The following is a 204,057-nucleotide window of genomic DNA, read 5'->3' as shown; positions in this document are numbered from 1 at the left end:
CATTATTAATATCTGCAATAGATATACCATCAAATGCCGTGGAAGGTGACCAGTATCCCATTGGTAACCTGAGACTGGTGGTGCCAGGCTCAGGCTGGGAACTGGAGTTTCTCCTCAAGACGCCTTATGAGGACCCCATTATGTTTAGATCCTACCAGATGCCATTGCTACATATTGCAACAGACATAAAGTAGCCTGACCATCACCTGCTATCCACTGAGGGAAAGGTGAAAACCTCTCAGCCGAAGGCCAATTGTGGTTGTCTCTCTACTATTTAAATAAACGAGACTTTTAATTTTGGCTGGATTGAGACCACAGAGGAGCCCAGGGCCGGCTCTAGGTCCGCCCCCGGTGGCGCGGGGCGCCAGGGGCGCTGCTGCGCCTGTTGAGAGGCACGGCTGAGGCTGCCCCAGGTGCGCCTCCGCTGTTCAGCGGCTTCACGCCGCTCTCCGGAGGCGCGCGGGCCTGGGGCCGTCTCCACCGCTCGCAGGGGCGTCGCAACAGGGACGAGCAGCACCCCCTGGCCCAGGACCGGCCCTATGGCAGGCTGGGTGGCGCAGTGCAGCTGCGCCCACGGCAGTCGCGCGGCGCGCAGCGCCCACCTGCCCGCCGCGCTGGGAAACGGAGCGGGGGGCGCCGGAGGGATCCGTCACACCAGGGCGCCAGGGCGCCGGGCATGCTTAAGACGGCCCTGGAGGAGCTTGTAGAATGCTGGCCTGCAACTAAGGATACACAATCAGAATTCAAAGAAAGGCCACCCTTCTAACAGCAAAGACATACCAGCTTGGCCATTCTATAGGGCAGGGACTGTCTAATTGCTCTGATATGTATAGCAGCCGGTGCAAAAGGATGTGGGCCTTCAGAGCTAATGCAATAAAACGTATAATAGTAGTTAATAATAAGTTCCTCTGAGTCAAGCAAAGGGAAAGAAAGAGGCTGGTGTGACTGAAGCTTTCAACGCAGAGGTGCTGACATAGCCATGAGACTTTAAATGCCCAAAGCCTCGCCCAGCTGTCTCATGGATATCACAGCAAATAGGCTTGCACCATCAGTCTCCCAACACCTCCTTTCAACACCTCCTTTGGTGATGATGCTGATGACACTGGTGACCAAAATACAATACTGTATTGTGCTGTCAGTGACGTCTGCAACGTATTTAGTTCAATGGGTGGAATTAGAGTGTTTAAATTGGGGTATGTGCAAGCAGATGAGGTCTGTCTGCACCGCAGGACTTCTCCCACCTCTCCTGCCACTGCATCCCCTTTGTCCTGGGGGTTCCCCCAACCCCCCAGAGCCGATTTAGGGGCACACACATGTGGGGAGGAGAGAAGGGAACGTCCCCTTGCATGGGCGGACCTCGTTCCATTTGAACAACTTAGTTCAGTGTTTCCCAAACTTGGGTCCCCAGCTGTTTTTGGACCACAACTCCCATCATCCCTAGCTATCAGGACCAGTGGTCAGGGATGATGGGAACTGTACTCCAAAAACAGCTGGCGACCCAACACTGACTTAGTTGAATCCTGCCCAATAATCTTTTCAGCTTCCTGGTGTCATTCAAAACTCCCAAAGAGGAGAAAGATGATTGGAAATGTGTTATACTTTTTCTTCAAAGAGTTGGTGTGAAAGAAGGATGGCTTCTTGTAGTGTCCATGGTAAATATTATTTGTCTGCAGCCAATGTGGGTCTGAAGAGAGTTCACCAAAATGATTGACTAATGCCTTGTAAGGTGTGTGTGTGTGTGTGTGTGTGTGTGTGTGTGTGTCCGTCCGTACACACACACACACACACACACACACAGAGAGAGAGAGAAGTTAAATAGTATTTACTGTACCTGGGATGGGGAACCTTCAGTCTTCCACATGTTACAGAACTACATCTTCCATCAACCTCAGTCAGCATAGTCAATAGCCTTGGCTGATGGGAGTCGTAGTCCACCCAAATCTGGAGTGCCAAAGGTTCCCCAACCTTGATGTGTAGGCTGGGGTGGCCATGTGTTTTTCTCGATAGAGGAGAATCCTTTATTTAAAGGGCCTGTTAGAGGACAGAGACTGGGATAGTGCACTTGGTAGAGCATGAGACTCTTAGTCTCAGGGTCGTGGGTTCGAGCCCGACATTGGGCAAAAGATTCCTGCATTGCAGGGGGTTGGACTAGACAACCCTTATGTTCCCTTCCAACTCTAAAAATCTGTGATTCCATGGGAGCGATAGCAGACAGTGCTCTATTTAAAGAAGTCCTCTGTTTGAACGGTGGTCCGGTGCAAGTCCATTTTTGAAGGCAAAGAACCATAAGAAGGCAGAGCAGGGAACTTGTGTAAGGAGTTATTGCCTGAGTGTTATTAGGCCATAATTATAAAGCTTATGGGTTCTGTTAATTCTTAGCTTTATCAAATTGATTAGCCTGTTACCCATGAAATGTAGCATGCCACATATTTTGGGAACCAAAAATGCTATTGTTTTCTATTAAATTAATGGTGGGGTAAATAGTTGCACCTTTACTTCCCTAAAGGCTTATTAACCTTAAGACAGTGTGTGAATGTACTTGTCTGCTGCTAGAAGTATTTCACACAGTAATTTAGGCTGCGATTTATAGTTTTCTGTGCACGCCCAAATACTTTTCAAGCTGTCCCTTCTACTGCTGGACCTCAGGAAGTTTCTGATATTTGATGTTTTATTATGTTTTTATATGTGTTGGAAACCACCCAGGGCAGCCTGAGCAACCCAGAGAGATGGGTGGGGTATTTATTATTATTATTATTATTATTATTATTATTATTATTATTATTATTATTATTGACATTCGTGCCGGGACAGTAGGCAGGTGACCAGCTCACACAACTATGGCGAGCTTCATTGTATTTAAATTAGAGGAATTATTTCTAAGTTTGCCCATATATAAATAAATTAGCATGTGCAAATTGTGTGCAGTCCTGTGCTCTCCCTTGGTGATGCACTTCCTCTTTTGTGGCAGTGCGGAAGTGGACACCCAAATATCGGCCCCAACCCAAGCAATTGTGTGTGTATCAGGAACCACAAGACTATCTCCAATTAGCACATTGGCAAGGCAGAGCAATTAAACTCAGTATTCCTCTTCCTTAAGCTGTTTATTGGCAGAATTCCACCCTAATGGTCTCTTTTACCTCTTGCTTTTAGAAGGTCACGAGGAGAGGCATGATTTGGGAATATTTTGTGGGGAGGCTGGAGGCTTGTGGGTTTCACTAAGCCACCTCTGCCACACAATACAAACACGACTACTCACCCCTTCCCAAGCCGTTGTCTTGATCTAGGGCAGGCATCACCAAACTTTGACCCTCTAGATGTTTTGGACTACAATTCCCATCTTCCCCGACCACTGGTCCTGTTAGCTAGGGATCATGGGAGTTGTAGGCCAAAACATCTGGAGGGCCGCAGTTTGGGGATGCCTGATCTAGGGAATCGTATAAGTAGCACCCATTTACTCATGCAATTCCCATTTCAGCTACGGATTCATGAATGTTTAGCAGCCTCTAGCAGGATTTGGGCAAAGAAGCAATCCTAGTTTTTGCAAGGAGAAATAGGCACTTGGGTACAGATGAAGATAAAGTGACTCTCTGCTAACAAATGGGTTTGACTCTTGGAAACAATTTTTTCGCATGAGTAAAGAATATTCAGAAGATTTGGGTAGCATTTGGGCAGGAGGAGGTTTGCTTATTTTTTGGCCAGCTAATTTTGAAACTGCTGGCAATCTGATATCTTTGATTACTTAACTGCAGTTAACTTGTTGCGGTCTCTACATTTTTTGTTCTAGCCATGCCTTGTTTTTCTTAACTATATACCTATTTGTGTTTAATGCCTTTAGAATTCCTAGCATTGGGGTTTTTGAGGGTGAGGGAGCATCATTTCTTAATGATCATCATGATTTCTTTTTTAACAACTTGTTGCAATTTTTTCCACAAAGTGAATATAGCTTTTTAAAACAAAAAAACAAAAACATTTCCTTTTCAGGGTCACATTGGCCTAATTTCAATCAATCAAAATACTTTATTCGACCGATAGTCAGAAAGAAAAACATTTCTCAATACAAATATAAAAATGTAATTTACACATCACTTTAATAATATAATTTACACATCACTTTAAAGCACAAGTTAAACACAGTTTAAATGTGAACATGCAGAGTACTGGTGCATGACGACTGCTTTGCTCCTCCCCATATCCTCTCAGGAGCCAAACCATGGTTTGATCTAGTGTTACATTCAAAATTTTGTAGTTAGTCTCTCTGCAAAATAACTATGATCTATACCCAAGGTTTGTTCTTGGATTACTGACTATGGTTTGTTTGGAGGGGTGCAGAAACAAACCATGAGCCCAGTTTTGGACATAACCCCAAGCCAAGCCATAGTTTAGCTTGTGAAAGCAACACAACTGTAGGAAAGAAGTGAAACAGCCAGCGGCGGAGGAAGCCACTCGGGTGCCGGAGGGAGGGGTGAGGGCGGGGCCTCCAGAGTCTGCCTGTCTCCTCCCACTCAGCCACCCTACAGCTGGGGGGAGGCAGCGGGCGAACAGTTTGGGCAGCGCGGAGCCTGCGTGCGCCCAAGCCACCGCGTCTCTCCCAGGAGAGATGCGTGGCTCGGGTGCGCTGCAGAATGCTGCCCGGCATTTTTTCACCCCCCTCAGTGGTGACACCCGGGGCGTCCTGCGCCCTCTGCACCCCACTTTATCCACCCCTGGAAACAGCCACAATTTTAGCCTCATGCACCAGCATGCCACACACTCAATTTTAAATCATAGCTAACCTTAACTGTGGTTTAAAGCAATCTGCAAACCATTGTCTGCAAACCCCTAGGCCTGACAATATATATTTTTTTAAAAAAGTTTATAGGCCTCTGTCATGTTGCCTGTAAATATAAATTTTCTCCCTTCCTTTCCTTTCCTTTCTATGAAATTTATCCTTTGGTAAATTTTCCTAAAGTGACTTCATGACATACAATCAGCTTAATATAAACACAGTTTTTAACTTGGACACTAGAAAGGGGGAAGCTGAAATATATCCTAGTCTTCATTTCACAGAAATACAGTAGTAACAGTAAGATGCTTGCCTAGAGATAAAAGTTCAAAATGATTCTTCATTTGAGATGCCAACAAAATGTGTAAACACTTGGGTTTCCTGTTGCCTTCTCTTCGATTCCAACCAGAAGCCTTGGCTAGAAACAAATCTCTCCCTAGGCTCCATTTTTAAACCTACCAGTTTCAACACAGGTGGTTTTAAGGTCAGAGAAGGAGTGAGTCATGAACAGCGCGAATGCTTATTGCCACACTTTGATGGAGGATTCCACCTGCTATGTCCTAATTGTTGAGGAGGTGATACCAGTGTCTGTGATTGGCTGGCTTCCTTTCTCCGCCCTGCTTCTGATTGGTGTATCCACCCACCTCTGATAGGCTTTCCTTGCCATTCTTAGCTCAGCTCTTGCACTCCAGGGCTGTACACTTGCTGCACACTGACCACAGGGGTTGCTCACAGCTGATCTGCACTCCAGAAACAAGGTGTGTTGCTTGGAATTTGTGGGAAGGAGAAGGAGGAGAGGAGGAGAGGTTTCACCTGCTCCCTTTGTCACCGCAGTTTGCTTTAACGGGATATTCTAGAGTGATTTCATTCCTAAAGGGAAAGGTTGTGCTGTGCTAAGAAATACTGAAGCTGGGTGGAAATCTGGCTGAGAAATGTGCAATTGGGACAATGTCAAAAACAAAAAAAGCATGTGGCTTCTTTTGCTTCTTGAGTGTGCTCTTATTTAGGTTTTCTCCATAGGGATGAAATTTTCTAATGCCTGCAGTTGAGGCTCCCAACAATGTTGTATATGTAAGCATATATATTGCTATCAAGTAATGCTAAATTATAAGTGGCTGGATGCTTTGCATAGCTGCCAAGTTTTCCCTTTTCTCGCGAGGAAGCCTATTCAGCATAAGGGAATTTCCCTTTAAAAAAGGGATAACTTGGCAGCTATGATGCTTTGGGTAAATGATTTGACAGTGGTGTGGTTGAGGCCAATAAGACTCGGGATGCTTTCAATACAAGGACAAAATAGTACAGCATTTATTTCCCATTTGCACAGTTTGGACAAAATCAATGTCTGTATTCTTTCCTTCCCTGATACTTTTTTCTGAAATTCTGAAAACATTTCTTTTCATTTGGTAAACATTTATTTTCAGGCCTGAATCAAAAAGTAAAATAATAATAACAATTACCTGCAAACATCCTTTGTAATATTGTGCAAAAGATATACATGATAACTTTGTGCATAGGATATCCACTTTGTATCTTTGCACAAGATTCTTATTTTTTTATAATGGAAGAACACAACCATTTGTGGATTAGTTCCAGCTGTGTTAAGACCTCAGTCTGAGCAAACTGTGTGTCAGTGGTTCTCAAAGGGTTTGGCAAGCCAGACTGGTGTGGCAAGAGAAGATGGCAAGTGTGGCAGAAAGATTAAGGATTGTCAAAGGAACATTTAAATAGTTCAGTGTAATATAGTATCAAAATATTATTTTTTATATTCGCAGAATATGGATAGAGATCTTTTCAAAATGAGAGGAAGGACATCAAGTCAGACTGAGCGCAACCTTAGCTGTGTTTTCCATTGTCTTGCTTATCAATAATAATAAAAATCAGTGTGGGGCACAAGCAACTTTTTATTTTGAAGCGTGGCCCCGAGAAACGAGTTTGAAACTGGTGTAGGTGAAGTGGTAAAACTTCATAATGTGTGTGTTGTGAGGGGTGGGGTGGGGGAGTAATTGTATGGTTGAATGCCTTCCCATGGGTGGGTGGAAGGAAAATCACTGCGTGCAAAATTAAAATATCAGGGAAAATACAATTCTTTAGCCATTTCCCCCAACATCTACTTTTGTGTGTCTAAACCCAGCCAGATGGGTGGGGTATAAATAATAAATTAATAAATAATAATAATAATAATAATAATATTTGCTTTGCATATGGAGGGGCATTCAGCCCCTGGCTATGCAATTTGAAGTGGAACATAGACTGTAGATATAGAATATATTTACCACCTCACCTGTTAATTGTATGAGCCAGGGTTGGTAGACATGTGGAGCAAACAAATGAGAATCTGGGGTTCCAACTCTGGTGGCGATGTTCTGCCTCCACTGTCAGAGGCAATATCCTTCTGGATACGAGTTGCTGGAAGCTGCAGGTAGGGAGAATGCAAGTTGCACTCAAGTTGCTAGTGGATTTTGCATGGGCACCTGGTGGGCTACTGTGAGAACAAGATGTGTGACCAAACGGTCCTTTTGGCCTGATCCAGCAGGTCCTTCTTGTGTTCTTATGTCCCTCAGTGCAACTTTAATTTTGACCGTGTTGGCACTGCCCAGCATGGGCAGCAGCAATCTCTGTAATTGTGAGGGCAGAATATAGTAGAAGTCTGGAGAGAAGGTTTTGTTGTTGTTGTTGTTGTTTAGTCATTTAGTCATGTCCGACTCTTTGTGACCCCATGGACCATAGCACGCCAGGCACTCCTGTCTTCCACTGCCTCCCGCAGTTTGGTCAGACTCATGTTGGTAGCTTCAAGAACACTGTCCAACCATCTCGTCCTCTGTCGTCCCCTTCTCATTGTGCCTTCAATCTTTCCCAACATCAGGGTCTTTTCCAGGGAGTCTTCTCTTCTCATGACATGAGGTGGCCAAAGTATTGGAGTCTCAGCTTCAGGACCTGTCCTTCCAGTGAGCACTCAGGGCTGATTTCCTTAAGAATGGATAGGTTTGATCTTCTTGCAGTCCATGGGACTCTCAAGAGTCTCCTCCAGCACCATAATTCAAAAGCATCAATTCTTCGGCGATCAGCCTTCTTTATGGTCCAGCTCTCACTTCCATACATCACTATTGGGAAAACCATAGCTTTAACTATACGGACCTTTGTTGGCAAGGTGATGTCTCTGCTTTTTAAGATGCTGTCTAGGTTTACTCTGACTGGTTGCCCAAGTCAGGGATGTTTCGATGTGCAAAGGAGTTTTGGTTTTATATTTCCTTCCTGCCATGGTTGCAGCCCCTCCTCAAGCAGCATTACTGACAAAATAAAATTGACTGGGAAAGGCTGCTGTGTTGTTGTTGTTGTTGTTTGTTTGTTTGTTTGTTTGTTTGTTTGTTTGTTTGTTTGTATGTGAAAGCAGATGCTGAAAGGGAAAGAGAGAAGAGGGAAAGCTTTAATAAGGCTGAGTGGTGTGAAGGGCAGTTGATAGACCTGAGGTCATTGGTGCACAAAGTTGAGAAGATGAAGGACATGGCAGCCATGAAAACATCTACAGACATTTCCCTGAGGTGAAGTGGCTTGTGGCGCTGGTGCAAGAAAAAGCAGAGGGTGTGCAGGAGTTGTGGGGCGGGAACATTAAGCTGCTCCAGAGATAAGGTCAGGCTACAATACGACCCAAAACACACGTGTGGGTTAAAATAGGCCACAAGGTAATTGTGGGGTTGGCATGGCATGTTCTCTGCTGCGAACGTCTGATGTTCTTTTCACAGAAAACCCATCCCAGAATGCCAGCTGAGGAATGTCATGGGAGTTAACCAATGGGGAGGATCCAATATGGTGCAAGCCAGGCACGGGATCCCGCTGGCAAGCTGAGTTGAGTGACACCAGGATGAGCTCCACGGGAGCTATGATGGGTTGCTTGGTGCATCACCTCCAGACCCAACATGGGGATCCCCATCCCCGTGACTGAGATCGTGCCCAATGCTATGTCCTCCGCAAGAGCGAGCACATAGCAAACCACTTGCTGCCACCCTCACCTACCACAGCAACCAGCCTAGCAAAACTGAGCAAGGGACATCCTGCCTCTTCAAGAGTTCTGGAAAGAACAACAAAGAATTTTGAGGTTCTGGAATTGGCAGTGGTATAAAATAGGGGTGAGCTTGTTGTAGCAAATATAATCAAAAGGCCTGTGGCATCTTCGGACTCCTGTTTAATGAACACTCATCCTGATTTGCGGGCACAAAGCTTGCATGGAGATTATACAATGTCCACCTTTAACAGAGCGTTCAACCCTGATTTGCCTGCAGGGAAGTTGCATGTCTTCCCATCAACCAATCACTAAAAAGGGACCCCTGACCATTAGCTCCAGTCGTGACCGACTCTGGGGTTGCGCGCTCATCTCGCATTATTGGCCGAGATGTGGCCAGCATGACAAAGCCGCTTCTGGCAAACCAGAGCAGCACATGGAAACGCCGTTTACCTTCCCGCTGTAGCGGTTCCTATTTATCTACTTGCACTTTGACGTGCTTTCGAACTGCTAGGTTGGCAGGAGCTGGGACCAAGCAATGGGAGCTCACCCCGTCACAGGGATTCGAACCGCCAACCTTCTGATCAGCAAGCCCTAGGCTCAGTGGTTTAACCACAGCGCCACCTGGGTCCAACCAATCACTATCCTATCCTTTTTGGGGCACTTTGCTTTCCTAACTGCAAGAAGACCTTTTTTAAAAAAAGGGAGTGGAGATTTGTTGCACCAGAGCATTTTAATCCATTTTAATTGTGCAAGACTTAATTTCTGCCATGCAATCGAATCCCTACCACAAAAATACCGATCGTTTGGAGGTGAACTTAAGAGTCTATCACATTTATTGTGGCAAAAACATTTGAGATCTACAGAAAATTTCATCAAATTCATGAAGTGATCTCGAAAGTTGGTCAGGCATATGGATTTGCAGAGGGAAATAATTTCCCACGTCTTGATTTGGAATATAAGAGGGTGCTATATCCTGGTAAGGTAAAGGTAAAGGGACCCCTGACCATTAGGTCCAATTGTGACCGACTCTGGGGTTGCGGCGCTCATTTTTCGTTATTGGCCAAGGGAGCCGGCGTACAGCTTCCAAGTCATGTGGCCAGCATGACAAAGCCACTTCTGGCGAACCAGAGCAGCGCACGGAAATGCTGTTTACCTACCCCCTTGGAGCGGTACCTATTTATCTACTTGCACTTTGACGTGCTTTCGAACTGCTAGGTTGGCAGGAGCTGGGACCGAGCAACGGGAGCACACCTTGTCGCGGGGATTTGAACCGCCAACCTTCTGATCGGCAAACCCTAGGCTCTTTAGTTTAACCCACAGGGCCACCTGGTCCTTCTGTACAATTCTGTATGGCCAAACAGTTATGCGCTAATCAAGCTCTCTCAGTCATACTTGGGTCTCCTTTCCATTTTGGGTAGAGTGGGCAATTGCTTCTCCTCCAGCCCAGCCCATTGCTTAGAAAAAAACAAGGACACAGGGTCCCCTGCCCCACCCACATGTCCCTGCAGGACCAGAATGTGCAAATGCTAACTGCACATGTAAAATGCAACAAACGCCAGCTGAAATGATGTTGACGTTTGTCACATTTACGCTTGACATTTTTATGTGTACTCTTAAACCATCTTGGGTTATACTCACCTAAAAAGCACACACACCAACAACCGCAGTATATGAAGTGGTCGTTTCAGCTGATTATGGTCAGGGACGTTGTGTTTTGCTTTTTCACCTCCAGGTCAAGAAGAAAGAAAGATAGTACAAAGTTCAGGTTTAGAATTATTTCAAAGCTCCCATTTCCCCAAAACTGTCCAATTTAAATGCCACATTTCAGAACAGAGCAGAGCAGCTCATTACTTAGGAGTTATGAGTCAGAGGGAAAGATCTCAACAACACAGAGACTAGCTCATACGAAATCGCTGTTTATCACAGCACTTAAAAGAGCAGCACCCACATGCCATACTTAAGATTTAATTAGAGGTGGGTCAAGTGGATATACCCACAGGAAAGCCAGCAACCACACCTACCACACTGATACCTGAACATAAATCCACGCGGAACATCCCATGTGAATGAGTTCCCTTGGCATCCGAGAGCGAAACAGTCGCCATCCCTTTTGTATCATAGGGATGGTCATTGTTCCCCCAGGCGTCTGATTGCTCACTACCTTGCATCGATTGTGACAACGGCAAAACTTAAGCAGGTCCTCCTGGGCTGTTCCCCTGGCATGACTCAGTTCTTTCATCACAGCCTTTGCAACCTCCTCCTTTTTCTGCTGACACTGTGACTTGTTCCCATGGCTGCTTGGTTTCTGTTGTCACTTAAGCTTGTGAACCTAAAACACAGCAGTCCATGGATCTTGTTTGCTAGCTTTGGGATTTGAACTTGCCCAAGTGGTGTTAAGCAGAGGATGGGGAAGCACATCTCACCCATACTCCTTTGTAATATCCGAAATGGGGCTCAGAAGATGGGCTTGGTCCCACCTAGATCTTGTTGATGCCCCTCACTGATCCGATTCTGCTTTACTTCTGTTGATCGATTCATGTACGATGATTCTGTTTTTGTTATTCATGCCCTTTCCCATGATTTGGAACCTGAAAAGTTGCTGCTGCTCAGCTATATCATGGAAGCCATCTGCAGCCCACTGACATCCATAGCATTCATTGTCTTTATCGGTGGTTCTATGCAGAGCCGGCGCGTCCATTTAGGCGAACTAGGCAACCTAGGGTGCCAAACTAGAGGGGGCGCTGGCCAGCCTGCCCGCCACCACCCGCCGTCGCTGCCTGGGGCTCCCTCCACTGCACCTGTCACCTGTTGAGCGGCTTCGGGCTGCTATCCTGAGGCGCGCGCGTGCCTCCGGAGAGCAGCTTGAAGCCGCTCAACAGCTGACAGCCACAGTGGAGGCAGCCGCCCCAGGCTCGCACTGTCACTGTTGAGCGGCTTCAGGCCGCTATCCTGAGGTGCACGCGTGCCTCCAGAGAGCAGCCTGAAGCTGCTCAACAGCTGACAGCCACAGTGGAGGCAGCCGCCCCAGGCTCGCACGAGCCTGGGGCTGCCTCCGACATGCCTGTCACTGTTGAGCGGCTTCAGGCCGCTATCCTGAGGTGCGCGCGTGCCTCAGGAGAGCGGCCTGAAGCCGCTCAAAAGCTGACAGCCACAGTGGAGTGCGAGCCTGGGGCCACCTCGCCGCGCCTCTCAGCTGTTTCCCCCCCACACTTATTTTTTTCCTATTTTCTATTTCTATTTCTTCTATTTTCTATTTATATTTATTTTTTATTTTATTTTTTATTAAGAGGGGGGCAGAAGGAGATCTCGCCTAGGGCGCAAAAAACCCTAGCACCGGCCCTGGTTCTATGTCCACTCACCCTCTCTGATGGGCACCATTACAGGCTGCCATTCCCGTGCGCACTGGAATCCGACATGGGAAGTCCCAGGGACTGTTTCCTAGGCAGCAAAGGAAGCCTCTGGGATTAAGCTTGCTGCCTGCATAACTAGTCCCACCCGATCACCTAATCAGCGAATCACAAGTGGGCATGGGCCACTAGGGAGCAGGCTTAGCCCGCCCCTCCCGTATATAACATAGAGCCGTAGCTTGCTCTGCAGCCACTTTTCATTGGACCCATCACATCCCTTGCCTTTAACAGTGGTTCTATACTGCTGCTAAGTGCAAAAAAACCCCGAATTACATGCCGCTTTGTGATTTTCATAGGATCCAATGGCGCGTGAATTCCTTTCGCTTTGCTTCAGGAAACTTTTCTCCACCTTGAAAGCGTAGAACCTTGTGTGGACATTGCACAGGGACTTGGCAAGCAGTGTCTCCTATGCAGGTCCTGCTAAAAAAAACAAACACCCACCCCCCTTTTTTGCCATGTGGACAGTCAGGGGAATTGATGCAGGCTCCAGTTAGGGACCATGTGGCAGGCTTGTAGAGATGTAATGAATAAATACAACACCGAGTACATCCAGTATGCTATACATAGCTGCCAAGTTATCCCTTTTTTAAAGGGATTTTCCCTTATGCTGAATAGGCTTCCTCGCGAGAAAAGGGAAAACTTGGCAGCTATGATGCTATATAAGGGCTCATCCACACTTCTGCTTTCTAGGCATGGGTCCTAATGTTGTTCTTTTGTCCCACTGCTTTCCCCAGCAAAACTCACTGTTTACCCACTGAATGGGAATTAATGGGACAGGGCAAACAGAAGTGTGGATGAGCCCTACGTGTGGAAAATCCCCTTCCTCCATAAGCCTATGTGGATCTCTCCATCTGTCCACCTGAAAAATTGTACCTAAAAAGCAACAGAATGTTGAACATTGGGCTTCTCCACACTTCTGCTTCTCCTATGCCTAGAAAGCATGAGTCTGAATGGTTTTCCCCTTGCTCTGCTCCTTTCCCAGGGAAAACTCACTCTTTAGTGCTAACTCAGAGCAAACAACAATCCGGAGAAAACCCGAATTGCCATTTGCTCTGATTGAGTGGTTTCCCCCGGTGGAGGGAGGGAAGCAGCAGGACAAGAGGAAGTGTGGCTATGCTCATTGTCAGGCCCTGCAAATGTCCCCCTCTTCCATGTTCTGAAGAGTATTAAATGAAGGATGTAAGAGTAGCTTTCCAGTGGGTATGGGAAGGGTCAGGCTATGCTGAGTATGAATGGAATCCTTTAAAGGAAATTAATGTGCCCTGAGTTCTGAATCAAACGTGTCAGTACAGGTTCTCAGCTGCTGTGAGTCCTCATAAATAAGAATCAGGACAACAGAAAAGAGGATTGTTCACTTAAGGTGAAACATAAGGTTGGGTTGCTTTCTAAGGATCTATGTGTTAAAAGATTTCAGTAGATTTACTGCACATATGATGCAAAAGGTGAAAGCAGTCATAATTGTTAAGGCCATGTGATTCACAGCTTAGAGAAGGCTGTCATGAAACCACAGCATTCTTTAAAAGAATTCCTGTCCAGCCTCTCTTACAAAACCTTCTTGGGGTAAAAAGATGCACACAGTTGAATCCAAATCACTTCTCACAAATGGGCTTCGGTTGATCGGTAGTTGCTTTGAATTTGACATGTGTCAATCACCTGGTGGCATTATGATGGCTGGTGATTTCAGGTATAGAAGTATTATTATTATTAATAATAATAACTGGGGAGTCGTTCTGCTCAGCTGTCAAAGGTGATTCACTGGGGGTGCGGAAATTAGGGATTTGGCCCACTGAGCAGATCCCATTTCTATCTTCTAGTTAAACTGCTACTACATTTGCTGCTTTTCTTTCCCCTTAATATTGATTATTTAATTTAATAAAATTCACATATTTTTTATGTATTGCTCAATTTGCTGCTTGCAATATCTTTGGTGGCTGTTGGGATCAGTTGTTTCCCCTTTTTGGCTGAGATCCTTTCAAAATAGCTGAAAACTGATACATTTTTCATTGAGGCAGAAAATGCTCATTCATTTTCATTGTCTAGAATTATACACAATGAAGTTTTACAGTTGCTTAGCATTGGCTTAGATGATAAAAACCTAAAATGATACCAGCTTTTTGTGCATCATCATCATAACTGATTTTCATGCTTTTCTGTCCTTTATAACTTCTGAACCTTATTCTTAACTCCATTACAAAGAATAACGTAGCCGGCTATTCCTCATTTTGAATTTAATATACGGTAGTTTTGTGTCGATTAAGTCAATATGTCTTAAGACTGCACACAAGGAAATCAAATGTGCATTGAAGCCTTCGTGCACCATTTGTGCCATTGTTCAAAGGCAATAAGCTGAGAAGGAGAAATCGAATGCCTGTTCTGATCATTGCCAGTTTTGCATTCACATTAGGCATTGATTTCAGGGCAAGCCAATTTAAACTCAACGTATGAAAACACCCTCAGCCACCTTCTTAATCAGGACAGTCAGGCTTGATGGCTATGCAGAATAGATATTGCATACAGGTGAGCCATCTGAAAGATGATGCCTTTGCAGGGTGTTTTGTTATCATCATCTTGTAATGTGAGTGGCCAACATGCAATGCAAGGTACCACAACTGACATAGCACACTCCGTGTTTTCCTAGTGGTTCTAGGATACTAGAATCTGGACTAGTTCCAGATGAGATGTTATGTAGGATTCAAGCTTGCTCTGAACACAAGCTAGACCAGAAAGGTTCTGGTAGGACTCAGTCTGAGGTTGAAGCTGTTGTAATGAGATCATACTGTCTCTGCTTGGTAAACTTCTCTATGTTTCCTTGGGTCCCTCAATAAAATGACAGCTTCCACTCCAGCCCTTTACTTACTGCCAAAATTGCCTTGGCCCATGGTGGACTCCAGGTGTACTGTAGTGTATCAGAATGACATCACCTTGTGCTTTAACCCAAGAGGTTGGCTACTATGAGAGTCATGCCTGTGTTTGCTTACTGCTTTGGTCACTAGTCTTCTGCTCACCTATTTCTTGTTCTCTGTTCCTCCTCAAGATGGAGAGGTGCCACTTGGTTGTGTTTCTGCTCTGTGGCGTCTTCGTGTCAAGAGTCTTCAGCGTTACGTACAAGAATTTTTCAATAGATTGTGGAACTCTGTTGCCCGACGACCCAACTCAGCCTCAGGAATCTGAATTGCCCTATTCCATTTCTGTGCCATCGGAGGTGTACGACCCAGGAAGTGAAATGAAAGGTATGTTACATAAGTGTCCTCTCTTTCTCTGTGAATTTTGCTATAGTTCGCCATCCTTCTTATTCTGAACACTTTCTTGGAAAGAAGGTGACTGGAATAAGATGGATGGTGAGTTATGAAAAGGTAATGTGTCTTATGAGACCAACTTGTTGGTGTGTATGCCAAATTACTATAGCAAAATAGACTATAACTTTAATTCGCTGAAAGCGTCCATATTTTTCCTGCTTTTACAACCTGTGCATGCAAAATGGGTGTTATAGAGATGCTTCTGTAAAATGGCTGTTTTAAATTACTCATGATAGTGCTTCTGTAGTCTTCTGGTAAACGACTGATATGTAGTGGACACCTTGTAGAGCAGGGAATTTTCTCCATACCATCATCGGTCTTTTTGCCAGAATGGAATTTGGAAACCAGAAAATACCTTGCATAACTCCTATTTCTGCTTTTAATAGAAATATTATGGATTTAGCTACGGTAGCTAAAAATGTCCCATATTACTGAAATTAAGGCAATGTGGAGAGGCGTAAGTGAGGGTAACCCAACCATCCATATATGTATTATTGTCAGTGCTATTGAAACAGAATGCCAAATATGCTACACTTATGATTCTCGTGTTCTGTGTTTCTCCAGTCGACATACAAGGAGCATCAGGGTTTAAATGGTTTATGCTACAAGCCCGAGACGTTGATAAGAACATCCCCGTTGGTTCGTTTCAAGTCACAGATCCAAATACACAGACCCATGACTGTTACAATATGACGGTATGTGCTTACTCCTTCAGCTTGGCTATTTAACATGGTTGAATTTGTTGGTCCCATTTGGAGGAAATCTGCCTGGTACATTACACAATAAGTTACATGATAAAGGATTCTTAGTGGGTGGGATCCTTGTCTGAATTCTCCTAAGGTTAGAAATTATGATCCTGCTCAAACAGAGAAATGGATTAAAGCAAAGTTGTAATACACTACCCTTAGAAGAATTCAGACAGTACTGCTTTCCATGATAGATTTTGTGGTCGATTCATGGTAAAATCCTTGTTGAATGAAGTTCAGTGTAAGATGGGATGGGCCAACAGACATGTAGATGGCATGATCCACTCAACATCATATACTTGGATTACCAAGGATTCCCCACCCCGCTTTGTTTCAACATTTTCAGGAAGCCATGTTGTTATTGCCTGCATACAAAAAAAAAGCATGGGGACCATAGAGTCAGTCCAAACAAACAATCCCTTAGACAACCCAATGGAACCAAACTGCACACTGGACATCAGTCAGAGCTGGGAAGATAACCATTGATTTAACCCCAGGGCCCAGAATGGCAGTAATAAACGAATCACTTTCGCAATAGCTGGGAAATAAGCAGTGTATTTTCCCCAAGAATAAATTTCCACCTCCATCGTTCTGCCTGGACACTGAGGTCCAGTGCCGAGGGCTTTCTGGTGGTTCCCTCGTTGCGAGAAGCCAAGTTACAGGGAACCAGGCAGAGGGTCTTCTCGGCAGTGGCACCCGCCCTGTGGAACGCCCTCCCATCAGATGTCAAAGAGAAAAACAACTACCAGACTTTTAGAGGACATCTGAAGGCACCCCTGTTTAGGGAAGCTTTTAATGTTTAATAAATTATTGTATTTTAATATTTCTGTTGGAAGCCGCCCAGAATGGCTGGGGAGACCCAGCCAGATGGGCGGGGTATAAATAATAATAATAATAATAATTATAATTATAATAATAATATATTATTATTATTATTTGGACCGTTGCAATATATTTATGAATGAATGCAGCTGCTGTTATACTTGATGAGGATATAGAAGGGATGTGTTTATAATAGGGAATAACATTTCGACAACAAGCACCACTCTCTTACTATGTGAGCCTGCGTAGGTATGTATGGTGTCTGCACATGCACAGTTGTCCTCACTGGGCTGCCTTTGCAGGGCTCAGCCTCTTAAAATCAATTAGCAAATGGGGACATTTATTTTCACAGGAGCCTGATCTGTACATAGGAGTGCAAAGCTCTGGATCATGCAGTGGGTGGGAAAGTCACCTTGTTAACTGTTCACCTGAGGGGAAAGGGTAATTTTGTTTGCATCAAACTACTGGATTTCATTCATCGTTCCAACCTTGTAGCATTCTGTTCTGTGTGCTCTGTAATGACTCCGTGGCGATTCCCCAGGGCTGGGCCATTAGCACCACTTTAAAAGAAAGCAAAACGGCACCCTAGGGAGATGCAATTCAAACTGACAGAAACAGTGTTTTGCAGCATGGCCAGCTCCCCATGCGACCCATGGGGAATAGTCTCATTTTTCGTAAGGCGATCTCTACAAAGGACAGAAGAAACCTTACCTAGGGGGAAAAAACCTTATATGGTCCTGACACAAAGCGAAGCACAATAATGAGCTTCTGCAGAAAACACAATGGGAATATTTTGTTATACAACACTAGCAATGCAGAAAAGCACATTTGAGTTGCACATCAAGAGCATGTGAGAAGGCTTTACAATGCTGTTGAATGCCTTGTTTTGTCATTTTCTGGAGTGCGTACCTATTTTTATTTTGCCTACCTGTATTTATACACTACTCAGTAACAAAAGCTCTCTTGCGAAAAGTAAACTGGAGTTCTGTATCCAGTGCTGCTGTTAAGACATTTCCTTAAAAGAAGCAAGTTCAGTAAATGTCTAAAAATGAATGAATAATCTTAACGTTTGTCTTTAATTTTTCAGAATTCAGCATTAATTCACAAGGGCTCAGAAGAGAAGCACAACATATCATCTCTTTGGGTTTCACCTGATGCTAAAAAGGTTCAGTTTATGTAAGTGCATATTAGAAAGGATTAAGCTTCATTATGATTTTGATTCCTTGGGCTTTATTTTTTACTGCAAGCAAAAGTTGCATGTTTTCAATAGATATATAAATAGTGTGACATGCAAGCCACACCTGTTGAAACTCCCCCTTCTGCACAATTATTAAAGGCTCAGGAAGAGCTCTCTCCTTTTTGCTTCTTCCCTCATCTGGCTGCCCAACGTATGACATAGTGATCCATCTGGACACTTATTATTTGTACCCCGCCCATCTGGCTGAGTCCCCCAACCCACTCTGGGCGGCTCCCAATCGAGTATTAAAACAATACAGCATTAAATATTAAAAACCTCCCTAAACAGGGCTGCCTTCAGATGTCTTTTAAAAAAGGATAGCTGTTTATTTCCTTGACATCTGATGGAAGGGCGTTCCACAGGGCGGGTGCCACTACCGAGAAGGCCCTCTGCCTGTTCCCTGTAACTTGGCTTCTCGCAGCGAGAGAACTGCCAGAAGGCCCTCGGCGGAGGTGCTCCTTCAGGTATACTGGACCGATGCCGTTTAGGGCTTTAAAGGTCAACACCAACTCTTTGAATTGTGCTCGGAAACGTACTGGGAGCCAATGTAGATCCCTCAGGACCGGTGTTATGTGGTCCCACCCAGTATTAGAAAAGTGGAGAGATTAAAAAGGGAGGGAGGAGAGTTTTGATTCAACAGGTTATTTATATGTCAGAATGGTGTGACATATCATGTGATATAATAGTTTTGGTGAATAACAACAGTCCATTAAAATTATAAGAAATATGCATACATTTGGTTTTAATGGGAAAAACTGCAACCCGGAAGCCTACCTTAGAGCAATAAGGCAAAGCCTGTTACTGCCACTGCACAAAAAAACCATTCTGATCCAAACCATGACCTATTAACAACTGCATTTTCTTTCCAGAGCGACTGTTTTTCAAGATGCTGAAACGTACTGGCTGGTTCCTAGCATAGTCCTGTTTCCTAAGCTTTCCAATGAGACAAAAGTTGAAGATGAGACTAAAAAAGCCAATGTATCGCCAAAAAGTAGGAAGAAGGTATGCTGAAATAAAGACCAGATAAATATTTGATATTTACATGCACTTTCCCCTTACATTATTATGACTGGAATGTGGCCCAGATGGCAAAATTTTAAGTCCCACGGATTGCACAACCAGCAAGAAAAGTCTTAAGTGTGGGTTGTGTGGTTAGATAGGATGAACACTTTTGATTACGACATCTGTACTTGTAGAAGGGACAGCTGTTTCACCCCATGTTCCTCTGGTTCACACGCTATGTTGTCTCTGATCCTCATACAGTCATGTGACAGAACCTGTTCACATGATTTGTTTTTATTGTCAATGATACATCCAGCTTAAAAAAGCTGTAGCACAAGCCCTTTTCCTAAATCGTAATTATTTTGTTTCTTTACAGTCAGCTTCCGTTACCATAAAAATAGACTGTGGACCGGTAAGAATCCTTATTTCCCATGATATCCCTTATTGACACAACTGCTTTTTTAATGCATCGTGTCCATTACTGTGCATTTAAAAGCAGCAAATGGTTCTCAGCCGGCAGAATGACGGTGTTTTTCCTTCTCTGACACCTTTCCTTGTGCTGAAACCTTGGCCTACGTCTGCCCTAATGCAATGGAGGGGAAGGGAAGGAACAGGAAGTGTGGGTGGCTCCAACTTCCTGTCTCCATCTTCCTGCTTCTGTTTTTTTTTTAATGCCTGGGAAAGCGCTTTCTCCTCTCCCGCTTCACTAAACCTGAAACTGTACTACATTTGCAAAAGTCCTTAAAAAAATAAAATGCCTTTTATTGCTTACAGGGAGGAGCTCATGTAGGCAGCAGCAAGTGTGCCCAGGTAAGTGCTTGTTTTTTTTTCAAAATATACGGCACAAATGACAATGTTAGCCCTTTGATAGCCTTTCTGTTATTTGCTGAAAGCATTTTCCTTTATCTTTACACATACTCTCTGTCTCTGTCTCTCCCTATTGAACTTCCCCCAAGCCACCCCATATACATACTGGGACTACTGTACTGCTATAAATATTACCACTGCTATTTTCTGTTGTCAGTGTATGCAAACACTTATACCTGACAAAAATGCCACACAGAGGTACTGTGAACAGAGACTATGGTTGAGCAGACATGGCCTCTGTTCACAAGACTCAGACATGAATCTAGGGCAGGTGAGTCCAATATTTGAAACATGGGGCGTTGCCTTATACCAAGTCAAGCTGTTGGCCCATCAAGCTGACTGGCAGAGGGCCCTCTCGGGTTTCAGCTTTATTTGGAAATATTGGGAATCAGGACCTTCTGCACTCAGTGCAGGTGTTCTGCCACTGAGCAACACGCGGCCCTTCTCCATATTGCTCCTCCTTCCCTATCTTGAACTTTACACACATTTATCATGTGAGCAGCCCAAGTAAGTTATGCCTGCTTACATGAAAGCAAATGCCATTGAGTTCAACAGGGTTTACTCCTAAGGAGAGTGGGTGGAATTACTGCTCAAATGATGTAGAGCAGCAGAATGATGTGAAATAAAACACAGGATAAGCTGAATAACCCATTGCGTCTTGTTCATGCCATGAAGGAGAGTTATGGGAATTCTGTTACTTAACAGTTGTGCTTGAGGGACAGAGCATCACATTTTCATTCCTTTTTACTTTACAGGGTTCAACGTTTGGTAGCAATCAAGGCCAGGTAAACATTGCTTTCCCCAATATGTTACTAATTCCATAGGCTCACTTGCCTTTGCTGTAATCTTGGGTCTTGGGCAAACCACACCCAACTGCTCAGAGCAGAAATTTACACTTACACAGAGAAACAAGAGTACAACGATTCCTTCTGGTGACTCCTTGATTGCGTGAATTAGTGCAGTTCTGTGAAAATATGCACCTACATAGTCCGACGCGAATTGCATAGAAGGAATTCACTGCTGACACCCTTTGTTCTTCTCACAGTACCTTGTTTTCCATGTGTTTCATTACATGCCCTTATATTTCCCACATTTATGTACCAATCTTAACAGCACTCAAAGCTATTTGCGTGCCCAGGCAGACACACACACACACCCCCGGCCCCAAGAGACCACCAGAAGGAATAATGACTTGTGACAACGTGTTATGGAATTAAAAATGGGCCACAACTTTATTAAACCTTTCAGATGTAGGAAGACCTTGGCTTAGGCATTGGGCATGTATCCCTCCCAGCCCGCCAGCCGGGGGAACTGGGGCTCTTCAGGGTGAATGGGATATGCGAAGGTGCACAGCAAGACGCTTGTGTATGCTGGCAGCCCAGCCCATATCCTCGCAACGCAGGGGAGTTCACTGACAACCTTTCAGTGTATGGCCAGTGGCTCCCTTTTCACAAACCCCTTTAAGAGGGGACCTTGGAATTGCAACTGGCCCTTCCTCCCTGCAGTGCTGATTGGCTAACTGAGGTTTGGCGGGAACCTCCAATGACTAGCACAGGGAGGCAAGCCAGCTCAACCAGCTGGTGAGTCCCACGTGGGCCAAGGTGCTGTGCACGGTTCCGCAAAGGGCACCCACAAAGGAAGGTTTGAGTGCTCATTCTGTCTCAAAGGTATTTGCTTTATTAGATGCCACAGTTTGGGCTTTTAAAGGATAAATGTGAGGGAGCCAGCTTCTGGGCTGCTGCTGCACCTTTTCTCTTTCTCACCTGAACAACCCCTTCTGTGGCCAGTTAATAATATTTTAGCCTGGGGTCCCCAAGCTGGTACCCACCAAGGCATCAAAATGCCAACCCACACCCCAATTAAATCTAGATTCGCCCTTTCTGGAGAAAATCTGATACACTGAAAAATACCAACAATGTGTTTGCAAATTAAGTCCCCACCTGGAAGCATCCATTATCTCCAAGATATCATGTCACTTAGCCCCGGTTGTGAATTAGTCATTTAGAGCAAGAGGATGAAGGACTGAACCTGTGTCAGGAAGGCACTTGAAGCGTTCAGTGGGTTTCATTCTCCCTTTACACCAAGACAGTTTCCAGGGTCTTGTCTTTGCAGATTTCACGTGTTGCTCCCAAGGACAGCAGCCGTACTCTCAAGCAGGCTTCCCCATCCCCTCCAAGCTGGATGGATTGCGATGAAGACACTGCAGTTTTCTATGCCTGCATTGAATAAAGTGTTTGACAAAGAAATAACCTGTCCTTACTTCCTTTACAGGGAGTTATAGTGTACCAAGGAGGTGTCAAGAAAGGCGGTGGATGCCTTGCGGTAAGCAGGCATTTTTCTGTTCTCATTTAAAACCTTGTCCCTGTGCAATTATTGTAGCTGAAAATCTAGGCAACCTTTGTGGGAGTTCTGTATTCTGTATATATTCAACCTTCACCCTCCCCCTGCATCCACTTCAGCTGTCAGAACCCATATTACTGTATGCCATTAAATTCCATTTACCAGCAGCGCCAAAACAAAGAATCATATTAGTTCTCTGTTTTTTTTTCCGTACAGGGTGCCACTGCTAGTATCTACAACAAATTTGGCTGCTACGATGTAAGCATTCTCCTTCTTTTCCTCCTAGAAGTTTATTGTTATGGTTATATATGCGATGGGTGGTTTGTGTCGTAAGCAACAAGGGAATAGTCATCCAAGTGAAAACCTCCACATTGTGTCTTCAGCATTAGCTCATTTGGATGTCTAAAATCTGAATTAGATTCTCCCTGCCCCCAACAAGGATTTTCCCAAGATCTGCATATTTAAATTAAAGGTTAATTGGCACTAAAATGTCCCTTAATAAACACAGTTTTCCTGAATTCTTGCCATCTCTCTTTAAACTTACCATTGCAAACGGGTTTAATTTCATAACATAGCAATTTGTTGAAATGTGTGGCTTTTATAAAGAAGTAACTGAAGTTTCTTTTTTATGCAGCCTGGTGTAAGCTATGGTAGCGGCACTTCCTACGGACAGGTGAGGAACTAGCAATCAACTAGTCTTCTTCCTCTTCTTCTTCTTCTTCTTCTTCTTCTTCTTCTTCTTCTTCTTCTTCTTCTTCTTCTATCACTCATAGCAAGTAAGATTGTCTTCCATAAACAAGATTTTAACAGTGAGTCCGTAAGTGACTGTGGAGGCCAATTCTAGATCCACATGTCCTTCCACAGGGTGGGTTTCTGGGCAGGAGTTGATAATGGTGAGGGTTTTCCAAGCATGCCTTCCTCTTTGCACTTTTCTCCCTTTCATCCTGAGTTCAAATGTCTTCAAAGCCCATGACACCTTTGGTAAAGGCTGTTCTCCAGTTGGAGTGCTTGCAGGCCAGAGCAATCAACTAGTACTGCTGCATCAAAGGGGTCCAAAAATGTGGAACAGGCCTTCTAGAAAGGAAGTACTAGGGCAAGGATGAGGGACCTCAAAGCTGGGAACCAAATGTGGCCCCCAGGCACTGTCTCCATAGGCCACATCACTCCCCATCCCTACTTGACACCCTGCCTGAGTGTTTTTGCCTGCTTGGAATGTGTCCTTGAACTCCGATAATGCTTCTTGCTTGCTGGGATGGAGGATAGAGGGTGGGTGGGTGTGTAGAAACTAGCCTGCTATAGAAAGCTAAAATCCCCATTTACCTCTGGCTCTGCCCACCCCTAGCATGCGGCCCCTGAAATAATGCCCAGAAGGGGCTGTGGCCCTTCAGTGGAAAACTGTTCCCTATTCCTGCCCTAGGTGACATAGGGCAGCCCAGTCAGCTGAGCACAAGAGAACAAAAAGTATTCAGTGTTTGCTTTCTGTTTTCCTTACAGTCCGTTTCAACAGTTTCAAACCAAGGGAAGGTATGTATCTCTTTCTGAATTAATTTCCTACTGATTTAAGCAACAGCTGGGATGAAGATCGGTGCAGCCATTCTGTCCTCAGCAGGGGTGGCTCAAGATGTTTTGCCACCTGAGGCAGAACAGCAAATGTATTTTGAATTCAACCCAATTTAACTTGTCATTTAATGATTATTCCTTTTTGGCAGGTCATAGTGTATGCTCCGAGCCAGCCCTACCCACCCGAAGTAAGCTCTTTTAAAATATCATTTTGTGCTTTGAGGTTTTCATTAATGTGGGGAAAGTTATTTGGGAATGGCTAATTGTTTGTATTTCTGTTGTTTTCACAGCGCAACACTTACTCGTCGGTAAGAATTTTTCATTTTTCTTGCTCTTAAGCTAATTCAACGCAAGAATTCTTCCATTCCTAGAATTATTTCTGGAAGTGAAATTTAGGCATGGGTACCTGTGGAACTACAACATATGTTGTACTAGAGTTGCTTTTTCTTTTCTTTTTGCAAAATCTATTTTTTTAAAAGATGTTTTTGAGCAATTTATAAGAAAATTCGCCAAAACCTACACTTCCGACAAAATCTACGCTTCTTGCCATAGGTCCAGATTTTCCCAGACATTTCAGCAATTTCTACCCGGACACAGCTTCTGACAGCCAAATCCCAGCTGTGTCCAGGAAATTCGGGACATATGCCAACCCTATGTTGTACTCCCGCTTTGCTTTCTTACTAAATGCCCAAGCCAGTCAAAAATGTATGAAATTGTGCAAAAACATTCTCAGTCATTTGAAGAGAAATGGTTTTCATGAAATGCCCCCTGCAAAAAAAGAAACCTATTTTGTTAATTTGTTTAGCTGATTCTTCAGCAAGATTAAATTCAGTGGGGCTTACTTCTGATGAATCACGCATAAGATTGCACTGTTCATTCCTGAACAACTTTGGGGTCTGCTTTCAAATAAAGCATCATTTACTTTTTTTGCTGGACACTCTCATTTCATCATTCTGCCTAAAGGTCTTTATAAACAATTCATTTTTATTTCCGTGAAACGGCTTTGAGTTTATTCCCATTTCAAGGATGCCCTAATTATCAGCTGGTTTGTTTTGACAAAAGAAACATTCTTCCAACCTCTCTTCCTAATAATTATCGCAGCACAAAGTCATGGCTATGAGAATAATGATGTGATGTGTGCATACGCAGTACAAATAAAATGGTTTCTGATTCCCTTTTAGCAACTTGCCAACTCTAAATACAAACACATTCAGGTAAGCATTTCTACTCTGCTCGGGAACCCTCACTCGTAAGGGAATTGCCATTTGCTTGATTTAGCACTAACGAGTAGTTTTCCCCACAGGGATGGGGAGTTGTGGGGCAAGAGGAACTGTGATGCAAAAGCTTTTTGAATGAAGTGAGAGGAGAGGATTAGGTTTATTGTTTTGAACCGCTAGCTTGAGAGCTTGTGCTTAGAAGTAGGATAAAGGTAAAGGGATCCTTAACCATTAGGTCCAGTTGTGACTGACTCTGGGGTTGCAGTACTCATCTCGCTTTATTGGCCGAGGGAGCCGGGGTACAGCTTCTTGGTCATATGGCCAGCATGACTAAGCCACTTCTGGCAAACCAGAGCAGCACACGGAAATTCCGTTTACCTTCCTGCCGGAGCGGTACCTATATATCTACTTGCACTTTGACATGCTTTCAAACTGCTAGGTTGGCAGGAGCAGGGACCAAGCAACAGGAGCTCACCCCATCGCGGGGATTCGAACCGCCGACCTTCTGATCGGCAAGCCCTATGCTCTGTGGTTTAACCCACAGCGCCACCCGCGTCCCAGAAGTAGGATATTATGCAGCAAATATAACAATGCAGCAATTTCAACACCTTTATTGGCATATATATATAACATAAAAACAAAGACAAAACATACATCACATATAGGTCATTAGTATAAATAGTCACTCTACATCATACAGAAATAATGGAGAGCAGGAGGAGAGAAAGGCACACAAGGGATCCTCAGCTATCATTGTTGAAGGCTAGATGTATTGATTTTAATTACATAAATTCTGGACAAGTAGTGGGCCATAATTCTGGTAATTTCGGGGAAGTCATCCCTCAACAAGAGCTGGACCACTGTTTCCTTGTTGGGGAGGGTTCCAGGTCTTGTAAAAGATAGAGGGGGACCAAAGTCGAAAAAATTGGAAAGGGGACAGTCCAGAATCATGTGAGCCATAGAGTCTACCTCTTTCTGGCCACAAGGGCATAATCTATTCCAGTAAGGGATGCCTTTGAGTCTTCCGGCCAACACAGAGGATGGAAAAGCATTTTGGCAGGCCAACATAAATATTCTGCGATAAAAAGGAGATACCAGGTCATATAAATAACTAGGCATCAATCCTTGGTGCGGCGGCAGCCCCAGGAAGGCAGGCGAGCATACCAGAGGTTGGGCAGGATGAAGTTTCTGGAATTCGATATCAAGCAGTCTCTGCTTAATAAGAGTAAAGATGTATGAGTCCTCATATGTCAGGAGGGAGTCCACTGGAAGGCCTAGTTGCCTCAGTTTGTTGGAAATATTAGAAAACCATATAAAGCTGTGGCTGTCTTTCAGAAGATAGGATATCAGGCTATCTGGATCGGTATTAAAGTGAATTTTTAGCCAATATTTAAGAGTAATAATCCAACCTCTTGTCTCAACAATGCAGCATAAGGGATATCACTTTATGAATGGAGAACACACAAAGGTAGCAAGTATTTCTTTCAAGAAGGCAGGTACTCCTCTGTGTTGAACTAATTAGTTTCCGGTTCCTTTGCAGAGCACTATATATGGGGACAAAATCAAGGCCCAGGTACATTTTAATTTTTCTTTGCCATCTATAGGCTTCTCTGTAACAATTAACAGCTTGATTCTGGGTCCTTGTTTGCATTTGCAGATTACCTGCTTTCACAGAGTACTGTGGAAACATGTGCCAAACACCTGAGCTACAGTCTAAATTGCTAACAACTCAGGAGCCATGAAAGCAGCATGTGCCGTTGCGATGGCGGTGTAATCCCCCCCCCCCGATTGTGAAGAATTAGTAAATTCAGCATTGAAAGAATATGCAGTAAACTCCACACCTCATGGATGAGAGCTGTAAGCTTCCTCTCTTGACCGCTAAAGAAACAATACATAGCAAAATAAATAAATAAAAGTTGCAATCTGGTGGAGGAATGTGGTCAAATGAGAAATGAAGAAAGACCAAAATAGAGATATTTGCCCATCCAAAGTTAACAATCATCACTACTCAGCCGCACTTTCCCATCTGTAAAATCAAAATACAACAACATAGCCTAAAGCTTGTGAAGAGGACCCCAAAGAGCCAAGGAATGTCAGACTTTTATTTCTTAAATGACACCCACCTCCAGCAACACCATGGTTTAGTCATGCCAGTTGCCCTGAGCATGCTGGATTCTGACCTGTAAAAGTCAATTTATAAAGATATGGTGCAAACCACGTGTGGGAAAAAGAGCTGATCTCTCTCTCACACATCAGAATTTAGCTTCAGTGAAAGCAAGTGAGCTTTCAAGCACGCAAATTGCTATAGAATACTCCTGGTTTTAAGCAGAGTTCAGATGTGTTATATCCTCTTTCTAAGAAAATTAGTTGCAATTTTCTCTTTATATCTCTTTAGTTATATAATTGCACTTGCCCCGATGCTTTTATAACAGTGCAGATCTTTGTTGTGGTAACTTGCTTCTTGCTTTGGTTTATGAGAGGGAGATCACTGATAACATCTGTTCATGGAACAAATATTTATTTTTCCCATCCAGCTTGTCACCTGGGCAGGTACAACATGTGACTAGTTCACCAAGGTTATAGGCCCTCTGTTATTAAATTACATTTTAATAAAAATTGTCATCTAGGGAAATCTTTGTAGCTATAGGACATTCTGCTGCCTGCACTTTGATTGCAAAATTGTTGTTTTTATTTTTTTTATCATCTTCTCCCCATCAGGGCTCAAAACCCCAAGACGACATCCGAATAACCATCCAGGTAACTATAGTGTACCATGTTTCTCATATTTTAAGTCATCCCTACAAAATAAGCCATGGCAGGATTTTCCTGAGTTGAAGAAATATAAGACATACCCCAAAAATAAGCCGTAGTGGTGGGAGCAGGTCTGGATGGCGCCATGGAAGAGGAAGATGCCTGTCAGCACCCGGAACCGGCTGCTGCTGCCCCGCCAAAATGTCCAGCAGCATGCACCGCGCCAAGCGCTGACCCGGCGGCGGGACTGGCAAGAGCCGCAGTGCGTGCTGCTCCAAGCGCTGACCCGGCGGCGGGACGCACGCGCGCAGCAGCAGCCAGTTCCGGGCGCCGAGCCGCAACAGGAAGAGGAGGGACGCAGCGGGACGCAGCTACAACAACAAAAAACACCTAGCCAAGCCTTCATTGGCCGCCGCGGCTGCCACTCGCTGGTCCCTCCCGGAGCTCCTTTGCAAAGAGGCTGCCCCACTGGAGCTTTGAACTGCTGCACACGGAGGCAGCAGCGGCGGTGAGTCTTGCTGGGAGCTCGGCGCCAAGCAGGAGCGAGTGAAAAACGCCCCGAGCTTGAGCGTGCTGCGGCTCTTGCTGCGTCCCGCCGCCGCATCAGGGCTTGGAGCAGCGCGCGCTGCAGGTCCCGCCGGTCCCGCCGCTGGGTTGGCGCTTGGCGCTGGCGCTGCGGGACGCAGCAAGAGCCGCAGCGCGCGCTGCTCCGAGCCGGGATCCGGCAAGAGCCGCAGCGCACGCCGCGTGAAGCCCCGACCCGGCAGGACCCAGCAGCGTGCCCTGCTGAAGCGCCGACAACGCGCCCAGCAGCGCAGCAGCAGCCAGTTCCGGGCGCCGAGCCGCGACAGGGGAGGTACCATACTGTAATTTTTTAAAAAAATAATAAGACACCCCCCGAAAATAAGCCATAGGCTTATTTTCTTGAGTAAAAAAAATTATAAGACATGACTTATAATATGAGAAACACGGTAGCTGCACTAAACCCTCTAAGTGACAAAAATGATAACAGTTGTGTTTCTTGGTAATGTTCACATCACAAAACCAATTAGCGTTTATATTCAAGATCTGGAAATTTGCTTAATAAACAGTCTTGACTGTAATGCGTGCAGGATTTTATTCTAACATGGTGTTATATTGCATTTGAAAGATTTGTTTTACAATGGCTTCTATTTCCCCCCCTAATTAGAGTGGACGACCTGGGCACGTTTGTGATAAGGTAAGTGCTGTTTCACCTGTGAGTTGGATACCAACTAACCACGGACGTTGGCCTTTCGTCCAAGAAATAAATAAGTTTGGAAGGAAGACTATCTGAACGACCAATAATGCATCAAACTTCCAATAACTGCTTTAAGGACCAAGCAACAAAACAAGAAACACCAGTGTATATGTGTCTGCAGTTGTATATCACTACTGAGGAAATTCCACAAAAATGTAAATAATTACAGATAGTATATATCTGTACTAGGCATAAACTCCATGGCTCCTAACTATTTCACTATTTATTTTTTTCAAAGAAATGTTTTGTTTGGTCTTTAAGTAACCTTACGCTCATCAGATAACTTATTAACGGAAGCTGAAATTTTTATGCAAGTTAGCATATTAGTTGTGTTAATTCAGGAAGTAATTTCTTTCTTTTTCTACTTCACAGACCTCATCCTCCTACAACAGCCAAGCCTGCAAAACGGTAAACACATTCATATGGCTGCAGCTTGATTTCTGCTCCTTTGAGGGATGTGTCTCTTAAAACACACCGAGCTCTGTGAGCTTATCTTATGTTGGAATGTTCCTCTTGCCTACTTCGATATTTGATAAGATTTTTTGCAGCTCAGAATAATAATAACGTTACTTAAAAACCAATTCAAACCAGCTCTGTAACACACTAAAGGCAGCATTTAAAACCAGCAGCGTAAAAATATTCATAAAAATTTGTGCAGAGCCAGGATAAATAAGAATAAGAATAAGAATAAGAGTTTGGATTTGATATCCCGCTTTATCACTACCCGAAGGAGTCTCAAAGCGGCTAACAATCTCCTTTCCCCTCCTCCCCCACAACAGACACCCTGTGAGGTGGGTGGGGCTGAGAGACTTCAAAGAAGTGTGACTAGCCCAAGGTCACCCAGCAGCCGCATGTGGAGGAGCGGGGAAGCGAACCCGGTTCCCCAGATTAGGAGTCTACCGCTCTTGACCACTACACCACACTGGCTCTCACTGAAAGCTTTATATGGGTTTTATTGAATACAGAAAGGAGGGCCTGCCTGATTTCCTTTCGGAGACTGCTCCATAGGTGGGGTGTCACCACTGAAAATGGCCCATCTTCATGCTATTCCCTCCCCAAGATAACAGATTTCAGGTTGAAAAGTACAGTACAGGTGATGGCATTCTTTAATGTTGACCAGGTTCTTTGTGTGTATGTGCTTTAGCTGAGTGGATCCTCTACTTCAGTTGGTGGCAGTGGAGTCTCTGTGACATTTGGCGGCAGTGGATCTCCCGGCTCAGTTGGTGGCGGCAGATACCCTAACTCAGCTGGCGGCAGTGGATCCTCGACTTCAGTTGGCAACGGTGGGGTCTCTGTTACTTTTGGAGGCAGTGGATCTCCTGGTTCTGTTGCTGGCAGTGGATCCTCAAGTTCGGTTGTGGGCAGCGGATCCCCTTCTAAAGCTGGAGGTATCATCTGCGGCCAGGTAAGAATTGCCACAAATGCGTGACGGAGGAACTTGCCAAAACTGTGCCATATCTTTTAGTGTTAAAGAGTGGTTTGTTTCATTGTCCCTAGTGTAAGCAGATGAAGAAAATTGAATAATACGAGTACTGGTTTAATTTGACATTGTTTTTTCCTGACAAACAGCTTTTTGTATCCATTCTGATTTATTGCACTGTGGGTGATGTTTCAAAATTAAAAATTCAGATTTCTATAATAATTTTTGCACCATAGAGTTATCATCAGTTGCCAGCAGTTTAGCTTTCTGCTGGTTCCTTTTGTAAACCACTTTCAGTTACAAGCAACTCTAAACTTAGGCTGGGGTTACATTCTGGATATTGTGCCTAAAGCCGAAATCATGCTTAGTCAAAACACATTGGGTTCAGTGGTGGGTGCAATTGCCAAAGTCTTTTTTTCCTGGGCACCCACCCCATTTCCATCTCCTTGAAAAAAAAACATTTTATTCTTTTGGCAAGCACGTAAAGCGGAATGCGCACAAGTTAAATGTGCATAAGTTGCAAGGTATTTGTAAAAAACAAACAAAACAAAACAAAAAACCAATTGGAATATACCTTCTATTAAATAAGCCCACTCACCTTTTCCGGTGGGCGACGTTGCGGCCAGGGATCTGGGACACTGCATTGATCAGGTGTGGGGGTGGAGAGTTGACACCCCCCATGTCATCCCGGCCGTGTTGCCGGCATTGGGTGGGGCCACACCTAGTGTGAAAACTGGAGACCCTTTGGGGTGGCTCTATATGATGAAAGTCATAAGGCTCTCCCTATTGGTGGTTTACCCTTAGATGGACTCCCTGCAAATGGGCAGGAGTCAAGATATAGTCTGGCTTTACCCAATGCATAAGCCAAACCACTCACATCTGTAACCAATAAAGTTGTGGCCTATTTGAACCCATAAACCAAAACACTCGTGTCTGTGTGTTTATTTAGGGAACGGGTCCTTGACACGCTAATAAATACTGGTTGAAGAACCCATAGCAAATGTAATTTATCTGTGCAGACCGTATTTGTCTGTCTATTAAGTCTTTGTCAGCTTGACAATTAATGCCCAGTTAGTAGTTTAATTAATTGACACAATCTCTTCTCGACCAATGGAATCGAAGAGCGAAATAAATGTCCACCAGAAGTAAAAGTATGTTTTGTTTTTGAAGAGGGTGATTAATATTAATGTTCATAATTTTCTCTTAGGGCTATACAACTGATGGCAATCCTTGCAAACCGGTAAGATTCCTCTGCTCTGAATTCTTTGAAGGCTTGTGTCCAGCATGGATCTTAATTTCGGGAAATCTTTTGCCCTGACTCGGCAGCTATAATTTTGTATTGGGATTTCTTCCACATTAATGTACTTGGGACCCCCACAGTGGGGGAAGCCAGCACCCCATCCTACTGTACCGAAAGTAGTGTAGATGCAGGTCCACACTTACAAAATTAATGTTTTTATTAATTATTTCTCCCACAGGGTGGATCAACATCTCAGCAAAGTTCTGGAAGTATCCAGGTAAAGGATTCCTACTGAAAATATTCCTTCATGTGGCATTTTTAATGGTTCTAATTTATCGTAAATTTCTATATTATTCTTTGTTGTTTGCCTCCTCGTTGCAGTGATATAGCATAACGTGGCTATATACAGGATACAGCCCTCGTTTAACTCCCCTTAACAAATGTTTCATATTTTTGTTGGTGTTCAAGGTGCCAATCTTTTTTTAATATTCTGACAATATACAGTATTATTTGCTTTTCAGGGTGGATCATCATCCCAGCAAACTTATGGAAGTTCCCAGGTAAAGCGGCTCTTCATTTCCCTACGTTTTAACCCATTTTGCTAAAAAAATACCGCAACATTTGCCATTTCCCTGTTTCCAAGAAAACACTGGTTTTTGTATTGTTTCCATTGTAGGGTGGATCATCATCTCAACAATCTTATGGAAGTAGCCAGGTAGAACAGTTTTGAACCTTCCTATATTACTATGGACTAAGTATTATTATTAAAAACACTGCATCATTTGGAATCTGAAAAGGTCCCAGTTTGTGAGAGAATACCTCTTTTGTTCCTTCTTTCCCTTGTAGGGTGGATCATCAAACCAACAAACTTACGGGAGTAGCCAGGTAGAGCTTCTTTTAAAATAAATAATAATAATAATAATATTGCACCGTTTGAAAAGGTCCCCTTTCACAAATAAAGACTGCTTTTGCTCCTTCTTTCCCTTGTAGGGCGGCTCATCGTCCCAGCAAACTGGAAGCAAACAGGTAAATTGCATATTGTATATTCCCCATTAGCATGGTGGTCTAGCACACATTTGGGTCACCTGTGGGCCTTTAAGTTGGACTACAAGTCTAAATTGGACTACAATGCTGATTATAGGCTGTGCTGTTTGGGGCTGATGGGAGATGGAGCCCAATGGGCACAGGTTCCCCATCCCTAACATGAAGAGCATAGGACCCAATTCTACATAGCTGCTGCTCCCTGTACAAAAGCCCAAAACGATGCTTGAGTGCCCATTTGTATGGTTTATGCCTGACCAGACCATTATGGGTCCATGTAACAGTTTCCAACACTCCACCTCCTGCAAGGACTCTCACGGAGGTCACAGCTGATGGTTTCAATTAAGTGTGCAACTGTTGCCCATTTTGTATTTGGAGAGTACCCACTTATTTTCAACTGGAAAATCATTTCGCTTCTCTTTTAGCAGTACTGGGGAAAGAACCTTTGGACCGTGGGCTTTATTTGGCCCACCAGGTCTCTTCAAATGGCGCCTGAGGCCATTTTTAGCAAAATTCCTCCCCCTGCCAATCACGTGATGTCATTTCCTTCTCCCACCCTCATTTTCTTCCACTTTGGGCCCTTGGTCTAGAGGTTCCCCAGCCCTAATTATATTATTTCATAGACTGAATTTACCTTGATTTATGGAATATTGAAAGGAAGTAACTTGGTTTTTTTTCCTCCCTTCCAACTTTCCACAGGGTGGTTCATATTCTCAAGGAAGCAACAATAATCCTTGTGGACTGGTATGTCCCATTCTCCTTGTTTGTTAACTTAGTTTAAGATATTTGGCTATAAAGTGCCAACTTCCCTGCTGGCTTTTGAAGTTGGATCTTTAACTGATAGCATATTATGCATTACTTTAAGCAACAGTTTAAATAAACCAGAGTGCCTTAAAAATGTATTATTATTTTCCTTCCAGGATGGTTATACCGGTAAAATAACCAGCAGTAGCAACTGTCAACAGGTAAAAATTCTATGTTTTCTATGGTCTTACACTAACAGGTGAAAACGTGGAGCAAGGTGACTGTGGATGGGAGTGTGCTATAGCTACACCAAATGTCCACAGTTAAGCATTTCCGGTGTGAAAAGCAGGGAGTGTCTGCATTGCCCAAATGTTCACACCCACCTGTTCACTGCTCTCTAAAGCCCCATTTCCAGAGTTACTCAGTCCCTTTTTCCTTAATATGGGACCTCTTCCTAACTATGTGACCCTAGGCAATCCCTGGCAGCTTTTGAAGACTTTCCTTTTCTAAGCAAACAAAACATTTCTATACCACCATTCAACAAAGCAGAAAGACAGGTGAGGCTCTTCCTCTCTGTATATATATATATTGCTAATAGAATGCATAAATAGGCAAACACAATTGCCCTTGCTCCACATAATTCACTTCCACTGAAAGCTTATCCAGTACAGTCGTACCTTGGTTTTCGAACAGCTTAGTTCTCGAACGTTTTGGCTCCCAAACGCCGCAAACCCAGAAGTGACTGTTCCGGTTTGTGAACTATTTTTGGAAGCCGGACGTCCGATGGGGCTTCCACAGCTTCCGATGGGCTGCAGGAGCTTCCTGCAGCCAATCAGAAGCCGTGCTTTGGTTTCCTAATGTTTTGGAAGTCGAACGGACTTCCGGAATGGATTCCATTCGACTTCCAAGGTATGACTGTACTGCCACTTGCTGCCACCTGGCTCCATGCAGGAATTGTAGGAGTGTGCGCTTTCAGAAGCACCCATGTGTCACTTAGTGGGTCTAAGCAGGAATAGTTGCTAATGTAATATTTTGAATACTTCGAAGTAATGCGTGTTTTCTCCATAGCCCGGACAAAGTGGATCATTTGGTGGTGGCAGCGGCAGCAGCAGCGGCGGCAGCAGCAGCAGCCAATATGGACAGGTAAAAGCTTTTGATGTGTAATAAAACTGATGGATTTCCTAAAAAAAATCATTCCATTTCTGCTTCTACATATAGAAAATAACTTAGTGCAGAGATTTCAAAGTGGCAACCAAATCTGTTTTGCAATTATTATTATTATTATTATTATTATTTGTATAGGTTGGTTCATATGGCAGCAGCAACAGCCAATATGGACAGGTAAAAATAGCTTTTTTCATTTATAGCTTATATAATATGTGCAAGATCTGTTCTAGTCATAGTATACAAGCAAGACTTTTAAGCTCTCTGCCCAGCTTTCCAGGCTCTGGGATGCTCTCATGGGACTGTCCACGTTTCCCTGAGATCTCACGAGAGCATCCCAGAGCCTGATAAGTAAGGAAGAGAGATTAAAAGTTCTTTCTGCGCCAGGAAAGCGAAGTGCAAAAAGAGCTTTTAAGCTCCTCACCTTCCATGCATTTAATCTGTGTGGTTTCAGCCAGCTGGCCTTCAACCATGCAAGGTTGAAATCACACAAGTTAAATGCGTGCGAGACATGATTGTACTGTATGCCAGATGCGAGGAATCTTTTCCATCCTGAGGGCCGCAGTCACTTCTGGGCAGCCTACCGAGGGCCACATGCCAGCATGCAGAGATATAAAAAATAAAATAGAAAGCAGATACGGTATGTTAAAGTAATACTTTTGTAGTAATAAATGTTTTCTCTGCAGAGTGGATCATACGGTGGCGGCAGCAACCAATTTGGACAGGTAAAACCACTTTTAATATACAGTTTATAGTTTATATATGTGCTAGTAATAGTATACTCTAGGTGTAGGGGACGTTTTTCAGCCTGAGGGCCACATTCTCATCTGGCAGCATTCTGAGGGCCACATGCCAGCACATCAAGATATGGGAAGTAAAAGTAAAAATGAAATAGAAATAATAAATAAATAAATAAATAAATTAGTATTCATACCCAGCCCATCCTGTTGGGTTTTCCCAGCCACTCTGGGCAGCTTCCAGTACATATAAAAACATAATAAAACGTCAAACATTAAAACCTTCCTGATACAGGGCTGCCTTCAGATGTCTTTTAAAAATAGGATAGCTGCTTCTTTCCTTGACATCTGATGGGAGGGTGTTCCACAGGGCGGGCACCACTGCTGAAAAGGCCCTCTGCCTGGTTCCCTGTAACTTTGCTTCTCGCAGTGAGGGAACCGCCAGAAGGCCCTCAGAGCTGGACCTCAGTGTCCGGGCTGAACGATGGGGGTGGAGACGCTCCTTCAGGTATACTGGGCCGAGGCCGTTTAGGGCTTTAAAGGTCAGCACCAACACTTTGAATTGTGCTCGGAAACGTACTAGGAGCCAATGTAGGTCTTTCAGGACCGGTGTTATATGGTCTCAGCGGCCACTCCCAGTCACCAGTCTAGCTGCCACATTCTGGATTAGTTGTAGCCCCATGTAGAGCGCATTGCAGTAATCCAAGTGGGAGATAATTAGAGCATGCACCATGCATCTGCGAGGCAGTCTGTGGGCAAGTGGGGTCTCAGTCGACGTACCAGAAGGAGCTGGTAGACAGCTGCCCTGGACACAGACTTGACCTGCTCCTCCATGGACTTCTGTGTTCCCAATGTGCCTGCTCGCCCAGGGACCTGGTTCTTGCAGAACTTGCAGAACTCTCTTCTGTCCTCTTCCCGGGGGGGGGGGGGGGCTGGCAACCTCCCCCCCCTCCCGGCAGCAGTAGCAACAAGTCCTCAGAGCGGGGGAGACGGTAGTCCCCAAGGAGTTACTGCAGGGCTGCAGGTCCTGGTCCAGAAAGTAGCTTTGTGCAGATATATTACCGGTAAATTAATCCTTCTGTAACAAATGTTTTCTCTGCAGAGTGGATCGTACGGTGGTGGCAGCAACCAATTTGGACAGGTAAAAACACTTTTAATAGACAGTTTATATATAATATATATGCTAATAATAGACAGTATACTCTAGGTGTGGGGAAACTTTTTCAGCCCGGGGGCCACATTCTCATCTGGGAAGCCTTCTGAGGGCCACACGCCAGCCCACAGACATTTAGGAAATAAAATTAGAAATAATATAGAAAGTATCTTTGTGCAGATATCTTAAAGTAATCCTTCTGTAACAATTTTTTTCTGTGCAGAGTGGCTCATATGGCAGCGGCAACAAATTTGGACAGGTAAACAGACTTCTAATAGACAGCATACCCTAGTCGTGGGGGACCTTTTTCAGTCTTGAGGGCCACATTCCCTTCTGGGCAGCCTTCTGAGGGCCACATGCCAAATGTCATGGATTTGTTGAACACAGAGGAATAGTGGGAGGAAGTAGCTGGGGAACCCCCAAGGGAAGAAGACTAAGAGCCTGGGGATTGGTGGTGGGTTGACAAAGAGTGGTCAGAGGGAGAAGACTGGGAGGAGGAGGTGTCAGAAGATGAGGAGGCAACAGGATTTAGTGAGCAGGAAGAGGCTGTGGTAGAGGGAAGTTCAGAAGTAGGAGCGGAAGCAGGAGAGGAGGAAGACAAGAGGCAGAGATGAGTCTGGCTGGTGAAGAGGCATGGGTGTCTCCCTCTCCTGCTGCAACAAGCTCTCGTCCCCCAGTACCAGAAGAGGCATGAAAAGGGCAGAGGAGAGGTTGGCTTCATGTAGGCACAGTCTCAGATTGCTTGGGGAAAGCCTTGGAGGGGATGGGACTTAGGTGGCTATGGAGAGGCAGGGACCTTAAGTCTTGGCAGCTTATTATTCATGTAGTAAGACCACTGGGAATGAGCTGCTCTGCTCATTAGGCCTGACACTCAACCGAGTCTGTGTACGTTGTGTTTAGCTAATAAAGAGTTAACGCCATCTTTGAATTGTGTGATACTGACCAGCAGGCTCTTGTAAAGCCAGCAGACAGAGATATAGGAAATCAAATATGAAATAATATAGAAAATAGTTTGGTGTGGATATATTAAAGTAATCCTTCTTTAATAAATGTTTTCTCTACAGAGTGGATCATACGGTGGTGGCAGCAACCAATTTGGACAGGTAAAAACACTTTTAATAGACAGTTTATAAAGTGCAGTGGTACCTCGAGTCTAAGAACAGTCCTGTTAACGAACGATGTTCTGGCTAGTGAACTTTGCCCTGGAAGACAAATGGAAGCCGACCGGTGGAAGGGCACTGGCGGTGGGGGCCTCATCAGGGAAAGCATGCCTCTGTTTAAGAACGCTCTTCCAGAATGGATTAAGTTTGTAAACAGAGGTACCACCACTGTATACAATATATATGCTAGTAATAGACAGTATATTCTAGGTGTGGGGAAACTTTTTCACCTGGGGAGACTGAGGGCCACCCGCCAACACACATACACAGAGGAAATAAAATTAGAAATAATATAGAAAGTATCTTTGTGCACATATCTTAAAGTAATCCTTCTGTAACAATTTTTTTCTGTGCAGAGTGGCTCATACGGCAGCGGCAACAAATTTGGACAGGTAAAAAGACTTCTAATAGACAGCATACCCTAGTTGTGGGGAACCTTTTTCAATCTTGAGGGCCACATTCCCTTCTGGGCAGCCTTCCGAGGGCCATAAACCAAATGTCATGGACTTGTTGGACACAGATCAATGGTGGAAGGAACTAGCTGGGGAACCTCCAAGGGAAGACGACTCAGAGCCTTTAATATGCAGGTTAAAGAGTATATATGTGCTAGTAATGGACAGTATATGCCAGGTGTGGGGAATCTTTTTTATCCTGAGGGCGAAAAAGTGGATTATTTAAAATGTTCTGTCTATGCTAACATCCGTCTTCTCCACTTTCTGTTAAACAATATTTCTTTTAAGTCAAGGTGTCAGAATCATTCATTTCTTTTCCCCAGGAAGATGTCCAAGATTGTTATTATTGAATAAATGCCAACCATATTATTTCTTTTGACTTTACCTCCCTTGATTCCCACTACCATTACTCCATATCGAGTAAATTCTTCGTCCATGTCCAATTAAAAATCTCTCCACTGCGATCACATATTGGGCTAATATTCCATATTTTTCTCTTATTATATATCCTTTAGTTCATGCCCAGTTCCGTATGTTCAAATTCCACTCCCTGTTGTATTTCCATTTCCTGTTGTGTTTATTATGGTATCCTGATCTCCTCCTCTAGCTCCTTCTTTTTATTTTTCCAGCCTTAGAAACAACATATAGAAAGTAGGCTTGTGCATATATATTAAAGTAATCCTTCTATAATAAATGTTTTCTCTGCAGAGTGGCTCATATGGCAGCAGCAACCAATTTGGACAGGTAAGATCACTTCTAATATACCGTTTATAGAGTAAATAATATACATGCTAGTAATAAACAGTATACACTAGGTGGGGGGGGAGCTTTTTCAGCCTGAGGGCCGCATTTCCTTCTGAACAGTCTTCTGAGGGCCACATGCCAGCACACACAGACATAGAAAATAAAATAAGAGTAAGATAGGAAGTAACTGTGCAGATGTATTCAAGTAACCCTCTTGCAATAAATGTTTTCTGTACAGGGTGGGTCATACGGTGGTGGCAGCAGCCAATTTGGACAGGTAATTTAGAACTGCCTGTCTATCTATCATCTCTATCTATCTATCTATCTATCTATCTATCTCTATCTATCTCCATAAGATTTTTATTTTTTAAGCCTGCTTCTGAATATAGAAAGTAGGTTAGATTGTGGACACGGCATATATGTGGGGTGCTGTGTCACCCCATAGAAGACATCCATTCACTTTGAATGCTGGTTGGAGGACAGGACTCTGTGTCTGTCTGTGGTCTTTCATTGTATGTGACTGTGTTTTACATCTGTCTATACCAGGCACCCCCAAACTTCGGCCCTCCAGATGTTTTGGACTACAATTCCCATCTTCCCCGACCACTGGTCCTGTTAGCTTTGGATCATGGGAGTTGTAGGCCAAAACATCTGGAGGGCCGCAGTTTGGGGATGCCTGGTCTACACACACACACACACACACACACACACACACACACACACGGTTATAGTTCACATCAAACTCTACTTCTTAGGATGCGTACCCACCATACATGTAAAGCACCCCCCCGCCTCAACAATTCTGGGAGTTTCACAGACTTGCCATTCCCAGCTCCCTTAACAAACTACATTTCCAAGGATTGTGGTGATGAGGGTGAATGTGTGGTGTGTACAGACTCATAGGCTGTAGGTTTTAAAGGTGGGGTAGGCAGAGAAAACAAAGGTGGACCAACCAGCTCATCGGGTGCCCGGGCAGGTTGTGCAAAAGCTCAGAACTGTGCCCATGCCCTCCTCCTCTGCCCTATTCTCATCTGCTTGTTTTTATTTACTGATTCCCAGTTACAATTCAGCAGATTACATAGCTCTGCAAGGGCAGAAATACAGTGGTGGGCTGGCATAGTTTCTTCTCTGGTTTCCGGCCGGGGGGGGGGGGCATGTCAGGGAACAAGGAAAGGCTGAGGATTATATCGTGAAGCTGAGGCTCCAATACTTTGGCCACCTCATGAGAAGAGAAGAATCCTTGGAAAAGACCCTGATGTTGGGAAAGATGGAGGGCACTAGGAGAAGGGGACGACAGAGGACGAGGTGGCTGGACAGTGTTCTCGAAGCTACGAACATGAGTTTGACCAAACTGCGGGAGGCAGTGGAAGACAGGAGTGCCTGGCGTGCTATGGTCCATGGGGTCACGAAGAGTCGGACACGACTAAACGACTAAACAACAACAACAATAACCCACCTTAAGCATGAGAAAAGTCCACCTGAAATCTATGGGGTGTAGCCAACTAAAGTAGGCCCGGTGAAATCAATGGACCTAAATGAATCCTAATCCATTAATGCCAATGGTTCTAATCTGGGTGGTATCCAACCATGGTCATTCTCAATCTCTTCAGTTGCCTTGAGGCTCAATTCCTAGAACTCCTGAGCTTTTGTGTTCTGGACTGGAGCACATGAAACGCAGACTGAGTGCTTTCTCCTGATCTGTTCTTGGCATGCACCCTTTCTCCTCTGTCATTATGGCAGCTCTGACCTAACATCAGTGAGGTTAGGGCTATGATGAAGATAACCATGGTGCTAGGCAGGGGACCTGGGGTGAGATCTTCCTCTCCAAGGTCAGATCTCTCTTTCTCTCTGTCCTCAGAGAGGGAGATCCACTCTATCCTAGTGCCTCTTCCAGAGACCATATTTGCAGGGCTAGTGCACATGTATTAAATCAAGCTGGTATCTCAGCATAAAAATCTGGTTTTAAAAAATATATATAACAACAATAATAAACTGTATCCTCTGCAGGGTGGATCATACGGCAGTAGCAGCAGCAGCAGCAGTAGTACCCAATATGGAAAGGTAAAAACACTTTAAAAATACACATGATATAGGGCTTGGTCACTCAATCAATCTAATGTTTTGTCAACCATCCATTACAGAGAGACCAAAATATGAAGTCATAACAAAGTACAGCCTCTGTAGAACCAGTTAATAAATATTAAAACTGACAAGTTAGGAAATAACAAACATAGCAGGTCTAAGAGATATTACAACCATCAGATATATTTCCCCCTGGTCGGTAATAAATTTATTGAACACCTCAAGAAAGATACTCAAAAGGGTCTCTTAAAGATCAAATGATTTTTTTCTTTAACCCTTTGTATATATATTCCTTGACACTTGAGATGTCTATTTTCAGAGCCCACCTTATTTAAGTTGTTTTACACACTGTTTTTAATACAGTCATACAGTACCTCGGTTTACGTCCGCTGCGGTTTGAGCACTTTCAGTTTGAGTACTCTGCGGACGCGGAAGTGTTTACTTCTGGTTTCCGCGGCATGCGCAGAAGCGATCTGTGCGGTGCACGCATGCACAGAAGCGCTCTATCGGCACTTCGTGCACTATCGGCGCTCGATTTAATTACTTTTCAGGGAGCGAATGGCTCCCCAGAACCAATTGACTACTTAAACCGAGGTACCACCTTACTGTGTTTTCATATTGTTGTTTTTTTAATTGTTGTAAACATCCTTGGGGCCTTTAGGGTGAAGGGTGGATAATTAATAATACCAATAACACTTGATAATGCGCAGAGTATACACAGAGATCCAGAAAATAAAATGCAAATAAGTATCTCTGCTTATTTCTGCTCCCGAATAGAGGAAGTAGCTTTGTGCAGATATGTTAAGGTAATCCTTTTTTAATATAAGAATTTTTTTTATGTTCAGGGTGGATCATTTGGTGGTGGCAGCAGTCAGTATGGACAGGTAAAACATTGCTTTAATATTATAGTATATGTGCAGATTATTCCATGGTATCGTCCACAGAGAGATGGGCAGAGCAAGCCTATACTTAGGCTGGGTGCTGAAACTAGCGATGCACTTTTGCCATGCCAAGGAAACAGCCGCCATATTCAAAGTATGCTCAGCCTTTTTCCTGAAGGGCAGGAAAAATAAACACAAGCAGAAGATGCAAAGAAGTCATAAAAACCAACAGATGCCCACAGTCTTCCAGGAAATACAGCCAGTGCCCCATCAGTTCAGGAACTCGGCTGGTGATGACAATCTAAATGCACCCAAACATGGAGGGACACACATCAAACACACAACATGCAAGGCATGTGACAGTGCCCCCCATCCATCTCCCCCAGTGACAGAGCCGGCAACAAAACTCTGGTGTTCCTTGGTGTGCAGCCTTCAGTTCCAGGCTCCTTAACCCATGATATTTATGCAGTTTTTCTCATGGTAAATAATTGGGTTCCTTATTTTATTTTTTGGCAGGGACCGCAGACTGGTGGACGTTACAGCAATGTCATTTGCGATCAGGTAAGTGTAGCCTTTCTGTGTTGCACTTTGCACTTGGCATGTGAAGTGCCGATTATCCCCAGGTGATAACATTTCACTTGTTTCTGAAATGAAATCCTAAAGGGGTACTCTCGCAGTCCGTCCGTCCCCCCAAGTGTTTTTTTTTTTAAGCATAGTCATCTTGCTCAATTACCTTTTCTACTTTCCTGAACTCAACTCGTTAAAAAAAAATCATGAGCATGAATACGGATATTCTTTTGTCTGAAATCTTCTACTTCACATTCTTCAACAGTCTTTTTGATATTATAAGGTCATACAACTGAAACTAGAATTGATTACATTTGCACAAAATGATTATACAAGATGAAATTAGTGCTTTTTTCCTGATTGATTCATGGACTAAATGAAAGGCAGGAGAAAATAAGACATTTGACTGGGAAAGCCATTTTCACAACTCTTTGTGTTTCTAATATCTGTACTTCAACTTTTAAAGCCTACATGAAATCTGATATAAAAATGGCGGTCTTCTGCTTTCTCTCACATTTTAACGAACAGCATCCCCTAGTGGCACATTTTAGATTGACAAACATTGCTAGGTCTAAAGAAAATTTTAAAAATTCCTTCCAGTAGCACCTTAGAGACCAACTAAGTTTGTCATTGGTATGAGCTTTCGTGTGCATGCACACTTCTTCAGATACACTGAAACAGAAGTCAATTTACGACTATTGACTATCGGTCCCTCAGGAAAAGTAAGGGGTGAGATGGTTAAAGATTGCTTTATCATGTATAATGAGATAAGAATCCAATGTCTTTATTTAGACCAGGTTTCTCCATCGTTGTAAGTTTGGTGGTAAATTGCAGTTCAGCAACTTCTCTTTCCAGTCTGTTTCTGAAATTCTTTTGTAATAAGACAGCTACTTTGAGATCTTGTATAGAATGTCCTGGGAGATTGAAAGAGAAAGAGAAATGCTTTTCCTGTGGGACCAATCGTAAATAGTGGTAAATTCTTCCTGTAAGACCAAATGCAGCCATAAACAGTCCGGCCCCTCCCCACCCTCTCACTATATGTGGGGATCTGGTGACTTCTGTTTCAGTGTATCTGAAGAAGTGTGCATGCACACGAAAGCTCATACCAATGACAAACTTAGTTGGTCTCTAAGGTGCTACTGGAAGGATTTTTTAATTATTTTGTTTCGACTATACCAGACCAACACGGCTACCTACCTGTAACTATTGCTAGGTCTGTTGATGATACACACTTTTATACCTAGATTATATATATATATATATATATATATATATATATATATATATATATATATAATCTTGGTGGTTTCCACCACAGAATCCTGTGCTGACAATTATCCGCTAAAGCCCATTAAACCCTTAAAGAACTACAGTTCCTTGAAGTTCCCTGGAGGAGGGGATGCTAAACCATTTCAGTTAGTACTATTGATGCATTCCTAGTGTTTTTGCATTGCTTTGGGCGAGAGGGGACGGGGACCTTATATTTAGATATCACAAATTAGTCTCTTGGTTCTGTTTTTCAAAATATATAACAATTTACTATTTCCCCCTCTGCAGGGTGATGCCTCTACTTATGGAGGAAAAGCTGTGGTAAATACTTTTTATTTGTAATATTTTAAAATATCAGTTTAGGCCTTGCCTAAGTTGATAGGGGGCCACACATTATCCTTTGAATCGGAAGAATATGACTCTCAGATTTGAACCCTATAATCATCGCTCATGCTCAGGAACCTAAGACTTGACTAACAAATATTTTAACATAGGCAACTGTTACAGCCTGTTTCAAAATGCAGCCGGTGAAGAAATTGATAATTCAGATCTTGATATGGCTGCACTACTAAACGGAACCTAATACCTGAAATTTTCTATAGCCTTCCAGGTATAGTGCGCTGAGAGAAAGCTGGCTGGCTTTCCTTATTATATCACAAGGCTGCTGCACAATTGCTCACAATTACACAGTTGTGGTGCTAGCGATTTCCATTGATCTATTGCATTTGGACCATTGCACATTTAATAATGCCTCAGGGGGGGGCGGGGATTGTTAGGGACCTGGCTGGAGGGCTGAGTTCAGCTTGCACTTTCATGGGTCACAAATCGAGTGGGCATTGTTTCAATTTTTTTTATAAAAAGCTTCCTGTTTTGATTTCATTCCATGCTACTTATCTCGACAGAGCTCAGCAAACTGCAGAGGCAAAAGGGACATAGCAGCTCAAGTAAGTACTCTTTGTTTTTTCCCCCCACTTGTTGGATTTGCTCCAAATATGCTTCTAAATAGCATATTTGTGCAAACAAAGGCACAGAGGGATTCATTCGGCATCTGCTAACTTGGGTTTATTGTTTTCCCCTTACAGGATGCATTCAAAGCTTTCATCAGAAAGATTCAGGAAAAAAGAGTAAGCACCAGCCATTACCATAATCTCAGTGTTAACTCTTAAAAGAGTCAGCAGGGTTGGATTTTATTGGCAGCACTGGTTCATGTGCTCTTAAAATTGTACAGTATAAATATATGTAGCTGTATCAACAGGATGCAGGATTCTTTGCCAGCTTTGAGGTCAAGAGAATAAATGCTTTCAAAACCTGTTTCAGGAAGTAAATAACTGCACACGGGTTCGTGTACATTAGCAGAGAGTTTTAGTCATACATTCTTGACCCTTCATGTTGGGTCATGGTGTGATTGTGGTATTTGTAAACTCTGCCTGGTTCCAGCTACCCGTGGTATTATCTGTGGTGTTGTGTACCTAGGCACTTTTCCTAATGTGACATTATAATGATTTTTATTTGACTTGTATATTTGTCACCTCTGTATGGTCCAAGCCTTCATCCAAGAAGTTCATGTTTTCCTGCAAGAGATTTAGTAATGGCCTCAGACCAAGGCAGTTTTAACTGGTCCTTGCTAGTTTGACCAAATGATAATAAAGCAGAACTTTCAGCCAAATAGAAAAGAAAGAAAAAACAGTTATTCCATAATTTTATATTACATCTCTCTCTCTCTCTCTCTCTCTTCTCTCTCTCTCTCTCTCTCTCTCTCTCTCTCTCTCTCTCTCTCTCTCTCTAGTCTTGGATATTGTATGTTTCATTTTTTAATACGCAAATGTACACATTTGTACGAGATGCTCTTCCTGAGGACGTGTGCTCTGTAAGCAGAAAGACCTCACTAATAGATGGCGCCAACTTTATTATGGAGCCTGAACAGTCTTGGGTGAATTAGCCAGTTTGTGTGGCAAAATATATCAGTCTTTTGAGCTAGGTTAAGTTGAGAAAGAGAAATGCTATGAGCTTCTTAACTGCAGAGATTTGAACCCAGCTCTTTCACATCTAGTGGAGGGAAGTCAACCTTCCCACTGCTGTTGATCCTCCCTTATAATGCACTGCGGACAAGAGTGTCGAGTGTGTTTCAAGGTGTATGCTAGGTTTATAGAGAGTAATGCAGAGGCCCTGCAGGCCTACCTGAAACAATATTTTGTAAAATGCAGGTGTTCCTCAGTGGACAAGGCGGTGTGGAAAGGTTCCCTGAACATAGGAATGTTGAAGAGCACTGCTCTCAGCTATAAGCATCAATGTTACCTAAAACTAATATTTCCTTTCCTTCCTTCCCCAGGCCCTTCCTGTAATCAGAAAGGCACGGAGTGTGCAAAGTGCTCTCACCAGAAAGACTCGAAGTGAAAAAGTAAGCGCTACTTGCATATGTCATAGAATTGTAGAGTTGTAAGGGACCACAAGGGTCCTCTAGTCCAACCCCCTGCAATGCAGGAATCCTTTGCCCAACATGGGACTCGAACCCACGACCCTGAGAATGGAAGGGAAAGCTGTGGCATGTTTCCAACCAGGTGGTATGTGTTGGCTTTCCTTTGCACTGTCCTTCAAATCCTTTTTGTTTGTTGTTTTAACGTTCAGCTCAGGGAGATTGTAGTGGTTGCTCTAGAAAGTCACATCCCATTCAATCTTCTGTGCCAATCTAAATATATATATAAAAAATAGTTGGAAGATAGGCCCCAGTACCGATTTCTTTCTATACTCCTCCCACCCAGCCTGAATTACTGGAATAAAATGTTACGTTGAGAGCAGAACTCCTAATCGGCTTTGTCCTCCAACACTCATTCAGGGATGGGGAAGATCCAAGAAGAGATTACTCAAAAATTGATCCCTTGTTATACCTCTGCAGCTCTTCCTGAGCTTCAGGTGGCACACATCATATTTTGCAAAGTAGCTAACAAAACCCTTAGTATGGTACGCAGTAGTTTGCTTGATGTTTGTTCAAATAAAAGCAAGACATTAAAACTTTCCTTTTTGTCTCTCTGCAGGTTCGCGCTCTGATCAGAGCAGCTCGGAGTGAAAAAGTAAGGGCTGCCAGACCCCATTTTCTTCATTTTGACTCTTGAGCACCTGTTGTATTTTGCTAGTGCCAAAATTAACTGTTTGTACTATAGAGGTGTTAACATAAAGTGCAGGAAATAGCTTTAACTTAGAAGCTAACACAACGCTTGCGCCTAGCAAGAGGCAGGAAGAAGCAAGACTCTCGCCGCACACTGGTGGAGCGTTATTAACATTTACAAATCAAGAAGGAACGGGTTGACCTGTACCTGCGGTATTTTGGAACATGTGGCTGGTCTAACTAATGCTTATCTCTGAACTTACCTTTTTACATGATGTAACCTTTCTCTGATAACACTCAGATTTCTCTTGTGTTTTCATGCTGCCACCTGCAAAAGACATATATAGGTTTATGTTTCAATTTTTGTGTTATATGTGTGTTACTGTACTCAGTTGAATAATCTCAATAAACAAATTACAAATAAATTAAAAGAAGAAGTGTTGTTTGGGCTGCATGAAGAGAGCTAAATGCAGCCCTATGGTGTAGTTAATGGAAGAAAGGATTTGGGCCTTATTTCAGACAAACAAAGCCTTATTGACACAGCACTGCCTGCTTAAAACCTACATACATACTATTGTCCACTGAGCTGCTGTTTGCAGCAGAGTGGAGGGGAGCTTTCCCCCCAAACCAGACAACTCTTAATGGCAAAGAAAAAGCACATGTGTCTAAATAAGCACATCAAATAAACCAGAAGATGAACTTCTAGGATTATTTATACTTACTTTATACAATGTGTCTCTATGGTATATATCAGGATAGGGAACCCCTTTCCTTCAATGGTCCAGATTCAATTATTGCCAATCCTTCATGCTCCACCTTTCACAGGTGGGTGGAACCACCTGTCAATCACCCAGCATCATATGTCATCAGGTGCAAAGCAGCGCTGAATGCAAGCCATGTTTGCAAAGGAACAATCTGGAGCCTGCTCTTGCCAATGAACAATTTGGGCCCAAGACTCCTGATTGTTCCTTTGCAAACATGGCTTGTGTTCAGCGCCGTTGAAATTTGGCATCAGATGCAAGGTACATTGTCAATTCTCGAATGAATACAATGTCTACCGAAAGCAGCACAACTTGCTTTTTCATTTCTTTTGTAACTTTGGTGCTGCCTTTCCACTGATTGGGCTCTCAAACTTCTGTAGCTTTGAAAATCCAGTGAACAGGCAGATTTTCCTCTTTTGCATCGTTTCGTTTATTTAAGCTGTTGCTCAGGCAAGCAAATAACTCTGCTTTCTGAAATTTCTGGCTTTGTTACAGAATGAAACCTCTAATCCACCAAGTATCAATACCTATGGCCAGGTAAGGACACCCACTCCCATCAAGTCTTTATGGAAACATACTAGCTATGACTAGAAATTAGTCCATTGTACATCACTTTTGCCAGCTCAGTCTGTGTGGTGTGGCAGTACATGCTAAGAGCTCACTAAGAGACAAATGAAGATACAATTGGGCACATTTGTGTTGCAGCTAAGAAATCAGCCATGCACACTTCCTCCCCGGAGCAAATTTCTTCATCTCACCTTAAACACCATTGGCAAATAAGTTGGGAACTATACTAACTGCTGCTCAGGCAAACTGGAACCTGCTTCAGTGGAATTAATAACCAGGGTTTGGAGCCGAGTAAATCAGGCCTGCCTATTTGTTACCAAAATCAGCATCCTCTCAGACTGCAATATGAGGAGTTTTCAAGGACTTGCAAACACCTGGTGCATTTTTTAATGGCTGCTTTTTCAGTGGACAGCAGAAACCCCCACCCATCCACCATGTTGTATCCTGCCTTTGAAATTCCTCTTCATTTCAAAAGTGCAACAATGGTAGGCTCCTGTCCAAGAAACAGAACTCCCCTCGGAGAGTAAAAATGGTTTGCAGCTCTAGGGAATGAAAGGAAGAAGCACAAACTAGGCAGCTAAAGATCCAAATGGCAATGCTCAACAGTTCACCTGAGACAGACTTGCTCCTCTTTCTCATCCTTTGGACAGTGAATTCCTATGAAAACAGATATGTCGTACCCCTGAGCAATTTTGTGTCCCGGAGGAAGTAGAAGCAGCCCCAATGTCGTTGCATTGTAGTATTTTATGTAGGATGCTTTGAGGGTACTTCTCAACCAACAGGTGGGATAAAAATTAAATAAATAAATAATCTGGATGACCTCTTTAGTCTCTGGGTCCTGGCCACAGTGGTCCTTTCAATTATTTTCCCCAGGTATTACTAATTTGGCTTTCACTTTAGTAGATACCCTACACAATCCTGTCAGACTTTCTTGACATTTCTGTATTTCAGTCACATCAGACTGTTTGGTTATTATTGTATATCCTAGTGGCCATAGACTAATTCTCTGTAAAGTTTTAAAATCTTTTGATAATTACATTACAGAAATAGAGGGTGTTTATTTATTATTTTGCATCTTTCACAGGGCGAAAGCTTTTATAATAATGAAAACCATAATGTACAGGTAAGAATTTTCCCATTGTAGATCAGTTTGATCAGATAGTCCTTCAACCAACTCTGAGTAATTAACACTCACTTTCTATAGTTTTCTGGTGTTCATACAAAGACAGTGAGAGCAAGTAACTCTCCAGGGAGTATACACACTCCTATTTAAAGTGTGTGTGGGGGGAATCAAGGGTTCTTTATGCTCTTAATCAGGACGTGGCATAAATTTAGGAATTTTAATGAAATCGTTAATCTCATGCAAAAGAAAAGGAAAAGAAACTCAACAAAAAAAATGTAAAATGATCTTCCAAAACACAATTTGGGCTTAAAAATGAAATAAAATCTGAATCCATGGGAAAAGATTTATGTAAGAAATATGAAGCACCAGAGTTTATTTGGAAATTTCCTCAGTGCATGTAGTCCAAATGAATATATTCTTCTTCAGGATTCCGTTCTGGGAAAAAAAAATGCAAATCTGGCAAATAAGCTGAAAAATGCAACAGTCTTAGAACATTTTAAAAGTGGGTTGGCATAGTTTATTACTTAGAATAGATAATTTATTGATAATAATATATACTGTCTTCAGTTCATTGCATTGAATTTGAGTTGCAATTCTGGGCTCACCCTGTGGCTGCAGGATGAAATATGGGCTATCTCTCCCCCCCCCTTTCTGTCTTAACCCAATAACTTACATTGCCTCATATTGTTTATACAGGCACAATGCTAGAAAGTTTAAAATAGAAGTTTCTGGATTGTAACATGAGCTCTTAAGTCGTACAAAGATGCCTCCAGGTGCATTTTTGGGTGTATATTGTTGGTCATTGTAGGATAGCACTTACGACATAATGAAAATGAAAGAGGCATAATCTCTTTCAACAGCTCCTAGCAGGAAGAATGGTTGTGGCATAAGCTGCTTCCTGACATTCTAGCTTCCGGGGGGGGGGGGGGAACGGCACTTCCACTGGTCAGCAGCAAATCCTAGGGTCTGTCCCCTACATTGTACAGCAGCATGATGATCTTGTAAAGACAAATGCTGCTGCTGTTGCTCAGAACTATCTATAAAAAATAGTCACATACTGCTATTGACAAAAAAATATGAAAGCGGTTTACAGCAATTGTACATAAAACCATTCAATCGAAAACATATAGAATAAAAATAAAATCAGAATAAAAATAAAATCAGAAATCAGCTATACATTACGGAAAGATTTGTTTTTAATTATCTACATAAGCCTACAGCAGGCGTTAGAAAGTTGTAACTGAAGGCACCTGCTAAATCTCTGCTCGTATACTATTCCGTAATACCAGGCCGATGACAGTAAAGGCTCGGTTCTTTGTTTCTGTCGAATGAGCCTCGCCAACTCAGGCCACAACGGACAACGTTCCTGCGGTTGATCTCAGCGACTGTGCTAGGGTTGAGATGCTCCTAAATTGTTCAGGGCCTTGTGAAATAATACAAGGACCTTGAACCTGGCTCAGTAGTAGAAGAGCAGCCATTGCAGATGCATTAACAGTTGTGGCAAATGTTGTCGGCCAGATGTCAGTAATCTGGCCATTGCATTCTACACCAGCTGGAACATCTGAACCAGGCCCAAGGGCAGCCCCACACAGAGCGCATTGCAGTAATCCAGCCTTGAGGTTACTAAAACATGGACCACAGTGTGTGGTCCACGTCAACCTATAAACATCTGCCTTAAATACTTCAAAATTCAAATTATGTTTAATATAAATTAGCTGTGCGTGCTAGAGCTTGGCGCCATGATATAATTAAACACACGCAGCAAGCAACACGTTGAACAGTTAAGTGCAGATAGAAGCATGAGCTGTATATTGAGATGCTATTTGTTTTCAATTCACGTTGTCCTTTATAGGATGGATCATTTGCGGCTTATGGCAATAGGCAGGTAAGCAAATTTGATGGGACCTTGCTCAACTGTTTCTTGTATCCAAACATTAATGGGAGAGTGAGGAGACTTCAGTTTCTATTCCTTCTTTCAATTGCTCTCTCCCCTTACCCCGGTCAATTTCCGTCCTTACGACTTTCGGTTTCTCCAATCCCCCTCAATTGCCTTGACTCGTTGCCTTTTATTGACTTGCCAAAAGGCAACCAGACTCTTTCTGACACTTGGGCAACTGTAGTTCCTTTTCTTCTGCATTTCAAAGAAAATGGGAGCAGCAAGATTCTATGGATACTTCTGCCACATTTCAATTAACATGTGCAAAATTGAAAAGGATTTAATAAGTAAGGTATTCCTACATAGGATGGGGGTCAAGCCCCAAGGTTGCATCAGCATCTGGGGGGGAAACCCACCTACTGAATTTCTGAGGTTGATTTTGATTTCTGCTTTCTGATGGAACATCCAGCATGCTGTCTCTTGATGGCATCAGGCCCAATTGCTGTGCCACCTCTAGGCTAGTGCGGCAATTTGTCTGCTTGTTGCTCCAGCGGGCTCGAGCAATAGGGATGTGAATGTGGTGGCAATGGCCCCACAGCCTGCCGTGTTCCACCCCTGCCCAGCCAGGGCTTGGATTGTCCTGCTGGTTATTTAAAATTTTATTGTATGACTATGTCTATTGAGATGTAACTCGCCCTATAACCAATGAAACCGATGAAGGGCAGGATATGAATTGAGCAAAAGCCTGAAACAAACAAATGATACCTTGCTGATTCTCTGCATTGGGAATCAATCACCACTTTCTAGAAGGAAATAGGAATTAATTCACTTTCACAGCCAGCAGTGCAGGCAAGTCACTTGGTATAATCTTAAGATTTTATCAATATAAACTTTTACGGGAAAGCGTATTGCATTTCATCTGACTTCTTACAACAAAGATGGAACTAATTTTTGTATTTTCACAGGGAGAATGTTTTTGCCCTGGTGCACAGGTAACTATTTTTCTTTACTGTTACTGAACTGGTTGTCTCATGTGATTTCATTTACACTTGATAGTTAGCATTGTTGGAGGGAGCAGGGTGGCGCTGTGGTCTAAACCACTGAGCTTCTTGGGCTTGCTGATTGGAAGGTCGACTCCCGTTATTCTGCCCCAGCTCCTGCCAACCTAGCAGTTCAGAAGCACACCAGTGCAAGTAGATAAATAGGTATCACTGCAGCGGGAAGGTAAGCGGTGTTTCCATGCGCTCTGGTTTCCATCACGGTGTCCCGTTGCTCCAGAAGCAGTTTAGTCATGCTGGCCACATGACCCAGAAAGCTGTCTGCGGACAAACGCCGGCTCCCTTGGCCTGAAAGTGAGATGAGCGCCGCACCCCATAGTCACCTTTGACTGGACTTAAATGTCTGGGGGTCCTTTACTTTATCTTTTACCCTGTTGTAGGTAATAGGACACCTGGTTCACATAAGATCACTTTTCCTGGTCATGGGGTAGGGAATACAATGAAGAGGAAAACAGCTCTTTCTTCCTCCGTGGTGACACAGTTCTGGCAAGGCTATGGATATGGCAGTTTGTCTGACTTTGGTCTCCCCCCCCCCTTTGGGATTGCTCATCCCATGTACAGTAGATACTTTTACATTTATTAGTATTTCCGCAGTGCAGACCTATTAAAGTGATATAGCATCTTTAGCAATTGGGTTTTGTTGTTGTTGAAGTCATTGTTTTCTGCGCAGGGTGGTGGATCGTATGGCAGTAGTGGCAGTCAATATGGACAGGTAAAAACTGTTTTTTGATACTTAGCATATATGAAATGCATCGTGCAGTAATACTATACACTAAGATTTTAAAAACAAATAGAAAAATGGGTTTTATGGGTGATATCCAGCATTAGCCATACCCGTGGCAGACCCATTGAAGTCAGCAGACTTAAGCATCTTCAGTCAGTTGATATTAATGGGTCTACTTAGAGATTGACTTAGTAGGATATCCCTCTGCTTTTTATGCTGCTCCTGAACATTAAAAAAATAGTTTAGTGTGCATATATTAATTAGTGTAATACAACAGATTATCAAGAACCTTTTTGAAGTATGGATTGTTTGTTTTTCCCTACAGGGTGGATCATATGGTGGTGGCAGCCAGGTAAAAACTTTTGATAAAAGTAGCAAGAACTTTTAATATGCATTACAAGTAGCATACCCAGAGATATTAAAAGCACTTCTGATTACTGTATTCCTGCTTCTGAATTTAGAAAGCAATATGGTTTTTTTCCAGCAACATTTTTTTTACAATAACTATTTTCTGTACAGGGTGGACGTTTTGGATATGGCAGCAGCAGCCAATATGGACAGGTAAAAGCACTTTTAATTTATAGTATGTACAGAGTATATACTGCACCATGGCTTGCATCCAGCTAAGTCATATTCAGAGTAAGCCCATTGAAATTATTCGACATCAGTTAACTATGACTACCCTAACTTTATTTCAGTGGTTCTGCTCTGAGTATGATTTAGCCAGATAAAACCCCATGGTAAAATACAGTACATGCAGAGACATGAAAATAAAATCTGTTTAATGCTTATTTTGCTATTAAATATAGAGATTTGCTTAGGGCAGATACCATACATGAATGTATTAAATATATATATATATATATATGTAATGTCTCCTGCACAGGGAGGAACACATGGTAGCAGCAGCGGCCAATATGGGCAGGTAAAGACTCTTTTAACATACAGTGTATAAGTAATGGAGAGGGTGGCGCTGTGGTCTAAACCACTGAGCCTCTTGGGCTTGCCGATCAGAAGGTTGGTGGTTTGAATCCCCACAACGGGGTGAGCTCCTGTCAACCTAGCAGTTCGATAAACCTAGCAGTAGATAAATAGGTGCTGCAGTGGTGGCGAGAAGGTAAACGGCATTTCCATGTGCTCTGGTTTCCATCATGGTCACGGTGTCCCATTGTGCAAGAAGCAGTTTAGTCATTCTGGCCACATGACCTGGAAAGCTGTCTGTGGACAAACGTCGGCTCCCTTGGCCTGAAAATGAGAAGAGCGCCGCAACCCCATAGTCAGGCTTGACTGGACTTAACTGTCCAGGGGTCCTTTACCTTTTTACCTTCACTATATGTAATATATATATGGTATACATATTTTTTTTATTACTCTGACCCTCCACATAAAACTAGCTTAGAATTCAATTCTAAATTGAACTGGAATAGTGATGGAATAGCCACCACTTCCAAAACACTGCCAGCTTGTGCTGGCCAGAGTAGATGGTGTCGGCGTGTGATTTTCTTTTTTGCTAGGTGTTTTGTTTTGTTTTGTTTTTAATCCCCACTTCCCCAGTTTGCATGGGGAATGGGCAGGAGATAAGTAAGGCCAGCTCCATGCTAACAGAGGGTAAGAGCTCAATTCAGGAGCCCATTTGGCAAATGAGGAGGCCTTGGATCAAGGGGGCCCAAGGCCACCTTTGTCCTTTTTCCCTGCTCAACCTCTGTTTTGTGTCCTAACGTCAGCTACCGATTGCAAAATAAGGCAGAGCCGTTCCTGTATGCCCATGGAGGAACGTAACAGGGCATAACAGAAGCCCCCACGCCCCTTTGCTACCCAAGTTCATCTCTAGCAAAGGAGAGAAACCTGTACTCCTTCCTAACCCCCTTTAGCCAGTGGTAGGATTGCACTGCTCATGTGCTAAGGTAATATTATTAAGGTAATAATTGTTTTCTGTTCAGGGTGGACAGAGTGGGTCCTATGGCAGCAGCCAATATGGACAGGTAAAAAGTATTTTCTTATCTAGCATATGTGTTGTGTGTGTGTGTGTGTGTGTGTGTGTGTGTGTGTGTGTGTGTGTGTGTAGTAATGCACAGTGTGCTATTATATAGATAAAAGTTTAGTGGGTTTTTTCTGCCTTTGAATATAGGAAGTTAGTTGAGATATATTAAAGTAACCCCTTTTCAATTTATCATTGTTTTCTGTTCAGGGTGGATCATACGGCAGCAGCAACCAATATGGACAGGTAAATGTTTTTTTTTTTGTAATATAACGTATGGAGAGAGAGAGAGAGTGAAAAACAAAATAAAAATACATTTTATGCTTATTTCCTGTACTGGTTATAGAAATTAGCTGAGTTCAGATATATTTCGGCAATATATTATTTCAGCATCAGAGAATATTTCTTGAAATAGTTGTTTTCTGGACAGTGGGCAGGGAGATCATATGGGGACAACTGCCAATATGGTTGTTTCTCACATTCTCCCAGCTTTGAATATTTATCTGCAGTTTATTTATTATGCAGTTATATTGAGGTTGCCTATTTTTTTATAAAAAAATGTTTGTAATAAGTAGTAATAAGTAATAAGACTTTTTTTAAAATACAGGGTGGATCATATGGTTATGGTCATCCATATGGACAGAGTGGATCATACGGTAGTAGCAGTCAATATGGACAGGTAAAAGAATTATACATGCATATAATATACATTGCACATATCATTACTATAGCATTATCTATGCTCTAGTAAGAGCCAGGCTAGGCTAGCGGGTAGTTGTTATATTATTTGCCATCTGAAAGCTTTTTAGATTCAGAACATGGTATCAAGATTATTAATGCTGGTCTGAACATATTTTATCCATCTCTAGCTAACAGTTTGTTTGTTTCTGGGCACCACTAAATGTGTTGCTTTTACTCTAAAGAGACCTAAATAGCTTAAGACTACCGGTAGGCTATTGAAGGAGCATTTTTTTCCTCCTGTGTTCCTGCATAATCCTTAAGATCTGCCCTTTTTTATGAGGTGGGTGATAACTAGGGAGAAATCCATGAGGTGTTAACTTGTAGCAGGCGTTTGGACTAGGAGACCTTTGATGTCCATTCCATTAACCTGAAGGGCAGTAATGTTAAGCTGAATTCCCAGCGCTGGAATTCCTGCCTTTTCTCCAATATCGTTCACCAGCTAGGTCAACCAAGGGAGTTTCTTTGCAAATACCAGATAGAAATGGATCCCGATTAGTTGCACAATGTGTGTTAAGCATATGGCATCTCAAAAAAACAATCTTTTTTTTGAAGTAACATGCTTTTCTGTTCAGGGTGGACAAAGTGGATCATATGGGAGCAGCAGCCAATATGGACAGGTAAATATATACTTTATATCTATATAGTGGGTGGTGCTGTGGTGTAAACCACTGAGCCTTGGGATTACCGATCAGAAGGTTGGCAGTTCAAATCCCTGTGACGGAAAGCATGTCAAAGTGCAAGTAGATAAATAGGTACCGCTCCGGCGGGAATGTAAACGGTGTTTCCGTGCGCTGCTCTGGTTTCGCCAGAAGCCGCTTAATCATGCTGGCCACATGACCCGGAAAAACTGTCTGCGGACAAATGTCAGCTCCCTCGGCCAGTAAAGCGAGATGAGCGCTGTAACCCCAGAGTTGTTCGCAACTGGACTTAACTGTCAGGGGTCCTTTACTTTACTATATATTTACTATATATTTGATGGGCAACTGATGGGCAAATATGACCTCTCAGTGACCAAGCTCAAAGAACTTTCCCTACATTCTCAGAAAAATATTTTTAAGCAGACCATTAGAGGACCTTACGCATTATATCTTACGCTGCCCCTTATATAATGAAGCAAGAGAACACTTTTTGACACCTATAATGACAAGGTCCCCTGGCCAGAATCCTTCTGACATGATTCTTTATCTCCTCGCAGACATAGATAAGTATGTGACCTGGCGTGTAGCACTTTTTGCAACTGCCGCCAGGAAAATTAGAAAAAATTATATAGCTGAGATAGCTATCAGCTGTAAAGGAGATGAATTTATTTGACCCCATCTACACCAAGCTGTATCTTTCTCACTAAACTTTGTACATAATTGTCTATTTATTATTTAATATTACTTTTAATATATTAGTGGCCCCGCGGTGATTTTAGCTTATAAATTGTATTGTCTAATGTTTCAATTTGTATATTAAGGAGTTTCTATAGCTTTGTGCAGATTAGGTCATGTTTTGACAATGTAAATGTTTTAAGTTTTTGTACCAAACTAGTATATATTTTACTGAATGACTTACTGACTATATATATATTGTTAATGTAATCTCTGTGAATGTTCTTCAGCCTTGGGTCTTCAGACACTGGACTCCAGCTCCCACTATCTGCAGCAAGCATAACCAGTGGCCATGAATTATGGGAGTTATACTCCAGCAACATCTGGAGACATTGTCTGTACCAGTGTTTCCCAACCTTGAGTCTCCAGCTGCTTTTGGACTACAATTCCCATCATCCCTGACCACTGGTCTTGCTACCTAAGGATGATGGGAGTTGTAGTCCCAAAACAGCTGGAGACCCAAGGCAGTGTTTCCCAGCCTTGGGTCTCCAGCTGTTTTTGGACTACAACTCCCATCACCCCTAGCTAGCAAGACCAGTGGACAGGGATGATAGGAATTGTTGTCCAAAATCACTGGTCTGTACCATAGTGTTAGATAGTATGCACAAAGATGTCTTATCGTAAAAGTGTTATGCTTATTTCTGTTCCTGAATACAGAAAGTAGCTTAATGTCAGATACAATCACACCTCGGGTTACAGCCGCTTCAGGTTGCATCTTTTCGGGTTGCGCTCTGCTACGAACACGGAAGTACTGGAACGGGTTACTTCCAGCTTTCGGCGCATGCGCAGAAGCACTAAATCGTGCTTTGCGCATGTGCAGAAGCACCGAATCGCGACCCACGCATGTGCAGACATGCTGACGTGGGTTGCGAATGCTGCAGGTTGCGAACGTGCCTCCCGCACGGATCACGTTCGCAACCTGAGCGTCCACTGTATACTAATGTAATGTGGTATTGCACCAACAAATAAACCTTATCTGAAGTAGTAATTGTTATCTGTTCAGGGTGGATCATACGGCGGCGGCAGCAGCGGACAGGTAAGAACTATGTTAATAGATAAATGAAATACCTGCCATAGTAATATCACACACACACACACACACACACACACACACACTGCTTATTTTGCTCTTAAATCTTGAAAATATCTTAGGGAAGGTTTGCTATTATTTAATAATAATGATAATGTTAATAATAATAATAATAATAATAAAGAATTTTCTCCCCAGGGTGGATCATATGGCAGCAGCAGCAGCGGACAGGTAAGAACTATGTTAATAGATAAATGAAATACCTGCCATAGTAATATTATACACACACACATACACACATGCTATGCTTATTTTGCTCTTAAATCTTGAAAATATCTTAGGGAAGGTTTGCTATTCTTAAATGATGAGGAGGAGGAGGAGGAGGATAATAATAATAATAATAATAATAATAATAATAATAATAATAATAATATGCGTTTTCTCCCCAGGGTGGATCTTACGGTGGTGGCAGCAGTCAATATGGACAGGTAAAAACTCATTTAATGTATGCATATTAGGTAACATATGCCTTAGCAGAAACAGGTCTATAAAAATAAAATAAAACATTTATATGCTAATTTCTGCTCCTGATAATAGAAAGCAGCCATAAAGAAAGCAGCCAATATGGGCAGGTAAAAACAAATTCATAGAGTAGCATACATAGATGTGATTAATATGGCATAAGGCCATCTGGACTTTGCCTTCTTCTGCCCACAAAGTTGTTGTTGTGTTTTGGAAAACATTTTTATTTGAATTTACCAGTACAAAGTTATAAAAATCCAAATATATATCCATATACAGAGATTACTCTGAATCTCACAGCTTCCTCCCCCATGGGGTCCCATTTTGAACATTTACAACTGCATATTCTTCCGTACTCTTAACTTTTATATCAATCCATATTGTCCATGGTATTCGTTACACTACAAGTGGAATCAAAATTCTGCCAATGTTCTCATCTGCTTACAGTGGTCTCCTAAATAACTTACCATTTCCCCCATTCTTTTATAAAGTTTTTGTCCTCTTGGTTCCCGAGTTTTCCAGTCAGTTTTGCCATCTCGGCATAGTCCACCAGCTTGGTTTGCCATTCCTCTCTGGTAGGGACTTGGTCTTCTTTTCCATCTGCCCACAAAGCTTTCTGATCCATTGGATGTATCTGGTGGAAGGTGTGTGTGGGGGGGTGACTTTCTGCCACTTCCTCCCTCTCCCTGCTTCCCCCCACCCCCAACACCATCCTTCCATGCTGTCCTGGATGAAGCCACTGGCACCCTCCAGGACAGTGTGGCACTGAAGTGGGAGGTGCAAAATTAGCCTCCCCATCCATGATAGGAGCATAGCTGCCAAGTTCCGGCCTGAGAAATAAGGGACTGGACCGGAAGTAGCGCTGTCGCCATTTTGGAACTGGGCGGAGCATGCTCAGAAGCTACTTTTGATGCTGCTTTGCCCTGTTCCAAAATGGCCGCCACACCAGAAGTCGCGCTGCAGCCATTTTGGAACTGGGCAAAGCAGTATCAAAAGTCGCTTCTGAGCATGCTCCACCCAGTTCCAAAATGGCCGTTGCGCCAGAATAAACCGGGGGGTAAACAAAAAAAATCCGTTTTTTCGGCTGGGAACAGCTGGAAAAACAGGGGTTTCTCGGGAAATACAGGAGACTTGGCAGCTATGGATAGGAGTGAAGCCTAGATCCAATCCATACATAAGGAAACAAAAGTGTGGGTTGCCTTGAATGGTGCCATCTACTGGGAGATAACTTTGCCAGTTTCCTTTCCTCTATGCAGGTCCCCAGCAGCCCCTGGAGATCTTTTCCAGAGGCTCCTTGGACCTTCCAGAGGAGATTTTCAGGAGGTGCTGGAGACTGGAGGAGGTGGAAACCTGCAAAAATTGCCAGTAGTGGTTGGACGCTTTCCTTTGAATCAAAAGCACTAGCAGGGCCAAGAGGATTTTCTGCTTATTTCTGCTTAGAGAGTGGCTTGCTGTGGATCTTTTGATATGGTGCATCAGTCACAAACCATCTTATTTAAAAGTAATAATAATAATTGTTTTCTGGACAGGGTGGCTCATACGGTGGTAGCAGCAACCAGTATGGGCAGAGCGGACCATATGGCGGCGGCAGCGGCAGCCAGTATGGGCAGGGTGGATCGTACGGCAGTGGCAGCCAATATGGAAAGGTAAAAAATCCTTTCCCGTTTATAATTCTCTTACCATTGACAGTGAACACGCTTTTATAATTGGAACATTGGCTCCTCCCTAGTACAGGTTTGGTCCATGAACATTTGGAATTTGAATAGAAGGCTTTTTGTCTAGTCGCAGAAAGAATATTCCGATATAATCATGCTTTAAATATACTTCGAAGATGCGATCATCTTTTAATGCGTGGAGCTGAGACGTGCATTTGAGAAATCTTTGCAAGGGTCTTGAAAATTGGTGTTCTTCTGTTTATCAGAATGTGTTTGCAGCTCAGTCTAATAGCTGTTACGAACCATTATGATAACTGCGAAATAGTAACAAAATACTATGCTGCAGTTCTCCAAATCTGGTCAGCCGACTTTGCATATTAAGCAAATCTGCCGCCTATGCAAATCAAGAGAAAAAAATGCAGTAACATCAGACACAAGATAGAAAGAGAGAAAGAAATAAAGAAATGAGATCTCAAAATTATTCTCTCTGTGTGTGTGCGTGTGTGTGTGTAAAATGTCCAGTGCATTTTGGCAAAAGCTTTCTTCAAGGACACTGAAGGAACTATGAAAAAGAAAGAAAGAAAGAAAGAAAGAAAGAAAGAAAGAAAGAAAGAAAGAAAGAAAGAAAGAAAGAAAGAAAGAAAGAAAGAAGATATATACATAGTCACTCATTATAATTAAAGAATCCAATTTTTAAGAAAATGAATGGAGGAAAGTAGAATCTTGGGTTAGGGGAGCCAAAATGTAAAGCTGCATTAGAGTTCAGTGTCTGTGGGAGGGGAATCTTGATTTAGGACGAAGGGGAGAGAACGGGGCTGGTATCCACAGGGTTTCTTCAAGCATCAGAAATACAGGACCAGGCTTGGAAATCATAAGATTGTATGAGATACTTTGCCTTAAGTTAACTTATTTTTAGAAGCCTGTTAAAATCTAGGAAGCGGATAAGTTGGGCAGTTTTCCTTCAGCTAGATTATAAATAAAGAGCATTGACAAGGAGGGGATCGTAAATTACCCCTTGCATTGCTTTGTAGCCACCAGTTTATGAAAGATGGAAACAAAGGGGGTTATCGCTGCTTCTCTGTATGGCAATCATAGCTATGTCTTCCTTCCTAAGACAATGGGAGGCAGACACAGACTTAGCATCTCGCTAAACAATTGGCCAGAATCTTCCTGTGGTTTTGCCTCATATCTCTGGATCTACAACTTATTATTTTTTCAATGGAAGCTGGAAATGTGGCCCATACTGGATGGCATGCTCAGAATGTACCCAAAACTTGGACAAGCAGGCCATAGAGCAACCTTATTCATATCTTTAAAGATCCCCCGTCGCACACTAGATAGGTCTGCCCATGCGTACTGCTGTCAGAAAAATCAGCAAGTGGAGCAGTCAGCTGTTCAGTAGGACCGCAGGTGGCAGTAGATCTAGTCTCTTTCTCATGAGCCATAGGAAAGGAACTCTGGATGCAAAGAAAATTGGTGCTGCTCTCACCCAGCATTAGAGACGCATGCAGCTGGGTCAGAATATAGACATTTACCTGTTTCCAAAGAACTGTACTGCAAAGCATCAGGAGCAGAAACAATCCATTCCTAATTTTTTGCAGAACATCTCTTCCTCAGGAGGCAGTCAGTCTGGTGGGAAGGTAAGAATATGGCACCTAGCTGGATTGAGGTATAGACGTTCTATGATTTCCAAAAGAAGTCTAAACCACCCAAAGATTGCTTGGTTGTTGCTTTTTAAAAGGAATAGAAACAAACACGTCTTACTCTTTTACAGAACTCAACTTCTTCGGGAGGCAGCCAGTCTATTGGACAGGTAAGAAATTAACATACAGTAAGGGGGGCTGGGAGAAACCACACAAAGAGAAATAGTTATCTTGCCATATTAGCACGGAAATTGATTGCTTGTGTATTGCTTTTAGGGGTCCTCAGGAGGAAGCCAATCTGGACAGGTAATGTTCAAAATGTTAATATTTTATAAATTTGCTTTAATATTTTATAAATTTGCTTTAATATTTTATAAATTTGCTTAGATACTGTAGTTATAGATAGACAAGTTCAGAATATGAAAGCCTATTGGTTTCTTTTTGCAAATATAGGGCTCATCATACTCTGGAGGCAACCAGCCTGGTGCACAGGTAAGCATTCTCTCCTTACCATGCTTGGTAATTGCATACATTCAGCTACAAGCCAGCTGAACACGTACCTGAATCTGTAAGAAAATGGACCCCATGCAAACGGGGTGGCTGTCTAATTTAGTCAATGCTATCTAATGTAGTCAATGAAATACAAATAAGACTATCAAAACTGAAACCTTAGCAATGTTTGGGAAAAGGCATCTTGGAAGAACTAAGAGGTGAAGTTTTAGGGTCCAGAATAATAATAAATAATAATGGACAGGTAATGTTCAAAATGTTAATATTTTATAATTTTGCTTTAATATTTTATAAATTGCTTTAATATTTAATAAATTTGCTTTAATATTTTATAAATTTGCTTAGATATTTTATGAATTTGCTGCAATATTTTGAGCAGATGTGCAGTTTGTCATTTGCCTGCTCTGCGGGTAAACAGATGATCACATTGTGGCTCTTATCTGCATCTCCTTTAATTTATTTATTACATAAATATATTGACTTTTTCCCATGATGAAATTCAAGGCATCAGGCATATATAGGGCTCCCAGGTGGTCTATGGAGAGACTGACCAGGCTCAGATCAGCTTAACTTTAGCAAGGTTGCTGTATCATGTGTCTCCATCCCAAAGCCAGAAGAGGCAGCTAAGCTAGCCTTTCAATGGACGGTATTAAATCAAATTCATTTATTTTATTTACTATCATGGCTATACATTCTCTGACTCCCAGGGTATTTGGGGGGCAGAGGTGAGTGAGAGAAGTAGACAACTGGCAATCAAAACGATATGGCAATGGTGCTATGGCAGATACGTCAGCAGACTTTGCAAAACTAGTTGCATAGATTAATTTCTTGTCCCTTTTACATTGGCAGAGTCCACCAGTGGCACTAGCTATACTGTAATTAAATAACAGCAACAGTAGCACAGAAAGGTCATGTATAGATAGCCACATTTCAGAGATGTGACCTGCATACATTCACATGATAGTATTACTTCCAATAATTACTAACAAATTATGGGAATATAGGAAGTTGCTTTTTCCATGTGGCATGGACCTGCCTTCGCTGTCATGTCTATGGATCAAGGTGTCATTGTCGGATGAGGCCTACAACAATCAGGAGAAAGTTTATTCCTTTGGTCCAAAAACATAATTGCCTATACGCAGCTAAAGTGGCTCTCTCAAGGTTGGTGCAGATTTGATGGGGCCATTCTATTAAACACACTTAAAAGATTGGTAGTGAGCTGTGTGGGGTTGTGTGCTCCTTTGGTGGGATCCTTCCCCGCCTCTGGACAAATCCTGCTCTCCCTTGACCATGATTAAATTACATGTTGGCACTATCAACCACGGATGAGACCAATGAGCTTCCATTTAACTTCGTTTCTTAACCAGGATTTGAAGCCGATTAATAATGGGCTGCTGGACCACAGACCATCATCGTTCTCCCCTGATTCCTTTACCAAACCCTTTCCACATTTAAAGCCTTTAGAGTCAGTTCATAGCAATACTTTGGGGGTTCTGACCCTCCGCAATCTAAGCTGACTTTTTCCAGTCTGTGTTGACTGTATAATGGCCACTTCATTTTATCATAAAGCTTTATTATCATATTCTGCATACTGTATAAAGATCAGAAAGCCATTGCTATATATATATTACCTGTGTTTTCACTTTATAATTACAGGGTTCAGCATCCCCTTCAGGAAGCCAGCAGGGTCGTCCGGTAAGCATTTTAACACACACACAATTGATACTGTAATTACTGGCTGCAATTGGCAAACTCTTGTGTAGTTATAGATAGACAAGTTCAGAATATGAAAGCCTATTGGTTTGTTTTTGCAAATATAGGGCTCATCATACTCTGGAGGCAGCCAGCCTGGTGCACAGGTAAGCATTCTCTCCTTACCATGCTTGGTAATTGCATACATTCAGCTACAAGCCAGCTGAACACGTACCTGAATCTGTAAGAAAATGGACCCCGTGCAAACGGGGTGGCTGTCTAATTTAGTCAATGCTATCTAATGTAGTCAATAAAATACAAATAAGACTATCAAAACTGAAACCTTAGCAATGTTTGGAAAAAGGCATCTTAGAAGAACTAAGAGCTGAAGTTTTAGGGTCCAGAATAATAATAAATAATAATTTTATTATTTATACCCCCCCAATCTTGCTGGGTTTCCCCAGTCACTCTGGGTGGCTTACAACACATTAAAAACTGTAAAACATTAGACATTTAAAAATTCCCCGATACAGTGTTGCGTTTTGTGATTTTTAAAGTGTAAAAAATCATTGATCAATCTTAATTCACACAAAACTCCTCCATAAAAATGGCATTCTAGTAAGATCTCTAAAGAAATATAACAAGTGTTTTGTGTTTTCTTTTCAGCCTGGGTGTTATTGTCCAGGTGGAATGACTGTAAGTACCCATTGCCTGCTGTATTCATTTTTATGTTTTGGAAGCTATATGAGATGGATGCATTATCTGTGTTTGTTTGTGAATGAACTACTTTCCAAAACTTCTGTTGTTGTTTTTTTGCAGCATGGGTGCAGCTAATTCTTTTGTGTGTAGCATGTCAATTATTAAATGCTTGAGGCTAGTCTGTTGTGGCATATATTTTAAACATATCTATATTACCCATAAAATATATGAATACAGTAAATGGCATTATTTCTAAGTGTTTGTCCTTCCGACCCCACCCTTATGGTGGACAAGGAATAAACTTCAACCACATGAATTGCATTAAAAACCTGGCTTGTTGTTTTTTCTTTACGGGGTTCTCAGTCAGGAAGTGGTCAGTATGGCGGCAGCCAAGGCGGCCAATATGGCGGTTGGCAAGGAAACCAATATGGCGGCAAAAATCAATATGGTGGTGGACGATACGGACAAGTAAGGAACAATTTTCAACAGAATTTAGACTTAGGAGCTCTTGACATATTTTTGCTTTTCAAAAAGTAGCCTTGAAGCCCTTGATTTGGTTCAGGGCTATTTTGTGGGGTAACCAATTTCAGTGTGCCAATTTTGTGCGGCTAGGAGTCGTGGAGATTGGGAGGCACTCATATTGTGCCTGTATCCCTTTCAACTGGGGGAGAGGGGTTGCATTGAGAAACTTCTACAGAGGCAATGGATTATACCCTCTCCCCCAGTGCAAAAAGAGAAACCATCACAGGAGCTCCTGTCACAGTACTCCAACATCTTATTTAGTTTGGTCTATATATGGAGCCTTCTTTTTTTTTACATGAGTGGTGGGTAAAATCAGAGCTTTCCTTTCCAGGATTGTACCAAAATGGTGGAAACCAAGGTAGCCAGCGTGGTGGTGGACAAGACAGAAATTTTCTCTACAGCATTAACAAATAAAATATTGGTGTTTGCAATATATATATTCTCATTTCTGTTTTGATTCTAGGGTTACCCCTATGGAAGTAGCCAATATGGTGGCGGACGGCTAGGCAACCAATATGGTGGATATGTAAGGACTGTTTAACAATGTATTTCTTATTTAAAAGTACCAAGAACTAACTTCTCAGTAAATCAGCATGGAGCCATGCTAAATTGCTTTGTCCTCTCAATATAATATGGCAATGAGCTTTATGCTTTTCAGAGCTGGGTCAAAATTTCTCAGAAGACATTTTTTTTCTGAGGGAGTTTTGGAGATTTTTCTTTTTCTCACCTCAAAGGAAAATAAGGCAGCTTTCTCACAATACCCTTGCTATTTTTTGTCGCCACTGCCCTGTCCCCCTCACAGTGCCACAGAATTCTGCTAGGTCTTGCATGTTGATTGGAGGATTCAAAATGGCGGGCAGGATGTCAACACGATTGCTGCTCCTTCCAATGGCAGCAAAGAAAACAAAGCTGCCCGTCACTCCTAATCTTTCCCAGTTACAATGAAACTCAACAGGCCTAGCCAGTGGTTCATGAGAACCGAGTGTGAAACTGGGCAACACAAAAGGGTTTTATGCCAGATACATAGATATTCCTCAGCAGACAAAATAGGCATGGCAGTAGTTCTCTCAGGATAGAGAGTTTGAAAACCTGCTTAATTCATTTGTATTTCAAGCCTATGTCATCCTTATGAATTAGGCTTTCCCCCGCCCTTTCAAAATATGTGACTAAATACTTTTAAAACCAAAGAGTATTTACACACTGATGCTGAGAAGCGAGGGACAATCCTGTATCTGCTTATCTGGGAGTAAACTCCAGTGAACCCAATGGAGCTTTCTCCTGAGTACATTTCTAGGATGGTGCTGTAACCTCGGTTGGAATCAGTGGCCAATGTTCACAAGGAGGATCATAACTGAGTAGGTGATTTCTCCACCCCAGCCAGATAGTAGTGCATGTTTTCTAGAAATAATGGGTTTCTCATTTTTATAGGGTTCACCATACGGAAGTAGGCCATATGGTTCCAACAAGGTAAGCAACCTTTCTGCATTAGCTTTTAATCTTCTTCTTGGCTTGGGAAGCATTTCTAAAAGTATATATATATGACTTTGAAAGTATCAGCAAAGTTCCTAAATTGTCTGGGACTGTAATCAATTATGAAGCACTCGACCCAGTACTAAAACTGGTTTATTATCATGTGTTGGGATAGTTTCACAAGGTAACACAAATAGCCTAATATCTCTACACAAAAGTGTATATCTCTACACAAAAGTAAGCTTGACTGAATTCAGTGGGATTTACTTCCCACTGTAAGTGTGCTTAGAATTGCTGCCTAAAACACACTTTCATGGGAGTTGTTGGCCTTTAATTCAGCCAGACTTCTTCACAAATAAACAAGTATAGGAATGTGCCACAAGTCTGTGATCGTGTGTATTCTTAAAGAGTAAATTTTGTTAAACAATCCGCATGGTTGCAGTTTTCTATGTCCTTACAAAAGAAAGTGCCTTACTTCTGTGTAGGAATGATGCCAAACTCCTCCTTGGCAAAAATCTGTGCCACATCTTTGAAATCTGGAGGGAACTGTGTTTCAACAAGAAAGGGGCAATTCTGGGCTCCGGTAGGTCCCATCAGGAGCCAAAGGCTCCTAGGCTACACACAGGAAGACCTCTGCACCTTGAGGCCATATGAGGACTTACTATGAATGTGCCGAGGCCGAGTTGCTGAAATAATTTGCACCCATTTCCCCCCTACTGCAGGGTTTTCAGAGCCATCAGTCTCCTAACTCTGTAAGTACACTGTTTTCAGAACTTTCAACTCCCCCCCCACACTTCCTTATTTCTCTTAAATGACAATGGCCATGTTCACAAGTAATACTGTGAACAATATTGGAATATCCTATATGGTATTGAGTCAGTGGCATAGACTAGAATGTGCATTGATCTTTTCGTGCAACTTTTGGTTGACTGCCATATCTGGGCTTGGGCTGCTTCTTCTTCTTCTTCTTCTTCTTCCACTGCTTTGAAGTGATGCACTGGAGTCTAAGGGACCATATGCCCTTCTAGCGGAAGGGATTGAAAATAAAAAACGATGAGTGCCATAATGCCATTATAGAAGTCTCTTGTGTGTGTGCATTAGGAATATTGTGTGCTAGGATATTGCAGAGCTAGAAAAAGGTGCAGAAAACGACTACTGCCCAATGACCAAGCAGTTAAAGCACTTTCCTACGAGGAAAGGCTAAGGCTGCATTCTCAGACCTACAGACCTGAGAGTAAGCCTCACGGAACTTAATTGAGAGAAATCATGTATAGAACTGCTATAAAGCGTTGTGGGGCTTATTTGGATGGGATAAATATGACTGGGGTTGGACAGAGGGCTGAAAGGGGTTTCTACAACTGTGCAGAAAGGGATTTTTTTTCACCGCCTCACAATACTAGAAACCTATTCTAGAGTAATTATATATGTGTGTTCTTTTGCAGGGCCCTTCTGGGAAACAACCCATCTTCAGCCTGATACTTTTCAGTGTTCTGGCACCTCTGCTGTCTCTTATTCGGGGGTGATCTAAACTTCTGAAGCCATACCAATGAGGAAGACTGCCTTCTTCAACAGAATACTACTTTCTATGCGAAACGATTGAGTCGAATTTATGGACTGATAAAACATTTATTCCTCCCCATCCCTGGGTTAACAATGCAATAGGTCATGAGACTGACTTGTCTTATCTCTTTTATTTTCATAGCAGAGCTTCATATGCATCGTATGAAGCAGGGATATTAATTGCAAGAAATAAGATGTTTTATTTGCTTCTTGAGATGTAATGAATGCTTCCTCTGCATTTGCTCTAAACAGGATTCTATTCATTCTAAAGAATTTGGGAGTTATAGGTGACAATCCATTTAGTAATAATAGTAATAATAATAATTTTATTATTTATACCCCGCCCATCTGGCTGGGTTTCCCCAGCCACCCTGGGCAGCTTACAGCACATAAAAAAATTGTAAAACATTAGGGATTAAAAATTTCCCGATACAGAGTTGCCTACAATAGGCTAGACCAGGCATCCCCAAACTGCGGCCCTCCAGATGTTTTGGCCTACAACTCCCATGATCCCTAGCTAACTGGACCAGTGGTCGGGGAAGATGGGAATTGTAGTCCAAAACATCTGGAGGGCCGAAGTTTGGGGATGCCTGGGCTAGACCTATTGTTATCAAAATGATTAAACATATTTTAAAATGTTGGCTTGTGGTCCTAGAAGAGTGATAACTCCCACATGCCAAGACTCCTAAATGGATGTATAGAATGGTAATAATCCAAACCTTCAGCAATACACCTTAATTTTCAGAAAGTGCCCACAGTAAGATAGCAAGAGTAATTATCCTCATTGAATTTGTAGTAAACAGCCTAGAGATTACGAAAGAGAAACTATTCTTGCGTTGAATATCCCAACATTCCCTCTTCTTCATAAGCACAATTATGTTAGACCTTTATGATGCTTATAAGAGAATAAAGATCCAAGCTTTATTCAATTTCAAATAGATGCATGGATTTAAATAGCCAGGAACCACTCACAGGCTTGAGCATTCCTGTATTCATACAAATAGCTATGACATAAAGGCTTTTACTGATGGGGTGACCTTGTGTTGGATGCACAAATTAAAATTCCACAATATTTCTGTAAATCCCCTCTTGCCTAACTCGCCTTCCGAAGGCCAAGCAAAATGGCCACAATAAGATGCAGCAAAAGTTGATTGATTCTGTCCTGCTCAGAGCTAGCAATTGCATACTGTCCCAGCTTTTTGGTGGTGCCCTCTCTTCACTAGAGCTACAGTCCTTACTTGTGTGGCATCATCATCCTTACAAGAGGGTGGGAGACTGCTCAGGCTCCCATATCTCCAGCCAGCTCTGGTGGATCAACTCTAGCCCCTCCCTAAGTTACCAGTTGCCAGCGACCCTACAACTTAGTTAAAATCTCTGTGTTTTAAAAGCAGCCCCATCCAGTGTGTAACTCAAAAGACTTGCCTTTCAAACACCTCTCAAGCAGGGAAGAGGGCATACATGTTGAGAAAGGTTGTTCTAAAATTACAAATGTTTGGGTTATGTTTTTTTAAAAAAACAACAACACCCACCCTACTTGTGGATTCCCCCCCCCCAAATGAACAGACTCCCAGAGAGAAATGTGATAGCATCACATACAGTATGTACCAGGTACACTAGTGATGATCTAAATTAAAAATGTTTATCACATTGCCTCTGGCCCAGTAATACAATGGGGTGTGCTGTTTTTTTCTGCAACAGCATGCTTTGTGTTTGCATATAACTTTTTTAAAGGTTTCAGAAATTTAAGACCACTTAAATTCCTGTCATCTTTAATATAACATGTCCTTAAACTTAGAAACAGCATAGGCATTTTAAAATGGGCCTTTTGTTTGAATAGGATTAGGACGACACAACATTATCCATAATTCAGTTAAAACAGACTGTTTGCAATTAAATTAGTGTGTTTATTATGCACACCTGGAGTCAGAATTCAGCAGTGCTTGAAGTGGGATCAAACCCTAACTCTAATGGGTTTTTAAATCCCACTTCAAGTACCTCAGATTATAAAACTACAAAGAGTGTCTCAAAGTGTATGTTCGTAGGACCCCGCTTATTTTTATGGTTGTAAAGTTGTTTTAAATTGTTTTTCATATTGTGTTTTAATGCTGTAACCTGCCCTTGAGACCTTAGAGTGAAGGGCGGGAAATAATTTTAAAAATAAACAATAGTTTGGGCGTTGTTCAGGACATTCTAAGCAATACTACATGGCTATTGAAGTCCTTATTGTGATATCCCTAAAGCAGGAACCTCCATGACACTTTAGAAGCTAGAAAATACAAGCGAGAGGATTCAGATTGAGCCTAAACTCCATTAAAATTCTATGGACCTTTGCTAGTCAAATAATTAAGTGTCAGGAAAGGGTTTTTTCAGTATCACTCTTAAGCCAGACATACTCAAAGTGGACCCTTTGGAATTGATGGACTCAAGTCACTTAAGTCCATTGTGATTTCAATGGATCTACTCTAAGTAACCATGGCTGCCCCCCTTAGTGTTCACATGTGCCTAATCCTTTAAAGCTTGCATCATTGTTTACATAGTTTGTGGCGAAAACACATTTTTTCTCAAATAAGGCTTTTAGGATTCTGTTCAAAACCAATTGATAGATACAACTTTGAAAGGTCTTTAGGATGTAATATACTGTTCTTTGAATAGGTATTAAGTTGTTCTAATAAATTTATTATTGGTTTCATACGAACTGCCGTGCCTATGCAATTTGTTGTTCTATTTTCAGTAACTGTATTTGAGAGACTGAAAAAGCCAATTTATGTGGGTTTCATAAAGTTTATGCTTGGGAACATAAGCTAGATATCTTGGCTATATGTTGAAATGGGAATGTCTAAAGGTTTATTAAGGGAATGTAGTGTTTTAGGGAAACTAATGAAATCTGGTGCTTTCAGATAGTTGGAAGTAGACACCAAAGCAACATAGATGCAGCAAAGACTTCCCTCATGTTATATGCTTCTGAAATATAATTATTTATGTATTTCAGGACGTTGACATACATTATTCAACCTCCTCCACCCACCTCCTCTATTTTTTTTCTAATGTCAGTAGATATACCGTAATCAATTACACATCCCATATAATGAGCTAGTATATGTCTCTCTTGCAAGATGGGATAAGGGTAGGAAGGAATGATGAACATGTATCAAAGATATCCCTTTGCCAAAATGATCTATTATATGACAGACTGACCTTGTTTTGTATACACCACCAAATAAATAAATACTATAAATGTTTCAGTAGAATGGCTGAAATGCAGCTGGGGGAAAAGCTTTGAATAATTTCCTAAGACTAGAATACAATTTTAAGTCGTCATCAACAAATCCAATGTTTAAAATTCCATTAGGGAATTTTGTGGCCAGGCTAGTTCTATGCAAATGAACATTAAATTTAGGAATTTACAGGTGGTTGGCCGTAATATAGCTTCCATTGCTGAAAGCACTTATCAGCACCTTTCATCCGTGGGTCCAGAATTGGCCTCCACAGTCACTTACGGACTCACTGTTAAGACTGTGTTCATGGAAGACAATTTCACTCGGCTATGAGTGATAGCCAAAGAAGAACCTGCATTCATAGCATCTCAGGACAAAGCCAGCCACATAGACTGCTTCAAAGATAAACCGTTTTAAAGGGTGCATTGTGCATTTCTGGTGACATAGAAAGGGGACCACACTGCAGCAAATACTACACTAACAGTCTATTGTGAGAAGAGGACTGTAGTGCCATGTATAAATACATATTTATATCCAATACCAGAGACGTACTGGTACATAACATTCTGTAAAGTCACACAGAAAAGAGACATAATGGAACTGGCATGGATACACAATTCTCTGTGGCTGTGGCTCTATCATTGTCTTCACTTTTTACTTGCTACACCTGCCACTCCTAAATATTCTTCAGATACAGTGGTACCTCGGTTTATGTACACAATTGGTTCCGGAAGTTTGTAGTTAACCTGAAGCGTACTTAAGCTGAAGCAAACTTTCCCACTGAAAGTAATGGAAAGTGGATTAATCCGTTCCAGACGGTCTGTGGAGTACTTAGAAAGTACTCAAACCGAAGCGTACTTAAACCAAGGTATGACTGTAATATGTGTTAAGGAAGCTCTGGATTCTTGTTTCATGAAGAGAAACTTCATAGCATTCTAAGAGAGTACAATGCTTCCTTTAAAAGAAGAGAAACATACCCATAGGCCTTATAAATCTGGAATTGCAAGCAATGAACAGGAAAAGCCAGTTTGACACCATAATGCCCAGGCTAGACTGACCTGCTTACATACTTTGACTTGCTTTACCAGAAAGAACATAAATTGTGTTAGGAACTTGCACAACGGCTACTGAAAATGTCATTCGTAGTTACCAACCCGTGACACATGGTAGTTTCTAAAGACACAATGGAATCATAATGGGCACTCGCGGAGTTTTTATTAACATGCTTTCAGCTGTTTGCAGTTCAGCTTGACAGTTCGCCCTTTGCTTTTGAATTTTCAGGCAAGGTATCAAAAGCAAATGTATGAAGCACTTGGTGGGCTGCCATTCATGGTGGGTGGGGTGCATTTTGCTTGAATGGTCACAGATATGCAGGTCTATCTTAGGTGATGGGAGGGCAAATGTTATTTGGAAGGGGGCCAAGGAAGACCCTCGCTACCTGCCGTCTCACAAATATTGTGAGCACAAAATTTAAATAATGTCCTTTACTTCTTTGATATAAGAAAATACTGCTCCCTTTCCCTTATGGGGTATCTAAGAGCCCATATAGAGTCCTTAAGTAGGTTCTCTATTGGTAGGAGAAAAGAACAGAGGCCAACCAGAGAATATTGAGAAGCAAAGCAGCTAGTAACTGTAAGCATGATCTTTATTAAACTGTTGCAACAGGGTCCACTTCCTATAACACTGTTTTTGAAAGTTACCCATTCTCATGTACAGGTGAAACTCGGAAAATTAGAATATCGTCGAAAAGTGCATTTATTTCAGTAATGCAACTTATTATTTTTTATTTTTATTTTTATTTTTACAAATGCTTTCATTTGGAAATTCCACAGTAATAAAACAAATAGTTACCATTATACAAAAATAAACATCACTATTACATTTCATTAGTAACATTCCATTTCTAATTGACCCGCCTAACGACAAATAATTACAATTACAACAAATAAAGGCTTGACAGATCTTGCTTTGCATGTCATGCATCTATCTCATAAATTGGTTTCATCTTTTAAGTTGCGTTACTGAAATAAATGCACTTTTGGACGATATTCTAATTTTCCGAGTTTCACCTGTAGAAGAAAAAGAGAGAGAATGTTTAACATGAAGAAGAACATGGTTACATAACAACAACAACAACAACAACAGCAACAGCAACAGCAACAACAACAACAACACTAGTTACAGGTGGGTAGCCATGTTGGTCTGAGTCGAAGCAAAATAAAAGAATTCCTTCAGTAGCACCTTAAAGACCAACTAAGTTTTTATTTTGGTATGAGCTTTCGTGTGCATATCTGACGAAGTGTGCATGCACACGAAAGCTCATACCAAAATAAAAACTTAGTTGGTCTTTAAGGTGCTACTGAAGGAATTTGTTTAACAATAACACTGTGTGAGAGAAGATAGGCTTATGGCACCATAAATCTGCCCCAGGACTGCACTTGTAAAAAGAGGTTGAAGAGGTGGGGCAGGACGAGGGATGCCTGCTGCCCTCCGCTCGCTTCCTTCCAGCCCCTCAGCCTCCTTTCCCCGGCCCTGCGGAAAGCTTCTCCCGCCCGGACTCCGGGGGTTCCCCGGGGGAAGTTCGCCCTGGAGGAGCGCGGCGGGGCTTCGGCAAGACGCCTCGGAGAAAGGAAGGGCCGTCCGGGGCGCTGGGAACCGAGCGGGCGGAGCCGCGGCTGCAGCCGGAGCGTTGTCGGGGCGGGACCGGGAGTGGATGGCGGCGGCGGCGGCGGCGCGTGGGGGGGAGAAAGCAGCACCCGGAAGGGAAGAGCGCCAGGCTCCCCGCGCGGCAGGTGAGGATGGGAAGCGAAGGGGAGACCCGGGCGGGAAGGAAGGGCAGCTCCTCGCCGAGGGAGGCAGCGGGGGGAATAGGGGATGCGAACCTGTAGGAGGCGGGGCTCTTTGGGGTAGGGGGCGTATTGACTTTCAGCACCCCCACCCCACCCCGAGGGATTTGGGCTCTCCCCCACCTAACGCGGATGGTTCCTCCGAGCATGTGCAGAGTGCCGTGCCGCCCAACCGCAGCCAGAAGCAGCGAGCCTCTTCTCGGCCATGCCTGACGCTTTGTGTGGTCACGGCAAGGAAAGGAAAGTTTCGTGTTCTCTTCTTCGCCTTGCGCATTGCCCTCAGGAGTCCCTCGAGGAGCTTTGAATTTATTTATTTTTAGGATAAAAGATGGGCTTTAGCTGGGAGACAGCTCTCAGCCGGTGACGCATGAGGCCCTTGATCTCAAGGTGAAGGGTTCAAGGCAAAAGATTCCCGCGCCGCGAGGGGTCGGGCTAGGTGATCCCCGAGGTCCCTTCCAACTCTGCAGTTCTGTGATTGGTGCAGTGGGTCAGCGTGTCTGGCTGTTGGGAGTTTGAGGCCACCCAGGGATCGCTGTGGGCTGCATTCCTGGGTTGCAAGGGGTTGGACTCATAGCTGCCAAGTTATCCCTTTTTTTCAGGGATTTTCCATTATGCTGAATAGGCTTCCTCGCGAGAAAAGGGAAAACTTGGCAGCTATGGTTGGACTAGATGACACGCCGAGGTCCCCTCCAACTCTGCAGTTCTGTGATTCTTGTTTTAGAAATGTCTGGCGCCAAGGAAAGCGACTGCTGAGCTTAGAATTGGCTAGTTTAAGCTTGACGCTTAAAAAAAATTAAGGAGTCATTTGGATCAGGGATGCATGAAGTTAAGAGACACCCTGCCATTCCTTTGTGCCTTATGCCACTCCTGCCAAATACCGGTAGGTTGCAGCTTGTTGATGGGCTCAACTTGAAGGACTGTTGAGAAACAAATTTATTACTATTGTGCATCGAGTTCTTTGGACACTCAGATGGCCTGGATTCCAGTAACTTGTACAGGGAGATGGTACATGGCAGTTAATTAGAAACAACAGCAACTCCTCTGTGGTTTTATTTAACAAATTAATGCTAGTTTGTTGCAAGCCAGGAGCATGTAGCCCATGGTAAGGAACTGGGTTTTGAGGAAAAGTTTGAAAATTAACTCTGGGAAAGATGCAACGAAAAAGGACTGCCATTCCTTGCATATGAAAAAGACACAAACAGCAGAAACTCCCAGAATTACTACACTTGTATTAATTCAGTTCACACTGTACCTGAGGATTACCGGTAATGGTACATATGTCCAAATCTTAGGAGAATTGCAGTGTGTTCTCACTGAGCTTTACTCTCCAGAAAATATGTATAGGTGTATAGGATTGCAGCCTAAAGTTACTATGTGTACTTTACCAGCTGCCTATCACTATATTATACAGAGAAAACGCGGAGTGACATTTACACAATAAAAACATTTTATGTACTATTTATGGGAAATGATTCCATTTACTTTTGGCACAGCGAGTTGGACACAGGAACTCGTAAGTTCTTGCTTCTCTCTGTGTGCACAGTAACAGCTAATCTGTGAAGTAATGTAAAGCTATGAGGCCCAGAATTTCCTGCGTATCAGGATCCTGGTTTTGCTCTCTTCCTTATTTGAGATCTGAATAGCAGCCACCTAATCACACCTTTGTGTATTGTGTCAGGGAATTTCTATTTGGCAGGGAGGAATAGAGGAGACTGAAAATGTATCACATGTTTTATAGGTTACAGCCTGACTCTCTATATTGCCTCTTTGAAAGGTTTCCCCACACAATTATGTTGTACAATTTCCAGAAGTATTAAAAGGATGGTGAAACAGGTTTCTCACATCCTCCCTGGTAATTGAAATTGGGCAGCAGGGGGCGGGGCGGGGAGAGACGGTGATCTTGGAAAGTATCCTAAAATATATGTGTCTTTGTAGAATTACTATTGAAGGGGAACTGGAGGATTAATAAGTTGAATTTGGTTTTTTTATTGTTGAGCAAGAACTAGAAAAAATAACAGGAGGGCAAAAGAGGATGTCAACGGAGATAAGAAATGACTCGGTGGCTTACAAAAGGAAGGCAGTGGTACAGTTAAAGAAGGGGTGAGGCAGACAGAGGGCGTATTGGGATCTACTGGCAAATCTGTGTGAGTTCCAGTAGATCTGCAAGGGTTTCCAACGGATTGTTTAACAATAGCAACAGCAAAATGACTTTTCCAGCTCAATTAGACTGCTGAAATGAAGAAAAGTTGAAGTAACTAGGAGTGGACTCTGGTGCAAAATAAAGTCCACTCTTTTCTAGTAGTCGTATGCATGAAAACAACCGTTTTATGTCTCTTGCACCTGACTCTGGTTGTTAATTTGATTCTAGGAAGAGACAAAATAGATCCAGCAAGCCTGAACTCTGCCCACCCCTGAGTTGAAAGTCAAGCTAATAATTTCCTACAAATGTTAGTACTACTGCTGCTGTCATCAGTCTTTGAAAAACACATCTACCTTTGCCAAGTGCTTTGTTGAAATAGCTATGGATGAGGTTGCATCACAGCCTAAGCTGTGTGTGAGATTTGCGTCACACTGTGAAATGGGTGGGATACTCTTTTCTGTTTTGAGCAGTGAAAAAATCTTTATTTACATGGTTGGTGAGGTGCTTTTTAGATAGTCATTGTGAGTATTTCTACTGCTGGAATAATAATAATTATTATTATTTATTTATACCCCGCTCATCTGGCTGAGTTTCCTCAGCCACTCTGAGTGGCTCCCAATCGAGTGTTAAAACAATACAGCATTAAATATTAAAAACTTCCCTAAACAGGGCTGCCTTCAGATGTCCTCTAAAAGTCTGGTAGTTGTTTTTCTCTTTGACATCTGACGGGAGGGTGTTCCACAGGGCGGGTGCGGCTACCGAGAAGGCCCTCTGTCTGGTTCCCTGTAACCTCACTTCTCGCAATGAGGGAACCGCCAGAAGGCCCTTGGAGCTGGACCTCAGTGTCCGGGCTGAACGATGGGGGTGGAGATGCTCCTTCAGGTATACAGGACCGAGGCCATTTAGGGCTTTAAAGGTCAGCACCAATACTTTCAATTGTGCTCGGAAATGTACTGAGAGCCAATGCTCTCTCAGGACCTGTGTTATATGGTCCCTGCAGCCTCTCCCAGTCACCAGTCTAGCTGCAGCTTTCTGGATTAGTTGCAGATTCCGGGTCACCTTCAAAGGTAGCCCCACGTAGAGCGCATTGCAGTAGTCCAAGCGGGAGATAACTAGAGCATGCACCACTCTGGCAAGACAGTCCACGGGCAGGTAGGGTCTCAGCCTGCGTACCAGATGGAGCTGGTAGACAGCCACCCTTGACACAGAACTGACTTGCGCCTCCATGGACAGCTGTGAGTCCAAAATGACTCCCAGGCTGCACACCTGGTCCTTCAGGGGCACAGTTACCCCATTCAGGACTAGGGAATCCCCCACACCCGCTTGCCCCTGTCCCGCAAAAACAGTACTTCTGTCTTGTCAGGATTCAACCTCAAGGCTAGCCATCCATCCTCCAACCGCCTCCAGGCACTCACACAGGACCTTCACCACCTTCGCTGGTTCTGATTTAAAAGAGGTAGTGCTGGGTGTCATCTGGAAGTGTGCATTGGTGTGATGTTTTGGACCACAACTCTCATCCTCTTGCAATTTAATTTAGGTACCGTAGTATGGAACAAAGGTGGGTGAGGTTAGGCAACAGCAATTAGATCAGGAAAACTGAGGGTATTTAATCATTCACATATCCTGCTTTTCTGCTTGAAAAATTGCTCAAGGCAGTTAACATTTGTGTTTGCGTGTTTTAAAGTGATTATACAACTTTTTTAAATAAATAAATAAATACACAGTCGAAACAGACAGGCAGCAGGGCAGATAAACAAGCCAAACATGACAGAATAATAAACTTGACTAGATTTCTTCTACCTTCACACTATGAGACTGAAACATCAGTCTTATTTTTAAAAAAATGCTTTCTGGTTCAGGAGAATCTTTAAAAATAATTAAATAAGTGAAGGGTTCTGTTCACAAAGAAATGGATATAGATTTTCTTTTATTGCCTGCTGCAACAACTTTTGACAATGTTAAGGGGAAAGTTGTAATTCTCTGCAAAGTATTTGCAAGTGAGGTCTGACGTTGGAAGTACTGAACTAGAGAGAGCTTTGAACAAACAGAACTATGTTTACATTGATGGGTGTAGGCCATGGGTAAGCAAACTAAGGCCCGGGGCCTGGATCCGGCCCAATCGCCTTCTAAATCTGGCCCGCGGATGGTCCGGGAATCAGCCTGTTTTTATATGAGTAGAATATGCCCTTTTATTTAAAATGCATCTCTGGGTTATTTGTAGAACCTGCCTGGTGTTCTTACATGAGTAGAATGTGTCCTTTTATTTAAAATGCATCTCTGGGATATTTGTGGGGCATAGGAATTCATTCATTATTTTTTTCAAAATATAGTCCGCCCCCCCCCCCACAAGGTCTGAGGGACAGTGGACCGGCCCCCTGCTGAAAAAGTTTGCTGACCCCTGGTGTTGGCCAGTGTGGTCGGTGCATGTGCTGACTAGCCTTTATTCATGCACTGAAGCATTGTGAGGAATTTAAACGGTGGCTCCAAGCTGCCCCGAGGTTAGGGCAAAGTTTTTCAACCTTTTTGGGTCCACAGCTTCCTTGACCAACTACATTCCTTCTGAAGCACTCCTGTGGGGCTCAGGAGCTCAGTTATGTCACCCCTTGCCTGCAGAGCCACAGCCCCCTCACCTCTTTTCAAACACCCTCCCTTGTAGACTGTTCCCCCAGCCTCCTCTCTTCTCCCCTCTCATTGGGAGTCCACTAGGCAGCCACTGCTGCCGTCCCTAGTCTTTGAGCTGCCCTGCCACCCCAAAGAGAGGCACCTCATCGCACTGCCCCACAGGGGCCTGAAAAGCACCCCTTGGCCAGTCCCAGAGGCACCATTCACCTAGGGAGCTTGTAGCCGGGGCTGCTGTAACAAACAGCCACGCAAGCCTTTGGGAGGCAGAGACACGAGAGGGCATCAGAGGAGGGAGGGAAGGAAAGAGGGACAGAGGCCAGAGTTGCCCGCGGCACCCCTGACCATCATTCAGGGCACCCCAGGGTGCCACAGCACCTGGTTGAAAACCACTGGTTTAGGGGAACACTGATGATACAGCTCACCACTAGGTAACTCCATTGGAGGTGGGTGAGTGTTCAAATGATGTAGGAGGGCGCCAGGGGCTGAAACTATGCAAAAGCCCAGATTTAGCCTATTATTATAAGGTGGGCAAGCACACACGCCACACTCACAGTACCTTTATGTTCAAGGTTTTATCTTCTAATCTGAATAATCACAGTTCCGATTTTAATTCCTAACGCCTCTATTCCGTAAGACTTAAATGATTATAGCGCAATCCTATGCCTGCTCAGGAATAAGTTCTGTTGAGTTCAGTAGGACGAACCATAAGTGTGTTCAAGGTTGCAGGCTTTCAGCCTTAGTTTTCTAAAAGTCGCCACAACTCCCTTGGCTAATTTGTTCTGTTGCCCAGTAGTTTCTACAAATAGGAAGATTTCCAACGTAAAACCCCCGCGTTAAAACCCGAACCCATTGCTTTTTGCCACCCTATCCTCCCCACAAAAACCATTGGTAAAGTATTTCTTACCTTGTTTTTGACAAGGTTATAGATATATAATATTTACCCCCAAAATTATACTGCTGAATATAATAAGAATGCACCACATCCTCTGCTGCTAAGCAAAACTCCATTCATTTTGGTCTTTCATGTACCAAGCACTATTCTGAAGGAGCAAATAAGGTTATCAACCTGCGTCGTAGAAACATTTTATATTTGTCCATTTACATACACACATTGCAGCGTTAAACCGTATGTTGAAAGTTTCTGTGTTCGTAAATATTTAGTGTATATAAAGTGCTTTGTGGAATTCAATCTCTGCTTTGAAGATCTTTAGTCTGAGATTTCTTATCTAGAGGAAACACGGCATATAAATAAATATCTCTAAACAGGCTGCGCTTCACAGCGTGCTTAACAGTGAGTGGTTTATTGTTTCAGCGGAACACGTAGAATATTGGCAGTTACACAATTTCTGACACGTCACTTGTCTTATATGCAGTGTTAGGTACAGCATAGCATCAAAAGTGCTTTTCTGTGTGCAAGTTGCTTAAGTGTCCACATGAGGAATCGGTCTTTTGGAGTCACCTCTTGACTTAGAAAAACATCTTCCCTACAAGAAAATGAAATCATTTTGCATATGCTACAAAGGTTGGTGTTTGCTGAAGAAGAACGACAGCAAGAAAAATTGGCATATAGCAAGCTGATGCTACACAAAACTTGGAAATCTTCTACTTTCTTCTAAGACCGCTTGGGAAGAAAATGTGGCATGGAACTTATCAAACTGATACCTGATGGGTCGTTCTTTTCCAGCAAGATTGACTGAATAATTCTATGTGCCTAACATTTCAGTTTTTGAAATGGCAGCTAACGGAGAGAAGATTATACTTGAAGTTAGTATATCTCTATGGTTAATTATTTATTTAAACCATTTTCTACCGCATATGTTTTTTTTATTAAGAATGCTCTTAAGAAAATACATAACAGTGCTGAATAATGTATGTTGGGGTTTTTCTTTTTGGCTGAACTCTTAATGGGGGTTAGGATCCAAAGAGTGACTTCTGGTATGCCAAAGGAATTAGGTATGTCAAAGTAATTTTTGCCCCCCCCCCTTCAAATAATAGATTTGTATGCTGCTTTTTATGCTATATTGCAAACCACTTTTGAAAATCCCCTTAGTTTCAAAAGTGGTTTGTATGTGGCATAGTTGTTTTTCTCTTTGATTGCTGTAAGCCCAAAATCCACTTGAACATGCAGAATTAGACCTGAGCCATTTAATTAAGGCTTTATAGGTCAAAACCAGCACTTTGAATTGGGCCCGGAAACTAATTGGTAGCCAGTGCAGTCGAACCAGGATCAGTGTAATATGCTCAAACCGTTGCTGAAATCAGCACCAGCTGAAGTTCCCGAACAGTCTTCAGAGGCAGCCCTATGTATAACGCATTGCAGTAATTGAACCTTGAGGTTATCAGAGCATAGACAACAGTAGTTAGGCTATCCCAGTCCAGATAAGGGCGTAGCTGGGCCACCAACCGAAGCTGGTTTGACATAAAAGTTGAGAAACTTGTCGTTCAGGAGAAACAGCCATCTGTCTTCTGTTGGACAACTTGTTTATTAGGCCATAGTCAGCAGCTCGTATGTTAAGGTAGTTAATGAAAATTTAAATTTGTACCGGTTTCTTCCTGGCTTTTATTTTGTTTAGTTGTTCAGATGTTATACAAATATAAAATGTGTGCAGGAGAATTCTAAGAACAGTTAGACGTGTTCTTTTGACTTCCAAGACATTTGTGCAAAACTCAAAATGCTGGTCAGTGTGAAATATATCTGTCTTTGAACTGAAATGTTACAAATGTACAAATTCATTTATGCCTTGCCCCATCCCAGAGTGTCAGGATGCCTTAGGATATTGTAACTCCTCCTTCCTGTGGGCTTATTCCTATCTTATTCCCTTACAGCTATTTCTTCTCATCCTTGAACAGTTTTTTTTTAAAAAACAAACACAGATAATCGTTCTCATTCCCTTTTATCCTAGTCAGATTAGCATTTATTCACCTAAGTTTCCATAAGCAACTCATACAGTTTCATGAAATAATGTTTCCTGAGCTATTCTGCTTTCAGTTGACACTGAAATCAAGGCTGGGTTTGTTCCCAAATCATCCTCTTCTTGGGTACCAGGGATCCATTAGTTTGCTAAATGTGGCATCATCTACAATAGATGTAAACTAACTTCCTTCCTTCCTTCCTTCCTTCCTTCCTTCCTTCCTTCCTTCCTTCCTTCCTTCCTGTCTTACCGGTAGTGACAGCTACTACCACTTTGTGGTATAATCCTCTATCCCAAGCTTTGGTTTTCAGCTCTAAATCCACATTGCTCTGGAAAACTCAAGGCAAGAACCCATCAGATACTTTTCTCTGAAATGTCATTGGGAAATAAACATTGTGGGACAATAAGTTCACATTTGACTAAGACTGCAGTATTCAGTTGATCGATATATTAATCAGTTTTTAAAAAACCTTTTCGTCAAGCAAAAAGTTGCTGGTTATCTGGTCAGCAGATAAAAAACTTTATTATTTCAATATATGCTTAGAAAAAAGCACAAGTGTTGGGTGCCATCCTAAAATAACATTTTTTTGTCCTGAAGTGCCACAGTATTATTATAATGAGTTTCACATATATATCTCAAATCAGTTTACAAATCCTAGTAAAAACCATTAAGAACAGTATAAAAAAATAAGAAAAGGTGAATTTAAAAAAACAATACAAAACAGACACCCCTGGCAGAGATCTGTTCAGCCAACTTGGAAAGCTTGTTGGAGCAAAAAGGCATTTTAATTGCTTCCCGAAAGTACAAATGGTGGGAGGCATTTATCGCATCTGGGATTTCTTCTCTGGGTTCCAAAATAAAATGCTATTCAGCATCCTTGACTGGCTAGCTGGTAATAGGAGCTTGCTGTAGAAAGAGCTAGCACCTGACCTTTTCATGCCTTCATAATTTCCTGCCCTCCAAGCCAGTGTGGACAGGACAGATTGAGGGGTTGGGCGACCATCTATTATTATTATTATTATATTATTATTATTATTATTATTATTATTATTATTATTATTTAAAATTGTATACCACCCTTCAACCATAGATCACAGGGCAGTTTGCAACATAAAAATACAATTGGAAAACAAACAAAATGCATAATAAAAATAAGAGCAGAAACAAACCGGTAATCCCCTCTCCCACGACACATTTAAGGGTATCGTATGTTAACCAGCCAAAATCGTCTCAGGCCCTCTCCTAAGGCTGTCATAGCATCCCATACACACACACACACACCCCGCCCCACTGCTGATAAGAGGCCCTTGGAGAACGCCCAGAGGAACATTTTTTGCATGCCTCCCTCTGCCCCAGATCCTCCAAATGTCCTTATTTGCTAGGGACAGATCTGGATTTACAGAAGCCTTCCAGGTTTCTGATTTGATCCTGGAATGTCCCGCTTTTCCTTAGGACGTCTCTATTTCCATTGGAGAAATGTTGGAGGCTGTGGAGTTATGCGACCCCCATCCACCCACCCAAGCCAAATAGATATGTCACTTAGAAGACATTCGAAGGCAGCTCTGTAAAGAGAAGTTTTTTAATATATATAAAAAAATCTAGGTTTTTATATTTGTCGAAAGCCACCCACAGTAGCTAGGGCAACCCAGTCAAATAGGTGGGGTAAAATAATAATAATAATAATAATAATAATAATAATAATAATAATAATAATGTCCCTGTTTTCATCGGAGAAATGTTGGAGGCTGTGGAGTTATGCGACCCCACCCTCCCAAGCCAAAGAGATACGTCACTTAGAAGGCATCTAAAGGCAGCTCTGTAAAGGGAAGTTTTTAAATGTTTTTTCTAGGTTTTTTTTAATATTTGTTGGAAGCCACCCACACTGGCTGGGGCAGCCCAGTCAATTGGGTGGGGTATAAATATAATAATAATAATAATAATAATAATAATAATAATAATAATAATAATACAGCAATAATAATGTCCCTATTTTCATTGGGGAAATGTTGGAGGGAATGCTGCCCTCTTGAGAGCAGAGCAGCTACACAAGCCCAGTGAGCTCTACCCCTCACTGCTCTACCCCTTCCTGCCTTGGGGGCAGAGGAGGAGGAGGAGGCTGAGAAGGCTGGAGGTTGGCCTGGCTTCCCTGTCACTTCAGCCACTGCAAAATGGCACCCAGCAGCAACCAGACCCCTGGAGAGCATGGAAGGCTTTGCACCCAGAGAGGCACATGGCAGTTGTGTGTTGAGGTCCCCCCCAAGCCACTCCCTAATAAATCATACACCACACACAAATCTTGTTTAATGTTTTTTGGCATAATTTTGGCCACAACTTTTTTTTTATTAAAATACAAAAATGTGAGTGTTTGCTTAGGCATTGGTTGCAACTATCTGTTCCCACCCAGGGACAGAACTGACATCCACATTGCTTGCAAAAGTCAGTGAGGGAAAGCGTCTTGGGGAGAGAATGGAGCTGGGAGCCAGACCCTCGCCTCTCCCCTAATGCTTGCGCGGCCCTAGCCCCTTTCCGGGGGTACGGACAAAGCATGGTGGGCCCCTGGATCCCTTTAACGGAAAACCCTGCAGCAAGCAGCAACATTGGAGGGGCAGGCACAGCCAATCCATACCCCTCCACCAACCAATTTTTAACCAATGCCTAACCGCAACCTTACGAGTTGTGACGAATTGCTACGCAGTAGGCAAAAACCGAATGGCACCAGCCAATCAGCCAAATGGACAAAATTCCTACCAGGCCCCTGCCCCAAAAGCAGACGGCCCCATGACAGGCATAGCAAAAGCCCTAATTATAAGGAGGGTGGGCTGGTGATCCGATGCACGCAGCAGCAAAAAGAGGAGGCTCAACGCTGTGTGCAGAGAATGCATAGCCTCTGGGCTGTCCATCAAAAATGGCAACATTAAAATCTCCCCAACAACCCAGAAAAACCCAATCACAGCCGTGGCCATCTAAACGATCCCGCCCAGCAACAGAGGGGTGTCTTGTCAGACCCCACCGCAACACGTGCTCTCCGTGAAGGAGAAGCCGCTCTATCCCCTCTATAGAGGCAGAGCTCCTCTCTTCGCTGAGCATCTCTCACACACCTCTTACGAGAGGCAATGCTGGACTGTGGCAAGGCCGTGGCGCCTAGCCTGGGAGGGACCGATGCAATGGAGAAGGTTAGCAAGTCCCTATTTCCCACCTCTCCCAGGGGCAAGCAACTTCCCCTCTCTCTTTCCACGCTTTGAGTTTCTTTCCATGAAGGTTTTATCGGGGGTTAATAAGTAGAAGCCTCCCAAAAGGCTTGTCACCCACACAGACACCCACAATATCCTGAAAACTGGCCTTTCTCTTACTATAACAGGAGCCTAGAGAACTCCTGAACTTCTGATCAAGAAGAAATTATAGTATTATAGAGGTGGAAGGGCCCACAACATGGGGTTCAAACCCCAAACCCTGATGTTAAGAGACTTGTGCTCTTCCAACTGAGCTATCCCAGGAGCCCTGAAAAGCAGTGAGGGAAAACGTTTTGCCCTACTTCTTCTCAGACCTATGTAGACCACCCTCAAGCTCAGAATACTTTCCTGATGAGAAAAGTTTGATAAGATGTCGGAGTGGGGAATTGTAAGGGCCAAACAAAATTGTTATTTTAAATATAAAATTGAGGAACTGATTTGCTGAGTGATTGCCCCCGTGTTGGAGGCTAACTTCATGCGATGTTAATAATATAATTAGTTATATAATAACTTACTGTGGCTTTATGGTACCGTATGGCTTTATGTTTTTGTTGCTGTAAACTGCGGCGCTCCAGTCAGAAATGTCACTGCACATCAGCGCCGACGGCGAGACGCAAGGAGAAGTCCATCAGATGAAATATACATGCAACGCCCACGTTCCCACTTTGTGGCCCCTCCCCTCCCGTGCCTTGGCCCCGCCCCTTGCCTCCCCCCCCCCCAGTTTTGATCCTGGGTACGCCCCTGCACCCATCTGTTAGTTAATTTGTAAAATAAACATCCCCTATGCTCCCCTCCCTAGTAACATGGGGTGGTTTTTTAACTACCTGCTGATCTGTGGGTATTTATATAGTAAAAAAGAAGAAGACACATTTGTTTTTCTTAACTGTCTTAAAAATGCTTCCTGCTTTTGAGTAGCTTGAAGTCTGAATTGGGGAATTGACAGGCTGCTCAAAGAAAAACCAACTGAGCAATAGTCCTTAAAGCAAATGGCAACAGCCAAAGTAAGCAAAAACTAGGTATTGGTTCTGTTGCATTGGCTCATAGCTACCACTACAGACCATTTATTCTACCTGTAATGCAGTGGCTTCATTTAAAAAAAAAAAACTTGGTCCTTACTCCTTGACTTCAGAGACTTCTTTTTGTACTGAAAGCAATTCCTACACAGGCTTCAATATATTATTTTACTCAGTAATCCCTGTTTTACATTTGATATATATGTTTTCTTTTCTCCCCCCCCCCAGGAAGGTGATAGTCAAGCTATGTCTACCAACTTAAAATACCTTTCCTTGGGGATTTTGGTCTTCCAGACAACTAGCTTGGTTTTGACTATGCGGTATTCAAGGACACTGAAAGAAGAAGGACCTCGTTATCTGTCTTCAACTGCGGTGGTTATTGCTGAGCTTTTGAAGATCACAGCCTGTATTTTGTTGGTTTACAAAGACAGCAGTAGGTGTCTGCTGTTTGTTTGTTTATTTATTTATTTATTATGAGACGGTTAATATTTTTTTCAATAAAAGGTGGGATCTTTAGCAAAATACTGCATTGTATCCTCCCTCCTAAATGAAATGTTCCTGTTCAGTGTTGCAGGAACTCATCTTCCAAAAAAAGAAAATTCTACTCTTCTTCCCACACCTAGTTGTCTTTTGTTTCTCCCAACTGTGTTCCACAACTACTGAGCATGCTCAGACCTCATTGGGGGGGGGCAGTTTGGCCTCTTAATCTTTTTGTGTGTGTGTAAAAATAAAATAAAAAATCCACGTCTGTAAACCTCAGGTTTTCCCATCCACAATTATAATATTCTTCTTGTTTCTTGGTGGTCCCATTTTTGCTTCAATTCTGTTGCCACTCACCACCTGAATTAACTATTAGAAATGTACAGAATAGTATTTTGGACACAGCAACAACTTCTTCATTTTGCTGCCAGTGTTCCCAGTGCTGAAGAGACGAGTAAGATGTCTTCATCAGCAGGAACTATATCTTAATCGGGACAGTTATTCAGTGAAGACGCCGCAGAAAACCCATTGCTGTAAATGGACATTAACTACATAGCTATGCAAATTTTTGCATAGAAATGGCATGTTTAAAAGCAAAGCTCTAAAGGTTTTTAGCAAAAAAAAGCTAATTATAATTAATAGGCCACACTAATCTATTTTTAAACTTACAAATAATTTATTATCCTCTCTTTTTGCATAGAGTGCAATTTACGATCGCTGAACAGAGTGTTGCATGATGAAATCCTTAATAAGCCTATGGAGACACTTAAACTTGCTATTCCTTCTGGGATTTACACACTACAGAATAATCTCCTGTATGTTGCCTTGTCAAACCTAGATGCAGCCACTTACCAGGTATGGTATGCTTTTGAGGAGTTTGCTGCTGTTTGTTCGTTTTTTAAAATTGTGCACACAAATAATGAGTTTAATTAATGTGTCATTAATCAAGAGTCATCTCGATTTGGTTCTTTTCAGGTCACGTATCAGCTGAAAATTCTTACCACTGCGTTATTTTCTGTGTCCATGCTCAGTAAGAAATTAGGTGTGTATCAATGGCTTTCATTAGTGATTTTGATGGCTGGAGTTGCATTTGTACAGGTAAATATTACCGTAAACATACTCCTGAATATTAAAAGTGTAGATCTTATTTGCTTTGCTACTTAATACCTGGGGTAGTACCCAGTGCTTCCCCCCCCCCAAATAAATAATATTTAGGGGTACTCTCGTTATCCTACTCATATTAAAGTACCACCCCTCAGTGAGGCCAAACTTAGATTCACAAAATGTTTAGGGGTATGCGTAACCCTGGAGCCCCCACAGAAAAAAAGCACTGGTAGTATCCAACGAAGGACTTTTGGCTGCACAGTGGAACATCCCTTCCTTCTCTCCCTCTGTGCCCCCTAAATCTGTTCTGGGAGGATTGTTTTTATTTATTTATTGATATGTATAAATGAGAGAATGGGGGTGGAATCCTTATTAAATGTTGATTCCCAGATCAGTTTATCCATTGACTGCAGATGCTGTCAGCTGAGAAATGAGACAATACAGAGTACAAGATGTAAAATCATAGGCCCAGTAAAATATCAAAGAAGATCCAGGAGACTTTAAAACATTCAGATATTTTGGCACTTGCTTGGTAATAAATGTATTGGTACCTTCTAGGAACATATTCAGAAGGGTGTTTTAAGATTGGCCAAGAAAGAGTCTCCTAATAAGATATATCGTGTGCTCTCTATTCTGCTGATAAAAACTGTTGTAAAAGAACACAGGAAGGATAGCTTTGATATGTTGCCTACAGATTGCGCCCCACTACTAATGATGTTTCTTCCCGGGATCATGCACATTTGCACAGTCTTCCTGGGCGGCGTTTCGGGGTGCCCAAGCTTTTATGCTGGCCCCGGAGCAGAAGGGTGCCATTGCCGAATTGCTGTCAGGGGATTGTTGCGGCTACTCCCAAATAAACACGCCCAAGTCCGTTCGGTCTTTGACAGTTTTATTGTGCATAGTATTTACAGTGCAGAGATAGCAGAAAACATGGCCCCCTAGTCACTCGCAGAATCCGGAAATGGCGCCCTTCTGCTGCCGCTTTCGCTGGGCGAAGTGCTGGTCAGGATGATGGGGGGAGGCTCCCTGTAGGGAGGCCCCCTGACAGGAAAAAAGAAATAGAACACAATTGCAATCAGCTCTTTTGTCAATAAACGTCCCTCCCTGGATCTCTGCTTGTGATTCATTTGTCAGATACACCTTAAGGGTGCATTGAACTCCCGATTAGCAACGTGGGCCAAATGTTCACAACGCTTTTGGGCACTGTTTAATAATCTTGTCATTTTGGAAGGAAGTAGCGGAATAAATACTGTCCTAAACATGTTTCAACACGTTCAACTTATGCATGCTGTTCTGGGATATGATCCCTAGATATAGGCCATGTAACCAATAAATGTGCCTAGTATTTTAGGGTCACCACTTACAAAACATAGAATTCAGTGCTCCCAGTGTTGAACATCTGTTGAGGGACTTGCTGGATTAGTTGTTTATTTATTATTATTATTATTTTATTATAATACCCTGCACATCTGGCTGGAGTTCCCCAGCCACTCTGGGCAGCTTGCAGCATATATAAAACATAGTAAAACATCAAACATTAAAAACTTCCTGATACAGGGCTGCCTTCAGATGTCTTCTAAAAGTTGCGTAGATTTTTATCTCCTTGACATCTGAAGGGAGGGCGCCACTACCGAGAAGGCACTCTGTCTGGTTAGACAACAAACTGCATTTAATAAAATAGTTAACCTGAGAAATCCCAAAACGCTTCAGAAGACTGAGTTAAGAACTAGAGGTTTTTATTTGCATGCGTTACAGCACAATTCTGTTTGTGTTTGTTTGGAAACATGTCTCTCTGTATTCGGTGAGGCTTAGCCTCAGGTAAACGTGCTTAACCTTGCAAATACGCAGCCCAGTCCAATGCATGCTTACTCGGAAGTCACAATTAAGTGTCCACAGGGTTGCAACCTTGAACTACCAGCACATGCACACTTATATGAGAGTATGTCTCATTGAGATAAGTGGGACTGGCTTCTGCATAAACACCAGGGCAGCCTGAATATGTTTAGAGCCACAAACCAAAAAGTTATCAAAACAAAATGGTGGGCATTAATTTGGGTGAAAATATATTTTTAAATGTGAAGGATTATGCCTATGCATGCAACTTTTAAAGGGACTTATTAAAATGGTGGGCATTAATTTATTGTCAGTACAGTTTGATTCACTGCAAACTTGGATAGCCATCAATAGCTGCTCATGGGTATAAAGATGTGAATAAGGACTAAACAAGAGCTGGATGGGAAATGTTTCTGGTATTTCATTGCCTCTTTTCGCTTCCTGTCAGCAAGAACAAAGCACAAACTTCTGCGCTATGTTAAATTATATTTGGCAACCTGTTGTACGATTTTAATATGCATGTTTTATTTTGCTCGTTTCCTTTAGTGGCCGTCAGATTCACAAGAAGCAGCCACTAAAGAACTCTCAGCAGGATCACAGTTTGTGGGCTTGATGGCAGTACTTATAGCCTGCTTTTCAAGTGGATTTGCCGGAGTGTATTTTGAGAAAATCTTGAAAGAAACAAAACAGTCAGTATGGATCAGGAACATCCAGCTGGGTGAGTCTTGTTTAGAGAGAAACACAGAACGGAGATTCAGATTTCCAGCAGAATCTAATCAGAGTACCTCAACGTGCTTTTGCGCAATTAAATTGTTACAGAAGCATATGCCAGATTTGCCATTAACTTTGCTAACAGGAACTCTAAACGCTGCATCCTGTTCGGAATGCAATTGCTGTTCATTAAACGTCTGAGTCAGCTTGTTTTGTTTGATTTGATATCATCTAATGGGTGCTAAATACGGTGGCTGAGATCCAAACCACAGTGCAACTTAAATTCTCTTTTAGGGCATTTTTTAATGCTTTGTTGTTTTCCACGAGGGTCCTCTGTTTAAAGATTAAAAAGTCAAACCCTCTGTCTGAAGTGACGCAAGTTCATGGGTCAAACTGAGATAAGTCTTTGGATCCTGGCTCATGTATTGTACTAGAACTAGATTAAATTTGACTGCATGTTTCCAATTTAAAGCATAATCCTAATGTGCCTTTATTTTAAATAATAAACTGGAAATATCATGTATCCTGCAAACATTTTCTTGATGAATACTTAAATCCCTCCCCCCATGTCTCTAATAAAAATGTGTAATAAAAACACGCATGAGTGTTTAAAACAAAATGTATCATTTCTCAATTGCGTTTCTACATGCAGGTGAATTAAGAGTTTCTTCTTTTATTTTTGTCGTTTGTTTCACTGTGCTTTAAAAAAATCTGTCTCGTCTTTTTTAGGATTTTTTGGCAGCATATTTGGCTTGATGGGCGTGTATATTTATGATGGGGAACTTGTATCGAAGAATGGATTTTTTCAAGGTTATAACCAGCTCACCTGGATAGTTGTCATTCTGCAGGTAATGCACCCAAAGTTACATTTTTACATAAAAACCAGCAGAACTTATTCTCTCACAGGATAAACATGTCTGTTTTCTAGGATAAGTACCGCTGCTTCTTATTGAGGAGGATCAATTATCTTTATTATGTTCAATTCCTAGCTGCCAATCTCCCATATTCCTGGAAAAACCCCATTTTCCCAGCCGTTTCCCGCTGGCAGCCCGGATTTTTAAAAACCCCGTAAATCCCCCGGATTCTTACCGGCCCGGAGAGGCTCCTTCTGCACATGCCTGGAGTCTCTGGACATGTGCAGAAGCAATTTCTGGCGCTGCGGCCATTTTGGAAATGGGCAGAGCATGCGTAGAAGCAACTTCCGGTGCTGCTCTGCCCAGTTCCAAAATGGCCGCAGCGTGACTTCCGGTGCTGTGCTACTGCCGATCCCGGATTTTTCAATCTGGGAGTTGGCACCTATGGTTCAATTGCTAGTTTAAAATATTTTGACTTATTAAAAAGCCCCCTCCCCCAATAATCAGACGTTATTTTTCCTAAACTGAAATATACGTATGATGGCAAATTCCACCATCAAATCAAACTTCTAACTCAGAGCATAATGTCTCTTCTAAGACAGTTTCTTATAATAGTTTCATTTTTTACTTCAGATTATTCATATGCAGATTTAATCGACAAAACCCCAATTAATCAACTAAGTTTTCTTCAGTCAGTTGACAGCCCTATTATTAATGTGATATAATTTTGCACTTCCTCGCCCTACATGTTGGTGTTAACAAATACCTATTTAATGCAATACTTTGAAAAGACAGTCTCCCCTTTCTTGCATAGTAAGGAAGGCCTCTTCTTAGAAGTTTTCAAATATGATGACAACTTACTTTTCAATGTTTTGTCAGGCACTTGGAGGCCTTGTTATAGCTGCTGTTATAAAATATGCAGACAACATTTTAAAAGGATTTGCAACATCTTTGTCTATTATACTGTCAACATTAATCTCATACTTCTGGCTGCAAGATTTTGTCCCTACAAGGTAAGAGTACGTTATATAGATAACTTGAAATTTGTCTCTCAACTGATTTTAAGTAAATTTAACTGCTTAGGTTAGTAAGCACTCTAAATACTTTGCAATAGGATTCAGCCTTTATATTTATATTATAATGGAGAATGGTGGTTGTCATGCGGATTACAAAATATAGATTCTAGTCGGAGTCTATCAAAGGTTATAAAATGCACATTTATGGCCACTTGTGTCACTATTTCAATACCTTTTCACATGCTTCTTTCTGACTGACTCAATTTTTACGCCTGAATTGCACCGGTTCACCGCATTTTTCGCACCATAGGACGCACCTGACCATAGGACGCACCTAGTTTTTAGAGGAGCAAAACAAGAAAAAAAAAATTTGCTTTTTTGAATTGTCCTAGGCATAGCAGCCAACTCCTAGAGGCATAGGTGCCTTTGCCCCCTCCCCCAATTCAATATTTGAGGAAGCTTATTTTGCAAAGGGGAAAAGCTCCATTTATTAAAGAATCAGCTCAGAGTTGTGCAGCTTTTTTTGCAAAAAAAATATGGCTCCTCCAAAAAAAAAACACCTCTGTATCTGCTGATCCTGATTTTGTTTAGTGTTTAAATCTGAGGTGCTCTCTGCAAGTTCTACAATAACTAAAGTTACAGTTCAACCAGAAGCCCCTTATTAATAGCTCAAACATTAACTCAGACAAGGAAAATGATCAAATTCAGTATGCCAGAGTGCAAAACATCTAGCTGAGAATCGGCTTTGGTTTGCTACTAATTTTCACTGGTATAACATTCAAGTAATACAGTCATACCTTGGTTCTCGAACAGAATGCGTTCCGGAAGTCCGTTCGACTCCCAGAACTGTTCGAAAACCAAGATGCGGCTTCTGATTGGCTGCAGGAGCATCCTGCAGCCAATCGGAAGCCGTGGAAGCCACGCTGGACATTCGGCTTCCGGAAATCGTTCGAAAACCGGAACACTCACTTCCGGTTTTTGATTGTTCGGGAGCTGAAACGTACAAGTTCCAAGGCGTTCGGCAACCAAGGTACGACTCTATATATTTTTGAAACTAATATTCACCACCTGTTGTTGGACTGATGTTGGGCATCCTGAGTTCTAAATCAGTACATACTCAGGTATCAGTATTTGCCTGGCAATTGTAATCAAACCGTAAACGAACTAAACAACTAAACTAAACAGTGGGGATTACTGTATGTGTTTTTCAGAAAGTTTAATGGGGATTAGACACACAAATGGCATGCCCCTTTAAAGCCCTCCAAAACCTCACCCAGCAGGGTCAACATAGATTAGGCTTTTATTGATGGAGCTCATTGCCCATCTATCTGCTCCAAATTCCATGGTCCACCCACTTCTTGTGCAGATTCTTTTCCATTGCTGAGCTGTGGCAGTTCTGTTTATCAGATATGAAAAGCTCAATTTGATGTCATTCAGTGTAAGCAAGCCTGAGTCCTGTTTCTCCTGGTGGAAAAGCAGTTCCTTCAGCAAAACCTCTTTCCTTTGTGAAAACCTCTGAGGGTTGGGGATTTTTGCAAGCCCAGAATCAGTGACTTCGTTTGCTTGTATGACTATTACTGGCATGTCAGGATTTGTGTGTAGAGAACTGCTATGGCAACAAAACTGCTGTTCTACCCTTACAAGCATACAATAATGGCTCCCGTTTATGATAGAGGGAGGGAGGGAGATTTTTGGCCTAAAGTTTCTTGCTGCTCAGCTGCAATTTCATGTGCTCTAGCACAGCCTTCAGGTAAAAACAGGGGTGATCGACATGTTACACCATCTGGTAGAATGAATAAAAGTTCTATCGTCTTCTCCTTTAGAATAGGAGCCAGGGAACAAGGAGGGTGCTATTGATAGTACATCTGGCAGCTTTCCCCCTTGTCTGACACTCAAGATTGTAGCTCAGTAACAGAGTAGTACATGCTTTTGATGCAATGATCTCTATTACAGTCCTTGGCATTTTCAGGTAGGATTAGGAAAAAATCATTTATACCATTTAGAAAACCCTGCTACTGCCAGTCATTGATTGAGGCAAAACAATGGCTTTTTTGTCCAATTCCCTCTCAAACATCATGAGACTTTAACAATAACCATTTGCAAGCTGAGAAGTTCTGTTGTGTTGCCGTGCAAAAGTCTCATATTTGCTCGCTGCATCTATTTAATAAGGTGATATTTTATCACTCGTTTATTATTCCAGTTCCTTTGCAGATCTCTGTAGGTGTCCTGGTGTTTCATTATATGACCAGGTTAAGAGAAAAGCCAGAAATCTGCTTGTAAGAAGAACGGGGAAATGAGAAAAGCAAAACTAATGAACATTTTGGTCGTAAAATAAATACATTGAAGTAAATGATATCCAGTTTATGAATGTATATGGTCTGAAGTCTCTCCCCCCCCCCTTCTTTTTCACTTTCAGTGTTTTTTTTCTTGGAGCCGTTCTTGTAATAGCTGCTACATTCCTATATGGTTATGATCCAAAGCCTGCGGGGAATCCTACTAAAGCGTAGCAGAATCTTCAGTGCCAGCCCTTTTTTTTTTTTTTTTGCAAAAACTGTGCATTAAGGACCTCAAAATAATTATATGGAGGACCACCAAGCACTGGAATGGAAGAGTTTACATGGTATCTGAAGAATGACAACATATTAAAATAATGGTTTATGGGAGACAAAACTACAGAAAGACAGAAAACAGTATGTACCTCTGGAAACGAAGGAAGTCCTAGAACAAAACTTGAAGGGAACACGTTGCATCTAATACCTACAATTAGAAATGCTTCCTGCTTGAACTCTGAGGTTAAATCAGAATTATTTACTGTATTTGACAGCTGCAGAAATGCCCTATGCACTCTTCTTGCAAGAGCACATGACATTTGTTGAATTGTACCTTTTTTCTTCTCTTTTTTGCAAATTTATTTTCGTCTTAGTATGTTTTTTTTAAACTTGCTGTATATTTGTAATTATCAAATCAAAGTGAAATAAGATTTAGTGCAACCATGGTCTTTCTGATTTGCTATTCCGATTTAAACCCCTGCAAAGTAGGATTGAATCGTTCTCCTTTCAAACATTTTTAATATTTTATATAGAAAGCTGAACAAGTAAACAGAAATGGGTGTTGGGAAACATATCTATACACATTTCTTACGGCCACGAGAAACCTTTTTTTGATAAGATTCCCAGAGAGGAAGAATTTGAATCCACAAATAATAAAAAGGATTAATCAGAAGTGTTGTGTATACGTAGGGATCAGGTCACAATCTATGCTGCTGCTGCACTACCATTGAGTCTGACCAAAGGCTTCGTAAAAACAAATCAAAGAGGCATAGCTACTGTGCTTTCATTCAACAAAAGGCTAGGATAGAGTGCCAGAGTTAGCACCAGATATGGATGCGTGTGTTCAAAGAGCAAATACGAGAGAGAGAGAGAGAGATGCAAAAAAAAAAATGTATTTACCTTATTGTTCATTTCATTGCTTCAAAATTTAATTTGAAACTATTTTAAACTGTATTTTTAAAATTAGTCATGGAAATGTTTAAAGGTATTATCGTTCCTTTTGGAGCCATGGTGATATATCATGTGAATATACTGTATTATATTACAGAGCTTTTAAAACACACACACACACACACACACACACACACACACACACGTAAGAATTATGTAAATGAGAGTGGTTTTTGTCCAGTCTTGTGAAGAATACATGCTAACTGTATTAATATTGATAACATTATTGTGCAATGAGCATAGGGCATAATTTCTCCTGGTACGAGGGATTGCCAAAGAACTTTCTTTCCTTCATCCTGGAATGTTACGGCTTAATATTGTGGGCAAACCTGGTGTTAAACTGCTTACGGTAACATATCAAAAATAAGGAAATGTCTACAAAGCACCCCACTTACACATATGTGTAACAACCATGGTTCTTCTTGCCTTCTGCCCCAACATGTTTCCAATAATAATAATAATAAATTATACCCCGCCCATCTGTCTGGGCGGCGTCCACCGAAAGATTAAAAATACATTAAAACATCAGTCATTAAAAACTTCCCTAAACAGGGCTGCCTCCGGATGTCTTCTAAACGTCAGATAGTTGTTTATTTCTTTGACATCTGATGGGAGGGCGTTCCACAGATGTCAAATAAATAAATGTCAAATAAAGAAATAGCTGTTTCTGTGATGCTGCTAGGAGTCTCAGAGCACTCTTGTGATTCTCACAGCTACAATGCTATGGGTTCTTCCTGGGGAGCTGTGAGTTACATTAGTTTAATGTTACTTTGCTCCAGAATTAGTCTATTAAAATATTTCAGAGCATAATCCCATGCATGTCTGGGCATTACATTCCCATTACATTCAGTGGGACTTTCTCCCAGGTAAGTGTTATGGGATTGAAATCTCAATGACTATGTGAATCAAGCAGTCCGTTAAGACAAACCTAACAAAAGTGTCGGGTTAGTGCACAGCTTTCTTTCTTTTTTATGGTAAAGAATTAATTCACAAACGGTGCATTAATGATCGCTTTTCTGCAGCATTTCCGCTGGTAATGGTTCAGAGTGAAAGTAATTTATATTCCAAACATTGGCATTAGCAAAGAAATAAAGTGTTTATGAAAACAAAGGACATTTTATTTTTATTTTTTCAAAATTGTAATGGTGACTTGACAAAAGATATTTAACAAAAAGTGCTATATCGTTTTGACTATCAACTGATGTATCCACACACACACCCCACTTTGTTTACCAACTTTGAACCGCATGTATAAGTCATTGTTCTTTTAGTTTAGTGTGTCAAGGAGAAAATGGGAAAGTTTATCAGACTCTTGTGATACTGACTGAAACTTCTCTCGAGAGTGTGTTATGTTGTATTGTGATCATGATTTCAGGCAGTGGAACTATGCATGTTTTGAAGAAATTCTACCCATTTGTGCAAGAAATCCAATGTACATATTGTAGGATCTGTCACACAGAGGAGGTAGGTGTCATACTAGCAGATAAATCATGGGTAGGCAAACTTAAGGCCTGGGGGCCGGATCCGGCCCAATCGTCTTCTAAATCCGGCCCGTGGACGGTCCGGGAATCAGCATGTTTTTACATGAGTAATGTGTCCTTTTATTTAAAATGCATCTCTGGGTTATTTGTGGGGCATAGGAATTCGTTCATTTTTTTCCTTCAAAATATAGTCCGGCCCACCACAAGGTCTGAGGGACAGTGGACCGGCTCGCTGCTGAATAAGTTTGCTGATCCCTGAGATAAATGCTTTCTGAACATGTCTTCTTATAAGCACATATCTAGGGCAGAGGAGAATGCCAAACTCTTCCTACATCTTAACTCGCAATGCAAAAGTTGCTCTCTCCTGGTGTCATTTCCTTGCATCCTAACTTCTTCCAACATCATAACCTGACTGGGGTTGGGATGGGGAGAAAACAGCTTCAGACCTTAAAAAATTAGAAACAATTGAGAAGCCATTAAAGTCTTGCAGTGTTCCAATTTCCTGTACCATGAGCAATTTTCTAACAGTCCATATGTTATTCGGCCCTGCACCAAAGGCTTTTTTTTAATTAATTATAACCCTGCCCTTCACCAAATGCTCCAAAGGTGGGTGGATGTTGTCATCATCATCATTAATGTTTTAATTGCCTTCTACATCATCATCTCAAGGTGAAGTACAGTACAAACTGCCAAAAACCTTTGAACACCAAAAGTTTTGTTTTAAAACAAAACTAAAACAACACAAAATAGATGCACTTATCCAGCTGAGAGAAATGGCTGTTGGAACAAAAACGTCTTCTGCTGTTTCTGGAAAATGCAGAGAGTGGGTTTCTTGACAGAAATGCTGTTCCACAGAGCAGGGATATCCATACTGAAATCGTGCAGAATGCAATACTAAAACCAACAAATACAGAAAATAATCAGCGGAAAAGTCCCAAATACAAATCATTATCTCATAAAAATAAACAACCAACCATTGCATTCACACTGCAATTCCATACTGTACCTGCTTTCCTGGGAACAGGAAACTCCATAGAATGTACTTTGAGTAGACTCTATAGGATTGCACTGCAAGATTTTTAGAACTAGAAAGAACTATAAACACAACTGACATTTTTTTTTAAAAAAAACTGGCCATTGTGAAGAAAATGAATTATGAAAGTTTAGTCATGTTGGTGGAAAGGAGCTCAGGTTGGAAGCCGATGTTGGTTTTCCTTAAATTTGTTTTACTTTTTGCTTATTACAATGCTGCACCTAAAATTCATTCGTTTTTCCTCCCATGCTTGCTTGGATAAAACTACTAAGAAATTTGAGCTACCCCTAAATTCAGCATGGGCGTGGGGCAGAGTTACAGCAGGCATGAATTCCCCAGTATTATTAGGGTTCTCTTTAGTTCTTTGGGGGCTCTTGAATTGGACAAATTCAGGCATTGTCAGAGACATATTCATTCAGTTGAAATGATAGCTGGTTGTTAATTGGATAAGTTTATTTATCAAGGGGGTGGGTTCCTATTGCCCCCACCCCAAACACAATACGTATTTCTCAGGAGACATACTAGTCTTGATCATTTTGGCTATCTCATCTTGAAAATTCCTTTCTGTTGGGCGAACAGAGTGTTTGCTTATTTAGCAACTCTAATTCAGAGGATTAGCAAATCACTTTATATATAAAAAATCAATACAGCATATTTTAATCATTTTGGCAGTATCCGCCCCCCCCCCACCCACCCGAAGCCCTAGGGTGAAATTGGGCCTGTGATTAACTGAAATGAAGGACTCAACATAACAGTTTGAGATTAAGTCGTTATCATTTTTAATTACTTGAATGTGCTTCGCTTACCTGAGAGAAAGATCCATTGAACCCAATAGGATTAATTTCTGAGGAGACAAGGATTGCTCTGTGATAGGATATCTGAATCCTGTAATCTGAGGAAATAATTGGTATTGCGGTGTTGAACAATCTCTGTAAGTAAGAATAAAAGTTTGGAAATACTAAAATCGGCTGATGGAGGTAGGGAGAATGACTTTAAAGGGCAATGAAACAGTTCAGTGTCCACTGAATGCTGTTCCAATTTTCTTCACAGCAACCCTGCACCTTTTCTCACTATTAAATTCCATTTTACAGATGGGAAAAGTTTTCCTAAAGTCACACTGTGCCATCCTGACTGGCAAGTGAACTGAACCTAGATCCCAGAACCAAATAGAAAATAGCTATCCCACCCCCACCCACCCCAGAAAAAGCGCCAATTAAAACTAGTGCAATATCTGAAGCAGGTGCTCAGAGAACACGGCAGCGACGGCTTCAGATTTTTAAAATGGCACAATCGGATTCAATTTTAAATGGAACAATCAGATTCATTCCATACATTGCTACCCTGCTCTGTATCCCAAAGTTTCCAGAGTAGCTCACCAATCAATCAACCTAATTTTAATTAAAGTAATTAAAAACCAATACACTTTTATAATCACAGACGTAACGGCTGCCGTCTTCCATGATTCCACACTTTACAGATTAATTGAAACTCTTAGAAAAGTTATTGGAAAAGCTGATGTTCCTACTGAGGAGTCTTGCTTGCCCTTATTATTACTCTTGCGCAGACATTATTGGAGAAGCATGCAATGAAGGAGAGGGGAAATAGCAAACATATCACTGGTTGAGTAAGAATGCATCCTCAGACAGGGGACGCGGGTGGCGCTCTGGTCTAAACCACTGAGGCTCTTCGGCTTGCTGATTGGAAGGTCTGCAGTTCGAATCCCCGCAACGGGGTAAGCTCCAGCTGCTCTATCCCAGCTCCTGCCAACCTAGCAGTTCGAAAGCACACCAGTGCAAGTAGATAAATAGGTACTGCTGTGGCGGGAAAGTAAATGGTGTTTCTGTGCGCTTTGGCACTCATCACGGTCCTCCGTGCGCCAGTAGCGGTTTAGTCAAGCTGGCCACATGGCCCAGAAAACTGTCTGTGGACAAACACCGGCTCCCTCGGCCTGAAAGCGAGATGAGCACTGCAACCCCATAGTCATCTTTGACTGGACTTTACCGTCCAGGGATCCTTTACCCTTACCTATATGATACGTTACAATTAGGGGAGCTGATTTATGCTGTAACATTTAAAAGCTTGCCACCACATGGTGGGAGATAACTAAACCATAGCTGGGACAGCAGCAATAATAATGAGCTAAGGACCCTTTATAAAGGTCCCTCCCACATGCTGGCATGCCTTTAAATGCTACAGCAGCACCATCTATGGGATAAACCTGCAGAAGAACAGCTCTCACGCCACTTCTGAAAGACTACCCAAGATGCACTTGTTTGTAGTTTCTGCAGCCAAGAATTCACTAGTGTATTGGGAAGTAGTTTTGATATACTGTACTTAAATCAACCTTGCCAATGAATACCTCATTATGTAACACACACCTAATTTATAATGAGTGCAAATTTATTTTGAAAGCGTGCATGCACGCAGTAGGAATATTTCACTGTTGTATCTGATCATCTTAGGAATATGTGTTCCATAGATCTCAAACAAGTCAGAGCAATGGCTAGAGAAACAAAACAATAGCTACCTGCTGTTGATGTGAAGAAATACTGTAAGTTTAAACTTGGCATATGCAGCAATAGCAAAAACGGAAGACGGGCAGGTTTCTTGGCTCATCATTAAAGAGACCCACTAATGCAAAACTGAATTTGTTAAGCAGATTCATTGATTTCACTTATGAGTGCTACCAGTCATCATTCTCCCTTGTCACTTTTTTCTTTTGACATAATACCTGTTGTCAAAGTCCATTTTGGCATATTTAGCTCTGGCACAGGGTTAAAAGGATAGCGGATTTGGATGAACAATACATGAATTGTATGTACATATACACAAAACTGGATATAGAACTTCCTATGAAACAATAAAACTTAATTGAATTTGCTTGTAGGTTTTCTTGCATTCTAGACTTAGCCAAAGAATAATTGTTCCCCTGCCAGTCATTTGCACACAGAAAGATGAGCAATTTTTTTGTCCTTGCTTGTAAAAACTATATTTTTACTGTGACCTGCTGCTGTTGTTTTGTCTCCCTTTAGAAAGTGGATTGTATGTTTGGCCAGAATATTTGCTTTTTACATAATAGGATGTTTTATTATGATGCATATGTGTTGCTGGAGTTGTAGAATGTCATTTGATGGCTACCGTTTGGAAGAATTTAAAGACCTGATTTTGTTCAATTTTTAAAATAGATAAATCTTCCCTGATATTTATAATGCTGGACTGATTTCATGTTAGCAGCTGCTTCGATGCAAAAGAATGTTTGGATGAAAGATTTCATGCATGTGCTCTTGCATCAATCGATGATGTTGATGATCCTTTTACCCTGATGAAACCCAAAGCTCCATTCATACTGAAGGAATTTTTGTACCTGCCAAGTCAGAATCCACTTAGGAGAGTCCTAAGTTCACAAGCCCAGCCCCAGTATTGGTGATGATCTGCAGGGGGAAACCATGGAAGTGGTAAAGTTCCAGAGAACCAAATGGAGTTCCCTCTTCCCTAGTCACTTTTTAGCACTGTAGGCTTTCACTGACTCCAAAAAAGGTGGTAAGAACTCCCTCCCTCTGCCCCCATAGTTGCAGCTTGCTGATACATAAAGCCAACCTTGTTTCTGTCTTTAGAGAGCTTCCCTGCTCTAGGCAGAGATGTTATTTCTTTGGCACACAGTAAAAGGTAAAGGGACCCCTGACCATTAGGTCCAGTCGTGACCGACTCTGGGGTTGCAGCGCTCATCTCGCATTATTGGCCGAGGGAGCCGGCGTACAGCTTCCAGGTCATGTGGCCAGCATGACAAAGTCGCTTCTGGCGAACCAGAGCAGCACACGGAAATGCCGTTTACCTTCCCGCTGTAGCGGTACCTATTTATCTACTTGCACTTTGACGTGCTTTCAAACTGCTAGGTTGGCAGGAGCTGGGACCGAGCAACAGGAGCTCACCCCGTCGCGGGGATTTGAACCGCAACTTCTGATCAGCAAGCCCTAGGCTCTGTGGTTTAACCCACAGCGCCACCCGCGTCCTTACTACTGGCACACAGTAGTAAACTGCAATTGCATGACTGTTCAGCTCCACAGACTCATTTGCAAAACAGATAATTGGTTTCAGGTTTGGGGGGTTAGAAGCAAAACAGGCAGAAAAAAGGGGAAGGGTGGTCTAAACTTTTTTTAAAAAATTGAGAAATTATTACTATACTTGGGTGCTTGACCAATCTATGGCCCAAACTATGCTACAGCAGGAGACACCTTATTAGTCACCTCCTGAAGCATTTGTTTTATTCTCTTCACTTCCTCACCAGTAGGTAAGAGCGTGGGCTGAGGTTTAATCTTGTTCAGCTTCCCAAAGACAGAACATCAGTCCTGCTTCCCCTCAGGCCTTTCAATTTATAATATGCGTACACAGCCACCTTCTAGAAGCTGCAGACAGGTAAGCAGCCTCTTTGCTCTGTCAAAACCTGTTGCGGCAGGTGCCTGTTATGAACCTTTCCCCTTCCCAAGGTATAATATAATCTCAAAAATACAATCTCAGCTGCAGAGCTTTGTGAAAGTGTTGTAGGCAACTCACCAAGGATTTCAAGTTGGTAAGGTGAAAATGAGTTTTACATTTGGGTACCACTGTACAATGTTGTGTTGGTCTGTCTACAAGCACAACCTTCCAAACCCTATCATACCAGTTTTGCATAGCTGATTCTTACTCTTTACACTCACTAAAAGCACTTAAGACTGTAAGAATAAAGTGACCTTCCAATTTAAATTCGGGCCAGGGAGTGGGGAGAAGTCTGCCAAAGTTTGCAGAAGCTCTTTGGGCAACAGTGGCCTGCATGAAAGGTGGTGATGGATGAGCTCTACCTGGCTTGCTGCAAAATTCACTTAAAAAAGAAAAAAAGCTTTTCTAATATTCTAAAACATACAATCCATTCAAAGAAGGCAGGCTTACGGGGGGAGGGGCACACAGGCAGGGGAGAGTCAGGGCGGGAAAGCAAAATCAGGAACCAATTCTTCAAACTGGAACTCTAAATTATTTATTATTATTATTAATTGAATTTATATACCGCCCTATACCCGGAGGTCTCAGGGCGGTCCACAGAAAAAGATCACAGTATATAAAATAAAAACAAAAGCAATACCGGTAATAATGATAAAATTTCATCTAACGACCAGCAGGAAACCATGAGACCGTAGCCTCATTTTAACTTTGAAATCTTGGTACATTCACACCTACAGAGCTAGAAATAGGGAAGAGTGACGCGCCGCCCTCACGAGCCTCCTTCCTGCCACGCCCTGCTCCGCCAGTCACGTAGCCCCGCCCATCCCATCCCAGCGACGCTCGCGTCCCGTCGCGTGAACCTCTCGAAGGTTGGGCGGGGCTCGCGCGAAAATTAGCGTCGACGAAAGCGATTGGCTCCCTTCCGCCGCCTTGTGTTGGAGGGGGTGGTGTTAGGGACGAGGACCCCGGGGCTCACGTGCAGGGCACCCTGACCAATCGGGTGATCGCGTGATGTGAGTCTCTGTTGCCGGCGCCGCCGTTGTTGTTCCCCTTCCGCCCCGCCCTCCCCTCCTCCCCTCCCTCTCCCCCCGCGCCTCCTCCCCTCTCCAAGATGGCGGCGCCGGCGGGTGCCTGAGAGGGAGGCTGTCGCCGCGCGGAGGAAGTGAGGTCCCGGCCGCTGCCGGGAGAGGAAGACGAGACGCCTCCGCCCCGAGCCCCTCTCGCTGCCCAGCCCGCCCTTCCCTCGGCCCTCCAGGACGATGGTAAAATGACCCAGGCGGGGAAGAAGAAGAAAAGGGCCGCCAACCGCAGCATCCTGCTGGCCAAGAAGATCATCATTAAGGACGGCGGCACGGTGAGGGGTGGGCGGCTCTGACGGGAGCGGAGCCCTGAGGGGACCGGAGCTGGGGGTTGGGGCCCCGTTAGACCCCCGCGCTACCAGGCAGGCCCGCGTGCTTCAGGCCCAGGTGCCACCGTCTGCCCGTCCAACGAGTTTGGGTCGCCTTTAACCGAAGGCGGAATGGGTCAACTGCTTCGTTTGACCGGGGGTGGGGGGTGGGTTGGGTTCTGCGTGGGAAATTTTTAAGGGTGGCTTTTGAAAGGAACTTGGTTGACTACACTTTCCCTAGAGAGCGAGTTTGCCTTCCGCCGTCCTTTGGTCCCGAGTGGGTTTGGGGTTCCCGTTACACTAAATCAGCTTGTCACACAATAGGCTCCTTAAAAGCTGTGTCTTCAGGGACAAAATTTGTAATCAGGCCTTGTGAGGAAGGTGAATTTCAGGTGGGGAGAATGGGGGGAGGGGAGCACAGCTTCCTCTCTCTTTGCTCATTAGAGGGGCTTCTGATTCAGAAATCTTTATAGATACAGATATACAGTATACTATACAGTATACATGCTATATATATACTATACTGGAAAGAGTGGAAGGAAAAAGGCAGGTCCTCCTTTTGATTCACAAACATATGTTTTCTTGGAGATCTCCTGGCTGGTGCAGAAATCACTGGCTTTATTCTGGGCGGACCTGTTGTGCTTCCATAGTGATGGACACTTGAGCTGCTCGAATTCATAAGATTCACAAGATCCACCTGGAGATTGCAAATTCTATTTAGCATATCCAGGTGTTTTTGTTAAAGGAAACTGCTGTGGTTTCACCTGTGCATCACCTTCAGCCAGTGTAGGATGCCTGCTCTGTACAACGACGCTATATTAAATGTATGGCTGTTTCAGCAGTGTGTGCTGATCAGGAAGTAATCTTGATTTGAATGTTTCACGGTATACAGGCTTGTCTCAATTTTCACCCCTGAAACTTTTTTTGGGGGGGGAGGGGAGCACAAAATTAATGTCCATACAGCTTTCTCTGTCACAAGATGTAGAGCACTTTTCAAAGGCAGTTGTAATTTTGCAAGGATGGTGTAATAGATCGTTTTCTTGGCAACTAGTATTTCTACTTCAGTCTTGCCAGTCCCCCAGATGGTATGCTGGCGCATCCACTCTTATGCTTGGATTGGCAGTTTGAACAAGAGTTTTAGCCTAGGGGGCTTCAATTGCTGAACTTAGTTTTAATTTCTATGCTTTGCCATTTACAGCATGTCACACACCCACACCTTCACACACCCTGTTTATGAGCTAACTACATATGTGCATCTCTTGCCAATGGATAGCTTCATGCTTTAAGTGTATTTTCTGTGTGGAGATCATCTTGTCATAGACACATGAACACACACTAACTGTGTTTCCTTCTCTAGAGCCATGAAGTAACAGAGGCACAATTCCTTCCAGTAGCACCTTAGAGACCAACTAAGTTTGTCATTGGTATGAGCTTTCGTGTGCATGCACACTTCTTCAGATACTTCTTCAGGTATCTGAATAAGTGTGTATGCACACAAAAGCTCATACCAATGACAAACTTAGTTGGTCTCTAAGGTGCTACTGAAAGGATTTTTAAAATTTTGTTTCGACTACAGCAGACCAACACAGCTACCTTACCTGTAACTAGATGCACAATTATCTTCTTGTACTCTACTGGTCAGGCTTGTAATTTTTACATTTTTAACACTGTGGTTGGAATCCAGCTTTGCCTGTTTTTTGTTATGTATTTAAGTTAGGGGTGGCTAACCTGTGATCCCCTAAATGTTGTTAGGCTTTTAAAACTTAGCCTGCATGACAAGTAACTGTGGATGGGGGGAGTTGAAGTCCAGCAGCAACTGGCTGGAAAGATTAGCCACCTATAGTTTATGGGCTTGAGCAAAGAGAGGTTATGTCAGAGAACTGATAATAGCTTACTGAAGTTTGATTTGAGTTTGGCTTGACTTTCCTGCTTAGTCATGAATTCAGAGTTGTTTTACATTTAACACATTCTGTGGTTGTACCAGTGTTTCCCAAAATTCACGCATAAAATGTGAACAGTACACATCTCAAATTAAAACATGTAGAACCATGAATAGATATGCATCAAAGTATTGTGACCGATTAGGGACACACACATCAGGGAACCTGAGTCTTTGGGGACAGGCCTCCTGTTTACATTCTTCATGTCGCTGCTCTTGGTGTGAGCAGCTATTCTGGATTCTGCTGTTGGGTTTGTTTGTTTGTTTTGCAGGTGTGCTCTTCACACTTCAGCACATGAGAAAGTCATGCATGTTTCTTCATGTGCAGGAAAATGTTTTGTGCAAATTGGCAATGAAGAGCTTTGACTCAGAGTTCTGAATGCCATAATCCTGTTAGTCAAACTCATGTGTTATCAATTTACACATTTATTTCTTTTTTCTTTTTTTCTTGTTTACACAGTTATTTCTGATGGTTCAAATGAATGACAGTTTTCACTGAAGGAACAAAGCTTAGAAGATACATTTTCTGAAATGAATTCTGAGTTTCCCATTTTTAAAAGGGGAATAATATTGCAGAATTATTGAGGATAAAGCATTTCAATATTTTTAAAAATACCACATCGCATTCTTACTTGCAGTTAACTGTATTTTCAGCTTATCACCATTGCCATGTTCATTTTATTTATATCCTATATATTTTCAGAAGATTACTCTTACATTGATAATAGTGCTTAAAGTAAGTAGTGCACCTGTGGCAGCCTCACTTACTTGTAAAATTCACTGTCTTTTTTAAAAACTATGCTTAAAGGACCATATCTTCTCCCCCGCCCCACCTCCTTCATCCTGCTTACCCCAATATACTCTTCACATTGAAGAAATAATCTGGTTGCATTAGAAACAGGGATGTTCAGCTACTTACATCAGGTTGGATCATGTTATAATACTTGTAACCGTACTAGTACGGTAGTTAGAATCTTAAACAGAATGGTTGAAAATACATAGATTAACATTGCCATGTCTATTCCAGTGTGTTTGGAAGGCTTGCCTCAACTTTTAAACTATAGGCAGCCACTATTTTATGTGTGTCGGATTGACATGCAATCACGCACATGCTTGTCGCTGCTGACCCAGAAAGGGCCCGAAAATGGGGCGGACTTATGCATGCTCCACTGACGCACATGGGGGTCAGAAACGAAACCTCCTCGCAAAATGGTTGCCCCTTGTATTGATACTAATTTCAGGTGGATAATGTGTGTGGTTCAGAGATCACAGATTCTCAATGCTCTGTCCATTTCTCTACTTAGGAAGGCACACAGTCTATAGAGCTTGATTTTTCTTGTTCAGGTAACTTCTTCCAATGTTGTTTTGCTTTTTTTAATTGAGAGGGATCTGCTGTATCAACAGGAAAGGGACACAGGCGGGGACACTGTATTCATGTTACAGTAGAAGCTATTAAAGCACAAAGTTGCTCCCTTGAATGTTTAACACCACCTACATAATTGTTGTTAAAATTGCTAAGTAAGTGGTGTGTTGCCTTGTGCTGCACTGTATATAGCAGTTTTGAGAGAGTGGCCTTTGCCAACCTGGTCGTCTCCCGTCCCTCCCCAAGATGTTTTAGATTACACCTGGCCACAGGAGTTGTATGTCCCAAACCTGTGGAGGGCACCAGGTTAGTGAAGACTGTGAATGGAGTGTTGACTTATCAAACAGTTATTCACTTTCTGGGGGCTCCCTCTGTGGACTGCTTGTGCCTTCAAGGAGAGACTGCTTCATTTTTTGAGGTTGGTTATTGTCACAGTGGCCTGGGTGGGCTACTTCAGAGTAACGACTCCACATGGCTCTGCATTTTATCTTTTTATTGGTGCTGCGTATTTACAGTGCTAAAGGCAGTACTATTTACAGAGACACATCTTATCCGCTTGAGTCAGAACCTCTGAATGGCGTTTGGCGCGTTTTTCTCCAACATAACAACTTGGGGAGACCCAGCCTCTTCCCCCTACGTTTTCTGCTCAATTCCGGAGTTGGGGGAATGGGTCTGCCCCCCTTGCTTCCCTCTTCCTGTCCCACCTGGGACGATGGCTCCGCTACCCTGCCTGAGCCTCGGACACCACTTCCTGCTTCCCCACTTGAGTCGGAACTCTCCCTGCTTTCCCCTGCGCTCGGGGATGGGCTGGAACTCAGGAGGGGAGGGACTTCGCGATATCCCCTGTCCCTCACAGTTATGTTGAAACTAAGTTGAGAAAGGATGTATACTTATTAGTAGCCTTGAGTTCCAATTTAATAGGTGACGTCTCACTGACTTTGATTCAGTGGATGTCTTCTTACAACTTACAGTGAAACTTATCTCCCTCTCCCTCCGGCTCCTGCTCAATTCCTACCCTTTATGTCAAATTACTATTGCAAATGCCCACACTAGAAAACAAATATTTTAAGTTTCCTAGTTGTCACTTTCACACTCCAGGTCAGATTTCTAATTTCCAGTGCAACATAAACTTATGTGAAACTTCAAACATTGGGTGCCTAATAAATTACTCCAGAAATCTGGGTATTTAATGTACTTGGAATGCTTGTTGTCCTGGGGATTACTCCTCTTGATCCTTGAAAGTGCTTCAGTAATACGTCAGTACTTGTGTGGCCTTTTTATTGCTAAGAAAGGAGTTTGCAATTGTGACCTAATGCTCTTCTCCAGCAGGAGAGTAAGCACACTGTTGCAGAAAAGTCACCTCTTTCATCCTTAAAGGGATAACTGAGACACCTGCAGCACTGCCTATTACAAGAGATGAGGCAGGGTTGTCACAACTTCCCAAGGCAAATGCCCTAGCTTGGCGATCGAGTCAGACCTCTGAATCACTACTTAAAGAATCTTGGGTAGCAGAGGCAGGAAAATCCTCTGCCTTAGACTTTGGTAAACTACTGGTAGTGGTGGTTCACATGAATCACCAAATCATTTTTGATCATTAGGCGGAAGAGATTATCTGAACCTTCAGGCTCACATTCTGCTGCAAAGCCAGGCAGTCAGTAAATCACACAATTCAAAACTGGAGATAACTGTTTATAAGCAAAGCACTATTTTCACAGACTGAGGGGTTTCAGCACAGCATCTTACTTCATGAAATCAGTTGCTGAGACTAAAAGTTCCTTCCTCCCCACAGCCATCTATGTCTTCTCTCCAGCGCCTCTTGCAAGCAATTGGAGACTGCCCCTGTGTGCAGCTTGTATTTCCTCTTTCATGCCTCATCTGGTTCTGGAAGTCTGGGCGAAGAGGGGAGTTTGTTGCAGCAGGAGGGGGAGACACCCGTGACTCTTCACCTCATCTCTGCCTCCTGGCCACCCTTCTGCCTCTGATTCTGGACTTTTCTCTGCCACAGTCTCACCCTGCTCACTAAACCCCATTTCCAGTTCCTGACACCACCTCCCTCTGACCGCTCATGTCGTCCCACCACCACCATGCTTTGAGCCTTTTTCCCTTGGTAGTTCCCCAGCTGGTTCATCCTACCACTCCTTTGCATCCAACCAGTCCATGAGACATGGTCCCTTCCATCACGCACCACAATTTCCTACTTCTATTCTTGGATTAATCCAAGGAGAGAGGAAATGGCCACACAGGAGAGTAGGAAGAAGCGTACAAGACTGAGGCTTTAAGTTGTACCTTGGTTGTTGAACGCCTTGGTACTTGGACACTTTGGCTCCAGAACACTGCAAACCCAGAAGTGAGTGTTCCGGTTTGCAAACATTTTTTGGAAGCTGAACATCTGATGTGGGTTCCAATTGAGTGCAGGAAGCTCCTGCAGCCAATTGGAAGCCATGCCTTGGTTTTCCAACCATTCTGGGAATCAAACGGACTCCCGGAACGGATTAAGTTCAACAACCAACGTACCACTGTATAATCTAAAACATCTGGAGGACACCTGGTTGGAGAAAGCTGAACTAGACAGACTGACGTTTTGACTCATGGCTTAACATGCATAGGCTATACGCTCTCTACAAACCACAAATACTGGGTTAGAATTGCATCTGAACCAGGGATGGTGGTTTGTTTTGCTCCAAAAAACACGGCTGATAAGCGAAGAACAAACTTTGGCTTATCCCTGTGGTTTGGAGTAAATCCAAAACATGGTTCAGATGGAACATGAAGGCAGGGCTCATGGTTTGTTTCTCTCCAGTGCAAGTAGGGAGAGGAGCAAAGTGAGCATGATCAGTGCACACATGGCAAATCATGGTTTAAAACACATATCACTCTAAGGCAGTGTTTCTCAACCTTGGGTCCCCAGCTGTTGTTGGACTACAACTCCCATCATCCCTAGCTAGCAGGAGCAGAGGTTGGGGGTGGTGGGAGTTGTAGGCCAATAACATCTGGGGACCCAAGGTTGAGAAACACTGCTCTAAGGCAACTTCATGTACAGTATTCATATGCAGGAAAAACAATATTGCTTCCCTCACAGTGCATTTTCCCCTTGGATAAGGAGTGCTGTTGTGTTCCAGTCCAGAGTAAGATTGTTGTGGAGAATGAGGAGGTGCTGTTACTACTTTACACCCCCAAGGGAAGCATGTAATTGCCCTTCTGTGCTGATTGTACATAATGGTATAGTAGTTACCATGTGTTTGGTGCTCTGTGGTCTTCAGCTGCGTATTTAATACCCGGGTGCCTTCATGAAAAGTTGCAGAATTGCTTGTAAACATAGCTGACTTTTGTATCTACATATAAAAGCAGTGTGGTCAGTCAGATGCTCTTATAAATGAATGCTTCTGTGAGGATATATTCAAGCGTCGCTAAAAACTATAAAATATGTTTCTGGAGGAAAACGTACATAAGTGACAGAAAGTTCTGTCTAATTTTCCTGTTCTATAATGTGAGCTAACACTACTCAAGAAAATGTCAGTGCAGAAAAGTTTAAGTAAAGAAAGGAATACTGCCCCCGAAAAAAGGAAGTAACATTAATTCAGTGCCATTCATCTTTGTTGTACTTCCCCATTTGTAATATTCAGTCAATTCCGGCTCTGTTTGTTCATACCACCATTTTAAGGAAGCATGCTATACTGTACAGCTCTTGGGTGTGGCAGGATGTGGTTAAGAATTTGATTGTATTTGAAAGTGCTCTAGAATTTTAGAAATGTGAAGTTGTGTGGTGCTACTGCAGCTTGAGTACTGTTGTTTTTTAAAAGTTTTCTGCAATCCATGTTTTAATCCTTTGCAGGAGATTCTTAACTTTTTTCTAAGTCTGTTATGAGTAATTACTGGGAATTGAGGCACTGCTCCTGTTTATACCTTCCCTTTCCCCTCCATCTGCCACTGTTCCATCATGTCCTTTTGGGAAAAGGATGAAATCCTGAGGGGAGCTGCAGATGAAATCCTCCCCTCTGTTGGCTTGGTTGGGAAAGCGTATCAGCTTGAGTTGGCTGCTGCTGGTCTGAGTGCTATCGATGTGTCACTATGCCAGAAAAGATGCAGTGTACAGGTGCAGGAGCCATAACAATTTTATGTAAGGAAATGTCACACCACCCTGGGTGCTGCCACTTTCTGTGTGTGTGTGTGTGTGTGTCAATTTTTAGGTGTCAATTTTCTTGGGGTGGCTTTGGTGTCTGACCAAAAACATTTCCTCTAAACATGCCCCTATTTTGGGTGAGTGGGAGATAGCCAGTGTGAAGGAATGTAACTTGATCTATTCTATGGTTGATTTCTGGTATAATAATAATAATAATAATAATAATAATAATAATAATAATAATAATATTTTATTTATACCCCGCCCTCCCCAGTCAAAACCGGGCTCAGGGCGGCTAAGTGGTGGTTATGAACAAGGTGGTGCTTTGGGTTAAACCACAGAGTCTAGGTCTAGGGCTTGCTGATCAGAAGGTTGGCGGTTCGAATCCCTGCAACGGGGTGAGCTCCCGTTGCTCGGTCCCAGCTCCTGCCCACCTAACAGTTTGAAAGCACATCAAAGTGCAAGTAGATAAATAGGGACCGCTCCGGCGGGAAGGTAAATGGCGTTTCCGTGTGTTGCTCTGGTTCACCAGAAGCGGCTTTGTCATGCTGGCCACATGACCCGGAAGCTGTCTGCGGACAAACGCCGGCTCCCTCGGCCTATAGAGCGAGATGAGCGCCACAACCCCAGAGTCGGACACGACTGGACCTGATGGTCAGGGGCCCCTTTACCTTTACCTTTATGAACAAGATAAACTCAAGGTACCAAATGAAACCCAAAGTTAAAGAGAGGAGAGAGAAGAAAAGAAGAAAAATGGGGAATCAGAAACTGAAGCAACCAGCTACTCCCCTTCTAATTGGCTGAAAGATTGGGAGGGAAAGTGAATCTTTTTGCAAATAAGTAAAGCTGCTAAATAGGACGTTATTGTTTGTTTGTGTGTGTGTGTGTGTGTGTGTGTGAGAGAGAGAGAGAGAGAGAGAGAGAGAGAGAGAGAGAGAGAGATGAAACAATATGAAAGTTAGAGATCGTGTTTGGAGCTCAGTAAAAGATGGAGAAATGGTTAACTTTCCTCCATTCTCTCTCACATTGCAGCTGGCAAGTGGTGGCAGAGGCATGCAGACTTTTTCTGCCTCCCAGCCAGGTGATAATCTATCTTAGCTTGATGAACAAGACTGTCAAACTCTCCAGTTACATTTCTTCCGCCTCCCCCAGCTTTCTGTAGTCACAGAAAGAATGCAAGCGTAGGTGCATCAGTGCCAGGAGCTCCTCTGGAGAAATATTGAAGCATTCTGGCAGTTACAACTCTTGGCAGGGTACTGTTTTTCCATGCATGAGTTTTGATTCAAAATTCAACTCAGTTTGGGACCAAAACAAAAAAAAGCAGTGCCACACTAAAATATTCCTTTTTGGTTTTGTGTGTAGTACAAAGGTGTAAACTGTCCTGTGACATTTGTACTCATTCTTGGCTTAATTCTGTATGAGGAGTAATTGAATTCCTGTGGCAGTTAAGGTTTGTAGCATCAGCCTTTCCGTGCCCTCAAACATGTTTTGCACTTGTAATCCCAATTAAATGTGGTCTCATGCAGAGTTATTGGGAGAGATATAGTAAGCAAGAGAACCAAAATGAGGCCACTACATGATTGTCTCTGGGTGTAGTGCCCAACAATAAGCTGCTGGCATACCTGTAGTATATTCTATATTGAAGAGTTTTTGCTACAGTAAGGCATTTAACCTTAACATCCATTTTAGCAAAGGGCTATGGCAGTTTTCCAATACATTTATGCAATTAATGGTCACACTTGAAAACTTGGATACTCTCATTTTGATTTGTCCAAGCAATACTGTGGCTGCATGTTACTTTGTCATTGATACATTTTCATGGATAGTGGGTTTTGCGTGAAGGTATGCAAATTCTTTGCAAAAGAAAAAGTAGCACACTTTTAAGTTGAGAGGATTTATTGGGGAAACACCGATCTAGTAATGTAAGAATACAGTAGGTAACTGGAGCATGCACCATTGTAATGAATGTCACTTGACCTGAGAGAATAGAGGACCAGTATTCAAACCTATAGTGGAATCATAGAAGAGTCAAAATAGATTTTCATAATGGAAATGGAAATGCTTACTGAAAAATTGTATGAATAGTTTGATGCATTCAGACTATGGTTTTTCCATTACATGCACATGGAGACTTGAGTCTTGGGCTCATGCACTTTCTCCACTCACACACAGGGGTTTCCTAAAGTTGCTTCCTGTTAGCCAGCAAGCAATCGGTTTTCCATTTTGTCTGAATACCTGTCCTTAATTTGCCCTTAATCAAGGATCCTAACATACATTTTGTTCCTGCTTTAAGAACAAACTATAATTGGCCAAACCCAAATTTGTCATTGTGCATGAATGTGACAAACTTTTATCTTGTCAACAAGCAAGGTCACTTTATAAATCTCTCCTGGTCAGGTGGGTGGGTAGAATACCTGAGACATAAGTTCTATACATGCATACAACTGCAAACTGTAATTTGCCATTATGTCTGAATGCAGCTTGGGTGTCTTTCATTCCCTTGAGTTGTAACATTTGTTTTCATCCCCTGTTGCAGGAGTGCCTCTCTGTATGCTGTTGAACTGCAAGTCTTATCTTCCCTAACCATTGGTACTGCTGGCTGGGGCTGATGAGAGTTAAAGTTCAGCAGCATCTGAGGCCACAGTTAACCACCTCTTCCCTATTGTTTGCTAGTGAGGAAATTATATGTGACTGGTTGGGCTATATGTAGTAACAATTATATTTCTTTCTTTCAGCCTCAAGGAATAGGCTCACCTAGTGTCTATCATGCTGTGATAGTAATATTTTTGGAATTCTTTGCATGGGGGCTTCTGACAGCACCTACCTTAGTGGTAAGTGATTTTTTTTATTACAGTGTTACTCTTCCTTGGTGCTTAAAGCTGGTTAGTAAACTGACATTAAATCACAGTTCCCTGCTTTGGAATAGCTGAGATTTGATTGAATCAGCAAGCAAATATTTAGGAGGAGGAGTGAGATGGGTTACTCATTATTGCTGCTAAACTGCAGTTTAGGAAGTTAGGAATTGTGCATCTGTATCATGCATAAAACAGTGCATGATTATTTGGAAATACACAACAGAGTAAACAGTTATGCTTGCTATCAGATAAATGTGTTCAGTCTTGGCATGACTAGCCGGTTATGTGTATGGCTGTATGAGAGAGCCATTCCCCTTAAGCAGACATTAAGATGACTTAATGCATGCTAAAAGCAAATTCTGAATATATTCTTAAGTGTTCTGTTGTGGTTTATTGCTATTTCTGTATCTGGCAAAATGCTGTTATCGATGGTAATATGTAACTGAAATGGGGCGGTTTGTGTTCAAGGGACATAGTGTGACTGGGATATTTGTTCTCAAGTAAATGTTCTGTTCTCAGTTAAATATTCATGTAATCCAAGTAAACTGGCTTGTCTTGCGTTTGAAAGGTAAAAATAAACACTCTTTGAATATACTGTACAATTTTAGCTTTGTAATAAGAGGAGGAAGTAATTGCACTATTTCACTGCTAACTTTCTGAAGCATGGAAAGCCTAAAACAATCCAGCAGAGGCTGTGTTTCTGTAAATTCAATTCCAAAACACACACCCATTTAGAATTTCCTAGGGCAGCTCTGCTCCGATTTCTTTCACTTTCCCCTTTTTTGATGCAGTGTGAATCTGTCTTGGCCAGAAACATGCTAGCAACGTCTGGCTTGCATGTGGATAGGTGGCTTTTAATTTTGTAATATCTTCAGGCAAAGGTCTTCCTAAAGATTCCTTCGCCAGTTCTAACTCTGCAGCATGCACACTATCCATGCCTTCTCTCTCTTCAGACTTCTTTTCTCCAAGCTCACCCCTCAGTAAGAGTCAAACTTTCCTTCTCAGTGCCTCATGATATAAATGTGAGCAGAATTCCAAATTCTATATGCAGAAAAAGCAAACAACTGCAAACAGTGCAGTGTATGCAAATATGATAATGGAGGTAGTAAACAAATTGCTGCCCATCAATGTTCCTGTGTTTGCATGGTCATTGTAGCTTATTGTGTGCTGTTATGTAATGACGGAAAAAACTGCACTTGGCACTAGAATAATTTATACTAGCTGTCTAAAACCTTTGACTGGTTACTTGCACTTTTTTGAATTGTGTAAAAATGGAAATAGAAATTGGTGTTAAACATGATATATGAAATTATCAGATATAATATTTCAAATACTCCTAAACTGCTCTTCTATGTATACTAAACTCAGAAGTAGTACTTATAGAAGTGCAGTTAGCTTGCCAGTCTGTTAGCATCTGGCAAGTTTATGCATTGTCCAACCCTGGAAAGGAAAAATATTTCAATCTTTCAAAGAATGGACAAAATATATGGGAATTTTTCCAAATGACCAAATTAATTCCAAATGACCAAATTAAACAACCAGCAAACAGGCAGATTTAAAGAGAGATAAGCATTTTTAAAAAATAATATTTGGAATAACAAAATTAGTTACAATTTAATACCACATAATTCTTTTCCACCATATGATGCTATGGTTTCCTTTGATGTTCATGATGTTCATGTTTCTTCAGAGTAATCATATTTTTTTTCCTTTTGATACATTAGATATTTATTTTCCTTCATATAATTAGAGACTTAAGAAAGTCATAATCACATTTTATAGTAGTTTGATACACTACAGTAAAATATGAGTAAAAAAAGTAAAATATGAGTGTGTCTGCATTATCTGAATTCACATATGCAGAAATCTAGAAGCTGTCTCTTTAAAAAAAGAGGCATAGTATCTCAAGAGTCAGGGCAAAAGGAAGCTACTGGTGGTAGTATTGCTGCACTGCCAAGTAACACCATGCCACACTGGGATTTCTGATGAATGTGGGCATGGATACATCAGCAGTTGCAATGTTCTTTATGGTAGAAACAGTTCCCATGTTGAATGATACAGTTGTATCACATCATAACGCTGTAGGTATTGCAGGCCCTTAGTTGTAGAATGTCATTCTTCTTCTCCCTCTCCATTTTTTCTTAGAAAAATCCAATGTACGTAACAAATGTTGATAAGCTTTTTGCAGTATTGGCAGAATTGAGCATTTTCTGCTATGAAGGGAAGTGATTCTGTCTCAGTAAACTGTGGTGGTGGTAATGGAGGCTAAGGACTTTGAAACTTGTTTGTGCTTAGAGTATTCATACTCTTGGGTGCCCTTCATTAATATGTCACATGCATAATTGTTTCACAGGTTTTGCACGAAACCTTCCCCAAACATACATTTTTAATGAATGGCCTAATCCAAGGTGTAAAGGTAAGACCAGCCCAGTTTTTAAATGTTTTCTATTGAGGTGTATGATTCATTCATAAATCAAATGCCTTCAAATTAGATCTGAATGGTTCAGTTATTCCACCTTGTTCTATTCAAGTTCAGGATTATACCTGATGTTGTGAATTAAGGGTGAGATCAAACACGATAAGACAAAAGTTAGACTGCATTTACCGTAATTCTTTGTTCCCTCTACATATTTCATATCATTCCTCTAAGAATCCCCTCAAAACTCTAGGAAAATCATAGCCTTTGGTTCAAGATACGGTGCTACTAAATTCCTGTAGTGGCAGGCATTCCTAATGTTCTAGTTCAATCTTGAAGTGAAGACGTGTTATTAACCCAGGCCTTTTAAACAACTTGTGTGTGTTTAATATATGCTTCTCAGTTTTATGATTCCTGTTTTCTTTATCAAAAAGAACAAGTTTGTAATGCATTTTTAATCATTTTTGTGAGCCACTCAGATAACATAAATTTTTGAGCGAGTATTTATTTGGAACATGCTGAGGGCCAAACAGTTTTTTCCTGCCTGGTTATCTGCAGGTGATTTGTTCTCACCTAGTGTATGAGCCTGCTTTATATCACAGAAAAAGGCTTTTGCAATGCCGACCTCCAAAACTGGAAGGCGTACTGCAGGGCTACCTATGCTTTTGGTGGGCTAAGAGGCATCCATATGAGCCCTATCCTGCACTTTGTGTCATATGCATCCTATTAACTGAATCTGCTTGTTGTAGAGTAGCGAGTCGTTTCAAGGAAGGGGCAGATTATCTTTTTGTTTAAAAGTAGGCTTTAGATGAATGTATTTCTTTTAAAAAGGCTTTAGATCAGTGTTTCCTAAACGTGGGTTTTTTTCAGACTACAACTCCCATCATCCCTAGCTAGCAAGACCAGTGGTCAGGGGTGATGGGAATTGTAGTCGAAAAGCAGCTGGAGACCTAAGTTTGGGAAGCACTGCTTTAAATGAATGTATCAGGGTGTTAAACCTTTCACTTCTTCTTTTTGCCTTCAGTGTGTGCACTGTCCTTCACTTTAGCATTTATTTTTACTTCCTAGGGCTTACTGTCTTTCCTGAGCGCCCCTCTGATCGGGGCTCTGTCTGACGTTTGGGGCCGAAAATCCTTCCTGCTGCTAACAGTATTTTTTACCTGTGCACCAATTCCACTAATGAAGATCAGTCCATGGTTAGTGTCCCCTTTTAAAGTTTGCCTGTATACACCTGTCATGTTAGTCTTGTGTGCTTGGTTTTCATTATAAGGAAGGCACGCTTGGCAAATCCACATTGTGATTGACTCCCGCCCGGAACCCAATGTCCTCACTGTGGAAGGACGTGTGGATCCAGAATTGGCCTCCACAGTCACTTACGGACTCATTGTTAAAATGGTGTTTATGGAAGACAATCTTACTCAGCTACGAGCGATCACCAAAGAAGAAGACAAAATGTCAAAACTTGAACTGTGTTTTGTGCAAGGCTAGTTGGTGCTTGTTAGCAGAGTGCCAGCTCACTCACCAATGAACGCATTGTGAATGACATAGACAAGCAGTCCTTGGCTGCTCGACTTGTTTTGCTCTCAGGCAGTGCTGGAGATCAACATTGCCTCTTGGTATGCTTTAGGCTTTCCTGCAGTCCCTAGGCTTTATTGAAGCAGAGATTTGGTTCATGGGACTTCTTGTTCCTCAGGTTTTTAGACAAGAATGAGTCCTATACGGTTTTTGGCATAGAGCGTCTCTCTGGAATGGCCAGTTATATGTCATTTTTTGCTTCTCCTTTTCTGCTGAAATATTCACTTTTTATGGCTCAAGGACGTTCACTCTGACAAAGTATGCCAAATGCACCTATTCAATGTGCTTAACATAACCCATGTTTTTCTTTCTGTGTGCATTGTATGGGCTTAGCAACAGTTTATAAATACTTTGAATAAATAAAATAAATATGAAAGCTTTTAAAATTTAATATATTGTGGAAAGGTTGGCCGAAAAATGCTGCCTTTTACTCAGTGGTCCTCTATTTGAAAATTTATTTGAAAATTTGGCTGTATTTCTGCAGTCCGGGTTAGGATTTTTCTTGTCAATTGCAACTACCTTTAAGAAACTATCCCTTTTAGTTTTGCTCTTACTATGTGTGTTTTTGTTCCTAGGTGGTACTTTGCTGTTATATCTGTCTCTGGAGTCTTTGCAGTGACCTTTTCAGTGGTGTTTGCTTATGTAGCAGATATAACCCAAGAACATGAAAGGAGCATGGCGTATGGCTTGGTATGTGTGTAGTTTATCTGAATGTTTTAAACACAACAGTCACTAGTAATTAGAATTCTTTTAATGTGAGTTGTAACACGTTACAGGAAGTACAAGCACCTAATTGGGTTCTTCTTGGTTTAGCATCCTACAGTGCTGGCTTCCTTTCCTATTTATCAGAAGAATCTTTACTTCGTTTGTATTGCGAAAGAACTATCTATTGCTACTCTTACTAATAACCTGAAGTCATTCTTCGGTTACCTAACATTCAACAGTTGCTATAGGAAAATCATGATCATTAAGTCTATAAATTACCAAAACTTATGGTGATGTTATGTGTTAAATGCTTTCCATTTCTCTGTCAACTTTCTTGAATCCTCCTTGGCATTAGAAAGAGAGGAAGTGGTTACTCACCGAAAATATTATCCCTGTTATCATTCATAGGTTTCGGCAACTTTTGCTGCGAGTTTAGTTACCAGTCCTGCCATTGGTGCCTACCTTGGTCGTGTGTACGGAGACAGCCTGGTTGTGGTCCTAGCTACAGCTATTGCATTGTTGGATATTTGCTTTATCCTTGTTGCTGTACCTGAATCATTGCCAGAAAAGATGAGGCCTGCGTCGTGGGGAGCACCCATTTCTTGGGAACAAGCTGACCCATTTGCGGTAATAATGTATTTAAACGTTTGGTACAGAGGGTACTGTGGTATGCCTTGAAACTCTGGAGATTTTATTAATGTGTAACAGTAAATGTTTTGTTTAGCATGTCTGTACCGGAATTTCACCCCACTGCTTTTTGCGATTGGTTGCTTAGCTAATGTTTTAGAAGGCTCTGGGGTTGCACAATTTCAAAACATGTGAACACACTTGGTCTGTGGCTAGATGCCTGGCTGGTCTATATATCCATATAACTTTGCTTACTGAATCTCTCTATCCAGAGGTCTAGGCAGGATTCTTCTTTAGCCAGTTAGCTGTCCCCAACTGCCTTAAGAAACTACAGTCATACCTTGGAAGTCAAATGGAATCCGTTCCGGAAGTCCATTCGACTTCCAAAACATTCGGAAAGCAAAGCACAGCTTCTGATTGGTTTCAGGAAGCTCCTGCAGCCAATCGGAAGCTGTGGAAGCCCCACTGAATGCTCGGCTTCCAAAAATAGTTCACAAACCAGAACAGTCACTTCCTGGTTTGCGGCATTTGGGAGCCAAAACGTTCGACTTGCAAGGCATTCAGGATCCAAGGTTCAACTGTATATGGAAGTTCCCAGCCAAGTGTAACAGGCTCACTAACTACTGTTAAAATATTTGGGGCAGTGTCAGGACTCAAAAGAACTTGGGCCTCAACATGAGCATATCCTTGAACTCCAGGAGAGGAATGAACGGGTAAGGGATGGTTCTGTATGTCCCAGCTGAAATGGCTACACCAGGACTGAATTCTGTCCATTTATTAAATGGGCAGGGACAGAAATTCAGCTGCAGGAGAAAAGCTCAGTCCTAGCTGGCCTCCTTGCTTTTTATGAAGGTCCAGAATGGAGACATGAAAGTAACAAACCGATTTCTGAAAATCCCTTTCTTTGCTTCAGACTATATATGTCTGTGATTGGGGAGGATTTAGCTTTGATGGGTATATAGCCCTTCAAAACCTTACTGTGTCCTGGAGAATTCCTGAAGAGAGGGAAAATATAGCTGGGTTGGGGGATGCACACATTCCCTACCCTAATGGCCCACCCAGGATTTTATTGCACTTAAACCCCATCTTTTTCTCCCAAGGAGCTCAAAGTGGCATGCATACTTCTCCCCTCCCCCATTCTCCTTTAAACCCCGCAACAACCCTGTGAGATAGGTGAGGCTGAGAGGCAGTGACTGGCTCAAGGTCTCCCAGTGGCCTTCATGGCCAAGTGGGGATTTGAACCCTCCTTTCCCAGGTCCTAGTCCAACACTCTAACCACTATATCACATGGGTTCTATAAATGATACTTGACCATTTTCCTTTCCTCCCCTTGTTCTAGTCATTGAAGAAAGTTGGTCAGGATTCCATAGTGCTGCTAATCTGCATAACAGTCTTTCTCTCATACCTCCCTGAGGCAGGACAGTATTCCAGCTTTTTCTTGTACCTCAGACAAGTAAGCATTTGCCTAATTATTTTGATTGTGGAATATTAATTGACAGAAATGAGGGGTGATGAAGCCAGAACGATTTGTTAATACAGTGGTGCCTCGCTAGACGAATGCCCTGCTAGACGAAAATTCCGCTTAATGAAAGGATTTTCTGATCGGAGGTTGCCTCGCTATACGACGAGATTTTCTATGGCCACAGCTTTGTCTTGCGAAGCCTGGCCATAAAAACCTCCGATCAGAAAATCAGGGCATTCATCTAGCGAAAGGGGAACCAGCTGTAGCAAGGGAAGAAGGCAAAGGAAGCTCAGCTGAGAGGCGCTGACAGCTGTCACCGCCTCTCAGCTGATCTCCCTTTGCCTTCTTTCCCTGCTGCAGCTGGTTCCCCTTTGTGTTCCGCTGGTCTCTGCCCCGGCAGAGACCAGCGGAACACAAAGAGGAACTAGCGGGGGAGGAACTAGGTGTCCGCCCGCTTGTCTTCGCCGAGGTGGTGCTTTCTTAGCGAAGGCAAGGGGGCGGGCTAGGTAGGTGTCCCCCGCTTGCCTTCGCCGAAAAAGCCTCCCCTGCCACCGCGTCTTGCCGCGCACAGCCGGCATGGAGCGCGGTTTCGGAGGTGTCCGAAGCCGCGCTCCATGTCGGGGGAGGCAGGCAAGATGCAGCGGCGGGGGAACGTCTTCCCCCGCCGCCGCTTCTCGCCGGCATGGGGCTTGGCAGAGGTGGGGGAAAGGCGCAGAGTCGTTCCTTCGCCTTTCCCCCACCCCGCCCAACAGAGCCAGATCCAACGAAGCTTCTGAAGCTTGGTCCGATCCGGCTCTGTTGTTGGCAGCAGCGGCGCTTGCTCTCTTGGCTCGGGGAAGCGCCTGCCTGCCTTCCCCGAGCCAAGAGAACAAGTGTCGCCGCCGCCACCAGTTCCCCCTGAGCCCATAGGAACGCATTAATTGACTTTTAATGCATGCCTATGGGAAACGGTGCCTCGCTAGACGAAATTTTCGTAGGACGAATTGAGTCCTGGAACGAATTAATTTCGTCTAGCGAGGCACCACTGTAGATTCATTTGCTAGGACTTTGCAACTTTGCCTGAAAGGGGCAAGTCACTTTTTATTCTGTGCTGCGTGGAATCATTTGCATTGCTTAAAAGCACATTCACTTTCTGCCGAAGAACTGGCTGAAACTCAGGCCTCTGTACCATTGTAGGGACATTTTAAAAAATTGTCCTGCCTTGAAATTGAGTTGGCTAGCTATATTCAGTATTTTATTAAATAAAAGATTTTAGTTAGATAGGTAACGTTATGTGAACTGAGCACACTTTGACATGCTCATCTATGTTTAACGTAAAAATGATCCAATGATTTTTATTTATCCTTTAGATAATGAGATTTTCACCAGAAAGTGTTGCAGCATTTATAGCAGTCCTTGGGATTCTCTCCATTGTTGCCCAGGTAACTATAACTGACAATCATGGTTTGCTGTAGAGGTTCTCTTAGCAGAATATCTTCAAGAACAGAGGTGGTTGGGCTGTCACTGGTGAATTAGCTAAGTAAGACACTAAAATTTTCATGTTAGAACAATAGTTGTTACTTTGATTCTCTGCTTGCCGCCCCCTCCCCCAAAAATCATGTTCCCAGTCTCTAGCTTTGTACAAATCAGATGCATGGGTCACTGAGAACAAACCCAGGGTTTTCTGTAGCTAATGCTTTTTTAAATCTCTAAAGTGTCCTGGGTGTTTCCAATCACCATATACTGCATTAACTAAAATATTGGCATTTTTCTCCCCTCAGACAATAGTTTTGAGTTTACTTATGAGGTCAATTGGAAACAAAAACACCATCCTGTTGGGCCTGGGATTTCAAATACTGCAGCTTGCGTGGTATGGCTTTGGCTCAGAACCTTGGTAAGTAACTTTTTCAGTCTGTTGCCTTTTTGTTTATTTATTGGCAGAATCCTGTTCTTAATTTAGAAGACTCCTTAAATTATATGCCATGTGACTCATTCATTCTTTTTGCTTTCATTCATTGTATTGGAAAGTGTATGTACTAAAGATGCGCAATGATGGTTGTCATAACACTTCTGTTCCGAGCTACACATTTAGGGTGATATACAATGGTTAAATCTGAGTACACCCATCCAATTGCATGGGTTGCATCTGATTAAATCATATCGTAATGCTAGAACCCGTAGCCATGCACTAAAGCTGAAGGTTGGACAATTCAAGACAGAACAAAAGAAGGTATAGAACCATAGAATTGTAGAGTTGGAAGGGATTCCAAGGATCATCTAGTCCAGAGGTCGGCAACCTCCGGCCCATGGACTGGATCCGGCCTACGGAGGCCATTTAACCGGCCCACGAGCTGCCTGCTCACCGAGCTGCCTGCTTGGCAAGTCCACCAGGCGCTGAGCTAAACCGGCGCAGCACAGAGTGGGGACTCGCTGAGTGGTGCCAGAAATGGCATCTGCACATGCGCAGATACCAGAAACCGTGTCTGCGCATGCTCAGATGCCGAAAATCGCTTCTGCACAGGCACGATTTTCGGCTTCTGGGCATGCACAGACGCGATTTGCGGCGCCGCGGACATGCACAGACGCAATTTCCGGCATCGCGCTGCACATGTCCGTGCATGTCTGGCCCACGGACGATCGTCCATGGGAATGATCCGGCCCATGGCCAGAAAACCTTGCCGACCCCTGATCTAGTCCAACCACCTGCAATGCAGGAATCTAAACACGCAGTTGCCCGTCTAGTTTGAAACCATGCAGGACCCTTAGTTTGCAAATGTACTAGTAGTTTCACACCACAGTTAAACGGCCACAGTATTGAATTATACCTTGACAAATTTATCCATTCCAATTTCAACTTTTTTCCAGGATGATGTGGGCAGCAGGGGCTGTTGCTGCCATGTCTAGCATCACGTTTCCAGCCGTCAGTGCACTTGTTTCGCGAACTGCTGATGCTGATCAACAGGGTAGGTACTTCATAAGACAAGACATGTGAAGTGGAAAATTCTCGGAACCAATGAATGGCTTTGGTTTTTTAGAAGCACACTGAGTACTAGTAAAAAGTGATCAAAATGTTTTTAGCAATCTCGGGACTGTGGGGAGACAGTTCCCAGATAAGGCAGGCAAATATTTGTTGAGCACACAGTATCTTTTTTTTATAGTGGCCCTAGTATAGAAAACTGTTAGCCTGTAGCCTGATTCTTTTGTTGTTCTCTAGGTGTCGTACAAGGAATGATAACAGGAATAAGAGGCCTTTGCAATGGCTTGGGACCAGCACTTTATGGTTTTATATTCTACATTTTCCATGTAGAATTGAATGAAATTCCAGTGACTCAGAATGATCTGGGAGACAATGTAGCCACACAGCACCATTCACAGCAGGTATTGTCTTAAGCGTTTCTGTATATTTCAACAGAGAGGGGCAAACACTTCACTGCTTGCATACAAGTACCTCTTAGGTGTATATGTGGTGGTGGACTTTGCTTAATGTGTGACTTGTCCTAAAGAGTCATTTCAGAAACAGAATTTGTGAAGGTTGCTCTAAAACAGGCATCCCCAAACTCAGCCCTCCAGCTGTTTTGGGACTACAACTCTCACCATCCCTAAGAGGACCATTGGTCAGGGATGATGGGAATTGTAGTCCCAAAACAGCTGGAGGGCCGAGTTTGGGGATGCCTGCATCTAAAAGGTATCTTCTCTGGTACATGATGGCATTGGTTGTGAGTACCAAGCTTACAGAATGGGTAGCCTGTGTGGTACGATACAGGTGTCATTCCTGTCCATCATTCATGCTGACTGGACTGATGGGAGTTGGGAGTCCACAACATTTAGAACGCACCATGTACCTGGCTTAGAGTATCTGATATGATTTAGAATGTACTTGGCTTAGAATATCTGATCCTCAGATTTGCTTAATATATCAATTCATCACTGCATGGAAATACTGAAGGTTATTTGTTTCACCATTCTCAAGTTAAAAAAATAATACTTCAGATCTGTCCACAGCTGGAAAATCATTTTATTTTGTTCACTGTGTCGTACCTTGCCTGCTGCAGTTTTGGCTGTTGGAAAGCGGAGTGAGGCTGCAAGTGCACAGTCGTTTTGCAGTATCTGAGGAAAACCCATATGCAGCTTAAGACCGATTTCTGATTGATAAATGCACACTTCATTTGGAAATGGCATTCAAGTGTAAATCCAGAATTTTGCCAACAAAGATTTTGTATTTTACCAGCAAACTACTATGTTGACATTTTATTCTTGCAAGTCCAATGATTGGTGCAGTAATAGTAATAGTAGTAGTAGTAGTAGTAATAATAATAATAATAATAATAATAATAATAATAATAATAATGCATAGAGTAGCCATCATCTCTACTTTGAATGACATACGTGGGATTACCTGTTGTGTTTGGCATTCTCCAGCATCTGGAGCAGTTCTGTAGTTTGGTTTTAAATATGTCACACAGCCGGGGGTGGGATGATAGGTTATTGTTTGCGTTTAGTGGCTCAAAGTCCAGTGCCCTCTAATCTTTTAGGTTAGCGGGAGGAAGGGTGGGAAAGAAACTTCTGCAACTCTGTTGGCGCAGTGTCCAGTCTTTGCTGCGCTAACATCTGGCGTAAAATAATCTAAAGGGGAAACACAATTCAAGCTAAAAGTGGTGGTTTCTTTTTGTAAACTTCTCTTGTGCTTTTCCTTGCAGAACTCCATCATTCCTGGTCCCCCATTCCTATTTGGAGCATGCTCTGTATTACTGGCTCTGCTTGTTGCCTTGTTTATTCCTGAACACACCAACTTAAATGGTCGGTCAAGCAACTGGAAAAAGCACTGCGGTGGCCACGGTCACCCGCACAGTCCACAGGCCCCTGGAGAGGCCAAGGAACCTTTATTACAAGACACAAATGTATGACAACAAAACTCGAGGACTCCTAGAGCGAGTTTCTTACTCCCCCCCCCCACCTACAGTTCTGGATGCACATTCCATTTCCATTGAAAGTGTCGTTTCTTAAGGTGGTCTTAAGAAATTTTATCTCTTTGCATGAAAATTGTAAGAACCACAAACAGGAAGTGGAAAACCCTCCAAAGAAGTTACAACTTAAATTATTTGATTTTTGATTTTTTTTTTAACCCTCTAGGATTTTTTGCCATAATGTCCTAGTGAAAAAAAACTTATTAAATCTTTACATCTTAATTTTGAAACTAAATTATATATATTCAAGGTATCGGCATGTGTTCTTGCATCAGTTTCTGGAAGGTGTTAAGCTTTATTCTCTTCATGTTGGTCTCAATGAGACATACTAGCAGGACTTGGGTACCCATTTATTTTAACAGTAAAATCTTGGGTCAGACAAATTCAAAGCCTTAATGCAGATGCACTAAATGCAGAAAAGTGAACTGGGTTGACTTTGGACTGGCAAATCAGTGTCTGGCAGGCTTTCCTTATTTTTACTAACACAATCATGTGTTGAACACACATCCTGAACAGTACACACTCCTTTAAGTGCATTATTCTGCTAATTATTTCATTCTTTTAATTAAGTATATATCAGTATGTAGTACTTAAAACTAGTGGGTAGCGTGAGCCTAAAAGATTTTATTACTGGCTCCAGAACTCTACCTTCCTAAATACAATTTGATACCACTATGCTTTGGATGTTTTGCATAAGGACCTCAACACTTGAACACACAAACTCAACTCTAAGCTGATAGCCTTGAAGATGTTGGTGTGGTCTATACTGGATTGCCACTTCTGTTACTGGTCAGCGACGGTAGCTTTTTAAGTACAGAGCTAAAGCCAAATGGCAGTTGATCTGCCTTCTCTGGCTCTGTTGTTATTTGTGAATGAAGTCTGCAGAGAGAGAGAGAGAGAGTGGCGATTGGTAAGTAGCCCTGCCTAGTAATAGAGGTGGCAAACCTTGTGCTATAGTGGCCTTTCAGGACTGTCACAAGTAACACTTCAGAGCCAAGGATTAGTCCTGCCGTTTCAGGACCACAGTACAGGAGAGAGCTTTATACAATTACTGATGTGAATTTCTCTAAAAAATGTATATTTTTGTGTCCGGTTGTATTATTTAAGTGTTCCTTTGTATAAAACGTGTATAAAGTATTGTATAGTTCAAAATGTTTTCATCTTGTACTGTGGTTATTGCTTAGCTTTTTTAATGCACCACGGTTGACTAAAAGCTGGAAAAAATATGTAAATACACTGTTAATAAAGTTGAATATTTTAGTGATTTTTAAAAAAAACAAATTACTTGAAACAAGACTATATGCCATGTGTGTAGATGAGCGTATACCTTTCTCATGGTAACTCTGCTTCTTCTATGTACTCACAGATATTCTTTACTACTTAAAGGCATCACCAACCTGTACTTTGTATGAGACACCAGGAAGAGGTAAACGTATTCGATAAGGTGTAGTATCCAATGGTGACTTTGTATTAATGGAAAAGAATCTGCCAGCTGAATGGGAGGGGGGTTGCCAAATTTTCCTCCCCAATCTTAAATCTGCTTTAGACGGTTGTCAGAGCACTTGGTGAGGGAAGAGATGGAATACTGTAGAAAGAATTCCCTATTGACTAGATAAAAGGGTGTTTTTCACATTTGGCTCTTGTAAAACTTTTATAGGAGCAAAATGTATTTACATAGCACCAACTGGATTTAGCTGTTAAGATTTCTGCCTTTGGCTATATAAAGAATTAATCAACATAGTTATTTTCCAGAAGGGAATCTTATTAGGTAATGTACAGTTTTTTGGCCCAGTCTTCAGCCAGTAATGTCACTGCAAAAAGGAATTTCCCCACAAACAATTTTCTTTATATACAGTTAGTGGGGGAGTTATATGAATAAGACAATTTCGTATAAGGTAACTGTAGAATTGAAATTTGAAATGCTTTTGGTGGGCAGCTCCTCTGCTTGAGACAGTAGTGGGCAAGCACTATAGTATGGAGGTGACTTAGGGGAAAGGCTCATCAGCCTGGCGACTCCTGGTGCTTCCAGTACAGCTGGAAAAAGCTATCTCAAACTCTCGGTGATGGAGCAATGATCTGACTCAATAAGGTGTTTAAGCTTAAAAATTGACAGTGCTGCTACAATGCCCTATAACATCTGAGAAATGACATGCTTTCTCTACTGGCAGAAAAACTGCAAAATGTCTATTCTGGAATACGAGGAGTAGGGCACAAATCAAATGCACTGATATCATATATTCTTACTTGCCCTTAATGTAAGACCTAAAAATCCCTGTTTCCTTCAAGTGAAGGCTAGGAAAATCTTGCCTATTGTACTGGGGTTTTCTCCTGTTACTATGTACCCAGGCTCTGAGCTTTCATTTAGAAAGAAAGCTATGGAGCAAAATCTGCAAGTACCTACGAAGCAATTTCTGTGAAGTGAGAATGAGTGTGTTATGCCTACCTTGTATATTTTTCATGGTACTGAGGAATGCATGCTGTTGCTATTAGCAACAGGTTACGGTGCATGAAGGTAAAAATCAATGTTGTATTGATCTCCCACAATCAGGACCAACAGGATATAGCTGTCTTCCCAGGGTAACAAAGTTGTCGGAAGTAGCTCTTTCACTCATTTTGTGTTTTGCCATGTCCCCACCCCATGGCAGCCCCAGCACTCTCAAAGTTGGAAATGTGCCCACTAGTCCAAAATAGGTTGGTGACCCCTCTTACAAAGCATGGGATAGGTGTAATATGGGCAGAAGCTGACTTTCTGCAACAATCCCTTTTAAGAGCATTCGCAATCCTGTGTCATATTTGTTGAGAAGTCAGACCCATGTAAGCCTTTGTAGGATTGTAGCCTTAATCAATACGATGCAACCCTTAGGTTTTGTCAGTTGACAAAATTAAATGTTTGCATCTTCTCTTAAGAGTCAAAATTTATATTAATTCCACCAGCAGTATTTGTTTCATTTTATTTGAAAATTTACTGAAACAAGCATTTAGATACATGTGAACATGCATTCTGATTAAAAGACAAATGTACAAATTTTACACTGCAAAGAATGATTCTGCCATACATGTTCAAATAATTTGTATTTACACACTTAGCAATATACAAAAAGTCCATGTGCTAAAAAAAGCTAGCTACTCATAAGTGGGTAACAATCTACTATACTAACCACCTTTAAGAGACTTGAATATCATGACTGCTAACAGCTAAAGAAATGACACTTCAATTTTGAAATCACACATGTAGAGTTCCCAATACAAATCAGTGAAACTGATTAAAAAAACATGCTTTGCAAAAAATCTTACACTGCTATTTAGAATAGAGAAGTGTAATCACAACCTACTGAAATTAATAGGTCTTGGCATTAATCACCCACCATCAAGTATTCTGAAATTCCACAGCTTTTGGGAGAATCCGAATAGCACTTATATATTTTACTGATTTCAGTAGCAATGTAAAGGTCTTAAAATCCTTTTGAAGAATTGCTGATTTTCATTAATTTTACAAAAGCTGTTATGGCTATGTACCAGTTTTATGTAATGTAAGACTTTAAATCATGCCACTATACATTGACTGCAACATTTTACAACTTAAAAACTGACACCCTAAATTTAAAATATTTTGAAAAGCAGCAAAATTATCATTTGTTGTGATTCAAATGTTGAACAGTCGCTTAGAATGTTAAAGATACTCTGATATTATACTACAGACCATTAAGATATAAAAAGTTGATATATTTCAAAATTAAATGAAAATAAGAGTTTGCTGTAAGGCTGAACTCACCTGGCAAATCTAATTTATACTGCTCCATTTGGTATCTAACAATGTCAAGTAATGCCTTCTGAACCCTGGTAAGAACTAGACACACTTGCTTACTATTAGGAATCTTGGTGGATTTTTGCACTGGTGGAACACTACCAAATTACTTATATTTAGGATCAATGAAAAATAAATTGGTAAGATTGCAAAATAAACCTGGAGGAGCTTATTTACTTTTCTCCCTGTAAAGTTATGAAAGGTGCAAAACGTTTATAAAGCGTGCCACCATCTGGTCAAATAAGCAACAGACAATAAATATTAAGATAATTTAGTTTGACATATGCTTAGTAGGAAATTTGTGCACTTCCGAAAGCCTCAGAAGTGTTGCAAAGAATGAATGGATGAGCTCATCCTTGGTAAAATTTTAATTTAAATGTAACTTGGAGCTGGTAGCGATGACTTGAAGTGCATAGTAACTTTGACAAGCTTTAAAATAAAGAAAAGGCTCCAAGGCTTCAAAGATGAGTTTTTACCTCTGAGGTCCATATCCAAGAAGAACATGTAGTGCAGAGAATTCAGTCGGGGAGAGAAATTGCAAACCTTTCTTCCCGTCAGTGCACTTTGATGATAATTGATACAAAATTGGTCAATCACTCATTTTGGTCCTTACAATGTTGCAAGTCTTGTTAGGAAATTTCTGTAATTCACATTACAATGTAAGCAGACCAAAGAAAAACTAGCTCTTGTTATCTCTCAGGTATTTCATTGCTTACTAAATGAGTTTATGTTGACACTTTACAGGGGAGATAACCATAAAAAGAATTGCAACTGCTGATAAGCATTTTACCATGGCAAATATGTTGTCCACTATCCAGGGAAGTAAGCAGAGGGTCTGAAAGGTGCTGCAGATTTGGCTGGTATTTGTGTTTTTATCAAGGCAGTTGACTTCAGGTGTCCTAATAAAGGGGAAAAGAATCTTAAACGAACAGCTTCAGAAGATTTCAGAAAGTTTTAGAGCAACATCTCACATTTTAAAGTTTAATGCACATGCATGCTTGCCCACCTGTGTTGTGAGATGTGTTTTGGCTGAGCCTTCGTAAAGGAATGCTGTCTTCTCTTTTCTTCAAATACTTTGCTTCCAATCCCATGTTTTCACCACTAAGTCAGAAGAAATATACTTACTAAGAAGAAGCCATTTCAGTTTGCCACACTCAAAGCATGTTTCTAAGTTCACTAAGCTGGGGTTTCATAAGATCTTCAAATAATACATTTTATGCTCTCCTAAAATACTGCTTTGTTTTTTTTAGAAGAAGTCAAAACTCTCCAGATGGTGTTGGGGATGCTCAGAGTTGTAATCCAACCTGCTGGGTGGTGCTAATGGGAGTCCTAACAACATATTAAGGACCACAAGTTCGACATTTCTTGAGGAACACTCAGACATGTAGCCTGTTTTTGACTGCCTTGGTCAAAGTAGTATTTGTATCTTACTTTTCCATCAAGAAACTAAAGATATGGTAGATAAAACATAGAAGAGCCATGTACCTTAACCTAACAGCCCAGTGAGGTAGATTAGGCTGTGAGAGACTGACTAGCCCAAGGTCACCCAGTAAGATTGGCCGAGTGGAGATTTGAACCTGGGTCTCCCCAGCCAGTGTCCAAGGTCTGGCAGCAGCTTTTGGGTTCTATTTAGATCAAGCCCATTGTCAGGGAGGGGCTACAGCTGGGAAGGGTCATATGCTTTCCACGCAGAAAATCCCTGGTTCAATTCCTGGGTATTTCCACTTAAAGGGATCAGGTAGCAGCTGATAGGAAAGGCACCTGATGGAGAGCCAGTGCCAGACATAGTTACGTAGAGCAATGATCCATGTAACCCAGTATTAATTCAGCATAAAGCAGCTATACATGTTTAAGGGAAGTCAGATTGAATTCCACGAGGGATCCATCTTATTCAGCTGCTAATTTAAAAAGTATGCATATCAAAATGTGGGCATGTACACAGTGTCACCTATACTTTAGATTCAAGTAGCTGCACAACAGAATACTTTTGCATCTTCTATGGACATCACATTCACTTGCTGGATCACAATACTTTTGATATGCCTAGTGTGGCCAGAGAAAAACAGACCAATGCATGCATTATTGTCATGTTGCCTTTTAGTCTCTGTCACTCTGTTATGGACGGTATTTTGATAGTTACCATAAATTGGTTCAGTCATACCAAATAACTTCTCCATGAAAAGGAATCTGATGAAAAAGATCAGGCATACCTGTGTAGAAAATCCCAAGAGATTTATCTCAAGGGTCCCTTGCGCACATTCCTCCCTCTCAAAATTAAAAATAATACTGCTGCTGTTACTCTTGGGGTGTGGGCAGGAGAATGCTTTGGCAATCACTCTTGCCAAAGGAATTTGTGCCATCCATTTTGGCACCCCTTTCCTCTCTTCCGGCAACCTCCACCCATACATAATTAGGCCAGGGCCACCGATGGACCACTCCTCAACTAAAAGCACAAGCACTCACTTCTCTTTATTTGTTGGGTGATTTGTCATCACAGTAATTCCTGGCTGCAAATCTGAACATCTGTTGGTCTCTTGAGGCTGCACATTGAACTGAACCTGCTGGAGACAGAACATTTTTCACATACTCACATTTCTATGTCTAGGCTTTAATTATACATTAAAAAATGCCAATAAGAGTTACCCTAAAATCTGGTTCATACGCACAACACTTTAAAACTTAAGCCACTAAGACATAAACCTTAGGCTTCCACACTCCCGGTATTTTGTTGAAATTATGAAGGGCAGTTGTGAAAATTAATTTCACTTTATATACCTGCAAAAAGGAGAGGCTAAGAGATTTCAACAACTTTGAGGGGAAAGAGTTGTTCCTGAGGGATGGGATTTGCCAAAAGAGTGACAGGGTAATTTTTTTGTTCATTTAAAAGTATTTCTTTTAGTTCTGCTGCCACAGGTAGCAGTTTCTCCATATGAGAACTTACAGCTCAGTCCTTGTTACACGTATTCTTAAAGCCTGTATTCTGGGTGTGCAGCAGCTTATAATGCTAACTTGGAAAGATGCAATAGAATATAAAATTATATATTTGGGTGCCTGCCTTTTGTCCTGAAGTTTGCTGGTTGATGCTTTTGATAGCCACTGCATCTGGGAAACTTTGAAAAGGCAGCAAAGGGGAGATGGGATAGCCTAGTCCCGAGTTCAAAAATGGGATTCTGCTATCAACCTGCAAAAGAAAATTAAAATTATAAAGCCAGAGCAACAACAGCACACTATTAGTTCCAAAGCTCTTTTCATACCTTTCCCATTTTTGTATTTAAAAGCAAACACATCCAAAATTAAACTATACTAATAATTTATATAGTACTTCATAATTTGTACTGTATTCTTTCCATTTGAGAACAAATTCCTCTATTTGTATCTTAATAGTGGATATTGGGTATAAGCACTTCCTTCTCTCCCAGTATGTGTAGAAATTAACTATAGGAGAAGGAAAGGACCAGAAGCAAGCATACAAACAAAACCCTGCACTTGATCGTGTATGATCAGTTTCTAAATAGTTCTGTATACTATGTGTATATATGCATGCTTTTTAAGAAGTCCCAGTAGGTTTTGTTCCATGTGGTTTAGGTGGGATGTGGGTGGCGCTGTGGTCCAAACCACTGAGCCTCTTGGGCTTGCTAATTGTAAGAACGGCAGTTCGAATCCCTGCAACAGAGCCAGCTCCCAATGCCCTGTCCCAGCTGCTGCCAACCTAGCAGTTCGAAAGCACACCAGCGCAAGTAGATAAATAGGTACCGCTGTGGCGGGAAGGTAAATGGACTTTCTGTGTGCTCTGGCTTCCATCACATTGTTCTGTTGCGCCAGAAGCAGCTTATGCTGGCCACATGACCCATAAAAGCTGTCTGTGGACAAACACCGGCTCCCTCAGCCTGAAAGCGGAGATGAGTATCACATCCCGTGGTTGAATTGTACTGGACTTAACCATCCAGGGTCTTTTACCTTTTATATCTATTCCATGTGGAACTTCCAAGTAAGAGAATGCAGCATTGGGATCACTTTTACAGACATATAAAAATTCATAAGGAGATTACTATTACCATACTGTGAGGTGAAATGCCAGTTCTTGGAGTGGTACCACTAGGACTAGTAGTAGATGTTCCTGACACTTCTTGCTTCCTTGTCATCTGAATTTCATTCAGCTGCTTGTTTAGCCATGTGATAACTACAAAGAAAAAATGTGAACCAAGTGTCACTTTTCAGGACTTTTATCTTTTGTTTTAAATCTAAACCATAGCTCAGTATACTGCTGGACAGCCATACATAAATAATTCAGTGCCATCCTATGAATATCTACACTGAAGTTAGTCCATCAAGTTCAACATGCCTGGGTGTAGGACCGCAGCCTCAGTTTTGTGATATATTAAATTAGAGACTGAGAAACCTAGTCAGTACTCTGCGATAGCCTTACACAATAGACGGGAAGTGGGGAAATTACATTCAGGAATTATTTATTAAAAATTAAAATTACACATAATGAAGTTGCAGAAGAGGGAAGGAAACAAAGGGGGGGGAGAATAAATATGGCAGCTCCAGAAATTCTTCTTTAGGTTCCAGCTGCCAAACAGAATTCTTAAGTCTTTGCACAATAATATGTACATGCTTGCACTTCCTTAACAGAAAGCTGATCAACTGCTACATATCTAAGAACATAGAATTTGTAGACCCACGAAAGTGAGATTACGTCTCAAATCAGCTTCAGTTGTTAGGCTCTGAAAAGTTGATAGGATTAGATATTAGTGGCTGATGCAAAAATCTCATATACACACACCGTTTTCATTGGTTTTGAGAAGATGCTTGCTTTCCTCCAGCTTCTGTACTGTAGCTTCCAATTGATCCTGCAACTTGCACACCTGAAATGTTTTAACACTATCAGTCCATCGCAGTTTAATCGGCAGCACCAAAACTCTTACTTTAAAAGCAAAGTCTATTGAAAAGCTCATACGGTATTTCCACTACACCATAGAATTGGTCTGCCAATCATATGTACAGGGATTATGCAAATGGTTCAAGGCAGAGACCTAGCATGAACTGACATAGCATGAGTTTAAAGTTAAGCATATTTTAAAAAAACTTTCTGGATAGAAACCTGACCCTTAAGTTACCTCTTGCTCTTTTGCTTGGAGAGAACTTTCTGCTTCCTGTAGATCTTTTTGTTCTTTCTGCAGTTTTTCTTCTTTTTCAGCCAGGAGTTTTTCTTGCTGAATTGTTACTGTATTTTTCAGCTTCAATTTGCTCATTAGAGTCTTTACATCACCTTGCAATTTCTTTATTATCTCATTTGCCTAATAAACAACCACAGAATTTTAAATTGAGAACACATGAAGTCAAATAATCATAATCAAGAAGGACAATAACGTGTTTTGAACAAACCTTAAGGAGTTCAGATGATAGTGACTTCAGTGTTGTTTCCAGATTTCCTATTTGAATTTGTTTCTTTTCTATATTTTTTTCCAGGTTTACCTTTTAAAAGAACATATTTTGTATTAGGGGAGGTTTTGTTTTGCCAAGAAATATTCACATGGATCAGTTGCAAGTAACAAGAACACTAGTTCTGAAATGTAAAATGCTAGCAATTTCTGAAAAGCCAATCACATCCAAAAATGCTTATTTATATTACTATAGTTACAACAGTGTGGTGAAATATTTAACTTTTTTTAAGTCAATGCATTGTAGTATTGCCTGCACTTTCTAAATATAGCCTTAATCCAGAGAACTACATAACTATTTCTGTGTGCCCAGCAGGTTTTGGATTCATTTCTCTAATGGGAATGTCCCATGCCACACAGCACACTATTTTTGAAACTTAAAAGGAATTTCAAGGGCATATTTGAGGAGCAGAACACTTTTGTTGTATCAAATAGGAAGTAAATTAGATAGGGCATGGGGAACCCCCTGATATGCACCTATAAGCAGCTCTTTGGATTGTAGCTCATGTTCTCTCATTTCAGCATTCAATTCTCCATGAGTTAAAGTACTGCTGTATTCTAGAAAGTAAAATTAAGAACCTTTTGCTCATGTGTTGCATCCGATACTTCTTTTGCCCTAGTAACCAGATCCTCCTTGCTTTTGACCTCCTGTTCTAAAACAGCAACTCGAGTCTGCAGCTGATTTACTAATTTTTCCTTTTCATGGCATTCAGCATCTAGGGTAGCATTCTCTCGACGCAGAGACAGAACTTCCTGGTTTGCTCTCTGGCATTCCTATATGGTTGAAGAAATATTTTTAAAGCATTTTAACAAAAGCTGCTGGCAAACATTCATGCTTTGTTTGACAGAAGTTAAGCATATTCTATTAAAAAACAACAACACCAAACTTGTTTCCAATACATAAATGGGAATATTTGGTATTCTTTGTACGAGTGACTGGAAACTATCAAATTGTCTCCCAATGTAGATCTTAATAGATGAAATATTACATACATCTTCTATGCCAGACAATTTCGCTTTAAGTTCTCTGACTGTTGAATCGCCTTTGTATCTCCTTTCCATTAGCTCCTTGTTGACATTTTCCAGTTCCTTCAGCCTATTCTGTAGCTGCTGCACTGTTTTCTGATGCAAGCTTTCCAGATCCCTTTTCTGTTGCTCATTCTGTTGTTGATACTGTGCTTGTGCCTGCAAAGAAAAGCAATTACTTGAGCATAAGGATTACTAAAGGCATAAGGATTCTGCTAGATGTATATAGGCTTCTCTTTACACACCTGCAGAGCTTTCTCCTTCTCATTTGTCAGTTCCTGGGTATATTTGTTGGTTAGAGATGCTGTTTTGGATGCCAATTCATTTCTCAACTTGTCCAGTTCCCTGCTCTTTTCTGACAAGCTCTAAATATGAGGGGGGGGTGGAAAATAGTAAGATGGTCAACTTGCATGTAATTGAAGGGTTTTACTCAATACTATGCCACTGCTTTATAAGATGGTCACAGGGAGGTTATCCTATTACAAACACATCCCACTGAAGACTAGCCTGCAGAACATTTCCCACATCACAGCTATCCCAGAAACCCCCCCCCCCACTAAAAAATAAGCGTAGTGTGAGCTTTTACAGCTGAGCCTACCCTTAACCACCAACCTCCCATGCATCTGATGAAACAGGCTTTTGCCTATTTTAGCACAAGCTGCAATAAGTTTGTTACTCTTCAAAGAGCCAGAGAACTCTGTTGATTTTGCTTCTGCCATCTAATGTAGCTACTATTAAATAATTTCCTCTCCTCCTGTATTGAAGCTCAGCAAGAAGGCATATCACAGATCCTAAATTTAGACACAGTATTTATACAATGAATTCAATAAAATAGAGACAATAATCTTCTTCATTTCCTTTTAATCCCACCCCTCAAAACATACATTTCATGGGAAACCTTTGGCTCATTTTCTTAGCCGCTACACCTCAGTGCAACAAATCAAAGTACATGCATTACTTTAATTAATTTAACTGCATGTTCTTTCCCTACCCTGCCCCAACCTCCATTGCCCACCTTCCCTCTGTTGTTTTGCTATGTCTGATTTTGATTTGAGTACCCCCTGGGGTCAGGATCCATCAGACTTTTTCTCTCTGAAGGGTCAGGTACAAAAAGATCATTAAGTAAACACAATACAGTAATTAAATAATAGAAGGAGTCAAACACTGCTCAAGCAGACTTTGATTTGTGCAATGGGTTCCTATCCTCTCTGCAGCCCCCCAATGTACTCCAAAAATCTGTTCCAGGGGGGTTGTCATTTTAAGGAGATTCAGGGGAGAGGGTAAAGAATCAGAGAATTGTAGAGTTGGTTAGGACCCCGAGGGCCATATAGTCCAAAGCAAGAATCTCAACTAGAGGAAGGTGCTTACAGTAGAAGTTTTGCTCACACACAGATAACATTGTATACAACACAACATAGGGTTTTTTTAAAACATTAATTTTCTACCAATTGACCCACAGTGGAATTCTGCTCTTACCTGCTGGGCATAGTTCAGCTGTCTTGTAAGGTCCTCGTCTGTTTTTCTAAGTTTCTGTTCCAGCAACAATTTTTCTTCCTAGGTACAGTTGACAGCTTTGTCAGTCAATGCAACCCTTTCCAGTTCTTGAAATCATTATACCTACAATCCTAAACACTCTCACTTGGACTCAAGTCCTACTGGACACAGGGAGATTACTTCTGAGTAAAAATGCATAGGACTGCACTGCTATTCAGCACATCAGATACAAACTCGCTCCTGTTACAGGAGTTGGGCTACTTAACTATTAGGTGCCTTTCCATAGGCCTAATTCTGAAAGACGCACTGGCCTCGTTTGCATATCACATTAAACCAGAGTTAAAATGAAGTATGATTTAATGTGAATGAGTAGCATGTTGGTGCACACTGCTGAACTCACAAGCTTTTATTCCACCACGCTGCAAGTAAACAAACACAGGCCTGAGGCTTCTTTCCCTCAAACAAACCATGAGTGGTAAGCCAAGAACAAACCTTGGATTCAATTCAGTTTGGCTGGAGAGAAACAAACTACAACCCAGGTCCAGATGACGATAAGCCAGAATATACAATGGTACCTCGGGTTAAGAACTTAATTCGTTCGGAAGGTCCGTTCTTAACCCGAGGTACCACTTTAGCTAATGGGGCCTCCCGCTGCCGCATGATTTCTGTTCTCATCCTGAAGCAAAGTTCTTAATCCGAGGTACTATTTCTGGGTTAGCAGAGTCTGTTACCTGAAGCATCTGTAACCCAAGGTACCACTGTAACTTGTTCCTGGCAGTGCAGCAGGAGCACCTGCAATTTCAGATTAAACTGTACTTTATTTCAACTTTGGTTTAATGTGATGTGTGAACTTTCAATTGTAAAATATAGAAATTTTACATCAAGGCTGCCTTGTTACACCACTGTCAATAAAAGAAAAGCAGAATATGCCAGACCACACAGCAGGACACACCCCACAACTTTATATATTGCTTCTTTGTTTAGACAGTGACCCAAGCTAGTCGCTATGCCAAAAGATCTGAAAGTGTAACCCAAAACATACCACTGAAATCTTAGTTTTACCTTAACACATTTCAAACAGGTTGCCAGAAACTTCTTGATTTCTGCATCATTTCCTGGTAGGAATTTCAGTGATAAGTGGGTGAGGTGTTTAAATGGGTTTGTCTCGACCACGTTTAAAAAAGCAGGAGTGTGATCTAAATTAGGACCCGATGAAACCAGGTGCAGCAAAAACCTAAAAAGAATGAGTAAGAACACGTTAAAAATAACTTGCTAGCTGGGTCTCTCAGCACATGACGCACATATCCTTATGGAAGGTTAGGCGGGTACAGAGGAAATAACTCTTCCAATTCCACTACTATCCCACTGGTGTGTTAATGCACCAATCATTACAAATACTGGCTACTTCCTTTGCCCCACTGGTAGCAGTGTGGATCAATGCAGGTGCAACAACCTTTTCCTAAGCAGTCTGCAAGCCTTATTTTAAAAGTCAGCAACAATTTTTTTGGGAAGTAGCTCCTGAAAAGGCAAAGGAAAGGGAATTGCACTATAACAGAGCATTAGATGGACTGGGCAGAGAGTTTGTACTTTTGTCTCTAACTCTCTCACAGCAAGAGGTATGTGTTCTCCACTTAAAAGGTGTCAACAACCCCAACAAGCACTTCTAGAGCAAAGTCAAAGCAAAATATAATTGACAGATTTATATGGAATTCAACATAGAGCTAAGCAGATTGCTCTGGCAGCACAAACATTTCTCCCTGCCTGATGGTACAGTCAGTTATCTCCTCCTCCAGCTCATTGTTCTAGCAGATCTCCTGCCCCATCCCCATGTCAATTTGGGAGAGGGCATGGGGACAGGAGAGTGGGAAAGCCCACTTGTGCAGGCTTCCACTAGCTGAATCCTGCCCATAGGTTTTGCATTGTCCATTTTTGTTTTGTTACTGAACGTGAGATTTCAAATGGTGTTAATAAATGTTTTAAAACAAAATCAGCCTCCTTGAATGCTACTTTTACTGTTTGTATTACTTGTTTTAAAGAAAACATAGACTACTGCTTAAGCATTACTAACCTTGGGATGTCTTTATTTTGTTCTTGGATGCAGTGTTGAAGAAGGTCTATAAATCGCTGAGGAAAAGCAGAAAAATCTACCAGAAGACTCTGCTGGAGTTTTAAACTATATAAAAAAAGAAAGAGTACAATAAATATGTATTCCTATAGAATATTTGTTGCTAAAATCATAGAATTATACAGTTGGACAGGACCTTGAGGGTCATCTGGTCCAACACCCTACAATACAGAAAATCTCAATTAGATCATACATGACAGATGACCATCCAACCTCTGCTTAAAAACCTCCAAGGAAAGAGAGTCCAACAGGTCTTGTGGGAGTCTCTTCGACTGTCAAACAGCTCTTAGTGTCAGAAAGTTATTCTTGATATTTAGTTGGAATCTCTTTTCTCCCCACTATGTATTATTGTAACCTTTTTTTCCTTCTGAGATATGCAAGTCATTAGATACACAGGAACAATGTTCATAATAATCATTAGCTAAAACACACCTTCCCAAACTTTTATTTTTATTTTTTAAATTTTATTAGTTTTATATAACCATTCATAACAGATAAAACGTGTATTAAAAGAGAAAAATACAAAAAAGAAAAAAACATAAAATAGACATAGAACCTATAAAAAACAATCAGACAAATATCAACTTATTTCAGTCTTTTAAGTCATTGTCTCTTGTACTTCCCCAAATCCCCTCTGATTTTCTTTTTAAAACCATCTTTAACAGTTTCTTCTTCATTACTTCTAATATTTATCATCATATTTTTACTTCCCAAATTCCCAAACTTTTATCTAAATATTTCCTAATCAGAACTTGGTAACTTACCTTTGAAAATCTTCCTCAGAAATAACAAGATTGTATAGAAAAAAGGGGTCAGAATCATCAGTTAGTCGGACAAGTAAATCCTAGAAGAAAATAGTTTGGAGAAATTTATTACAGCTTCACAATTCTTTCAGAGTCATGCATTCAGTGGCTGTGTCTGCACACTGCACTATGTAACAGTTTGTTTTAACTATGGATTGTTTTTAATTTATTTAAATACTTCCATATCCCCTTTGATTAAGAAAAAAAAACCTCAAGGTGGTTCACAATCAAACACTAAAAATACAATAACAACAACAAATTCAGGAGCAAAAAAGTTAAGATGAAATCAACATGTTGATATTAATGGTTAGCAAAATCCTGAAGTAGTAGTATGTTTTTAGCAACCACTGATAACCAAGAGTAGGTATTTGCCTTATCTCAAGGGAGACTGTTTCACTGGCAGGGTACCACAACAATAAGACCTTTTCTTGGTTGTCACAAGATGAGCTGCAAACCTAGTAACAAACCTAGGTTACTGCTCATAATTTGTCTGGAGAAAGACAAATAACAAGGCTGAGTTTAGATTACATGCTGAGCAAAACCATGGCTTAACTGAAAGAAGGAAGAGGACAGCAGGAGGAACTAAGTGTCCACAATCCAATCTCCAGCAGTCTGCTTGTTCATACTAAATCACTGTTTGGCTTAGCATTACATGCAAACCAGCTCAAAGTAGTAAAGTAGAAAACAAACCATGGGTTCTCTGCTAGGCTTTGACAATCAAACAAACCATGCCTTAGTGTTACATGCAAACCAGGTCAGCAACAGCCTACCCATACATTTTGTAACTGCTAATTGCATCTATACAACAGATGACATCACAGCACAGTAACATTGAAATATTAAGCCCAAAGACAATGCTTATTCATAATGTTCCACAAGAAACTGTACAGCAGTTCCTACAAGAAGGATGGGGACTTCTGGACCTCCATATATTGTTGGTCTACATCAGGCATCTCCAAACTGCGCCCCTCCAGATGTTTTGGCCTACAACTCCCATGATCCCTAGCTAAGAGGACCAGTGGTCAGGGATGATGGGAATTGTAGGCCAAAACATCTGGAGGGCCGAAGTTTGGGGATGCCTGGTCTACATCATCCCTGTCCATTGTCCATGCCCCAGCCTTTAGGGCATTGTTTATACCTAGGAAATGTCTCAGGAAACACAGTGTGTGTTTTGGGGGGAAAGACTAATAATTCCCAGAACTCTGTTACTTCTGACAAGGCTACAGTTCATGGAATCAAATTTGTTTGATGCTAGCTGTTTTATGGGTGAGCCTACTTTGTGTTAGTAAACATGATCATATGAAGAAGCAACTAAAGGATAGCAAAAACAACACATGGCAAGCAAAGTACAAACCTTTCTATGAATGGGATTTGTTGTTGATTGCAGCTCAATATTCACACGAACGTTTATTCGCCTGCAAAACAGACATGTGACTCCATCTTTATTCTTCATGTTACTAAATGAAATATTTTCTACTTCAACTCTGATCAATAGGATAAGTTTTTCACAGGAAAAAATAGATTAGCTAAAATAAGCTAAAAAACAGCAATGAACAGCAAAATCATTTAATTATTTAGATTATATTTATATTCAGCTAGGAAGTTTTCTCAACAATACAAAAGTGAACTTGGGTAACAGATACTTTTCTTAATGTAATGTCTCCATACATGCCACTTGCTTTAAAATAGCTATCTAAACCATTCACTTATACACACATTACTAATCCTAAAACCAATCCACTAATATGGAGTGGTATGCAACTAAGTTTTACTTACAGTAGACACATTGAAATTAATTGACTTTACAGTCGTTTGTTAATTTCAATGGGTTTACTCTAAGTGAACCTTAGTTTCATACCACCTATTGTTTAGTTAATAACAAGCCCACTCATTGAGTGTGGATCCTTATGAAGCCAAAACAGTACAAGTTATCAGCAGGGTTACATTATCATTTCCAATGGGGATGCGGTGAGGGGGGGGGCAACCCAAAACAGCCCAATGCAGATTGTGCATGATCAGTGAGCACAAGTTGTCGAGCAACTGTTGGAGCAGCAGTGAAGTTGAGAAGGAGAAATCTGGAGTATCCTGGAAAATGACAAGGCTGACTAGAATCCTGAACACAAGCATTCCACACTACAGAATTGTTACAGGTTCCATTCGTATAATTTGCAGCACAAACGAGAAATAAACAGAAACATTTTAGAAGGGGTCTTACTAAGTCATGCTTGTCACGTCCAATTCATTCTAAAATCTAAATAGTACATTATCCCCAGTTTTTAATTCTAAAATGCTGTAACAAAATACTACTGTTTCCATATAATAAAGGCAAAAAAGGAGGGAAAGCTCTATCAAAAAAAGAAAGTTGCTTACAGCATTCCTAAAAGTAACACGTGTGATTTTTTACTATGCATGTATCCTGGGAAGTTAAGTCCTACTGTAGTGAATGGGACTTGCTCCCTAGCAAGAGCTCTTTAGAATTGCAGCAGGACTTACTTTTAAGCAAGCGAGCATGGCTCAAACTGTGTGCTCTACCAAGTTCAAATGCAGGTGGAACCACCAGAAAGCCCTCGGAGCTGGGGTGGAGCCCAGGTACACTGGGCTGAGGCTGTTTAGGGCTTTAAAGGTCAGCACCCAGCACTTTGCAGTGTACTCGGAAACGTAAGTATTCTATTTACAAATCAATAAAAAATACTTAACTAAAAGTAGAAAGCGTTGAAAGATTTTGACAGATTTTTCTGAGCGCTTGGGGTCGAAAGGAAGTAATTTAAAATGACTGTTGTCTGGACAGTTTCAGTCCCCATCCGCTAGACAGAGGATGAAGACAGGTGGTTGTCCTACCCCCCCCCCCAAAAAAAAACACAAATCCTGGCTATGCCCATGCCCAGAACCCTGTTATAAGGTGCCAGTCTATATGCTCAAGCTTATATGCTCAAGTTGCCAGTCTATATGCTCATGGTTACCTAGAATCATAGAGTTGGAAGAGACCACAAGGGCCATCCAGTCCAACCCCCTGCCAAGCAGGAAACACCATCAAAGCATTCTTGACATATGCCTGTCAAGCCTCTGCTTAAAGACCTCCAAAGAAGGAGACTCCACCACACTCCTTGGTAGCAAATTCCACTGCCGAACAGCTCTTACTGCCAGAAAGTTCTTCCTAATGTTTAGGTGGAATCTTATTTCTTGTAGTTTGAATCCATTGCTCCGTGTCCGCTTCTCTGGAGCAGCAGAAAACAATCTTTCTCCCTCCTCTATATGACATCCTTTTATATATTTGAACATGGCTATTGTGAGGGACAGGGGATATCGCGAAGTCCCTCCCCTCCTGAGTTCAAGCCCGTCCCCGAGCAAAGGGGAAAGCAGGGAGAGTTCCGATTCCAGTGGGGAAGCAGGAAGTCGTGTCCGAGGCTCAGGCAAGGTAGAGGAGCCAGGGTCCCAGGTGGGACAGGAAGGGGCAAGCAAGGGGGGAAGACCCATCCCTCCAACTCCAGAATTACGCAGGAAGAGGAGGGGCAAGAGGATGGGTCTGCCAAAGCTTTTGTGTTGGAGAAAGACGCGCCAAAAGCCATTAGGAGGTTCTGAAACCGACTGACAACATCGCTCCGTGTAAATAGCAATGACTTGAGCACTGTAAATACGCAGCACCAATAAAAGAATAAAATGCAGAGCTGCGTAGCGTCGTTACTCTGAAGTAGTCCACTCCGGCCACTGTGACAGCAACCTCCTAATCATTTTTGGGCTACTTCGGAGTTGCCGGGATGAGCGTGTCCGAGGCGGAGAAGTGGCGGCAGATCGCTGAGCAAGCCCAGCTAGAACTGCAACAGCTGTCGCTGCAGGCGCAGGGAGAATTGAAGGCAGCTAAAGAGGAGACTAAGAAGGTCCAGGACGACCGGCTACAACTTGCGGAACAGGTGAGAGAGCTCCAGGAAAAAGAGCAGCATTTAAGGGCGGTGGCGGTAGACCTCCAAAACAAGCTGGATGCAGAGAAAAACAAGGCGGGAGGGGCTCCCCAAGTCCAAGTGCTGCCAGGAAGGAGAGCAGGGACCCTTGTAAGCAAGTTCAATGGAGACCCGAAGGAGTTTCAGGGCTTTGAGACTGAGATCGTGTATGCTCTTGAGCTGCACCAGAATGAGTTCCCCGATGATGAGCACAGAGTAGCGTTTATTGTGGAACATCTCACCGGAGCAGCCAGGGAGTGGCTAAGACCATTAATCGCAACCAAGAATCCTTGCATGAAAAATGTCCAACAATTTCTAGAAGGTTTGAGGACGATGTATTCGTCCGATAGTCATTTGGACCAGACTAAGGAGGAACTGCATAATTTACGCCAAGGAAATATGACAGTTCGCGCATATTGGGCGAAATTCACCATGCTGGTGCACAGACTGGGGTGGGTTTTGGATTCGCCTCCCATGCAAGCTGCGTTTTACTTGGGTTTGAGCGAGGAGGTGAAGGATGAACTCTCGAGAGGTCCAAAGCCCAGTACTATGGATCAGCTGAGCAAAGCAGCTCTGGCGGTGGGGGTGAGGCAGGAATCCCGGTGGAACGACAAGCAAGCGACGCGCGCAAAGCGGGCTTGGTTCCCACGGTCGCAGGAGAAGCCACTCCCTCAACAACCCTTTCAGGCCACGCCTGGAGCCAGCCAGGACCAGGAGCCCATGCAGATTGATAGCGCGCGCGCGCGGGCTTTTCAAACCCCAGCGGCGCCAAGACGCAAGGAGGGAAGGGGCGGGAATTGCTTTCTCTGCAACTCACCCCAGCATCTCGTCAGAGACTGCCCACATCGCAGGGAGTGGCAAGGAAAGGCGGGAACGGTGGTGCCCTCCCCCACTGACGCAGCACCACAGCAGGGAAACGGGAAAGCCTGGCTGCAGGAGACAAGGGGCAGCAGCCAGGCACAGTCAGCAGACAACAGCCCCAGCCCGCCCACCCGCACAGAGAGCTGCAGAGCCAGCCCACCCCTCCCAGAGCAGGAGTGGTTCTAGAAGTGACGCTAACGCTCCCAAATGGCTATCCCCTGACGGTCCTCGCCTTAATTGACAGTGGGGCGTCCGCCAACTTCTTCTCGAGAAGCTTTGCAGAAGAGCACCAAATCCAGCTTTTGCAGTTGGATTTTCCTCTGCACGTAGCAACCATTGACGGCAGGGAGCTGCTGGGAGGGGCCATCACACATCAAACCCCCCCCATGAGAATGACGGTGGGAAGGCACTCAGAGACACTGGCGTTCAACGTCACCACCATCTCAGACCCCCCCATCGTCTTGGGCATGAGCTGGCTGGCGCGCCACGACCCCTCCATCAGTTGGCACCAGAGGTGCATCACGTTTGGGTCAGACTTTTGTCTGGAACATTGCATGCAGCACCAACCAGGGGAGGGGCCTCCGATAGCCACGGTGGCCACCATGCATATCAAAGGGGGTGAGGCAATACCCAAGCAGTACTGGGACCTGCAGGAGGTCTTCAGCGAAGCGGAGTCCGACCACCTACCCCCGCACAGGCCTTTTGACTGCCAGATCAACCTGGTGCCAGGGGCGACGATACCCCCAGCCAAGCTGTACGCCATGTCAGACCAGGAGCTGGAGGATCTGCGCGCTTTCATCGACAAGAACCTCAAGCGGGGGTTCATAAGGGAAAGCAAGGCAGCAGGGGGCAGCCCGGTCTTCTGGGTGGACAAGAAAGACACGCAACAGCGCCGTCTTGTGGTGGACTTTAGACGGCTGAATTCGGTGACAGAGCCCGTGGCTTTCCCCATGCCCAGAGTGGATGATCTCCTGACAGCGGCACGCAGGGGCAAGATTTTCACCAAGCTGGACCTAAGGGGGGCGTACAACTTGATCAGGATCCGGGAAGGAGATGAATGGAAAACCACGATGTTCACGCCTCTGGGCTCTTTTGAATATCTGGTGATGCCCTTCGGTTTGCAAGGGGGCTCAGCATGCTTCCAGGCCTTCATGCACCACGTCCTGGGGTCCCTCCTCTTCAGGAAATGCTTGGTCTTCCTAGATGACATCCTTATCTACTCGAATGACCCAGTGCAGCATGTGAAAGATGTCAGAGAGGTGTTGCAACGCCTGAAGGAGAACCACCTGTATGTGAAGCTGGAGAAGTGCAAGTTTCACACCAAAGAGGTGGACTTCCTGGGCTACAAGCTGTCAGACAAGGGGCTGGCGATGGACAAGGACAAGGTGCAGGCCATCCTGGACTGGCACAGCCCCAGGACGCGCAAAGATGCCCAACGCCTACTAGGCTTCGCTAACTTCTACAGGAAGTTCATCAAGAACTTCTCTCGCGTTACGGCTCCCATCACGGACTGCCTGAGAGGCAAGCAGAAGTTCAAGTGGACACCAGAGGCGCAAGCAGCGTTCGAAAGCCTCAAGAGAGTGTTCGCCTCAGACCAAAACCTGTTCCATGTGGTGCAGGACGCGCCCCTACGCATTGAGACAGATGCTTCTGAAAAAGCTGTGGGCGCAATTTTGTTGCAACTGGACGCCAACAGGGAGTGGAGACCCTGTGCCTTCTTCTCCAGGAAGCTGACACAGCCTGAACGCAACTACACAGTGTTTGATAGGGAACTTCTTGCGATCTACGCTGCGTTCCAGCACTGGCGACACTTCCTGGTGGGCGCGAAGCACCCCATCCAGGTGTGCACAGACCACAAGAACCTGGAGTTCTGGAGAACTGCCAGGGTGCTCAACCAGCGGCAGATACGGTGGGCAGAGTTCTTCTCGAACTTCAACTTCTCCATCCACTACATCCCGGGGGAGCAGAATGTCAGGGCGGATGCCCTCTCCCGCAAGCCAGAGTACATGGAGGAGGAGGCGCCACCAGCCCCAAGGCACATTTTCCCCCCGTCGGCATGGTCCTGCGGAGCAGCTGTGGTGAGCGAGGCAGAACTCACAGCACTGACGGCAGCGGATGAATTTGCCAACCGCATCTTCAGAGAACTGAGAGGGGGGAGGGAGCAGGCAAAAGACTTTGCAGAACGCAGAGGGCTGCTTTTCTACAAGGGTGCGCTGTACCTACCCACCACCCAGCTTCGACGTACGGTCCTCAAGCAGATGCACGACAACCCTACAGCGGGGCATTTTGGAAGGGACAAAACCGCTCACCTAGTCATGAGACACTTCTGGTGGCCAGGGGTGCGGGAAGATGTTCGAGACTATGTAAGGGGCTGTACCACCTGCCAGCGGGCGAAGGTGGTCAGAGCAGCGCCACCAGGGTTGCTGGAGCCCTTAGCCACACCACACAGGCCGTGGGATGTGGTGTCCATGGACTTCATCACAGATCTGCCTTCGTCCAGGGGTAAGACTGCAGTGTTGGTGGTGGTGGACCTTATGTCCAAAATGTGTCACTTTATACCGTGTGCCAGGGCAGTCTCGGCAGAAGAGACAGCCAAACTGTTTGTTGATCACATTTTCAGACTGCATGGATTACCTTTAAGGGTTATTTCGGATCGTGGCCGCCAATTTGTTTCCAGGTTCTGGCGGCGGCTCATGAACCTCCTGCAGGTGGAGGTCAGCTTGTCGACGGCTAGACACCCGCAGACCAACGGACAAGCGGAGAGGGTCAACGCCATTCTGCAGCAGTACCTGAGATGCTACGTCAGCCAGCGGCAAACGGACTGGGTGGATCGCTTGCCACTAGCAGAATTTGCCTACAACAATGCAGTGCACGTCTCCACAGGGGTGTCGCCCTTTAAGGCCAATTACGGGCGCGACCTCAGATCTTTCCCAGAGAGGGAGAGGGAGGAGGAGGAGGAGGAGGGCCCACAGGCTGAGGATTGGGCAGAGGAACTGGAGACGGTGCACCAGCAGCTCAGAGACCACTTGGAGAGGGCCAAGGAAGCGTACAAAAAGGGGGCAGATCGCCACAGGCGACAAGGGGAGGTCATCAGGGTGGGGGACAAGGTGTGGTTGTCCTCGGAGGGCCTTCCCACCAGAGGGAGGTGCAAAAAGCTGGCACCCAAAAGGCTGGGCCCCTTCACGGTCACGCAACAGGTAAACCCGGTGGCATACAGGCTGGCACTGCCAGAGGACATGAGGGTGCATCCAGTGTTTCATAGATCGCTGCTGTCGCCGTACAGGGAAAGCAGCAGGCTCCGAGACAGCGAACAAACCCCCGAGGGAGGGGGGGAGAGGGAAGGCAGGGAGCAACTCAATGAGGCCACGGCCATCCTGGATTCAAGGTGGGGGGTGGGGGGACTGGAGTACCTCATGGCATGGGAGGATGCTCCACCGTCCCAGAATGAATGGGTCCCAGCCACTCAGATACAGGAGGAATTCTTGGTGGAAGAATTTCACGCCCTCTTTCCCCACAGACCCAAGCCCTGGCACATGGAAAGGGAGGGGGAGGAGGAGGAGGCACGGGAGAGCAGCTCACCATGGCGCTGGGAAGCGGAGTTTGAGGAACCAGAGGATGAGGTATGGGTGTCACCGAGATCCACCCAGTCAGAGGAAGGAGCAGATTGGCAGAACGTTTTTACCCCCACCAGCTCTGACGCCACGGACTTTTTGGGATTCCCGTCCGCCCAGGCGGAAGGGGGGGGATCGCAGGACTGGGGGGAGGTATTCACACCAACGGGCTCGGAGAGCACTGAGTTCTTAGGCTTCCAGTCGTCACCGACACATGGGGGGGGCCTGGGGAGGGGTGAAGGAGAGCTTGGGAGGGGGGTGGATGTGAGGGACAGGGGATATCGCGAAGTCCCTCCCCTCCTGAGTTCAAGCCCGTCCCCGAGCAAAGGGGAAAGCAGGGAGAGTTCCGATTCCAGTGGGGAAGCAGGAAGTCGTGTCCGAGGCTCAGGCAAGGTAGAGGAGCCAGGGTCCCAGGTGGGACAGGAAGGGGCAAGCAAGGGGGGAAGACCCATCCCTCCAACTCCAGAATTACGCAGGAAGAGGAGGGGCAAGAGGATGGGTCTGCCAAAGCTTTTGTGTTGGAGAAAGACGCGCCAAAAGCCATTAGGAGGTTCTGAAACCGACTGACAACATCGCTCCGTGTAAATAGCAATGACTTGAGCACTGTAAATACGCAGCACCAATAAAAGAATAAAATGCAGAGCTGCGTAGCGTCGTTACTCTGAAGTAGTCCACTCCGGCCACTGTGACAGCTATCATATCACCCCTTAACCTTCTCTTCTCCAGGCTAAACATACCCAGCTCCCTAAGCCATTCCTCATAAGGCATCGTTTCCAGGCCTTTGACCATTTTGGTTGCCCTCTTCTGGACACGTTCCAGCTTGTCAGTATCCTTCTTGAACTGTGGTGCCCAGAACTGGACACAGTACTCCAGGTGAGGTCTGACCAGAGCAGAATACAGTGGTACTATTACTTCCCTTGATCTAGACGCTATACTCCTATTGATGCAGCCCAGAATTGCATTGGCTTTTTTAGCTGCTGCATCACACTGCTGACTCATGTCAAGTTTGTGGTCTACCAAGACTCCTAGATCCTTTTCACATGTACTGCTCTCAAGCCAGGTGTCTCCCATCCTGTATTTGTGCCTTTCATATATTTTTTGCCCAAGTGTAGTACTTTACATTTCTCCTTGTTAAAATTCATCTTGTTTGCTTTGGCCCAGTTGTCTAATCTGTTAAGGTCATTTTGAAGTGTGATCCTGTCCTCTGGGGTATTAGCCACCCCTCCCAATTTGGTGTCATCAAACTTGCTCAGGATGCCCTCAAGCCCATCATCCAAGTCATTGATAAAGATGTTGAATAAGACTGGGCCCAAGACAGAACCCTGTGGCACCCCACAAATGCAAACCTTTGCATGCATTTGCATGTGTGTGTACACACACACACAGGGCCGGATTTATGATAGGTTTTATGAGGCCCTAAGCTACTGAAGGTAATGGGGCCCTTTATATGTCTAGCTGTCCCTTGTCAACAACAAATTGTAGCTGTTTTTTGTGTTGAAAATATGCCTAGTGTGCTCTGGTCCATGGGGTCACGAAGAGTCGGACACAACTAAACGAGAAATATGCTATATGGTAATTTATGGACCTAATAGTTATCGAAAGCTATTTGCGCATCACAAAATATGTATTTTATCAAAGCAATTGATATAGAAATGAGCAAAGCAGTGATACTTTAGGGAGCAGGCTAGCAGGCGGGGATCATAGGAGCCTGCACAACACAAAACACTGTTGCTGTATGTATGTTTTATTTTTTTGGTTTTTTATCCTATATTTTGGAAATGGACTTCCATTTTTTTTAATTAAAAAAATGGGAGTCTCCAAGAGAGTGGGGCTTTAAGCTATAGCTTGATTAGCTTATACAGTACATAAATCCGGCACCACACACACACACACACACACACACACACACACACGAGATGATGGCACCAACATGCTGGGAAGGGGATGAACTTGGGCAAGACCCCCAAGGCTCAGGTGCGGCGCCTGCCTCCTCCTCTCCACTGAACTCAGTTGGACCACAAACACACGCGGCTTCCCGAGTCCGTTGCTCCCGAGCCTCGCAGCACTTTAAAAACCCCGACGCACGACATTTACAGGTGACACTTGGAAAATTAGAATATTGTCGAAAAGTGCATTTATTTCAGTAATACCACTTAAAAGGTGAAACCAATATATGAGATAGATGCATGACATGCAAAAAAAGCAAGATATGCCAAGCCTTTATTTGTTGTAACTGTAATTATTTGTCGTTAGGCGGGTCAATTATAAATGGGATTTATAATTTATGAAATGTAATAGCGATGTTTATTGTTGTATTATTCTAACTTTGCTTTATTACTGTGGAATTTCCAAAAGAAAGCATTTGGAAAAATAAAAAATAATAAGTTGCATTTCTGAAATAAATGCACTTTGACGATATTCTAATTTTCCGAGTTTCACCTGTATCTGCAACCTCGAAAGGCGGTTGCTTGGAAAGCGTGACACGCTTCTTCCCCAGCCCGCCAGAGTTCGTGTTACGACGACCAGTCTCTTTAAAAGCCCCCACAAAACTTGATAACCCCCCCCCCCAAAAGCGGCCAAGGGTCCGAGGGTCTTGCGCTGGAGAAGTGGGGGCAAGCAGCCGTTCCCCCTCCCCACACCCCACCCTCCGTCTCCCCGGGTCCCGCCAGGGGACGAGCCAACCGCCCGCCTGCTGCGACGGAGATAGGGTGGCCCTTCAAGCAATGGAGGGAAGAGGGAGAAGAAAGGCCCCCCCCCCGTAGGCCATTGTGAGGAGAGACACGGAGAGAGTCTCCCTTTGGGGGGGAAGCCTCGCCGCGCCGCTCACCTCTCCTCGCAGCCCTGGCACTTGGCCTGCACCGGCACCAACTGACTGAACAGGCTCTCGGCGGCCGCCATCTTGCGCTTTGAGTTTGGCGCCGGCCTCCCGCGGGGCGGAGAAAAGAGGGGAGGAGGAGGAGGAGGAGGAGGAAAGATGGCGGCGGAGGCTACCGCTGCCGCGCCGGTCTCCCCTCAGCCGGGCCGCTGCGCCTATTTCGTGGCGCGGAAAAGGCGCTTCTGCAAAATGGTGCCGGCCCGGGGCAAGCGCTTCTGCGGCGAGCACGGCGGCCGTGAGGTAGTCGCTTTGGAGGCGGGGGGCGGGGAAGGAAAGAGAGAGAAATGGCCGCAGCTGGAGCTCGTTTCTCACTAGGCGACGTGGAGGCAGGGGGAGAGATTGGCAAATACTGTAGCTAGTTCGCTTTCGTTCTAATAAACAGTGACCAAAACAAACAAAAAAACCACCATCAAATGACCAAAATGAAAACCACGCCGTCAATAAGGACACCCCTCGTTCCAGAAACGAGGAAATGCGCTTTGCACGTGCTCAGAGGCACGGTGGTCTGTTGCGGCAGATCCACCACATATTCAGTAGTTTCAGATTGCTCGTGGCTTCCTTTATTTCCATGCTGGATGAAGGCTTCATCTGTTGCGCGCTTGGTTCTTTAAATTAATATTTATAGTGGACGACTTGTAGGCAGTGTATCATTCCCAAGAGGAAAACACACACACACACACACACACTATAAAACTGGAAACTGAAGTCTGAAATCCTGTGCAATGCAAGCCTTTACTGGGTTGGGAAAGCAGGAGACTCTTGATCTTAGGGTTGTGTGTTCGAGTCTGGAAAAAGCTTCCCCGCATTACGGGGTTGAACTAGATGACCCTCGGGGTCCCTTCCAAATCTACAGTTCTATAATTCTATGATGGCATGTTGCCCAAAAGTAAGACCCATTGACTTCAATGGGATTTGCTGCCAGGTTAATATGTATATAGGACAGCAATCTGAAACATCAGGTCATAAAATTAAAAAAAGCTTTCTCTTTTAGAATCATAGAATCATAGAGTTGGAAGAGACCACAAGGGCCATCCAGTCCAACCCCCTGCCAAGCAGGAAACACCATCAAAGCATTATTGACATATGGCTGTCAAGCCTCTGCTTAAAGACCTCCAAAGAAGGAGACTCCACCACACTTCTTGGCAGCAAATTCCGTTGTGACGGATCTCAGTATCTAATTATCCTCAATGTGTTCAGAACTCTGTAGAAGTGTTTATAAGTTTTAATTATAAAATTGCTTAAGCTTTCGTAGACTTCTAAAAAGATGGTCTCAGGGAACCATTAAACACGTTTCTTTCTTCTCCTGAATTGGCCTGAATATACGCCACACTTCCCCCCCAAATTCCAACAGCGAAAAGTTAAAGTGCACCATAGCTGCCAAGTTTTCCCTTTTCTCGCGAGGAAGCCTATTCAGCATAAGGGAAAATCCTTTTTAAAAAGGGATAACTTGGCAGCTATGTTTTACACATGCTTTAAGTAAAACTTGTTTTCAGGTAATGTTTTAAGGGTTTGAGTGCAAACTGCACAGCCCATTCTATGAAAGCCAATTTTGATTTTGTATTCCGTTCCGGGGTGCAAAATGCAGTTTAGAGGTCATGGTGACTAACTGAAGTCCATTGATCTCAGTGGGGCTACTCTCTGTATAGCATAGCTGGATACAATCCATTGACCGCTAAAGTAAACACAGTTTTAAAGTTACAGTAAAACTTTTTTTTTGCCACCCAGGAGGAAAATGGCAGGAAAAGAATTCCCTGCCCTTTGGATCCGAAACAGTAAGCATGCTTAATAGATGTTTGTACGCTAACTTTTTGTTTTGAGAACAGTGAAAAGTACTGCTAGTTTCCTTTCTGTTTTTGCTTTTAGTACTGTATATGAAGATCAGCTACAAAAACACTTGAAAAAGTGTAATTCAAGAGAGAAGCCAAAGCCTGTAAGTGTACATCTAATGGTTTGAATGAATTAAACGGGGTTTTTAATGGTGTCTTTTAAGCAAAGCTGCCTTCTGCAGTGATGTTACTGCCATTCTTCCTTCTGATGGTTCTCCAGTGATATAAAATCTATGTGGATTTGTTTGGGTGGTGTTTTTATTACAGTTATGCAAACATGGTTTCTGGAGTACTGGGTTCTCTTAAAGCTATGGATATAAAAGTCTAAGACAGGCTCCTCTAAAGAGGTAGCCACTGAAGTTTAAAACAGGGGAATAAGAAGAATGGCATCAAAAGAAAAATGGAAAGGGGATGGAGAAGGAACTCTTTCCGTGAACCTTTTAATGAAAGGCTAGGTAAAACCATATAAACATACTGGAAAAGTAATTGTATGTTGTCCTGCCATAATTAGATTCCAACATGTTATTTGTTCCACGATTTAATTAAGGTCTACTATGCTCAAGATATTAACGCAGGACTGAAAGATACGACAGAGTTGCCAGAAGAGCAGGTGAATGATTAAATTTTAATAAATGTCATTTGTTGCAAATGATAATCAAGGAAGCAGTTGCAATATGTTCTCTGGTGCAAGGATACTGCCTCTTGTAAGTGCACATTCCCTTGTGTGTCAATCATGGTTCTGCAGCAAGATTTATTAGTCTAGAGACAATCCAATGGGTTTAAACATTGATTTTAGCTGACCCATATCTTAAACCTCAGTATAGAAAAAGCTGTTTCTTTGCTTTTGGTTTCGGACAGAATCATATGCTGCTGATCATTTGAGGCACCACATCCAAGGGGTCTTTGTTCAGATGACTGCATCCATCTTCTTCTATGTGCCATTATATCTTCTTCATCCATAGTTGCTGTGGCTGCCTCTGCTGAAAAAGCCTAATCATATGCATTTTTGCTCAGAAATATATACCACTGAAATCATTGTAGCTTACTTCCATGTAGATGCATGTAGGACTGGACAACAGGTGCTTATGAATCACACCAAGCAGGATCCACTGATACCATAAACAGCTTTTTTTAAAAAAAAGAACACCAGGTAGGATGTAACTGACAGTTGCCCAGACAACCAGGTTTCTACCGGTAGATGTGTGTTCACATTTACTAGGTACAGTGAGAAACATCAAGCTCTCCTCAAGGCATTCCATTCACTTCAATTAGAATGTGTAGATAGGGTGGGAGAATTGCACCATTATTGCTTCTGCATTCAATTCCCTTTTATTCTCCTTTGTCTAGTCATTACATTTTTTAATTGGAGTGAAGTTGAGGATCGTGCCTGGGGGATCTGTACATGATCCCTTCTTCCTGGTGACCAGCACCATCTAAGGGCAGGTGTGCCTTGTTTGAATAAGATCAAATTTAATACTGCTTATTTGAGGTTTCTTCTTTTTGGATATATAGGCTAACCTTTTCTTTTATAAACAGAGAGAAAAGAATAAACTTTGTATAAGTTTCCTTTTGTGTACCCTTCAGCAGGTACCGATTTCTGCTCTGTCTAAAGAAGAGTTGGAGGACTTAATTAGAAAGCTAAGAAGAGCAAGTAACTGTGAGTCTGTTTTATTTTTATAATAGATTATGTTGAGTACTGTGGAAATAGAGTATTGTAGAAATAAACCTAATGGTCAAAGCCTAATGTTTTTAGAATACAGTAGCACCTCAGCTTACGTTACCCTTGGGTAATGTAAACTTGGGGTTGCGAAAGCAGCAAACCTTGAAGTGTTTCACTGCGTGCGCATGCGCAGAAACACTCTACTGCGCACATGCGCAGAAGCAATCCCTTCAGTTGCGGAAACCTCGGGATCCGACCCGAGCTCTGGAACGGATCCCGTCCACAACTGGAGGTATCACTGTATGTAAGGATGGAACTAGAAAACAGTTAAACACCAGCTGTTTAAAATATTTTTGCTATTCAAAATTGTGTACTCTCATATGGTTGGTAACTTGGTCATAGGTGGGGACAGTGTGGTGGGTCGATGGTGCTCACCTGACCTCTGGTCAATTGTGTTGCTGCTGTTTGCAAGAGATGGAGGGGCAAGGAGGCGGGGGCGTTGCTATGGTGCAACTGCATTGACAGGAGTGCAGGATTTGCTGCGTAAATGAGTTGGCCCCATCTTACCTCTTTCCCCCTCTCCATAAGCAGCAGTGGCACAACCGGCTGGAGGTTGGGAGTTGCACAGCCCCATTGTGCCATCCATTACTGTTCCATCTACAATATGTATTTACTTGAAAGGAGGTTCTCTGTGCCTGCCTCAGTTGAAACTCAGGCAAGGGATAATAATAATGCATTTCCTCTACAGGTATAAATTATGTACTTAAGGACCAAATCCTCTCTCACCAAGCTTTACAAGAGGCCTTGAATGACCCCCAAAATGGAGACGTGGCTTTTAAGCATTTGAAACAGCAGGTGAGTACTCTTAGTGGTAAATACTGACTTTAGCAAAACTTCCTTTTAAGTTACTGTTTGATAAATGTCTTGGAAGTGTTAGCATATCTATATATATTTTTCTGAAATTGCTCTGTGCTTTATGGAGCTTTCATTCACATTTGTTTGTACTGAGTTTGGACATTAAATAAATCCATGAAATTCTTTAAAAAGTAGGTGCCAAAAGAAAATGCTCATAGTATTAGGTAAGCAGTAATCAAAAATAGGTTTGGCTGCAATTTCCACAACTTTTTTTGGTCTGTGGGTGTGCATTTGCAAAGCAAAAGGACTGTTGTGGGTACAACACACACACCACAACTTGTTCTGTTGGCTACATTGCTTTCAAGCCTAATTTCAGCAAGAAGAAGGGTCTATGTGGACGGCAGGAAGGGCCTCTGTGGGTGCATGTGCCTGTGGGTGCCACAGATAACTCCCCCCCCCCCCCCGGCCTGGAATTATCAGAATATGCTCAAAATAATAATGCAATAATTTAATCCTGCAATCCAATCTCAAATACCGAGAGCAGGAACTTATGTGTGGAAAGTAAGGAGATGTCACGCAGACGGCTTGGTCTTCTGTGATTGCTAAGATTGCTGTACCATAAGTATGGGCAGAATCAGAAGTAGCATTTTAGTAGGTGCAATGGAAAATTATTCTGATTGTTACGTTGATGATATTAGAGAGAATTAATTTTGCTGGGCTGATAAATAATCTTTTGACATCTGTAGGCTTCTATATTAGGTAACATGGAAAGACTACATTTGCTTGAACCTGGCAACTGTTTTGTTGAATTTGGAGCTGGACGAGGAAAGCTGTCCCACTGGGTGGATATAGCCTTACAAGATTCTAAAGATGTGCATTTTCTTCTTGTTGAAAGAGCAACTACTAGGTTCAAGGTAAGGCAGTATTGCAAGCCTAATAATCCCCCCCCCCGGCAGGGGAAGCCAACTCAAAGAGTTTTTTATGTTTCTATTTTGTTTTGTTTTTATTGTTTTGTTTTTACAAAAATAAGTTTAGCAATAATGCCAAATCTAAACTTGTCTGTTTTAAAGTCTTGCCAATAACAACATTGCAGCAGAAAAATATATATTCTGAAATTGTTACTGAACATTTTTTATTTCAGTTGTGAAATATAACTGGAATTTGCCAAGTTGCTTTTTTAGGAGGCAATTACTTCATAATACTTTCTTCTTGTTTTTTCACAGGTAGATGGCAAGCATAGAAAAAATTGCTTTGAAAGGCTTCAAGTCGATATCCAGCATTTGTGTTTAAGTAAGTTGCTCATTCATTTTACATGTTCTTCAGTTTGACAGTAATCATTATTTATGAACTCTGTGAAAGACAGTGCAGGAAAAAAACCCGCTGGTGATTTTAGAAACAGTTAAAGCAGGATCAGTCCTACTAAACTGAGATTTGAGAACAAGTGTGGTGCAAGAGCTAGAGAACGGGATTTCAATGGCAAGATTTTATATACTGTTAGGTATATAAATACAACTTTTCAAATCCGTTGCTAGAGACACTCCCCATTTGTATTCCTTAAGTGTTAATAATTACAAAGCAGGCCAGATACACAAATCAATTACTGCAGAGTGTTTCAGTTTCATGCACATTACACATTCAGATTGCCATCAGTGAACTAACTTCAGGTGGGTCCTCTGTATATTATTTTTAGAATATTTGTTTGTGGCTAAATGCATTGCGCTGAAAAACTTGAAGGCACTATATCCAAGTACAGTGGTACCTCGGTTTTCGAATGCAATTCATTCTGGAAGTCCGTTCAACTTCTGAAATGTTCGAAAACCGAGGTGCAAAGGGCGGTCTGCCAATTAAATAGAGAAAATTGTGAAAAACAACAGATACACGCAGCGGTAGCCGTTCGACATCCGAGGCGTGTTCGAAAACTGAAGCATTTTTGGCGTTCGAAAACCGAAATGCTTAGCAAAGGAGATGTCCGAAAACCAAGGTACCACTGCATAAAACTCGATACATTTGAGTAGGAATGTGTGTTTGAATTGTTCGACATCCTTGACCAGCTTACTAAAGGGGCTGGAAGAAGGCTATTGCCTTCACATCCTTATTGCTTATGGGTTCCCCAGAGCTGGCTTCAAAAGAGCTTGTGAGATGGGCTTTTGATCTGATTCACTTATGTTGTTAGATTTGATACTCTTATGTCCTACTGTGCTTTTTTTTGTAATCTTTCTTAGTAAAACCTTTCATCACAGTGTCTCTGGCTGCTCTGTGGTTGGACTAACATGTAATTCGTATATAAAAGCATACGATTTTCTGCTTTCATTTTCTTCTGATTGTTTGATGCTCGTGTGTGTCTGCAGCAGAAACATGCTAGCTGGGTTTCTCTCTTTCAGATAAGGTCCCCGTTCTTGTGAAAGAGAAGCTGCCTGTGATAGGAATTGGAAAACATGTTTGTGGTGCGGCAACAGGTACAAGCAGCACAAGACTGTCTTAGTTGGTGAAGAGAGAGGTGATTGAACTATACAGTGAGAAGCTATCGCTGATTAAAATCACACAAGCCCAAAGGGTCACATGATTTGGCGCAGGCTTTGACTTTATTCTGAGTATATAGCTGAACACGTTGGATCTGCTTAAAAATATTCACGGAAATATAATGTAAGGCCTTGTTTCCCAAACTTGGGTCTCCACCTGTTTTCGAACTACAAGTCCCATTATCCCTTTCTTGCTCACTAGGGATGGTGAGAGTTGTAGTCCAAAAACAGCTGGAGACCCAAGTTTGGGAAACACTGATAAGGTAACAAAATTAGGGAATTTAAGGCAAGTTAATAGAACTTACCAAACCCTTTCATAAATAATTGTTGTACTTGTTAAGCTGCAAGCCTCCTTACACTTAACTTGGGAGTTGAGTCCTATTGAACTCAAACTGAGCACACAGTTGGGCTGCTAAGAAAGAATATAGCTTGAAAATGTTGCACCATAAATATGGTACATCTGTTAACGAACCAAGTTTTTTTTAACTGTTGTGGATGGAATCAGGTGAAAAGATGGTCCAGACATCGGAAGAACATGACCAAGATGACATAAATGTTATAAGTTGTAGATTATTTCTATTGCTCTTTGAAGCAGCCACAATTCAAACAATACTTTTGTGTTCACAGATCTTGCTTTGAGATGCTTAGTTGAAACATACACAAAACCCTGCGAAGGCGAAAAGGAGAGCCCTGCACCTAAACGCTTTAAGAGCAATGAAAGCAACATAACTTCTAATAATTCTGGAGAATCGCATGACAAGCCTAGAGCAGACAGCTGGAGCCCTGTGGCTGGAGTTGTTATTGCCCTGTGTTGCCATCATAGATGTGACTGGAAGCATTACGTAGGCCAAGACTTCTTCACAAAAGTAGGACTTGGGGCGATGGAATTCAATTATTTTAAAAGGATGACAAGTTGGGCCACTTGTGGCATGAGAGAAACTGCAAGGAAAAGCTATGCAACTCATACAAAGAATGAAGAACAAAGCAATGACGCAGAAGAACATGACCAAGATGATAGATGTGTTGAATACAATTTGGATAGCCTGCAAGGGTACGTGATACTTTTCAGCACAACAGGTTATTGGAATAAATAGGTTTTAACTTTATGCATTTGATATTCTTTCAGATATGTGAATTAGGAGTATTATTTTCCCTTCCAAAGTGTATTTTGTAATTTGTTACAACCTGCAAGATTTTAAAGTAGATCCCAGTCCATGAAAGCTTAAACAAACATAAATTTGTTGGTCTTTAATGTACTGTATGACTGTTTCCATTCCAGTGCTCTAAATCTGATGTCCCGATTCCTTGAGATGTTATAGTTGCTGTATTTAAAAACATTTCTCCTTCTGGTTTTAGGCTGTTAACCACTGAGGACCGAAAGCAGATAGGTCAGCTTTGCAAACTGTTGATTGACCATGGTCGGATCGAATATTTACAGCAAAGAGGGTATGAAGCTGTGTTGCAGCACTATACAGATCTCAGCGTTTCCTTAGAAAATGTACTCTTGACAGCTGTGCCATGTCAGTCTTCATTAACCCCCTCAACTGCTTAAAAGCGAGAGGATTTTAGAAAAAACTGGACACACAGTCTTCAGAACATGTCTCCTTTTCTAACATCCAGTATAGAGCTTACCAAATAGCTATTGGTTTTTATAGCCTCCTCTGGAATCAGAAGAAAGGAAACATCAACTTAGTCTTCTTCACTGAGAGAACGCCTTTGTTTGGAAGACATATTCTTGTGAACTTCCAGTAACAGTGAAAACTCAGAGTGGCAAATAATTTTTTTTTTGTTTACTTTTCATTGACATCAGCACCAGCTACCATACCACTTTCTATGTTTTCTGAAAGAGAAAAATATTTAATGGAAGAAATCTACATGCCAAGAAACTTACATTAAAAAATAATAATGCTGGCAACTTATTTATAATCCTATCTGTTCACCATACCTTTTTGAAGGGTTTTTTTAAAAACAAGTTTTTATACTCTCTGCATTATGTGCTTGCGTAGAATTAAAGTACTTAATTGAAGCCTGTTGAGTATTTTTTTTCCCTGCCAATGGACTGTAAATTAAATTATACCTTACATGTAACACATAGTTTACTTTTTCACATGTTTATGTGTTTTCTTTTAAAATAGCAGCTAGAGGCTACCACATCAGAACTGGGATTGCATTGCAAAGAGAGTGAGCATTGAACCCTTTTCCTGTGCAGTGAAAACCCTTACTTTTGAAGCTGCAATTTGCCTCAGGAAGGGGTGGTTTTTCACTAGAGATTTCATAGCTGTTTTCCCTTAGAAAATCTTACACTACAGTGGGGTAAGGCAGAAAAAATTACATAGCATATGCAAATATGCTGACAAATCTAGTAATATACAGCAGTGGCCCTCAACCTTGGGCCTCCAGATGTTTTTGGCCTACAACTCCCATGATCCCTAGCTAGCAGGACCAGTGGTCAGGGATGATGGGAATTGTAGTCTCAAAACATCTGGAGGCCCAAGGTTGAGGACCACTGATATACAGTATTAGTGTTTCCCAGCCTGCTTTGACAGCCCAGAGAGAAATGCCTTTGTTATTTGTTAAAGTAGCGCCAACAATCTTAAGGAGGAATAATAAAGATTACCATAGAAAGCAAAAAATTACAAGGTTGTATCACCTGAAAATATGCCCTTAGCATTTGGTCACTGAATTCAAATATAACTTTTGTTTTAATGGTACAAAGATACCTTTTCTGCTGAGCGACTCCTGAATGTATGCATGCATGAACTGAATGCCATACAGTTCCTGTTCTTCTTCTTCTTCAGGATTCTCACAAGGGGGTAGTGTTACCTCCAGCTTCAGTGGATTGTCTCTGAAGTTGACGAATCTAGTGATGCATTAGAGAGAAATTCAAAAAGCAAAAGAGGAAGAGCATAAAATCTAATCCTCGGGTGAAATGGTTTGCAGCGAAGTTTACTGGAGTAGTATGTGCTCTTTGAAACCTTATTGAACCACTTCCTCCACAATATTAAGGCAGCGGTGTGGTTGTGTGTGTCTGCCTATGAATATGACCATTGCAGGCACAGCGATTGCTTTCCTCTCACCTCAGTTCCGTCATGTCCTTTAGGCAGGCAGGAATATCTTGGAGCTTGTTGCTGGTAAGGACAAGCGTGCTCAGATTTTTCAGGTTACGAATGGATTCAGGTAAATGAGTTATGTCATTCCTTTGGAGCCACAAAGTATGTAGGTTTTCAGCTCTGTGAAGTCAAGCAGATACCTTAATTATGAAGAAAACCACTTGGATATACATACACACACACACACACACACACACACACACACACACACATTTCTCTACCCCCTGTAATTTTTCAGTTTGGTTGTAGTAAAGGAGCTGAGCATGGAATGCTGCAAGCAATTTCTCTGGTATTCGATTACAAAATCTCTGACAGCTAGCTGAGGATAAATATCTGCCTGAGATCTTGAAGAGGTGGTGCTTGTCAGGGCTGACAATATCAAACCATTAGTTTGAATTGGTGGAGGGTAAACCCTTGCAATAGTACTGTAACTAACTATAGCATTTCCAGGGGAGAATATGGCCTCCCAAAGCCAGGCAGTCATGGCAAAATTGTTTTGTCATTCACCTGTTCATCCGTTTCTGCACAACTCTCAAAGGGGGTTTCTATGATCCTCATCAATGTATGAGCCTGAACTGCTAGCTTGGTTGGCATACCCTTATATTTAAGGACTCACCTGGTAGTCATAAGCATTCAGAATTTCATGCATGTAACTGAGTGGGCTGGTGGAGGAAGGATGGACAACTTGGTTTCTCTGCTGGCTGCAGAGGAAACAAAGCCTGTTCTGTCCCACGACCAGCAAGGACTTGTTTGCTTTTAGGATAAATGGAACAATAATACAGCTTGCCTATACCGCAATATACGGTATTTCAGTTTTTACTATCTAGGTAACAAGACATTTTATTTCAGTAACTTTGATTGTTACCGATTAATACTGGAAAGCGGCAGGAATTTTCCCAAGGTTTGTAATTTACCTGTCCAGATCCCCAGGGATTGCTGTAATTTTGTTGCTCCCCAAGTCTAACCATTCCAGGTTTGGCATATCCAGGATGACTGATGGGAAGGTGGTGAACTGATTCATACTCAGATCTAGGTGATAAAGCTTCTTCATGTTGCTGAGCTGGTAAAAATGCATAAGTATCTCAGTGATAACAACTTTATGAAGCATGACGCGGGCTATAAACATTGAGGAAGGGTTGGATCCAATTTTGGGCTCTTCTGTGCAATAAACCAGTAGTGCCTCTCCCCACCCCCCAAGAGGTAGGAGAGATCAGAGGAGATACCTGGACATAACTCATGTTGCTTTTGTGATCTTTAATCCACCCTCCCTATTGATCTTAGAAGCACCAGAAGTGTAGGGTCCTAGGCATTGTTCCACCTGTGCAGGACTTAGCAGGTATTGGGAGCGAAACAGCAATAAACCACACCATGCAAGTTGGAGTTAATGCTTTATTAGCAAGAACACAGTCTGCACAGACTTGGCAGAGAGGCCTCATGAGCACAGCAGCTCGTCCCTGGTAGGTCTTGCCCCATGGTTCAGTTGCCAAGACTGAAAGTACCTGCCTCCTCTCCTTTCTAGGGTTTCCCCAAGCAATTGGAGACGGCCAGTCTCTCCACCGCCCTTTTCACACCTCTCTTGGTTCTGGGAGAGGGGAGGGGAACAGGAGGGAGAGACACTCCAAGGACCTTCTGGCGGTTCCCTCACTGTGAGAAGTGAGGTTACAGGGAACCAGGCAGAGGGCCTTCTCAGTAGTGGCACCCGCCCTGTGGAACACCCTCCCATCAGATGTCAAGGAAATAAATATCTGACTTTTGGAAGACATCTGAAGGCAGCCCTGTTTAGGGAAGTTTTGAATGTTTGATGTATCGTGTTTTTAATATTCCGTTGGAAGCCTCCCGTTGGGAAAACCCAGCCAGATGGGGGGGTATTATTATTATTATGATTGGCTCTTCAACAGCCTGACTCATCTCTGCCTCTTGGACTCCCTCCCCAGCTTCAGCTTCTGCTTCTTGATTCTGGACTTCTCTCTGACACAGACTCTCCCAGTTCACTAAGCCCTGTTACCTCCTCAGCTTCCAACACCTCTTCCCAGTCTTCTCCTTCAGCCCACTAAAACATTGTCCCACCACCACTCCCCGGGCTCTGAGCTTTCTTCCTTTGGTGGTTCCCCAACTGCTTCCTCCTACCAGTCCTCTGCGTCCAACGAGGCCATAGACAGAGGTCTGATCTTACTTGTGCTGTTGCCAGCTAAGCTCAGCCACCTACTTGAGAAGAATCATTCCTAAATCAGTGGCACCAGGGCAATGTGTCAGATACAGTCAGGCAGCCAGCTTACTCTTGAATCTAGTCCAGTATACAATACTGTAAGAAAGATGAGCCACAACAAAGGCAGGTGCCCGATATGCTTGTTCAATAAATAAATCTGCCCTGTTTCTATAGCAATAGCTCGTTTGTTCTCCTTCTCCGTTTGACTTTGTATAATAAGCCTGCAGGCGTTGTGCAAACAGTATGAAAGGGCCAACACAGAGTCCAAGATATTTTGGTAGAGTGACAAGGGAAAACCAAGCCTGATAATTTCTGCAAGGAAATGTAACACGCAAACGGCTCTAGAGCGAGCTAGGCAGAGCCATCAGTCAAACATTACAAAACGGAATGAGGAAGTATAAGCATGATTAACCTCTCTGGAAATAATGGATCTCCTTGCAATAAAATCAAGAGGATAATAAACAAATAATTAGCGTTGCCCCTTGAACCGCTTTGGCTACAACATTTAGGATGCTCTCCTAAGCACGCTTACAAAGGAATAATCTCCATTCAACACAGTGGGGCTTGCTCCTGAGTAAACATGCATAGGCTCGTGCTGTTGTGTCATATGCCATCTTATAACAGCCTTCCCACCTTCTCGCAGAAGGAAAATCTCTCTCCTCTGTGGAACATGCAAGCATCATCTTTTAAAATTATGTTTCTCCTTCAGAACTACTGTTCGATGTGCCGACGCATGCAAAGTTAACCAATGGTAAATCAGTTAATCAACTGAGATTCCTTTAATGGGTCAATCAGCCCTAATTGTACAATGGAATGTGATACTAGGGGACGGCTCAAAATGGCAGCCCTCGCACCAGATCCTTGGGATCTGTCATTGAGCTAACTCAGGCATAGGCAAACTCTGGCCCTCCAGATGTTTGGGACTATAATTCCCATCATCCCTGACCACTGGTCCTGTTAGCTAGGGATGGTGGGAATTGTAGTCCCAAACATCTGGAGGGCTGGAGTTTGCCTATGCCTGAGCTAACCATTGGACAGTGGTTGTGCAGCAGTGTCTTTATGAGAACTGGCATACCCACATGGCACAGCTATTGCAATTTTGACCCTTAAAAGGCTTCCACAATTGGGCAAACTGTGACAGTTACATTAAAGCCACTCTCACAAGTGGTGCCTCCGTGTTGGTGCCACCTGGTTGCAAGGGGAGGGCAGGGCTAAATTGGCACGTGGTGAAGGAATAGATTCCACATTTGTTACACTGGTATAAAAATGGTAATTGTAAGCAAGTCCCTTGTCACCCTTGTGATCAGAGAAGCAGAGAGGAGGAATATGGTCTTTCCAAACCTGATGGGGAAGGTCACAGATGTCTCTGTTCACTGCCAGCTCCAGTCTTTCTAAGCTGACACAGTTGCTTAGCTCTTTAGGAACAGATTTAATTTTATTGTAACTGAGGATCAGCTCTTGGAGATTTGACAACTGGCCTGCAAAAGTTACGAATGAAACAAAAATGGGTGATAATGTTCACTTGTTAAAAGCTTATTTTTCAACAAATAGCTGTCAGTTTGCATTTCTTAGTGAAGAAAGTATTGATCTGATGTGTAGATATCTTTCCTATTCTAATTCATTCCAGAGGGTCTGGAAGCTTCTCTGTATAAAAGAAACTTAATGATGTTTGGGTTATACCTTCTGGGAAGCTGGTTTGAACTGCTTCTCTTATCTCTTCCAATTAAGGTCCATGCGGACTATAAATATAGGCCAGAAGGAGCCTGGGTTTTACTTTCTCTTTCTACTGTATCTCTCTTCCTTCTGGTGTGGTGTTCTGTACATATGGTAGTATGCTTAGTGCTAAGGTTTAGTCTTACTATGAGTTAAGTTTATAAGTTTTTGTAAGCGCTGCAACTGGATTTCTTATGGACTGTGCTAATCCTGAATGTACTGGATTTGTGACCATTACGCTCATTTGCTTTCAGCACAAGTAAAGCTCTACTGGATGAAGTACTATTGCCTCTGGTCTATTTTTTTGGAAACTTTGCTACATGTTTTAAGGTTTTCCTCCACACGTACGACAATAGCACCCTCTGAAAAAAAATCAGATGAAGACATCAAGAAGGTGAACGCTTTGGAGGGGCCAACTCTGATAGATTTTGAAGGCTCTCTCAATTTTATCTTCAAGATTGTGGAAGTGTTAAGCTAGGTCCACCTCCACAGAGACCATACAGTAAGGCCCTCCCTGTGGGAAGCCATCCCAACAGGAATCCCAATTTATTATTATTTTATCTGACTTGTATACCACTTTATATTTCAAGCAATCTCAAAATGATTTACATCTCAGCTAAAATCAACAGACGGTGCATTTTAAACATATTCTTTTTGACAGGGGATACCGTAAATGTTGCTGTGGAAATTCCTGCAGGTCTTCCTACAGGTCTTCAACTACAAGGTTTAATGGTTCAACTCACCGATTTCCCTAGGAATTTCTGCAATGGAATTTCGAGACAGATCTAGAACCATGAGACTCTGAAAGCGACCGATGAATTGAGGGATTTTAACCAAACCAGTTCTGTGAAGCTGCCATTCCTGGAGGTGGTTCAGTTTCAGTAAGCAAGAAGGCAGAGTCTAAATTTGCATGAGACGAAACAAGAGGGAGATGTTGCTTATTGTGCCAGATGAACAATTACAATAATCCAATCAGTTTGGTGCCAAATAAGATCAGGAACCAATGCAGAACTTATATAGCAAATGAACGGTACTAAGAGATTTTTGTTTATGCCTATGTAGTTTTGACACCTTAAATAACCCAGTACAAAGAATATAGGTAAAAACACTGTTTACAATTTCCAAGATTTGCGGGGCGGGTGGGGAATAAGATAGTAAGGATTCAGTATGCTAACATAGACCAGATTTCAATATATTACAGCTTATAAAATGTCAGAGAGCTGACTTCAACCCAAGCCCTCATTACCTACCATTCTCTGTTTAACTACACTTGTAGTCATTGTACATTGTTTGCCATATTTATTTTATTTATTGAATTTATATGCCGGCCTATAGGTCTCAGGGCAGTTCACAGAACAAAATCTGAATATAAAACCATATACTGTAGCATATTGTCATGAGTCCAGCAACTAATAGGCAATCAGTGGCTTAACAAAAGGGAAGAATTGTTATTTGATGGCTTAATCTCTCTCCCTCTTACTCGCTCTTGGGCTGTCTCACCCATCAGGTTTTGGGGAAGGCATTGTGATTCTGATTGTTACTTTCCTTTGGCTCAAGAGACTCCAGCTTAGAAGCCCAACTGCAAACCATCTCCGCCATACCATTGGACTAAATGACTGCTGAAGCAGGCTGAGAGGAAGGTATTGAAACAGAGCTATTGAAACAGAGCGAGGGCTCCTATTCCAGGTTGAGGGCGACTGTCGCTTAAACAACATCAGAGCTCTGCTCTCATGAAGTCTTCAGCCTGAGAGCCTAGCATGGAGCTGTCTAGGGTACCCCTCTGCTTGTCTGAAGTCAGCATTCAAAGCAGAATAGGACAGAGAGACCATTAGAAGCAATCTGCAGCTCGAGAGCATCTAATGGAGAGAGAATGAAACTGGAAGCCGGGTTAGGGAGCTGCGGGGAGCTCAGTGCTGTTGATGTGGGAATCTGATGCAGGATTAGTGACTGTGCTTCCTACTTTTGGAAGCCTGTGTATTTCTGTGATGTGCTTCTGTATATATATAAAATGATATTATAGAGACGCACATCTCCAAGCATGCACACTAATCCAAAATAAAGGAAGCCTTTGTAGAATTGTTCCTGGAACTCTTCTCCTCCAAGAAGACAGGAACATATAACAATAGATTAAATCAGTTTTGGCCAACATGGCACCCTCTAGATGTTTTGGACTACAATTCCCATTAGCCTCATCCAGCATGGATGATTGTCAGGGATGATGGGAGTTGTAGTCCATAATACTGGCAAAGCTTGGATTAAACTGATGAAGTGGAGCACTGAAGCTGGGATAACAATGTGAAATGTTTCGTTAGCAGCATAAAACAATACCTTCCATTCTTCCTGTTCAATCTTTAAAACAGCCCTTCCGTCTTCTGTGATAACTTTTTCTTTGAGCTTGGCCAAACTGACTCTCTCTTCCCAAACAAGTGTCAGCCTGGAAAAAGGTTGTAACATATTTAATATATAGAAGGACTTTTTCTGTGGTGGAGCCCTGACTTTGGAATACCCCCCCCCCAACTTAGAGTCATCTCTGTCTCCCATATTTTTAGTCTTCAGACATCAACCAAAGACATTTTGAATTACCTAAAGTTTTACAGTTTGATAACGAGATGCTTAATCCTCAGAAGCAATATGAGTCGGTGTTCCACTGTTTTTGAAATTTAATTTTTAGCTCAAACATGTTTTGATTGATGTTTGGTGCTGTCTATTGCCATGAGCTCCCTTGGAGTATAAGGGTATTCATAAATACCCTAATTAAACCAACAGAACAGGCCTTCAAACTTCAACCTTCAACCTTCAACTTGTTGCTCATAATAATAATAATAATAATAATAATAATAATAATAATAATAATTTATTATTTATACCCCGCCCATCTGGCTGGGTTTTCCCAGCCACTCTGGGCAGCTTCCAACAGAAGTATTAAAATACAACAATCTATTCAACATTAAAAGCTTCTCTAAACAGGGCGGCCTTCGATGAAGCTACGAAATCAATTTCTAAATTGTTTTTTTTGGGGGGAACTCAAGTCATATTGACAACCTACCTCTCTGCAGACCTCTGACTGAATGCCTTTTGCTTTCGAAGCTCTTCGCTGATCTTCTGGATCCTGACTTCCCAAAGTGCCTTAACAGCTGTAAACGTGCCGACGCAAACCGACGTTTCAGTCATGGCCCTTCCACCTCCCGGTTCAGTGTCTGGTTTCATTTTTCTGCATCACTGTCACATACAGGGGCGTCGCACATAAAAGAGGAAAGCCTGGCGAGACCTTCAGTGTCAAGAATCGTTGATCCCTGCTAACTTTCAATAATAATAATAATAATAATAATAATAATAATAATAATAAAATGTACAATGAAAGTGAGGGGGTTCCACAGCCCAAAATGACCACAGCCTCCTCTGCAGGCCTATGTAGCCAAGCAGACAGAAACAGGAGAGGCGAGTTATTTATTTATTTTGGACAAAGCCAATCTCACAATTGCTCAGCGATCACAAGCCGTTTCAAAAGCCTGCTCCCGTTTTTAGCCACAAAGCAAACAGATCAACAAATCCGTTGGTAATGCATTTTACCTCAGGCGTTTAACGGAAGCATTTTGTAATGGCTTACCTCAGTTATTGCCTGCTTTTCCATGACTCCCCGATTCCTGTGCGGCAACAGAAACCGGCCGCAAACCCTGAATGCTTTGCTAAAGCCATTTACAACCTTTGTACCAACTATGGAAGAGTGAAATGCAACGCCTGCCGAGTTCTAATTTTAACCCACGGCGCTGGCCGGGAATAGTAAGTATTGCTGTGACCAAGGTGTCACAGCCCTCTGAAGTATTTCCCCAATTTTGAATCCCTTTCCGCTTTTCAGAACTTGTCGCCGTGTTCCTACAAGTCGAAGAAAACTCAGCTGCTCTGTATAAAAAAAGAGGAGTTTTGCTATATTGTTACTATAATACAGCTCTGGTTATGACACGAATCTAAATTCATGAGGAATCCTGGATAGAAGAACTGCCAATATATATAACAGCAGCCATTTTTTTAGTAATAATGGGGAGCAACCAGAAATGCTCGAGTAGTTTATTGTAAAGTTCCTGGCAGTAACTTCTCTCTCTCAATCCGCCTTCTACTTTCTTATCTTTGGCCAGAATTGGAGCAAGGTCACCCCTCCAGAGAGCATGAACCGTGCCAAATTTCAGAAGGATAGCTGCAGAGACAAGGGTAGACATTATAGTTTTTGGATGAATGAAGAAGTAATCACTTAATCTTCCCTAGTGTGCTGTGGGCAAATTTGCTCCTGCAAAATTGCAAATAGATCCAGAGGTTTTTGTACTTGGCACCTTTAAAGGTGACTCCAGGGTGAGAAGAAAAAGAAGGGGGGATTTTTTACCAGCTAGGGCTGGCCATCACAAAGGAGGTATCTCTTCTCCCTCCACAATGAGGGAAAGTTCCTTAAGCTTAGAGATCTAAGTTTTGCTCTGTCCTAAGTACAGTACTGGGACCGAAATGCACAGGTAAAAAATTAGAACTGACCCGTCAGTCACAATGGAACTCTTCCTTCAACTTGCCTCCTTCCCCCCATTGTCGCTTCCAAAATGGAAGAAAGGCAGGGTATAAAACTGACTTAAAAGTTTAAAGAGAAAAAACAATAGCCCAAACCCCAGGATTTTTGTTTTTAAAAAGGCTCACTGTTGTCAGGGCCGGATTTAGGTTTGATGAGGCCCTAAGCTACTGAAGGTAATGGGCCCCTTTATATGTCCAGCTGTCCTTGTCAACAACAAATTATCACTGTTTTTTGTGTTGAATATATGCTATATGGTAATTTATGGACCTAATAGGTATCTACAGCCATTTGCAAATAACAAAATATGCATTTTAGCAAAGTAATGGTGAAATGAAATACAATTAAGAAGTATATTAACAGTGAAATACAATTAAGAAGTAGTCATACAAATGCTGCGGGTTGCGTACAACACGGGTTACGAACGCGCCGAACCCAGAAGTAATGGAACACATGCGTAGACGCGCCGAATGACGTCACGCACATGCGCAGAAGTGCCGAATCGCGCTGCAAGCACACGCAGATTCGGCGCTTCAGGTTAAGTACTGCTCTGGATGCGTACGGAGCTCCGGAACGGATCCCGTTCACATCCAGAGGTACCACTGTATATTAATAGTGAAATACTTATTAAGCTCGAACTTAACATGATTTTTTATTCATAACAAACTTAATAATGCAAACACATTGGCATTTGGCAATAACAAAAGTTCCTTTCGAAACACAATTTACAAAGACTCATAAATTTTTTTGGGGGGGGGGGGTAAGAGAGTGGGGCCCTAAGCTATAGTTTGTTTAGCTTATACGTAAATCCAGCACTGGCTGTTGTAAACATTATGAGGATTTGCTTCGGTGAAAGGAAGTGAGGAGGGAAACAGAAAAATTGGCATTGCCCAGCCAGATTCTTGCAAAATCTCTCGGTCTTCCCCTACTTCTGATATTCCCACTCATTACCCTCCATTTCTTCTTGTAGCTTGATCTTGCCTCATAGCCACTTTTCCTCTGGGATCTGAATTTATATCCACTTTTTGATCCAAACTATGTGTCAGCATGCAGGTAAAGAGGAGGCCGAATGCTGTTGGTACTACGGAAAATCTTTAAAGAAACAAGTTTCTGCAGATGAGCTCAAACAGCTACTTTCATGCTATGAGACGAATGGTGTGTATTCGGGACTTTGTCCCGGTATGTGGCTTTATGTTCTTAGTGGATTTAAAGGCACAAAATACCCTCAGATAAAAGTCTTAAATCACAAAGGTTGTAATAAAAGATTTATTCAAGAATAGAAAACAATTTAAAAGAATGTTAAGACAGAATATAGTAATTATTTTTTAATCGGCAAAAGTGAATACAAAATTCCTCATAGATCTATATGAGACTTGAGTATTATTTCACATCTTTAGGTCTCTAAATCTCAGGTATTTTACTTCAACTTTTTTCTCACAGATGACAAGAGTGTGTTTTTTTAAAATAAAAAATGAACATATATGATTTAGGAGTTTGTAGGGATGTTTAACCAAATAACTTTCATAATGAAGATACAATATTGTTTGAAAATACGCTGTGCGTGCATTACTAAGCTTCTGTCAAGCATTTTGAGCATATGATTATTTCCCATGATTTTCAGAAGCTTATTTTCTTTCTTTAAAGTGCCTGTTAGTTTCTGTCAGGTACAGCCTTTAATCCGGCGGCACGCTCACTTTTAAGGTCACTTTGAATCTCCCTAAACAGTTCTGCATTTCTGTATTGCTCATTTCAAACCTCTTTCTGCTTGCACCTTGGGTTTTCGCTGTTCTGAAGTCCAGTCCACAATTGCACAATAGGGTTGGAATAGCCTTCCAAGCAGATTTGGGGGGACGGTAGGGGGGGCAATTCCTGTGCACACAGCGACTTAACTGGATACAATTCTTCGGCTCTAAATGCACGTGCAGAAAAAGGGATCGTGAACTCCAGTGACGCTGTGGAAAACCCTCAGATGAAACCACTTAACAGTTGACGCAGCTTGAGCCCAGCGTCTCTTCAAAGTATTCATTTCATGTAAACAGGCAAACACCTTTCTGCTGTTTGCCTTTACTTCCCACTTAACAGTCTCCTTTCCAGACCCAGGCATGCGCTCATGTGGAGAAACTTAACGCATGAATTGGCCATTAGCAAATTTCATTATTGCGCTGGTTCAAAATGTGCCTCTCTGATTCACAGGAAGTGATGTCAGCTATGTTTATCTGTAGTTGCCTGCTTCACAAATTACATTTGTCCACACCAGGGGTGCCAGCTTGCGAGGGCGATGGGTGGGGGGCTGATGTCACACATGATGTCAGAGCACCTGGAGGAGCCGGGGCAGAGCTGGACATGGCGGCCGCACGGCTTCAAGAGCCAGTGGCTCCTCCTCCTTCTCCCGCTGCCATTGGCAGGGGGCTGCTTGGACCCTCCTTCCCCTCCGCATCAGGAGGAGGAACTGGCTATGGAAGCTGCACCACGCTCAGACCACCTCCTGTTTTTTGGACATTGGGCCCCCCCAAAATATTGGGGTGTGTGTCCCAAAAGGGCTCGGCCCCCAGGAGTCTGCGCCCCTGGTCCAAAGCAGCTTGCGGGGGACAGCAAAATAAACAAACATATTGTACAAACTATCCTTTTGGCACTTCTGTTACATTCATTAGATTTCACACAAAATACCTATCCATACCATACGGAGCACCAATAACTGTCCAAAGTCAACGCACCTGGGATTCTTAAGAAACTCCATTTTGCACAAGTTTCATTTATGGCTCCTTAGATAAGCTGTGCTCTGTATGAGCTTCAAACTTTACTCCTTTTGGACATATCCCCATTTGCCGACAGTTGCTTCCCATATTACAGAAATTAATTTAGGCAGAAAGGACGTTCGGAAAAGAAAAGTTAGCATCGATAACCAATGAAAGGCCACCCCCGTGTATTTAATAATAAAATAAGCAATAAAAGCATTTTATTTGAACATGATTTGTGCGTTTGTTGCATCCAAAACTTGGAAACATCCCTTTTGTTTTGTCAAAGAGAAAACCCTGTTTCCAATCAAATTCTGAGAAAAGATTAATCTACGAACAGCAGAAGCAGTTAAGAAATAAATGCTAGTAGCCTTCATCTGGCAATGCCAGTGTAGTGGAATATGGCCTGTTATCAACATAGATTTCTCAATGCCGCACCAAAGAGCCAAAGTATGACAGTCTAGTATGACAGTCCCTAGCCTAATAATTTACAAACTAACCTACCCAGCCCGACAAAATGTAACAGCTAATCAGTACACTGACCGGTGATCAGAAAGGCCTATCGATCACACCTTGTAAGTGATCACACAATTCACACACTGAATTGTGAAATGTAGAATTTAAGGATACTTGCTAGCATAGCTAGCTTGATAGCAGTTTCAAAATTTAAACGATGCATCCATGCATTAGTCCTCTTTATTTTAGATCCAGCAGCATGAAAGCAGGATTCTCCAAGTACGATTTCCACAAGTTGGAGAAACGGGACATGGTTGCGCCGTCGATAATTCTGTGATCGGCCGACCAGCTCACGTTCATGATCTGTGCTTTAAATATTTCACCTTTCGCATCAAACCGAGGAAGGCCCTAAAAAAATCCAGGAAGAAAAAGGAGAGAATACTAATGGAATACATCAGAACTCTCTTAACACATTTGGCTATTGCCCTGGATATGCAAGAGTCCCTGAAATTAGTCGGATTAGAGAGTTTCCCCTCTTGACTCTGAAAGCTTGCCTCACAAAACTGATAGTATCACTCAGAAAACAGTCAATTGTGATTCCCACCCCAAAGGCCTCAACTGACAGCAAATCTGCAATTGAGGAAAATGCTAGTATTTCAAGTTGCTTTTAACAGCACAATCGTGTGCATATTTGCTCAAAACCAATTCCCACTATGGGGCTTACGCCTTAGGAAGTTATGTTTAGGACTGCAGGCTTATTGAGCAATCCAAACCCATCTCCTAGTGTGCAGCTTTGTGGAGCAAGTGCTCATCCACAGCCCTGTCCCTTCATGGTGACTGCAGGACGATGCGCCTTTGTGAAACAGCAGCAAGACTGGTTCAAAATCTGGGCACTTGTCACAATCAGAACACTCTGTTTGAGTTTTCACTGCCCCTATGTGAAAAAACGCTTGCAGAGCGTCATGGCCAGTGCTTTTTTCTTTCTTAAAAAATGTGTAGGGGTACTCTCATTTTCCTACTCATTTTGAAACACTGCCCCTCAATGAGGCCAAACTTAAAGAGTCACAAAATGTTTAGGGGTATGCATACCCCTGCGTACCCCCCCAGAAAAAAAAAAGCAGCACTGGTTGTGACAATGCATTCAAAAAAGTATGGGAGTGATCAATACTGAATCAATACTGGAATTGTAGGTTTATAATTCAGAATCAACATACTTGTATTTTCCCAAGAGCGCCAATAGCTACTTCAGGAGGAAGAATTACGGGTTTTGTATAGGTACCGCCAATCTGGAAAATAAAATAAATAAAATAAACAAACATTTTTTGGGGGATGACATCTGTATTGGGTGATCTTTAATCTGGGGAAAACAATCCCCTCCCCTTCCGAGCCCATTGGTGAAGCTGTGAATGTTGAGCATTTCCTTCGGTCGTTTGCTATGTGTGCTCGCATGTACACAACAGCATTACTCTTCATGGGGGGGGGGCATACCACTCTCTCATATTCCAAATCCCCTGCCAGGAAGAGAAGCAACAGCAGACAGCAAGGTCAATGGACACCTTCGCCATCTCCACTCGTAGCTGTTTTCGCCACCCCTCCACCGCAGAGACCATCAGGCTCCACTGCCCTGTGATGAAGTCCAACAGGACTATCTACCTTGGCAGCGGTGGGTTATCATCTAAGCCAGACATGGGGAACCCAATCCCTCCCAGATGTTGTTGGGATTCCAGCTCCCCTCAGCCTTAAGGGATGATGGGAGTTGCTAGCCTGATATTATTATCCATCTGTGGGAGCCTTTTTCAGCTTAAAAGTAGGGCATTTATATAACTAAATGTTCCTTTATCTAACCCCCTGTCCTCCCAGGGGCTTAGTCCCCAAAGCTAGTCCAGTTTCTTCCTCCCCCTATGGGGTAATAGTTTGTGGCCTGGTTGTATTTAAAACAATATGGCTAGATAGGTTTCTAGAGTTGGATTTTAAAAGGCTGTTTGAACTTACTGTGCCAATGTTGGAGAGTGTGAATGTTCCCCCGGTGAGGTCGCTTGTTCCCAGCTGATTTGCAGACCCCAGGCTCTGCAGGCGGTTTAATTCTGAAGCGACCTCATATACACTGCAGGCCTGGACATTCTTCACATTAGGGACAACTAGGCCTTGGCCTGTATCCATAGCAACACCAATGTTGTGAGAAGCCTAGAATGAATGAATGAATGAATATATAAAAAATATTCATCTTTCTTTTGGACAAATTAGAATTTCTCTTCAAGATGTAAGAAGGCATGACCAATATATTCTCCCTTTCCTGCTCCACAACTGGACTTCAATTCATGCAATGCTAGATGCAGCCCAGTATTGTTAACTGAGCTGGAAAGACATGGGTTCAAATTCCAAGTCTACCAGCAAAAGCTCAAAGGGTGGCTCTTGGGTGAATTGCTCTCTCCCTCAGGCTGACTTGCAGGGGTGTTGAGGATAAGATGGGGTTGGGGGGGAACCATGTACGCTGCTCTGAGATCCTCAGAGATGTAACACTGGGATAAAATACAGGACCATGCAAGCTGCAAACTGCTGTTCACGTACCCCCATAAGCACCCTGCTTGCTTGCAGTACAAACTATCATTTCCTGTATCTTGTTGGCATCAGTCTCGAGAGACAATGGAGTGTGCCTCCACGGGTGAAGTCAAACCACTGCATTAGCAGCACCCGAGTGACCTCCCTGGGATGCAAGACTGGCTAGTGTGCATGGAGGTCCTGGGCTGCTCAGACAAGATGCTGTTGCCTCACTGATGCAGTCCAAAGCAATACGTTTGGCACCAGCTTGGCTGCAGGGGTTGTTGTCAAAAGGAGGCGTCCAAGATGCCATCCAACCCCCTTAGGGGCTCTATTCCAGATTTGTGTTGGGTTTACTCCTTAGCCTTTTCTTCTCCTGAAGATATCCTGCACGGCAGTGGAGGTTTAGGACCAGAGTTTTCCTTCTCCTCAATGGGCTCTCTTTCTAGGTTGATAAGCCCCATCTACCCCCCATGCAGAAACTGTCTTCTTGTCCCCTATTGGTCTCGTCCGCTCAATCCACTGGAGCCTGTCTTCACATGTAGGGGAAGTCTTTAACCCCAAGAATCTGAAGCCCATTGGCTCCCCTCACCTGGTTTAGCCGGCCAGTCAAAGCCATTCCTGGGGTGTGGCTGCTGTCGCATGCTGACAACTTCTAGGAGTCACAGGTGAGAGCTGAGTGTGTGTGTGGGGGGGGCAAGGTGGACAAACTACCCCACAAGGAGCACAGCATGTCCCCCACCAGAGGTACTACCCCATCCCATATCTAATCATCATAAAACAAAGCTGGATCTCCCTTGAGAATGTAACAGAAATGTCAGTATACAAACCTTGTAAGTGATGTTTTGGCAGTTTTCATCCAGCGAAGCATTAAGGATCGGATAATGTAATAAGGCTAAAGAAGCGGCCTGTTGAATATTGTTTAAGAAAGACAAATGTGATTATTCTAGGAGCCAGAGCAAGAGGCTGCATGCCTCAGAAACTGTGCAACAAAGCTTCTGCATATGTGCACAAAGGGAGACAGGTGGACAAAGGAATCCAGTTGCCGCCCTGGCATTCACAAGAAAGCTTGTTGCTCAGTGGTAGTGCACCTGTTTTTCATGCAGAAAGCTCCAGCATCTCCAGGTAACCCTGTGAGAGATGCCTGTCCAAAACCCTGGAGAGACACTGCCAATCAGTGTTGACTTTACTGAGCAAGATGGACCAATGGTCTGACTCAGTATAAGGCAGCTTCCTATGCTCCCAAGAGTTTCTGATTGAGCAGAGGTGCCTACTAATGCAAGAGGAGGGGATTTTTTTTGGCCAATTCTCCTTTCTCACTTCCACCCTCCTTCCGCCCTGTTCTGGCACGTCCTCCAACTCACTGGAGCTGATGAGGGAAGAGGGATTGGGCAGAAATCTTCTTCCCCTCCTCTTCCAATAGCAAATGCCTCTGCTGGATCAAATGCCCTTCTGTGAGCTGGATTTCACACACCCCCCCACACACTCAAAATCACACCCCTCATTTAAATAAATGTGCTTAAAAGCCCATCGGCTTTTCTTTATCTAGCATTTCAGTGGAAATGTCTCCAATCAGAGTAAGAAATTTCTGGTATTCAATGGAAAAAATTATTGGATGGAAGATCCTTTTTGTTAATTATTGTGAACCACCCTGAGATCTTTTGATGAAGGGTGGTATAAAAATCAAATAATAATAACAACAATTTGTGATACACCCCCACCCATTTTGGATTTTGAAAGAGGACCGTGACTACGCCTCATACTTCTGAAAATATTTTGAGAGGCATGAAAAATCAGGTGTTTTTTTTTTAAGAAAAAGGTCAGTCTATTGTTGCAGCCAAGCATAAATGCAAAACTAAATATGTTGTCAGTGTAACAGCCTGTAAGAAGGAGTACTGTCTACCAATTAAAGGACTCTTATTATTTATTATATAGATTTCTGTACTGACCCTCAATAAAAAACATTACAGGACATAAAAAAACACACATTTTTGACTACATTAATTATCTCCCTTGAAACTTATTACAATTTGATGCAGTTGCATCTTACCAAAACTACTGTACAGACAGCTTAAGATTCATACAAACCCCTCGTTTCACATAAGCACGGCCTGCTGGTTCCGGCTCACCTTTAAAAAGAAAGGCATGAAGGTGAGTTTAATTCCACGTTCGAGTGCTACAGGTTTCAGCTCCTCTCTCAGCCGGACAAGTTGCGTGAGATCAATCTCGTCACAATAACCAAAGTGAGGAATTTTCAGCGCTGCAGACATGGTTTTCACCATGACCTTCTGGAATCCTGGAAATAAGGGGGAGAAGAAGAAAAAATACGCCCAGTGATGTCCCGGTTTCCTGCCTTGTTTTTCATCATCCTTAAAAATTATTTAACAAAATTTATATGCCACTTAACTGACGACGATGACAACCTCAGACATAGGCATCACACTATTAAAAGGCTAAATATTGCAGTTGGGACTACAGTGGTAATTTGGTTCTCAAACGCCAAAAACCCGGAAGTGTGTGTTCTGGTTTTCGAACATTTTTCAGCAGCCGAACATCCAATGTGGCTGTCGGCTATTGTTTCCGGGACACCTGCACCAATCAGAAACTGCGCTTGGTTTTCAAACATTTCGGAAGTCAAACGGACTTTCGGAACGGATTAAGTTTGGCTCTTTTGTTTTTCTATTTATTTTGCATTTTTGTTTTTGAGGCTTTTAAGGTTAATGTGTTTTTGTGACTGTGTGGAACCCAGTTCAGCTACTGATTGATTGACTGATTGATTGATTGTGTGACTGTGGAAATGGATAAAAGCCCCCCATCCAAACAATGACTATCATCAGTGCAGGTAAGAAATTTTTTAAATTTTTTTTATCACCTACAATACTGTCTTATTTATTTTATAGAACAGTACATTGATTATTGCTTTCATTTTATGGATCAATGGTCTTGTTAGATAGTAAAATTTACGTTAAATTGCTGTTTTTAGGGGTTTGCTTCTTATTTATTTACAGAAGACTGCAATACATTATGAATGTATTTGTCCATTGAACAGTTTAGAGCATCCAAGTACTGTTGAAGCTAAGTGGGCACAGACTTTATCAATGCCTGGATGGGAGATGTTTTGAGAACGACGCCTGGCCATATCTATGGTCTGAGACTATGGTGGGGCCCTCAGTCTATGAAGGGAGGCATCCCCACCCACCACTATGTTGGCATTGCACCGCAACAGGGTGTTGTTCTCCCCTGCCCTGTTGCATGGTGACGTCACTGAATGCCAAGGCTTAGGGAAGTCTTACCAAGACAGTGTCTGGATTAATTTTCCGGGAGTCAGGAAGACAACCCGGTAATTCCTGATTAATGCGAGAATATATGGGAGGGAGGGAGCAGTCCTGTCAATCTCTGGAAGCTTCCGTAAGTATCATCGCCTGAATGAGCTTCCCCAAAAAATCTGCATTGCCATTTTCCTGGATTCATCTCTAATTGTTACAAAAATTTGCAGCACATCCTACTGGGATTACAAGTGGAAAAACACCAGCAGTGTGCTTCCCTACGACTGCAGAAACAAATATTCATGTTTGACTTGTTCAGTTGCCCTTTACAAAATTTTTACGCATGCTGTTCTGTAATAGATCCTCAGGAGGTTTCATTTATTTATTTACCTGAAACGGCCACTGTTTTATCTTTCTGTGAAATTACGACAGGTTTGGAAATGGGCAGAGGGATTCTCGGCGTCTTTGGCATATCCGCTGCAGGCTTCGGTGTCGGAGGCGGTGCGACAATTTCAGGTTTTGGCGATAGAGGTAAAATAGCTCCCGTCTGTTTGGCCAAGTAATTGAGAATGTCTTCTTTGAGGATACGGTTATCTTTCCCTGTTCCAACGACTTCGCTCAGTTTAATCTGAAAGATAAGAGCACCAGCTAAAGAATTCTGGATATAGGGCATGAGCAGAGGGAACATGTAGTTTTTATTGCAATGGCAAAAGAAAATGTGAAAGAAGGGAGGCAAGTTAAACGTTTGAAGAATACGTGGGCCGTTTCCAACTTAGGCATCCCCTCAGTGCAAGCAACTCCACTTGCCACAACAGAACTTGCCCTCTCTTGCCCCCATGCACCCCCCAGATTTCCTTTGCAGAAATGGAAATCCTTGCACTGATGAGATGCATTGGTTAGATACTGCCCTCTGCAAATATTTATAGGTACTTCATTAACACTGAATCCACATGTCCAGGAATATAACCTGAAAGCATCTAATATTGCAGGATTGTTGAAGCTAAGTGAGTGTGGACCTCGGACCGATAACCCATCCCCTCCCCAAGGAATCCACATGCCCCTTAAACTGGTGTACGCATGCATGCAACTGAATAGGGTGAACTAAAAATTCTGTATCATCCATTTGCTCAAGCCTACACAGGAAATGTGCTGTGACAAAGATCCACACACAATTCCACTCAGGCTGCTAAAAGTCCAGAGAAGAAAGGATTTAACAGGAGATATCTTCAAATATTTGATGGGCTGACACATCAATAAAGAACAAATTTGGTTTTTGTTGCTCCAGAGTGTAGGGCCCGAACCAACGGGTTTAACTTATTGGTTAACTACAAGGCAGCTCGCTTCAGTGAAAAGGAAACGCACATTGTTTTCCATGGCAAGGCGGCGGACGGCAGGAGTTGCCAAGGTTTTGTGGCCTTTAATCTCCTGGTGGGTCTGCTCTTCGTGAGACACGGCAGGGGTTTCGACCACGTCCTCTTCGGAAGCGACATCTGCAGGTTGGAAGCAAAGGGGTTAACTTTAAAACGCAGCAGTGAAAGTGGCTGTGAAGGGGAAAGAGAATGCGGGTCCAGTGACAACGCTGCCGCCCGTTTATTTCGCTTAAGCTTTGGTACGTGTGAAACGAGACCATTTGCATGCTTAGATTACGGCATGGTGGTTCCTTCCTTCACACATCACTGGAGTGATGTGGGACAACACTCCAAGGGAGGCAGCTTCCAAGTCGCCCTCAGCCTGCCCTGGTCTCTGGCCAGGGTGCAAAGATATGTACAATTAGCTCCGTGCATTCAAAGGGACTTTAGGCTTGTGGCTCTGCAGCAACGGTGCATCATTGCATAGCAGACAGCAAACGGCTTTTGAGACATCCCAAAGCAGTTTGTGACACGGCCTGGGTTTGTAGGTACAGGAATCCAGGGTTTCCCACTATCAGAACGAGCAGCAGTCTTGTGTGTGCCTATCTCCCCTGTCCTCGTCTTCTGCATGCCAGCAGGACAAGATCGGAGGCTTCTGATTTTAAACCACTGTGACGTACAAACGGAGGGAACTATGGCTTCGGTTCTGAGAACCAGCTAGGACCTGAAAGTATGGTTTGATCCTGCCTTATTTTCACCAACCAGGATTTAACCAGGCCAGAATTTCCCAGGTTTCAGATTCCATAGTGGTTTCTAGAAAATGCAAGGCAGAAACTTCCAACCTGCTCCTTTGGCCTGCAGAAGAGGAAGAAGGGGAGAAGCTGCAAGCCCAAGACTTGCATATGGCAACAAGAAATAAGAACCAGAGTCTGTTGCTCAAAGCCCTTGCACACACTTGAAATGGTTCTCTGAATCCTTACTTCTGTTTTTAACGTAACTGAGTGATTAGGCTCTAAAAATGAATTGAGAAGCGCATAACTCCCCCCCCCCCAGCAACTGCCTAGTGAAGAACCTCCTGCAACTTGCAAAGCACTTGGAAACAAGAACTGGTATTATTATTTTTTAATCCGCATTTACCTATTTCACATTTGTTCCTATGAGACTAATACAGACATCCTGAAAGAATGTTGAAATCCATTGACGTTACCTTTCAAGGCAGCTGTTTCTATATCCACGAGCGGTTTCCCCACATGGGCAATTTCGTCTAAGTTGTAATGGAGTTTTCTAATGATGCCGTCGTAACGGCTGGTGATGGTGACAGAGGCTTTATCGCTTTGTACTTCACAGATGCTGTCAAACTGTGAGACGACGTCGCCTTCTTTTACATACCTAACAGAAAAGGAAGACCTGCGTAACATACACAACGGAGAAGCCAGAGGCATTGAGTAAAATCGTGGTGTGCTGATGTTTCAGGAAAGAAGCTGCTCTTCCTCAGCTTCTTTCCGATTGCTGTGGCAACCTTGATTTATGTGGGGTCCCTAGTGTAGCTCAGCCCCCCCCCTTCAAACTGCACACTCAGTTTTATGTTTCCTGGCACAGTGTGTGGAAAGTCCCTCTGGTTGAAAGAGCTTGTTCAAGAAAGTGGTTGAAGTCCACCTTCCCATCCTCCTCTAATTCTGGCGAATTGGTAGTACCTCATGTCTCACTGTTATCATTTGTGGATACAGAAAGATATTTCCAAAATTATGTGCAAGTATTCTTTAGTCGGACGCACGCAAAATGCTACCTCAAGTTACACTCTTGAAATTAGTGGCCTTCAAATATGAGGGACCATTTCTCCCCATAACGGGCCATGTGCCAGTCGTCGTCAGAAAATATGGCTCAACACTTGCCAGACGACAACAGTGATGGCTAGGAGCAGAACTTTCATCTGCGGACTGCAAGCTTTGGAGTGCTCTGCCTATCAAGGCCCTTTTCTTTGTATGTGTATTTTGTGAGGGGCCTCTCGACACAATGCAATGCCTGTCTTAACACAACTTGAACATCCTTTCCAACTTGTCAGGGAAGTGCAAAGCGAGTGAACCTACCATTCTTTCACTGTCACCTCCGTAATCCCTTCTCCAATATCGGAGAGCTTGAACTGGACAATCTGGCCATGTGACACTTGGAGGGGGAAAAGACAAGGGAACAAATGTCAAACAAAACAACAGAACATCAGCATGGAGTAGCTCTACGTACAGACTATACAATTCTTACGTTACATTAGAGTCGGGTCCCAACAACTGCTGATTAGAAGTGCAATACTGTGCCCACTTTCTAACCTACAGGTGAAACTCGGAAAATTAGAATATCGTCGAAAAGTGCATTTATTTCAGAAACGCAACTTAAAAGGTGAAACCAATATATGGGATAGATGCATGACATGCAAAGCAAGATATGTCAAGCCTTTATTTGTTGTGATTGTAATTATTTGTTGTTAGGCAGGTCAATTATAAATGGAATGTAACTAATGAAATGTAATAGCGATGTTTATTTTTGTATTATTGTAACTATTTGTTTTATTACTGTGGAATTTCCAAAAGAAAGCATTTGTAAAAATAAAAAATAAGTTGCATTACTGAAATAAATGCACGTTTCTTTGATATTCTAATTTTCCGAGTTTCACCTGTATTTATTACATTTAAATCTCAATCTTCTTCACTTGTTGAATCAAGTACATAGGTACACAGGGTTCTCAGGCAGTCTCCCATCAGCCCTGCTTGGTTTCAGCAATTTATATTTATGTAGATATTTATAAACCTCACTTTCCTAAAGTATATTAAAGGAGGCTCAATGCACACAAAACATAATAAAACCACTCCCATAAAACCCAAGCAGAAATATCAACAAAACATCAGCTGGTACTGGTTGGTTAAAATTCTGATTGTGAAGACCTGTCTGAACAATTTTCAGAAGACATGAAAGAAGCCAGGGACACTGCCTGCCAAACCTTTAGTGGCAGGCAGTTCCGCAGGGCAGAGCTTGCTCCATGAAATACTTGGTCTCTAGTGAAGGCATGGGGAACCACCAGCAGTGTCCCATCAGAGGATCTCGGTAATTTGAGGTGGAGTAAAAGCTATCAGACAGTCCTTAAGATACTTTGGGTCCATGTTGTTTTGGGCTCTGTGAATTAACTATGTATTGCTGCATCGTTTACCTCAAGACTGTATTCAGTGACGCTTACTGCAGAATGGAGTGCTTCAGGGTTTCAGCTACTCCATCCTATTCAAACCCCACCACCAGTTTTTGGCTGCCATTTTGGCTATATAAGTCCTGGCACTTGGAGAATTGAGATTGCTCCAAGTATATATGTTGATCCTTCCTTGATTGCTTGCCTCTCTTTGGAGTGACAAGAACTCCTAATAAAATAAAAACAATTTTATGTGTGAAAGAAACTCACCAATAGTTGTTCTGAACAATCGGTGTGGATTTCGATACCTCCATGAGGGCTTGTCAAGCTCACAATTGTATTTTGCCTTTAGCGAACGGAAGTTACTGTACCATCTAATATGGTGGACGCAGAGCTGGCAAAGGAAACAAAAACCAAGCCTTAGAGACAAGCACAACTGAAATCGCCGCTTATTCTCTTCTTTCAATTTGTCAGAAGCGCACAGAAGCAACTTATTATTGGGGGAGGAAAAATACAATTAAAGTTAGCAGATGTTATCATTTGCATCTTACTCATTGTTACTGCTTTGTTTCAGACGGCAAATTCTGCCATATTGTGTGTTCATTGGAAGTTAACAAAAAAGTGAAGATTTGTCCTCAAGATCCTGAGGGGACTGTACAGAAGAAATGTAAACAACCATATTAAAAACTACCATCAGATTCCACTAGCTCTGTCCCCTTCTCTTCAGTTTTGGGCATTATCAGGAAATGTACGTTCACAGTGCATCTATGGATGATGCTCCAGCACAGAAGAGGTAGCCATTTTGTATCTTACAAGCTCATCAGAGCTTTGAAGGGGTGACCAAGAAAAAAACCACACCAGCAATCTGCCTAACCTCAGCTGTGGTCCCAATCACTACAAGACAGTACTGTTTACCAAAATCACAACTAGATTAATGCCGCAATTGGGTCAAAATCAGCAGTGAGAAGGTGCAACTGATTATCTTCCATAGGTGCTTACTTACTTAGGGCAAAGATACGTAATCTTAATGCCAATGTTATTCTCGTTGGATATAAGCTGCATGTATTTGCTTATTACTTTCTTAGTGAAATAGTGGGAAGGGAGGGAGAATTCCTCTGCCGAGGTTCTCAAGCTGTGGAAGAATGCAAAGGAGCAGGTGCGCTGCAGAAGATCTTCTTTTGAGAAGCTGGAGGGATGCTCAGCTCAGCCACAGAAAGGCATCAGGTCTCATCCATTCATCAATGGTGGGAGGAGTCACAGAGGGTATCCTGCCCCCCCAAGTCCAGTTTTGAAGTCATTAGGACAGTGAGAGAGCATCTGCAGAATAATCTACAAGGCACCGTTTTTCCATTTCAAAAACTGCACAATACTCAAAGAGTTGTTGCTTTGCACAGCTTCCCAAAAGAGATCAAGATGCCTTAGAATCAACCTAAAATGGTTTAAAACAACAGTTAACTGCTGGGATTCCTAATAAGGAAGTGCATCAGGTCCCGCAAAGTACCTCAAGCATTTCACATAGCAAAAACTGAGAAATGATCTTCTTGACAGATCCAGCAAAGAGGATACCTGTATGGGAAAGTTGGCAATTATATGTTTAAATGTGGTACCTTTAACTCCGAGTAAAGAATATTCAAACTCTCTTCCCTCCTATACTAGGAAGAAATTTACAGGACCATCCGCACGTCATTCCATGTTATTGGTTCTTCTGCAATGCTTCCCCAATGTTAGCCCATTGTGGCCATTGGGAGGGGGAGTATTGCGGGACAAAAAAAATTGACCTGAAAATTTGTGGTATAGTTACAGGATTTCAGCAGGACGTTAAGGGACTTGCACTGACTGGAAATGAAGTAGTTGTATGTCCACTCTAAAAACATTTGCAAGTGTAAACAGTATTGGTGGTGTGGTCATGTATAACCACCGCAATACCATCATAAGCACAAATCACCCCTGTTTCTCCAAAAATAAGACATAGCCATAAAATAAGCCATAGCAGGATTTTTAAGCATTCAAGGAATATAAGCCATACCCCGAAAATAAGACATAGTGATAGGCGCAGCAGCAATGCCGGCCGCGGCAAGAGGAGGAAAAAATAAGGTATCCCCTGAAAATAAGCCATAGTGTGTGGTTTTTTGGAGGAAAAATATATATAAGATGGTGTCTTATTTTCGGAGAAACACGGTAAAGTATTGAAATTGGCAATCAGCGTATTAACTATTTTCTGAAGTAAACTTCTGCCAAAACTTTTTTATACAATCTGACATCAAAGCAGACTGCAGCGGCATCTCAACTCACAAATCCCGCAAACCGCATGCAAACTTGCACCAGACATTAAATGGAATCAAAACACCGCACCCAGATCCACACAGCAGGGTTGTTCTTATTCCCAATCCTTTACATTGGGATTAAGTATCGGGCTATCATACAATAGCCACAGCTCACAGTGGAATTCAATGGAATTATCAAAGAAGCTTAGACTTAACTAAGCACATGCATATCGTTTATCAATTCAGGTTATCAAGTTCCGAATGTATGCCAAATTAATCTGCACGTTTGTAGATAGGAATCAAGTGAAGGATGTACTTGCAGTTAGTCCTACGGTATGTGGCGCAATGGGTCTGGCTGTTAACCAGATGGTTGGTGGTTTGAGTCCACCCAGGGATGGCTGTGGGCAGGATTCCTGCATTGCAGGGGGTTGGACTAAATGACCCTTGGGGTCCTTTCCAACTCTATGATATCAGTACTGTTTGTATAGATTGCTTGGGGACCATACATAAGCTGCCCTGAGCTCTTCAGAGGACCAAGTGCAAAACATAAACAACTTGACATTTTAAACCATCATTTCCTGGGTTTTTGTTTTTCACATTTCTAAATATTCATCATGTAACCTCAGGCAGCATGCATGGGGCTTCCAAGACGTCTCCCAGTCAGGCACTGACCAGACCTAGACTCAGCAGAATGGGGACCTTGCCTGTCTTCAAACCACCAGTATTTGTTCCAACATCTGCGATCTACCCAGAGGTATGCTGCCCCTGTACATGGAAGCTCCATCAAGCCACCAGCACCAACAGTGGTTGGAAAACATCTTTCATTAACAAATGTGACTATAAACCACTGCTGTTGCTTTCAAAAGCCTTATATACAAATGGGAGTGCGGCAAGGCAGATTTTATACTGGGAAGTTTCAGGGAGCTAGGACTGCAAAAATGGGCAAGACAGCAGCACCGGTAGGGGGTGTTGAATTCTTCAACTTCCACAACTGAGGAGTGCTTAAAAAGTTGCAAGGCAAAAGATATTTCGGTTAAATCAATATAATTTAGCTTTGTTGGCTAAGCAAAACGTGCAACAAATTGTGCAGAAACCATTAAAAAGGATTGGTGTTATATATGTTGTTATTCTTATTCGCTCTCGCCTTACATTCTCAGATGTAAGATTAACATGATTTTAGTTCTGCAAAACTACCGGTAGTTTATGTGCTTTTTTTTTTAAATGGAACGCAGATCTACCAAGCCAAATGTAGTCCGGTCACAAAAATAAGAGCAGATTTGAATTCCTCACACCTCAAAAACGTATTTTAAAGACCTCCTCATGGGAGAAATCTGCAAAATTTTAGTTCACCCCCCCTAAGATGACACGCTCTACCCACTGCAGTAGTAGCAGCGATTTCTTAAGGTGTTACCGACAGGGACGCTTTTGGGAGGGGGGTGGGGAGGAGGATCGAGCCCAGTTCCCCACTTTTGACGACCCGGATTCAGGTGACCCTTCAGATCCTTGCAACCCGCCTTGAGCAACCATATGGAGGGCAACCAAGGCGCTCAAACACCCGCAATCATTGGCAGATTTCAAGGCAAAGTCCTCCCAGATCTCTTGCTTTCTACAAAGGAGGATCGCTGAGGCGGGGATCGACTGAGGAGCTGCTCTTAACCCTCCCCACCCCTAACCCCCCCCATGCCTATTTCTCATGGGCTTCACTGCACTGCCCCCTTACCAGGCGCCCCGTCGCCTTGTAAAAGCTCCTCAGCCCGACGGCTGCCGCCATCTTATTCCGGGGGAGGGAAGACAAGAGAGAGAGACCCTCGCCTCCACACCCCTCCCACCTGGCAGCCAATGGGATCGCACGATTTGAGCCCGGTAGCCAATTAGACGTTGGAAGGCTGCCCCCGCCCCCTTGAAGGTCTACTATTTCTCTCTCTCCAATGAATGGTTGAGAGAGGGAGGCGCTTAGCTTGGAAGGTAAGCGAGAATCGTTATGGACAGCCGCAAGCAGCCGAGCGGCACAGAACTCTTCGGCAGCGCACGAAGCCGGGTATATACAGTATTTTAGAAGGAAGAGACTTTCTTGTGGCATCGCTAATACACACACGCGCGCGCAAATACACGTGTCTCAGCTTAACCTACTTAAATCACAGGGTTATTATGGAGAGTGTGGGGGAGAAAAAACCTCCTCCTTGGAGAAAAAAGCGGGATCTAAAGTAAAATCACAGAATTGTAGAGTTGGAAGGGACCACACGAATCATCTGCTCCTGCAATAAGGAACAATGTTTTTGCACTGTCGTATACCCTGTTCAGGGCTGGCGCTCGAGGCGAACCCCTCCCTGCCATGGGAACAAGGTGTGAATCAAGATCTACATCGGGGAACAAAGATCTGCATCGGGATCTGCTGCCCCTGTGGACTGTACCACTCAAGGTGGTCGCCTTACCTTCTTGCCTCAAGGGTGGGGTCGGCCGGATCCTATTGCTGCTCAAACCGAATAAAAGCAAGTCGAAGCACACTCAGGAAAGACTACGCTGCGGTATTTGTTCTAGCATTTTAACTTTTTGCCCGCACCGGTTGCATATTGTTCTTGATCTTCCCGTTTCACCTTTTTTTTGTTGTTGCAAATTTGTTTGGTTACTATCAAGCGGCGTCTAGAATTTTATGGCACATAAATGAAATTTATTATGACGCGGCGTTTTGACAAGCTGCGGTCTGTTTTCAGTGGCAGTTGCGCGGAGCTCATTCCAGTCCAACCCCTTGCGGCGCAGGAAACTTTCGCCCCACGGTGTGGAACTCGAATACACGCCCCTGAGATTAAAAAATAAATAAAAAACATCTCCTGCGCTCTGGGAAGGATCTTAGGCATTTTCGGTTTCAATAAAAGCAAACAGTTACCGAAAGAGCCTGTCGGTAGATAAGAGATGGCAAATCCCAAGGGGGTGGGAAACGCGAGAGAGAGAGACGCGCTCCGTAAGCGGCGCTGCACCAGCGAAGACTAGCGCGCGCGGCGGATCCGCAGCTCCGAGGAAAGGGCGGCTGCGCTGGTCTCCCTGTGCGCGTGCTCCGCGCGCCTCCAACCCGAGCCCGGCAGGGGCGGCGCTTCAGCCGAGTCCGAGGCTTCCCTTCCTCGCTGGCGGCGGCCTGGAGCAAAGGGCGGGTGTGCCGGAATCTCCTCCTCGCTCAGGTTCGCAGGCTCCGGGGCTCGGATCCTCGACGGCAGCTTTCGATCATGGGGGATGCAGAGCCGGTGGAGATCGACGGCGGCATCATGGAAGGGGTGAGCTGGGAGTCGGAGAGGATTACGCGCGGGGCCGGCTGCCTTTCTCGGGGTTCATAGTCGCCATGGTCCTGAATTAATGGGTTTTTTTTGGGGGGGGGACCGGACCGGACCTGTTTCCAGGTAGATCAGAGTTGCATTCCTGGATATTGGGGTGGGGCGCCTCTCCCGTTCGATCCCCTGCCGTGGAGCCACATAACTCATTGCTTGGTTTCCCCAACGGGAATGCCAACCCCCCTGTGTTAACCTTTCTCCCACCCCCCAGGTTAGTTATAGTAGGCTGCAGCCCTGCTCGGTGGGGCTTGCTTCTGAGTACTGTAGTTGGAAGGGATCCCAAGAGTCATCTAGTCCACCCCCTGCAATGCAGGAATCTCGGCTAAAGCAGCCATGACAACCTCTGCTAAAAATATGTCCGGAGAAGGAGAGGCCATCACCTCCCATTCCACTGTAGAACGGCTGACTTCTTACTCTCAAGAGTTTTTCCTGGTGTTTAGTCTCCTTTCTTGTAACTTGAAGTTGCTGGTTCAAGTCCTACTCTCCAGAGCAGGAGAATACTGCCAAATTTTGCCCTTGCTCAGGGTGCGTATTACCAAAGTCCGCCCCTGGTTAGTAGCCCGCCTTGCAGGTGTGCTGGTGCAAGTCGCGTTTGTGACAAACATCAGAAAGCACCTTAAAAGCAAGCTGCAGTCAAAGAAATATAGGTGGCTGCCTTATAAGAAGCCAGATCATTGCCATGTAGCTCTGAACTGTTGGCACTGACTGGCAGCAGCTCTTCAGGGTTCCAGGCATGGATCTGTCCTAGACCTACCCTGAGATCTCAGGAACTGAGCGTGCAGCTGTTTGCATACAAAGCAGGTCCTCTGCCACTGACTTACATGGCAACGAAACTGCTAGCACACTTGCAAAGCTAAACAGTATGGTTTCAAATTGGATGGGGGACCACATGTTGAGATTCCTGGCTTGCAGGGGGTTGGACTAGATGACCCTGCGGAAACCCTTCTGACTCTACAATTCTGTGATTCTATGGCCCTTCCCCGAAGACCTCTGCCTACTCACCCGGGTACCCAGTGGGACTTGTAAACAAGTCCGCATGCATACAAATAGACTGGGTAACTGCAATAGCAGGACAGTACTTAATTTCTGGAAAAGAGGAGCAGTCTGCCTGGAAAGAGTGGCGAGGCTTTACCTGCATGACAGTCGCTTCTATCTGTAGCAAGTATTTGATCCTGTTTCCTTTCAGGGTGGCCAGATCCTGCGCGTCTCCACAGCTCTGAGCTGCCTCTGTGGTACGCCCTTACATGTGAAAAATATCCGAGCCGGCAGGAGTCAGCCTGGCCTTAGGTAAGTCCAGGGGAACAGTTGTGAAAGCGGCTTGCTTTAGGAGAGGCATTGGGGAGCCTCATTGCCCCCAACCTTGTGGGCCAGCTTTGATAGGATAGCCCACCTGTCAATCACCTGACCGCATGACGCTCTGCGTCTGGACATTATCACTTCAGACTTCAGGGTGACTGAATGCACATCCATTTTGCATAGCAAATCAAGTCAGTGTGGACAGTCATCAAGGACCACCCTGCTGAGAGCCTGAGGGTCCTGCTCCTGCCTCTATCTGCCTGACCCAGGGTGGGGCCTGACAGGCTTCATAAGGACTGGTGCTGCTGCCCAGCAGAGAGTACTGCTTTTTCTGTTAAACTGATTTCTAAAAGTTTTTATGTCCTTTTCAATCATTTTTAAAAGTGATTTTAAACTGTTTTTAATGTACATCCTATGCCGTTTTAAAATGTGTTGGGGGGGAGGGTTGTTGGGTTGTGGTTGTTTTTGTTTGATTGTGTCCTTCGTGCTTTTGTGTTCTGATTTTATCCTGTGAACCACCCTGAGGCCTATGGGTATAGGATGGTATATAAATAATAATGATAATAATCATCCTCATCATCGATAACACTTGGGGAGATGACCTGTGACTCTTCAGCTATTTGTTTATTTTACTTATTGCTGGACTACAACTCCCATCCTCCTTGACATTTAGCTGTGCTGATGGTTGATTGGAAGCCCACAGAGTCCCCAGTCCTATTCTAGGGCAAGATTCTCCCTGACATGCTAGTTTTCTATGTGTAGGACTCTTTCGTTGTTCTTGTTGGGTAGCAAGCCTCTGCTTGCAGCTGGAAATCCCTTCGCCCCTCCTACAGACTTAGCATCTCTTCTGTGTGCTAGCAGTGATTGAGGCCTCATGTGCTCTCTGCATTTAAAGCATTATCGTGATACAGACAGTCACAGCTTCCCCCAAAGAATTCTGGGAGCTGTTATAGGTAAGGAGAGTTATTAGGAGACCCCTCAAAGAGCTGCAATTCCCAGGGAGTTCTGCAACTGTGATAGCACTGGTTTCCTCTTTCCCTGGAAGATGATTGCTGCTATGACCACTAACTTTCTTGGCAAGGGACAATGGCTGCTCACCCTGAGCTTGCAAGCAAGTTACTGCTTGCACCTGAGGAGTCTGCACTGGGCATGCAAAAATCTAGTATTCTTTGCTACGTGAGCGCATACGCAGGCTTTGCTTCTGTTCTAACTCAGTCCTCTTGACTTGAAGGCCTCAGCACCTGTCAGGATTGGAAATGGTTCGCGACCTTTGCAATGGGCAGATGGAAGGTGGAGAAATTGGATCAACCGAAGTCACCTTCGTGCCAGGAAAGATCCAGGGTGGGACCCACGTCGCGGATACCAAAACAGCGGGGTATATCTCTGTGACTTCTTTGGGTGCTGATGTAGCAATTGTCATTCCATGTTCAAGAGAAATTGTACATAGCAGAATGAAAGAAAATGGATCCAGTATTGACAAGACACCCTACCGGCTTAAAATGCCAATCAGTCATGTTTCTTCTTGCTACCTTTAGGGTCGAATTTGCCTTTCCTTGTTGCTGTGTATAGACATTACCTGCTGCAGGTTCACACCCTCAGGTGGTGATGTCTTTGCAGGACGTAATTGTCCAGTTGGTTTCTCTGCCTCCTGGAAATCCAGAAGGAAAGGAAATGTACTCAAATGTACCATACCTGGAGGTTTCTGCAACATGCACCTTGATTTTTATACTTTGCCAAGTTACCTCCTTGCACAATCTTTATTAGTAAAGCAGGTGTGAAACTGGTGGCAAAAGAAATTCATGGAAAGGGATGCCATGTTTGAGTTAGATCGAAGCTGTATTGGGGAAAACTGCATCAAAATGCAGTGTTTCACCAGAAACTTCAAGATAGCTCTGGATCTTGGGTAGCACGGATTCATGGATTTAAAAAAACAACAATGGGAGTATACTGGAGTAATAGTAAATAGTAATGTTTACAGTAATGTTTATAGCTTTTCTTTGCAAATTCTGAACACGGGCTGGCTTCTTGAAGCTTTGTTAAGTGAGTCGTTTAGCGAACAGATTTTCTGTGAGCTCTGTGGTGTGTGTGTTTTAAAGTATAACCCTTTTGTAAGGTTCATTTGTCATCTGTTGTACAGTCAAATACTGTACAACATTCCTTGTTTCCCTAGAGTGGACACAGACAGGGGGCTGTTACTCCAGCCAGTATAACTTCCTGTTACACCTGGTCTGGAGCATCCTCCCCCTACATGTGACCAGGTAGGTGGGCGTGACCCTTGCAGACCCCACAACAGGTCCAGTCACGCAGCCATCTTCCTCTTTTACTCTTTTGCCTTCTTGACACCATTCTCTTGGACTGCCCTGCTGGCTCTCAGCCAGCAACACATGGGATGAATCCCCATATGGGATGAATCCACACCTTTTTTTGTAACACTAACTACAAGCCAAAGCCTGGTTTCAGGGATCATACTGTGAACTGAATGTAAGTAAACTTCTTGTTACTTTTAAGGAAAGACTGTTGTGTCTTTATTCTTTTGAGAGGGATCAAAGGGGACTTGCCAGGAATAAATCCAATCTGGGCATGTGAGAGTGGATTGCTTAGCTAAAGAGATTCAAACGAATATGCAAACCAGCTTCCTGCTGTAGAAGGCAGGCATGTCCAAAGTGTGGCCCAGGGGCCAAATCCAGCCTGCCGATCTGTTTAATCCGGCCCCTGTGGCAGTTAATTTCCTGGGGTAAAATCCTAAAGGAAGGTCAACAACTTCGGTCCTAAAAAAAAAAGGTCAACAACTTTGGTCGGCCCTCACACATGTTCATTTCATTTGGCCCTCATTGAAAAAAGTTTGGACACCCCTGGTATAAGGGGAATGTGCTCTGCTACTTGACTCACTAGTGTGAGTGAAGGAAGGATATTATTTAATCAATATATCCTCTCCTACTATCCCCAACATTCCCACAGATAGAAAATTGCATCTGGGAGTTTTGGAATCCCCATTGGCTCCAGTCCCTCCGTAATAAATAACACATTCTGTCTATGTCTCATTCCCATTGTAGGAGTGTCTGCCTGCTGATGCAAGTCGCAATGCCCTGTGTGCTCTTTGCAGCCTCTCCATCGGAACTTCGTTTGAAAGGGGGCACCAATGCAGAGATGGCTCCCCAAATCGACTATACGGTGATGGTAAGTTGGCCCTTCCATCTTTGCAGCCCAAGTCATCCTTTGCTTCATTAGACTTTGGCAACAACGTTGCACAAGAAAGCGACAAGCGAAATAGGTTGCCACAAAACGGTTAAGTGGACCTAAATTCCAGAAAGTGGAGATAAAGCCACAAAAAGTTACTAGTCCTCAGTTTTCCACGTCCACCTGCTTTGACGTTGTGGCATGCTGTTGGCAGGAAGGAGGAAAGAATACAGTGGTACCTCTACTTACGAATAACTCTACTTACGAATGTTTCTACTTACGAATGGAGCTCCGTCCGCCATCTTGGATGCGGTTTAGATAGGATTTTTTCTACTTACAAATTTTTAGATAGGGTTGCTTCTACTTACGAATTTTTTCTCCCAATGCATTCCTAAGGGATTCGACTTACAATTTTTTTCGACTTACAAATATGCATTCAGAACGCATTAAATTCGTAAGTAGAGGTACCACTGTAAATTCATTTTTGGTAGCTTCCCTGGCAAGACTACTTGAATGGTCTGATGCTGCAACTAAGATGGTATGGCTCTTAATAGTCCTTTGACAGGCAGATGTCAGATAGTCCCATATAAAGGCAGATTATTTCCTTTATATAGGCAGATTTATTTCCTTTAACTATAATAAATTGCTTCTTTGTCTGATCGCTTGGAAATAATTCTCACTTGTCACAGGTGACTATGTGAATGCTTGTCTACCAGCTTGTTCGCTTCCTGAAACCATTCATTCAGGTGCTATAAATTCTTATTTGTTGAAACAGATGAGACTGTATAAGTAACACAGTACGCCTGTCTTCAGAATTGTGGTTCCTTCAGGCATTTTCATTGCAGTTCATTTTCTTGAAAGGCATGCTCCAGAAGAATGCAACTGCAAACCATGGATTATTTAACTTAACTGGAGTTTGTTTTAAACCAAGATATATGTAATGACAAACCAGGATTTGTGGAAACGAAAAGTCAGCACTGCTCATTGACTCAGTTCAGACATAATGTCAAACCATAGTTTTTATTTATGATTTTTCTGTCATGTGCTAGTCTTTTTCTAGTGTGCAGAAGCTCACTTTGCCTGATTGCAGGAAATTGAATTGCAAAAACTTTATTTTGCCTACAAGCCACAATCAAACTTTGGTTTTGGATAATAGTTTGCGAATAAACGATGATTTGTGCAAATCATCGTTTTCTGCATTCAGACAAATTAGAAGCGGCTGCTTTTAATCTACCTCCCCATCACCGCTGCCATGTGCAAATGAAGGCGAAGAGGAATTGTGAGAGTCCAAGACTTGTTTTCCCCCTGTTTTTAATTCTGTGAACTGCCCTGAGATCTCATGATGATAATAATTTGTTATAAATAATAATAAGTAATAAAACATTAATAAGATTGAATTAAGCCACTCCCTTACTAGCAGTTTTGTTTGTTTGACTTGTTGCTTGTTACCCAAAGGTTTCCAAGTAAACGTTTAAGAACATAAACACCTCATGCCATTAAAAGAATTCATGCAAATTAACTAGTATTCATTTCTAGCTAGCTATCTTTCTATCGTTATATATGCAGAGCTTTTTTTCAGCCGGAACTTGCCGGAACTCAGTTCCGGCACCTGCTCAGTTGGGCGCCATTGCCATTCTAAGAGAACAAGGGATGTGAGTTTCAGCCCCTCTTTTTCCAGAAAAATATCACTGTATCTGTATATTATATATCCACAAAACAACCTCCCATAGCAATGACCGAAGTGTGTGCTTTGGCAGCACATGAGTCAAAAACATCATTCTTTTGACACTTGTGACAGGGTGATAGGACGAAATATTTTGCTCACTAAACTATGTATGTATCTGTGTTTTTCAGCAAATGTATTTACTCTCCAGGTCTTCAAACCAATGGTTGAGAAGTTCAATTTGACCCTGGACTGTGATATAAAAAGGAGGTAGGTCTCAGGCTCCTCCTTTTGTGACTGTGAGGAGGAGATTGGAAGCTTCTAAATAACTGCGGTTTGACATTGTGTTTGAACCCTGAACTGTGCATAAATAAGCCAGCCATAAAACTCTAGTTTTGATTTGGCTTTTTCCTTCGTTGCCATGACGGGAACATAACCTGGCCCATAACCTGCTGTTTCTTGACAGGGGCTACTACCCCAAGGGGGGTGGCGAAGTGGTCATCCGGATGTCGCCTGTTAAGCAGTTGAGCCCAATCGACTTAACCGACCGCGGCACCGTGACCAAGATACACGGAAGAGCCTTCGTAGCTGGAGCTCTGCCAGTCAAAGTGAGCCTGTCCTCATATTCTTACGGTGTGTCATTTTTTGGGGGGGGGGACTCAATTTTTTGCACATTTCTTTCAGTGAGGGGGTGACAAAGTTTTTGGGTGTGAGGCATTCAATTCTGCTCTTTATTTTTTGTGATTGGACAACTCTCAGCTTGGTAAGTCCAGCTCATTAACTGCTTTTGGAAAAAACAAGGCATTTTAATGTTACCTTCTGGAAAGGTCCTTTAATACTAAATAGTAATAAAAAATAAGATTGATATATAATCTAACTGCAAGTACAGTGGTGCCTCGGAAGTCAAACGGAATCCGTTCTGGAAGACCATTAGACTTCCAAAACGTTCGGAAACCAAGGCGCGGCTTCCAATTGGCTGCAGGAAGCTCCTGCAGCCAATCGGAAAGCACGTCGGATGTTTGGGTTCCAAATAACATTTGCAAACTGGAACACTCACTTCCGGGTTTGCTGAGTCCGGGAGCCAAAATGTTTGACTCGCAAAGTGTTCGGGATCCAAGGTACGACTGTACTTGGCAATTACTTTTAATGATTTCTGTGCAATTCGACACACATTTGACTTGCCAAGCAGAACCAAATTGTATTAATTTAACCAAAATATCCTGTCAAAATATTACAACTTTGTAGCACCCCTCACTTGGGGGATCTGTCAGTTGAAAAATTCAGCGCACCTTCATGGGAAAAAATGCATGTGTTCTGCTGCACATGGTGAATAAAAAAAGGTGTGGCTACTTTCTTTCCACCATGTCGGTGAATTTGTAATGTTTATGCTTGCAGGTGCGCACACATATTTTGTTATAGAGCCATAAGGAGAAGGACCATAGTTTTTTTCGGGGGGGTGTGTGTGTCTCAGGAGCTATCACTGGCACCTTCTGTTTAAAGAAGGAATGGGGACAAAATAAAAAAATTCCTTCAGTAGCACCTTAAAGACCAACTAAGTTTTTATTTTGGTATGAGCTTTCGTGTGCATGCACACTTCTTCAGATACACTGAAACAGAAGAGTCCAACTAAGACCAACTAAGTTTTTATTTTGGTATGAGCTTTCGAGCTTTAAGTTTTTATTTTGGTATGAGGACTCTTCTGTTTCAAGTGTATCTGAAGAAGTGTTCATGTACACGAAAGCTCATACCAAAATAAAAACTTAGTAGGTCTTTAAGGTGCTACCGAAGGAATTTTTTTATTCTGCTTCGACTCAGACCAACACGGCTACCTACCTCTAACTAGAAGGAATGGGGAGCATGTGATAAGCAAGACCCCTGCCAGAGACCCTGCGGGAGCTGATGCTGGTGAATCAGTCTGACCTGGGATGATGTAGCTTCCAGGGTCTCGTTTTTGTGACATCAGAATAGCACCTCTTTCTAATTATGTAGAGGAGCCTAATCCAGGTATAGCCAGCCAATGGGGTGCCCTGCAGGCATTATAGAACTCTTAACTCCCACCAGCCCCAATGGTTGGGGATGATGGGAGTTGCAGGCCAACAAATTTTGGGAAGTCACTACATTTGTATAGATGCTGTCTAATAGGCAAGCGTTTACCAAGCTTAGCATGTAAGAGACACTTTAGCAAGCCAGGTGTCTGTGCGCCATCCTGCCGAGGAGTAAGGAGAATTTTATCACCCGTTTTGTATGAAAGAAGCCTTTTTCTACGTAGGGACTTCAGCCTGTGGTGGAAAGCTCTTCTATCGAGGTTTCAGTCGTAATCGTTTTACTTGCTTGAACTTGTCACGTTAGTTAGCAAAAGATATGGCATCGGCGGCAGTGAGGTGCATCAGAAAGGAAATGCGAGACCTTTACGTCAACATCCAGGCCGTTCGAGAACCGGATAATGAGGCCTTTGGAACCGGAAGTGGAATAATGTGAGTGGGCTCAAGTTGCAGGTCTCCGCATGCTTGCGATCCAAAAATTCACTTATCCGCACTTTAAAGCTTTCCAAAGGGTGTTTTCTGTGCCTAACTGTTCCAACATGTCACCCTGCCCCCTTCTGTTTAGAATCGTTGCAGAGACTTCCACAGGCTGCTTGCTGGCAGGATCATCGCTTGGTAAAAGAGGTGAGGATTTGGGCAAACAGGATTTTTTAATTTTAATTTTTTAAAAAAATCTTCCAATGCTGGTGTCTTATTTTATATTATCCATGTTCTGGGTAATTATGATTTAATAATTACAGTCACTAAAAGGCCACATTCTTGAGCTGTGGTAGCTAACCTTTTTATGTGCATAGGCACAAAACACTTGCCACGCAGGCAGCACACAGGTGTGTTAGGTTCTACCTGCGCTTCTTCTTTACGCAGGTAAAAATGCTGACAAAGTTGGAATCGAAGCCGCCGAGATGTTGCTTGGAAATCTTCGACATGGTGGAGCAGTGGACGATTATCTGCAAGACCAAGTAAGCGTTTCGTGTAGAGCAGGGGCGGCAAACCTTTGCCCTCCTGGCAGGGTTGGCCTCAGCTAGTATGACCAATGGCCAGGGCTGAGGGGAGTTGTGGTCCAGCAACACCTGTAAGGCCACAGGTTCCCTATCCTTGACACAGAGGTTCCCTCATATAAGCAAACAAGAGTTTGACAAGGGCAGCTGGAGGCACCTCCCAAAATGAAAAGGGCAGAATATCAGGCTTGTAGGTGGTCTTGAAAGGGCTGCACTCTGGCTCCTACCTGGGAGTAAGTCCCCTTGTGACACAGGTGGTGCTGTGGTCCAAACCACAGAGCCTCTTGGTTTTGCCGATCGGAAGGTCGGCAGTTCAAATCCTCATGATGGAGTGAGCCCTCGTTGCTCTGTCCCAGCTCCATAGCTGCCAAGTACCCCGTTTTCCCCGGGAAACCCCCATTTTTACTTACCCTTTCCCGGTAGTCCCCTGTATCACTTCGTCTCCCGTTTTTCTCCGTTGTTTTCTCTTGCCGGCGGCCATTTTTTTCTTTCTGATTTGCCCTTCTATGGGCACCAAAAATGGCCGCTGCCGGCTTCAAAAGTCGCATCCTCGCATGTCCGGAAGTGCATAGACGCAACTTCCGGTGTCGGCGGGGGCCATTTTTGGTGCCCATAGATGGGTGGAGCAACACCGGAAGTTGCGTCGACGCACTTCCTGACATGCGTACAAGCGACTTTCGAAGCTGGCGGCGGCCATTTTTGATGCCGTTGCAACTGCCGGTGTCACATGGCTGCTGGTCCCGGATTCTGCAATCCGAGACTTGGAAGGTAAGTCCAGCTCCTGCCAGCCTAGCAGTTCAAAAGAACACCAGTGCTAGTAGAAAAATAGATACTGCTGCTGTGGGAAGGTAAACGGCGTTTCCGTGCGCTCTGGCTTCTGTCATAGTGTTTCGTTGCACCAGAAGTGGTTTAGTCATTCTGGCCACATGACTCAGAAAGCTGTCTGTGCACAAACGCCGGCTCCCTCGGCCTGAAAGTGAGATGAGCGCCACGACCCCATAGCCGCCTTTGACTGGACTTAACTGTCCAGGGGTCCTTTACCTTTTTTTTTTTTTAAGTCCCCTTGAACTCAGCAGGGCTGACTTCTGCAAAGACATGAATAGGATTTTATTGTGAATTATGTGGGCAAGGAGTGTTACTTTAACTGGCTTTCTTGAGTTGCCACAGGAGTAAAGTTAGATCACTCATAAGGATTGTTTTTTTCTTCCTGTCTCTTCTCAAGCTAATCATTTTCATGGCTTTAGCAAATGGCCTCTCCAGAGTGAAAACTGGACCAATTACACTCCATACAAAAACTGCTATACATTTTGCAGAACAGCTGACAAAGGTGAGTAAAACGTGGTTTTCTTTTTTGTAAGGTTGGTTGACGAGTACTCGCTCCACCAAACTTGCTTTCTCTAGTTAGATATTTCCAGTAGTTTATGCTGCTGTTATGGAATAGTCTCCCTCAGGTGGGGGTCTAGCAATGCCTCCTCAGGTCTGTTCATATGATACGTTTACTCACACTTTTAACACCTCAAGTTTTAAACTGAATGTTGTTTACTATCAATTTTGTATTATTATTGCAGTATTATTATAGTATTTTATTTTCAGAGGCTGATTTTAATAAGCAAGCTCTTGCACGTCATGCAAACAATATGCAGGTGGCTTACACATGTGCATTTTAAAGAATACGTTAATAAATCCACTTTATGACACCTTAAATTATTTTCATTGCAGGCTAAATTCACTGTGGCAAAATCAGAAGATGACGCTTCCCCCAAGGATGCCTACATTATCGAGTGCCAAGGAGTTGGACTGCTAAACACGAATTTGTAGCTGCTGCTGTTTGTTGGAATTGTTTAATTATTATTCTTTTGGCTTTGTTTTTGTTTTGTGTTTAAAGATATTGCTGACATCTTCAAGGGAGAAAAGTGTGATTATAGTGTTAGGCTTGAATTAATTCTAATAAAGGACAGCCATTTTGGGCTCTGTAGATAATAAAGAGCCTATATGGCTACTATTAAACACAGCAGGTGAGCAGTACAGATCACAGCAGAGCGGGGAAGCGATAGCTTCAGCTTTTAAAAAGGGACTTCTGTGATTCAGTCATTCTTGTCCCCTGTTGGGAGTTGATCATACGGAATCCTTCATGGGCATCACAACAAAAATGTCGTCAAAAAGTCATTTTCAGCAGTTACTGTTCACATCTCTCTTTTTTATTTCTGTAACCCTTTCCTGCCCATGACTACAGATAAAAATAAAGCAGTCTCAACGGATGAAGGTATTTGTTACTTATTACCAGTAAAAGGGACCCAGGTGGCACTGTGGGTTAAACCACAGAGTCTAGGGCTTGCTGATCAGAAGGTCATTGGTTTGAATCCCTGCAACGGGGTGAGCTCCTGTTGCTTGGTCCCAGCTCCTGCCTACCTAGCAGTTTGAAAGCACACCAAAGTGCAAGTAGATATATAGGGACCGCGGGAAGGTAAACGGCGTTTCCATGCGCTGCTCTGATTCGCCAGAAGCAGCTTTGTCATGCTGGCCACATGACCCGGAAGCTGTCTGCGGACAAACACCGGCTCCCTCGGCCTATAGAGCGAGATGAGCACCGCAACCCCAGAGTCGGACACGACTGGACCTGATGGTCAGGGGCCCCTTTACCTTTACCTTTTACCAGTAAAAGGGTAGAAGTTTGCAAATAATACAGCAGGTCATTTTCTGGCGGCGGCACCATATGACCTGGTTTGCATCATGTCACACACCATGGCTGCTAGCATAAGTGCACAGGTTCCAGGAAAAGAGAATGCAGCTGTGTCCCTTCCTCCTGGTCCTTTTACTGCTGCAAGCTTGGACTGAGTGCGGTGGCTCCCAAACTTGAAAATTGCTGAGGGTCTCGGTATACCGCTTAATGATATTTCTGCCTGTTGTAGCAATTTCAGTGTGCTATGCTAGACGCCATATGCTTTATAATTGTGCTTTCATCGCTCCTTTTTTTTCTTACGTTGTGTTTCTTGTAGCCCAATTTGCATTCCGCAGAATTCAAGCTGTAATGCAGCACAGTGCAAGAAAGAGAAGAAGCCTTAAGAGCGCCATTAAAAATCAGTGTGAATATTTAAGGCAGACGTGCCACAAACTCTTCACACATGGCGCTCTCTCACTCCCGTGCAATTTCTGGCGATTTCTCTTCCCCCCCAAGTATTGAATATACCGGTACATTTCTCCAGCATTGTACTTTCCCCCATGTGCAAAGTTGGAATTCAGAAGGCAGAGGTGGGCATAGTAATAGTTGTTTTAATTTGATCGGTTACGTGTTGTTAGTACAACATCAGGGTCATGCCGAGGGGTGGGTGGGTGTCTGTGTCCAAGTGTCCCTATTTTCCAGGGACAGTCCTGGATTTACAGAGGCTGTCTCAGTTTCTGATTTGATCCCAGAACGTCTCGCTTTTCCTTAGGATGTCTCTATTCTCATTGGAGAAATGTTGGAGGGTATGGTAGGACATCCTTATTTTCATTGGAGGATATGGAGTCATGTGACCCCCCCCCAAGCCAAGGAGATATGTAACAAGTGCCTTTTTTTCCTGGAGGTACTCAGGGGTACTCAGTACCGACACATTTTTCCCCCTAGAAGGAAAGCACTGTAAGTAACTATACAACCTTTAGAAGACATCTGAAGGCTGCCCTGTGTAGTTTTATTATGTTTTTATATATGTTGGAAACAGCCTAGGGTGGCTGAGGCAACCCAGTCAGATGGGGTATAAAGAATAAAATTATTATTATTTTATGGAATAGGACGTCCCTATTTTCATCAGAGAAATGCTGGCCCTAGGCTCTGTGGTTTAACTACAGCGCCACCCGCGTCTCTGTGACCAGGGACTACGATGGCACAATTCCAGGCAAATCTCCTTCCAGGAACTCACCTGGTTTGTGCAGGTGTTAGCTGATTTTCGCCTTGCGTTCCTGTCTACCAGATAGCTTGGCTGTAATCCCTTTCCAAATGTGTCCCAATGTAGTGATAGAAGCTGGGGTGGGTTGATTTTCTTGTTAATCACAAGGAACAGCTGTGCAGCTGTAGTTGTAATGTTTGGAGTTGCCTGAAGGGGGCAGCAGATAACTTATTCTATTAGTACTGTATCCCTCATTTTTTTTAAAATACAATCACAAGACGTTTTCCGTGAGTGTTCTTGTGTTTTCCTCCCCTCCAAAAAAAAAAAAAAGAGGCCCTAATTTATCCATCAACTATTTGAGAAGCTTGAAAAAGTAACACACATTCTGTGGGTATCTGCTTTCAAAGAAAGTAGCACTAGTTCAATGGCCCAGAGAGTCAAGGCAGGAGCCTTGAATTAAAAGTTTCACATCTGTTGCTTCTGCAACAGTAGGTGGCCTTGAGCGAATCTCTTCCAGCATCTACTCAGACCTGCATTTCCAGTGCATTGTGAGGGATGCAGAAATCATCCTTTGCAGAGTGGAAGTGTTATGACGAATGACAAGAAGGTGTTGAGCTATGCTCCTAGGATAAAGGTGGTTTGGGTTTTATAAGTTAGGCCACCTGGGTTCAGGTCTGCCATGCTAACCAGTCTGCCACATAGTGATATGAGTGATTTATTTACTTTGTGGGATTTGATATCAAATAGGCGTAAATTTTCCATTTCCTCTCTTTTTTTTTTGCAAGAAAGTAACTCCCGATGCCGTTTTGTCCTTCTTGTTGTTGTTTAGTCATTTAGTCGTGTCCGACTCTTCGTGACCCCATGGACCATAGCACGCCAGGCACTCCTGTCTTCCACTGCCTCCCGCAGTTTGGTCAAACTCATGTTCGTAGCTTCGAGAACACTGTCCAACCATCTCGTCCTCTGTCGTCCCCTTCTCCTAGTGCCCTCCATCTTTCCCAACATCAGGGTGTTTTCCAGGGAGTCTTCTCTTCTCATGAGGTGGCCAAAGTATTGGAGCCTCAGCTTCACGATCTGTCCTTCCAGTGAGCGCTCAGGGCTGAT

The 204,057-nt window shown here is 42.8% G+C and overlaps 8 protein-coding genes across 24 annotated transcripts; 5 read left to right on the top strand and 3 right to left on the bottom strand.

The window, feature by feature from the left end:
- Positions 1-5,429: 5,429 nt before the first annotated feature.
- On the top strand, positions 5,430-69,038 carry LOC118088317 (hornerin). 12 transcript variants are annotated; one of them, XM_060276699.1, is made up of 71 exons: positions 5,430-5,520; positions 15,204-15,399; positions 16,030-16,160; positions 18,121-18,209; positions 19,140-19,272; positions 19,649-19,684; positions 20,047-20,082; positions 20,895-20,924; positions 22,411-22,461; positions 22,696-22,737; positions 23,114-23,152; positions 23,974-24,003; positions 24,189-24,227; positions 24,330-24,347; positions 25,221-25,253; positions 26,797-26,829; positions 27,975-28,013; positions 29,197-29,226; positions 29,659-29,694; positions 30,431-30,691; positions 31,914-31,946; positions 32,185-32,223; positions 32,468-32,506; positions 32,623-32,661; positions 32,793-32,831; positions 32,937-32,972; positions 33,687-33,731; positions 33,908-33,952; positions 34,800-34,874; positions 35,034-35,072; positions 35,582-35,620; positions 36,735-36,773; positions 37,009-37,044; positions 37,850-37,888; positions 38,302-38,337; positions 39,106-39,141; positions 39,380-39,418; positions 41,149-41,202; positions 42,069-42,107; positions 42,621-42,665; positions 44,229-44,261; positions 44,843-44,884; positions 45,023-45,064; positions 46,270-46,338; positions 46,973-47,008; positions 48,300-48,341; positions 49,456-49,494; positions 51,347-51,379; positions 52,336-52,362; positions 53,099-53,140; positions 53,478-53,504; positions 53,672-53,713; positions 55,341-55,376; positions 55,738-55,809; positions 56,444-56,488; positions 58,248-58,280; positions 58,473-58,505; positions 58,724-58,762; positions 60,326-60,442; positions 62,053-62,091; positions 62,226-62,264; positions 62,371-62,400; positions 62,548-62,586; positions 64,261-64,299; positions 64,425-64,463; positions 64,963-64,990; positions 65,348-65,463; positions 65,981-66,043; positions 66,946-66,984; positions 67,710-67,739; positions 68,430-69,038. In XM_060276699.1, the coding sequence occupies exons 2-71, from the start codon at positions 15,204-15,206 to the stop codon at positions 68,508-68,510; spliced, it is 3,564 nt and encodes a 1,187-aa protein (XP_060132682.1). In that variant the 5' UTR covers positions 5,430-5,520; the 3' UTR covers positions 68,511-69,038. The 12 variants fall into 12 exon arrangements, with proteins under 12 accessions (XP_060132682.1, XP_060132683.1, XP_060132687.1 ...); XM_060276700.1 differs by having other exon boundaries at positions 64,963-64,992; positions 65,359-65,463; XM_060276704.1 differs by lacking the exon at positions 35,034-35,072.
- A 5,452-nt stretch (positions 69,039-74,490) lies between these two features.
- Positions 74,491-95,746, top strand: SLC35A3 (solute carrier family 35 member A3). Of its 2 annotated transcripts, none has more exons than XM_035123446.2 (8): positions 74,491-74,554; positions 86,755-86,959; positions 87,707-87,861; positions 87,982-88,104; positions 90,490-90,661; positions 91,384-91,502; positions 92,388-92,521; positions 94,941-95,746. In XM_035123446.2, exons 2-8 carry the CDS (start codon positions 86,773-86,775, stop codon positions 95,029-95,031), a joined length of 981 nt encoding a protein of 326 aa, XP_034979337.1. In that variant the 5' UTR covers positions 74,491-74,554; positions 86,755-86,772; the 3' UTR covers positions 95,032-95,746. The 2 variants fall into 2 exon arrangements, with proteins under 2 accessions (XP_034979337.1, XP_034979336.2); XM_035123445.2 differs by lacking the exon at positions 74,491-74,554 and adding an exon at positions 79,073-81,134.
- An 8,349-nt stretch (positions 95,747-104,095) lies between these two features.
- On the top strand, positions 104,096-127,559 carry MFSD14A (major facilitator superfamily domain containing 14A). Its single transcript, XM_035121507.2, has 12 exons — positions 104,096-104,365; positions 114,556-114,651; positions 117,029-117,091; positions 118,160-118,287; positions 119,242-119,356; positions 119,780-119,998; positions 121,338-121,451; positions 122,810-122,881; positions 123,221-123,333; positions 124,305-124,402; positions 124,654-124,817; positions 126,137-127,559. Exons 1-12 carry the CDS (start codon positions 104,279-104,281, stop codon positions 126,341-126,343), a joined length of 1,476 nt encoding a protein of 491 aa, XP_034977398.2. The 5' UTR covers positions 104,096-104,278; the 3' UTR covers positions 126,344-127,559.
- Positions 127,560-129,312: 1,753 nt separating this feature from the next.
- SASS6 (SAS-6 centriolar assembly protein) lies at positions 129,313-152,490 on the bottom strand. 2 transcript variants are annotated; one of them, XM_035121505.2, is made up of 17 exons: positions 152,335-152,490; positions 142,455-142,515; positions 141,062-141,141; positions 140,241-140,345; positions 139,235-139,406; positions 138,155-138,232; positions 136,924-137,043; positions 136,646-136,837; positions 136,232-136,426; positions 135,597-135,686; positions 135,329-135,508; positions 134,995-135,076; positions 134,264-134,388; positions 133,264-133,389; positions 132,672-132,769; positions 131,215-131,309; positions 129,313-131,107 (listed from the first exon to the last, which is right to left on the bottom strand). In XM_035121505.2, exons 1-17 carry the CDS (start codon positions 152,403-152,405, stop codon positions 131,019-131,021), a joined length of 1,959 nt encoding a protein of 652 aa, XP_034977396.2. In that variant the 5' UTR covers positions 152,406-152,490; the 3' UTR covers positions 129,313-131,018. The 2 variants fall into 2 exon arrangements, with proteins under 2 accessions (XP_034977396.2, XP_034977397.2); XM_035121506.2 differs by having other exon boundaries at positions 129,314-131,107; positions 132,672-132,766.
- TRMT13 (tRNA methyltransferase 13 homolog) lies at positions 152,476-161,551 on the top strand. Of its 3 annotated transcripts, none has more exons than XM_035121508.2 (11): positions 152,476-152,622; positions 154,108-154,154; positions 154,246-154,312; positions 154,756-154,818; positions 155,793-155,865; positions 156,617-156,723; positions 157,470-157,637; positions 157,947-158,013; positions 159,105-159,179; positions 159,870-160,293; positions 160,599-161,551. In XM_035121508.2, the coding sequence occupies exons 1-11, from the start codon at positions 152,482-152,484 to the stop codon at positions 160,792-160,794; spliced, it is 1,428 nt and encodes a 475-aa protein (XP_034977399.2). In that variant the 5' UTR covers positions 152,476-152,481; the 3' UTR covers positions 160,795-161,551. The 3 variants fall into 3 exon arrangements, with proteins under 3 accessions (XP_034977399.2, XP_060132680.1, XP_034977400.2); XM_060276697.1 differs by having other exon boundaries at positions 152,476-152,625; positions 154,111-154,154; XM_035121509.2 differs by having other exon boundaries at positions 155,796-155,865; positions 160,599-160,794.
- On the bottom strand, positions 159,287-170,741 carry LRRC39 (leucine rich repeat containing 39). Of its 2 annotated transcripts, none has more exons than XM_035121510.2 (9): positions 169,879-170,741; positions 169,318-169,571; positions 168,600-168,705; positions 167,015-167,171; positions 165,900-166,036; positions 163,267-163,412; positions 162,320-162,472; positions 161,963-162,102; positions 159,287-161,082 (listed from the first exon to the last, which is right to left on the bottom strand). In XM_035121510.2, exons 2-9 carry the CDS (start codon positions 169,476-169,478, stop codon positions 161,033-161,035), a joined length of 1,050 nt encoding a protein of 349 aa, XP_034977401.2. In that variant the 5' UTR covers positions 169,479-169,571; positions 169,879-170,741; the 3' UTR covers positions 159,287-161,032. The 2 variants fall into 2 exon arrangements, with proteins under 2 accessions (XP_034977401.2, XP_060132681.1); XM_060276698.1 differs by having other exon boundaries at positions 169,318-169,567.
- A 1,328-nt stretch (positions 170,742-172,069) lies between these two features.
- DBT (dihydrolipoamide branched chain transacylase E2) lies at positions 172,070-188,443 on the bottom strand. The gene is made up of 11 exons (XM_035122745.2): positions 188,315-188,443; positions 184,601-184,724; positions 183,249-183,324; positions 182,369-182,550; positions 181,175-181,302; positions 180,203-180,440; positions 178,676-178,842; positions 177,377-177,454; positions 176,001-176,192; positions 175,223-175,294; positions 172,070-174,416 (listed from the first exon to the last, which is right to left on the bottom strand). Exons 1-11 carry the CDS (start codon positions 188,363-188,365, stop codon positions 174,249-174,251), a joined length of 1,476 nt encoding a protein of 491 aa, XP_034978636.2. The 5' UTR covers positions 188,366-188,443; the 3' UTR covers positions 172,070-174,248.
- A 1,000-nt stretch (positions 188,444-189,443) lies between these two features.
- Positions 189,444-201,348, top strand: RTCA (RNA 3'-terminal phosphate cyclase). The gene is made up of 11 exons (XM_060276696.1): positions 189,444-189,860; positions 191,101-191,201; positions 192,442-192,585; positions 194,264-194,387; positions 196,262-196,320; positions 196,517-196,658; positions 198,400-198,524; positions 198,658-198,716; positions 198,957-199,051; positions 200,313-200,417; positions 200,810-201,348. Exons 1-11 carry the CDS (start codon positions 189,813-189,815, stop codon positions 200,906-200,908), a joined length of 1,101 nt encoding a protein of 366 aa, XP_060132679.1. The 5' UTR covers positions 189,444-189,812; the 3' UTR covers positions 200,909-201,348.
- Positions 201,349-204,057: the final 2,709 nt, after the last annotated feature.

The sequence above is a fragment of the Zootoca vivipara genome, chromosome 7 (assembly GCF_963506605.1).
Source record: "Zootoca vivipara chromosome 7, rZooViv1.1, whole genome shotgun sequence".
In the NCBI taxonomy this organism is placed as follows: domain Eukaryota; kingdom Metazoa; phylum Chordata; class Lepidosauria; order Squamata; family Lacertidae; genus Zootoca; species Zootoca vivipara.
Note: the sequence above shows the minus strand (reverse complement) of the source record. Positions and strands in the feature narration are given on the sequence as shown.

Bases quoted from the DNA above. Each gene is read 5' to 3' on its own strand.
- LOC118088317 (XM_060276699.1), top strand. From the start codon at position 15,204: ATGGAGAGGTGCCACTTGGTTGTGTTTCTGCTCTGTGGCGTCTTCGTG. The intron at 35,073-35,581 runs GTAAAAATAGCT...TTTTCTCTGCAG, and splicing joins GCAACAGCCAATATGGACAG to AGTGGATCATACGGTGGCGG. The intron at 39,419-41,148 runs GTAATTTAGAAC...TATCCTCTGCAG, and splicing joins GCAGCAGCCAATTTGGACAG to GGTGGATCATACGGCAGTAG.
- SLC35A3 (XM_035123445.2), top strand. From the start codon at position 81,102: ATGGCAGCTAACGGAGAGAAGATTATACTTGAA. The intron at 88,105-90,489 runs GTAAATATTACC...CGTTTCCTTTAG, and splicing joins CTGGAGTTGCATTTGTACAG to TGGCCGTCAGATTCACAAGA. The intron at 92,522-94,940 runs GTAAGAGTACGT...TTTCACTTTCAG, and splicing joins CAAGATTTTGTCCCTACAAG to TGTTTTTTTTCTTGGAGCCG.
- MFSD14A (XM_035121507.2), top strand. From the start codon at position 104,279: ATGACCCAGGCGGGGAAGAAGAAGAAAAGGGCCGCCAACCGCAGCATC. The intron at 119,357-119,779 runs GTATGTGTGTAG...TATCATTCATAG, and splicing joins GGAGCATGGCGTATGGCTTG to GTTTCGGCAACTTTTGCTGC. The intron at 124,403-124,653 runs GTAGGTACTTCA...GTTGTTCTCTAG, and splicing joins TGCTGATGCTGATCAACAGG to GTGTCGTACAAGGAATGATA.
- SASS6 (XM_035121505.2), bottom strand. From the start codon at position 152,405: ATGGCGGCCGCCGAGAGCCTGTTCAGTCAGTTGGTGCCGGTGCAGGCC. The intron at 135,687-136,231 runs GTTCTTAATTTT...TTCTTTTAAAAG, and splicing joins ATGCAACACATGAGCAAAAG to GTAAACCTGGAAAAAAATAT. The intron at 131,310-132,671 runs GTGAGTGCTTGT...CTTCTGACTTAG, and splicing joins CACCCAACAAATAAAGAGAA to TGGTGAAAACATGGGATTGG.
- TRMT13 (XM_035121508.2), top strand. From the start codon at position 152,482: ATGGCGGCGGAGGCTACCGCTGCCGCGCCGGTCTCCCCTCAGCCGGGC. The intron at 154,313-154,755 runs GTAAGTGTACAT...GATTTAATTAAG, and splicing joins CAAGAGAGAAGCCAAAGCCT to GTCTACTATGCTCAAGATAT. The intron at 154,819-155,792 runs GTGAATGATTAA...TGTACCCTTCAG, and splicing joins CAGAGTTGCCAGAAGAGCAG to CAGGTACCGATTTCTGCTCT.
- LRRC39 (XM_035121510.2), bottom strand. From the start codon at position 169,478: ATGAAACCAGACACTGAACCGGGAGGTGGAAGGGCCATGACTGAAACG. The intron at 163,413-165,899 runs GTTTGGAAAGAC...CATTTTTACCAG, and splicing joins TCTGTGACCTTCCCCATCAG to CTCAGCAACATGAAGAAGCT. The intron at 162,473-163,266 runs GTAAATTACAAA...TTGACTTCACAG, and splicing joins ATCCCTGGGGATCTGGACAG to AGCTGAAAACCTACATACTT.
- DBT (XM_035122745.2), bottom strand. From the start codon at position 188,365: ATGGCGGCAGCCGTCGGGCTGAGGAGCTTTTACAAGGCGACGGGGCGC. The intron at 181,303-182,368 runs GTAACGTCAATG...TCCAACCTGCAG, and splicing joins AGAAACAGCTGCCTTGAAAG to ATGTCGCTTCCGAAGAGGAC. The intron at 180,441-181,174 runs GTGCGTTTCCTT...CTTATCTTTCAG, and splicing joins GCCTTGCCATGGAAAACAAT to ATTAAACTGAGCGAAGTCGT.
- RTCA (XM_060276696.1), top strand. From the start codon at position 189,813: ATGGGGGATGCAGAGCCGGTGGAGATCGACGGCGGCATCATGGAAGGG. The intron at 189,861-191,100 runs GTGAGCTGGGAG...GTTTCCTTTCAG, and splicing joins ACGGCGGCATCATGGAAGGG to GGTGGCCAGATCCTGCGCGT. The intron at 192,586-194,263 runs GTATATCTCTGT...TTCCCATTGTAG, and splicing joins GCGGATACCAAAACAGCGGG to GAGTGTCTGCCTGCTGATGC.